This window comes from Bos javanicus, chromosome 4 (genome assembly GCF_032452875.1).
Source record: "Bos javanicus breed banteng chromosome 4, ARS-OSU_banteng_1.0, whole genome shotgun sequence".
In the NCBI taxonomy this organism is placed as follows: Eukaryota; Metazoa; Chordata; class Mammalia; order Artiodactyla; family Bovidae; genus Bos; species Bos javanicus.
Window position 1 is genome coordinate 101,117,890 of NC_083871.1, and position 278,549 is coordinate 101,396,438.

Below are 278,549 nucleotides of genomic sequence, written 5' to 3' on the forward strand. Positions count from 1 at the left end.
TAAAGCAATTCTATTTACAATAGTATATGAAGAATAAAATACCTAGAAACCTATTTATTCAAATTAGTGAAATATTTGAACACTGACAGCTACAAAACATGCCTATAAAAAATTAAAGAAGACAAACATAGGAAAGACATTCCACTTGTATGGACTGAAAGTCTTAATATTATTAAGGTGGCAATATTGCCCAATATTTCTTAGGAAGGAATGATGCTAAAGCTGAAACTCCAGTAGTTTGGCCACCTCATGCGAAGAGTTGACTCATTGGAAAAGACTCTGATGCTGGGAGGGATTGGGGGCAAGAGGAGAAGGGGATGACAGAGGATGAGATGGCTGGATGGCATCACTGACTCAATGGACATGAGTCTGGGTGAACTCCGGGAGTTGGTGATGGACAGGGAGGCCTGGCGTGCTGCGATTCATGGGGTCGCAGAGAGTCGGGCACGACTGAGCGACTGAACTGAACTGAACTGAATATTGCCCAAAGTGATCTACAGAGTCAATTTAATTCTGGTCAAATTCCCAGCAGCCTCTTCCACAGAAATAGAAAAACTGATCCTCAGATTCATATGGAGTTGCATGGTACTCTGAATGGCCAAAACAATCTTGAAAAAAGAACACAGTTGGAATAGTAATACTTTCCACTTTCAAAAGTTACTGCAGAACTACAATAATCAAAAGAATGTGGTAATGGCATAAAGATAGAAATAGAACTGTGGAGTAAAATTGAGAGTCCAGACATACACCCATACATTTATGGCTAATCAATTTCAGACAAGGGTGCCAAGTCCTTTTAATGAGGGAACAAATGGTACTAGGATAAATTTCCACATGCAAAGAATTGGTGTACCTCGGCCTCACAAAATATACAAAAAGTAACTCAAAATGGTTCAGAAATGTAAATATAAGAGCTAAAATCATAAACCTCTTAGAAGAAAGCATGAGGATATTCTCATGACCTTAAATTTGGCAATAGATTCTTAGATTTGACAGCGAAAGCACAAACAACAGCAACAACAATGTAGGTAAATTGGGCTTCACCAATACTACAAACTTTTATGCATCAAAGGATATTATTAACAAAGTGAAAAGACGGCCTACAGAATGAGACAGTATTTGCAAGCAACATATTTGATGAGGGTTTAATATTCAAGAACTCTCACAATTCAACAGCAAAAGACAAACACCTCAAGGTAGAAATGGGTCAAAGGAATTCCCTGGCAGTCCAGTGGTTAGGACCCTGTGCGTTTACTGCAGAGAGCCCAGGTCTGATCTGTAGTGCAAAAAGTTGTGCAGCGCAGCCAAAAAAAGTGGGGCAGGATCAAGAACTTAAATATGCATCCCTATGGAGAAGATATAATAATGGCGCACACCTATGTGAAAATCTGCTCGACATGATTAATCATTAAAGAAATTCAAATCAAATATGCTTTGCTTCATAACAGTGTATCATTTCACATCTACCAGGATGGTTATAATTTTTAAAAGATAACAATATTGGCAATTATATGGAAAAATGTAATCCATGTGCATTACTGGTGGGTATGTAAAGCGGTGCAAGTTACCAGGAGAATCTGAAAAGAATTAATAGTAATTTAAGATCCATAAAGTGCAATAAGAAACCAGTAATCTGCAGTTTATATTGACAGCAATGCTGCTCAAAGGAAAATCTCCTGACTGGTTTAAAGTACTGCAGGGGGATGCTGTTTCCCACAGTGTACTATCTAGATTAGAAGCCCCAGAATGGATACCAGCCAGAAATCCAGGCAGTGGTCCCTGTTCTGCCTTGTATCCTTGTATGTGTGTTAGATGCTCAGTCATATCTGACTCTCTGTGACTCCATGGACTTATTTACTTACTGAGTTAATTTTATCCCTCACCTTCTATCTTCCCATCATTCTCTCTTCCCGTACCCATTCCAATAGAGAATTTCCAGTATCAGAACACAAAGAAGTGTTGAAGTGGGCAAGTGTTGCAGAGCATTAAGATATTGAATTAGCAGCAAATGGGACACAAAAGGATTAGGACTGGAGAAACTGAGTAAGAAATGCCCCTTTGGAAGGGGGCATTGTCTAAAACAACAATTTCTAGAAAGAAGAAAAACAACAAAAAAAACTTTAGATCATTCACAAGAAAAATTCCTTCCTTTATATTAAAAACAAATACACTTTGTGATGGTTAATTGTATGTGTCAACTAAGAGATGCCCAGATAGCTGCTAAAACTTTATTTCTGGATGTGTCTGTTAGAATATTTTCCAGAAGAAACTGGCATTTGAATCAGTAGTCTGAGTAAAGGAGCCATGCCTTCACCAGTGTGAGTGGGCATCATTCACATAGGACAAATGGCAAAGGAAGGGTGAATTACTTCTGTCTTACAGTCTTTTCTAGAGCTGGGACATCCATCCTCTACTGCTCATAGATACTGAAACTCCTGGCTTCCAGGCCTCCGGACTCTAGAACTTACACCAGTGCCATCCCTCTCCTCATTCTCAGGCTTCAGGCCTTGGATTTCATGTTACACCATAGGCTCACCTGGTTCTCGGGTCTTTAGATTCATACCAAAATATACCATTAGCTTTCCTGTCTATCCAGGCTGCAGATGGCATATCAGCCAATAGTGGATCTTCATAGTCTCTATAATTGTGTGTGCCAATTCCCATAATAATTCTTCTCTTATGTATCTATATATATCCTATTGGTTCTATTCCTCTGGAGAATTCTGACTAATACATGTCAGGTCCAAGATTTCTCTGTTTCAGAACACTTTGTACTCCAGTAAAATTTGACTAGTCAGTATATTTATATACTAGTTCTCTAGTTTAATATCTGGCAAGAGGATTCTAACAACAATTAAGGTACAGTGATAACAGTTGAGAAGAAAAAGCTTTGTCTTCATCTTTATCTCACTCTTCATGAGTATTATGCTTTGCTAAAAGGTAGCTTTTATTTCAGGGATAAATGATAGAGGGATAACTAATAATATCTGCAGCATTAGCGGAAAATAGTACGTAGGTTTAACATACTTCTGAGGCAGTATTTCCAAATACAGATATCTAATTTAGACTGAACCAGTTCTTGTGTTCTCAATAAAATTTAAGAGAATATGACCTCTAAGATATGAGAAATGAACAAAGAATTGATAAGACTACAGTTTTAAATGAGAAAAAGTTATGAGGGGCAGATATAAATAAAAAGTTGATGAAAATGTCACAGTAGCTTGTCATAAAATTTTTTAAATAAAGGGCAGAAATAAAATATGTATGAGTACAAATAAAGTCAGAGAGGCACTACATAAAATTAGTGATGAGCAAGATGAACTTGAGATATTCCTTAAGGAAATGCAGAGGAAATGGAGGAGATGAAACATAGTATTAATAAGTTTTGGTATTATGACTGATAGACAGTAGATGCTCTGAGAACCTCTTCCTACTCCCCCTAAAAATGGAATTAGATTTTGAATAGGACGCATTTGAAACACTTATTTCTAGGTTCACAATTCTACTCAGCCCTCCAAAGAGTAATAGGATAGTTTTGGTAAGCAACAGAAAGTCCAAGGACATTGTCTGTAGCAGTATCACCGTGGGGATACCAAGCTTTGAGGCAGCTGAAAGGTGTAAGTTTGAACCGATGGCCTGTACTGAGCCCAGACTTCCCACGTAGTAGATACTGTCTCCTGACAGAAGCAGAAGCAAATTTTCCCGGGAGAAGAGGCATCCTGAATTTAGACCCACAAGGGTCCCACAGATAAGAATCAAACAAAAATATCTTATCAAAGACATAAACCACTCAAAGAGATAGAACATATTAAGTAAGAATCAGCAAAAACAATAAAAAACAGATGCTGTAATTGTCAGTTATAAATTATAGACTAGTGATATATAAAATATTTAAAGAAATAAAAGAAACAAACAGCACTCTTTAAAAAAAAAAAACTTCACAAAATGAAATATAATTGTGAAATCTAGAACCCCAGTGATATTTGGAACATCACACACACACACAGACCCCTAAGAGGATTAAAAGAAAACCTTCTATATATCATGATAAAACAAAGAAAAATAAAAGCAAAAAGAAGGTATTAAAAGCAGGCAAAGAGAAATGAAAGAATGCCAGTTACACAGATAGTGGACTCAAAAGCAACAGTGAAGCCAGATGACAGTGAATTAGACTCACAGTATTTTAATAAAGAGACTGTCAAGTACAAATGCATACCTAGAAAAACAACCTTTCAAAACAATGGGAAAATAAGAACATTTTAAGTGAAACAAAAATGAGTTTGCCAAGTCATCAAGTTCTCTTAAGAAACTTCTACATATCAATAAGAAATCACTCCAACAGAAAAATGGGTTAAAACATGAATAGACTTTTTACTGATGAGGATACATAAATGATATGGAAACGAGCAAAATTAGTATCAGAGATATGTAAATTAAGAGAACCATGAGTCTTAAACCAATTAAATTGACAAAAATGACAACTTCTAAAAATGTCAAAATAGTCATGGATCAGCTTGGATTTTTATAAACTGAGAGTGGGAGTATAAATGTGTTAAGCAGATTAAAAACAATTTGATATTGCTTTATCAACATGAATATTCACATTACCTATGCCACAGCTCTTGATGAAAGTGATGAAGGAGGCGCTTGATGAAAGTGGAAGAGGAGAGTGAAAAGCTGGCTTAAAACTCAACATTCAAAAAACTAAAATCATGGCATCTGGTCCCATCACTTCATGGCAAATAAATGGGGAAACAATGGAAACAGTGAGAGACTTTATTTTCCTGGGCTCCAAAATGATTGCAGATGGTAACTGCAGCCATGAAATTAAAAGACACTTGCTCTTTGGAAGAAAAGATATGACCAACCTAGACAGTGTATTAAAAAGCAGAGACATTACGTTGCCAACAAAAGTCTGTCTAGTCAAAGCTATGGCTTTTCCAGTAATCATGTATGGATGTGAGAGTTGAACCATAAAGAAAGCTGAGCACCAAAGACTGGATGCTTTTGAACTGTGGTGTTGAAGAAGACTCCTGAGAGTCCCTTGGACTACAAAGAGATCAAACCAGTCAATTCTGAAGGAAATGAGTGCTAAATATTCATTGGAAGGACTAATGCTGAAGCTGAAACTCCAATACTTTGGCCACCTGATGCGAAGAAGGGACTTATTGGAAAAGACCCTGATGCTGGGAAAGATTGAAGGCAGGAAGAGACAAGGAATACAGAGGATAAGGTGGTTGGAATGCATCACCGACTTGATGGACATGAGTTTGAGCAAGCTCTGGGAGTTGGTGATGGACATGGAAGCCTGGTGTGCTACAGTCCATGGAGTTGCAAAGAGTTGGACATGACTGAGTGACTGAACTGAGCTGAACTTCCTCTTTCACCTCCTTGGAGAAAAGTGTGGAATGGAATAAGGAGGAGGGTGCAGTGTCAGACACTGGTGTTGCCATGTTCATGATGCTTTGATTGTGGAGTCTGATAGGATTGTTAGCATTTCATATTATGCTTTATAACTTATATTTATGTTTTTGTTTAGTCACTAAATCATGCCCAACTCTTTTGTGACTCCATGGACTATAGCCCTCCAGGCTCCTCTGCCATGGGATTTCCAAGGCAAGAATACTGGAGTGGGTTGCCATTTTTTTCTCCAGGGCATCTTCACAACCCAGGGGTTGAACCCGCATCTCTTGCATTGGCAGGTGGTTTATTTGCCACTGAGCCACCAGGGAAGCCCTCCATGTATGTTATCTATAGTTTTTTTTTTTTTCTGCATGTCAGCCATTATATTAAAATATTTAAAATATATACATATAAAAGAACAGTTGACATATCTCTTTCATTTTGGATATAAATTACTGATAGTTTGACTTTCTAAAGATGAGAAAATAACAAATGGAAATGGAGCAGTAACCCCCCAAAAAAAATTCAGATCTGAAAAAAACTCAAGTCAATTAAAATCATTGAAAATAAAATATAGTAATGTTTTCTATTAAAGTATGCTCCAGTAAGCAATTACAGAAACTTAAAGACTAAAAAATAAAATAAAACAAAAATTAAAAATAGCAGGTTACTTACAAAGAAAGAAGAATTCAATTCTGGATGATACAACTTTTATTCATTTTTTAATAAACGAGGGAGAAAGGGTTATATGTCTATCCAGACACTCCAAGGTAGGAAAATGAATAAGAAATGTAGCAGATTACTAATAGAAAGAATGAGAAGGGTGACTTTAGGTTTATCCTCTACAAAAATAAATTCAGGAAGACAATGAAACAATTTTTAAACAGAATTAAAATTGTAATAGTGAAAAATGGAAGCAATTCAAGTGACCAATAATAAGAAAATGTTTAGATTTGGCTATAACCATCCCAGGAATGTCATCTGTGCCCTAAAAATAAGATATTCCTCAAAGCTGTCAGGGTAATCAAAAGTAAGGAACATCTGAAAAACTGTCATGGCCACAAAGAGCCTTAATCCTGAGTGATAATCAAAGATGTGAAAAAGATTATCAAACATAATTCTGCATTTCAACACTATTCATAATAATTGGGAATATGAAACAATCTAAATATTGAGTGATAAGAAGATAGTTTTTAAAAATCTGATATGTGCCTATTATGAGGCACTATTCAGCTATTTAGTCAAGCTTATGACATTATGAATTAAATGAGATAAGAATATACCAAAGAAGAAAGTAGGTTATGAAACAACATACAGCAAAATGTCTGTATCTGGACTGGTCTCAGAATGTCTGACATGTCTATTTAGAGGGTTTTGTTTTTTTTTTTTCCCACCTAAGTCCCCATGATGACCTGGATACAATAGTTAAGACCATGCTGCTGCTGCTGCTAAGGCGCTTCATTCGTGTCCGACTCTGTGCGACCCCCATAGACGGCAGCCCACCAGGCTCCGCCTTCCCTGGGATTCTCCAGGCAAGAACACTGGAATGGGAATGCCAAGAACACTGGATATGGAATGCCATATCCTTCTCCAATGCATTAAAAGTGAAGAGTGAAAGTGAAGTCGCTCAGTCGTGTCCGACTCTATGCGACCCCATAGACAGCAGCCTACCAGGCTCCTCTGTCCATGGGATTTTCCAGGCAAGAGTACTGGAGTGGGATGCCATTGCCTTCTCCAGTTAAAACCATATTGACCTTTTAACCTTGCCAAGTTCTGTGCTAGCCAGTGGCTCAGGAAGTACTTGAGTACACTTTACGGTCACTCAAGGATAATAGGGACCATTCAGAACAGTTGGATTTTTCTCTGTTAGGGAATTTAAACAGAATTTAAACAGAGAGTTGAGCAGTTTTTAGTAGGTATGTTACTCAAAAAGTAAACCAGACAAAACATCTGGAAGACAGACTTGATATGGAAATCACCCACATCACAGCAGTGATAGAGCACTAGATCATGAAGCCAAAACTTTGCTACTGCAACCTGATAGGCAGACCTCATCTGGCATCTAGATGACTTTCTTAATTTGTATGCCTGTCTCTATAAGGACAAATTATATTACTATTCCCAAGTATGTGCGCAATGTTACATTACCTGAAGTTACTCTGTTCTCTTTGAAACCAAAGAGCCTAACTGGTGCAGTACTGCACTATCCCAATCTTGTAATTGTCACTTTTGGCTGATGTATCTATGCAGACATTGAAGATTAACTAAAATGAAATATAGCAGAATATTAACACATGTTTTTTCAAATACATATTGAGTGCTTACAGAGGGCCTGACACACCCGCAAGCACAGGAAGACGTCAGTGAGAATCAAACACTTGCCTTCCTAGAGCTGGCATCATGGTGGGATTCTGACAGTAACTGTTCTCTGAATGTTGAGATTTCGGGAGATTTTTTTATTTGTTTTATACTCTTTTACATATTTCTAAGTTTCCTACAATCACATTTTTAATCAAAAATCTAAGTTAGTTTTAAATTGTTGTTGTTCAGTCTCTCAGTCATGTCCGACTCTTTGTGACCCCAGGATCTCTCTTTGTGACTGCAGCAAGCCAGGCTTCCATGTCCATCACCAACTCCTGGAGCTTGCTCAAACTCATGTCCATCGAGTTGGTGATTCCATCCAACCATCTCATCCTCTGTCATCCCCTTCTACTCCTGCCCTCAATCTTTCCCAGCATCAGGGTCTCTTACAATCACTTGGCTCTTCACATCGGGTGGCCAAAGTATTGGAGTTTCAGCTTCAGCATCAGTCCTTCCAAAGAATATTCAGGATTGATTTCCTTTAGGATTGACTGGTTTGATCTCTTTGTAGTCCAAGGGACTCTCAAGAGTCTTCTCCAACACCACAGCTCAAAAGCATCAATTATTTAGTGCTCATCCATCTTTATGGTCCAACTCTCACATCCATACATGACTACTGGAAAAACCATAGCTTTGACTACATGGACCTTTGTTGGCTAAGTAATATTTGTCTCTGCTTTTTTTTTTATATTTATATATTTTTTTAATTTTTAAAATTAAAAAAATTTCAGGTATACACGTGCTCCCCATCCTGAACCTTTAATACGCTGTCTAGGTTGGTCATAGCTTTTCTTCCAGAACAAGCATCTTTTAACGTTATGGCTGGAGTCCCCATCTGCAGAGATTTTGGAGCCCAAGAAAGTAAAGTCTGTCACTATTTCCATTGTTTCCCCATCTATTTGCCATGAAGTGATGGGACCAGATCCCATGATATTCGTTTTTTGAATGTTAAGCCAGTTTTTTCACTCTCCTCTTTTACCTTTATCAAGAGGCTTTTTAGTTCCTCTTCACTTTCTGCCAAAATGGTGGTGTCATCTGCATATCTGAGGTTATTGATATTTCTCTTGGCAATCTTAAATTCCAGCTTGTAATTTGTCAAGCCCGGCTTTTCTCATGATATACTCTGCATATAAGTTAAATAAGCAGGGTGACAATAAACAGCCTTGACATACTCCTTTCCCAACTTGGAAGCAGTTCATTGTTACACGTCCAGTTCTAACTGTTGCTTCTTGGCATGCATACAGACTTCGCAAGAAGCAAGTCAGGTGGTCTGATATTACCATCTCTTTAAGAATTTTCCACAGTTTGTTGTGATCCACACAAAGGCTTTGGTGTAGTCAATGAAGCAGAAGTAGATGTTTTTCTGGAATTCTCATGCTTTTTCTGTGATCTAGCGGATGTTCCCAATTTGATCTCTGGTTCCTCTGCTTTTTCTAAATCATCTTGAACATCTGGAAGTTCTCAGTTCACTTACTGTTGAAGCCTAGTTTGGAGAATTTTGAGCATTACTTTGCTAGCATGGGAAATGAGTGCAATTGTGTGGTAATTTGAACATTTTTGGCATTGCCTTTCTTTGGGATTGGAACAAAAACTGACCTTTTCCAGTCCTGTGGCCACTGGTGAGATTTCTATATTTGCTGGCATATTGAGTGCATCACTTTAACAGCACCATCTTATAGGATTTGAAATAGTTTAGCTGGAATTCCATCACCTCCACTAACTTTGTTTGTAATAATGTTTTCTAAGGCCCACTTGACTTCACACTCCTGGATGTCTGGCTCTAGGTGAGTGATCGCATGATCATGGTTATCCAAATCATGAAAACCTTTTTTGTATAGTTCCTCTGGAGAATCCCATGAACTGTAGCCTGTCAGGCTCCACTGAATATGGGGTCACAAGAGTTGGAGATGATTTAGCAACTAAACCACCACCATCTGTATATTCTCACCACCTTTATTTAATATCTTCTGCTTCTGTTAGGTCCATACCATTTCTGTCCTTTTTTGTGCTTTAATTTTAGTTTAAAATGTAGATGTGTATATTCTCCAAGATTTATTTCTGATTTCTACCTCTCAAGGGAACTATATCAAGTATATCAACTATATCAAAAGACAGAGAACTAATGTTTGAGTAGAACCAACAAAGAAAATATTATCCTGTGAAGAAAAGATTTTATTCCTGTGATATGAAAAGGCAATGGGAGTCGTCTAAAAAAGTACATGGCTTCTAAATTGTTTATTACATTGTGAGTCTTGCTATAGTCACAGAAACATTATACATTTATAGAAATTTGCTGGGTTTTGAAACATTTCCTTCCATCATTCTCCCCACAACTCCGGGAGGCAGGAAGATCAGCTATCATTATTTCCAGTTTCAGAGCCGGTGTGGGTTAAGAGAAGTTACATCACTTTCCCCTACATGCACACTTTAAAAATGGCACAGTGCAGACTAGAACCTTGGTTTTCTTCCTATAATTCTCTTTCCACTATAGCTTGAAGTGCAAGTGGCCTTTGTTAATGTTCATCTTGATTATATTACTTTGGGGGAAATTATAGTTACTATGTTAAGGATTATATTCTAATGAGCTTTTAGACTTCAGTCTCCTGGAATCACTGTGTTTTGGTGGAATAGAACAGTTAGTATATCGAAAGACTAAGCTTCCATAGGGTGTTGCAAAATATAACTTTACTATTTCCTGTCATTTGTTCTTTTAAATCCTATATTTGGACTCAGTTTTTTGTTTTCACTGTTCTTGGGCATATCTAATAACTTTCACTTTCTTGGATATTAAAAAAAGGCTTCTAGTCCCATTAATTACTAGGAAGGTCTCCATTGTCATAATTAAAATGCTCAGTTCAATACTGCTCTACACATTAAGTATTTGTCCCCACCCACCCCCACTGTCACATGTGATGTTACTTCAAGTTAGGCAGCATTCAGTGAAGAAATAGAGTTTTCCTATTGCTTGTCATTTGCTTTTATGCTACCCTCCTTGCTTCCCCGTTCAAAGAGTGTTCTTGCTGATCCCTGACTGGAGGTATATGTGGGGGAGTGTTGAATAAAATGTGGGCAGAAAAGATTTAACTTAGCATGTTGAACTACAGTCTGGTGTTGGTGTTCTCTGGGTTTAGAAGGGTTTAAAGCTGACTTTCATGCATGGGACTTTGTAACACCCCAGAGAATTTCCCTTGCAAATATCTGGTTGTGCCTCTCTCCAAACGGCCAATGGCTCTAGCCAGACAATGATGAGCCACTGAAGGTAGTGCTCTCTACTTCTATATCCAAGAGTACCTCTTCAGCTTCTTTTTAATGAGGCAGGCTCTCTCTGGAAGGAAGCTCTCTTGGTCCCTTTCAAATGGCCCACAGACTACTTCCTCCTTCGTGGCCCTCATTATCCAAACTAAAGTTGGGTGTTGCCTAGCTTCTAGTGGAAGCTGAGCTGATTTCCATGGAAACTTCTCTTTCTCTCTCCCATCAGCTCCAGCCACAACTTTTGCCTTTAAATTTCTGAGCTACGAGACAAACAACTATCCCTGGTGTTCCCTCAAACTGCAAGGGACATCTCAAGTTCTCTGAGTTCAGTTCAGTTCAGTTGCTCAGTCATGTCTGACTCTTTGCAACCCCATGAACTGCAGCACACCAGGCCTCCCTGTCCATCACCAGCTCCCGGAGTCCACCCAAACTCATGTCCATTGAGTCGGTGATACCATCCAACCATCTCATCCTCTGTTGTCCCCTTCTCCTCCTGCCCTCAATCTTTCCCAACATCAGGGTCTTTTCAAATGAGTCAGCTCTTTGCATCAGGTGGCCAAAATATTGGAGTTTCAGCTTCAACATCAGTCCTTCCAATGAACACCCAGGACTGATTTCCTTTAGGATGGACTGGTTGGATCGCCTTGCAGTCCAAGGGACTCTCAAGGGTCTTCTCTAATACCACAGCTCAAGAGCATCAATTCTTCGGTACTCAGCTTTCTTTATAGTCCAACTCTCACATCCATACATGACTACTGGAAAAACCGTAGCCTTGACTAGATGGACCTTTGTTGACAAAGTAATGTCTCAGCTTTTTAATATGCTGTCTAGGTTGGTCATAACTTTCCTTCCAAGGAGTAAGTCTTTTAATTTCATGGCTGCAGTCACCATCTACAGTGATTTTAGTTCTCTGAGTGACCCTATTTAAATACTACTTGACTGATTCGAAGTGAAAACAAAATACCCCTTCCCCTCTCTCCAGAAGATATGAAGGAAATACCTCAACCTGCTCAAAATTTGACCCCTAAAAAGCCCTCTCTAAGAACATGACTCCTCTCGTCTCCTAGACTGGAAGTAATGAGTATAACAAAACTATTGTGCATCATTTTTACAGTCCTGCATATGTGGTCTAATGAATTGGTTTTTGAGTTGTATAATTAACTGGCCTTTATTGTTTTCTTTATGACTTTGGGGCCATTATAGAATCTAGACAGAAAAAACCTGTATTTTTTCCTGCTATTTAGAAGTTCAACTGAAGACTTAACAATGTAGCACCTATGGAGTTCCAAGTCAGAGATTTTAGAAAGTATTCTAGGGAAAGCAGTAAACTCAAAGACACCTCTCAACAAAAGTGAAATATGTTAGCCTGGTTCTGTTTACATCAATTTGACAAATGACTCTATTCAATATTATAGGTGTTTCAGTATAGTAATGCAACTATCTTTTAAAAACATAAATATACATCTCTACCTCTTCACACATTACCCATTGCCTGTCCTTAGATCTGTTTCTGCTCATTATCATCTACCTAGAAATATAACTACAAGCAATGTAAAAACCAGTGGTTCTCAAAACTGCGGAGCCTTTAAAATATGCTAGTACCCAGGCATCCACCCTAGACCAATTAAAGGAGAATCTCTGGTGATTGAAATTAGTCTTAGGCCTTTATAAAAGCTTCCTAGCTGATTCTAATTTGCATTTAGAGTTGAGAACTGCTGCTGTAAGCTCTCAAAACTGGGATGCCACTCAGAGCTAATCTTCATTCAATCTTTCTATATCCTTAGAGGAAGGGTCAGCTACTTCTTTTTTAAATGCTTCTGGCTTTTCTCTTGACCTCCTCAACCAGGGTGATCCATGATCCATGGTCCATGGTTCATAAAATACATAAGTGTAAATGAACAGAGAGCAAAGGAGCCCAGCTACTTGGCTCCTGGTGCTTCTCCCTTTTCACCTGGAGGTTTGTTTCTGACCCCTGCAAGAGAAGAGGAAGGAGGGAAACTAGATTAATTTTTCTGACTATTTGCTAATGGGATATGAATGTATTTCTATCTGAGCTGTGTTAAGAACAACAACAAAAAACAAACAAACAAACAAACAAAACAGATGTATGCTGGAGCCAGGTCTTCACAACTCAAGAGACAATTGTTAGATTCTCGGGAACTTGAGGAGCCAGTTTTGTCCCATTGGTAGCTTGAATTTGGCCAGGATGGGAACATTTATACTGTAGACATCAGCAAACGCTACAAATCAGGGTTCCCTCTTTTCCTCCCTACAGAGAATTAACTGTCAAATATCTTTCCATCAAAGCATGGACATGAGTACTGAAAAAGTGCTTCTCAAACCCTGTCCTTAATTTGAAGTTCAGGGCAAAGGGGTAGGAGGCATAGCAGCTTTATGGTTCTTTGCCTCATCAAATTAGATAGAAATTACCATCTTGATAAGATTTTGTAGGAGTGCATGAACTGAAATTGATTCTAATAAACTATGTGTTTCCTTATGTAGATCTAACAAAGTGTATTTATCATTAAAGATAGAAATACACTGTAGGTGTTTCTCAACTTATTAAAGTTAATTGGTGCTCTTGCAACAGTTCAGCCTTACTAATTAATATCCAACTTATATGTTTTTTAAACCTATGCTCAAGGAAGCAGTGTTGTTCTTTTTTTTTTTTTTTTTCCTAAATACCATGTTAATTCGTCTAGATTTTGATGTGGAGATGTGTTAGGTAGTTTTGGCAAATTATATTTTTATAAATAGCATCTCTTCTCTGTAGAGTAAAAATTCTTTATAAGGGGAAAATAATTTATGCAAGATCCTATTGCTTTGCAAGAACATGTCACTGTCACACACAGAAGGTGAAGCACAATGAATGATTATGCTGGAAGCGTCCTGAGATAGCTGGGTTTTTAAAATCTACTCTTATTCAGTATTTTCTCTTCCATCAAATAAACTTAAAACATAAACTTGTGTTAACTTACACAAACACGCAACAAAACCAAAGAGCCATAAATAAATAAATAAATATCCTGACCTTGACTTTATTAAACTTGAATGCCTCATAACTCCTATGGTTTCCCACATCCAACAAACTTCAGGCAGCTGCTCTGCTCATGTCCTCCCACCTACATCTTCCTCTCTGTATTGCAAACCTACTCCTTCCATTTCTACATGTCTCCTATGTTAAGTTTTCAAGACTACTCAGTGATCCCCACTTTCCTGACCCGCTCTTGTTGACTAGTACTCTGTGATCCAGGACTCCATTATGAACTGTACCTCTATATCCTTTATTCCACTTTCCACCCCCACTAAAGTGCATCATTCCTGAGACTCCCTATTCCTTCAAGGACTTACTCTGTGCTCCTTACTTTTCTAACTGAGGACTTCATGGAACAGTCAGTGTCTCATCCAAAACACCCATCTGAACACTGGGAACTTCAAACAAAATTGTAGGAGAATGTTGGAGCAATTTGAAGGTGAATAGTCATTTGACAGTACTCATAAAATCATATCCAAAGTGGAAAAAGCCCTCTTCACCTATCTCTAAGGGAAATTATTGGTAAGCTCCCACTGAAATGACAGGATCTTTATTAAGATTAACTCTTGCCTGTAAATATTTTTGCCAGTTTATCTAACTGCATCAGTAACAATATATTCAAGTCTTGAGTTTGGCAGGTAATAGGAGAGAGAAACTGGAATTTTGTTAGGTGACCTCACTCAGTTCCCACTCAGCACAGGCATTGTTGTTGTTCAGTCGCTGAGTCATGTCTGAGTCTTTGCAACTCCATGAACAGCAGCACACCAGGCTTCCTTGTCCTTCACTATCTCCTGGAGTTTGCCCAAACTCATGTCCATTGAGACATCCAACCGTCTCATTCTCTGTTGCCCACTTCTCCTCCTGCTCTCAATCTTTCCCAGCATCAGGGTCTTTTCCAGTGAGTCAGCTCTTTGCATCAGGTGGCCAAAGTATTAGAGCTTCAGCATCAATCCTTCCAATGAATATTCAGGGTGGATTTCCTTTTGGATTCACTGGTTTGATCTCCTTGCTGCCCAAGGGACTCGCAAGAGTCTACTCCAGAACCACAGTTCAAAGCATCAATTCTTTGGTGCTCAGCCTTCTTTATGTTCCAATTCTCACATCCATACATGACTACTGGAAAAATGATAGCTTTGACTATATGGACCCTTGTCAGTGAAGTGGTATCTCTGCTTTTAACACTCTGTCTGGGTTCATCATAGCTTTTCTTCCAAGGAGCAGGTGTCTTTTAATTTCATGGCTGCAGTCACCATGCACAGTAATTTTGGAGCCCAGGAAGATAAAGTCTGTCACTGTTTCCATTGTTTCCCAATCTATTTGCCACGAAGTTATGGGACCAGATGCCATGATCTTAGTTTTTTTTTTTTTTTGGTGAGCTGTAATCAGCTTTTTCACTCTCCTCTTTCACCTTCATCAAGAGTCTCTTTAGTTCCTCTTCGCTTTCTGCCAAAAGGGTGGTGTCATCTGTATATCTGAGGTTATTGATATTTCTCCTGGCAGTCTTGGATTCCAGCTTGTGCTTCATCCAGCCTGGCATTACTCATGATGTACTCTGCATATAAGTTAAATAAGCAGGGTGACAATGTATAGCTTTGACATACCCCTTTCCCAATTTTGAACCAGTGTGTTGTCCCATGTCTTGCTCTAACATACTGCTTCTTGACTTGCATACAGGTTTCCCCACAGGCAGGTAAGGGGGCCTGTCATTCCCATCTCTTTAAGAATTTCCCACAGTTTGTTGTGATCCACACAGTCAAAGGTTTTAGTATAGCCAATGAAGCAGAAGTAAATGTTTTTCTGGAATCCTCTTACTTTTTCTATGATCTAGCAAATGTTGACAATTTGATCTCTGGTTCATCTGCCTTTTCTAAATCCAGCTTGTACATCTGGAAGTTGTTGGTTCACATTACTATTGAAGCCTAACTTAAAGGATTTTGAGCCTTACCTTGCTACCTTATGAAAGAGCACAATTGTGTAGTAGTTTGAACATTCTTTGACATTGCCCTTCTTTGGCAATTAGCCTGTGCTTAAAAACCTCTTAGAAGTCTTCTTTGAAAATTGTACATTCAGCTGATATAATACTGTACATCCAATCATATTTGATTTAGAAAGACTCATTCATGATATGAGAAAATACTTAGTATATAGTAAATGAATTAATAAAAACAGTGTTGAAATTGTTGTCTGTGATCATAACTTAAAAACATGCTGGAGGAACAGGAATCATCTCTGAATGGTGTGATTATAGGTGAGTGTTGTTTCTAAACACTGATACAGTATGCATGTATAAATGTCTTTATTGTTGAAAAATATCTTCATGCAATTATGAAAAGATTATAAAATCCCTGATCATAGGCTCTTCATAATCTATAAAAAGACTTATAAAATAAGTCAAAATTAGTCATACAAGAAATGGCCTGAGCCTTACAAATCAGAGAAACATTTGTCATCTGAAATTTTTCCTATCAACTCCTTAATGCCTGACATATTTTTAATAAAGAGCCAGTTATTAAGTTCTCTGTTTAGAGCAACTGATGTCCAGTAATAATCCCACAAAGAGTCAAATAGTAAATACTCTTAATATATGTATAATGAGGTATAAACAATGTGTTCTTAGAGCCAGAAGGAATTGTGTCCCACTTACTCCTTTCTCAACCCCTAGAAAAGAACTTTAGATACTACGAGAAATTAAATCCACATAGAGGAGTCCCATTCTCAATAAGCTGGCTCCGTGACAAGCAGACTTACAAATCCAGACCAAGAGAGATTTAACATTCCCTCTCTTCACATCCCTGCCTCTCCCAATTCCCTGGGTACAGCTTTTAGTTTTAAACAGCAATATTTCTAGTACTTTTTTTCTTGCTTGTGCAATGGATGCCTTGTTATCTTTCCAGAATGCATTTCATTGTCTCTCTTTTTAAAATTTTAACTATGATGTTCCATCTGCTGTTACTGAACTGGACTGTCTCAAAATGTAAATGTAGACTCAATCCCACTGGGAATTGCCTAGAAGAATCATTTGCCTGATAAACAGCAAATTGCAAAATGGATTTTAACTTGCTTCAATTAACAAGGGCAACAACATCAACAACCAAAACATCGAGGAAGAAGAAGCAAGAAAAGGAGGACACAATGGCTTGCTCAGATTGCATTGCAGGTATGTCTGAATCCCCTTATTCTCTATCCATTGAGTGGAAGCGAGCCGTTGAAGCAGCCACAATACTTAACACTGATAGTGGAGTTGCTTGAAATTTTGCTGGGCTGGGGGGTTGGGCAGAAAGAAACATAAGGGAGCTGACACATTTCTGCTTCCTATAATGAAGAATCTCAGAGTACCTGAAAGCTCCCCCATTTAAATTTTTTCTTTTTACAGTATTTATAACTAGATGTTTTGCCTGCCAACTTGCTTGATAGAAAGGAAGGTACTCCCTCCCTTTGTGTGGGAAAGTAGTAAAACAACTTTGAATACTTCAGGTATGGAAAGACTAAATCATTTATTCAACTATTTATTGAATGCCTACCATGTGCCAGAGCCTCTGCTAAGCACTGGATGAGTTATCTATGTCTATGAGTCTGCTTCTGTTTTGTAAATATATTGATGTGTTTCTTAATTTTTAAGATTCTACATATATTTCTCTTTTTCTGTCTGGCTTACTTCACCTAATACGATAATCTCTAGGTGCATCAAGGTTGCTGCAGAAGGCACTATTCATTCTTTTCTGTGACTGAGTAATATTCCAGTGTGTGTGTGTGTGTGTGTGTGTAGGGGTATGGGTGTGTGTGTGTGTGTGCCTATATACGTACGTGTATACCACATCTTCTTTATCCATTCATCTATCAGTGAACATCCAGGTTGCTTTCATGTCTTAGCTATTGTAAATAGTGCTGCTATGAACAGTTGGGTGCAAATATCTTTTGAAATTAGAGTTTTCTCCAGATTTTTTCACAGGAGTAGGATTCCAGGATCATATGGTAATTCTATTCTTAGCTTTTTAAGGAACCTCCATACTGTTCTCCATAGTGGCTATACTAATTTACATTCCTACCAACAGTGTATGAGGGTTTATTTTCTCTACACCATTTTCAGCATTTATTATTTGTAAACTTCTTTTTGATGATGGGCATTCTGACTGGTGTGGGGTGATACCTCATTGTAGTTTTGACTTACATTTCTCTAATAATTAGTGATATTAACAATCTTTTCAGGTGCCTGTTGGCCATCTGTATGTCTAAATAGAAATGTCTGTTTAGAGTCTGCATATAAGGTAAATAAGCAGGGTGACAATATACAGCCTTGACATACTCCTTTTCCTATTTGGAACCAGTCTGTTGTTCCATGTCCAGTTCTAACTGTTGCTTCCTGACCTGCATACAGGTTTCTCAAGAGGCAGGTCAGGTGGTCTGGTATTCCCATCTCTTTCAGAATTTTCCACAGTTTATTGTGATCCACACAGTCAAAGGCTTTGGCATAGTAAATAAAGCAGAAATAGATATTTTTCTGGAACTCTCTTGCTTTTTTCCATGATCCAGCGGATGTTGGCAATTTGATCTCTGGTTCCTCTGCCTTTTCTAAAACCAGCTTGAACATCTGGAAGTTCATGGTTCACGTATTGCTGAAGCCTGGCTTGGAGAATTTTGAGCATTACTTTACTAGCATATGAGATAAGTGCAATTGTGCAGTAGTTTGAGCATTCTTTGGCATTGCCTTTCTTTGGGATTGGAATGAAAACGGACCCTTTCCAGTCCTGTGACCACTGCTGAGTTTTCCAAATTTGCTGGCATATTGAGTGCAGCACTTTCACAGCATTATCTTTCAGGATTTGAAATAGCTCAACTGAAATTCCATCACCTCCACTAGCTTTGTTCGTAGTGATGCTTTCTAAGGCCCACTTGACTTCACATTCCAGGATGTCTGGCTCTAGGTGAGTGATCACACCATAGTGATTATCGTGATCGTGAAGATCTTTTTTGTACAGTTCTGTGTATTCTTGCCACCTCTTCTTAATATCTTCTGCTTCTGTAAGGTCCATACCATTTCTGTCCTTTATCGAGCCCATCTTTGCATGAAATGTTACTTGGTATCTCTAATTTTCTTGAAGAGATCTCTAGTCTTTCCCATTTTGCTGTTTTCCTCTATTTCTTTGCATTGATCGTTGAGGAAGGCTTTCTTATCTCTCCTTGCTATTCTTTGGAACTCTGCATTCAGATGTTTATATCTTTCCTTTTCTCCTTTACTTTTCACTTCTCTTCTTTTCACAACTCTTTGTAAAGCCTCCCCAGACAGCCATTTTTCTTTTTTGCATTTTTTTTTCCACGGGGAAGGTCTTGATACCTGTCCCCTGTACAATGTCACGAACTTCTGTCCATAGTTCATCAGGCACTCTATCTGTACATCATAAGAAATGCTGGGCTGGAAGAAGCACAAGCTGGAATCAAGATTGCCGGGAGAAATAGCAATAACCTCAAATATGCAGATGACACCACCCTTATGGCAGAAAGTGAAGAGGAACTAAAAAGCCTCTGGATGAAAGTGAAAGAGGAGAGTGAAAAAGTTGGCTTAAAGCTCAGCATTCAGAAAACGAAGATCATGGCATCTGGTCCCATCACTTCATGGCAAATAGATGGGAAAACAGTGGAAACAGTGTCAGACTGTTTTGGGGGGCTCCAAAATCAGTGCAGATGGTGATTGCAGCCATGAAATTAAAAGACACTTACTCCTTGGAAGGAAAGTTATGACCAACCTAGATAGCATATTGAAAAGCAGAGACATTACTTTGCCAACAAAGGTCCGTCTAGTCAAGGCTATGGTTCTTCCAGTGGGCGTGTATGGATGTGAGAGTTGGACTGTGAAGAAAGCTGAGTGCTGAAGAATTGATGCTCTTGAACTGTGGTGTTGGAGAAGACTCTTCAGAGTCCCTTGGACTGCAAGGAGATTGTACCAGTCCATTCTAAAGGAAATCAGTCCTGGGTGTTCATTGGAAGGACTGATGCTGAAGCTGAAACTCCAATACTTTGGCCACCTCATGCAAAGAGTTGACTCATTGGAAAAGACTCTGATGCTGGGAGGGATTGGAGGCAGGAGGAGAAGGGGATGACAGAGGATGAGATGACTGGATGGCATCACCGACTCGATGGACATGAGTTTGATTGAACTCTGTGAATTGGTGATGGACAGGGAGGCCTGGCATGCTGCGATTCATGGGGTCGCAAATAGTCAGACACGACTGAGCAACTGAACTGAACTGATTTAGATATTCTGCCTCTTTAATTTGCTTGATTGTTTGATATTAAGTGGTATGTGTCATTTTTATATTCCAGAAATTAATCTCTTGTCAGTCACATTATTTGCAAATATTTTCTCCAATTCTGTAAGTTGTCTTTTCATTTTGTTTATGGCTTTCTTTGTTGTGGCAAAAGCTTTTAAATTTAATTAGGTCTTATTTGTTTATTTTGTTTTTATTTCCATTACTCCCGGAGATGGATTCAAAAATATATTGCTGTGATTTATGTCAAATATGTCTGTACATATTTTTGCCATGTAAACAAATGATAAGGAATTTTGTTTTTGTAGCTTTTATCCTTCCCTTGTAGCTCAGCTGGTAAAGAATCCGGATGCAATGTGGGGCTGGGAAGATCCCCTGGAGAATGGAACGTCTACCCACTCCATTTTGAGTTTATCTTTGTGTATGATGTTAGGAAGTGTTTTAATTTCATTCTTTTATATGTAAGTGTCCAGTTGTTCCTAGCACTACTTATTGAAGAGACTATCTTTTTTCCCATCGTATATTCTTTCCTTCTTTGTCAAAGATAAGGTGCCCATTTGTGCATGGGTTTATCTCCAGGCTTTCTGTCCAGCCCTATTGGTCTATACTTTTGGTTTTTTTGCCAGTACCATAATGTCTTGATGACTGTAGCTTTGTAGTATAGTCTGAAATCAGGTAGGTTGATTCCTCCACCATGTTGCTTTTAATCATCATGTATTCTCAATATCCTCCAATCTGTGAGTTTCTTAGCTTTTCCTTTTCTTTCATGATCTTGACACTTTAAGAAAGTATTCTGTAAGTATCTTGTGGAGTGTTCCCTCTGTTAGTTTTGTCTGTTGTTTCCTTATAATTGGAATGAGATTATGGATTTGGGAGAAACCCTCTACAGAAGGATAATGTCCTGATCATTATCACATATCAAGAGGTACATGTTAGCATTAGACCTTAGTACTGATAGTTTGATACTAAGTATCAGAACTTAGTAATGGTAATCTCATAGATCTCATATAGATCTATGAGATTTCTTCTTTTTAAAGTTACTGGGTTTTTTTTTTCCCCTTTTTTATACTGTATGGTTTTTCCAGTAGTCATGTATGGATGTGAGAGATGGACTATACAGAAAACTGAGTGCCAAAGAATTGATGCTTTTGAACTGTGGTGTTGAAAAAGACTCTTGATAGTCCCTTGGACTGCAAGGAGATCCAACCAGTCCATCTGAAAGGAGATCAGTCCTGAGTGTTCATTTGAAGGACTGATGCTGAAACTGAAACTCCAATACTTTGGCCACCTGATGCAAAAAAACTGACTCATTGGAGAAGTCCCTGATGCTGGGAAAGACTGAAGGCAGGAAAAGGGGACGACAGAGGATGAGATGGTTGAATGGCATCACCAACTCTATGGACATGAGTTTGAGCAAGCTCTGGGAGTTGGTGATGGACAGGGAAGCCTGGCATGCTGCAGTCCATGGGGTCACAAAGAGTCAGACACAACTGAGTGACTGAACTGAACTGAACTGATACTCTATTTATTAAAAGTGAGTCCTTATGTCCAACCAAAGGGAGGTGTATGAATCTCTACCTCTTGGAGGCAGGGATATCAAATAATTTGGGGAAATCTGTTAGAACCATCATAGCAATAATGTGTTTTAGGGAGAAATACTCTGAATTTGTGCAAATATCCTGTTGCTTCTTGAAGTTTCATTTATACATTTTAACATGACTTGGTGGAACATGCCTGGAGCAATTATTACTGAAGAGAAGTTTTACTTCTCTCATTCCTTCTGTTTAACATTTGGAATTCTCCTATAATAAAGATTGACCATTCTCCATTCATTTACTTATCCGTTCATTTGCTTATATCAGTGTGGACTCATGGATATTTATATTGTTTGAGAGGATTATAAGCCAATACTATAATTGCTTATTTTGTTGTTTAAACTATTCTAGCTCGTAGATTTGGGGAGTTCTTTCAGTGTGGTTCCTACGACTTTTGACATGCACTGGTGTTGATTTTTGAGTAATTCCTTGCTGTTTAAAACCAGAAATGTTGAACCAACATTATATTGCTGAGACGAACTCCGCTTGTTTGTGGCATATTAGCTTTTTTATATATTTCTAGATTTTACTTTCTAATATTTTAAAGTGGAAAGAAGTGGGTGTAGCTGTAAATGGTAACGAGGTATCCTTGAGTTGATGACCAGTTCTGTGTCTTAACTGTATCAAAGCCAATGTCCTGGTTGGGATATTGTATCACAGTTTTGTAAGATACTTCCTTTTGGGGAAGCCAAGTAGTGTTACACAGGACCTATCTGTAATATTTCTTAAATGGCATATAAATCTACAGTTATCTCAAAATGAAAATTTTTATTAAAAAATATGACATTGATTGATTTGCGGATATTGAAGAATCCTTGCATCCCTGGGATAAAGCCCACTTGGTCATGGTGTATGATCTTTTTAATGTGTTGTTGGATTCTGATTGCTAGAATTTTGTTTAGGATTTTTGCATCTATGTTCATCAGTGATATTGGCCTATAGTTTTCTTTTTTTGTGGCATCTTTGTCAGGTTTTGGTATTAGGGTGATGGTGGCCTCATAGAATGAGTTTGGAAGTTTACCTTCCTCTGCAATTTTCTGGAAGAGTTTGAGCAGGATAGGTGTTAGCTCTTCTCTAAATTTTTGGTAGAATTCAGCCGTGAAGCCGTCTGGACCTGGGCTTTTGTTTGCTGGAAGATTTTTGATTACAGTTTCAATTTCCATGCTTGTGATGGGTCTGTTAAGGTTTTCTATTTCTTCCTGGTCGAGTTTTGGAAAGTTGTACTTTTCTAAGAATTTGTCCATTTCTTCCTCGTTGTCCATTTTATTGGCATATAATTGTTGATAATAGTCTCTTATGATCCTTTGTATTTCTATGTTGTCTGTTGTGATCTCTCCACTGTCATTACTAATTTTATTGATTTGATTTTTCTCCCTTTGTTTCTTGATGAGTCTGGCTAATGGTTTGTCAATTTTATTTATCCTTTCAAAGAACCAGCTTTTGGCTTTGTTGATTTTTGCTATGGTCTCTTTTGTTTCTTTTGCATTTATTTCTGCTCTAATTTTTAAGATTTCTTTCCTTCTACTAACCCTGGGGTTCTTCATTTCTTCCTTTTCTAGTTGCTTTAGGTGTAGAGTTAGGTTATTTATTTGACTTTTTTCTTGTTTCTTGAGGTGTGCCTGTATTGCTATGAACTTTCCCCTTAGGACTGCTTTTACTGTGTCCCACAGGTTTTGGGTTGTTGTGTTTTCATTTTCATTCGTTTCTATGCAAATTTTGATTTCTTTTTTGATTTCTTCTGTGATTTGTTGGTTATTCAGCAGCGTGTTGTTCAGCCTCCATATGTTGGAATTTTTAATAGTTTTTCTCCTGTAATTGAGATCTAATCTTACTGCATTGTGGTCAGAAAAGATGCTTGGAATGATTTCTATTTTTTTGAATTTACCAAGGCTAGCTTTATGGCCCAGGATGTGATCTATCCTGGAGAAGGTTCCATGTGCGCTTGAGAAAAAGGTGAAATTCATTGTTTTGGGATGAAATGTCCTATAGATATCAATTAGGTCTAACTGGTCTATTGTATCGTTTAAAGTTTGTGTTTCCTTGTTAATTTTCTGTTTAGTTGATCTATCCATAGGTGTGAGTGGGGTATTAAAGTCTCCCACTATTATTGTGTTATTGTTAATTTCTCCTTTCATACTTGTTAGCATTTGTCTTACATACTGCGGTGCTCCCGTGTTGGGTGCATATATATTTATAATTGTTATATCTTCTTCTTGGATTGATCCTTTGATCATTATGTAGTGACCTTTTTTGTCTCTTTTCACAGCCTTTGTTTTAAAGTCTATTTTATCTGATATGAGTATTGCTACTTCTGCTTTCTTTTGGTCCTTATTTGTAATACACCACATTAACAAATTGAGAAACAAAAACCATATGATTATCTCAATAGATGCAGAGAAAGCCTTTGACAAAATTCAACACCCATTTATGATAAAAACTCTCCAGAAAGCAGGAATAGAAGGAACATACCTCAACATAATAAAAGCTATATATGACAAACCCACAGCAAACATTATCCTCAATGGTGAAAAATTGAAAGCATTTCCTCTAAAGTCAGGAACAAGACAAGGGTGCCCACTTTCACCATTACTATTCAACATAGTTTTGGAAGTTTTGGCTACAGCAATCAGAGCAGAAAAAGAAATAAAAGGAATCCAAATTGGAAAAGAAGAAGTAAAACTCTCACTATTTGCAGATGACATGATCCTCTACATAGAAAACCCTAAAGACTCCACCAGAAAATTACTAGAACTAATCAATGATTATAGTAAAGTTGCAGGATATAAAATCAACACACAGAAATCCCTTGCGTTCCTATACACTAATAATGAGAAAACAGAAAGAGAAATTAAGGAAACAATTCCATTCACCATTGCAACGAAAAGAATAAAATACTTAGGAATATATCTACCTAAAGAAGCTAAAGACCTATATATAGAAAACTATAAAACACTGGTGAAAGAAATCAAAGAGGACACTAATAGATGGAGAAATATACCATGTTCATGGATTGGAAGAATCAATATAGTGAAAATGAGTATACTACCCAAAGCAATTTATAGATTCAATGCAATCCCTATCAAGCTACCAACAGTATTCTTCACAGAGCTAGAACAAATAATTTCACAATTTGTATGGAAATACAAAAAACCTCGAATAGCCAAAGCGATCTTGAGAAAGAAAAATGGAACTGGAGGAATCAACCTACCTGACTTCAGGCTCTACTACAAAGCCACAGTTATCAAGATAGTATGGTACTGGCACAAAGACAGAAATATAGATCAATGGAACAAAATAGAAAGCCCAGAGATAAATCCACGCACATATGGACACCTTATCTTTGACAAAGGAGGCAAGAATATACAGTGGATTAAAGACAATCTCTTTAACAAGTGGTGCTGGGAAATCTGGTCAACCACTTGTAAAAGAATGAAACTAGAACACTTTCTAACACCATACACAAAAATAAACTCAAAATGGATTAAAGATCTCAACATAAGACCAGAAACTATAAAACTCCTAGAGGAGAACATAGGCAAAACACTCTCTGACATACATCACAGCAGGATCCTCTATGACCCACCTCCCAGAATATTGGAAATAAAAGCAAAAATAAACAAATGGGACCTAATTAAACTTAAAAGCTTCTGCACATCAAAGGAAACTATTAGCAAGGTGAAAAGACAGCCTTCAGAATGGGAGAAAATAATAGCATATGAAGCAACCGACAAACAACTAATCTCAAAAATATACAAGCAACTCCTACAGCTCAACTCCAGAAAAATAAATGACCCAATCAAAAAATGGGCCAAAGATCTAAATAGACATTTCTCCAAAGAAGACATACAGATGGCTAACAAACACTTGAAAAGATGCTCAACATCACTCTTTATCAGAGAAATGCAAATCAAAACCACTATGAGGTACCATTTCACACCAGTCAGAATGGCTGCGATCCAAAAGTCTACAAATAATAAATGCTGGAGAGGGTGTGGAGAAAAGGGAACCCTCTTACACTGTTGGTGGGAATGCAAACTAGTACAGCCACTATGGAGAACAGTGTGGAGATTCCTTAAAAAACTGGAAATAGAACTGCCTTATGATCCAGCAATCCCACTGCTGGGCATACACACCGAGGAAACCAGAAGGGAAAGAGACACGTGTACCCCAATGTTCATCGCAGCACTGTTTATAATAGCCAGGACATGGAAGCAACCTAGATGCCCATCAGCAGATGAATGGATAAGAAAGCAGTGGTACATATACACAATGGAGTATTACTCAGCCATTAAAAAGAATACATTTGAATCAGTTCTAATGAGGTGGATGAAACTGGAGCCTATTATACAGAGTGAAGTAAGCCAGAAGGAAAAACATAAATACAGTATACTAACGCATATATATGGAATTTAGAAAGATGGTAACGATAACCCTGTATACGAGACAGCAAAAGAGACACTGATGTATAGAACAGTCTTATGGACTCTGTGGGAGAGGGTGGGAAGATTTGGGAGAATGGCATTGAAACATGTGAAATGTCATGTATGAAACGAGATGCCAGTCCAGGTTCAGTGCACGATGCTGGATGCTTGGGGCTGGTGCGCTGGGAAGGCCCAGGGGGATGGTATGGGGAGGTTGGGAGGGAGGAGGGTAAATTTGAAAATTTTTAAAATTAATAAAAAAAAAAAAAAGAAAGTAAAAAAAAAAAAAAGAAAGAAAGAAAGAAATATGACAATTGTACAATGATAGATGGAAGAACAATAGAAATATACCATATTGTAGAATCCTTGCACTATGTCTGAACTGATACACATTAGAAAAGTATACTGTATACCTTAAAAAAATCCACTGAGAAAATATAACAAGTGTACATATGTATGTTCAGTCACTTCAGTCGTGTCTTACTCTTTGCAAATCTATGGACTGTAGCCCACCAGGCTCCTCTGTCCATGGGATTCTCCAGGCAAGAATACTGGAGAATATATATATATATATATATATTTATATATTTATATATATATAAAAGAGAAGGAAATGGCAACCCACTCCAGTACTCTTGCCTAGAGAATTCCATGGACAGAGGAGTCTGGTGGGCTGCTGTCCATGGGGTTGCACAGAGTCAGACACGGCTGAAGAGTCTTAGCATGCATACATGCATATACACACACACACACACACGCATCTCCAATAAAGACATGAAATGAATTAATTAATAAAGTATAATCAATTAAAAAGAAAGTGAGGAAGAGGAAATGAGAAACAGCTAGAAAAATAAAAAGCAGTTGTCATGTTGCTAGAATTTAACCTTGAAAATAAATCATTAACATTGTATATACTCAGTAATCAAAAGGCAAAGAGTTTTAGACTGAATAAACAAGCTAGATTTCACCATAATCTACAAAAAGTCCATTTAGATATAAGTGTAAATAGTATTTTAAATTTGTAAGTATATGGTGGCTCAGACGATAAAGCATCTGTCTGTAATGCAGGAGGCTAGGGGTCAGTCCCTTGGTTGGGACTATCCTGGAGAAGGAAGTCCTGACCCACTCCAGTATTCTTGCCTGGAGAATCCCATGGACAGAGGGGCCTGGCAGACCCCAGTCCATGGGATCACAAAAAGTCAGACATGACTAAATGATTAACTTTTCACTTTTGTGAATAAAATAGAAGTTTAAAATACTTTAAAATATTATTAAAAATAAAATGATCCAGTTTTGTTAATTCCAAAGTCCAGTTCAGAACAGGGAACATTACCAGTGATAAAGGATATAATTTTGTAATAACAGAACCATCTATTTATGAGTAGGATATAACAATCAAATGTTTATGCACCTAATACAAACCTTTGAAACATATGAAGCAAAATGTATAGATCTGAAAGGAGAAATAGACATATCTATAATTATATTTGGAGATTTCAACAGTTCTAAAAAATTGATGAATAAAGGATAACAATAACCCTGTGTATGAGACAGCAAAAGAGACACTGATGTATAGAACAGTCTTATGGACTCTGTGAGAGAGGGAGAGAGTGGGAAGATTTGGGAGAATGTCATTGAAACATGTAAAATATCATGTATGAAACGAGACGCCAGTCCAGGTTCGATGCACGATACTGGATGCTTGGGGCTAGTGCACTGGGACGACCTAGAGGGATGGTATGGGGAGGGAGGAGGGAGGAGGGTTCAGGATGGGGAACACATGTATACCTGTGGCGGATTCATTTTGATATTTGGCAAAACTAATATAATTATGTAAAGTTTAAAAATAAAATAAAATTTAAAAAAAGGAAACAATTAGTAGAGATAAAGACAAGACAATTACAAATGTTCAAGAAAATCGACCTGATGGAGACTTGTACAACATTCAGTCAATTTAGTTGCTTAGTCGTGTCTGACTCTTTGCAACCCCATGGATTGCAGCATGCCAGGCTTCCCTGTCCATCACCAACTCCTGGGGCTTACTCAAATTCATGTCCATCCAGTCAGTTCTGCCATTCAACCATCTCATCCTCTGTTTCCTCCTTCTTCTGCATTCAATCTTTTCCAGCATCAAGGTCTTTTCCAGTGAGTCATTTCTTCACATCAGTTTGCCAAAGTACTGGAGTTTCAGCTTTAGCATCAGTCCTTCCAATGAACACCCAGGGCTGATTTCCTTTAGGATGGACTGGTTGGATCTCCTTGCAGTCCAAGGGACTCTCAAGAGTCTTCTCCAACACCAGAGTTCAAAAGTACCAATTCTTCAGCACTCAGTTTTCTTTATAGTCCAACTCTCATGTCCATACATGACTACTGGAAAAACCATAGCTTTGACTAAATGGACCTTTGTTGGCAAAGTAATGTCTCTGCTTTTTAATATGCTGTACAACATTACATCATGTTATTTACAAGTACACAGGGAAAACTTACTAAATTGATCTTGGCCACAGACAAAGCTAAATAAATATGAATTGACTGAAATCATACCAGGTGTGTTGTCTAACCACAATATGATTAAATTACAAGTTAATAACAGATAGCTATCTGGAATATCACAAATATTTAGAAGCTAAACAACAAAAGTGAAGAGGAACTAAAAAGCCTCTTGATGAAAGTGAAAGTGGAGAGTGAAAAAGTTGGCTTAAAGCTCAACATTCAGAAAATGAAGATCATGGCATCTGGTCCCATCACTTCATGGGAAATAGATGGGAAAACAGTGGAAACAGTGTCAGACTTTATTTTTGGGGGCTCCAAAATCACTGCAGATGGTGACTGCAGCCATGAAATTAAAAGACGCTTACTCCTTGGAAGGAAAGTTATGACCAACCTAGATAGCATATCAAAAGCAGAGACATTACTTTGCCAATAGAGGTCCATCTAGTCAAGGCTATGGTTTTTCCTGTGGTCATGTATGGATGTGAGAGTTGGACTGTGAAGAAGGCTGAGCACTGAAGAATTGATGCTTTTGAACTGTGGTGTTAGAGAAGACTCTTGAGAGTCCCTTGGACTGCAAGGAGATCCAACCAGTCCATTCTGAAGGAGATCAGCCCTGGGATTTCTTTGGAAGGAATGATGCTAAAGCTGAAACTCCAGTACTTTGGCCACCTCATGCGAAGAGTTGACTCATTGGAAAAGACTCTGATGCTGGGAGGGATTGGGGGCAGGAGGAGAAGGGGATGACAGAGGATGAGATGGCTGGATGGCATCACCGACTCGATGGATGTGAGTCTGGGTGAACTCTGGGAGTTGGTGATGGACAGGGAGGCCTGGCGTGCTGCGATTCATGGGGTCGCAAAGAGTCGGACACGACTGAGCGACTGAACTGAACTGAGTAAGTAAAAGAAAAAATTAAAAGTTTCATAAATTAAAAAGATTATCAATGCAATAAAAGCAACAACCTAACATCTTAGGATGAAAGTGAAAGTCACTCAGTAGTATCCGACTCTTTTTTACCCCATGGACTATACAGTCCATGGAATTCTCCAGGCCAGAATAGTAGATTGGGTAGCCTTTCCCTTCTCCACAGGATCTTCCCAACCCAGGGATCGAACCCAGGTCTCCCATATTGCAGGCAGATTCTTTACCAGCTGAGCCACAAGGGAAGTCCAAGAATACTGGTGTGGGTAGCCTAGCCCTTCTCCAGGGGATCTTCCCAACCCAGGAGTTGAACCAGGGTGTCCTGCATTGCAGGTGGATTCTTTACCAACTGAGCTATCAGGAAAGCCCACATCTCAGAATATGTTGGATGTAACTAGAGTAGTCTTCTATCCAATGAAACCTGAGAAAAATCCAATTTCACATCAATTTCCACATTAAGCACTAGATGATACCAAAGAAATTTGAAGCCAATGATTGTCTGCAAATATAACAACCACAAAACCCCCAAACAGTTCTGCATATTTTAAGACTAACTCAACTCTCCAGTCTGAAGGTCTAGCAGTAGACGAAGTATGTGCACTTCAGGCATAGACACTATTTATCTCAATTCTACTATCCTACAAACTGATTAATCAAAGGTTGTGAGACATCAAAAAATTGCAGATTGAAAACATATAATCAAGAGACAAAGCTGGAGAATGAAATGGCAACCCACTTCAGGGTTCTTGCCAGGAGAATCCCATGGATAGAGAAGCCTGGCAGGCTACAGTCCATTAGGTCACAAGAGTTGCACACAACTTAGCGACCAAACCATCTCCACCACTAAGAGACAAAGCAGTCAACACAATCAGACTCAGAAATGATCAAGATTTTGAAATTTCAGACAAGCATTTGAAAACAACTATGACTAATATTGGAGAAGGCATGGGCACCCAACTCCAGTGCTCTGTCCTGGAAGGTCCCATGGATGGAGGAGCCTGAGAGTCGGACAAAACTGAGCAACTTCACTTTCACTTTCACTTTCATGCATTGGAGAAGGAAATGGCACCCCACTCCAGTGTTCTTGCCTGGAGAATCCCAGGGACGAGGGAGCCTGGCTGGCTGACGTCTATGGGGTCACACAGAGCTGGACATGACTGAAGCCACTTAGCAGCATGACTAATACAGTCAAGTCTCAAGAGGACGAAATTGAAATGTGACATTTCAACAGGGAGATGAAAACCATAAGAAAATAAAAAGAAAATGTAGAAATGAAAAACCACAGTAACAGAGATGAAAAATCACTTTTACATACCCAGCAGTAGAGTCAAAACACTTGAGGGAAGCGTCAGTGAAGTTGAAGATTTTTTCAACATTAATTGCCCAAACTAAAACACAAAGAAAAACAAATGAGGGAAAAAATAAAAACAGAACATCCCAAATTCTGAAACAATGTCAAATGGCTTAACATAAATGTAATACATACCCTAATAAAAATGAAGCAATGCATATTTTAAGAGATAATGGTTGAGAATTTCTAAAAATAGCAAAATACATCAAACTACAGATACAAGAAATTTTGAGAATTCCAATGTGATGAACATCAAGGGAATTGAAAGACACATATGTCATATGTGTGTTATTTATCATCTACAGCTCAAAACCAAAGATAAAGAAAATACCTTGAGGACAGAGGACAGAAGTACATACGATGTATACAGGAAAAACTGGCAGATTTGCAGCAGACATATTATCAGAAATTTTGCAAAACCAAAGAAAAGTTATCACCATATTTAATGTGCTAAAAGTAAAATGCTATCAACTCCACACATGTATTAATAGTGAAATATCTTTAATAAATAAAATAGAAATGAACATTTTTAGTTAAAAATAGAGAATTCATTATTGCACACCTATACTACAAGATGATTTTTTAAAATGGTTTTCAGGAAGACCAAATATGATACAAGATTAATATCTTAGGTTTGCACAAGATATAAAAATTCCTAGAAATGGCTAGCATAAATATAAAAGTAAAAAATGCAATATTTTACAGTTTTAGTTGCTCTAAAAGGTAATTTATGGTCACCTGTGTAAGTAATAGCAATGTATTTGAATTGATAAGTATGAAGAAATAACACTGGTGAAAATTATCATGCAAAAACAGGAAGTAACAATCTACTGTCATTTCTAAGATTTGTATGTTACATGTAAAACCATATAATAATATTTGAAGGTAGGTTGTGATTAATTAAATATGCATATTGTAAACTTTAAAGCAACTGTGAAATTTATAGTGGTATAAATAATAACCCAATAATGAATTAAATTGATTCTTATGAATATATAAGTAGCTCAATAACTGCCAGAAAATAAGAAGAATAAAAGAACAAGAAACAAATGGAGCAAATAGCATTTTTCTATGAGAATTCAATGTTGATTCAGTATTTGAAAAAAATTTTTCCTTTCAAATCACCATATCTACACATGAAGAGAAAAATAAAGTGTATGATCCCTAAAGCTTATAGAACAGCATGTTATTTTGCTGATACAAAGACATCATGAGGATAATTAACCTTCTTCTAGCTTATTCCAATAAAGGAAAATTACCAGGAACCCAGTGCTACATTGTAGAATTATGAGAAGAAAACATAATGCCATCTTTTTGGTTTTCCTTCTTTTACAATGTAGATCTCTATGCTTAGAGTAGTAATGCTTAACCCTGGCTATTCATCAACATAAACTGTAGAATTTTAAAAAATAAAATTTGAGAGATTCACTCACAGAGTTTTTGAATCAATAGGACTGGCATTCTGCCTAAATAGTTACATTTTTAAAGTACTCCATTGGAGTATTACCATGTCCCATCAATGGTTGATGGTCATTGTCCTTGAAAGATCAAGGACCAAAAGTCAACTTGACCTGTGTTATTTGTCTGAAAATAGCCATTCCTACTGGAGCCTTCAAGACAGTATAGAAAATTTTTAACTCTAAGTAAAGAGATACAAGCTACTCAATTCTGGATGGAAATTAATCGCTAATATTTAAATATTTGGAAAAGGATAATGTATTTTAGCTTGACATGCATATTAATCTCATTTTATGTGATTATTTCACCATAATGTTTGTGCTGTTTATTGAAGAGATATTCAAAATCTTAACCAAATGGAATTTTTTCTTCTTTCTCTCTATATTTTATCTCCTTTATCCTATACTCCAGACTCCTGTCTCTCACTCAGTAAAACACACCAGGCATCATCAATAGGAGTATGGTCACATGCACCACCATGAGGCCATTATAAAAGTATTGGAGTTTACCAGTTATAAGTGAATTCTGATTTCAAACAGGTGAATAGGGAAGATAGTGTTCTCTTTTTTAAAAAGTAGTTTTAACACACATTACTGAAAATAAAAATATATACTCAAGTTAAAAAAAAAAGTGTATGCAGAACTAAACCAAATTTCTTTCTGAGAATTATTTATTTTAATTATTATACTTTCTTGAAATTAAGTATATTAAACAAAGAGAAAACACCCAACCATGTCACCAAAAAAGCATAATCACAGTCACTATTTTGGTATAGTTTTTCAGACATTTTCACATACAATTATGAAAACATATAAGGAATATTCTATAAAACTAAAATCAGATATATATATGGTATTCTTTTATTTATTTATTTTTAATAATTATTTTACTAATAGTTTATAGTTCATTTATTTTTGCTGTTTGCCTTGTTTTTTCCTCAATTGTTATCTTTCATTTAATTTTTTTGATTATTACTGAAAATATTTTTGTTGTATAGCAGTGATACATCCAAAATGATCCACTTAGATATCATAATGCCATAAATATATAATGTTTTCTCATTTATCTAGCTATTTTTGCTCAAAATTATATTTGGGAGATTCAATAATGCTGTAATGTATACCAGAGTTTATTTCTTCATAATGCTGAGGAGGATTCCATTGTTGGATATTCCATAATTCTTTATATTGCAATTAATATTTTGATAAATATTTTTGAAGAATGAAGAGAAGGTGGAGGAAAAGCCATTGCTACTTACTGAGCATTTATTTGCCAAAAACTGTACTTGCAACTTACATGAATTACACCAACTTAATCCTCCCATGGAATCGATCATGTCAGTTTGAATCAACAGCTCCATGCTTCTTACAACTTCTCAAAATTCCAGAGGCAGAATAATCCACAATTAGTTCAATTCTGATATCTAAATGAGGGTTATCAGAATTATAATAAAAATACAAGAATATTCAGTTAAATTAGAATTTCAGATAAACAGTGAAGACTTTTAAAATGTACTTATGAGAGGAAATATACTACAACATAATAAAGGCAGTATATGACAAATGCACAGCTAGCATCATACTTAGTGGTAAAACCTGAAAGCCTTTCCTCTGAGATCAGAAATAAGACAAGGATGCCCATTCTCACCACTTTTATTCAACATAGTTCTAGAAATCCCAGCCACAGAAATCAGAGAAAAAAAAGAAATACAAGGAATCCAAATTGGAAAAAGAAGCAAAATTGCCACTGTTTGTTTGCAGATGACAAGATGTTATACATAGAAAATCCTAAAGACTACTAGAGCTCATCAATGAATTTGATAAAGTTGCTAAATACAAAATTAACATATATAAATCTGTTGCATTACAGATCATAAACTGAGAATAATATGTCATAAAGAGAAATTAAGGAAACAATCCCATTTACCCTCACATCAAAAAAATAAATAAATAAAATAAGATAGCCTGGAATAAACCTACCTATGAAGGCAAAAGGCCTGTACTGTGAAAACTATAATATACTGGTGCAAAAAATTGAAAGACACAAACAGATGGAAAGATATACCAAGTTGTTGAATTAGAAGAATCAATATTGTTAAAATAACCATTGTACCCAAAGCAATCTACAGATTCAAAGCAATCCCTATGAAATTATCAATGTCACTTTTCACATAACTAAAAAAGCAATTTTTAAAATTTGTATGAAAACACAAAAGACTCTAAATAGCCAAAGCAATCGTGAGAAAGAGAAGCAGAGCTGGAGGAATCAGGCTCCCTGACTTCAGATTATACTACAGTGCTGCAGAAATCAAAACAGTATGGTACTGGTGCAAAACTGGACATATGGATCAAAAGGATAGGATAGAAATCGCAGAAATAAACCCACATACTTATGGTCAATTCAACTGCAACAAGGGCGGGAAGACTATACAATGGAGAAAACTGAGAACTACATGTGAAAGAATGAAATTAGAACATTCTCTAACACTATACACAAAAGTAAACTCAAATGTAAATATAAGACCAGATACTATAAAATGTAAGACCAGATATCATAAAATTGCTAGAGAATAACATAGGCAGAACACTCTCTTTGACATAAATTACAGGAACATCTTTTTAAATTTGTCTCCTGGAGTAATGGAAATAAAAACAAAAATAAACAAATGGGACCTAATTGAACTTAAAAGCTTTTGCACAGAAAAGAAAACCATAAACAAAATGAAAAGACAACTTACAGAATGGGAGAAAACATTTGCAAATGATGGAACCAACAATAGAGTAATTTCCAGAATACACAAGCAGCTCATACAGCTTAATATCAAAGAAACAACCCAAGCAAGAAAAAAGAAAAGAAAAAAAAGACAGAGTATCTAAATAGACATTTCTCCAAAGAAGACATACAGATGGCCAATAGGCACATGAAAAGATGCTCAACATCAATAATTATTCAGTTCAGTTCAGTCGCTCAGTCGTGTCTGACTCTTTGCGACCCCATGAATCGCAGCATACCAGGCCTCCCTGTCCATCACCAACTCCCGGAGTTCACCCAAACTCATGTGCATCGAGTCAGTGATGCCATCCAGCCATCTCATCCTCTGTCATCCTCCTGCCCCGATCCCTCCCAGCATCAAGGTCTTTTCCAATGAGTCAACTCTTAGCATGAGGTGGCCAAAGTATTGGAGTTTCAGCCTCAGCATCAGTCCTTCTAATGAATACCCAGGACTTGTCTCCTTTAAAATGAACTGGTTGGATCTTCTTGCAGTCCAAGGAACTCTCAAGAATCTTCTCCAGCACCACAGTTCAAAAGCATCAATTCTTTGGTGCTCAGCTTTCTTTATAGTCCAACTCTCACATCCATACATGACCACTGGAAAAACCATAGCCTTGACTAGACAGACCTTTGTTGGCAAAGTGATGTCTCTGCTTTTTAATATGCTGTCTAGGTTGGTCATAACTACAGTGAGTTACCGCTCACCAAACAGAATGCCCATCATCAAGAAGTCTACAAATAATAAATGCTGAGTGTGTGGAGAAAAAGGAACCCTCCCACAATGTTTGTGGAAAGGTAAATTGGTGCAGTCTGAAAGTTCCTTAGAAACTAAATATAGAGTTACATATGATTCTGCAATCCCACTCCTGGACATTTATCCAGAGAAAACTCTAATTCCAAAAGATACTTGCACTCTAGTATTCATAGCATACTATTTACAACAGTCAAGACATAGAAGCAGCCTAAATGTCTATCCATAGATGAATGGATAAAAAGATATGGTATGTACATATATACATAATAAAATATTACTCGGCCATAAAAAGAATGAAATAATGCCATTTATACCAACATGGATGGACCTAGAAATGATCATATTAAGTGAACTAAACTTGACAAAGACAAATATCGTATGATGTTAGTTATATGTGGAATCTAAAAAAAATGATACAAATGGGCTCTGTATCAACCTAGAGGGGTGGGATGGGGAGAGAGATGGGACGGAGCTTCAAAAGGAAGGGGACATACGTATACCTATGGCTAATTCATGTTGAGGTTTGGCAGAAAACAGCAAAATTCTGTAAAGCAATTATCCTTCAATAAAAAATAATTTAAAAAATGATACAAATGAACTTTTTACAAGACAGAGATTCACAGTCATAGAATTCAAACTTATGGTTACCAAATGAGAAAGGGTAAGGGAGGGACAAATTGTGTTTGGATCAGCAAATACAAACTACCATATATAAAACAGATATACAATCAGATCCTACTGTATAGCACAGGAAACTATATTTAACAACTTGTCACAATGTATAATGGAAAAGAATCCAAAAAAAGATATAGGAATCACTTTGCTGTACACTAGAAACTAACACAGTATTATAGACTAACTGTACTTCAGTTTTTTAAAATGGTTAAAAATGGACTTAGGACCCCATGAAACTTTGGGGACAATTGATACTAAAATTTTATTTATTGTTCATCTTAAATCCAAATTTAACTAGACGTTCTGTATTTCATCTGGCAAGTCTAAACTAAAGCAATATAATTTTTGAGATTTTTTTTTCCCCCTGATGAGAGAGAATCCTGTGTGTCAAGCAAATAAAAACATATGCCACTTTTACAAATGTTCCTTACTTGGTTTGTTTATATAAAAAGAATGTCTAGAGTCTACAGTTAAAAATGCTCCCATCCTGTCGAACATGACTTAGTGACTAAACAACAACTTCCCTCCCTCAGAAGTCTTCCTTACTAAGCCCACAAACACACAGAGGGAAAACAAAAAGCATGGCACCAATCACAGAATGATATCAGGTAGCTTAAAATAAGTAGGGTCCACTTTACATCCAAGGAAGGGTGCCCTAATGGAAGTAAGCATCCATGAGTATGGGCCAACATTCCTGAAATGGATGTTATTCATAGTTGAGGAGGCACCCTCTTCACCTACTTCCCTTCCCATTGTCTTGCAATCTTGAAACAAATCTGGAGACAGCAGCTTTGCAAATCCAATGAAAATGCTTGCACGCAACTCTCATGAACTGCCCAGAGTAGGGAGTGTCTTCTCCTTTTTCCAGGTATAAAACACTAATGATATTAAAGGAAGGTGATTTGAAACTCTGTTACCTTCTCTGGCTTAGAGTTGGGTAAGGACCCTGAGAGCCATCAGCTCCCTTCTGGCTCTGGCCTCAAGTTCTTGTCTGCCAGAATGATGATGAGGCTCTCCTGGATGGCACAGTTATTCAAAGTTAGCATGCCATTCTATGCAGTCTATTTAAAACTATTAGGAGCTTGGATTCTTCCTCCCCTATAATTTAGAAGGCAGAACAGAGAGGCAGTTTGCTCTTAAAACAATGCAACTGCGAGCTCCTGAGCTGCTGTCAGACCGACATCCCTTCTGTGGAAAATAGCTCCCTTGATGTGTGCCAGAGATCTGTGCACCCCCAGATTAATAAGAGAGGGTTCACATTGCTTGTGTTTGATTCTGGACCTTGAAAAAGGGTGAAGTGATTGTAATGAAAGAAATAGAGAAAGAATCCTGAGTGGTAAGCAGGAGACTTGGGTGTAGTTACCTTTTTCTCAATTCGCTACCCGTTAGTTGTGTGACCTTAGGTAAATTTCTTATCATCTTTGAGCTGCAGTATCCTTATATAAAATACTGAGGCTTGACTAAACTATTGTAAAGAGCCTTTGAAACTAGAGGATTATGGCATTTTACATTAGCTTTTGTTTCCCTTGAGATTTTTGTGTTTTGTTCAGTTCTTCCAGTTATGCCACTGCTTGAGCAATAGTCATAAATCACAGAGCTCACTGGCTCTCTAACAACTCTTTTAGAAACCTTTATGTAACAAACCAGCATAAGAAATATCAGGGGCTGTTGCCTAAAGGGACTTTGGGAAGAGAGGTAGGAATGTATAATTCTTAAAAAAAAAAAAAAAAAAACACTGAGAAAAGGAGAAAAGGGGAAGTATAGCAGAGGGAAATATTCAGATAATTGAACCAAAGGGTGCGCTGTAGTGAAACACAGAGGAAAGGAAAGTATAATAGTAGTGCAGGGTTAAAATGAGATGCTATTATTTCAAGTGGGTGGTAAAAACATCACAAAAGAAAAGAGTGAGAGATTGTAACACAAAGGAAGGAGCAAGTTTAAACTGCAGAAGTAGAACTGTGTTCCCTCTTCCAGTGAGCTGAAAGGCTGTGAGCTTTCCCCCAATATTCTTGAGAAATAAATAAAGCGTGTAGAATCACGCACACAACTACTGATTTCTATCCTTGGGTTGTTGGACTCTTTGACAGGAAAGGGACAGCAGGGCAAAGTAATGAGTGGAGTGTAGTAATTGGGTAGTGGCTCGTATTATAAAATGGGAGGAATTAGTCACGTGGGAGTAGGGACACAAAGGAAATGATGGGGAAGAAGAGCAGTGATGTGCATCTGTACTATCTGGGGACATTGAGAAACAGCAACCGACTCAGGAACTCTTCTTGACAGTGTTAGAGAAAGCTCTGGATGTTAAGAAATGATGGAAATGTCTCCAAGTTCTTCCTATACTTTTCATTGAAAGGAAAAGAGTTCAGTGACAGAACAGATAGAATATGCAGTTTGACAGACACTTGAGTTCGATTTCATGGATTTTTTTCCCTTGGGTAGCTAATGGTTAGCTACTTTCTTAAACTATATAAAGTAGGTTTGCCCTGTGCTGCAGAGGCAGCTGGCACCTGGAGACTAAGTCCCTTCTTGAGATAGATGCAAGCTTCACAGAAGAAGGATACAAGTTATGTTTTTCCTTCTTGTCCCACCCACAATGCATATTCATTTTATTATTATTTTTCATTCACCTGGATGATTAAGAGAGAGGAAATGGATTGGGCATATGCCTTTAGCTCTCCCAAATTGATGTGAAGTGTAGTTCATGTTTTCTACTAAAAACATATCAATTTCAAATGTGAGAAAACAAAATAGGAAGGAGCCTTGAAGTGTGCATGTAAAGAGGGATGTAGGCAACGGAATAAGTAATGAAGAAGGTTATTGTTTCCTAAGTGGCAGTGCCTCCATAGGTCAGTGAAAAAAAGGAATATCCATAATACCGTGAACTTTTTAAAGCTGACCTCCTTCTACAGCCCATTGTGTATACAAATTTAGTATCCAGTCAACTGGCTCTGCACCCTGGCTCTATGGACACCATGCTAAATTAAATAATTTGTCACGGTTGCAGCCAATCCTCTAAACCCCATAAATCAAATGTACCTGTCCTCAGTTATCTCATTTCTGTTCAATTTAGCTCTCAAAATTAACAGCTAGACAATATGCCATAAAAAGCCGGGCTATACGTACGTAATGAACACCTACTCTGTGCAAGTTCTTTGTTAAAAATTCCTGAACAAACAAAAGTGAAAAGAAAATTTCCACTGTAAGTTTTCACTTCAGCTTTAAATAAGGGAAGAAACAACTAACAAAGCTAATTCATAGGGAAATATGCAAAAGAATGCTCAAAGGATGGAAAAAATGTTGAAAATGATAAAAAGGTAGGAAAATGTACAGACAAAGAAGCATGAGTTAAAAACAGCTAAAAAGATAAACAAATGCAATATATGTACACAACATATATTATAATAACGTGTTAGAATTTTTTTTTGTCAAAAACTAGAGCCATCTAGTTGAGTATGAGGAAAAATAAATCCTTATATGAATTGTTGATGAGTTTTGGAGGGGAACTTGTAGAGTGTTATCTACATTTTAAGTGTCTGTACATTTGACACGACCACTTTCCGATAAATCTCTCCTACAGTGTTATATAAGTATTCTACAAAAGAGCAGAAATAGTCATCATCAAATTGCTTATTATAGCAAAACATTGGAAACAATCAAAAAATTATATATATTATGATCATATTAAAATATGTGTACATGAGCCTGTGTGTGTGAACACACATGCACGTGTGTGCACTGAGGGAGATAACAAAAGAGAGAGAGTGTGCACAGGAAAGCTTGAATATGAGCTCTGTGAAGCATAGACTCGTTCTTTTTCTGGGTACACTAATCACATACGTTAGTAGATAGATAGAAAAATAAGTCTAAACAAAAATAAATTCTAGCAGTTGTTACTTTGGTGGGGAGCTTATTGAGAAGCTAATGGTCTTTCCATTTTTTTTTAAATTTATACATCTCCTTGCAATTTCAACTTATTACAGCAAGTAGGTAGTGCTCTTGTAATTTAAAAATCAATAGGAAAATTTAGGAGACATCACAATCTACATAGTTATTATTCAAGTGAATTATAGAGACAATAAAAGTGATATAGGGATTCAGAAAAGCTGGAGTGAATTCCCAACTGGCTTAGTCATGAAGGATTTATGACAGGGGTCACATTTAAGTTAGGTCTCAGAGAATACTGCATGGAATACTGCAGTCCTTAGGATCTGGGTATTAGCCTCATTTTAGTTGCCAACTCACTGCAAGTTGTCCAGCACAGTGAAAATAACATAGACATCACATTTCTAAGCAGTGGGTCTAGAATGTGCGACTTTCACCCATTAAAGGAATTATGTCTGCTTAATCTTTGTGTCGGAGAAGGCAATGGCAACCCACGCCAGTACTCTTGCCTGGAAAATCCCATGGACGGAGGAGCCTGAAAGGCTGCAGTCCATGGGATCGCGAAGAGTCGAACATGACTGAGCGACTTCACTTTCACTTTTCACTTTCATGCATTAGAGAAAGAAATGGCAACCCACTCCAGTGATCTTGCCTGGAGAATCCCAGGGACGGGGGCGCCTGGTGGGTTTCCGTCTATGGGTCGCACAGAGTCGGACACGACTGAAGCGACTCAGCAGCAGCAGCAGCAATCTTTCTGTATCTCAGTTTAAAATAAAGGACTTCAGTCAGTATCTCCCAAGACCCTTTCAGTATAATAAGTAATATTTGAGGAGGAATGACATTTCTGGTGAAGGAATACGAAGGTGGAATGGTACAACCTTAGCTCGGAAACTGGTGAGTAAACCCTTTTTTCCCCCCACAGAAAAAGATTCATAGAGGTGTATAATGGCAAATATTGCTGAAATGGCAAGTATGACTCAGAAGGTAGATAGCTTTGAATGTCAGGCTAAAGAAGATGAGCTTTATCTGATGGGAAATCCTGATGATTTCTGAGTAGGAGACTTCCCCTGCCAAACAGATGCTTTAGGAACTGTAATTTGGCAGTGATATGAAGGAATAGGGGCTAGAAGTAGGGGAAAGATTATTTGGAGGTCTTGTCAGCCATCAAAGGTGGGGTAGATAACAGAGGCTAGGGGGTTGGAAGATATAATTTTGTTGCTGATATTTCGTTTGTGGAATAAAATATATTGAAATGGAAATGTTAATGTCACTATGGGATCCTGTTCTGGGAAAAAGGGGGAGCATTCACATTTAAGCTCTAGGTGATATCTATTAGAGCCTTGTCATTTATTTATAAACTAAAAGGGTATATCTAAAAAAAACTTTTTTCTGGCCTGAAAATGAAAATGGGATGATCTAATGCAAAGAATTAAGAATTCTTAATTGCATTAAGAATTCTTGCATTAAGACTAGAAAACTACAACATACATGAACAACTCGCAAGAAAGGTGATGAGGAGCTTCTCCCTTCCCCTATATTTAAACTCAATTTTTCTTTTAACAAGTGAAGTACTGGAAGGGTTGGTGGTGGTTTAGTCACCAACTCATGACCGACTTTTGTGACCCCTGTGGACTATAGCCCACCAGCCTCTTGTCCATGGCATTTCCCAGGCAAAAGTACTGGATTGTGTTGCCATTTCCTTCTCCAGGGGATCTTCCCGACCCAGGGATTGAACCCAGGTCTCCTGCACTTCAGGCAGATTCTTTACTGAAATTTTGTCAAATTTGTGACATAGATTTCTTTTGTAAAGAGAAAAATATTTTTTATTTTTGGACATTTTAAAAATTAATACAGCCCTTGTAAATACTTTAGCTCAGCTGAATATACACAACTCTTTGAAGGAAAGACGCTAGGAATGACAACATTGTTTTGCATGAAGGAACTTTAACTCAGAGGTCCTATGGTAATTTATCCAAAGGCTGCTGGCATTAGAGTAAATGCCCATATCTCTCTCAGTGTATTTACTCTGATAAAAATATGTTCCAAGCTTCAATTATTACTTAAAAGTACTCTCTCATACACTCTTACATAGAACATCTGAGTAAATGTAAATAGTTTTCAGAAGAAAAAATCATTTATAATCACATTATAAGGTTTATTATGTTACTATCTATATATCAGGGAATAAAGCTGCTGCATGTGTCCATCACTGAAGGTGAAGCTTGTCACTCAGAAGATATGTTTCTCCATCCAGCATGCCCAGCAGGGACAAGCTGCCTGCTGGCCATGGCATTCTTATGGACTATCATGATGAGCATGGTCTCAACATTTTCCCAAGTCTTTCTTCCTTTATTTAGAACTGAATATAATTTTTTTTCCTCCAAGGCTAAAAAGAAATTATTATACTGCTTTTTCCCAGGTGGACCTATATCATGCAACAATTTCTAGAAATATCAACCACAGTTATTTTTCCTATTATAACCATACCAAAAATTAACCATGAAAAATTGTCACATTAGGAAAAATCTTTTTGCACATCATGAGGATGGATGTGGTCTGTATGATGGTTGAAATATAATACTGGAGTGATTTCTGAATGTTTCTTGATACTTAATGAGGGATAGTCAAAATGCTGGTCATTTTGAAAGGTATGTTGAGTCTTGTGTTTGAGTATAGGAAATGGAGAGGTAGAAGTGGAGCATTCTGCTGATATACAGTTATAATTTGCATTACTGTGGATCTGCTGAGAAACAGATGCCTACATGGGTTTAGATTGCATCCAGGAGATTTATTTACTGGAGGAAGAAGCCGGCAAGGCACGGAGATCCTTTAGGCAGCAATATACATCTAATGGGCTTCCCTGGTGGCTCAGGTGGTAATGAATCAGCCCGCAATGCAGGAGACCCAGATTTGATCCCTGGTTCGGGAAGATCCGCTGGCGAAGGGAATGGCTACCCACTCCAGTATTCTTGCCTGGAAAGTTCGATGGACAGAGGAACCTGTCAGGCTATAGTCCATGGGATCACGAAGAGTTGGACATGACTGAGTGACTAACACGTTCCCTTTCACACCTCTAATATTTTGGGACGTTAAGAAGCAAGGAAGGAGGGTTAGGGTGAAAGAATCTTGGACAGTTGCACGATTCCAAGAATGGTTCATCCAGGTCAGTATGGAGTCCTTGAGTCAAAGCAGTAGTCCTACATGTCACTAGCTTTGGCTCGCCCTGGCACCTCTGCCAGACTCAGCCATTCACCAGAGCAGCGCATGGGAAGCATGACTTCTGCGGACCCAGGACAGCAGCTCGGGTCACCAGTCACCTGTGCTCACAAGCAGCGCAGAAGGTCTGAGCAGTGCATTTTCATGGCTGCCCACCATTGTATTATTCATTCCTCTGAAAGATGTTTCTCTAAAACAGCTTTGGTATTTTAATATCATTAGATGTTCTCAGTTTGATCTGTCATAAGATTCAAGTGACCCTTAATGAAGTCAAAAATACTGAATGTAATTTAAAGACTGTTTATCCAGAATTATTATATATGTCTTGGTTAAATTTATGTTTTGTTTTGTATATTTATACATGGCTGCATAAAGATAGATCTCTATATGAATATAAAATACATTTGTAGCATAATGAATATGTCGTGTGTATCTTCTGTTTAAATTTAGACTTACACAAAGAAAGTTATATTGACAAGCCATATTGACATTTCTATAGTAACAGGACTAATTGTTGGCTCTTAGAAGACTTCTGAAGATCAATGGCATAATGATTTCTATTTCCTGCAGTGTGTGTTAAGAACTTCACAAATGAATCTTAAAAGCAATAGCATATTTTTATTTAATTTTCTACTTGTTTCAACTCTACAGTGTAATTTGTGAGTCTTAATCAAAGAAGGATGCCTGGTCACTTAAAAAAGGACATTAAGTTTTAGGTAAAAGTTGGGCAAGTCAGAAATGTGTATGTGCTTGTAGTTACATGAAATTAACACAGTCATTAATAGGTGGGCTTATTGTTAGCAAAAGAATGAAAAAGAACATGTCAAAAATATTCAGAAGACCTGAGTTTGGGTGTTCTGGTATGTGCTAACAAGTGGTCTTAAGATGAGTGAATTTAACCTTTTTTATCTTCAGTTTTATCATTTAGAAAATAAAGATAATTGCTCATATGCCTTCTTCATGTAGTTTGTAGGAAGGTCAAAATGAGCTGAAATCACACTTGAGTAACTCTGGTTGTTTCTGTGAAAACACTAAAAACTGGAATTGTGGCATGCGAGATAGATTATCTGTAGGGGTTGTTCATAGTTTGGCAGCATTCTTGCTTCAAAGGCATTGAATAACCTTCCTGATAGTTCCTCTGTAATTCCTTACAGTGAAAAAATACAGAATTCATCCTTGTTCATAAATTCTTCTTTGGGAGAAGAGATGACTGTCTTCCCATTCATTTATTTGTTCAATAGATATTAATCAAGCTCCTTTCAGGCCATGCTCTAGACACTGAGGGATGCAGCAGGAAATAAGAGTGAGTGACAGACAAAGTTCCTGTTCTCATGGAACTTGCATTTCATGTAAATCCAAGGAGCACAGACTCTAAAATGGAGATTGGGTACAGGAAGTATATTAGGGATCAACACATGTGGAAGTTAGTTTAGCAAGTTTGGGTGGAGAGAAAGACTAAACTGAGACTTAGTTGCAACAAGGGACTCAGAAAAACCCAGAGGCATTTCTAGAGTCGGGATGGTGTTGGCACTGACCATGTACTTGCTGTTTGTTGTTAAGTCACCAAGTCATGTCCAACTCTGCGATCCCATGGATTGCAGCACACCAGGCCTCCCTGTCCCTCACCATCTTCTGGAGTTTTCCCAAGTTCATTTCCATTGAATTGGTAATGCCATCCACCCATCTCATTCTCTGTCACCCTCTTCTCCTTCTGCCTTCAATCTTTCCCAGTGTCAGAATCTTTTCTAATGAGTCGACTGATGCATACCTGAGGATATGCATGACCTATATCCTCAGATATGCAGATGATACCACTCTAATGGCAGAAAGTGAAAAGGAAGTAAAGAGCCTATTTTTGAGAATAAAAGAGTAAAATGAAAAGCTGGCTTAAAATTCAGCATTAAAAAACTAAGATCACATCCGGTCCCATCACCATGACAAATAGAAGAGGAGAATGTGGAAGAAGTGACAGATTGGATTTTCTTGGGCTCCAAAATCACTATGGATAGTGACTGCAGCCATGAAATTAAAAGATGCTTGCTCCTTGGAAGGAAACTTATGACAAACCTAGACAGGGTATTAAAAAGCAGAGACATCATTTTGCAGACAAATGTCCTTTCTTAGTCAAAGCTATAGTTTTTCCAGTAGTCATGTATAGATGAAGAGTTGGACCATAAAGAAGACTGAGTCCAAAGAATGGATGCTTTTGAATTGTGTTTCTGGAGTTCAAACCTCTCAATTCTAAAGGAAATCAACCCTGAATATTCATTGGAAGGACTAATGCTGAAACTGAAGCTGAAATACTTTGGCTACCTGTTGGGAAGAGTCAACTCATTGAAAAAGACCCTGATGCTGGGAAAGACTGAAAGCAAAAGGAGAAGGGGTGACAGAGGATGAGATGGTTAGATAGCCTCACTGACTCTATGGACATGAATTTGAGCAAACTCTGGGAAATAATGAAGGAAAGGGGAACCTGGCGTGCTAAAGTCCATGGGGTTGCAAAGAGTCAGACACAACATACTGACTGAACAACAGCAACCCTCTGAGGTTTGTTGGACCTCAGAACCCTAAGAACCTTGAAGCTCTGAGGTAGGACATGGTAGTTGATATATTTGAAGAAGAGCAAGGAAACTATTAGGGCTTTAAGTGGCATGAATAGTGGGGAGATTCGTAAGACATGAGGTCAGAGAGTTGGTTTAGGGGCATGGGGAATCATATAGAGTCATCAGTTCAGTTCAGTCGCTCAGTTGTGTCTGACTCTTTGCGACCCCGTGAACTGCAGCACACCAGGCTTTCCTGTTGGTCACCAACTCCTGGAGTGCACCCAAACCCATGTCCATTGAGTCGGTGATGCCATCCAACCATCTTATCTTCTGTTGTCCCCTTCTCCTCCTGCCCTCAATCTTTCCCAGCATCAGGGTCTTTTCAAATGAGTCAGCTCTTCGCATCAGGTGGCCAAAGTATTGGAGTTTCAGCTTCAACATCAGTCCTTCCAAAGAATATTTAGGACTGATTTCCTTTAGGATGGACTGGTTGGATCTCCTTGCAGTCCAAGGGACTCTCAAGAGTCTTCTCCAACACCACAGTTCAAAAGCATCAATTCTTCAGCACTCAGTTTTCTTTATAGTCCAACTCTCACATCCATACATGACTACTGGAAAAACCATAGCCTTGACTAGACGGACCTTTGTTGGCAAAGTAATGTCTCTGTTTTTTAATATACTGTCTAGGTTGGTCCATAACTTTCCTTCCAAGGAGCAAGCATCTTTTAATTTCATGGCTGCAGTCACCATCTGCAGTGATTTTGGAGCCCACAAAAATAAAGTGAGCCACTGTTTCCCCATCTATTTCCCATGAAGTGATGGGACCAGATGCCATGATATTAGTTTTCTGAATGTTGAGCTTTAAGCCAACTTTTTCACTCTCCTCTTTCACTTTCATCAAGAGGCTTTTTAGTTCCTCTTCACTTTCTGCCCTAAGGTGGTGTCATCTGCATATCTGAGGTTACTGATATTTTTCCCAGCAATCTTGATTCCAGCTTGTGCTTCTTCCAGCCCAGCGTTTCTCATGATGTACTCTGCATATAAGTTAAATAAGCAGGGTGACAGTATACAGCCTTGATGTACTCCTTTTCCTATTTGGAACCAGTCTGTTGTTCCATGTCCAGTACTAACTGTTGTTTCCTGACCTGCATTGACAGGTTTCTTAAGAAGCAGATCAGGTGGTCTGCTATTCCCATCTCTTTCAGAATTTTCCACAGTTTATTGTGATGCACACAGTCAAAGGCTTTGGCATAGTCAATAAAGCAGAAATAGAAGTTTTTCTGGAACTCTCTTGCTTTTTCCATGATCCAGCAGATGTTAGCAATTTGATCTCTGGTTCCTCTGCCTTTTCTAAAACCAGCTTAAACATCTGGAAGTTCACGGTTCACATATTGCTGAAGCCTGGCTTGGAGAATTTTAAGCATCACTTTACTAGCATGTGAGATGAGTGCAATTGTGCGGTAGTTTGAGCATTCTTTGGCATTGTCTTTCTTTGGGATTGGAATGAAAATGGACTTTTTCCAGTCCTGTGGCCACTGCTGAGTTTTCCAAATTTGGTGGCATATTGAGTGCAGCACTTTTACAGCGTCATCTTTCAGGATTTGAAATAGCTCAACTGGAATTCCATCACCTCCACTAGCTTTGTTCATAGCGATGCTTTCTAAGGCCCACTTGACTTCACATTCCAGGATGTCTGGCTCTAGGTGAGTGATCACCTGGATTACCATCATAATAACCATCGTGATTATCTGGGTCATGAAGATCTTTTTGTACAGTTCTATGTATTCTTAGTCACCAAATATTAATTGAGTTTCTACTATAGCCAGGGTTAATGAACAAGATATCAGTGAGTAAGAATGGCTAGGTATCTGCTATTGTGGAGTTTATATTCAAGTAGAGAGTTGGGGAGCATGGATCAGAAGGCGATAAACAAAAATGCAAAAGATTATATTCAACAGTGGTCAGCACGAAAAAGAAAATTTCTAAAGAATAAAGTGGTAGAAAATGAATGAGATGGAGAGGTATCTTTAAATTGTGTGATCAGGAAAGTCTTTGAAAAAGGTGGTGTTAGAGCTGAGACCTGTATCACCTTAAAATGACATCAGGATCGATATGTAAATTACTGAATAATGTAGAAACTATATACAATTCATATGCATTCACACTTTTTCCTCTCATTTCATTAGCTTTTGAGAAAATTATGTCAAGTATGATTAATTTTAAATGTGCCAAACTCATTTGCCAGGTACTAGATGCTACTGGATTGACTCTTGAGGACAGTTGGGCCACCAAATCTTTGGGTTCATTGTTTTAGACATGAGACCAGATCATCCTAGATCATTAAAATCACTCCTGAAGTGCAGAGCCAATGAATGTCCAAGAAACAAAATAGAATTGGTCTAAATAAACCACTATATGTTAATTTTTTATTACCTTGTTAAATTAGACCCTGGTAAGTGAGACTAAGGCAGTCTTTCGTGTGCATCAATTAGCCTCAAACAGTTCCATAGGCACTTAGAAAACTTATCTCAACTAACATTTCAATTCAGTTCACCTCAAAAAATGCTTTACTAATAACTTATCATGTACAATGATATCATGTATCAAGCACAATGCTAGATCCAGGAGGTATACATAGATAATACAGGGCCCACATCCCCAAGAAGATTACCAGAAAATCGTGCATGCATGCGTGCTAAGTTGCTTCAGTTGTCCCTGACTCTTTGTGACCCTATAGGATTAGAAAAAGAGATGTTTATGGAAGAATAGAGCACTAGGGTGACTGTGATAAGTATTATGGAAGCACAGTGGTTAATCATTAATTATTAAATACTTCTTTTGATCATGAAACTGGTAAAACAAGTGAATTTAAAGTAACCCATCAGCACTACTAAAATAAACATTGAAAAGCATGCCTTTGAACAACATTAATGGTGATAGAAAATATATTGTTTTAATTTATTTATTCAACTGGGGCTCTGTTGCTCAGGGGTTACAGCACTGGTCTCATAATTTATTCATTTTGCTTTGTTATCAGCGCAATAGATTATATTGTGTCCTTCCAAAATTCATATGTTGAAATCCTTACCCCAGTACCTCAGAATGTTACCTTTTTTGGAAATAGGGTTTTTACAAGTTAAAGGCTTTGGGGCCCTAAATTTGAAGACAGAATTACCAAATTTGGAGAATGCCATTGAACATGAAGACAATGTTTTACAAGCCAAAGAAAGAATCCTGGAACAGATCCTTTTCTTGAAATTCTCAGAACAAAATAACCCTGCCAACACCTTGACTTCAGATTTCTGTCCACCAGAATTTTGACACAATATTACTTCATTTCTTAAGCCACCATTTGTATTATTTTGTTATGGTGGTCCTAGCAAACTCACTAGCAGTCTAAAAGCAGAAAGTACTAATATGCTATTAGCTAATGCATTGATTAGAACATGCATATGTATTTATAGCTCACGTCAAAATAGATTTTCAAAATGACTTATTTATTTCTTATTTTGAAAAGATTTATTTTAAAAATGAGTAAAATTTACTCCATTATTTTCAAAATGACACATCAAAATAGATTTATTTTCAAAATGACTAAAGCTTACTCCAAGTGTCATTATTTGTTTTTCTTTATAGAAATTAATCTTCAATGTGTACGAATTTTTCTGTCCTTCTAAGGAATAGGTTTGACATAATTCAACCTCAAGATCACCAGGATGATGTAAAAGTATTTAGCCAATATATAATACAGCAAAGGTTGTACAGGCAATTGTGGTAAGAAAGGTTGTGTGTTCTTACTATAGCCCCCAAAGAGCTCTATTTCTTGAGATCTCGGAAAGGTCTCTTGATTTTCCTTTTTTTTTTTTTTTTTTCCACTTTTGCCTGGTTTCTAGTCATTCGTTCTTTTTAGTGTCTATATGCCCATTCTTTAATTTTTATAACTGGATGCAATTAACCTTCTATTAGTTAAGAAATCAGATAGCAGAGTCTACTAAAGCTCTGTAAGTGTCTGAGAAATTCCCCTACAAATATGTATTGTGGTCTTTTTTTAAATGTCTATCTTTAAAGCAAAGGAGATACCTGTTGTTAGTTAGCTTGGAACATGTAGATATGTACTAAGTACTGCATCTGATGGGAGTCTGTCTTCTGTCTAAGTGAGTTATTGCTTTATTTCAGTCCTAAAACATAAGGCTACATGGTCTTCTCTTCCCATAGGTATGTTAATCACCTGCATGTCCCTGAGTGCACTGTATGATAGTGGTCATGTTCTTAGAATGGGTTCAGTTCAGTTCAGTTCAGTCGCTCAGTCATGTCCGACTCTTTGTGACCCCATGAATCTCAGCACACCAGGCCTCCCTGTCCATCACCAACTCCCGGAGTTTACCCAAACCCATGCCCATCGAGTCGGTGATGCCATCCAACCATCTCATCCTCTGTCTTCCCCTTCTCCTCCTGCCCCCAATCCCCAGGGGAGGGATTGACTTTTCCAATGAGTCAACCCTTTGCATGAGGTGGCCAAAGTATTGGAGTTTCAGCTTCAGTATCAGTCCTTCCAATGAACACCCAGGACTCTTCTCCTTTAGGAGGGACTGGTTGGATCTCCTTGCAGTCCAAGGAACTCTCAAGAGTCTTCTCCAACACCACAGTTCAAAAGCATCAATTCTTCAGCACTCAGCTTTCTTTATAGTCCAACTCTCACATCCATACATGACCACTGGAAAAACCATAGCCTTGACTAGACGGACCTTTGTTGGCAAAGTAAGGTCTCTGTTTTTTAATATGCTGTCTAGGTTGGTCATAACTTTCCTTCCAAGGAGTAAGCCTCTTTTAATTTCATGGCTGCAATCACCATCTGCACTGATTTTGGAGCCCCCAAAAATAAAGTCTGACACTGTTTCCACTGTTTCCCCATCTATTTCCTATGAAGTGATGACACCAGATGCCATAATCTTTGTTTTCTGAATGTTGAGCTTTAAGCCAACTTTTTCACTCTCCTCTTTCACTTTCATCAAGAGGCTCTTTAGTTCTTCACTTTCTGCCATAAGGGTGGTGTCATCTGCATATCTGGGGTTATTGATATTTCTCCTGGCAATCTTGATTCCAGCTTGTGCTTCTTCCAGCCCAGCATTTCTCATGAGGTGCTCTGCATATAAGTTAGTCTGTGGTATATAAAAGCTCAACTTTGGGACAGCATGTGGGAAAAAAACAATAGCAAACTTTGGAAAGAGGAACTGTCCTTCATTCTTGAATTCAGATAATCTAAATCATGAATTTGTTAAGTAAATTCTCTTACTGAGAACTTATGTGCTGCAACACGAACCTTCTAAAAAGGTCTTCATCCTAGACCATGGTGGATAGAATCCAGATTTCCTGGTATTTGTCCTGATCCAGCTCTGGTTTCAATCTTTCCCTTTCTGCTTCTTCTCTACTTGCTCTGGTAATGTTCCATTAATGGCCCTTGCTTCCCACCCTTTCTCCTCCTCTTTCTAAGATCTTTCCCTAGGCATCTCAGCTTGCTTTGGCTTCAATTACCACCTAGGAGCAAATGACTCACAAAGTTATATATCTAGCTTAGACTTTTATTGGAGTTCTGAATCTGTATTTTCAACTGTCTCTTTATCATCCTCTTTGTCTGTAAAGTTTGTGAAATTCCATATGTCAACATGAAACCTCCTCAGAGCTTTGTTCTCTTCCTGTGCTTCCAGTTTTAGTCAATGACATCATCATTTAGATTGCAAAGTATCATCCTCAAAACTCCCTCTTCCTCCATCATATTCACTCTTTACCAAATCTCATAAAATTTACCTCATCAAGACACTTTGAAACTCATCACTTTTCTCTATTCCCATCACAGTGCCCCAAGCAACGTTATCACCATCTGTTCATTGGTCTTAAGCAACTGCCATATTTACCCATCCACATTTGCTCATTCTTTCTTCTCATCCATTTTTATCACTGTGACCTGAATTATTTTTTAAATAATGTCAAATTTTGATCAATTTTCTTCTTACTCACTTTAATCCTCCAGTGGTTTCCCACTACTTTTATTGTAAAAGCCGTGTTCCCTAACACTACATGCAAGGTTTTCTTCCTCCATGCTTGCCCTACCTGTCTGCTCTCAGGAAAGGCATTCCACAAATCTCTTTATTTTACCCATTCTGAATCTTTTTTGTTTGTTTGTTTTTGTTTTTTCTACCTGCAGAGCTCTCTCACCACAAAAGGTTTGGGCTGAAGTTCCCTTTTCTTAGCAAATATTTTCATCCACTCTTCAACTGACTAATTTTTCCTTATCTATGAGATGTAAGTAAGCCCAGTCTTCACTTTCTCAGGCAAATCTCTGACCTTCCTGGCAGATTCAGATCCCCTTATTATGTACTCTCAGAACAATAAGATCTTTATCCATTGCATTTATCATAGTTGTTATTTTTCATGTATTTGTGTGATTATGTGCTTAATATTTGTCTCTTCACTACACTGAATTTTCTATTTTTTATACTATTTTATCCCAAGTGGTTTGCCCAATATCTGGCATATTGTAGTTTTTTAATAAATATTTATATATAAATAAACATTAAAAATTAAAAATTATAGCATTGCAGTGACTCAGAGGTTACATGAGTTCCTAAGCATTGCCCCAAGGTTACGAAGAAAATAATGAGAAGAAATTAGGCTAGGATATAAAGACAGTGGCAAAAGTAGTCACTGTACCTGATTAACATAATTGTATAGATAAGAAAGATGTTAGGTTCTAAGATATATTTCTATGTTGGATTTCTAAGACTTAAAGATATTGGTTTAAACATCTACCACTTTTTGAAAATAAATACTAGCATATGAAGAAATAAAACTTATTATGCATGAGGGGAAAAAAAGCTGGCACTGTCCAAATTTATGACCCATGTCCAAACTTGGTTCAGAGTTGTGCAGCACTTTCTTTAGCCTGGCTTGTGCCTATCTCAAAGCCTTTTACACTGGCTATTTCCTCTGTCTGAATGTCAGATTATATTGTGAAGGGAAAGACAAATATTTGTGGCATAAAAAAACAAAGTTTTATTTTACAACCCACTATATATATATCCACAGTAGTTAGTGGAAATCATTCAAGGACCCAGACTATGAAGCTTCTGCCATCTTGAAAATTGCAGTTGCTATACTAGAGAGAAGGAGAGCCCTGGTGGTTCTCATGTTGATAATTAAATGCTCAGCTTTGAGTTGCATCAGTTCCACTCAGATCTTATAACTAGACAGCCAAGTTCCATCTAATCAAAGCTATGGTTTTTCCAATAGCCCTGTATGGATGTGAGAGTTGGACTATAAAGAAAACTGAGTGCTGAAGAATTGATGCTTTTGAACTACAGTGTTGGAGAAAACTCTTGAGAGTCCCTTGGACTGCAAGGAGATCCAACCAGTCAATCCTAAAGGAAATCAGTCCTGAATATTCATTGGAAGGACTGATGCTGAAGCTGAAACTCCAATACTTTGGCCACCTGATCAGAAGAACTGACTCAATGGAAAAGACCCTGATGCCGGGAAAGATTGAAGACGGTAGGAGAAGGGGATGACAGGATGAGATGGTTGGATGGCATCACTGACTCGATGGACGTGAGTTTGAGTAGGCTCCGGGAGTTGGTGATGGACAGGGAGGCCTGGTGTGCTGCAGTCCATAGGGTCACAAAGAGTTGGACATGAACTGAACTGAACTGAATCATAAGACCCCATTCCCCAACCACTGCAGTCTGGACTTGTTCCTATGTGGAGGAAGAACAATAAATATTTGACAAACAGCATACTATCTAACCTAGACTAGTCTCTCTACTTGCTTCTGCATTTTATAATGATATTATATCTAGTTATCTGTTTATTGCTTATTCTTACTACAAGTTACCCGTGAAAGCAAAATTTTGTCTTAGTCATCCTAATTTATCTCTAGCACATAAAACCATATGTGGCTTATGATAAACAATAAATAAATGCTGTTTATTAAATAAGTGAATGAGTGAATGAATGATACACACTGGATTTTTTTAACCCATATCATCTTCTATCCAAGCCATCTAGCAGTGAGCTCAGTTTACCTTTATTCTAAGGCAAGAGGATTTCTGGACTGTGAAGATGGATTATCAACAAGGACTATGATGTTCAAATCAGATATTGACATTAGCCCATGGGGAGACATAGGAAGGAAATTCAGACTGAGAAAGTTCACAGAAGCTTCATGTGGTATGCTGCGTTGGATCAGAGAAAATCTGATATTTTGGCTCCAGTTGGCTTTGCTAAAACTCAGGTATGGGCATTTGATGATGAGAGGCTGGCACCACAGAATAATCATTTGGGTCTATCTCAATAATCTATTATGAAAGAATGCATCCTGTTCTCTCTCCAAGGTACTGATTCAAAACTGGTAAATATGGCTGAACTGTCCTAAGTGCTGAACATTAAGCAGCAATAAAATGCTTCTTCAAAGCTTTTGCAGCCCCCACCTCACTCCTACTATGGGAGAGTTATTGTAGCCAGTATATTTGGCTGAGACTTTGGGGCACAATAGTTGGCACAGATAAATTACCACTAACATAAGAATTCACCTGAAATTTTGGACTCCTGAAATTGGTGTTAAGCATACAATACTTTTATCACTTTCCACACAAGTGGAAACTTGGTACATAGTTCCCTATGGATGTATCAAAATATCATAAAATTTGTGGCTTAAAACAAACAATGTAAGTTTACTATCTCATAATTCAGTGGTTCAGAAGTTCAATACAGCTCTCACTGGGCTAAAATCAACATGTCAGCAGGGCTTCATTCCTGTTGGAGACTCTAGGAGACAATCCTTTTTCTTTTATTTTTTTGCTGTACTTGTTGTTCGTTTGTTTTAATTTTCCAGCTTCTACAGACTGTCTGCATCCCTTGGCTCATGGTTCTTTCCATCTTCAAAGTTAGTAATGGCCAGTGAAACTCTTTTCATATCACATTATTCAGATACTGCATCTTCTGTCTTGGTTACCTACTTTTAAGAAGGCTTGTACAGCGCTGGACCAAACAGAACAATTCAGGATATTCTCCCCTTAAGGTCAACTTTATTAGCAGCTTTAATTCCTTTCACCATCTGAATTCTCTCTTTGTTTTGCCATTTATGGTAACATAGTCAGACGTTTCAGAGATTAGGATGTGGACATCTTTGGAAGGGGAGGCATTATTCTGCCTAATAAACTTAGTACATATTAAAACACTGAAGATTATAAAAATCATCTTAAAATTAGCCAAAGGAGTATTATAAATAACTGGTTTCTCAAAATATAATAAATCTTGAGGTGCTAAACTATTTAAAAAATAATCTGGAATTACTTAGGATGAACATGCTGCCATTTTGCAGATGAAGACAGTAAAAAATGAATGATATAAATTACTTATCCAAGGCCATATAATTTGAAAGAGTTGGGATTAGGATTCAGGGCACTTTTTACTAAGCCATCACTTTTGCATTACAGTTGGAAGCCGGGTTATATTGAAATACTTTCCAGAACAAATCTATCACGTAGTTAACATTTGTTTTTAAATTTATGAAGCCTAAAATTAAAAATTTACAATTCAGCAAAGTAGGATGTGTTAATCCTTTGATGTTGGCCACATGATCATTCCTTTATGTGCATGATGCATGAGGCTTTCCAGTGCTCAAAGGACCTAGTTATGAGAAGCTGATTGGTGCTCCCAGATGTGGCCCTGTGCATTTTCACCAAATTCATCCCATTGTAATAGGGCACTATTGTGTACAAGGAACATTCTTTATATGAGAATCTGAAGCTTGCCATTTGTTGATCTTATGACACAAAAGTGTGCACATAAATAAGTGCTTAACAAGTTATTTTTAAGTGAATCAAGATGGTCACTATTAAAGAAAAATGTAAGCATTTGCAATGATGGGAGCAGACTTAGGAGAGGGTGAATGGAGACTCTAGACTTATTCCAAAATAGCCACCCATACATCTACAAATTCATGTTCTTTGGAATTGTGTTATGAAGTATCATCTATACTATACAATCACTTTTATTCTTCAGGGCTAAATGAAAGCCAAATAAATGCTCTGTGTGTTTATACACACATGGAAATGCTTAAAATGCTGTCTCCCTAGTACTGCTGTGCTTTGTAAAACTGGCAGAGAAGATGCTATTTATATCTTTAATAAAACATTTAGATTAATTTTTCTGGTTCACAACGGATCTATTTTGAGAAACAGAATGGCAAGCTGGTTTGGGGTACTATACTGTGACCCTTTAGCAATTTGATTGCTATATATTCCAAGTTTCTCCTCCACCCTGTCACCACACCTCCAGGCTCTTTGGAGTAAGTTCTCTTTGTCTGTGCCACCAAGTTTTTAAAGCAGTTTACAGAGAAAACTGTCACCACAGAAGGGAGGAAGCAAGCAAAAAGAAATAGAAGCTTTTGTAAGACTATTTTTATTTCTGCTACTTGTTTACCATTAGAGTTCAATGGAATGGATTTTAAGATACATTGGAGGTCCATCTGGTCAAAGCTATGGTTTTTCCAGTAGTCATGTATGGATGTGAGAGTTGGACTATAAAGAAAGCTGAGCACTGAAGAATTGATGCTTTTGAACTGTGGTGTTGGAGAAGACGCTTGAGAGTCCCTTGGACTGCCAGGAAATCCCACCAGTTCATTTTAAAGGAAATCAGTCCTGAATATTCATTGGAAGGACTGATGCTGAAGCTGAAACTTGAATACTTTGGCCACCTGATGCAAAGAACTGACTCCCTGGAAAAGACCCTGATGCTGGGAAAGATTGAAGGCAGGAGAAGGGGACGACAGAGGATGAGATGGCTGGATGGCATCACTGACTCGATGGAAATGAGTCTGGGAGTTCTGGGAGCTGGTGATGGATAGGGAAGCCTGGCATGCTGCAGTCTATGGGGTGGCAAAGAGTTGGACACAACTGAGTGACTGAACTGAACTGGAGGAGCTGAGAACTTTCACCTTAGTATAAGAGCCATGCTGTAGTTTCTAGCAGTTTAACAAAGGAGCACAAAACAAACAATGGTGCATTGCCTTTTCGGTGCTTGTTTTAGTTTTCCATCTTCCCACAGATGCACTTGGTGTTAGACACCAGGAGTTCTTTCTAGTTGTCTTTTTTAGATCATGAATAATGACTCCAGTAGGACATCTAATTTTGTTACCAAACTGCATTCGGTTCTGCTCACTTGCCAACAGCAAAGCCAGTGTACTGACACTGGGTTGTGGTAAAGGAAATTACAGTGTTAATTTCAGGTTGCCAAGCAAGGAGAATGGGCTGCTCATGCTCAAAAGACCTTTCAGGGAAGGATTTTCAAAGACAACATTCAGGGTGAAGCTCCTCAGTGGCTTTCAGGGAAGGATTTTCAAAGACGACATTCAGGGTGAGGGTTGCAGCTCATGAACTTTCTTCTGATTGGCTGATGGTGAGGTGACAGGGTGATGTTTTAGGAATCTTAATCTTAATCTTTTAGAACTAATACCCCAAAAAGATGTCCTTTTCATTATAGGGGACTGGAATGCAAAAGTAGGAAGTCAAGAAACACCTGGAGTAACAGGCAAATTGGCCTTGGAATACAGAATGAAGCAGGGCAAAGGCTAATAGAATTTTGCAAGGAGAATGCACTGGTCATAGCAAACACCCTCTTCCAACAACACAAGAGAAGACTCTGCATATGGACATCACCAGATGGTCAACACCAAAATCAGATTGATTATATTCTTTGCAGCCAAAGATGGAGAAGCTCTATACAGTCAGCAAAAACAAGACCAGGAGCTGACTGTGGCTCAGATCATGAACTCTTTAGTGCCAAATTCAGACTGCAAGTGAAGAAAGTAGGGAAAACCACTAGACCATTCAGGTATGACCTAAATCAAATCCCTTATGATTATACAGTGGAAGTGAGAAATAGATTTAAGGGACTGGATCTGATAGAGTGCCTGATGAACTATGGACTGAGATTAGTGACATTGTACAGGAGACAGGGATCAAGACCATCCCCATGGAAAAGAAATGCAAAAAAGCAAAATGGCTGTCTGTGGAGGACTTACAAATAGCTGTGAAAAGAAGAGAAGCAAAAAGCAAAGGAGAAAAGGAGATATAAGCACCTAAATGCAGAGTTCCAAAGAATAGCAAGAAGAGATAAGAAAGCCTTCCTCAGCGATAAATGCAAAGAAATAGAGCAAAATAACATGATGGGAAAGACTAGAGATCTCTTCAAAAAAAATTAGAGATACCAAGGGAACATATCATGCAAAGATGGACTTGATAAAGGATAGAAATGGTATGGACCTAACAGAAGCAGAAGATATTAAGAAGAGGTGGCAAGAATACACAGAAGAACTGTACAAAAAAGATCTTCATGGCCAAGATACTCACAATGGTATGATCACTCACCTAGAGGCAGACATCCTGGAATGTGAAGTCAAGTGGGCCTTAGAAAGCATAATATGAACAAAGCTAGTGGAGGTGATGGAATTCCAGTTGAGCTATTCCAAATCCTGAAAGATGATGCTGTAAAAGTGCTGCACTCAATATGCCAGCAAATTTGGAAAACTCAGCAGTGGCCACAGGACTGGAAAAGGTCATTTTTCATTCCACTCCCAAAGGAAGTCAATGCCAAAGAATGCTCAAACTACCGCACAATTGCACTCATCTCACATGCTAGTAAAGTAATGCTCAAAATTCTCCAAGCCAGGCTCTAGCAATACATGAACTGTGAACTTCCAGATGTGCAAGCTGGTTTTAGAAAAGGCAGAGGAACAAGAGATCAAATTTCCAACATCCACTGAATCATGGAAAAAGCAAGAGAGTTCCAGAAAAACTTCTATTTCTGCTTTATTGACTATGCCAAAGCCTTTGACTGTGTGGATCACAATAAACTGTGGAAAATTCTTCAAGAGATGGGAATACCAGACCACCTGACCTGCCTCTTGAGAAACCTATATGCAGGTCAGGAAGCAACAGTTAGTACTGGACATGGAACAACAGACTGGTTCCAAATAGGAAAAGGAGTACGTCAAGGCTGTATATTGTCACTGTGCTTATTTAACTTATATGCAGAGTACATCATGAGAAATGCTGGGCTGGAAGAAGCACAAGCTGGAATCAAGATTGCTGGGAGAAATATCAATAACCTCAGATATGCAAATGACACCACCCTTATGGCAGAAAGTGAAGAGGAACTCAAAGCCTCCTGATGAAAGTGGAAGTGGAGAGAGAAAAAGTTGGCTTAAAGCTCAACATTCAGAAAATGAAGATCACGGCACCTGGTCCCACCACTTCATGGGAAATAGATGGGGAAACAGTAGAAACAGTGTCAGACTTTATTTTTCTGGGCTCCAAAATCACTGCAGATGGTGATTGCAGCCATTAAATTAAAAGACACTTACTCCTTGAAAGGAAAGTTATGACCAACCTAGATAGCATATTCAAAAGCAGAGACATTACTTTGCCAACAAAGGTCCATCTAGTCAAGGCTCTTAGAAGGCAATGGCACCCCACTCCAGTACTCTTGCCTGGAAAATCCCATGGACAGAGGAGCCTGGTGGGCTGACATCTATGGGGTCGCACAGAGTCGTACACTAATGAAGCGACTTAGCAGTAGCAGCAGCAGTCAAGGCTATGGTTTTTCCAGTGTTCATGTATGGATGTGAGAGTTGGACTGTGAAGAAAGCTGAGTGCCGAAGAATTGATGCATTTGAACTGTGGTGTTGGAGAAGACTCTTGAGAGTCCCTTGGACTACAGGAGATCCAACCAGTCCATTCTAAAGGAGATCAGCCCTGGGTGTTCCTTGGAAGGACTGATGCTGAAGCTGAAACTCCAGTACTTTGGCCACCTCATGCGAAGAGTTGACTCATTGGAAAAGACTCTGATACTGGGAGGGATTGGGGGCAGGAGGAGAAGGGGACGACAGAGGATGAGATGGCTGGATGGCATCACTGACTCGATGGATGTGAGTCTGAGTGAACTCCGGGAGTTGATGATGGACAGGGAGGCCTGGCGTGCTGCGATTCATAGGTTCTCGAAGAGTCGGAAAGGACTGAGCTAGTGAACTGAACTGAACTGAATCATCAACCTTCTGGTTCCACCCAGTGTGGGATCTACTGTGCGGGTCAGCATGTATACATTGCCACTTGGGTGAGAGTCTCATTTTCTGCAGAACAACTTAAGATACATGTGTTAGATGTATTTGAGATTGTGTGTGTCCCTGGAGGAGGGACGAGGACTGTTTTATTCTGGAACTGTTGTTTAGACTCTCATTACCTTTCTTGCTCTTCTCTTTTTCCTTTGTTTCTGTGTTCTCTCACTTCCCTAACTGGTAACTGCTTGAGTCTGCTCTTTGGGATTTAGTGAAGGCCTAGGAGACTAAAGCCTTTTTTTCTACAAACAAGAAATGAGGGACAGGAAAGCGTTTGTACTTGTGATGACCATGCAGGGTCCTGCTTAGTTTCAATTCCCCCTTTTGTCTGATATGCCTCAATCCCATGGGTAACAGGAGCAGGACAAGAAAGGCAGTAAAGTTTCAGTTAAAGACTTAACCGTTAATTTGGCAAGGAACTCAGATTTATAGGAGCTGGGTTTCAATTTCACTTGATAAGTGCCTTTCTCACAATGTTTTCCCACATTCCCTCTCCCACCCTAATCTCTTCCCATCTACTGCCATCATTTTTATAATTTATTCCTATTTTTCTGTCTTAATTACTTTGTTAATTCAATGATTTTTTCTTAGTTTACAACTTAACTTGACCAGGAATGTCTCCAGATTAGAAACAGTTAAAACAATTAGAAGTTCTGGAAAGGAGAGAAAATAAAATAAGAAACTCTGCCAATTCTAACATTGCAGAATAAGTCGTTGTGACTAAGCAGTCATAGTAAAAAAATGTCTAATGTATTGGGATTGTTTTTAATGATATAGAAATAATGTATTTATGTTATCAGCCTATTAATGTTCTGGCTAAAGGTAATAAGCCAGTGCCAAAGATAACTCATATTTTAATACAAGTTTTAAAATTTTTCCATGAGAATTATCATCATACTCATATAAAATCATATAATAGTATACTGAGAAATGTTCCTTTTAGGTGTTCAAGTTCTAAACAATTAACCACTTCAAAATAAATTTGAGATTGAATATACTTAAAGAAAACTGACTTGGTGATTGGGGGAAGATTTACCATGCCTACAGCCCAGCTGCAGGGAATACATCCTGACTTGTAATAGATGTTGTTAGGTTTAAAAAAGACAGCAGAAACATGGTTCACACTAGTTTTTTTTTTTTTTTTTTTTTTTAAGAACAAAGAGTTCAAATCTAAACTTATACAGAATCTCTGGGAAGTAGAAAGTAGGGGTTAAAATTATCTAGTGAATCCCAAGCCAATCAGTAGGATGCATAAAAACAGGGTAGCAACTGAGAAAATGTTCAAGGCAAAAAGATATAAGAGAGATAAGAGAACATTTGTGAATTTAGGTGGTCAGAAAAAAAGCCCTTGAATGAAACCTTAGATTTAAAAGGAGTTGTTGTTTAGTCGCTAGATTGTGGCTGACTGTTTTGCGACACTATGGACTGTAGCCCACCAGACTCCTCTACCCATGGGATTTCCCAGGCAAAATTACTGGAGAGAGTTTCCATTTCCTTCTCCAGGGGATCTTCCCAACCCAGAAATCAAACGCACGTCTCCTGCAATGTCTGGCAGATTCTCTACTGCTGAGCCACCAGGGAAGCCCCATAAAGAGTTAGTTTACACTCTTATGGCTGTCAGAAGGTACTTATGGTCCAAAGAATTGGAAACTAGTTCCTATAGCCAACAGATATGACTACTCATGGTTTTAGAAGCTAGAGCAAAGCAACTGTGGGAGGTTCTGTGTTTGACACAGGGTGGACAGGCAGCTTTGTTTTGGAGCAGAAATTTCATTTCTTCATTAGGATATATATAAGGACAGGGGTTCCTTGATTTGACATTCCATACCAGGAGTTGATAAGTGATATCAGTAATATCAATAAGTAAAGGAAAGGAGAAACCAGTGATGGTTTCACCTTTCTAGTAAGATTACACATGGATTCTTTCCTTATATAACATGAGTGAATAACACCCTGCCCCAAACCTTCCCTGTCCCCCAGCCACATAATAGGAAATATTCTCCTAAGTAGACATTATTTTTAATTAAGAAGGAAACACCTGCCTGGGATAACTTAGAATGGGCAAGGATAAAAGAAAGCAGTCATTCACATCACAGTTTAATTACATGTGTGTACTCAGTCCCTTCAGTCGTTTCCCGCTCCTTGTGACCCTATGGACTGTAGCCCGCCAGGCTCCTCTGTCCGTGGGAGTCTCATCCCAACCTAGGAATTGAACCCACACCTCTTACATCTCCTGCATTGACAGGCAGATTCTTTACCACAAGCACCACCATAGTCAATAATAGTTCACATTTTACAAAATACTTTCCACAAATACAATTTCATTTAATCAACATGACGACTCTGGGGAAGATTCTGCACGTTACTTACATGTGAGAGAACTGAGGTATGTCGAATAATAATCACTATTGAGATTACAAGGGACAAAGAGCTTTATTTGAGTCTTAAAAACTGCAATTCAGGAAACATAGATTTGGGTAAAACCAGAGAAGAAATGTGTCAGGGGCTTATTAAGACAAACACCATTAGGTTCATAAGTTGTCTAGTGGGAGCTGGGATTGACTATGATGCAGGATAGCAAATACTTGTCTTTGACGAATAGGCTGTCCTGAGTTCTATTAGGGGAAGGGTTTGATAAGTAGATAGACCATCATGAGTTATTTTAGGGGAAGGGTCTGATAAGTGGATAGACCATCATGAGTTATTTTAGGGGAAGGGTCTGATAAGTGGATAGACCATCATGAGTTATTTTAGGGGAAGGGTCTGATAAGTGGATAGACCATCATGAGTTATTTTAGGGGAAGGGTCTGATAAGTAGATAGACCATCATGAGTTATTTTAGGGGAAGGGTCTGATAAGTAGATAGACCATCATGAGTTATTTTAGGGGAAGGGTCTGATAAATATCTTGAGTTTCTGGCAGACGTTCTAGATGCCTGCTAAGACAGTAAGCAGTCAAAAGGTCAGGTTCTATCCGGGTTGAGACATGCACGAGTCACACTTCTGCAGTGGGCTTCTGGCTCCTTTTTAGAGAGTTCTCTTCATGTTATCAGCTCCACTTTGACTTTCTTTCATAAGTGTAAAGGATTTAAGCATTTTGTCCCAGGTCACATCTAATAAGTAGTGAAGTTTAAACCTGATCCCTGCTTTGTTCTGTGGAGAGTTTTGGATCCCATCTTTCCCATGTTTTGGCCTTAAAAGCAAGTCTACTGTTTATAATTTAGCAATTTTTCATCTTCTTCATTTTCCTAGTATTGTTCAGGTAACCCCTACTTCTGAGATGATGAAAAAAAATTTCTACACACCATTGCTCTTCTTAGATTGTTGTTTAGTCGCTAAGTTGTGTCCAAATCTTTTGTGACCACATGGACTGTACACCGCCAGGTTCCTCAGTCCATGGGATTTCCAGGCAAGAATACTGGAGCGGGTTGCCATTTTCTTCTCCAGGGGATCTTCCCAACCCAGAGATCAAACCTGTGTCTCCTGCATTGTCAGGTGGATGCTTTACCACTGAGCCACCAGGGAAGCCCCACTCTTCTTAGATACTGGGTGGCATACTCCCAACTTTCACCTTGAAAATTTATCTTTGTGCCTCATTTTAATTCTCTCCCTCATTACTCTGCACCAACGCTAGGGCAAGACATACAGAAACTGAAGAGAACATTCCCAGGGCTAAGCCTAGTATTATTCTGCAAACTGAAAGTATAAACTATGACTCAAAAAGATTTCCATTGCTTTAAGTTTATTCCATAAACAAGGACTGCATTCCAGCTCTTAGTAACATTACCCTCATCCCCAATGCCATTATATAATTAGAATAAGCTTAACAGCTGTGCCCAAGAGTTTTCTTCTCAAGAAATTATACAAATGTCCGTGTGCCAGAGACACTCACTGCTAAGTAACTTCACAGTCACCTTATGACTTCCAAAACACAGAACAAGACAGAATTAGGGCCGTGAAAGATTCAATGAACTTCCACCCTAGAGCATAGTGCCCTGGACAAAGAGTATGTAGGGGTGCCCCTGTCTTTCTCTGTGCAAATTAGATATTAGCAACCCACTCCAGTATTCTTGCCTGGAGAATCCCATGGACAGAGGAGCTTGGTGGGCTACAGTCCATGGGTTGCAAAGAGTCGGACACGACTGAGCGACTTCACTTTCACTTTCACTACCTTTGTCTACCCTGGATACTACAAAAGCACAAGCCCAAGTTTTGGTAGGTGGTATTGGAAGGAAAAATAATTTCCCCTCTGTCCTTCTAGGTTCACAGCTGAGATCCCCTTAAAATAAAAGATTAATATGAGAATAACAAAATTTTAATACCGTGTATGTGTTGTGTGTGTATTCAGTCACTCAGTCATGTCTGATTCTTTGTGACCCTGTGGACTGTGGCCCACCAAGCTCCTCTGTCCATGGGATTTTTCAGGCACGAATACTGGAGTGGGCTGCCATTTACTTCTCCAAGACATCTTCCTGATCCAGGGATTGAACCCAGGTCTCCTGTGTCTCCTTGCACTGCAGGCGAATTCTTTACCACTGAGCCACTGGTACATTCAGTACACAGAAGAGAGACCCAGGAAAACTGGGAAACTCTCTGAACTGGCCTAAGCCATCATCTTAAATAACATCTCCAGGTAAAGGCAAAAGCAGGTGTTGTGTGTGGTGAGAGAAGAGGCCAGTTGTGGGAGGTTACCAGAAAAAAAGCACAGTAAATGAAAGCTTCCAATTTAAGCTTTCATTTCACCTTTGATGGGCTTCCCTGGTGGATCAGTTGGTAAAGAATCTGCTTGCAGGGCAGGAGACTGCCTGCAGTACAGGAGACCTGGGTTTGATTCCTGGGTCAGGAAGATCCCCTTTAGAAGGAAACGGGAACCCACTCCAGTATTCTTGCCTAGGAAATCCCGTGGACTAAGGAGCCTAGTAGGCTACAGTTAATGGGTTGCAAAGAGCTAGACATGATGGAGTACAACGTTTTTCTTCTGTCTTTCACCTTAGATGAGACATTTCTAGAGCTTTAGTCATCCTTCTCTTGGAGAGGGAGATACCCTTCCAAATGGAGATTTCCCTTACAAATGTAAAAAGGTCTCTTACAAAAGAGTGACTTCTACTCCGTTTTCAGAACTTCTCCCATGTCTGCCTTTTCTCAAAAATAACCAGCTCAAAATAATCAAAGAGGCATATTTTGGGGTGGAATATAAATGGCACCCCACTCCAGTATTCTTGCCTGGAAAATCCCATGGACAGAGGAGCCTGGTGGGCTAGAGTCCACGGGGTCACAAAGAATCAGACACCACTGAGCGACCGAACAAAAATTCTGTTTATTAATAATGGTCATTAATATACATCTTCGGTTTTAACAATAGCTTTAAGTATATTAAGTATTGTTCTATCATCCATCGTCTCTCCCAAGATCTATCTTGTCATAGCTCCCCAATCACAGATAGAGTATACCTTATGTAAAGTCCACCTCTGGAATCAGCTCTCTGATAGGAAAGTGTCAGGCCCTTTCCCAAATCCCCCATGGATTATGGCATCAAAAGTTTTATCACAAGTGTCTAAGAGCAGTATTTCTGTTTCTGTTGTTCTTTCCAAATGCGTTAGCTTTCAGAAGGGCAGGAATCTTATTTATTTCTGTTGCCCTAATATTTAAGAGAATATTGCATGATATACTAATTCTGTTGAGCCAATTTCAATACTTCATGTTTAGTTTATGATAGGCTTCTGAGAAACACTCGACTCTCAGAAGTGTCTCCTGCGATTCACAATGCTGTAGAAGGAAGGAAAGCAATGGCAGCTTGTTTACAGGAGACTTGCTCAAGAAACATTTCCATGGGATTACAGTCATGCAAGGGAATCTCTCTGCTCCATATCCTGGCATCAATAACAGGAGAGCACACGGTGTCAGCTGTGGAGATTTATGGGTAGGTTTTGAGTGGTTGTTATTGCAAATGTTCAGTGATTACCAGTGCATGCTTATTGGGCATCCTTTTAAAATGAGCTTGCTTTCTAAGAAAATGTTTGTCAATAAAAGCTTTGTAGGAATGTAGCATATACATTGACTTCATCTGAAGGCTTGCCTCATTCCTTTTTGCAGGGATGTATAGAATACAGCTCATGAGATTTTCTAAATGAGGCCCTTAAACTGGAAACCAGTCACCTTGCTGAGTAAATGAAGAAGAAAGGAGGTGTTCAGGGTCTGTCTTATTAGGCACAGTAAATCAGGGAATGCTTTAGGGAACTCTTCTTTGGGAGCACTAGTAGGAGAAGGCTTGTTTTTAAAGTGAAAAGTCTGTATCGGGGGATATTATCAGATACATTCAGCTGAGTCTTGCTTGGTAGAAGGCAACTTTATGCATCACAACTATCTCAGTCACTCTCAAGAAATAGAGAGTAAGTCAGATTTAGTGAAGATGCTGTCCTCTGTGATGCTGCCTCCCAGGATATCTTTGAAAGGTTTTCAATTCCACCTGTCCCTCGAAGGACCATTTTATTTAGCTTAAGAACCAAGTGACTATGTAACCTGAGGAATTATGTGAATTTCCATGAGTATGTGATTTTTGTTGTTGTTCAGTCACAGAGTTGTGTCTGACTCCTTGCGACCCTATGGACCTCAGCACACCAGGCTTCCCATCCTTCACCATCTCCCAGAGTTTGCTCAGACTCATGTCCGTTGAGTCCATGATGCCATCCAACCATCTCATCCTCTGTCACCCCCTTCTCCTCTGTCACCTCCTTCTCTTCTTGCCCTGAATCTTTCCCAGCTCCAGGGTTTTTTCCAGTGAGTTGGCTCTTCAGATCAGGTGGCCAAAGTATTGGAGTTTCAGCATCAGTCCTTCCAATGAATATTCAGGGCTGATTTCCTTTAGGATTGAATGGTTTGATCTCCTTGTTCTTCAAGGTATTCTCAAGAGTCTTCTCCAGCCCCACAATTCGAAAGTATTAGTTCTTTGGCGCTCAGCCTTCTTTATAATCCAACTCCTACATTGGTACATTACTATTGGAAAAATCATAGCTTTGACAATACGGACCTTTGTCTCTGCCATTTAATATACTGTCTAGGTTTGCCATAGCTTTTCTTCCAAGTAGTAATTATCTTTTAATTTTGTGGCTGCAGTCACTGTCCACAGTGATGTGATTGGTTGATTCTAAATTTTAAGAAATTAAGTTTCCCTACAGACTAGAAAGATTTTGAGAATTCCTAGCCTACTCTTTGGACTTCCCTTGTGGCTCAGCTGGTCAAGAATCTGCCTCTAACGTGGGAGACCTGGGTTCAATCCCTGGATTGGGAAGATCCCCTGGAGAAGGGAAAGGCTACCCACTCCAGTATTCTGCCCTAGAGAATTCCATGGACTGTATGGACCATGGGGTTGCAAAGAGTTGGACATGACTGAGTGACTTTCACATACACACAACCTACTCTCTACCATGCAGTCATTGATTCAAATAACTCAGGACTCCCCACACAGAGAAGAATCTGATAAGACTTTCACTTTGAACTTGCTAGAATCTTATCTCCATCTGAGATTATGGCATCTCACTCAGGCTGTGAAAAGGGGAAATTTAAGCTATTTGTCACAGTCTCCCATGAGGTTGATGTAGTTGAAATGTTTCAGTTCTCTATCTTAGAGGTTTACCTCCAAAGAGGAAGTGGGCACCACATCTTGGAAGGAGGAATGCCCAGACACTAATGCTTCTCTAGGAAACACATGTCCCATGCGGCCTTTTCCTCCTGCATTCTTAATACTGATTTATTGCCATTGCAACCGCTTAACATCTTGCAAGGTGGTGTTTCATTTTGTCCCCCTTGTTCATATACCCTGTTTGAAGTGAGCTCTGTGTTTTAAATATTTTAGAATTAGCAGCAGTAAACGTTTTCAGGCTTTGGATAACACCAACACTGCTAGGAAAGGAAGAGTTTAAAACAGCTGTGACACCAAACTTCAAGAAAAAGAAGAAGGAAAAAAGAGCAAAGCATTGTTTGTTAAACTGTCACCAAGCATCGTCACTCAGAATCAGTCTCGTTTGTATCTGGAAACTCCTACTGCAGGGACTGAAAAAGAAAAGCTTAGGATTTTCTAGGAAAGAGATCATCTTTTTCTAGATAAAGAATAGAAGCATTTAAAATTATTCTCTAAGATCTGTAGGGGCAATAACTACAAATAACAAGTAACTCTAAGAAGAATAGTGTGTCTATTATCGGACTGTTATTAAGATTTCAAAACAGTGAGGGCAATTGTAGCACCCATTTTAGCGATGACTGTCACTAGTGGAGGTTCACTTTTAACCCAGAATTGTTATATTTCAAACTGAGGTCGAGGAAAAGATAGGTTTCTTTGGCAAACATCAGAAAAATCAACCTGCCTTTCCCAAACCTCCTGCTGATAAATGCTGTACTTTCCTAGTTCGAATCCTGAACAGTTTGTGTGAGTGGGAGATGAAGACATGGCAAGGTCTCCTTGCTCTCCGCTCATTTTCCCCATATAGTCAAAGATCTCACCTTCCTTTTCTTGGTTCTTTGAAAGCAGAGAATCAAGAAAATGTTGTGGCCACTATACCTGGTGGGAAACCACTTGAGCTGAACTCGTCACCCTCTTAATGTACTTATGATGACAGAGTGCTGATTTGTACATCTAATTACTGAAGCCTAATTATTGCCACACTGAGATCAGCACAGCACAAAAAAAATATGCACCACATTCCCAGGCATGAGATTCTTCATCCCCCTTTTCCTCATGTTGGTGGTAATCTTATTGACAGTCATATTCAAAAAGGAGCTTTGTCAAATATTCTAAGTCATCTCTTTTGAGCACATGCCTGAAAGTAAGTTTTTGAGGTCACAGGTAACAAGGTTGGCCTCACAAGTGGAAATTACTAATTTCTCAGTGTTCTTTGAGGTGGAAAATAGGCATGTAGATAAGGGAAACCCATAGATATGTGTTCCATAAAGTCTGTAGAAAGCACTTTTGAAAGTGTCCCACACTGTGGGTTACTAATAAATGTAAAAGCTGTATTCCTGGGAGGGGGCCGTACTCTTTTATCTCAGAAAGTGAACTGGCTTATGAAATAAAAATAAAATGCTCTGAGTATACTTAATATTTTCTTGTATAGAAAGAGAAACTAGAAAGGGGAAAATGGTATTTCTTCTGGTCCGTGTTTTGATGGATTATGTTTAACATGCTTGTTGCATGAAATTGAGGAGCAGTAGTTTCCAATCACAAGACTCACTCCTAGATATTTTGATTTAGTAGGTCAGAGGAATGACCCAAGAATCTGTTTTTAAATCCTTACTGACAGTCTTATAGCTAATTTGCTGTATGTGAGACCTTCTTCTGAAAATATTACCTGAATGCACTCATTATTCTATATAAAAACTCATTATTCCTTCTAAAAATGGGAATGTTACTATTACTATATCCCTTTTACAGATTGAGAAAATGAGGCACATAAGGGTTAAATAATTCTTCAGAAACACACAATAACTGGCATAGATACAAGTATATGTTTTTTAAAAAGTGTTTTCAGTTATGACCTAAAAGAAAAAAAATGGACATTTTTGTTGATTGTTTGATAAAAATGCTGTTTCCATTTGCAGCTGTTCTCCGAAAGGCCATAACTATCAGGACTTCTATTAAACATGACTGTTCAGTGATTCATGGACTCTATTTTATTCAAGTCTAAGAAAATAGTCATTAGATTTCATTGGCTTTTTGCTTTATTGCTCTGTTTGGAATGTGTAGCCCTAATTGTGGGCTTCCCTGGTGGCTCAGCAGTAAAGAATCTGCCTGCCATTGCAGAAGACGCGGGTTCAATCCTTTGTTGGGAAGATCCCCTGGAGAAGAAAATAGCAACCTATTCCAGTACTCTTTGCCTGTGAAATCCCATGGACAGAGGAGCCTGGTGGGCTGCAGTCCATAGGGCCACAAGAGTCACGACTTAGTGACTAAATAACAACAAAACCCCATTTGTTAGAAGGCATTAATGATTTGAAAGAACAGAATTAACAACAGGTCACTGGGTTTTCTTCTCTTTTGCTGGCTAGGGATTCTTTCCCCTTTACTTCTCTGCTTTGGGATGTGTATGTGGTTTTGTTTTGTTTTAAACATCCAAGCCAACTCCCTGAGCTTATGGAAGCTTAATAGTCAGAAATAATGAAGAGAGAAAGGAAAATCTGAATTCATTTTCAAAAGATACCCTGATGAAATGACAAAATCAGATGTTTGATGTAATGGGTCAAATGCTAGGGGAGGCTGAGGTCAAGACTGGACAGAACTGTCTTGATTTTCTAACAAGTATCTTATACTCTCCCAGTGATGATGGGAGGTGAGGGTACGGAGGCTGAAGGTAAAGCCACATGCAGTATGTAGTGCATTATTTCAGGATGATTTATATCAACCACAATAGTTTGTGCCATATCCTATCTGGTGATGGCTATGAGTTAACAGAAAGGGTAGACCTTTTTATACACACAATTTTTATTTATTGATGAATTTATATTGCTGCATATTTATTCATCTTGAGTGTCATCTGAATGTCTTTCCCTGCCAATAAGATGCTCGCATGTGTACTAAGTCGCTTTAGTCCTGTCCAACTCTTTGCGACACCATGGACTGTAACCTACCAGGCTCTTCTGTCCAAGGGATTCTCCAGGCAAGAATCCTGGAGGGGGTTGCCATTTCCTCCTCAGGGGATCTTCCCAACACAGGAATCGAACCCTCATCTCCTGTGGCTCCTGTATTGCAAGCAAATTCTTTACCACTGAGCCACCAGGGAAGCTAATAAAATGGGGAGCTTATAAAAGACAGGGGCAGTGACTATTGCTATTCTGTATTCCCTTTGACAACTAGCAAAGGCCTAGGCATCAAGATTTGAACTGAACTTAATTGGATACATCAATTAAGGTTTCAAGCTGTTTTCATTTGATTGCCAAAGGTAGATGAAAGAAAATGCAGCCTTATAGCATATCATACACTGATGCTATGCTTATATACACATACTTTCACAAAAGCAAGTCTTGTCCTCAACTATACTTTAGAATCATATTGTTTTGTATCATTTTATCTTATCAATTGGGACTACAGCCTAAAAATAATATTCTTCTTGGAATGGATTTCTCATTAAAATTAAAAAATAAAAAGCTAAGATTGTTTTAACAGAAAAAAAATTATATACTGATTTTTTTTCATGGAGATCCCAAATTTCATAAAGGATCATAAATACTTTGTAATCTAATGCCTATTAGTCAAAGAAAACATGGGCATTCACCCCAGTGTGAAAGAAGAAAGAAAACAGTTACCTCTTCCTCTTATACATTTGCCAGTGTCCCAAAGAAATAAACAATCTGTGAATAGTTCAGCACGATTATATGTTTACAAAGCATAGAGGATTTATTCTAATATTTTCCCACCTGGAAAAACTGGGCTTAAGCGTCTTCGGCAATCAGAAAGCAACACCGAGTCCTTCCCAATATGTCATGTCACTTTTATAGCAATCATACTTGCAGGAATGGGACTGGGCAATGGTGGTAACTGTGAACGTTCTGATGTAGAAATTGCAGATGGAGAGCTTGGCTCTGGGGATGGACGTGGAAAGGAGCAGAAAGGAGCCTGGAGAAAAGGCTGTCATATTTGCTCAGAAGAACCGCCAAATCAGAGAGCAGAGAAGATTTCATTGGAGGAGCGCCTTCAACAGCAACTAATCCCGTCATATTGAAAGAAAATTGTAAATGTTTTCTCCAGAAATTGTCTGCCCATCGCAGCTAATCGAACACACACTGACGAATACACACACACTCTCTTTTTATACCAAAGGTGCCCGGACTCAGAGACCCGCTCCAGCGAGTGCGCGTGACACACACGGACACGCATACACACACGAACGCACACACGCCAGCCTGCGGGTTGGCCAGAGCCTTGAAACTGCAGATTCCACTCGGAGATCGCCAGAGGCACCGAACTAATTAGTAATTAGTTGCCCCTACACTAATAACTACTTCCCCAATCACTTTGGTGAAGAAATGAATCCCGCCCAGCTCGTCAGTCCAGCCAGGTCTCCGTTCTGTCTTGCTCTCCAGACTCCTCTTCTTCGTGAAAGCCAGGTTTGAAAGTCCTTTTTGCTTCTTCGCCTTTGGTGTTTTGGTGTGGCGGGCGGGGGCAGTGTCACTTTAACTCCAGTCTACACCGCCAAGGGCCTCCAGACTCGTAAAGTGCCTGGGACGCGTGTGGGGTGCGCGACTCTGCTAGCGCGCGCCCGAGCCCCGCGGCTCTTGCCCGAGCCTTTGGGTCCGCTCTCTCCCCGCCTCCCCCCGCCCCACCCCTCCGAGTGTCGCGGCACCAACTAATCTTCTCCTTTTCGTTTGCAAGATCAAGGGAGAGAGCAAGCCGGCGCCCGGCCTTGGACTCTGAGCCGCGCGCGGCTAGCTCCGCGGCGGGTCAGCCCCGAACCTGTGAAGGGCTCCACGCTCCTGCCAGCCAGCCCACGCCAGGGATACTGCAGCCCGGGGAGGCAACTGGAGCTAATCCGGCGGCAGGTAAGGACAGCCAGCTGCTCAGCCCTCCGCTGGCCAGCGCCAGGGACCCTGGCACCTCCCGATTCTCCGGAACGGGCGCGGAGGGGACTGGGGTGAGGGAATTGGCAAATTCTTCCACAAGTCCAGATCCTCAAACGGAAACTTTGATTTCTGGGGCTTGGAGAACTGAGGGCAGCGATGGCGGGTCTGGAAAGCAGGAGCAGAAGAGGCAGAGCGCGGGAAGGGATGCCATTCCGCGGGTCACCGAGTCCGGAGGAATGTGGCGATGGCAGCCTGGGGGCCCGAGCCGGCCGGCGCGTCGCGCCCTCTTCCAGCCCGCCACCCCCTCCACTGTCACCAACTCCCCCTTCCTTGCGGTGTCCGCAAGACCGGGGAGCTTCGCCCTCTCCTGCCCCTCACGTTGCTTCCAGCCTGGGGTCTGGCCACGTCTCCCAGGCGTTTAGGGTGGAGGCCTGGCTCCCCGGCTCCGCACGATCCGCGGGTTCCGCTCTGTGAGCGCCAGCGCCAGGTGGCCGGAGGGAGGCTTCGCGCTGTGGTCCTAGGAGCGTGGCCAAGGGCGGGGGGGACACGAATGGGGAGAGGGTCCCAGGACGGAGCAGGCGGAAGCCTTCTGCAACCTCGTCCCATTTCGGCCCGAACATGAGGTCGGCCGTCCGCCTCGGCTAGAGGACAGGGTCTCAGCCCCAAGCCCGCGGGGTCCCGGACCGTGCCAGGGCTGCGCCGACAGCCACCTCACAATGAGCTCTGAGCCACCCCGGCGGGCTTCGGGGTTGTAGATTGGGAACGACTGCACCCACAATATCCCTTTGCCGTCCGCACCTGCGGACTCGGGCGATCACAGATAACTTGTAGCTCTCGGAACCTGCGAGGTACGGACGGTCCAAGCCCGCGCAGGGGAGATCGCGCAGCAATTCCACCTGTGCGCTCTGCCCCGCGCCCCTGGGGCGTCCCCGGCGGGGCCGGACGCTGCTTGCCTGGGAGAGCTCTGAAGAGGTCAAGACTCGAGATTCCCCGGAATCACTGGCTCAGAAAGCAGCGCACACCCACTGCCTCAACCTCCCGACAGCGTCCCCAACCTTCTCTAGCCCCCTGCTTGTCGCGTTCCTCCAGGCTGCTCTAAGCCACAAAATCGTGAAAAAGAGGGTCCACTGGGCTCGCCAGACCCACGCCTTGAGACCAGGGTTGCCTGTAAGGAAATATCTCTGGGGAGTCCCTCGGGATGGAGGGGAGGGAGGAGAGAGGAGAAACGGAGGTAAATGCCTAAGTCAAGCAGAGCTGTCGACCGACATCTCACCCGAGCCGCCCTCCTGTGTCCTTAGTCGGTTCACGGCCACGGCCCGCCTGTGACGGAGGCCACCTAGGGCTCCAAGTCGGCCCGCCCAATCGCGGGGAGCGCAGCAAGAGCACGGAGCCTTCAAGTCCTCAAGCTCCGGAATCCCCCGCACTGACTTTCTATTTCCCTTTCATCTTGCCTTTTTCTGGTTTGTGTTGCCTTTCTTGCTCTTCTTAGCGCTGGGTGGCAGTGGGTTCGTGTAGTTTGCCCATCCCCTAGTACACGCAGCAAGCGACACAACACGCATCTCCCTGCTGTACCGCACACCCGCCCGCGCTCCCGCACGCAGCCCCCGCCCCCCAATTCCACAACCCCAAGCGCCTGCGGCAAGGACCACCTCCTTGACCAGGATCACAGTCACGGCGGCGGTGGCCTTGGCTCCGAGGAGGGCTGAGCCGGCCCAGATTCCAGAGAGAAACAGTGGGGCAATGGGAAAGGCCTGGGGAAAACTTGAATTTGGGTTGAGGGTGGTGTAGGGGGAGACTCTGAGGGCAGAGGCCTCCAGCACTGTAGCTCGGCTGCAGCTGCTCTGAGGGGACCCTGAGGCTCTGGCCCCCTCAGCGCCTGCGTAGAGGAGAGCCCACCCTTAGGAAAGCAATCTCTCTCTGGGGAAGTTCAGAGAGCCAGGTCCTGGGGTGGACCAGCAGCTCACTTTGCTCCAGACCTTTCCGGTTTACCTGCCTTGAGAGGGCTCTGAAATGTGGCACCTCGTACACTGCAGCTATTCACCCAACCTTGGGCCACAGGATCCTCCTACTGTATTTTGTTGGCAATCAAATATAATATATGCATTATACTGAAAATATATAGAAGGATATATAGAGAGAGTACACTTTCATTGATAAGCAAATAATAAGGATGATGACACAGTTAAGAAACTGCAATTAGGTGTGTGTATGTGGGGTCTTTGGGGTGGTAACCACAAGGGGATAATCATAGAATTAAATCCGTAGATCACACTAAGAACTATATTAGGCTACAATTCAGAAAGTGGACTTTTTGAGACTCTTGGCAAATGGATGGAAGAATTTTGTGCCAACAATGTAGCAGCTTTGCAGGATTTGATGGCTAAGGATTCAAGAAGTAATGCTATTATCAGATGAATTTTTATTATGACTATTATTAGTAAATGTCTAGCTGTGGCAGTACTATAAGCAACTTCTATTGACTCTACATGCTTTATTAGGCTAAACAATTATGCCAATTAAAGCTGAAAAGTAAAACTTGACCCTAAAAAGGCATGGAAGTACCAACCAACTCAGCTGACTATTTTAAAACTCTGTGAATGAGATGGGGCAGGAGTGGGGTAAAGTCCTTGGATCCCAAAATTCATGGTGGGCTTCCTGAAAATGCTTGGTCTTCCTGTAAAAGAAAAGTGTGTTTGTTTATATAAGTGTGTTTGAGGTTGTCTGGGGGGATTGTAGGGAGAAAATAGGTCAATTTGAATATCCCTATCCTAGTTTAAGTTTAAAAGAACCCACAGAATGTGTTTGTAACTCAGCTGACTTCAGAGATAAGTGTAGGAGACTGTGCTGTGTGCTCAGTCACTCAGTCGTGTCCGACTCTTTGCGACCACACATACTGTTGCCTGCCAGGCTCCTCTGTTCATGGGATTTCCTGGCAAGAATACTGGATGGATTGCCATTTCCTACTCCAGGGAATTTTTCCAACCCAGGGATCGAACCCATGTCTCCTGAGTCTCCTGCATTGGCAGGTGGATTCTTTACCACTGAGCCACCTGGGAAGCCAAATGTAGGAAAGCCAGCAGTCAAATGTAGGTAAAAGTCTCTTTGGAATGAGCCCCCACAGTCTGTCAATATGGGGGGACATCTTCACATTTAAAAACCCACATTGCTCCAAACACGATCCTATCCCCTTCTTTGCCCAGATAACCCCTAACATCTGGGGTTATCTGAACTTCTATGTACTTCAGTGGCAGTTTTACAATTCTAATTTCAGAGTAGCCAACCCTCTGAGCACAGGAGGAGGGAAGCGAAGTCTCAGAGTTTTGGGGAAAACAGCAGACCACAGAGAAGGGAGGGAGGGCAGGGAACCCGCTTTCCTGGAGAAGGACCAACAGGAGACACGTCACTCTAACCCACAGCAGTGAACAAAGGTGAAGCCAGTGTAAGAGAGGAAGAAGAGGAGGCCACTTATTCTAATAAAGGAGTTGAAGAGAGAATGGGAAGGAAAAAATGAGGACAAGAATCTGTGAGCATGCCATTACGAGCCCCATAATAATCTCCATCACTGATGTCAGCCCTTGGGGCATGCCTGTGAGAGAATGCCCATGAGCAACTGCCTAAATATGACCACTCAAACCCACTCTTACTCTTATCTTAATCTTTCTTTAGTTTACTCAGTAGGATCAAGAGACTGACAGAAACACTTTGTCACACAGTCTCCTTGAGGGACCTGGTTTTCTTCTTTTAACTTTGTATTGGAGTTGAGTTGGCATTTTACAATGTGAGCCTGTGTTGTGTTCCTCAGTGGACTTCTCTATATCAAAACCATCTGTATTCCCCTGGTGACCCCCTGGTTTATTCCCTGTCTCCTGTTCCCATTTTGTCTACCTTCGGTTCACTCAGCAGATGTGGGGACTGCTTTCCTTAAAAGGTATCAGAGCAAGGGTACTGACCGCACACCCCAAAGCTCAGCAGGGCCACATGGCGATCATGGGGACGGTAGTGTGTGTTTTGTGTGGAACAAAGGAAGCAGGTCATTTTCCCTTGGAAATGCATTTTCATATAGTGTGTTCTAAGTCTCTGAAACTGTCCCAAGCACTTCACATGTATGATATCATCTTTCTGTCAGGGCTTTATCCCCAGCGTTTAAAAGAGTGTCTGTCTTCTAGGAGTTTATTAACTATTTGTTGAATGAGTGAATTGATGAGCCAGTTTCTTATTGTATCACAGCCACAATCCTATGAATTAGATGTTAGTGTCCCCATTTTACAAATGAGGAAACTGGCTTTCAGAGGGGTCAGGTAATGACCCAAGATCACACAGCTAGTAAGTCGCAGTCCCTGGATTCAAACAAGGGCTGTTGGACTCTAGTCTTTGGACTCGTGTTGGAATCCAGGCTTTGTCTTACTCTGTGGAGATACAGTGTACGTGTTCCCCTATGTTTGAGGAAATCACAACTCTGGTGTTTAGAGTCCAACAGTGTTCTCCCCACTCCTTCAGTTAAACTGTGTATTCTGGTTGTATTCCCTAAAGCCTAAGCAAGAAAGATTCATTGCCAACTAGATTCTTCTGTTGGCATAACCTGCTTGACCCAGTGATTGCCTCTGGCAGAGTAAAGTAAGGGCACAGAAATTACCTGGTATTTTGGCAGATGCTATTTTCACCTGTAGCAACACCAAGATTTCCTTTTGTCTGGTGCAGGAGGATGAAAGAGTTTTTGATAGTACCCAATTCAACTCACCTTAAGTGTTGAAGTGAGTAAAGAGGTTTTCCATTGTGATGCAGTTAACCAAGAACTGCCTCAGAGTATACGCATTCCCACTTTCCTCTAGTTGTCTCTCCACATGAGTTCCTCTTTCTTTATATTAAGATTGTTTGTGTTTTGAAGTTCTGAGTTTGAATGGCAGGTTTTGATTTTAGTTAAAACTGATCATCCACCTTTGCTTTGAAAAGCATAGTGTGACTTTGTGAACATACGATTAGCAAAGTGTGTGAGGCTTGTTCTGACTGGTTTGCCTCCTTCTACACTTGATATATTCTTGTCTTTATTTCATTTCCCTTTTTCTGCACACATGTTCAAGCTCCTTCTTTTATACTGTGACCTAAATATACAGTCATCTTAACTGGTGCTGTTACCATGGTAATGTCTCATGGTAGATAAGGGTACACACTAAAAAATCAGTCTCTTTCATTAGCAATGGAATTCCTTCTTTGTTTTTCGCCCCCCTCTCCCCAATCCAAGCTTTCACTGAATGGCGCCCTCTGGTGTCCGGTAACAGGAAGCACACTACTGTGGATTGGGCAAGAAACATTTTTTAAAATTGAGAGAATTTTTGTTTCAATAATTTGAGGTGGACAAAAGCAAGAAAGACTCATATTAATTAGTATGTTTCTAAGTAAAAATATTAGTAGAAAACATTCATTGCCTGAACATATTAAGTACTGTTTGCTGTGTAGAGTTCTAGAAAGTTATGGGAAATGGATATTTATGATCCTTATGTGTTTAACATTATTGTGAAAATTTTTCTGTGGGATTTACAAAGAGAGTTTTGTTATGGGAGATATTGAGATATCTCTGGATGAGATATCTAAGCTAATGGATTGTTTCGTATGTTTAAGTCTTTAAAATTTCAAAATGGAAGTGTTCTGTCTTTAGAATGGGAACATTGTTTTTGCTGGATAGGATATATAATAGTGTTGATGATGATGATGATGATAAAATAATATTTGCATGTGTAATTTGTTGTTTTGTTATTGGAGAAACTTGAAAGTTTTGCTCTTTATTATTGTGTGAATATATAATATGCATATTATTATTATTTACAAATCACATGACACATTAGAAGTAAGGTTGACATGCTAGAAGTATCTTCTTTCTTCCTCACTCCAGTTCCACTGTCACCATCTGAGTCATCAAATCAAACATCTCTTAGATTTGTCTGGACTTCATCCTCTCTTCTCCATCCACACATCTTTTTTAGATCCTCAGCGTCTCTTACTTGAACTGTCACCAGAGCCTTGTGTTTCTATGGTCTCCCACCTTCAGTCTTTCTCTAGTACAATCTATGCCTCGCATTGCTGGAATAACCTTTCTAAAATGCAAATCTGAACATGTTATTCTCTTGTTAAAAATTCTTCACTGTCTCAACTGTCTAGGATAAACTAAAAATCAAATCCACATGAGATCTTCCATAGATGACCAAAGCCTTTATTCAAAGCTCTGTTAGCCACTTCTCCATTCCCCTTCTACACAAGGAAATAATACATATATATAAATAGCTTAGTGTAATGACTGACATAGAGTAAATGCAAAGTAAATATTGGTCAAATTTGTTTTCTCTTCATTCTTCTCTTTTTCCTCCTTCTCTTCATTTAATTTACTATTAGTATAAAACTAATAAGCAGTAATAAATATAATACTTAAACTAGTCATTTCCCTAACTAATAATAATAGGTAAGAAAAGCTATGGTGTGGCAGATATTTTGCCGAATATTTAGCATCCTATAATTTCATTTAATTTCTCACAATCAGGTACATTGCTGTATGGGATTGGCAGAATTGTTTTCTTGGGTATTAAAATGAACTGTTTACAGAATGGTTAGCCTGCAAGAGTTGTAGGCAAGTTGAATGATTTTTACCTGGTACTGGTAATGGGGCACTAACCAGAATTTGTTAGGGATGCTGATAATGTCTGTATTGAGAACAGAGGCCATATTTGCATACATGACAGTGATATACATTTCAACTGTGTTAGAATCAGAGCTTTACAGAGCATTATTTTTCCCCAATATTTTGAGTAGATAATAGGTAACTCTATTAATATGCATAATCCCCCATTCCATTTTATTGTATCAAGGAAATTATAGGCATCTCCATAGGTCAAATAACTAGTTTAGAGTCAAATTTCCAACCCGTGGCTAATGTGCAGCAAAAACAAAACTGAAGATCTATGTTTTTAAGATCAGTGAAAATAAACAGCAAACTGTGTGGAAGCAGAGCATTATTTTGAAGTCATCTGGATTTACAGGGTTCAGTAGAGCAGGACTTCTTGTTTCTGAAGTTGAGGCTCCTAGATCCCTTCGAATGTTTATCTCATGGAAGAAATGGATCTTTTTCAGCAGTCCACATTCATCATCAACCAGATTCTGAATTATTTGAATCAAATCACCTCTGTCTTCTAAGAAGTCTTTCAAAGAGTTTCATTCACTGGTTGAGTCCTTGAAATACCCTATTCTTCTTGAAGAGATTCGGGGTCGGCAGATTTGGGGCCAGACCCAAGAATCTGTGTGTTTAGCACCTCATGTGATACTGAGGTGGGTAAACACAGGACTACATTTTAAAATAAGATCATATGGAAGAACTGGCATCTAAAGGGCAATGGAGAAGTACAAAGATTGGATAACCAACCCAAAGGCTGCTACCAATATCATCAAGAGTCTTCCTTGTATGAGCCACTGAGACTGAGATCTTGTTTGTGGTCAGAGACTATTCGATCTTTCAGTTACATGTGATGAGTAACAACTCAGGAGAATATCCAAAGATAAAGATGATTCTCTTCTATGTCATATGACTCTGACACTTATTTGTCTAGATGGAGTATAGTTCTTACGTATACCTTATGTCCACAGAGTTAAATCAGTCCTGGTTATTGAAGAAATAAGCACTTGATGTCTTTCCATTTTCTCTGTCCAAAATTATTCATTCTCTCTGATACTTCCTTGGGAAGATGTCTTCATGGTTCCAGAGCTGCTCTGTGCACTCTCCTGTCTGGGGTTCTGTCTAGATTTCTGTTACTAATCTAGCAGACCAAGCACCTGGCCCTCTTCCCCTTCCTCTCTTGGAGCTCTAATGGAGGAGTTCTAGTGGAGGAGAGTGGAGAAATTGTCACAAATGTTAATGGGGATACATTTCACTGTTACTGTTACAAAATGTTGGTGCACTGTAATGAACCCCAGTAGCAGACTGATATAAAACCTCCTCCAGGAAAGGAATGTTATGGTGGTTTTTCCTGATGTTATTGCTCACCATCGGTCCTGAAGTTGTCTTCCACTTTAATAAGCAAAGAATTGCCTTCCCCTACCTCATCAACTATGCCAAGTCAGTAAACAAGATGAAATAATATTGGAAGAAAAACCTATAATTTCTTGATTATTTAATTAACTACTAAGGAACTCTTTAGAAGGAATGCAATGAGAAGCTAAAGAATTACCTAAAGGCTAATTTTTCCTACTCTCTATAAAAGCTAAGCATGGAATAATTTGATTATCAAGAGAAGAACATAAATTTCATACAATTTCATATTGTTGAACATAATGAAGATTTTCTAATACTCTGCTCTGCTACCATATAGCCAGAATAAAAATAGGAAATGATAGGGAAACTCTATTTAATTGTATTCTTTGGAGAGCATCAGGACATTTGGTTTCATTTTAGGAAGAAAATAAAGAGCAGCCCCAAAGGCAAAGTGCTTCCCAAATCTGCCTGCTGTTTTCTTGCTTCATCCTCAAAATTACTTTGCTACCAGATTTTATCAGTGGTGTGGGCCGTTTTGTCTTCACATGTAAGCTTAAAATTATAGACTTTTCTCTCCTTTTCTATTGTGTCCTGGGAGTACTGAAGGCAGGGAGAACAGTGGACGATGTAGGTTTAGCTTCTGTTGTCTCTGGCTGATGGGTGCCAAGCAAGGGATCACACTTTTGCATTTACTTTAAAGTGAGCATGACTGGATATTTTTCATGACTGAATGTTTCCACGTTAGGGAAAATTTCAGAATTTTGAATGAGATACTCTTCTGTGACAACAATAAAGACAATCAGATCAGATCAGTCGCTCAGTCGTGTCCGACTCTTTGCGACCCCATGAATCGCAGCATGCCAGGCCTCCCTGTCCATCACCAACTCCCAGAGTTCACTCAGACTCATGTCCATCGAGTCAGTGATGCCATCCAGCCATCTCATCCTCTGTCATCCCCTTCTCCTCTTGCCCCCAATCCCTCCCAGCATCAGAGTCTTTTCCAACATGTCAACTCTTAGCATGAGGTGGCCAAAGTACTGATTTCATTCCTTCCAAAGAAATCCCAGGGCTGATCTCCTTCAGAATGGACTGGTTGGATCTCCTTGCAGTCCAAGGGACTCTCAAGAGTCTTCTCCAACACCACAGTTCAAAAGCATCAATTCTTCGGTGCTCAGCCTTCTTCACAGTCAACTCTCACATCCATACATGACCACAGGAAAAACCATAGCCTTGACTAGATGAACCTTTGGTGGCAAAGAAATGTCTCTGCTTTTGAATATGCTATCTAGGTTGGTCATAACTTTCCTTCCAAGGAGTAAGCGTCTTTTAATTTCATGGCTGCAGTCACCATCTGCAGTGATTTTGGAGCCCAGAAAAATAAAGTCTGACACTCTTTCCACTGTTTCCCCATCTATTTCCCATGAAGTGATGGGACCAGATGCCGTGATCTTCGTTTTCTGAATAAAGACAATAAAAATAGTGAAATCATAGCCACTCTTTCTTGAGTGTCTACCACAGTTTAGACCCTGTGCCATTTTCTTTATGTATACTATTCCTATAGCTTACACCAATCCGATGCGATAGAGGGTTGTTTTTTCTTTCTAAGTAAGTGCAGAAATTCTTGCCAGTGGACACAAAATAACTTGTTAAGACTTAAGAGTAAGTTCATTGCTTTGGGCATCAGTCTCACATCTAAAATCAAAGATGAGTATTAAATTTTTGTTTGTTTGTTAATTTTGTTTTACTACCATAAGGAGTTTCTTTAAAAGAATATCCAATTGTATTATTTGCCATCTAATTCTGATAAAGTCAAGGAAAAAGAGGGAAGAAAAAGGGGCACATCACACTGACTTAAGAATATGGAAACATGAAAACACAGTTTATACTTGAGGAATCAGTCTTAGATATATTTAGAATCTACCTTGGCCACTCACCTCCTGGTTTAGTCTGATAGTAGGCTTCATGTTTGAAGATGCTTTATCCTTCTTAGCCCCCTGGGAGCTCTCTCTAGGTACAGAGGGGACAAGAGTCTTAATATAGCTTCTAGGTGTGGAATTGCCAAGGCATAAAACATGACTCTGTGAGTATTTATAAAACATATACAAATATATATAGGAACACTTTTGTTGACTATGAAAACACTATGTGTTGTTAAAATATTATTTGATCTTCTGTTTCCTATTGTGCTACCTATTCCTTTTCTTTGCAAGACAATTGCTATGACTTAACATTAACCTCCACGTTGCATATGTAAAAGGCCAAAGCAGCTAATTATTCTGAGGGATAAAGCATCAGTGGATTAATTCTATTCCTGTTTACATGCCCACTGTCAACTCTTAACTATTTGTTTGTGTGTCCTAAGTCTCCAGGAATCATTAGTGTCTATTGGTAAATGATAATACCAGCTAATTTTTTTTTACAATTAATTGAAATTTCACACTCTTACGTTTCAATATCAGTCAATATTTTTACATACTGACACTTTTAATCAAGGAGTATCTTTCACAAGGGAGCAACAGCAAGGCCCTCATTAATTAAAGTGATAATTATTCTCCCTTGCAGTTAGTTACATAACACATTCTTCAAGAAATTCACATCCTTAGCATTCCTCTTTAAACCTCTCTCATTTAAAAGAAGATTCCTTGGCTTCTATCTCTGTAGGAATTTACTAAAAATTCACATTACTTTTATTTTCGAGAAGTGATATAGAAAGGAGGTCATATTTATTTTCCAGCGTTTCCATATTCAAACAAAATAAAATGACATCGTTTCTATCATTTAAGTGTTCAGATCGAATCTCAGGAGTCATTTTCAAGGGAGAAGGATGTTGTCAAATGTCTCCCCTTTGATGTTCACCGGCTTATTTTAGCTTCTGTATCGCAATGCGAATTCCCATGATCCACTTCTCTTGGATCATTCTTTGGTTTCTCAACCCTCAGCTGCTTAATTGCTCCTGCCTCTCGGCAGCTTTTTCAGTACACAAAAGTTTGTGACATTTCCCCCTCTGATTCAGTCCCGTGATTTTAGAAGATATTGAATCTAGAGTGTAGGCTCTAACTGGCAGCCCTGCTGTCTTCTCCTTTATTAGGTATTGCTCCAGTTCTTATATTTTGCCACCTTATGGTGTGAGATGCACTTTTAGAAATATTCGATGGTGACTGTTAGCTGATTTCCCTAATACTTAGGAACAGCAGATCATTGAAATCACTGTGCCATATACTGGCCAGAGTTTCTAAAGGTCATTTTCTGCATTTGCTTCTTTTAATTAAATTAGAGTTGGTTATTCATCCCAGTTGCTGGAAATATTTGACTACTTTAAAAAATTTTTTCTCCCAAACTCCATGTGCTCTTATTTTAATTTCCCAATAAATTGAATATGAAATGATATCAATAGATCAGTTATCTAAAATTCAAAATGATTTTTCATTACTCTGTATAATTACTGAAAGATAACTTCCTTGCTGCTCGTCTTTGTGTGTGTGTGTGTGTGTGTGTGTTTCAAAGAAGTTTTAGGTTCACAGCAGAACTGACTAGAAAGTACAATGAATTCTCGTATGCTTCCTGCCCGCATACAGGGATGGCTTCTTCCACAGTCGACATCAGCCACTAGAGAGGGGCCCTGGTTACAATGGATGAACTCACAGTTCCTAGTTTACAGTAGGGTTCACTCTTGGTGTTGTATTTTCCAAGAGTTTTGACAAATGTAAAGGTAATAACATGTATCCACCAATGTAGTATCATAAAGGGTAATTTCATTGCCCCACAAAATCCTCTGTGCTCCCCCTTATGTACACCTCTTTCCCTCCTAACCGGGCACAGCCACTGATCCTTTTACTGTCTCCAGAGTTTTGCATTTTCCAGAATGTTATACAGCTGGAATCATATAGTATGTAGACTCTTCAGATTGGCTTCTTAAACTTAGTAATATGCATTTATGTTTCCTTCATGTTTTTTCTTAGCTTGATGGCTCATTCAATACTTGCCATCTTGTGGTTTTTATTTAACTATTTTTATTTCTCATTATTATATTTTTCACTGTATATATTGGAATCTCACTATTTATATAGATAGTTATATATCTATATCTATCTATATATATGTATATAGTAAATCAGACAACAAAAATATTTTGCCTCTTTGCTGAAAGACTTAGATAGTGTGTTTATCCAGTGTGGGCAACTCTTCAGCTCCTTGGAGTCTGTAATTATGAGAAGATGAAGAATGGACATTGCAAATCTTTTTTTTTTTTTTCTGTTTCTCTTTTCCAAGATCTTCCAAGTCTCAGCAGATCACTTATAATGAAGCTAAGAATAAAACCTGAGAACTTACCTAAGATACTTTTACTGACCTTTAAATGGAGCATAAACTTAACTTGTTTTATCAGTAGCAGACAGAGTATTCTTAATTTATTTGAAAAGTAAGACAAATCCTAAGAGGCTTTTAAAATTTGACTTTTAGTATCTCTGCTTGGGCTCACTCTTTGGCTTAAACATGTACCTTCTATTCAAGTCCTTTACACAGTGAATGAAGTTGTCATTGATATTCTCTGGTTTCATAAGAAGAGACACGCTCCATAAAGGGAAGATTTGCATTTTGTGGTTTTTAAAGTTTTGCTCAGCATCTTATAAATATTTTTATATTTATAAATATTTTTAATGATGATTTTATGCCCTTAGTCTGCTTTCTGTTGTTCAGTCACTAAGTCGTGTCCAACTCTTTGCAACCCCATGGACTGTAGCACACTAGGCTTCCCTGTCCTTCACTATCTCCTGGAGTTTGCTCAAACATCATTGAGTCAATGATGCTATCCAACCATCTTTTCCTCTGTTGCCTCTGCTGAACATCCAAAATTTCTTACTACCCTAATCTTCTTCTATTGGTTTCATAACAAGAAGTCACCATTTTCTGAAATAGCTCAAAGAAATTCTCTTTCTAGGTAAAATTTTCCTTTCAAAATAACCCTTTTCTTCTGATAAGTTTTCCCACTTTTGAAACCAACACTTCGTCTAAGCTTGAGCAAAATTTTCTGTGGGGTACCTTTGTAGGTATATGGTATTATTATTACTTTGTTTAAGCTGAATGTAATTAATAACCATCACATGAACTTTTAAAGTAACTCATTTTGATTGTTATTATATGTAGGGTATGTTGAAACAAATTTTAGTTAGCACAGATCACATAGGATTTAAATATACCACTTTTTTTTTTTCATACTAGGATGGACTTTCAATACATCAAAAACAATGGACTCTATTTCATTCCATCTACAAGATAATATGGAGAATTATCTAAAAAGATGGAGAATGATTTACATCATGAAATGGAGTAACATTCTGCATACCTTGCCATACTATGTAGTCTTAGTCTTTTTTTTTTTCACAGTATTTATTTATGTTAGATTTTTCAGCACAAGAAATTGGAAAATAATTTAATTGATTCTCAGAGACAATGATTAATTCACAATAAAAGTCAATAGGTCAATACAACTTATAAAATTATTATTAGTAGTCTTAGTCTTATGCATAGAATTGGAATAAGAATTTATTTGTTCTTTTATTCATTAATTCAACAAATATTTACTTAGCACTTACTTTATGCAAATCACATTGCTTTGCTATCCCTAGCTATCCCTCCTACCTGACCCCTGTCTATCATCCTGCAGAAATATTCCTGGGGAAGTGGAGATACTATACTCACATGCCCAATTTCACCCCCTTCTTTACTCAGGCTTAGCATTCTGTCATAATAGCACTCTGCAGCCTTGTTAGTTATAGTGGAGCTGTGCTCTTCGGCAGCCAGAAACTTCCACTGGCCTTCACTATTGACTAGAGAGCTTAGAAAGAAAAGGTTTTAACCTTTTTCTCTAACTTGAGGTTCCAGTATCTCACAAAAGATATACTCCACTGTCAGGCAGTATAAAATAGTGGTTAAGAATTTGCATTTTGGATACCATTGTATTGTTGCCAGTTTGTCTTTAATTCCTTTGACTTCACAGAGTCAAGTCTTTAGTGAAGTGTTCAAAATTATATAGTCTTATGCACTTATTTTACACTTAAGGAAAGTGAGCAAGAAATGGAAGTGAGTTGCTCTGTCGGTGACGATGATTTAAGGTGACAGAGCCAGGACTGGGGCCTGAACGTCTTGATGCCCGTGCATTTTCAGTTGCATTACCCCATCATGTCTACCCCTATGAAATGCTCTATATGATTATTCTTAATTCTTGAGTTTCTTTCTAAAAAAAAAATCTTGAGCTATACAACCCCCTTGCTAGTCTTTTTTAGTTCTGTGGGACTTCTGAATCTTTTTTCCATCTCCCCTCTTCTGTTTCCCTGATGTTTTCAAAGTGGAGCTTCCCTGGTGGCTCAGATGTAAAGAGTCTGCCTGCAATGCAGGAGACATGGGTGTTTTGGGTAGGGAAGATCTCCTGGAGAAGGGAAGGGCTACCCACTCCAGTATTCTTGCCTAGAGAATTCCACGGACTGAGGATCCTGGCAGGCTACAGTCCATGGGGTCCCAAAGAGTTGGATATGACTCCGTGACTAACACTTTCTCATGATTTAGTGGTAACATTTTGTTGGAAATGCTGAGGTTTAAGTAAGAGTGAAAATCAAAACTTTGACAACAGGTTATGACATGGGGGTCAACCTTTCATAATACAGATTGATCATTTTGTCGTTCTTCTGGGTTCTTGCTGCGAATCAACCCTGATTCAGTGAGATACTACAATCTTGCAAGAATCAACTATTCTGCTTTCCAGAAGCTTTGGAAATTTCATCTATTCATTTTTGCTACTGGAACAGCATATAAATAGAGTTTTCATTAATCCTTTCAGTTATCTATTTGGACCAGTATTTTTTTTTTTAATAATGTTGATGCTCATCAAAAGATATCAACTCAACCTTTTAACTTGACATAATAAAAGATAATTGAAAACAAGTTCTGCAATGTTTTTTTCCATGGAGATATATGACAAATGCTAAAAGCAGAGAGAAATATGATGGATGAAGCCTTTTATAAACGTCACCAATGGTGGTGGTTTAGTCACCAAGTTGTGTCCAACTCTTGTGACCCCATGGGCTGAAGCCTGCCAGCCTCCTCTGTCTGTGGGATTCTCCAGGCAAGAATACTGGAGTGGGTTGCCATTTCGTTCTCCAAAATGACACCAAAATCTACCTCTTTATTCTGTTTCTCCACTTCATGAGGTCATTAGGAAACTTTGTTGTTATATCTACTTCCAAATTGGCAAAAATTGTCCATCTTTAGCGTAAAAAAAGAGACAAATTGGAAAGCTGTAGTTTGATGTCATCTCTCCTAATTCTGTCCATGTACTTTTCTTCCAAATAGCAGATTACTTCATCCTGAAGTCTTGATAACCATAAATGTAATCAACTTGGCCACAAATATTTTCAAAATGAAATGCCCATTTTTTTGGTTGTCTTTTTGCTTCGTTTTCTATCAGAGTAAAATGGAGAGGAGAAGCAGTGGGCGATAAGTTGAAAATTGGTGTTGTCTGGGACACTGGGTATTTCATGGTCCAGAGAAATTCACAACGAGGTGACAGAATGCTCTCTCAGACCACTGTCACTTACACCGGAACGTGATGTGCTCCTGGGGAATGTTGGGAGGGCACTTGCAGAGCTATTTTAAGAGGCGTTTGAAACTGTGAAAGCACAAGAAAGTTACAGGAGAACATGTCAGAGCCTTGTTTGTAAATACTGTGTTCTCTTTATGGGTTACTGAGTGGCAAAAATCAAAAGAGTGTTTTTGCCAAGAAATAAAGCTGCTTATCTTGCCTCACTAGCAGAGAATTCCACATAAATGATGACCTTAAATTAAATGGAACATCTTAACAAAAACCTCAGGAAGTCGTTTTGTGTTTTATCAATATGTTTCTCCAGTGTGAACTCCCAAGTAGTTGGTACTAGTAAGATTAATCACATCAGAAGACGGATGAGACTTTGTTCTCAGAGAAATTGTATTTGAGGAGACCGAAAGCTAATTTGCCTCCAATTTTAGAAAATGTTTCATTCGTCTTCATATAGATTCAAAGAAAAAGATTTAGATAGGGATGGCAATCCTTCTTTGGCAGATTGCACCTCTTTAATGATGGAGGAAAGCGAGAATCAGATTGGACTCCACTGCTTTCTACCTTTGTCTGTGGAACCCCTGTGGATTTCAGAGAGGGCTGGAATACAGCTTGCTGAAACAGATGAACATGACTAGGAATTCCCTTTGACTCCATCCTTCTCAGGAAAAAAAATCCCAAATCCAAGGAGATATATATGCTTAGTCACTCAGTTGTGTCCGACTCTTTGTGACCCCAGGAATTGTAGCCCACCAGGTTCCTCTGTCCATGGGGATTCTCCAGGCAAGAATACTGCAGTGGGTTGTCATGCCCTCCACCAGAGGATCTTCCCAAACCAGGGGTTGAACCCAGGTCTTCCACACTGCAGGTGGATTCTTTATGGTCTGAGCCACCAGGGAAGCCCGTGTGTGTGTGTGTGTGTGTGTGTGTGTGTGTATGTACATATGTATGTATTCATATAAAGGGAACATTATTCATATTTCAAACTGAGGAAAAAATCTGTTACTCATGTCAGTATCACTTTCATTCTGTATTTAGAGCTTACTTTTCTATCTTCCTCCCATATTATCAGTTATTATAGGGAAAGTGCGTGTAAGTGCTGTGTAAGGGACAGATACTGACACAGTGGTGAGCACTGTGTACTTAGTCATGTCCAATGTTTGGCAACCAGTGGACTGTAGCTCACCAGGCTCCTCTCAAGAATACTGGAGTGGGTTGCCATTTCCTCCTCCAGGGGATCTTCCCAACGCAGTGATCGAACGCATGTCTCTTGCATCCCCTGTATTGGCAGGCAGATTCTTTTACCACTGCGCCACCTGGGAAGCCCCTGATACAGTGGTAATACTTGCTTATTCATTTGTTCTTCAACATTACTGTAAAATTAGGTACAACCAGGTACTCTGTTGGCCATCTAGGATGCAAAGAGGAATAACCATAATCCTAGCCCTGACAAATTTTCCTTGGAGATGTGGTGAAGAACACATGATATATAGGTGTTATGACAGAGGTGTTAAGACTCCTGCAACAATAGAGGAGAAGGGTGGGACTAACTCAACTAAAGTCTGGGTTAACAGGGCGTTTAAAAATAAGAGGTTTTTTCTGGATTGATGGGGCATGTCTTTGTCAGCTCAGACTCCTGGAACAAATATATGTCATAGACTAGATGGCTTCAACAACAAACATTGTAATTGAGCACTTATTGTATATAAAGTATTTTGAATATATACATTTATATAAAATGATTCTAAATATGTGTATGTAAGGTATGAAGAGAATAACTATACTCTAGCTTATCAAGCAATGACTATCACAACAGAATAAAAAAAAGTATCAAAATAAGTGAAGTACGCATTGGGAGGTCAGAAAAAAAAATAGTGTGGATTTGAGCAAATGATCCCTTTTATTTGCGTGTTGCTTTAGAGTTCCCAAAGCTCGTCATTGCATTGTTTTAGAGCCTGGGTTTGGTGCCAAGTACAGCCTCTATCTGTTTCTGTATGGCCTCTAGCCAAGAATGATTTTTGAATTGTTAAAGAGTTGTTTAAAAAAGCAGAAACATGAGCAACAGAAACCAAATGTGACTTCCCATGTCTCTAATACTTAGTGTCTGGCACTTTACAAAAAAGTCCCTTCTTTTAGAAGAAGCTTCACAGACACTTCTATTGCTTCTCAAAGTGTAACTACCATACCTCCACTTAGTTGGAAAAGGCAAAATGGCTGAAGCCTAAGAACCTAACATCATGTAGTTTGCGTTAAGGGAACTCGATTTGTTGTGGTGGTTCTAACTGATAAATTCTGTATTCCATTATCCCATGTATATACACCCAGTGGATCAGATCTCTGAGCTTGTCTTTCAGAACTCATTCCATCTCTTCATCTTTGTGCTTGACTCCTACTCTCTTGAAGTCATATTTGTGGGTTATTTAATGATAATCTAAAATAATACTGTTTAAAAAACACTTTTCAATTTACAATGAATTAAATCCATCACCTCATTCATTTCCTTAAAACCCTAAAAGGGGGATAATTACAAACTGAGAAACTTCAAAATTAGCAATCTCAGATGATTTGTCTAGGGTGATACAGCTTGGATGAGAGTTCAGAAAGCCCAGCTGTCTTTGGGGTGTGTTTTCCATCCTTCCTCACAGAAAACCCACTACACCATTGCCAGAAATGCCCTTGAGTGTACAAAAGTCAATTGGGAACTTGGTTGTGGTAAATCCTCTAGATGGATTATGTGATAAATCCTATAGAAACATAAATTAAGAATGATGGGTCCGTCCTTTTCTCTTGAATTACCTCACCTTCAAAAAACAGAGAATTTGTTACAGAATTCAGAACCCCTCTAACCCTGCCTCACAGGAAGAATTCTGTCTCCTTCCTGAGGAAACCAAGTGTCCACTCAGGGAAGATGAGGAAGTCTCTGATGCTTGATCTCTGTGAAGCTCCTCTTTGTGAGATACTTTGTAATATAGCTTTTAAATTTTACCTGGAAACATCTCATTATGACTGTCTCTATGATACATTAGAAGAAATAGATGTACAGAAAAGTTCTGTGTCCTGAGAGGCACTTGGATGGCCTTTTTTGATTCATAGAGACAACCTTAGCTGGAGAGTCTATGGAAAGGGAATTTGAGGTAAAGATGCCTATAGGATTTTTGAATCCTCTGTGGGGAACATAAGGTTTCCCCTGGGAGTCCTAAGGAGCACTCTCTGGATATACTACAGTTACCTCAGGTACAGATTAAGAAGATGAACAGTTGTAACTCCCTTTCTTCCTTGGGTTTCCCAGGTGGTGCTAGTGGTAAGAAATCCCCCTGCCAGTGCAGGAGATGCAGTAGACTTGGGTTCAAATCCTGGGTCAGGAAGATCCCTGGAGTGGGGAATGACAACCCACTCCAGCATTCTTGCCTGGAAAATCCCGTGGACAAAGGAGCCTGGCAGGGCTACAGTCTGTGGGATCACAAAAGAATCAGAGAAGACTGAGCACTTACTCTTCTTCCTTACCCTGGCTCTGCTGGGTGTGTTGCTTTGCCTTGCTGTATTTAAACCCCCTTCCCATGATGTCTGATAAATGTATACATTCATATACTGGGGAAAGGAGAGATGTGAGAATCTCTGAGAACCTTCCTGGTTTAATCCTTGCTTCAGCCTAAAGCAAACAGTAGACCTCTGGTGTTGGAAGCTATGGGAATTTAGTGAGAAATATTTTAGCAGGTTTTCAGAAAGAAATTACATAGATGAGTAAGAATAACATTTTTCAAATCACACCAGTCATCAGCCCTCAATCCTCAGGGCAAAAGCCTTCTCTACTAGGGAATGAATTTTGAGAAATGAGGGATTAGCATTTCCTGGTCAGACTGTTTGTTGATGAGCCGCTTGCCTCACAGTTTTCCTTAGTTTAACTTGGGGCTAGGATCTGTTTTATTTCCTCCAATGGGAAAATCATAAGAATAGTTATTCCTGTTAGTAAAGTGACTTGGGAGCTTCAAAGAAATGTTAGTGTGATTATTCCAATTTAAAGTGATGACCTGTTCAAAAAAGAACTTTTTTGTCTCATGGCCCAATTTGTCTGTCCTCATTTCCTTCAGAAGTATTGATCTTGAATACTGTTACAATATTCAGTGCTAGTGGCTGGATGTATTCCGAGGAGACTAGCTGATGGTGTGAGATTGAACGCCCAGCCATCGTCGAGTGCTAGCCCTTTGCAGGTAACTTTGAGTGCACAGGGGGACCCTTTCTTTTCATGCAGAGATGATGACTTTGGAGCATGTCTAGCTCTTCTAGAGCTAAGGAAGAGAATAAGCATTACATGCCTGTTTAACATGTATTGACTTCACATTTTTATTTTTGCTTCTATTGTTACATTTATAATCCTGTGTGTACGCTATGTGCTCAGTCAATCAGTCACGTCCTATCTTTGTGACCCCATGTATTGTAGCCCTTTGGGCTCCTCTGTCCATGGGATTTTCCCAGCAAGAATACTGGAGTGGGTTGCCATTTCCTCCTCCAGGGGATCTTTCAAATCTGAATCTCCTGGATTGGTAGACAGATTACCACTGAGCCACCTGATTCTGTGAGGTAGTGTTATCATTGATTTCCAGGTGAGGAATATGAGTATTTAAGAGTTTTCTCAATCTCAACTTTAAGTAATGGCGGAATCAGGAAATAAAGCAGTTTTTCCAACTCAAGTACAATTACCTTTTTTTCCAAAATGTGACTCTCAGGACATCATCCAATTCTGCAGCTTCTTCATTTCTGTAATGGATATTACTAATACCTATACTTCTGACTTCATAATGTTATTCAAGAATCAAAATAAATACATTTGGAAGCCTTTTATGACCACTTAAAATGCTATACAACTGAAGTATACTAAAATTATTATTGTTATCTCCAACTGTATTTATTTAGTTTATCTGTATAGTACTGTTTCCAGGATGCTTTTTTTTTTATGTTGAACATATTTTTAAATTATGTGTCTTGTATTTTTAGACTGACTCACTCCTTTTGGACCCAGAGATATCTCACAAACATAAGGCAGACGTGAGACCTTGGATATCTTCTCAATTGACTAGGATTAGCCAGCGAAGAATATGGAAAGAATATAAAGAATTCTCTCTGCCCTAGCATACCTTATGCATACTCAGCTGTTCCACATTGTTTTCCACCAAAGTTCAGCATGGACCTCACAATTAATTGTTCTGTAGGTCTTTTTTTTTTTTTTTTTTTAAACTGCAAGTCATAGGTTAAAGTTGCCAAATTTTTAAAGAAATTCCCTCCAAACTAAAATAATATATTTCTAACCTTGAGGAGAGTTATGAAGTGTCTGGTTTGCACTTAAGTAAAATTTCTGGAAGTGCTGCCTTGTATCCTGCTAAGATAGATTGGGAAGGAAGTAAATGAATTGTAATCTAAGGAAAGGTGTGGTCACATGTAATCAGAACCATGATATCAGCTCAATGGCCTTTTATGTCACTGCCTCTAGTACAAGGCGGTGTACTGCTGTGACAGCATAGCTAAGACTAACCAATGATATTGATCATATATTCTGAGAAAAAATATAGGTTCTGAACTGAGTATTTTTTATGATCATTGGCTTCCTTTCAAATTCAATAATTTTTTTTTTTTTTTTTTTTTTGCAGAATCCCAAAAGGATGTCAGTACTCAGTAGAAAATTGCCATGTTCTGCAGTAGTGAGAACTTGTGACTCAGAGGCAGAAAGATCATGAATAGAAACAGTCTGTTTATCAGGGTTGTTCTAGGGAGAAGCCTCAGAGGACTTGCCTTCATTCTGATAGCCAGAAACCATGGGTTCTCCTCTAGTGAGTAATCTTTCCAGCCTGAAGAGAGTGCGGGGTTTGCCACTCTGGCTGTGTCCACTCGAAGTAGACTACAACAGATGTCTCTCTTCAAATATGCTGTCTGCGTTAAAGCTGTCTTTTGTTGAGTACATCTTAAGATCCAATTGCTGTGTGTGTGTATATCATTGCTGTAGTTGTTTAGCTGCTAAGTTGTTTCGGACTCTTTTGAGACCCCCGCTGGACTGTAGTCTCCCAGGTTCCTCTGTCCATGAAATTTCCCAGGCAAGAATACTGGAGAGGGTTGACACTGCCTCCTCCAGGACATCTTTCCTGGCCCAGGAATTTAACCCTGTATATATATGTATATACATATATATACACACACACACTCAGTCTCCACCAAACTTCAGGTAAATTTTATCTCCATTTTACAGATAAGGAAATAGAGGTTTAGAAAGGTTGAATAACATAAACAAGGCCATCGTGCCAGTAGGAGCTGAAGCTAGGATTCAAATGCAAACCAGTATCTTTGTCTCTAGGTAACACTATCATCCTTAGAAGGGGCAATAATGTTTAAAGGGGCAATTGTCCTAAAGGGGCAATAATGTTTAAAGAAAGGAGGTTCTTGAAAGGACAGATAGAAAAAGATGACCTTCTACCTAGAATAGATTTTCCTCTCAAAATTCATCCTTTTTTAAAGCACTTTTAGTGTGTAGTTAGGTGTTCTTTATTAAATTCGTAATGTAGAAAGGGATAATGAAATAAGTCCTTATATTCCTGCCACCCAGAGTAATTTTATTTTTTTAATTGTGACAAAGTATACATTATAAGACTTACCATTTTAATCATTTTAAAGTGTACAGTTCAGTGGCATAAAGTATATTCTCATTGTTATACAATCATTACCATTATCCATCTCTAGAGATTTTTTGCCATCCTGGACTGAAACTCTGTACCCATTTTTGTATACCTTCAACAAGCTCCTGGCAACCACTATTCTCCTTTCTCGTTTCCTTTTTAGGTATCATCTATATATCCATTCTCACCTGCCAGCATCTCTCTTTGGATGTTTCACTAACATCTCCAAAATAAAATGTTGCTACCTCCTAAATGTATTTTAGAAGGTATTTTAGCAACCTTCCTCCTGCATTTATCCACTTGTCTCCTTGTCTTTTTTACTTCAGGAAATGGCGCTACCATCAACAAACTAGATAAATCGAGAAACTCAGTACTCGTTTTTAAAATAAACTTCTAAAAATTTAGTATCGTTTCAGAGCTAATAGAAAAGTTACAAAAAATTGTACACAGAGTTCTCATATACCCCCTTCCACCCAGTTTTCCCTGTTGTTAAGATTTTACATTGTTGTTCAGTCACTAAGTTGTGTAAAAGTGGATTCTTTACCACTAGACCATCTGGGAAGCCCATCCTAGCTGTAAGGCCACCTCTAATCCCACCAGTTATGTCTGAGTCATCTATGTTGGTCACCTATGTTATAGAGCAGTATTTCTCAAACTTTGGTATAATTATAAATCACCTGAGGGAACTTGTTACAATGCAGGTTATGCTTCAGTAAGTAAGTTTCAGATTCCATCTGTCAAGCAAGCTCCCAGGTAATGCCAAGGCTGGTAGCCTACGCACTAAACTGAGTAACAAGATCACAAAAGACCAAGGGTATCTGCTATCAACATGACTTATTATTGATAATATTAAGACTTATCATCCGCATGAGGGAATGTCTGTGATGCCTCATTTTTTTTCTGCCCTCCCTCCCCTCTTTATACTCCCTATTACAATTTTCAGTGGATGATCTAGAACTTCGCCATGAGATATTGGCCACACTGGTTTGTCTTTCAGTTTCTTGAACATGATATGCCCATTTCAGCTTGAAAGTTGCTGTGTAGAGTATACACCATTTACTGTTTTCTTCATGTAGGACTCTCACTTAAGCATGGGAAGCATCTTCTCATGTTCAGTCTGATTGCTACTCCTTAGAAAGCCTTTACCTGTGAGTCAGTCTAAAGTAATGGCTTGATTTATAAGCAGTCTTAGTACTCGGTCTATTTTCTTCCTAGAATTTGATGCAGTTGTTTATGTAACTTTTATGTCTTTAATATCTTACTAGAAGGCAGAAGCAAGAACTCTCTAGTTTGCCACTGAATCATCAGGGCCTAAAACATTATCTGCTATATAGTAGATATTAATGTTTGTTAGGTAAATGCCAAGCTTGACTTTGAAAGATGAGGCGAAAGGCACATATATTGGATAATTCTTTTTTATTGCTTATTCCTTTGGGAGAATTTATTGTAATTTCTGTTGTTTTTTTTTATGATTGCTAGTTATGTCATCTTTTCATTCCTGTATCTTTGGACATCCCAGAATCGTATAGGTTCAGGGGGAAACTTGTTCATCCAGGTTTTTCTGAGGAAGGAATTCTTCATGGAGAAAAGCTTGCTGGGCTCAACAACACACAGTTGCTGAGAGTTGTTGGAAAGGTCCTTAGAACCTCAGCCCGAGGCTTAGGTGGGAGCCTACAGTTAGGTGAGTAACAGCAGTTCTTACTCTGATGTGTGTTTCTTTAAGACACATGATGTAAGTTAAAAAAGAGACAGACTTAGGGAAGGAACTTATGGTTGCCAGGGAGAAGGGATAGTAAGGAGTTTGGGATGAGCATGTACACACTGCTGTATTTAAAATGGATAACCAACAAGGACCTACTGAATGGAACACTGCTCAATGTTAACCTAGATGGGAGGTGAGTTTGGGGGAGAATGGATACATGTATGTGTATGGCTGAGTCTCTTCTGTATGCACCTGAATCTATCACGATATTGTTAATCAGTTATACCCCGATATCAAAAATAAAGGTTCAGATTCAGACTCACCAAACTCAGATTGGGCCGTGACACTTATAATTAATGGAAGATGCCAATTAATACAATGTAATAATATTCTAATGACAAAACACTGCCTTTAATGTGCCACATATTTTTTTAATTAATTTATTTTAATTGGACGATAATTACTTTACAATATTGTGATGTTTTTTGCCAGATATCAATTGCATTGGGTAATTCTGATGATAATTTATATTTAAAGAATTTTAAATTACTGTTTTCTTAAATTACTGATAGTTGGTACATTGTGCTTCATTAAATTTATCTAATGTCAGTTATATTTCTTGCTTTGATACATAAATTGAGAATATACTTTAAGAAGATTGGAAGAACAAGATTTACTTTCTGTGCCAAATAAAGGAAAATTATAGTCTAGCTCTTCAGTGATATGATATTGGTGTTGTAAGACTCTAGCTGCATTCTTATGCTTAGTGGTCCCTGAATATTAAGAATGTGCAAACCAGTAGGGAAAGATCAAGGGCAGGGGGAAGATTCATGGCATGGGCAGAATGGAGAATTAAGGCCTACACTTAAAAACAAATAAGAAAACAGACAAATCAGTGTCAATGAGTTCATTTGCATATAAATCTGCTAAGGCTTAAGGACCAAGATGGAGAAAAGTTGTATGTATTTGAAGATATCTAAGAGTGATGCCAAGGAAGGAAAAATAATAAGGAATTTTTACTGAAGTTTTTTTTTTTTTTAATATTGAAATTAGATTAAGGATTTCTATCTCTTCTATCTTCCATCCTATGAAACAAATAAAAGTCCATCGTTTGCTCTTCTCTCTTCTTAAAGATGCCATTCCATTAACCTCCTTGAAAATTATCATCAGACTTCTGGGAAAGGTCTGCTCACCACCATCTTATAGTCTGCCCTCTATCCTCCTCCACTTTACTGACAGTTGCACCCACATTTGCCTTAACCCTGTCATCTTTCTAGCGCGGATCCTTTTAGACTGAGGAGAGGTGTTGCAAAGAATTGCCCCAAAGACTTTTCTGAGAAGGGAGGAAGCAAAATTCCATTATGCCCCAGGGCTTCTGAAACAATCAGTTATCTTAATTAAAACAATACTGTTGATTGATTATAATGGCATTGAGTCAAAATAATGGTGCAGTTCTCTCTTTCTTTCTACCATTGGGGCACCATTTAGGGCCATTGACTTACCAGTTAGGACAAGGTTACCAGGGCTAACTTCCTCCTTCCTGGGTTGCTCCCTGATATGGTTTTAGCTTCTAGACATTGTTCCTCCTTGAAACCACTGAAGGTTGTAGTTTATACATCCAACCTTGAAGCCAGGTGGGTGCATCTCTCCTGTCCTGCAGTTTTTCATAGACTGAAGCATGGGCATTTCAAAGAAGGCTTTTACTTGCCAATAGGACCACCTCAGCTTAATTTCCAAACTCTGCTCATACAGATAGACTACATTTTTCCCTAAGGGAAATAGGGAATGGGCTGAGGAGTTGTGTTGATCTGGAAGCTCCCTCCTTCCTAAAATTAAGGAAGATGGTAGATAGGGAGGAAAGAACTCTTGGTAGTACAATGAAGTGATTGTAATTGATGACTGATCTGGAGCACTCTTCTCCATAGATAGTCCTATTTTATTCTTCACTTCTATTTCTAGTCAAATGCTATTCTTTTTTTCTGGCTGTATGCTCCCTGTTCTTGAGTCTTAATTAATTTATTCTATCTTTTTTCTTAGCCTAAAGCTATAGTTTTCCCCATGAAAAAGCCCTCTTGGCTCTATCATCATTGAACTATGCTCAGCTTGGGGGTGACATTCCATCTTGTGAATCTTTATACAAAACCATTCAGTTCAGTTCAGTTCAGTCACTCAGTCGTGTCCGACTCTTTGCAACCCCATGAATCGCAGCACACCAGGCCTCCTTGTCCATCACCAACTCCCGCAGTTTACTCAAACTCATATCCATCGAGTCAGTGATGCCATCCAGCCATCTCATCCTCTGTTGTCCCCTTTTCTTCCTGCCCCCAATCCCTCCCAGCATCAGGGTCTTTTCCAATGAGTCAACTCTTCGCATGAGGTGGCCAAAGTACTGGAGTTTCAGCTTTAGTATCACTCCTTCCAATGAACATCCAGGACTGATCTCCTTTAGGATGGACTGGTTGGATCTCCTTGCAGTCCAAGGGACTCTCAAGAGTCTTCTCCAGCACCACAGTTCAAAAGCATCAATTCTTCAGCGCTCAGCTGTCTTCACAATCCAACTTTCACATCCACACATGACCACTGGAAAAACCATAGCCTTGACTAGACGGACCTTTGTTGGCAAAGTAATGTCTCTGCTTTTCAACATGCTGTCTAGGTTGGTCATAACTTTCCTTCCAAGCAGTAAGCGTCTTTTTATTTCATGGCTGCAATCACCATCTGCAGTGATTTTGGAGCCCCAAAAATTAAAGTCTGACACTGTTTCCACTGTTGCCCCATCTATTTGCCATGAAGTGATGGGACCAGATGCCATGATCTTCGTTTTCTGAATGTTGAGCTTTAAGCCAACTTTTTCACTCTCCTCTTTCACTTTCATCAAGAGGCTTTTTAGTTCCTCTTCACTTTCTGCCATAAGGGTGGTGTCATCTGCATATTTGAGGTTATTGATATTTCTCCCCACAATCTTGATTCCAGCTTGTGCTTCTTCCAACCCAGTGTTTCTCATAATGTATTCTGCATAGAAGTTAAATAAGCAGGGTGATAATATACAGCCTTGACGTACTCCTTTTCCTATTTGGAACCAGTCTGTTGTTCCATGTCCAGTTCTAACTGTTGCTTCCTGACCTGCATACAAATTTCTCAAGAGGCAGGTCAGGTGGTCTGGTATTCCCATCTCTTTCAGAATTTTCCACAGTTGATTGTGATCCACACAGTCAAAGGCTTTGGCATAGTCAATAAAGCAGAAATAGATGTTTTTCTGGAAGTCTCTTGCTTTTTCAATGATCCAGTGGATGTTGGCAATTTGATCTCTTGTTCCTCTGCCTTTTCTAAAACCAGCTTGAACATCTGGAAGTTCACGGTTCACGTATTGCTGAAGCCTGGCTTGGAGAATTTTGAGCATTACTTTACTAGCGTGTGAGATGAGTGCAACTATGCGGTAGTTTGAGCATTCTTTGGCATTGCCTTTCTTTGGGATTGGAATGAAAACTGGAATACAAAAAAATTGGAATACAAAACCATAGGAGATTACAAATTATTTTTTAATGATAAAAACAAAAGTATCTGATCTCAGAATACCCTGTTTACTCTTTATATAGGATTTAATGATAGCATCATGATCATCTTAATAGATTTATAACAATCCCAAAGGGTATACAGAAAATATAATGTTGTTATCTCTCAGAAAAAAACATAGTGGACTTTCACTTTATGTATTTTTGGAATTCTATTTTAATTTGTACGGTGTGTATGCCTTTATTTTTCAACTGGAAAAATGTTCTTAGTGTCTTTAGATTATAAACAGTGTGTAAGCTATTATATATTCCATAGTCGTGCAACACTTAGCTGTGACCTTCAACCAACCCCCAAGAATTCTTCATAAAGGACAAGTATTTTTTCACTAGGGCTCGATGGTCATTGTTGCTGGGACAGAACGAAGCTAACAAACTGAAGGCTGTTGAATGGGCTTTACATTTACACTTTAGCTTATTTTAAATGCTTTTTCTCCTGAGTCAGTATTCCATAACTCACAGTGCTTTGGAATATCTAAGTATCTCTTCTCATCCTAGATTGGTATATTTTTTCTAGGCTAAGCCAAGAAAATTAGGGAAGAATATTTTACCATTATGGATTCAAATATTCCTGGGAACAATATTTTCACAACGTTATAAAATTATACCAAAAATTTTCACAATGTTGCTCTCATTTGATCTTCACAATGTGCCTGTGAGTAGAAATATAAAGCTGTGTGCTTAGGATAGATCTCATTTTTCCAGTTTGATATAGTTTGTATGTGTCCTGTAATACATACTTACGAATATGTATAACAAGAATCTAAGCCCTAACAACTTTGCAGAACCCTCTTAAAATAAAATACAATCTGACAGCTTTCATTTTTTAGCAATCCAGTCCCCCAGTTTTTCTTCCTGGTATACACTTGGAACTATAGCCTCTTGTCCCTCATTCCATTCCCATCTCTCCATTAGTCAAGAGTTATATGTAAAATGCAGCATTGATAGGTAAGTTCTATGAACATTTTCTGATGTTTCTGCTCTTCTAGCTATACTGTTTCTATGATTCAGTTTGCATTTCTTAGTATGTATTCTCTGAAATTAAAATTAATAACTCTCTTAGTAAACAATTGGAGTTTTTGTCTTAATTTGCTGATTCCCCTCTATCTCTCTCCGTTGCAATAGCAGGAGTCACCCAGTCTAAACTTCCCTACTACAATACCCTCCACAGTCTGCCCCGGCCCCCAAAATGGCATTCCTTCGGTAAACCATTTTTTCCTTTTTTATGACAAAGGACTCAAATGCCAAATTGTGTTTGATGGATTAATATTCCCTTTCATTAATGTATATGATTACTGCAGTGATCCTATCTGTCACATCTTTGCTGTGTTTAATGCAACACACTTGTAAACCTCATTCACACCTTTAAAAAGGAAAGAATCCAGTGAGATATTCAAGCACCTATAAACAATTTATTCAGTATATTTGATGTTCAAATAAAGAATTTAATGGGAAGAAAAACATAGTTTCTGTCATATAAAACATGGATTGGGTTCTAGTTGTCTTAGGAATATAAAACTCTGCTTCTGACCATGCAAATCATGAGGCCTTAGACCATCAGTGAGATCAGTTAATTTGATACACCTGTCCTGGAGGGACTTCTTGGGTAGACTGTCTTGAATACAAAATTTCTGTTACTTGTTCCATTTTTCATATAGTCTAGGGCTTCAACAGTATAATAAAGACTCATCTTTCTGTTTCTTCACAGAGAATGCAGGAGGGAAATGAAAATGTATGAGCAGTGGGAAAATTACCTCTAAATCCTTCTAAAAGAAAAAAAATCAACAGTAATAGTGTAACTGTTGAGAGAGAGGGTCACATTCATCTGGGCTTCAGTCTTTTCATTTGAAAGCAAGAGGGCTGAACTAGGTGACCTTGGAAGATCTGAGATAATATTCATCAGAAAATCAGTTTCAGTTTTCTGTTATAAAGAAAAGCCCTGTCCCACAATTCTCTGAGACACGGGACATGATTTCTCAGTGGTTATGAGAGGCTAAAGCAAGTGTTGCTTTTCTCAAGTCTCATGACTTCTCTGAATTCCCTAATCTTGTCTAGCACCATAATGAAATCTTCCAATGTATCTAAAGCAACATTAATTTTCTCGCTAGGAGGGATTATTTTTCCAGTCAATAGAGTGGGAGAATGACTCTCCAGGCTGGAATATTATTCACTCAGGTGTAAGCGCACGTAACCCAGAGAGATAAGGCTCCAGTGCTTTTAGAGTTTGTAATTCTGCCTTGTGTGTGTGTGTGTTCATGTGTACACTCGTATCTGTGTATCCATAGTGGTTCTAGCTAAAAAGGAAAAGTACACAAGAACATCTTTAGGGTTGTGGAACCTCAAATGAAGCTGAAGAATTACCAGAGGATAGAAGCTGATGTATTTAGTAAAGTAGTCCAGAACAACTAGACTAAAGAGGGATGGAGGGTGAGAGGTGAAAATGTGGCTACAAAGATTGGCAGTGACCCACCGCCAACAGCCTTTACTATTCCCTTACCAAGGCTGAGTTCAGGGAAGCGAGGCATTATTAGATGGTTAATCAAGGAAGAGAAATGCTTGATATTTAAGAAAAATGACTGTGGTTGAAGTATGCAAAGTGATTTAAACAGAAGAAAGATTGAAAATTTGGAGGACAGATAAGTAACCAAAGTTAAAAAGGGTGATGATACCCAAATTAAATCAATACAAAGAGGTGATGGATTGGAAAAATGCTAAAGAGAAAGGGTAGGTTGGCCTGGGTGATTGGGTAAGTGGTGGTGGTGGTAGTGGTAGATTGGACAAAAATAATAATAATAATAAAGCCTGAAGAGCAGTTATGTAAGGTAGGCAATGAGACTGATAGAAATGGGGCCAGTTTTAGTAAGAAGAATGATTTTTTAGTTTATGGAAAGCAATACATACAGGAGTGTTAGGATAAGCTATTGGATATACAAGCCGTAGTAGAGAGATCTGAAAACCAAAGGTACATGCTTAGGATTTACTGGCATATTCATAGCAAACTGCTATTATGTATATGTACTCATATATACAGTTTATTTTTAGCTTACGTTTGTTCCCAATCAAAAATTCTCACCCTATATCTCTTTAGGAAGTAAACTTGCCAAGTAGTGATGAACAGAAGCAGATTTATAATAAATGAGCTCCTGAACTGGAAAGCTATTTTTAGGTCATTTTTCTTAATTGAAAGAAGTTTATCTTTTATTTGTTTCTGTCTTTTTGTTTTCTTTGTTTGACTTTGATATCTAGGTGTAACTCAGAGTATAAAGGATCGAGGCCACACAACTGTTAGAGCAATTTATAGCGAACATTAACATTTGTCATAAAAAGTGAAACAGACATGGCTTTTGTGGCATTTCAAAGGAAAGAGCTCATATTTGTATATCTGCCTGTCTTCATTTTTACTTTTGTGTAAACGTAATCACTATCTCCCCACTTTTATCCTTCATTTTTATCTCCCCTCAATGTGTTTTTTTCTATTTTCTTTTCTAATAAGAATGCTGACCAAAAGAAAATAAAATTCTAAATGTCATCTCTAAAATCAACATCCTAATTTTTGTGCCCATTTCTGTAATGGTATCACAAAATGTGGCTTATGCTAGGATATACATTCCTCTCTTAAATACTTCTGGATGCTACTGATGTCAGCAATGGCCACATTGCAAAGGCTATTTGAAAATTCTATATGATCTTATTTCTGGTCATTAGATACTTCACCTGAAGACTTGAAAATGAATTTAATAGAAGAACAGAATGAATTAACATTGAATTAATATAGAAGATTATGAAATATTTTTTCAAAGATAATGTATTTCTCATAGTCCAAACTAATGCTTTTTGGAATACTTGTCTGGTAAGCTCATGTTAGCATCATATGCTTGTTGAAATAAAAACAAAAATTTATCAGTTAAATGTTTTCAGTTCAGTGTTAAATCTAGGAAATAATCTTAACTTGATGACAAGCTATCTCCAATGACAAACATTAAACACAACTAGTAGAAGAGATTGTTAGGTCATAAGTGAAGTGAAAGTCGCTCACTTGTATCCAACTCTTTGCGACCCCACGGACCATACAATCCATGGAATTCTCCAGGCCAGACTACTGGAGTGGGTAGCTGTTCCCTTCTCCAGCAGATCTTCCCAACCCAGGAATCAAACTGCAGGCGGATTCTTTACCAGCTGAGCTACCAGGGAAGCCCTGTTAGATCACATCAATAACCAAGTCTCTGGTACATTGATTTTATCATTCATGCAGCTAATTCTTTCACATTGTTAAATCTATAAGACTATTATTCAGTATTCAGTTGTGTGTTAATTATTAGAGATTAATAGATTATATAGAGGCTTTCCTGTGATCCAGTTAGAGAAAGGATGAGACTGTTCCAGTGACTAATTCACTCTCAAGGTTAGAGAAAGAAACATATTTTGACATAATATATATGATTTGATATAAATCAAAAGAAGGTTAAGGATTTATTCAATATTTATTGAGTGAAGTAGACCCAAAGGTAGAGAAATTGATGCTGTGACATGTCTATACAGAGTGGTAAATTAAAAGGCTAAAATGAGCATTGTTTTTATTTGTTAAAGAAAGCTAATACTATTAATTATAAGGGCTTCTCTGGTGGCTCAGCTGGTAAAGAACCTGCCTGCAATGCCAGAGACCTGGGTTTGATCCTTGGGTTGGGAAGGTCCCCTGGGGAAGGGAACAGCTACCCACTCCAGTACTCTGGCCTAGAGAATTCCACGGACTGTATAGTCCATGAGGTCGCAAAGAGTTGGACACGAATGAGTGTCCATAATTATAAAGATGGACAAAGTAGTGAAATATTTCAAAGAACTTCAAATCTATTTGCTAATATGAAAACAGAAATAAAATATTTACAGAAGAATAGAAAAATCTAAGAAATTAATAATGAAGTGATAATTTATATGTTGAGCATGCCTTATGTGCTAAAGTGGAGTTGGCTGATTTATGGTTCATGGTGAGTTTGTTGCGCTATTTCAAAATACCACAGTTTTTATTCTCAGGAAGCTTACCACCAGGGAATAGTATGCAATTCTGAATTTCAATATCTTGAATATATTTCTAGTAATTTCTCAAATTTTATAATCTGTGTAATTTTAACATTAGGCTAGTAAGCATAGACTATTGCTCTCAAAAATGAACAATTTTATTTTAGGGAGTTCTTATGCACATGTTGCTCTGATTCATTATTTAAAAAGAAAAGCTGCTTCTGTATTGAAATTTCATCATTTGGCAAACTGAAATGACCCCACAACTGGGCATCTGAGAGAACATTTTGTTACAGCATAGACCACAAATGACTACTCATTAACATTTTTATGCCAACAATTGGCTTAACCCCAAGAAGAACCTAAGCTACTGATTTTAAACACAGTGGGTTTTGGTAGTGAGTTAATTAGTTATTAACCTGCCTGACCTCCATCTAGTACCAAATAAGATAAACAATATCAGCACTTTTTCTAAGATATGTCACATCTTGAGTATCTGTTGGTTAAGAAATGTGACATTTAAGCATCTAATTCATGTCACTGAAAGCCAGAATACATGTCCCTCAATCAAATTAAGAAATTAAGGCAGCATTAATATAAGAAGCTTGTGAAATATTCCACTACTCCCTTTAGAAACAAAGCAGCGAATGTATGTCAGTTCAGTTCAGTTCAGTCGCTCATTCGTGTCCAACACTTTACAACCCCATGGACTGAAGCATGCCAGGCTTCCCTGTCCATCACCAACTCCCAGAGCTTACTCAGACTCATGTCCATTGAGTCGATGATGCCATCCAACAATCTCATCTTCTGTCATCCCCTTCTCCCACCTTCGATCTTTTCCTAGCATCCAGGGTCTTTTCCAATAAGTCAGTTCTTCGCATCAGGTGGCCAAAGTATTAGAATTTTAGTTTCAGCATCAGTCCTTCCAATGAATATTCAGGACTGATTTCCTTTAGGATTGACTGGTTGGATCTCCTTGCATTCCAAGGGACTCTCAAGAGTCTTCTCCAACACCACAGTATTTGCAGAATATTAAATTCTGCAAACTCCTCTCCAATGTGCTTATGTGCATTGTAAAATAGAAAATGTAGTAATCCACTCTTGTTTTACAATTCCTTGAACTCAAAGAGCTGTTTTTGAGAACTTCAAAATCTCCAGAGTTAAAATTTGGAAGGAAAGATGCAAAGAGAGTATTATGGATTAGGTGAGAAACAGTAGATATGGGTGCAATTCATAGCTTACTAAAGAATATTTTCATGCAAATATCTAGCAAACTCCTGAGGGAAGATAAGTACTTAAAAATATTTGATCAAGAAGAATAACCTTTAAACAGGAGTGGTTAGTTTTCATTGTTGTCATTATTTTTCCTTTTGTTTTCCAGGAGGTTTAAAAGCTGTTTAAATAAATAAAAACAAATACAGAAATCTAATGATCCATGATTTCATTTGAGTTCTCCCAGAAACAAAACCCTACTTTTGATTGTGAAGTAAGTGCAAGGAGCTATGGAGGGAAGAGGGAACGTGAAACAGGGAAGGAGATGAGATGAGATAAGATCAGATCAGTCACTCAGTCATGTCCAACTCTTTGTGACCCCATGAATCGCAGCACGCCAGGCCTCCCTGTCCATCACCAACTCCCGGAGTTCACCCAGACTCATGTCCATTGAGTCAGTGATGCCATCCAGCCATCTCATCCTCTATCGTCCCCTTCTCCTCCTGCCCCCAATCCCTCCCAGCATCAGAGTCTTTTCCAATGAGTCAGCTCTTTGCATGAGGTGGACAAAGTACTGGAGTTTCAGCTTCAGCATCATTCCTTCCAAAGAAATCCCAGGGCTGATCTCCTTCAGAATGGACTGGTTGGATCTCCTTGCAGTCCAAGGGACTCTCAAGAGTCTTCTCCAACACCACAGTTCAAAAGCATAAATTCTTTGGCGCTCAGCCTTCTTCACAGTCCAACTCTCACATCCATACATGACCACTGGAAAAACCATAGCCTTGACTAGACGGACCTTTGTTGGCAAAGTAATGTCTCTGCTTTTGAATATGCTATCCAGGTTGGTCATAACTTTCCTTCCAAGGAGTAAGCGTCTTTTAATTTCATGGCTGCAGTCACCATCTGCAGTGATTTTGGAGTCCAGAAAAATAAAGTCTGACACTGTTTCCACTGTTTCCCCATCTATTTCCCATGAAGTGGTGGGACCGGATGCCATGATCTTCATTTTCTGAATGTTGAGCTTAAAGCCAACTTTTTCACTCTCCACTTTCACTTTCATCAAGAGGCTTTTGAGTTCCTCTTCACTTTCTGCCATAAGGGTGGTGTCATCTGCATATCTGAGGTTATTGATACTTCTCCCGGCAATCTGGATTCCAGCTTGTGTTTCTTCCAGTCCAGCGTTTCTCATGATGTACTCTGCATATAAGTTAAATAAACAGGGTGACAACATACAGCCTTGATGAACTCCTTTTCCTATTTGGAACCAGTCTGTTGTTCCATGTCCAGTTCTAACTGTTGCTTCCTGACCTGCATACAGATTTCTCAAGAGGCAGGTCAGGTGGTCTGGTATTCCCATCTCTTTCAGAATTTTCCACAGTTCATTGTGATCCACACAGTCAAAGGCTTTGGCATAGTCAATAAAGCAGAAATAGATGCTTTTCTGAAACTCTCTTGCTTTTTCGATGATCCAGCAGATGTTGGCAATTTGTTCTCTGGTTCCTTTGCCTTTTCTTTAACTGGATGCTTGGGGCTAGTGCACTGGGACAACCCAGAGGGATGGTATGGGGAGGGAGGAGGGAGGAGGGTTCAGGATGGGGAACACATGTATACCTGTGGCGGATTCATTGTGATATTTGGCAAAACTAATACAATTTGTAAAGTTTAAAAATAAAATTTAAAAAATAAAAAATAAAACCAGCTTGAACATCAGGAAGTTCACGGTTCACATATTGCTGAAGCCTGGCTTGGAGAATGTTGAGCATTATTTACTAGCATGTGAGATGAGTACAATTGTGTGATAGTTTGAGCATTCTTTGGCATTGCCTTTCTTTGGGATTGGAATGAAAACTGACCTTTTCCAGTCCTGTGGCCACTGCTGAGTTTTCCAAATTTGCTGGCATATTGAATGCAGCACTTTCACAGTTTCATCTTTCAGGATTTGGAATAGCTCAACTGGAATTCCATCACCTCCACTAGCTTTGTTCGTAGTGATGCTTTCTAAGGCCCACTTGACTTCACATTCTAGGATGTCTGGCTCTAAGTCAGTGATCACACCATCATGATTATCTGGGTCGTGAAGATCTTTTTTGTCCAGTTCTTCTGTGTATTCTTGCCATCTCTTCTTAATATCTTCTGCTTCTGTTAGGTACATACCATTTCTGTCCTTTATCGAGCTCATCTTTGCATGAAATGTTCCTTTGGTATCTCTGATTTTCTTGAAGAGATCCCTAGTCTTTCCCATTCTGTTGTTTTCCTCTATTTCTTTGCATTGATCACTGAAGAAGGCTTTCTTATTTCTTCTTGCTATTCTTTGGAACTCTGCATTCAGATGTTTATATCTTTCCTTTTCTCCTTTGCTTTTTGCTTCTCTTCTTTTCACAGCTATTTGTAAGGCCTCCCCAGACAGCCATTTTGCTTTTTTGCATTTCTTTTCTATGGGGATGGTCTTGAGCCCTGTTTCCTGTACAATGTCATGAACCTCATTCCATAGTTCATCAGGCACTCTATCTATCAGATCTAGGCCCTTAAATCTATTTCTCACTTCCACTGTATAATCATAAGGGATTTGATTTAGGTCATACCTGAATGGTCTAGTGGTTTTCCCTACTTTCTTCAATTTCAGTCTGAATTTGGCAATAAGGAGTTCATGGTCTGAGCCACAGTCAGCTCCTGGTCTTGTTTTTGCTGACTGTATAGAGCTTCTCCATCTTTGGCTGCAAAGAATATAATCAATCTGATTTTGGTGTTGACCATCTGGTGATGTCCATGTATAGAGTCTTCTCTTGTGTTGTTGGAAGAGGGTATTCGCTATGACCAGTGCATTTTCTTGGCAAAACTCTATCAGTCTTTGCCCTGCTTCATTCCGTATTCCAAGACCTAATTTGCCTGTTACTCCAGGTGTTTCTTGACTTCCTACTTTTGCATTCCAGTCCCCTATAATGAAAAGGACATCTTTTTTGGGTGTTAGTTCTAAAAGGTCTTGTAGGTCTTCATAGAACCGTTCAACTTCAGCTTCTTCAGCGTTACTGGTTGGGGCATAGACTTGGATTACTGTAATATTGAATGGTTTGCCTTGGAAACGAACAGAGATCATTCTGTCGTTTTTGAGATTGCATCCAAGTACTGCATTTCGGACTCTTTTGTTGACCATGATGGCCACTCCATTTCTTCTGAGGGATTCCTGCCCACAGTAGTAGATATAATGGCCATCTGAGTTAAATTCACCCATTCCAGTCCATTTCAGTTCGCTGATTCCTAAAATGTCGACATTCACTCTTGCCATCTCTTGTTTGACCACTTCCAGTTTGCCTTGATTCATGGACCTGACATTCCAGGTTCTTATGCAATGTTGCTCTTTACAGCATCGGACCTTGCTTCTATCACCAGTCAGAAGGAGAGGCAACCAACAAAAAGTTTTCCATTGTATTGGGCACCCCAGAGGGTGACTGGAGCTTGAACACATGGAAAATTATATGAAATGGTGCCTACACTAGCCTTATACTTATCTTGCCTGAGGATTGAGGGAACTGATATATTTATAAACCAATGGCTGAAATAATCTGGTGGCTCAGAAGTTAAAGTGTCTGCCTCCAATGTGGGAGACCCGGGTTCAATCCCTGGGTCAGGAAGATCCACTGGAGAAGGAAATGGTAACCCACTCCAGTATTCTTGCCTGGAGAATCCCAAGGATGGAGAAGCCTGGTAGGCTACAGTCCACAGGGTCGCAAAGAGTTGGACACAACTGAGCAACTTTGCTTACTTACTTACTTGTACCTGCTGCTGCTGCTGCTAAGTTACTTCAGTCGTGTCCAACTCTGTGCAACCCCATAGACGGCAGCCCACCAGGCTCCCCTGTGCCTGGGATTCTCCAGGCAAGAACACTGGAATGGGTTGCCATTTCCTTCTCCAAAGCATGAAAGTGAAAAGTGAAAGTGAAGTTGCTCAGTCGTGTCCGACCCTCAGTGACCCCATGGACTGCAGCCTACCAGGCTCCTCCATCCATGGGATTTTCCAGGCAAGAGTACTGGATTGGGGTGCCACTGCCTTCTCCATTACTTGTACCTAGAAGGGATGAATTCCTGGGGCATTTTCAGCTTAGCACAAGGGTTGAGTAAAACAGACATCCTAGGCACCTGAAAGAGCTGTTGGACACAGAGAAGCAGATACAGGTATATGGAAGTCAGCAGGAGGAAACTGAAAGACGTGATGACTTTTTATTTATGAATTATAGATAGAGATGGGCTATCATTTGCTTATGTATGTCTGCATGTGTGTGTTAGTTGCTTCGTCATGTCCAACTCTTTGTGACTCCACGGACTGTAGCCGGCCAGGCTCCTCTGTCCATGGGGTTCTCCAGGCAAGAATACTGGAGTGGGTTGTCATTCCCTTCTCCAGGGTATCTTCCCAACCAAGGGATCAAACCTGGGTCTCCTGCATTGCAGGCAGATTCTTTACCACCTGAGCCACCAGGGAAGCCCCTGTGTATTATTGTATACATGCACAGGTTTTTAAAAGGCTGAGATAAAAATTATCTCACTGGCTTCTTCCTGCAAGCCAGTGGATTACCTTGTACAACTCTTGAAGTGTAGACACCCCTATATGGAGACCACTGCACTGGGAGAGAAAAACATCCTTTCAGGATCCAAACACCTGTGAGTCACACAAAATTAAGGACACAGAGTGGTAACCCCTGGTATTTGGAAAAGTAGAAAGGTACAGTGGGTTTGCATCTGTAGTTAAGATGGAAATAGATTTAGGCAATTCAGACACACGGGCACTTGAGAGGCAAGTTTTGTGTTACTGTGGTTTTGCCATCTAGATAAATTTGAAACAGACATACTAAATACGATCAAAAGGGAAAAAAACCACATGTATTTCTTCATCCAACAGATATTTATGTAGTATTTGTTAGGCACTACGCTAAATGGTGGAGAAGGCAATGGCACCCCACTCCAGTACTCTTGCCTGGAGAGTCCCATGGATGGAGGAGCCTGGAAGGCTGCGGTCCATGGGGTCACTGAGGGTTGGACACAGCTGAGCGACTTTACTTTCACTTTTCGATTTCATGCATTGGAGAAGGAAATGGCAACCCACTCCAGTGTTCTTGCCTGGAGAATCCCAGGGACGGGGGAGCCTGGTGGGCTGCCGTCTCTGGGGTCGCACAGAGTCGGACACGACTGAAGCGACTTAGCAGCAGCGGCAGGCTAAATGGTGGTAGAGTGACTCAAACAGACCAGCAACTGTTCCTAGGAGCCTGTAATATTTACCTTCCTGATCAGCTGCAGTTAGTAAATACCAATAGTAAATATTTCTTAAATGTGCAAGCTTGACAACTTACAAAGAACTTGCACACATATTATCTTATTCACATCTCACAAAAAGTCATGTTCAAATTTCCAAATTCCACGGAGAGCATGGAATCAAGATTAAGTGGCTTGCTAAGAGGTTGCTGGTTACAAATTGTTAGAGTCCTGAGATGAGACTGAAATTCAGGATTTTTTTTTTTTTCACAATATTATCCTGCAGCCTGTATTTATTTATTTATTTATTTTAATATAAATTTATTTATTTTAACTGGAGGCTTTATGACACAAGAGTGTGTATATATGTCTGATTTTATTAATCCATTACATACCTAGATAAGAAGAATTGTCAATAGGTTAGATCATTCTCTCATCCTATAATGAAATGATATTCTTAGTTAAACTTGATTAGATAAATGAAGAACTGTCTATAATACAGCAGCTTCCCCTTACCAGATGATGACTCTTTTCATGGCTTTCAACAAGCTCTATATCATCAAAGCCTACTCTTAGATCAAAACATGAAAATAATTTACTACTGACATTCATACTGTGATCTTTCTTTACAATTCAGTTCAGTTGCTCAGTCATGTCCAACTCTTTGTGACACCATGGACTACAGCATGCCAGGTACCCCTTTCCATCACCAACTCCCGAGGCTTACTCAAACTCATGTCGATCGAGTCAGTGATGCCATCCAACTATTTCATCCTCTGTCATCCCCTTCTCCTGCCTTCAATCTTTCCCAGCATCAGGGTCTTTTCTAATAAGTCAGTTCTTCAACTCAGGTGGCCAAAATATTGCAGCTTCAGCATCAGTCCTTCTAATGAATTTTCAGGATTGATTTCTTTTAGAAATGACTGGTTTGATGTCTTTGCAGTCCAAGGGACTCTCAAGAGTCTTCTCTAACACCACAGTTCAAAAGCATCAATTCTTCAGTGCTCAGCTTTCTTTATGGTCCAACTCTAACATCCCTATGTGACTACTGAAAAAAACATAGCTTTGACTATGCAGACCTTTGTCAGTAAAGTAATGCCTCTGCTTTTTAATATGCTGTCTAGGTTGGCCATAGCTTTTCTTCCAAGGAGCAAGCATCTTTTAATTTCATGGCTGCAGTGACCATCTGCAGTCATTTTGGAGCCCAAGAAAATGAAATCCGTCACTGTTTCCATTGTTTGCCCATCTATGTGCCATGAAGTGATGGGACTGGATGCCATGGTCTTCGTTTATTGAATGTTAAGTTTTAAGCCAGCTTTTTCCACTCTCCACTTTTTCACTTTCATGAAGAGGCTCTTTAGTTCCTCTTTGCTTTCTGCCATAATGGTGGTTCCATCTGCACATCCAAGGTTATTGATATTTTTCCCGGCAATCTTGATTCCAGCTTGTGCTTCATTCATCCCAGCATTTCGCATGATGTACTCTGCATATAAATTAAATAAGCAGGGTGACAATATACAGCCTTGATGTCCTCCTTTCCTAATTTGGAACCAGTCTGTTGTTCCATGTCCGGTTCTAACTCTTGCTTCTTGACCTGCATACAGATTTCTCAGGAGGCAGGTCAGGTGGTCTGGTTTTCCCATCTCCTGAAGAATTTTCCACAGTTTGTTGTGATCCACACAGTGTCTTTTAACCTCAGCTATCTATCTGTCCATCTATCTTTCAATTCATCTATTTTGCAGTCAATTGCCAGTAGTTAGAATCATTTTCAGAATTAATAATGCTGATAAATTTCAGAAGAGTTTGGATTTATGTACAACTTCATAAGTAGTTAGAGGTTAACCTATAGTATCTTCAAAGGATATGAGTGTTTTACTTTTTAACTCCCTAATTGAAATATCAAGGACATAACCTCAATTAAATACTTCTAATTATTGGAAGCAGATGGCATACATGTATTTAAACACAATCCTTCCCTGGTCTAATGAACTCATGTCACACATGCAGGCACTTTCTTTTCCTACACCTTACTCCAGCCTAGTGAAAAGTAAAAGTGAAAGTATTAGTTGCTCAGTCATGTCCGACTCTTAGTGACCCCATGGACTATAGCCCGCCAGGCTCCTCTGTCCATGGAATTTTCCAGGTAAGAATACTGGAGTGGGTAGCTATTCCCTTCTCCAGGGGATCTTTCCAACCTAGGGATTCCCAGTCCAGCCTAGGGAGAGTGGCTGTGTTTGCAGAAGATGCTTGTGGCTATGTTTGGAGAAGGGCTCTGGAGCATCTGGTATGCCCATCTTTGAGGAGCTGAGGCACACAGAAGCAAGGCAGAAAAGAAAACCATCAAGGCTCCAGTGAAATGCAGCTCCAGGTGCACCAGAAGCAAATTACAGGATAATGGAACATCTCAGATTGAGGGGAATGTAGGACAACACTGAGTGTGAAATTACACATCATAAACTAACAGGTTCTTAAAAGCCAGTTGCAGGTCCAACCCTATGTCAGACTTTAGACATGACTATTAACTGGACATCCCTTCTCCACCATATTATGTGCTGAATGTAGATGACAACTGCAGTCAGAAACACATGGCAAGATGCATGTATATATTTTGCCACCAAATACACTGTAATATATTTGTTGTATGGAAACTACTATTTTGTATTCTCCAGACCTTTTGATAAGGTAGATACATTTCCTTATTTATTTTTATTGATTAAAGGCAAATGTCCATGCCCAGGATTAATATGGAGTCTGGAAGATATACATCATGGCCAGGAGCTTTAAAATGGGGCCAGAAATGGGAAATGGATGGAGCAAATTCTGATATATATAAGGCAAAGGACAGAAACTAAACTGGGCTAGTGTAGGTGTAGTTCTGTGTTCTGCAACCAACGGAGGTGAAGAGGAGCTCCCCTCACTCTTTGGAGACTTGCTGGTTTGGAAAGTTCATTGTTCGACACCATGGATCTCCAGGTGGGTCACGTTTAGAGATACACCAACCTGGAGGACTCCATGCTGTTGAGCTGTTCACAAGCAGCGGACACTTCTAAACCCATCTTCTCAGGAATTAAATTTGTGTCTTCCATAATGTACATGCATATCTTCTTTGAAAAGAAATCTTACTCTTCCCCTTTCCACAAATGGGAACAAGTCTCCCATCTCTGCATAAAAAAAATGTTACTTTTGTGGATATTACAAAGCTATGGTGTCAGAATGTACTCTACTAAGATGGAAATAAGCATAAAAGATACAATTTTTATAAAAGCTAGTTAAAAATAACTGGGATATAATGCATTTTTTCTAAAATTTGCATTTATTGAGCTTAATTGGTATTTAAATATGTCATTCATAAACAATGAAAAGTGTTCCTTGCTTTGCAATAAGTATATATCTTCTTTTTATTTTGAATTGGGGAGATATTTTATATTAATGTTATAAAACTTCCAATATATCTATGCTATTGTTACAACACAAAATCCATATTGAAATATTCATGCTTGTCTTATTTTAATAAGAATTCGATTAGTCTTTTACCAGTGACATGATATTGGGGTTTGATTTAAACAATATATTAAAGATTAAGGAATTAGCTTTATCAAATGTTTTGTTTATATGATATGCATTGGTATTATTATTATACATATATAAATATACTCTTATTGGGACTACTATATGATGTATCAAATTTTAGTTTTCCAAATATTAATGCACTTCTAAATTCAGTGGCTTTGTCATGATATGTTGCTCTTTTAATGTACTGTTGAATTACACTTGCTACTCTTTTACTAAAGATTTATGCATTTACTTTAAAAAATGAGATTGATAAAGTTTTGAAAAGCCTTTTTTAGTTATATTTGGCTCATTTTATATTAAAGTCACACTGATTATTGAAATTAATTAGTGGAGCATGAAGATTATGAATTCTTCATATGTTCAACTGGCCCTCTTGTAAACTTTTAGTAAAAAATTCAGATTATTTTTTACAAAAATTTGAAGTTTAATTATAACATTTTCAAAGATATTTGCTTATTTAAATTTTATATATCTTATTTCATTAATTTTGATAAATTATGGATTCACTATTGAATATATATTTAATGAAAATACATATAATTTTTATCAAATAATTGTACATATGATTCTGTTAAACTTTGCAGCTCTAAAATCTGTTAGGAGTTTTCATTTTCTTTTCATAATTTTAGTTATATTTTTCTCAGCTTTTTTGTTACAGTTTTCTAGAGATTTGTGAACTTTAATTTTCTTAATTCTATTGATTTTTATTTTATGATTTATTTATTTAGTTCTAATTCCATGAGGATTTTTATTTCCTTTCTTTTTATAACTTTCTGACTTTGAACACTTAGGTTCTTTCTTTTAAAATATCCTTCTAATTTAGTATAGAGATCATTTATAATTTATGGATTTGTCTCTAATAATTGCTTTGTTCTCCTCTAAAAGTTTAAAATATAGTCTAGTTAATAGGAACATAATCCTGGAAGGAGACAGGCTTAGGTTTTATTTATGCACATATTGTGAAAGGAATAGTGAAAATACATTATAGGGCTTAGCAAGATTAAGTAAGATGATACATTTGTAAGTGTATAGTACAATGGCAGCAAAATCAAATGTTCAACACAGATAGTAGTATGTGTTGAAAACTGTACTTTATTTTTTGTTTTAACTCAATAATCACTTTAATTTTTAATATCTAAAGTGTTGAGTATTTTTGCTTTTGTTCTTAATTAAAACTTTCTTACACATTTCTAATTTTAATGAATTTTGGTCAGAAATGTGACCTTATAATATCTATTTTCTAAAATTTTTCTTGGTTTTTCAGTTTTTAATTATTTTAATAATTGAAAAGAAGTTTGTATTCTTTATAGACGAGGGCCAGTTACACACACACATACTCACATGTTTTCTATTCTCCACATTCATCATATTTTCATTTTCTTTTGTTTTTGCTTAGAAATTTTTACCTGATCTACATTTGTGTTTGCATTTCTAATACCTACTTTATTTAGATTATATTCCAATAGATTTTGTTTTATTTTTACATATTTTGAACTTTATTCATAATTATTATTTTCTCTTCTATTTAAAACATTTTTGCTTATAATTTTAATTTATATGAAACTAATATTGCCACCCTTTTTTTCTACTTTGTCTGAGACACACTTGTCATAATTTATCTTTGAATTCTGTGTACCATTTTGTCCAGGTCAGTTTTTTAAGTGGCATATAATTAGATTTTATTTATTTTTTGATCCTTTAATATTTACTTTTAAATTGGTAGTTTAATTCTTTCATATTTTCTCTTCTCTCATTTTTTTCTGCTTTCATTTTATACTACCTATGTGTTTCATTTCTTCTCTGTCTTTGGTTTTCTGAACTCTCTCTTTCTCTCACTCAACATAGTGATTTGGAGAATATGTATCTGTTTTCAAATTTTAATTTGTTCTTAGTTTTACTTTGAAAAACTATATCTTATTATTATATTTATGATAATTATAAAAGCTAAAAGTTAAATGTAATACATTTTGAATTAACAGATTTATTTCTCTCTTATTTTCATATCTTTCATGATATAATGTGAAGATTTAGAACAGAATTATTGCTATTAAAATTTGGTATTTTTATTATTTATGCATATACATCTATTCATGTTTTCTCTTATCTAGTATTTTCCATCATTTGCCTTGTACTGTTTAACCACTACTTTGCTACTCCTTGTTTCACTGGTTTCTTTGATTATTAGTCCTTGTATAGCAGGATCTCTCTATTTCTGAATTCTTTGTTCAACATCTTGAAAAATGTTAAATACTTAGTTTGTATTAATGAACTTACTATTTCTTGAGGCTGTGCATCTCTATGTGTATATTTTCTGTTGCTTTCACACATGGATATCTTAGATGAGTACAGAAATCTGAAATCCAAAGCTTTCTATTCTTCAAGATTGAAAGTGCTTCTTAACCAGTCCATAATGTGAAGCCAGGACCAAAAGCTGGTTCACTTCTCTGGGAAAGAACTAGAATGCTGTGTCTTCATAGATCTGGGGAACCTATCACTATCACTTGACTAGAGGGTGTTTGTGTGAAATCTTCTAAGGTCTTCATTTGTTTGATATTCAAATTATTAAGAAACACAAAATCAGTGATGTTCTAGCATATTCTAGTTATATTTATATTCCTACTTTTCACTGTAGATCTCTTATTTCTTTTGTATCCAGAAAAGAGTACCTTTTTTGGACTGTTTTCCATTATGATTTATTACAGAATGTTGAATATCATTCTGTGATATACAATAGGACCTTGTTGTTTATCTATTTTATATATAGTAGTATATTTCTGCTAATCCCAAGCTCCTAATTTATCCCTCCCCACCTACTTTTTCTTTTAGTAACTATAAGTTTGTTTTCTATGTCCTTGAGTCTGTTTCTACTTTGTAAATAAGTTCATTTGAATCATTTCTTTAAATTCCACATATAAATTATATCATAAATTTGTCTTTCACTGTTTGACTTAATATGATAATCTCTATTTTCACCCATGTTGCTGCAAATGGCATTATTTCATTCTTTTTTGTGGCTGAGTAGCATTTCATTTGGAGAAGGCAATAGCACCCCACTCCAGTACTCTTGCCTGGAAAATCCCATGGGTGGAGGAGCCTGGTAGGCTGCAGTCCATGGGGTCACTAAGAGTTGGACATGACTGAGTGACTTCACTTTCATTTTTCACTTTCATGCATTTGAGAAGGAAATGGCAGCCCACTCCAGTGTTCTTGCCTGGAGAACATCCCAGGGACAGGGGAGCCCGGTGGGCTACCGTCTATGGGGTCACACAGAGTCGGACACGACTGAAGGGACTTAGCAGCAGCAGCAGCAGCATTTCATTGTATATGTACTACATCTTCTTTATATTTTCAACTGTTGATGGACATTTAAGTTCCTTCCATGTCTTGGCTATTGTAAATAGTGCTGCTATGAACATTGGGGAGCATGTATCTTTTGGAATTAGAGTTTTCTCTGGATATAAGCCAAGCAGTGAATTGCTGGATTATATGACAAAGGAGTATATTTTTAAAATGAAATTCAAAGTGCCCTGTTTGACCTCTTTCTTGAGTCTCCAAGCCAATCTTGTCACATGCTTGTGTTCTATACTCTGTTTCATCCAAAAGTACCTATGAAATAGGCACTACCAGGAAAAGAATAAGAGAAGAGACAATCCAAAATTTCCAACAAAAATATCTCAATCCTACATTTTTTTAAAAAAGTTTTGTAAACCTCTAGCTTTCCATTTTAAAAGTTTCATCTCCTCAGACTATGAAGGTGCTATCAGGGATTCAGGAAAGACCAAAGAGAGTTCACTAGGCAAGACAGAGTCCCTCCCTTATCCAGTTTTTCTTGTTTCTTCTGCTGGTAACATTCTGCCTTTCCTTAGTGATGCTTCTGTATTTCTCCACAAGGAAAAATCTGCTTGACTTCCTTGGAGATGTCACAGAGAATTTACAAAGGAATAACTTGTGTTTACCTTTGAACATGAATATCAGTTTCTACTTGGGAAATAGGAAAAGAGCAGCTTAGACATAGAAAATAGGAAAAATAACAGCTACTAAATGCTTGAGGACTCAATATATGCCTGAAACTCTAAGTTCATTATCTCATTTAATTCTCAGAACAACTGTGTAAGATTACAGTTTTAATCACCATCCTTTTTTTAGGGGACAAGATAATTGAGCCTTTAGTAATCTGCTCATGATCAAACATCTAGGACATGAAATGTACAGTTACATGGTGCCTATTCTTAAATATGATACAATACTTCTTCAGTGCTTTAGCAGTTTTGGATTAAAGGCAAAGGAGCATAGAGCATAAGAAATTGTGTTTATTTATAAATAAATTTCAGATTGCATTATGATAGCCTTTATAAATTGCTGGTTTTTTTTTTTAAACAACTGGTGGTAAAGATTTTACAGACCTGTAAATTGGAAAACTGAAGCAGTTGGATAACAGAGGTGAAACCCTTTACCCTGATACATTAGGTAGAATTGACCATTCTGACTAATTAATAGTTATTGAAGAATTTTTATTTCATCACTTTGATCATAACAATATGCTTATGTGTAGTGATCAAATTTTGAATGATCATTATTTTTCCAAAAGAACAAAACTGATCCTGATTTTCAAAGTGGAATTTTTGACAGGATCAATGTTTATCTGCAAATCTAAGTTGCTTGGTTGATGTATATCCTGCAAAGCACAAGCAGGAAATCTATTTTTACTATCCAAAAATCTGCATATGTCAGTGAAAGGAAGAGGCGAAATAGATATGAGAGAAGACTTGGAGGATAAAAGATAAGCCTGTACTTCTAATATATAGGTGAGAATGCCTTAATATGCACAGATTTGAAATGCTAGAACAACTTATACTGGCATTGAACAGCAAGAAAGTTTAAAAGTATCGGAGAAGGCAATGGCACCCCACTCCAGTACTCTTGCCTGGAAAATCCCATGGATGGAGGAGCCTGGTAGACTGCAGTCCATGGAGTTGCCAAGAGTCAGACATGACTGAGCGACTTCACTTTCACTTTTCACTTTCATTCATTGGAGAAGAAAATGGCAACCCACTCCAGTGTTCTTGCCTGGAGAATCCCAGGGATGGTGGAGCCTGGTGGGCTGCTGTCTATGGGGTCGCATGGAGTCAGACACGACCGAAGTGTCTTAGCAGCAGCAGCAGGTTTGTTTTCTTAAAGAGTTGACAAGTCTTTGCCTAGATTTTCCACTTTATTTTTGTAAGTGCTGATTGTGCTAATACATTTACTATGCTTATCAGCTGGAATCTGGCTGTGGTGCTAGTAAAGAACCCACCTGCCAATGCAGGAGATGTAAGAAACATGGGTTTGATCCCTGGTTCAGGGAAATCCCCTGGAGAAGGGCATGGCAACCCACTCCAGTATTCTTCCTGGAGAATCCCATGGACGGAGGAGCCTGGCAAGCTACAGTCCATAGGATTGCATAGTGTGGGACATGACTGAAGCAACTTAGCAGACAGCACATGCTTATCAGCCAGGGGCATATGTGATCCTCACTGTACTTTCATTTCATTGACTCAGTGATTACTCTGGGCTCGATAATTGCTTCCAGCCATTCTTACTACTATTTATTCTAATGATGAGGAAGGTGTTGACATTTTATGAGGGTGAGGAAAAGGAGGAAATAATAAATACACACAAGGCATAGACAGTGTTGTTCTCTGAGACATACATGGGAAGCACATTTATATTAATCAGAGCATGTGTCCTTTTTGGAAGAAGACAGAATAAAAGACAATAATATTTACTGATTACTATGTGTCAGGGCTTAGACTTTTAAAAGATACTTTATTTAATCCTCATTACAACTCCAGGAAGTAGGTAAAATTTTATGCCCACTTTGTAGATGATAAAATAAGGCAAAGAGAATTCAAATAAATAACTCAGGGTTACACAGCATATAAGTATTGGTCCTGAGATTGGAATGCAAAAGATTTAGCTACAGAGTTCAGGTTGATAAGTATGCTAAATTGCATCTCAAGATCTTCTCCATGTGTATATATGCCTGCCCAGCACATATATAAACATATACACAGGCATGCAGAATAAACACATTCTTGAAATTCACATTCTTGAAGCATGTCTACCAAAAGTTTTATACACAAACCTACCTGAGTGTGTACCTTTAGATACGCTTTCTTCTTTAATTCACATGCACATTTATACCTATTTCTCATGTAAATGACACAAATCTATACAAATATGCATGGATAAACAACCATTTTTGTTAGGGAAAGGCTAAATTTAAGATACTGAAATCGTCATGTTCTAGATCATTTGCAGAGTATAACTAACAACAGGTGAAAGAAGTGTTATTGGATGAGTAAATTTTACCTTCAAAATAAAAATCACACATACTCCAAGAATAGCTGGGTGAGTAATGACATATGCCAAGTTGAGGAGTTGAGTTGGGACTTGGGCTAGGGGAGCAAGTAAGTAGGAAAAAACAAATGGAACCTTGCATTCCAAATATCAAGGCAATTCAAGCAAAGAGCTCCCCTTCTATTCATTTGTTCTTCATATTTAAAGTATTGCCCAGTTCTGCATATAGTGTCATAGCTCAATAAATGCTCAGTAAATATTAATCAGTTATGATTTTGACTAGCATAATAAACATATACATAACATATTCTTTCTTTCAGTAACATTCTAGGTCCACATGACCTATTGCTTCCTTATTTCTTGAGAGTTTGAATTGAAGCCAAGTGATTATATCAAAATAAGACAGGATTTTAATCATCTTTCAGAACTTTAAGGTCCTTATATGAAAGCATCAAATGCTTTATTGGCTTAGTTTACTACACCCGTCAACTCTGTAAGACGTGAAGATGGCAAATTCCTTTTCATCACAGATTCCCAGAATAAAGTCTTTTGTGTTTACTAAAGGAGGACATAGAAAGAAACATGATTGAAGGCGTGTGGGTACTTATTCACAGCTAAACCTGTCTGCCTTCAGTCTTTCCTCTCACCATTCAACAGCGTGTTGCCATCCTTGAAAACCTGTACCTGGCTCTTTATTATTGTTTCTGTTTTTCTGTGCTACTGGTGTTTTGTAGTAATGAGTTGTTTCTAACTTCTGACTGACTTAGGTTTTGGTGTGGTTAATTAAAGTTAAGTGGGGCGTGTGTGTGTGTGTGTGAATGAGACAGAAAATGACAAATGAAATCATTCAAATTATAGTCACTCAGTTGTCAATTAGATTGATGTGTTTTTAATTTAGATTTTCTTAATAATTTAGTTGTTGAAGTATACAAATTCTATTCCTGAATAGTGAAGCTGACATTTCAAGATTTCTGTCACTTTCAGAGAAAACATCAGCTATTTTGATCACTCCCATCTAAATAGCCTTAGTTTAAGACTAAGTAACAGAATCAACCACCTTACTGCACAATGATGCTAAATTATTCATTTGGGAAGTGAATTGTTTTTACTCAACAAATGAAATGTTGGATTTTCACAGTGGTATGAATTAAATATTAATGTCTTGTCACTTCACATAACTAACATCATACTTGAACATATAAAACCTAATAATATATCTTATATAATATCTTAGATTGATAGTTTATTAAGTATAACAGCAGGAAAATCAACAACAAAAATGCATAGGTAATATTTACTACATAAAAATATGCAGTCTTATGATTCAGGTGAATTTAACTTGTTTTTTCTTTTTCTCCTCTATACAGATTATGGTATCCTAGTCAACATAGATTAGAAAAAGTCTTAAGGCAGCTTTTTAGATATTCTGTGGACAAAGGCATCTGCTTTTTCGGTAGCTCCCCCTGAATTTTCAAATGGTTACCCATAAAATTCTCCCATTTCATTCTAATAGTATATATCTATCTCTATAGACAGTGCTTTCAAAAAATAAAATAATAATAATGGGCTAGTGGTGATTTCCCTTTTTATTTAGAATAATTTCTTTGTCTTTGCAATAAAAATGTGATTAAAGCATAGACTTTAATTTTTATTCCTTTGTGTGAAAGGCTTTTTATAGGAAAACACTTTTTTAATATCAGAAAAGACAATTAAATATTTCTGACCCCATTCTCCCTTACTAACATAGTGGTGTTTTTTTATGTTTTAAATATTTTCTTCTTTAATATTGGATGCTATCAAAGAATAAACTAGCTATTATTTGACTTATTCCCTCCTTCTAAATATATTCAGCTCGACAAATACTCATGGAGCACATACCACAAGTAGCTTAGACTCCCTGTTGTGCTTCTGTCAATTTTTCAGGGGCCCCGGCCCTCAGGATGGGGACCAGGACTGCCCATCAGATCAGCGGCAGCGTTAGACCAGAAATCAAGTGCACAATGAATGTGATGTGTGTGAATCATCCTGAAACCATCCCCCCCACCCCAGCCCATGGAAAATTGTCTTCCATGGAATAGGCCCCTGGTGCCAAAAAGGTTGGGGACCACTGAATTTTTGACATGTTTTACACATATTTTATGGGCAATAATTAAAGGATGAAAATCTGTGAATGGTTTCCTTCTTTAATAAATTGAGAGTAGATCTGGTTTTAATCTTAGTCACTTGCAATGTAGAGTACTCAGTTGAGCGCAAAAGATAAGTGAAATTATATTTATAGTTTTCATTTGTTATTTTCTAAATGTGCTCAAGGAAATGACCCTTCACTGACCCATGTATACCACAGTAAGGAAAAAATGTTGCTTTGAGAGATATAAAGAAAATAAATCCTGCTCCCTATCCTGAAAGAACTCAGACCCACACCCTCTTCCTGTCCTTTCAGGGCCGTCTCTTCATCACACTTAGCAGTACTGTCACTCTACATTGGTGGGAACAACTGCTAAGTACATTCAGGTCTCCTCTTTCTCACCAACAGGGAGCAAAGCTTTTATTTAGCTCATTACTATTAGGTAGAAATAAAAGAGAAAAAACATGGAATGAAAGTGGAAAATTGATTTTATATATTAATTTATAATAAATAAATGTGTAATTTATGTATTTTAACACATTTAACTACTTATAAAATATCTAACTTAATGAGTATTCAATATCTATCCCAGTACTTTCATAATATTAAAAAAACTATTCTATTAATTTACATGATAAATGTTTTTGAGAACCTTCTGTGTGGCTGGCATATTTCTGATTGAAAGATTCAGAATAAAAATAAATTATGGATTAGCCCATTTATTATTCAAGGTGGCAGAATATCAGTTTTCTATTTATGCAAAAAGGACTTGTTTAAAGGAATCCTTTTCCGAAGCAAAAAAATAAGTAAATAAATCTGGAAATCTTGCTAAAGTCATCTCTCAGTTTCTGGAGGAGGTCTCTGGAACACATTTATCTATTTTTGAAGAGATATTCCTTCTCAGCCTATGCCCACAGCAAATACAGCTGAGCTGTCTCTACCCTCCAAGACTGGAGACCTAATACTGTAACTTTGCTGAAGACTTGATAACCAACTACTATTTCCATGTGTGTATTTAAGTGCTTTCACTTTAGTGACATTTAATTTTCAAAACAGTGCTGTGAAGTAGGTGTTACTTTTTAAAGATAATGAAGCTGAAGAGAAATGACAAAACATGTGGCTAGCAGATCTGGGAATCAGACTGCAAATGCCTTTCTTTTTCCAATATAGTACACTACCCACTTTTGGCTTATTTCCCAAAACTCATGTCAAAATACAGAAACTACTTCTATCTGGATTGGTAGCGCAATGAACCGAGAACAAGGCCCTACTGATCATTCATTACCTGGTCTTTCCTTCAGTGCCATTTTGATGTATTGAATGAAAAGTGGTGACATTGTGGCAGAAGATCACACAAACAAGTGAAACATGACTTGAACTTCTTTCCTCTTATGCCTAACTCAATCTCTTACCTTGCATCGGGATTCCGAAAATACTCTTTCAATTGCTTACCTCTGCTTCCTTTTATTTCATTTCATTATTGTACCAATTGTTAGTCTCATTCCTGGTTCATGCAGTTTTTCTCAACTGATTACGCAATCGCTGAAGTGGCAACCTCAGACTCATCTATTTTCCAGCTGATTGCAAAGGATTCATAAAACAGCACTGAAGAAAAGGTTATATTCGGGAGAAAAACAATTACAGCTTTCATTTGTTACTGCATATTATAGTGGTTAGTAAAAGAATAAACACTGTCAGTCTGCTTGTTTCAGAAAGGCAGAGCAGGGTTCTTTGAAGGGTGCTAGAAGGCTTTTACATTGTGTCCCCACCTGGAAATGACTTCACTTCTTCCACGTCTGAAAGTAGAATCATGTAGGAGCATCATGACCTGCACCTGGAGCAGCTCATGAAAGGAATCAGAATAAACCCCAGTAACATACAGAAAGAAGAGGCAGAATTATACAGGAGCAGGAACACGGGGTTTGCTGATTCAAGCATTCCCTCGATAATGTGTTAGACGGCTTTAATAAGCAGTGGGCTTTTGAGCCTCAGTTTCCTTATTTGTAAAATAGGAATACTAAAACTTACCTTATCTCCTATACAGAAAGGTAACAGAAGAGATAATGCAAATAACAGGTTTTGAGTAAGCTGTAAGTTACAGTTAAATGTTTGTTATTGTAATGAAGTAGACTCGGCTGAGTGAATGGAAAATTAAGTCCACGGGTACTTTTAGGTCTTTTTAGAGAACCATCGATTTCTTTTCAGAACAGAAAGAATTAGGCTCCTATGTGATATCTTAGTGGACTAGAGGGAGGGATTGGTTGATACATCCACCAAAACATCCATGCAAAATCCCTGGCATGACTTACAGATCTTTTGTGTTAGCAAGATCATTAATTAACTTACAGACTTCTACTACTATGCTCACATCATTCCTCTAAAATACACTTGGAGAGAAAAGAGTCATATTTGGGAAAAGAGATGTTTGCTATTGCAAGGCTCCTTTTTATAGTTTAGGGAAAGGAGAATACAAGGAGAAATGGCTTCGTAAAGTTACATTACTTGCTTAAAGTCACAAAGTACATCCATGCATTATGAATCTTAGGTTCAATGGGATTAATTAATTAAGGCTATGCATGCACACCATAAGATTAATTTACTGAATAATTCACTGAGAAAAGTCTGTTCAATTTTCAAGTACTGAGACTATAATGAATCTTTGACATGACTAATTTACCTTCCCTGAATTGAATGATAGGTTTTAAATTGAAGTGATCAGTAATTTGGGCATATTGATTGCATTCGGTGTCACATATGTATATTTTTAAGAAACTCAAAGACTTTTGAAAGACTGGAATATATTTGTTTGTTTGTTTTTAATAGGGAGATTGGGGATCTCATAACTTTTAACTGGAATTTCTTCTTTAGATCCACATATGTCAACAAGTTCCAAATGCTGGTCACAATTGATAAACTGAGAGAGAAAATTATGCAAAATTCTCAGGAGCTCAGGGAAGTAGGCCGACAGAGAAATGCCTACTATTATTCTTTGTGACAGAATTCTTGTCCACACTGCCAATGACTAGCCTCAGTGAATTCAGTACAGCATGACACCAAACAATAGGAAATGCAGCAAGCACAATTATGATTTCCAAATCAGGAGATATTTTGGAAAGAAGAAATACCCTTTCTTTTTCAGTCCCATGAGATAATCTGAAGCATGTATTGGGAAATCACATTTGTTTACTTAGAAGCGAGGAAGAATTAGCTATAGTCTAATGACTATGTCATATTCATCTTTGTATGAGTTCTGTCCATCCTCCAAACCTGGCCTGTTGTAGGTTCTTTTGCATAGTTGTTGAATTAATTGAGTAGTGATTTACCCTTAAAAAAAAATAGGGTAGTGGATGATGTAATCAATGAGGTATAGGCCTTATTTAAGGAAACATTGCTGTATTATTTTCACTATTTCATCTGCAATAGGTGCCTCTAATTAGGAGGAATGTTGTTCTGATTTTCCTCTTAGACCATCTCTATAATTGCTGTCTTAGTTTTCATATCAGAATTATTATTATTGGGAGTAAACACATAAATTAAATCTGATTTGCCTTCTTTAGCACTGCAGTTGGAGAAACAGCTGCATTACTTTGAAATGAAATTTTAGCTTAGAATAATAAACAAAAATAAGAACACATTTTGTTAGACTTTTGCTTATGTTTCTTCATCTGTTTTCTAATCCTCATTTTAGACATTCTACAGTTCTTTATAGAGAAGCATTCATTCACTCTATAATGGATCTCTCCTGGAATTCATTGAAGAAAAAGCTTCCTTTCAAATATTTAAAGAGTATTATCTAAAGATTTGATTTATCGTTATTTCCTTTCTGTCCTTTTCTGTAAGTAAGTATTGTAACATTTTGAGTTCTCATAATATTTTCTTTTATTTTTCTATTTATCCTCTCTCCATACATCCCACTTTAATGTTTATCTTTTCCTCACTTTTCCCCTCTTATTATTTATCTGCTTTTTCCTTAGATGTTCACTTTTTTAAAGATTTTCCTCACTTTTAACATTACAGCATATAATGTATCTGTGTTTTTGTAAACAACCACTGACAATACCATTTACTGTATTATATTTATTACATTATGTAAGGATCTTTATATAAAGACATATAATCTGGATTCCTATTGCAGCTGAGGATTAAGGAAAATTGGCATTTCATTGTATTGTCCCCCTCCACGGCAGTAACTGTGTGCATACATGTGCGTAGTTTCTCTAGCTCTCATAAAGCTCAATTTGAGAGATTTCCATTTTAGAAATTTTCTCTATCACAGATTTCCTGGGTATCACTTCTACCTCTGTTTTTATGACTCCTATTCTTTTGACCCTTGTATTGATGGTTCTATAATATGCCTTTAATTTATTATAAACCTCACCAAGGCCTTTTCAGAAAGAAGTATATTATGAATTTTAAAAGAATACTTGATAACTTCTACATACAACTCTATCACACTCACTATTTTTAACTTTTTCTCAGTTTTCTTTGCTTTCTTGTGTACATTTTATGTGTTTGTCTACTTACCATCTGCTTATCTCCCTCTTTTCTTGCATCCCTTTTCTCCTCTTTTCCTGCCTTGAGTGTTCAAATCTTTTCTCTATTCAGCATCAGTCACCATGTTACTAATTTCCTTCTCTTATCCTGTGACCTGGTAAGGAAAAATAATATGTGAATAATCAACTTTATGCAATTCTTTGCTTCTTATAGCTTCATAATTATGTGAGACCATATTAAGTTGGTGCAAACATAAGTGAAGTTTCAGACCGTGAATTTTGAATCATTATAACTAGGCTCACACACATCTTTACTAATCAAAATAGGAACCATTACAATCAACACATTTGTGCCAATGAGAAATAAGTTTGTTTATTCCTGTAGTATAAAATTCCGTGCTTCAGGATTTGACAAACTCTTGGAAAGCATTTTCTGCCTCCTGATGGTTGTGGAAGCATTTTCCCTGCAATAAGTTGTCGAGATGCTTGAAGAAGTGGTAGTCAGTTGGCAAGAGGTCAGGTGAATACAGCAGATGAGGCAAATCTTCATAGCCCAGTTCATTCAACTTTTGAAGTTTTGGTTGTGTGATCAGGTGTTGTTGTGGAGAAGAATTGGGCCCTTTCTGTTGACCAATGCTAGCTGTAGGCATTGCAGTTTTTGATGCATCTCAACAATTTGCTGAGCATACTTCTCAGATATAATGTTTTCACCAGGATTCAGAAAGCTGTGGTGGAACAACCAGCAGCAGACCACCTTTTTTTGGTGCAAGTTTAGCTTTGGGAAATACTTCGGAGCTTCTTCTCAGTCCAACCACTGAGCTGTTTGTTGCTAGTTGTTGTATAAAATCCACTTTTTGTCGCATGTCACAATCTGATCGAGAAATGGTTCATTGTTGTTGCATAGAATAAGAGATGGCACTTCAAAATAATGATTTTTTTTAATTTAGTCAGCTCATGAGGCACCCATTTACTGGGCTTTTTCACTTTTCCAATTAGCTTTAAATGCCACATGACCATAGAATGGTCAACCTTGAGTTCTTGGGCAACTTCTCATGTAGTTGTAAGAGGATCAGCTTTGATGATCCTCTCGACTGGTCACTGTCAACTTTCAATGGCCAGCCACTGCACTCCTCTTATTCAAGGTTCTCATTTCCTTTGCAAAACTTCTTGAACCATCACTGCACTATACCTTCATTAGCAGTTCCTGGGCCAGTTGTCTCCACTGCTTTATGACCCCTTTGTAACTTGAATAAGAAAATTGCTCATATTTGCTTTTTGTCTAACATCATTTCCCTAGTTTAAAATAAATATAAAATAAACAACAAATAATAAGTCATTAGCAAAAAAAAAAAAAAACATAAAATGAGAAATGTGCCTTAAAATGATGTTTAACATAACCACATTTAAGAATGTATTTTAATAGCAAACAGCAAAATTCAACAGTGCAAAACTGCAATTACTTTTGCACCAACCTAATGGCACCCCACTCCAGTACTCTTGCCTGGAAAATCCCATGGACGGAGGAGCCTGGTAGGCTGCAGTCCATGGGGTCACTAGGAGTTGGACACGACTGAGCGATTTCACTTTCACTTTTTACTTTCATGCATTGGAGAAGGAAATCGCAACTCATTCCAGTGTTCTTGCCTTGAGAATCCCAGGGATGGGGGAGCCTGGTGGGCTGCTGTCTATGGGGTTGCACAGAGTCAGACATGACTGAAGTGACTTAGCAGCAGCAGCAGCCCCATTGAAAGGAGAGACTGGCTTCTGGCTGTTCACAGGCTCAGAGCCATAAAGGATCTTTGGAGATTAGTTGGTTATGCCCTCTCTGGTTCTACTCTGCATTATCAAATCCTCAGAGCTTTTTTTCGCACAATTTACTACCTTTCACAAGGAGCGTACGTGCATGCTAAGTTGCTTCAGTCACGTCTGACTCTGTGTGACCCTGTGGACTATACCTGCCAAGCTCCTCTGTCTATGGAATTCTCCAGGCAAGCACATTGGAGTGGATTGCCATGCCCTCCTCCAGGGGATCTTCCCAACCCAGAGATCGAACCCATGTCTCTTACATCTTCTGCATTGGCAGGCAGGTTCTTTACCACCAGTGCTACTTGGGAAGCTCTTCACAAGGACAGTGAGGTAAAGAAGCTTGGGCAGTAAATTGCTGATAGCTTTCACCAGAGCCAATGTAAAATCTTAATCATAAGTAGTAATTGTGAGTCAGCGTTACTATCTTCCTAGAAAATACAGGGAGAGCCTAGGAAAAGCTGCAATATGGGGTTAAAACATTTTTTTTTCCATCTCATTTTCCCATTTAGAACCTGTCTTCTCTCATAATGGGGCTTCCCTGATAGCTCAGTTGATAAAGAATCTGCCTGCAATGCAGGAAACCCCAGTTCAATTCCTGGGTTGGAAAGATCCACTGGAGAAGGGATAGGTTACCTACTCCAGTATTCTTGGGCTTCCCTTGTGGCTCAGCTGATAAAGAATCAGCCTTCAATGTGGGAGACCTGGGTTTGATCCCTGGGTTGAGAAGATCCCCTGGAGAAGGGAAAGGCTACCTACTCCAGTGTTCTGGCCTGGAGAATTCCATGGACTGTATAGTCCATGGGGTCACAAAGAGTGAGACACAACTGAGTGACTTTCACTCACTCACTCCCCTCATAATAACTAAATCAGCCAATAAGATCAGGGTTATTAGTCTTAGGGAGTAGGTAAGATCCAACCGAAAAGAGGCAAGTGGAGTCATGTTGGATATGCACATTTTGGTTTCTTCTCCTGGAGTCCTAAATATGTACCTAGTGGATAACACAGAACAGAGCAGAGGCAGTCAACTTGAAAATTCACTAGAAGTGGACATACAGCATATGAAGTCTTTGTTTAAGAATACCTGTGATTTATAATGAGAAAGTATCAGAAAAAGCTTTGAGGAATGGGGAAAGTGATTGAAGGAAACAGGAAACAGAAAGACCCAACATGTGCTTGGGGAATAAAACGCCTTGTCTTTCCAGTCTAATTATAAACCACTGAAGCTGGGCACTGTTCACCTTAAAGCTTTATGTCCTTCAGTGTCTTGGAAGGCTTTATGAGCAAATGAATTAAATGATAATTACTAACACCTCAGGAGAGACAGAAAGTTGAAATTTACTACTTCAGCTCATGCATTATGCTCTCTGTGTAACATATAGATATTTGATACAATTTTGACCTAAAAACTGCTAACGACTATGTTTTGTTTCATTCTTTTTAATAATAAAAAGCAATAAAGTGTTGTTATTAAATTTTAAGATTTGACTGAAATTCCAAAATGTATATACTACCTTTTAGAATTTATACCCCCACAGTCATCAATCTCACTGTTGTTGTCTTTAAATTTTCATGCTTATAAAGTTGGGTTTATAATCATGTGATGAATATCTTCCCCTGAAGTGAGTTTTGATTAAAGATGCTTAAATTTATTTTTTGACTGTGCCACACAGCATCCAAGGAAACTAAGATCCGCAACCAGAGATTGAACCCGCGACCCCTGCAATGGAAGGCAGGAATTCTTAACCACTGGACCTCCAGGGAAGTCCCTGAGCTAAGCTTTGGCATTGTCAATGAGAGGGTTGATTCTCAAGGCTGGTGCAATAAATTTCCAGCAGTCCAGTGATTTACCTTTCTGTGGGAACTTCATGACCCCGTGCTTCATTCCTGTCAGGGGGAAACTCACTACTTAGAGCTGATGCCATGGGAAAGGTATCTTAGCAATACTCACAGCCCCCTTCATTGCCGCTGCTGCTTCTGTGATGGATAGTGTTTCATTGATGGTGGTTCCTCTTAGGGAGAGCCACACACTGAGGTCACCTGATGTCATTGCATAATTATACATGAATATGAGAAAATCATGCTGAATGGCTTCTTACGAACTGGAAATCTGGGTGCATCTGGAGAAATAGCTATTACTAATGGTCCAAATACTTTCCCCACGTAATGAACATTCATAATTTTTGTGCCACCAGCTATTTCTAAAGTGCGATGTGGCATAAAACAGTTGGCCATTTCCTCTCTATTATGCTAAATGGACAACCTTTGAAGACCCCTAGGAAATGTCATAACACTTAAGTTTGCCTGTCCTCAGTTCAAAGCACCATATGAAAACAGTCATTTGTCCAGCATTACTGGGCTAGACAGATGTTTCTGTAACTGAATTTCCAAACAATGGGAGTATATGCCTTTAGATTAAAAATTTTGAGACAGGATTATTATAGATTCAAGACGCTCTGTCTCTTCTTGCCACTTGGGTTTGTTCTCTCTCTCCTCACCATTAATTTCTGTAACCCTGTGCAACAATACACAGTTCCCTCAGTGAACCATAGAGTTGCCATTGACACTTTTCCAGAAAGCCCTCTCTATTTCTAGCTGGTGATTACTCAACTTTCATGATCCTGTATTGTTTCATCTCATGTACTAAACTTTGTCTTCTTCCACTCATTACTTTAGCCCTTTCAGCCATATGGTGTCCTATATATACTTCAGTCATGGAAGTCATCAATCTTTGAGTTACTTATTTGTCTGGATATTAGACTCCTGGTGACTTACTTGTCTTTTTTGTATTCCTCACTTCCTCAATAGCTGGGTTTCCTAATACTTATATATGCTTATAGGATCAGTAAAATCAGTGCAGTGAAGCATCCAGGGGATTCAGAGATGTGGGGCACTTTGCCCCTAAGTAAATAACCCCAACTATTCTGAGAGTTGTGTATTTTGTGACTGATTTTTTTGATTTTTTACATTTTTCCCCATTTTATCAAGCCTTTGTCAGTTCTAGGAAGAGGGTGTTTGCTATGACCAGTGTTTTCTCTTGGCAAAACTATTAGTCTTTGCCCTGCTTCATTCTGTACTCTAAGGCCAAATTTATCTGTTACTCCAGGTGTTTCTTGACTTCCTACTTTTGCATTCCAGTCCCCTATAATGAAAAGGACATCTTTTTGGGGTGTTAGTTCTAAAAGGTCTTGTAGGTCTTCATAGAACCATTCAACTTAAGTTTCTTCAGCATTACTGGTCAGGGCATAGACTTGGATTACTGTGATATTGAATGGTTTGCCTTGGGAATGAACAGAGATGGTTCTGTCATTTTTGACATTGTATCCAAGTACTGCATTTCAGATTCTTTTGTTGACTATGATGGCTACTCCATTTCTTATAAGGGATTCTTGCCCACAGTAGTAGATACAATGGTCATCTGAGTTAAATTCACCCATTCCAGTCCATTTTAGTTCGCTGATTCCTAAAAGGTCGACATTCACTCTTGCCATCTCCTGTTTGACCACTTAAAATTTGCCTTGATTCATGGACCTAACATTCCAGGTTCCTATGCAATATTGCTCTTTACAGTATTGGACTTTACTTTCATTACCAGTCACATCCACAACTGGGTGTTGTTTTTGCTTTGGCTCCGTCTCTTCATTCTTTCTGGAGTTATTTCTCCACTGATCATCTCCAGTAGCATATTGGGCACCTAGAGACCTGGGGAGTTCATCTTTCAGTATCCTATCTTTTTGCCTTTTCATACTGTTGATGGGGTTCTCAAGGCAAGAATACTGAAATGGTTTGCCATTCCCTTCTCCAGTGGACCACATTTTGTCAGAACTCCCACCATGACCTGTCTGTCTTGGGTGGCCCTACACAGCATGGCTCACAGTTTCATTGAGTTAGGCAAGGCTGTGGTCCATGTGATCAGATTGGTTAGTTTTCTGTGATTGTGGTTTTCAGTCTGTCTTCCCTCTGATGGAGAAGGCTAAGAGGCTTATGGAAGCTTCCTGATGGAGAGACTGACTGAGGGGGCAACTGGGTCTTGTTCTGATGGGCATGGCCATGCTCAGTAAATCATTAATCCAGTTTTATGTTGATGGGTGGAGCTGTGCCCCCTCCCTGTTATTTACCTGAGGCCAAGCTATGGTGGAGGTAATGAAGATAACAGTGACCTCCTTCAGAAGGTCCCATGAACGCACTGCTGCACTCAGTGCCCCCAACCCTGCAGCAGGCCACCACCAACACACGCCTCCACTGGAGACTCCTGGACACCCCCCAGCAAGTCTGGGTCAGTCTCTTGTGGGGTCCCTGCTCCTTTCTCCTGGGTTCTGGTGCACACAAGGTTCTGTTTATGCCCTCCAAGAGTCTACTTCCCAGTCCTGTGTAAGTTCTGGCAGCTCTATAGTGGGGTTAATGATGACCTCGTCCAAGAGGGCTTATGCCATACCCAAGTCTGCTGCACCCAGAGCCCCTGGCCCTGTGGCAGTCCACTGCTGACCCGTACCTCCAGAGGAGATGCTAAAACAGAGTTCTGTCTCAGTATCTGTGGGGTCTCTGGGTCCTGGTGTGCACAAGGTTTGTTTGAGCCCTCTGAGCATCTCTGGCAGGAATGGGGTTTGATTCTAAACATGAATTTGCCCCTCCTACTGTCTTGCTGGGGCTTCTCCTTTGCCCCTGGAAATGGGGTATCTCCTCACAGTCGCTCCAGGGATGTGCAGTGGCCGCTCCAGTTTGGTGATAGCAAACACCCTCTTCCAACAACACAAGAGAAGACTCTACTTATGGACATCACCAGATGGTCAATGATGAAATCAGATTGATTATATTCTTTGCAGCCAAAGATGGAGAAGCTCTATACAGTCAGCAAAAACAAGATCGGGAGCTGACTGTGGCTCAGATCATGAACTCATTATTGCCAAATTCAGACATAAATTGAAGAAACTAGGGAAAACCACTAGACCATTCAGGTATGACCTAAATCAAATCCCTTATGATTATACAGTGGAAGTGACAAATAGATTCAAGTGATTAGTCTGATAGTCAGAGTACCTGAAGAACTATGGACGAGGTTCGTGACATTGTACAGGAGACAGGGATCAAGACCATCCCCAAGAGAAAGAAATGCAAAAAAGCAAAATGGCTGTCTGAGGAGGCCTTACAAATAGCTGAGAAAAGAAGATAAGTGAAAGGCAAAGAAGAAAAGGAAAGATATACCCATTTCAATGCAGAGTTCCAAAGAATAGCAGGAGAGATAAGAAAGCCTTCCTCAGTGATCAGTGCAAAGAAACAGAGGAAAACAATAGAATGGGAAAGACTAGAGATCTTGTCAAGAAAATTAGAGATACCAAGGGAACATTTCATGCAAAGATGGGCTCGATAAAGGTCAGAAATGGTATGAATCTAACAGAAGCAGAAGATATTAAGAAGAGGTGGCAAGAATACACAGAAGAACTATACAAAAAAGATCTTCATGACTGAAATAATAACGATGGTATCACTCACCGAGAGCCAGACATCCTGGAATGTGAAGTCAAGTGGGCCTTAGAAAGCATCACTACGAACAAAGCTAGTGGAGGTGATGGAATTCCAGTTGAGCTATTTCAAATCCTAAAGGATGAGGCAGTGAGAGTGCTGCACTCAGTATGCCAGCAAATTTGGAAAACTCAGCAGTGGCCACAGGACTGGAAAAAGTCAGTTTTCATTCCACTCCCAAAGGAAGGCAATGCCAAAGAATGCTCAAACTACCACACAATTGCACTCATCTCACACACTAGTAAAGTAATGCTCAAAATTCTCCAAGCCAGGCTTCAGCAATACGTGAACCGTGAACTTCCAGATCTTCAAGCTGAATTTAGAAAAGGCAGAGGAACCAGAGATCAAATTGCTAACATCTGCTGGATCATTCAAAAAGCAAGAGAGTTCCAGAAGAACATCTATTTCTGCTTTATTGACTATGCCAAAGCCTTAGACTGTGTAGATCACAACAAACTGCGGAAAATTCTTTAAGAAATGGGAATACCAGAAGACCTGACCTTCCTCTTGAGAAATATGTATTCAGGTCAGGAAGCAACAGTTAGAACTGGACATGGAACAACAGAGTGGTTCCAAATCGGGAAAGGAGTACATAAGGCTGTATATTGTCACCTTGCTTATTTAACTTATATGCAGAGTACATCATGAGTACATTCATGATGCTTTTGAACTGTGGTGTTGGAGAAGACTCTTGAGAGTCCCTTGAACAGCAAAGAGATCCAACCAGTCCATCCTAAGGGAAATCAGTCCTGAATATTCATTGCAAGGACTGATGCTGAAGCTGAAACTCCAATACTTTGGCCACCTGATGCGAAGAACTGACTCATTTGAAAAGACCCTGATGGTGGGAAGGATTGAGGACAGGAGGAGAAGGGGATGAAAGGGGATGAGTTGGTTGGATGGCATCACTGACTCAATGGACATGAGTCTGAGTAGACTCTGGGAATTGGTGAGGGACAGGGAAGCCAGGTGTGCTGCAGTCCATGGGGTCACAAAGAGTCAAACATCACTGAACTTAACTGAATTGTCAGTTCTTGCTGCCATCAATACATACTTTAAGCTAAGTAATTGTGTACCCTTATGTAAGATATTGAAACCTGTGCCTCAGTGTCTTCCTTTTATGTGAGTGCATGCTAAGCCACTTCAGCTGTGGAGTCCGACTCTGTGCGACTCTGTGGATTATAGCCCACCAGGCTCCTCTGTCCATGGGATTCTCCAGGCAAGAATACTGGAGTCGGTTGCCATGCCTTCCTTCAGGGTGTGTTCCCAACCCAGGGATTGAAGCTACATCTCTTAACATGTCCTGCATTGACAGGCAGTTTCTTTACCACTGGCACCACCTGCAAAGCCCCTTCTTCCTTTTGTAGTTATTAGTAAATTTGGGGGAGAAAACAAGGTGATTAAATGGTTGACCACCAGTGCTTGCAGGTGGCAAAGACTTTGGACTTAAATGAGATTTCACATCCATTTGTAGAACTTGAGGATATAGCGCATTCATAATCACTATGGTAAGTGGAGTTCATCCTCTCCATATTGTAAATCCATACTAACCACATCTGTGAAGCTCTCCATAGCATTTCAGAACTTCAGCTTAGAACATTTCTGGGGTACACACTGCTCTCCAGAACCTGCTGCCCTCAAATGGACTAGATCACACTCCCATCATACCCTAAACCCTGAGCATGCACAAATTGTATTTGCATATTAATCATTTGGGGAAAAAAATTACAGTCCCCTTAAATCCACCACACTGTAGATCACTGTCATTGCTTCTCAAAGCCCAAGCTGGAAAGCTGGAATACCCCCTTCCTGACCCAGCTTTGCTTGTGCCTTCAAACTCATGGCACTTGCTGCTTCCTCTTCCCACACACAAACATCTTGTCTGCCCACTTCTGCCAAAACTTTCCACCATCTCCTCCACACTGCTCTTTTTTGCCATGAACAAATTTCCTTCCACACAGCTCCTTCCCTGAAAACCTCCTGATCTTAACTAACATCTTAACTCCAACCCTGGGGCATCCTGTCTCCTTTAAGGATGCTTTCACACCTGGCTCACAGTCTTTACCTCCATCTCATCTTCCTGACATACTGTGTGACTTTCATGTCCATCCAGAACAGTCTATCCGTCCCTGCTCCTCATCGTCTCTAATGAACTTTGCCTTCACCCGTACAGTTACCCAGAAGACTGTCATCATCTGAAACTGGCCCATGACTTCTTTAAATTCTGAATTCAAGCATTCAACTCACTTTCTACAACTTCTCATCCCTAGAGCTCTTATTCCAGTTACCAGCACTCCTCAATATTGTAAAGACCTTCAACAATGTTGCCCATCATTGTCAGCTCCCTTCTCTCTTCAGGTGGTTTAAATTCCACAACCCATCCCTTCAATACTTTATTATTACTTCAAATAACTTTCCCCACTGCCTCCTCGTCACCCATTCAGAAAATTCCTTTTTCTAGTAAAAGCAAGTCTGCCTTCTCCAATGCTATATTCCGCCCTCCACGTTCTGTTTTGGAAATATCCCCTCCATGAAGTTTGGGGCCACTAGAAGCCATGGTCTCCAGCCTCCACCAGGCCCTTGGAGATCCTCAAGGGTCTTGTTTCCAGACCAGTGCTACTTGTTCTATACTCTTCTAAACCTCTTCTGCTTGGGCAACAACTTTGATGTCTGCTTTCTTTCCTGCAGCATGTCTCATCAGAAAGATATCCTGGTTTCTACCTCACAAACAATTGTCTCAAGTATGTCTGCATGTGGCAAGGCCACTACCTTAGTTCAGTGCCACATCATATTTCCTCTAGATTATTATAGACATATTAAAAAACACACAAAAACTAAGCTACCTCTCTGGTCTTGCTCTTCTTCACATACTAACTAGTGTGACTACTTGACAATGCAAATCTGTCCACTGATTTAAAGATATTCTTCTTATACCTCTTAGCAAAATGTCAAAACTCCTTTGTGTAACACTCAGCATCCTGTGGGATCTTCTCCATGATGATTTATTCCAGTTTAGGTCTTTCCACCCTCTCTCCATCTGCTGACACTCTCCATCTACAGTTCCTTCACATTCCTGCCCTTGATGAACTCTACAGCCATCATGATCTGGCCTTTCTCTGCATCCTGCCTACTTCCTGTTATTCCCTCTGACAGGTTTGGATAAGAGCAATTCATCTTTCAATTGTTGGTTTTGGCGTCATTCCTCTGGGATGCAAAGTTGACTCCCTCCCTCTTCGGCAATTAGAGTTTTACTGTCGCCCCATTCTCATTACCAAAGACAGACCCTTTATGTTGAATTGCTGTTGCTTCTTTGCTTGTGTTTTATGTTGTGGTATATAGCTTGACAGAAGGCCATTTGGGGATTGTTTGTTTGCTTGACATTTTAGAAAAAATACACTTTACAAAAGGATGAGAAACAGTAACTCTCAAACACTTGCCAAATCCTCTGAGCCTCAACTTATATATTTGTTGAATGGAGATTATAATATGATATGCATAGAATGAGTAATGTATGATTAAGTGATTAAATGAAATGTCATATATTAAATGTCTGGAAAATATTAACCTTTAAATAAATTATAATCACAATAGCATTTTGTAAATTTACTAGAGCAGAGAGTTTTAAGGTCATTGTTGCAAAGATGATGCCGGATTTTATGTAAGATGTTTCCTTTCAGAGATCTACCCACATATATGGCCACTGCAGGGAAAGTAACTAATGCTTCTAACAAAAACAGAGGTCATAAATGATTAAAAGAACACTTAAGAAGGTTACCATTTTCATTCTACTACGATCAGTAAAGGTGTGAAATTTCAAAGACATAGTTTGAGTTTTGTGATCACTATGGTTGTGACATAGACTGTAAGCCCTTCAACCTGTCTCAAGTATGTGTTCCTTGCTGCATCTGCACAAACTGATTGCATGAGTCAGGGGTGAAAATACCTTGTCGGTCAAGCAACTGATGAGTGGTTTCAATCTAATCTGTTGTTTACCCTCTTTCAGCCAAACTTAGGCTCTGAGAGATGAGTGACTTCTTAGAAAGCCACTCTTGAATACAGATTCAACACAAAGAGACTTGCATTGCATTAAGGAACCCCAAAGCTACATGGTATGACCTATGTGCCAGTATCTCAATGAGCATGTACATATACCATGTATCCTAGTGATATTTTCACTAGTGTTGCAAGCAACTCTTTAATTTTTTTTAATTAAAAAAGGCTTTCATCATTCAAGAAACAAAATAAAAGGAATTGCATTTTTTTTTGTATTCTTATCTCCTACAAATATGTAGGTTACAAATAATTTCCCATCTGTTAACCTGAATACAATGATCCTAAGGGAAAACTGTGTTGGTGTATGGTGTGTACACATATATTTCTAAGATCTTTTGGAATTGTGCCCCGGTGGTACTCTAGCAAGAGGCTCTAGGTTGGCAATTACTTTTACATGTTGGGATCAGTTATCATAACATCATAGACTGACTGATGGAATTCACCCATCAGTTGTATCAGCAGACTCCCTGAATGATGTGGAAATCCCTTCAGCCAGCTCCAGCTTGGTCATTCACACTGTGCGTGACACTTCCAATGCAGTTTCATTTCTGCCCATGTCACGCTCCAAACAACTCTGTTATGAAGCTCCATTTTGCAGAAAGCCGATTTTGTTTTCCGTAGATTCCATCTATCTTTTATGATTCTGCTTTCTGGAGTAACAGAGTATATGAGGAAAAGTATTAAAAGTTCAATTATTCTTCTCTAAAACAAGCTTCTGTAATTGTACCTACGCTATCATGGTTTCATGATCACTTGCTCGCTCATTCTTTCGGCTATCATTGATCAAGCTTTTGTTAAATATAAAGTATTGTGTGTGAAAGTATAAAGGATAGAAAGATACTTAAGACATGATCCCTTCTTTCAGGTAACCAATACACAGGTATTTGTTAATGTTCATCTTAAAATGTGACAGGCTGTATGCAACATAACTCTCCAGAAGTGTCCTAAGGAATAAAGACTGCAGTAAGACTACTATTCCTCATGATCTGAACTCCATACTTTTATTCATAAAGTCTGTGTTTATGTAGGCCTTTTCATAGCTGCATCATATTGGGTTTCTGCTCAAATAAAAATTCAGGTCTTTATCTTAGCTGAACTATGTGCTATTTATAAATTATGTCTAACTCCTCATTTGTTATTAGCTCCATGTTACTTAGAGGAATTTAAGATTTGGTATAGTTTTGTAATAATGCTCAAGGTCACAGAACAACTAAGTGATAAGTAAAAGAAGATTTAACTTCCTAGTGAGTACATTAATTGATGATTCTTATTTTTCCCCCAAAGTGGAATAATCTGAAAGCATAAACAGCTTCAAAAAAAGGTTTATTGTTAGTAGATCCATGATAGGAAATAGGGGTGTTTTGAGATGTAGCCTTTTATGATTCTCAGTATGATAGGATTCCTCCATTGACTGGATGTTAGGAAGCAAGTCATTGGCCTTTCCTGTAGCTGCAAAAATATACAAGGCTTTTTAGAAAAAAAGATAAGGCAGCTCTTGCTTCACTCGCAGGTGTCCTTGTCTTTGACTCATTGCATCTTTTTCCTCTCTTGATTACGTGCCCAACATTGAATATTTCCTTATCGTGACTGAAAACCTTTTCTGACTTCCTCCATACTGCTGCTTGCTGCCAGATATGGTTATACTTTCTATTTGCCTTTTGGGAGGAAATTGTCTGTCGTTTTAAAATTCTGATTCTGGGCTTTGATCTGGTTGTTCTACCCCCTATTTACAATTCAAGTGTAATTTATTCATGTGTATTTTTGAGCACTACTAAGTGTTAGGCTTTTGAACTGTGGTGTTGGAGAAGACTCTTGAGAGTCCCTTGGACTGCAAGGAGATCCAACCATTCCATCCTAAAGGAGATCAGTCCTGGATGTTCATTGAAAGGACTGATGCTGAAGCTGAAACTCCAATACTTTGGCCACCTCATGTGAAGAGTTGACTCATTGGAAAAGAACCCTGATGCTGGGAGGGATTGAGGGCAAGAGGAGAAGGGGACGACAGAGGATGAGATGGCTGGATGATATCACTGACTCGATGGACATGAGTTTGGGTAAACTCCGGGAGTTGGTGATGGACAAGAAGGCCTGGTGCACTGTGATTCATGGGGTCACAAAGAGTCGGACACGACTGAGCGACTGAACTGAACTGAACTGAAGTGTCAGGCAGGAGTGGACCTCTGTTCATGGACAGGTAAAGTCATATATACTTTGGTGCCAGTATCTGACACGGGTTGCTGTGCAGTATCTGTCCCAATGTGAGAATTCATGCTTTCTATCCCATCACACAAGTATCAGTCACTCAGTCGTGTCAGACTCTTTGTGACCCATGGACTGTAACCCACCAGGCTCCTCTGTTCATGAGATTCTCCAGGCCAGAATACTGGAGTGGGTAGCTGTTCCTCTCTCTAGGGGATGTTCCCTACCCAAGGATTGAACCTGGGTCTCCTGCATTGCAAGCAGATTCTTTACTATCTGAGCCATCAGGGAAGCCCCTATTCAATCACATAAACCTGGCTTTATAGCTGTCAAACATTGGACTTTGCACATTTGAGTTTTTCTTACTAGCTGTTAAGGCAAATAAGTTAAAGAAAGAGCCCCATTATCCCATGTCTCTTAACTGAGACCGTGGGGTTCAAATTGCTTATGAAAGTTTTAGCATGAAACCTTCCAAAGGAGGTGATGGGAATGGATGGTATGAAAAAGCTTAGCTATTTGTGGAGAAGAATTAAGTCCCAGGAATCTGTTGTATCTGCCTCCATTCCTCTGCAGACTTTGGTCTGTACTCTGCTGAGAGCATCCAGGAACAAGGCGGTTATAGCTTTTGCCATCCCTCCTGATGGTGTTCCTGCTGCAGCTGTCAGATGTATGGAGACATAATTGATGAAATTCTATTTATACCCAAGGATAAACTTAGAAAACCACGCCATGCCTCCTAAGCTAGCAAATTCAGTGGATCCCATTGCCGCTGCAGTCTCTACCATCCAAATGACAACAATACACATTTTCTGTTTGCCTTAAAGTCACTAATTGGTTCATACCTTTGAATATGCTAGTAGTGTAACAGGAGAGCAGTTTCTGATGTTAGAAAGTGTGAGTTCAAATTTTGGCTCTTTTCAGGAATATAATTTCAATCAATCTTGAGGAAGTTTATCAACTACTTCATGAGCAAAATGAGAATAATAATTGGGACAAATACTGCACAACCCATTTTATGGTGTTGGTAGTGAGGATTAAATAACTGCATCGTGTAAAGCTCTTAAATAATGACTACATACACTGTAAGCACATAATTAGTTGCTATTTTTATTCTTATTGTTTCTATTTTACCTGTAACTCAGACAGAGGAATAAGTGGTGTACCAGAAAGTGCTTCGGACCAGGAGCCAAAACAGCCGGGTTACGATCTCAGATGTGCTATGTGACTGTAGGACCTTGGACAAGTCGCTGAACTTCTCCAAACCTCAGTTTCTTCATGTGTGTTGGTGCGTGTTGTGGGCGGGTGGCGGGGAGGGTGGGGATGTTACAGTGTTTTAAACGCTAAGGTTTTTTAGCACCAAAAGTGATCATCATCACTATTTGTTGATAATACAGCTTAAAAAATGAAGATAAATATTATTGAGGAAACTATACTCTTAAAGAGTCCTCAAAGGAGCATTACGGCCTATAGGAAATAGTTATATCAGAATATACAAATTATAGAATAAGTAACCCTGTACTGCCTCGGCTATAGACAGCATTTCCAAAATAATGTTTTCACTGAAATGACAAGCTGTTTGAAGTCAGCATGGAAACAGGAGCAGTAGAGCTGTGTTTCTCAGAGGGCTCAGGACACCCTCGTTGTCATTCTCATCACTGGTAGGACATTTAAATACAAGAATTAGAGTGGAAATTCTTAAATTCTGTACAAAGAATTTCACAATGTCACAGGAACTTACTTTAAGGTGGTTAATCCTAGAAGTCAGGCTCATGATATAGACTCCAAAAGCAGAATTATAAATGTTGTGATATTTTTCTGATATGCTACAGTGTCTGTGGTACAAAGAATTTCTATTCATCTAAGTAGAAATCAGAGTTTATGTTTTGTGTTGCAGATCTTTTCCCAAAAACAAAACTTCCCTGTTCTATCATGTCGGTAGGCAGAACCTTATACCACAGAACAGATCAGGAAAGGGAGAAACAAATGTGTAAGAACAAGAAAACCTTAGCCAAGGAAGAAAAAGGAGGAGGAGAAAGAAAAGTTCCTCTCAGTTGCTCTGTGTGTGTGTGTGTGTGTATGTGTGTGTGTTAGTTGCTCAGTCCTGTCCAACTCTTGCAACCCTGTGGACTATGTAGCCTGCCAGGCCCCTCTGTGCATGGAATTCTCTAGGAAAGCCTTCTGGAGTGGGTAGCCACTGTCTTCTCCAGGGCATCTTCTCAACCCTGGGATTGAACCAGGGTCTCCTGCATTGCAGGCAGCTTCGTTTTTACCATCTGAGCCACCAGGGAAGCCCCTCAGTTGCTATAATTGTTAATAAACCTGGGGTCAAATCCCAGTTTGCTGGCTGTGTGATCTTGGGCAGTCTATTTACTCTAAGCTTTATGGTTCCAAAGAGTAGGTTGAGGAGAGTAATATCTTTGCTGGATTTTAAAGTAAAGAAAATATGTAAAGTATCTAGCTTAGAGACAGGAAAGCAGTAGATATTCAATAGTTGGTAGGGATTATTTTCTGAATGTTGAGGGCGACTTGCACATCCCATACTATGTTGATCCTGGAGCGTGGTCACATGCTTCATAATTCTTCAAAACATCAGAGAAAACAATGTTCCTAATATTCACCCGCTTTACTTGTATTCATTGCAAATAATGAAACTGATTGACTGAGTTAGCAGTGCAGCTATTCCAGCTGCTATTTCTTTCTAAATGAGATTATTTAGTAAATATTCTTCAGAGAAAAATTCACTCATGATTTCAAGACTGTATAGCAAAGGAGCTACAGCTATAATATTGTTGACAGTGTTATACATTGGAAAGAGCCCATGACTTTGAATCAGATATTTAGTTTGAATGCCAGCTAAACCACTTCATTTCAGTTCAGTCGCTCAGTCGTGTCCGACTCTGCAACCCCATGAACCGCAGCACGCCAGGCCTCCCTGTCCATCACCAACTCCCAGAGTTCACACAAACCCATGTCCATCGAGTCAATGATGCCATCCACCATCTCATCCTCTGTCGTCCCCTTCTCCTTCTACCCTCAATCTTTCCCAGCATCAGGGTCTTTTCCAATGAGTCAGCTCTTCACATCAGGTGGCCGAAGTATTGGAGTTTCAGCTTTAGCATCAGTCCTTCCAATGAACACCCAGGACTGATCTCCTTTAGGATGGACTGGTTGGATCTCCTTGCAGTCCAAGGGACTCTCAATAATCTTCTCCAACACCACAGTTCAAAAGCACCAATTCTTCAACGCTCAGCTTTCTTTATAGTCCAACTCTCACATCCATACATGACCACTGGAAAAACCATAGCCTTGACTAGACGGACCTTTGTTGGTAACGTAATGTCTCTGCTTTTTAATATGCTGTCTAGGTTGGTCATAACTTTCCTTCCAAGGAGTAAGCGTCTTTTAATTTCATGGCTGCAGTCACCATCTGCAGTGATTTTGGAGCCCAGAAAAATAAAGTCAGCCACTGTTTCCCCATCTATCTGCCATGAAGTGATGGGACTGGATGCCATGATCTTAGTTTTCTTAATGTTGAGCTTTAAGCCAACTTTTTCACTCTTCTTTTTGACTTCTTTTTCAGGGGTAAAGCATTAACCTCTGAGAATAAGATTATGTAACTTGAGATGAGGATGGAAATAAAAATAGCACCTATCTCAAAGGGCTGCTATGAGGATGAAATACAGATGTATGCAGATGTATTTCTCAAGGGAGTAAAGCACTGTAAACATTTATGTTGGTTCTTAGCTATGTCTGGTCCGGGACCACAAGGAAAGGAACTCCTTTGCCTCTTAGATTCTGTTGTTTACCTGCTATACAGGGTGAGGTGAAGCATATCTTTTTCTTTTTCATGAACTGATTTTACTCCTAACACTTGTAACACTAAATGTTAAATTGCCACACCAACCAATTCTCCAGCTCTCCAGATACCAAATGAGTGCCCTACAAGTCAAGTCAAATCTGATACTAACTACCCAGAGTTAGTGTAGACTCCACAGGTAAAAGGCTTAGTGTCACAAGACTTCCTTTCCTTAAGAAGCCAGTCTCAAGTCCCTGATCTTCTGTACTTCTGAGCTGGCTGTAAATCAGAGTTCCCATGACCCTTTCCACAGGTTCAATAATTTGCTATAGCTACACAGAACTGAGAGAGAGGTTTACCTACCATTACTGGCTTATTATAAAGTATATAATAAAGAATGCAAATGAACAGCCAGATGAAGAGGCACACAGGAGGAGGTACAGAAGAATCCCAAGCACAGAAGCTTCTGTTCCTATAGAGTTGAAGTATGCTACCTTCCTAGCATGTACTCATCAACCCAGAAGCTTCTTTTACTCTGCCTTTTAGAGTTGTTAATGGTGGTTTCATCACATAGGCATGATCAAATACTAACTCAATTTCTGGTCCCTCTCTTTCCTCTGGAATTTAGGGGGTGGGGCTTCTACTCACTGATCTTTCTGGTACCAACCCCCAGCCTGAAGATATCTAGGGACCCACCAAGGCTTGCCTCTTAAGGACAAAAGATGCTTCTATCACCTATATCACTTAGGAAATTCCAAGGTTTTTAGGATTCTTGTTCTGAGGGCCAGAAAAAGACCAAAACTATGTTTATTATATCGCAATGTAGCGTTTTCCAGGATCAACTAGAGGTATACTGCTGTTGCTCAGTCGCTTCCAAGTCTTTGCGACCCCGTGGACCATTACCCACCAGGCTCCTCTGTCCATGGAATTCTCCAGGCAAGAATACTGGAGTGGGCTGCCATTTCCTTCTCCAATAGAGATATAAAGTCTTTAGTAATTTTACCATTTTTCCACTACCAACTTGTTTTGTGGAAACAGCTTCAAATTTGCTAATTGAATTAAGCCCAACTTGCCAATTTTTTGAGCTTTATTGAGATGAAAATAAATCACACTGAGATATCACCTCATACCTTTTAAAATGGTTACTATCAGCAAGACAAGAGCGTATAACAAGTATTGGTGAGGGTGTGGAGGAAAGAAAACACCTGTGCATCTATTGGTGGGGATGTAAATTGGTGCAGGCACTGTGGACAAGAATACTAAGGCTCGAAACTTCTTATTTAACCAAATTAAAACCATAGGAACTCTCTCTGTGCTTCCAGAGACGCAATAGTTTTTCTGAATAGCGCCTGAGGAAATGTATATTTTGCCTCTTAATTTTTGACACAGCTGTTTACCTGAGAAGGAATTTATTTGTCCTACCTTATCCCACCCATGTTTTCACTGCTAGCACAAAGAGCTGGAAGAAATAAAGACATATGAACAGCCACCTCCTCACCTCTGCCAGGCTCGAAGGGTCTCACCTCTATCAGGTTCCAGGTTCCTTCAGGAAATTCAGGCCCTGGGAAGAGGAGGGAGTCCCACTTTTGACCACTCTTTTATTTCCTCTCTCCTTTTTGCCATTTTGAGACTTAATATCTCTCACACCAGAGCTTCCAAGTGGACGGGAGATAATTGAACAAGGAATCCCTGACTCATAAATGAAAGAAAGGTATCCATGGAGAAGGTAAATAATTGTGGAACTGAGGAACAGAGTAAGTTGAAGAGGAGTGGACTATTTAGTATTTTGCTTTCAAATAATAGAAATATATGTGTCTGTTTATTGAGATAAAAAGATTACTGGGGCTCCCCTGGTGGTCCGGTGGTTAAGAATCCATCTTGCAATGCAGAGGACACCAGTTCAATCTCTGGTCTGGGAAGATCCCACATGATGCAAAGCAACTAAGCCAGTGTGCCAGAACCACTGAGCCCATGCTCTAGAGCCCTTGAGCCACTACTGCTGAAGCTCGCATGCCTAGAGCCTGTGTATCCACAGTAAGAGAAGCCACCACAATGAGAAGACTGTGCCCTGCAATTAGAGAGTAGCTCCTCCAATGGAAACTAGAGAAAGCCCATGTGCAGCGACAAAGACCCACCACAGCAAAAAATAAATAGGTGAATACATCTTAAAAAAAGATTACTGATGAGATAGAGGTAATGAACCTCCAAGTTAACAAAGACAAATATAGAATAATGAAATACTCATTAAGTAAGTAGTGAAAAGAAAGAGGATAAAGAAGAAACCACAAAGAGGATTAAATAATAATCATATTACATGGGAAAATTAATAGCAAATCTCTTAGTCATTGCATTAAATGTAAATGGACTGAATGTTCCATTAAATGACAGAGATTGTCAAATTGTATTTTAGGAGAAAGCTCAGTATATGCTACATATGAGAAACAGAACAGAGAAACAAAGGTTTGTGATAGCAAGTGGGCACCTGTGGGAGTGATAATCTAGCCAAATCTTAATTTCTTAAAAGCTATTTCTGCTTGTATACCATAGATTTAAAGGAATATAACTGTAGACATTCTGGTTTATAGGTTTTCTGAACTATATGTTTCATATTTTGCGTTAGTTTATTTGGTAGGAGTCACTATTTAATTGTCATTTTATTCAGCAAATAAATAGTGACTCCCAACATTCAGTGACAGAGCTGAGTGTTGCGGCTAATCAAAGAACTTTATTTGATCAATCTGGAAGATTCTTGGGATTAGTCTGGTTCTCAAGTCACTGCACCTTTCCTCCTTGTCTACTACTCTGGCTGATAGGTGGAGCTGCAATCTGTTTGAGCTGATTTGAATTTTTATGTAGTATTCCTATTTCCTATTCATTTTTGCACTAGCCATACTTGAAAATTATATATTAAATGTATGTTAAGAGTCTGAAATGCATTTTAAGTGAGAAGAGGCATTATTAATTCAGTAATTAAAATTCTAGATTACTTGCTAGTTGGGTTCTTTATATCACCTTTAACTTTAGGACTGTAATTTCCAGTAAAATTTCCAAAAGGATCTTACTGTGTTTCACCTTTGGCTAGGATCTAGTTAGAAATTCAGAGGCTTAGGCTCCAGAACTTCTGAATCATAATCTGCATTTTAATAGGATCTCGGCTGGTTTGTTCACATACTAAATTTGAGAAACACTTTTCTAGGAGGTTTTTTTCTTTTTTGGCTAATATATGAGTTCTTCAACTAAAATTATTATTGGTTACACAATTAAAAAAATAGTGTCCAGAAAGGCCTTTATTCAATATTTTGACTTTATTTTATCTGTAGAAGGCTTGAGATTTAACAGAATATTCAGTCTTAGAATTGTCTTATCCTAAGAACTGTCTTATCCTAAATTTTCTGGTACAATTATGTCTTTATTTTCATTACATAAGTTATTTTAATTTTTTCTTGGTTTCAATGGCTTAGATATGTGCACAGTTAATGTTTATAAACATCTTCAGAACCCTTTTGGAAGTTGGTATAAATAACAAATAGGAAATTCAAAAATGTGTCTTTTCTGATAAGACAATTTAAGTATGTTGGGAAGTGACAATACTTTAGCTTTCAATTCAGTTGAACTACTTTGGGCACAAAGACAGAAAGGAATTTTTGTTCCAGCAAATGCACAGCAGGAACAGCTGAAACCCAGGGAGAGATAATGCACTAAGTATAGCAGTTAAGTGATAAAGATTTTGATTCCTAAAGTGGCAAGCTCTGAGCATCAAAGCTGCGGGAGCAGCTTAAGGCAGCAAATAGAAATGGCATGAATCTCCTGGAGTTATGATGGTGCCTTTGGGTACCATCAGAGAGGAGGCTGAGTGAGGTATATCCTAAAGGGACAGATAATTACGATTGGTGACCGTTGATTGTAGATCATTCAAAGCACCATGTTCTACTAAGATACTAAATCCAAAGATCTTTTTGAAATTACTTCCTACTTCCCTATAATGTTGTACACTCCTGGATACTCCTGTTTTTTTCCCTTTTACTTTGCAGACCTGTCTTACTTCCTTAACCTGATCCTTTGAAGACTGATTTTTTTTTTTTTTTTTGGCTTAACTACTTAAATGTCTTGCTTCAATTTTCACTTCCAGAGAAGTGACTGAAAAATATGTTTCAAGTCCAGACATTCAGATCCCTAAACAAGAGCATCCTGGATACACCTAAAATTCAGTAAATTGATCAGAAGCGAACAAAAAACATAATGCTTAGCCTACATGCAAAACTTTCAAATTGTTTTCTGTGGTATCATCAGGTTCTTTCAGAGTTGCCTCAGAAGCTCCCACAGAGGACAAGGGGATCAAGCTGCTGAAATTTTAGGGGAGCTCCCTCCTTATCAATTGTATATGTTGATGTTCTATGTAGGTTTCATTCAGTAAAATAATAGTAATAATAATAACCATAAAAATGATAGGCTGCTTTAAAGTTTACATTTTGATATTAGAGAAGTAAAAAAGACTATAAAAGAATACACTGAACAATTGTATGTTAACAAGTTATAATAGTTAACATAGGTAAAAAGGACAAAATCCTAGAAATACAAACTAATGAAAATGACTCTAAAAGAAATAGAAGTAAAGAGATTGAATTAGTAGATTTAAAATTCCCCACAGAGAAAACCAGGCCCAGATGGTCTCACTGGTGAATTCTACCAATGTTTAAAAGGAAGGACAATTAACACCAATTCTGTGCCAACTTTGAGAAAAACAGAAGTAGAAAGAATACTGTCCAACCTTTTCTATGAGATCAGTATTATCCTGATACCAAAACCAGACAGGGACATCACAAGAAAACTATGGACTAATATCTATTATGAATATAGATGTAAGAATTATCCATAGTATACTAGGAACTGAATCTAACAACATATAAAAATGATCACACATCATGACTGAATGAGATTTGTTTCAAATTAGCAAGACCTGTTTAACATCTAAAAAATCAGCTTGATAATGTGTATTGATAGTACACCTTGTAAAACCAATGAAATACACAAAACACACATGATCATCCCAGAAAACACAGAAAAAGCATTTGACTAAGTCCAACATCCCTTCACAATAAACGCTTAACAAAGAAAGAATACAAGGGAATGCCCTCAACCTGATAAAAACACCTCATGTTTTTATCTATGGAAAACCATGTGTAGACTTAATGGTGAAAAACTGAATGTTTTCTCCCTAAGATCAGCAACGGCACAAGGTTTCCCCTTCTATTCAATATCATATGAGAAGTTCTGACAAGGAAAACAAAAAAGATATCCAGATGTAAAAGAAGAAGTAGAACTATCTGTTTAGAGATGACATGATCTATACACAGGAAATCCTAAGAAAAACTATTATATCTAATAAATGAGTTAAGCAAGGTTGCAGGACACACAGTCAATACATATCAAATATTGTATTTCTGTACACAAGAAACGAAAAATCTGAGATAAAATTAAAATAATCCATTCACAATAAGATCAAAACTATCAAATCTCTCAGAAATTTATCCAAAGGGCAAAATTTGTACTGTGAAAACTATAAAACATAGTTGAAATAAATGAAGACCTTAGTAATTGGGAAGATAGCCCATGGTCATGGATCAGAAGACTTGATATCGTTAAGATAGCAAAACTCTCCGAATTGACCTACTGCTTCAAAATAATCTCTTTCAAAATTCCAAATATCTTTTTATTAAAACTTCTTTTGGCAGAAGTTGATAAGGTAATTTTAAAATTCCTGTGGAATTTCAAGAGGGTTTCAAATAGCCATAACAATATTAGAAAATGAAGCACATTTGAAAAATTTGTTCTTTTCATTTTCAAAATGTACTAGAAAACTAAAGTAGCCAAGACAATAAAAAAAACGAAAAGAGAGTACATTTTTGTGACCTTGGGGTAGGCAAGAGTGTCTTAGATAAGACACAGAAATCCACTCCTACTATTTCCTCAAGATGCAAGTATTTATTTCTTATCTCTATCATCCTGCTGGCATGATGATAAATTGTATAGTCTAGAGTTGGGAGATGTCTTAGGTTTATATGCCAGACTCCTTAATTCATTGGTTCTCATCCTTGCTTGAATGTTGGAATCACAGAGAAGCTAAAAATAATTACTCCTTGGTCTCACACTTTTGAGCTTCTGATTTCATTGGTATGGGATACACACTGGGAATCAACATATCCCATAAGTTCTCCAAGTGATTTTCATATGCAATCAAGTCTGAGAAACTGATCCTAAGTGAATAGTAAATTCCTTATGCCTAAGACTTGCTTTATAATTCATCACATCCCCAGCACTTAGTACAATACCTAAAATGAAAAAGATGCTTAGTTAATGCTAAGCAAGCATTCTTTATATTACAATTCTTTATCCTATATTATTCCTACATTTATTTCTCAAGGAAATAAAAATGATTAAACTTTAGAAAAAAATTATGTTGATAAAAAATAAGGTCAGATCTTTTGGCCTTCTATTACTTCCTCAAATCTATCAATAGGAAGAACTGAACAGCCACAGTTCTGTCCACACTGGAGGCACCACTGGACATTGGTGACATGATCCAGGCTGGAGACATCTTCATTGCCACTGGACATTACTGGCCTAGAGGTCATGCCTGATCCTATAAACTTACCCCTGCCCCATGCTATGCAGTGTAATAGGAACACACAGAAGTAGCACTTCTCTTTGAAGAACCTGCAGTCTAGTAAAACAGATAGGAGTCAATGGTGCCATCCTATTTCAGAAATGATATTCTTAATAATAGAAGTATTTTTAAATATCAGAAATGAAAACATATATCCATTAATATCACAGTAGTTTTGACAATGTATGGAGGTTGTAAGCAGCACATTGAACAAGAAAACAGAAATTAGAAGAATAAAGTTTGGAAAGGAGTAATTAAAATTGTCATTATTACACAAAATTAGACTTTCTTATGTAGAAAACCAAGACAATATCCATGTTCAGTTCAGTTCAGTCGCTTAGTCGTTTCTGACTCTTTGCGACCCCATGAACTGCAGCACGCCAGGCCTCCCTGTCCATCACCAACTCCTGGAGTCCACCCAAACCCATCCAACCATCTCATCCTCTGTCATCCCCTTTTCCTCCTGCCCTCAATCTTTCCCAGCATCAGGGTCTTTTTAAATGAGTCAGCTCTTCGCATCAATATCCATGTAAATTATTAGAAATATAGACTAGTTTATAGTAAGGTGGATGAGCAAAAGATTAATATGCAAAAAGGAAATTGCTTTTCCATGCCTTAGTCACAAATAATCAGAAAATATAATTGCACAAAGGACATTATTTTCTATAGTATCAGAAATTATAAGTAATCTTGAAACAAATATAAAAATAATTACAAGGCTTAAACAGGAAAATCACTAAAACTGTAAGAAGTATTAATGATCTAAACAAATAGAGATAGATTTATATTCACTATTAGAGACAGAATTTTATTAAAGATATCACTTCTCCCTTAATTGTGTTTTAGATTCAGTGAAATTCTAATTAAAATCTCCAATAGGAATTTTTATGGAACTTTATAAGCAAATTCTAAAATTTCCATAAAGAAATAGAGAATCAGGGGAACTGAAGACTTTTGTTCTATCAAATATTAAGACATGATTCTATATTGATTAAGGCCTTATACCTCTATGCAAGGATAAGCAAATTGGCCCAAAGGATAAAATAGAGACCTGAGAATCAGACCTATATGTATGTATATATACATGGAAAACTGTTCTCTTACATATAATGTATAGCATCAATTGCAGAATGAGGGGTTAAATGAGGTACTCAACTGAATGACTGCATAGTAGCCCTGATATAAAACAGTAGATTGGATAACTTGAAATCAAATGGGATTTGATTAAGATAGTAGGTAGTATCATGCAACTGAAACCTTAATGTTGAGGTTTAAACAAACATAAAGAAGAAACTCAACTACAGGGGCTGAGCTTTACACATTGACTTCATATTAGACTCTGAATTGTCCTTTCAGAGAGCAGCTGCTCCCATTGAGTCTGAAGTGCTTTGGGTGCTGTTCCAGAGTGCACTGTTTACTTAGGTGATGACACTCTGCAATTATGTTTTACTTTTTATCAGGTTAAATCAAATCGAAGGCAGGGAACCATCTTCAAGCTCATATCTATTGTTATTTTTATCAAAAAGAAGCACTGTTGTTCTAAGATTGGCTCAGCTATCCATGAAAGTGTTCATATCCTCAGAGAATATGATGGATTTAGCTGGATTAGGTCAGGGAACAGCTCATTTCCTCTTTACCTAAGCATCAGTCTGAAAGCTTTGTCTTTCTGGAGAAAGAAGAGTGGATCTAACTCAGAGCCTCACTCATTAACCCTCAGTGATATTTCACTTAAAAGTATTTACCCTACAACTGTCTCTGCTTTAGCATCCCTCTTCTACTAGGAGGATGGGGGTAATGCATGTTGCATCTTCATACTGGCTTATTTGTTGTTGTTGTTCAGTTGCCAAGTTGTGTCTGACTCTGCGATCCCATGGACTGCAGCATGTCAGGCCTCCCCTGTCCATCACCATCTCCCAGAGTTTGCCCAAGTTCATGTCCACTGAATCAGTGATGCCGTCCAACCATCTCATCCTCTGTCACCCTCTTCTCTTTCTGCCTTCAATCCTTCCCAGCATCAGGGTCTTTTCTAAGGAGTCAGTTCTTCATATAAGGTGGCCCAAGTATTGCAGTTTCAGCTTTAGCATCAGTCCTTCCAATGAATATTCAGGGTTTATCTCCTCTACAACTGACTTGTTTGATCTCCTTGCAGTCCAAGGTACTCTCAAGAGTCTTCTCCAGCACCACAATTGAAAAGCCTCAATTCTTCGGCACTCTGCCTTCTTTTATGGTTCAACACACATCTATACATGAATACTGGAAAGACCATAGCCTTGGCTATACAAATCTTTGTTGGCAAAGTGATGTGTTTTCTTTTCAATACACTGTTTAGGTTTATCATAGCTTTCCTATCAAGAATCGATCATCTTCTAATTTCATGGATGCAGTCACCATCTGCAGTGATTTTAGAGCCCAAGAAGAGGAAATCTGTCACTATATCCACCTTTTCCCTTTCTATTTGTCATGAAGTGATGGGGCCAGATGCCATGATCTTAGTTTTTGTTCTTTTTTTTTAATATTGAATTTTAAGCCAGCATTTCCACTCTCCTCTTATTTGTAACTCAACAAAAAAAGAAAAACAACTTGTTTTCAAGATTTAAATCCATGTTTGGATAGGGTTGGATAGGGTGAAGATTTTCCATCATCTGTCTAGCCCATGAAACAAGTGACTGCTTAATACATCAGCATATGTAAAGCATCCGTTTCCAAGGCCATGTACTCCCCTAATATCAAGTAAGTAGTTTATTATTGCTGATGATATGAATGGTGTCTTTGCCTATGACATATTTTAGATTAAGATATGTGCGTACTCAAATGGAGATAACTAGAGAAAAGGGAATATTTTAAATGTCACTTAGCTTCTAAATTTCCCATAATTAGGAACAAAGGTGGAAACTACAAATGTCACAATGCATTGTAATTTTATTGATTATAATAAGTGATTAATATGTACTTACTAATCATTTTGTTGAATGTTAATATACAAATTGCCTTTAAATGAATAACATAATTTAAAATTCATAAATCAGTCAACACAGAGACAAATCAATCATAGCTAAATGCTTTAAGAACCTCATGTATGTGTATATATGTGTGTCTGAATTTTGTGTACACATAAAAATGAAGAATGAAGTAATACAGGCCTTAAGTACAATTATCATTTTGATTTGCTTCTCTGCATTTTCTAATTTTTTGATAATTATTTTGTATTACCTTGCAGTCAGAGACCAAATCAGTTATAATTTTCAAATATCTGTAACATTTTTATAGTGGTTCTAATAGTACATTTGGCATTTTCTTCCATATTATCGCTTTATGTCTCTACTTGCTTTCTAAGCTGAAAAGGCTCTAAATCGAGGTATCTAGACATAGCTGGAGACTTTGTGTTATGCTCTCCTATAATCTGCTCTATTTCAAACAGATCAAGGTCATACATGCCTTCAAGTTCCAAGATCAAACCATTTCTATCAAGCCAGTCAACATGAATAGAGTTTCTTACAAGCCAGTGATTTAAACTAGTACATTGCACTTCATTACATTCTGAATACTAATATACTTATGCTTTTCTTATTGTCTATTGGCCCAAAGACAGAGGTTTTGACTAGAATGAAAATAGGTAGACTTTTGTAATTTCTTTCTGATTTATTCAGTAATTTATACAGAGAATACTTACAGTTTTAAATGGCTACATAAATGAAGTTTCCATCCTCATTGACTCAAATATATAAGCTCAAGACAGGATAATAACTTTAGTGTTAGGGAGAATTTTGGCTTTTTAAAAAATTTCTTTCCTCACTTTAATTCTATTTATGAGCAAGAAGCCAAATTGAATGTAAGAATTAATTTCAGAAGGTACTGCAGCTATTTCCTTTTTCAGTTTTTTTTTTTTTTTTTGGATGTTAGTGATTTTGTTATGGTCTATTCAATAAAGTAGATTCACTTTATTACAGTACATTCACCACTTGGTCACTCTTCTTTTATTTAACAAGATAAAAATAAGAGATGAGGCAATGATTGTGATTGCATTGAATTCCAGCTCCCTGGGTAGAGTCTAAGCAGTTTGAATTGACATTTGTGTCACTGTCAAAAACCAACTGCTTGCCACATCCATTGGTGTTAAACACAACATCTGGTTCAGTATAATTAGGTTTTCAAGTAAGCTGATGAGAAAATGAGCCATATGCACTTATCCAAATAGAGAAGCTTGAAAATTTTTCTTTTGATTGACATAAATACATGACATGAGGTTGAAAAGACAGCATTTCAGGTCCTGAAGTCACACTTGACGTCAAACATGACTGTTGTGTATTGCTTTGGAAGGGGGATAGATCCCATTTTCTTTCATTACCATACACATTGTCCATGATGACATTTCTTGTATCTAGTTCAGGGGGAGGAAATCTCCTATGGTTGTTCTCTAGTTGAGAGTTTGTCCCAAAAATAAAGAAGAATCGAGCCCAATGGCTTCGTGATGGTGAGTATAGAAGCATCAACATTGTCATGGGCCAGGCTATAGGTGTAAGTGGATCACTGGATTTCACTCTGTGAGAGTGGAAGGCATTTCTGGAATCGGGAGATTTTGGCCAGCTGGGTGGGATGGAGTTAGGTGTCCTGGCCCTTGCTTCTGGTTCTTGTCAGGATCTGAGTACTTTTAACATCTCTACACACAATCCTGGAAAATTCTGTTGCTGGGTAGGTTGTTTGTCCCTCAGGATAACTGTGTTATTGGGCCTTTGGCTAATGGCTTCAGAAGTTTTTAAAGAAGAACACTTGTGAAGAAGCTTAATGTTTAAATTATTCCAGTTTTAAGAGCAGGATCACTAGTTGTGGTTTGTTCTGTACCAAAATGCATTTATTCGTAGCTCAGATAAAGTCCAGAAAAAATGTGGAGAATAAAAGCTGAACAGAATAGTTTTAAGATTTAGAATCAGAAATCTAAGCATCAGTAGTAGGTTTAATGAGCCCCATTCCAGTACTCTTGCCTGGAGAATCCCATGGGTGGAGGAGCCTGGTGGGCTGCAGTCCATGGGGTCGCTAAGAGTCCGACACGACTGAGCGACTTCACTTTCACTTTTCACTTTCACGCAACGGAGAAGGAAATGGCAACCCACTCCAGTGTTCTTGCCTGGAGAATCCCAGGGACGGGGGAGCCTGGTAGGCTGCCGTCTATGGGGTCACACAGAGTCGGACATGACTGAAGTGACTTAGCAGTAGCAGTAGGTTTAATGAACCAAAACTGATTAGATGATATTTAAGAGAATAAGTGCACTATTACACATTTGAAAAATAAACCAAATAGAAGATAGAACAGTTGTTTTTTTTTTTATGAAAGAGTCACTTTATTTAATGGCAAAATCAATATATCGATGGCATGATTCAGATGCTGTAAAGCTTTGAATACAATCTGAGGTTATGCCTGAATAGGAACAGTTAACAGTACCACTCCCTTTGGCAGACTCCTCCTGGAGAAGGAGCCTTCCATAGTGGTTAGGGACATAGACTCTGGAACCAGACAGCCTGGCTAAACCCTGGCATTGTGACTGTTTTCTAGTTGTGTGACTTTGGGAAAGTTACTTGTCTTGTGTCTTAGTTTCACCAATTATAAGATGGAGTTAATGGCTTAGAGGAATGCATGGCTTAGAGGGCTTTTATGAGATTTAATAGCCCACGTGCTCAAAGTACAGCTTGGCACAAAGTCAGTTAATCATTATGATTATCCCTGTTAATTTTGAATCAGGAGCTAAGAGAGACACTCACAATCTGGAATATTTCCAGAGGGGAAAGTAGGAGATAGTATTTACTGAACATTTATTAAACTTTCAGTCTGAGCTAAAACATTCTTATTTAATTTTTTCAAAAACACTCGGAATTAAATACTATTATTTTTGTAGTGCATATTCAAAAACTGAGTTAGAAAGATTATATAACACAACTGACATGTGATTAATTTTTGCTTGACTGAAATATCTTTACCCATGAAGGAATGTTCATTTGAGGATCAGCTAACACGACTGAGGAAGTTTAACCTGGACCAGCAGGGACTAAGTAGAAGCATGTCGTCCCCTAACATTTGAAGGGCTGTCAAGTAGAACAGGGGTTTGACCCTGCCCAGTTAATAATATAGTCCTACATAAGGATTCCAGGGCTGGGCTCTAGTATGCCTCCTTATCTGCTCAGGCCTGGGTTTACTGCATTAACCTCTTATCTGAACTTCATACCACCAAGCTTTTCTTAGTACAATTCATCCTGCATCGTGTTATGAGATTAATCTTCCAAAAATACTACCACTGTTATATCAGCCTCCAAACGAAAACCCTTCTGTGCTTCCTGCATGGTAGGCAGGATAAAGTCCAGATACCTTAAATTAGCATTCAAAAGATTTTATGACCTGGTTGCAACCAATATCTAGAATCATTAGCTTGTAGGACCAAAAGAGGCCTCAGGCATAATGTCATTTTGTCCCTTCATCATCAGTGAGGAAAGTTAAGCTCTAAACAGATACATACGAATATCCAGGTCTCTGTACTATGATTTCAAAAAGGACATTCAAAGCAAACCACCTTGTCCTGGACAGTATGGGAGGTTTTCCACATACATTTCTTCCACACATCTGAGAGGTTTTTCTTCATCCTCCATCCCCTCCCCACAGCCAATTGTAAAACTTTATTTTTTATAGCAGTTTTGGGTTCACAGTATGTTCCCTACCTGCTCACATGTGTAGTTTCTTGTATTGTCCACATCGCTTTCAGGAGTGTTACATTAATTACAGTTGATGTACCCACAGTGATTCATCATAATCACTGAAAGTCCATAGTTTGTATTAGAATACTAGGGTTCACACTTGTATATTTTATAGGCCTGAGCAAGAAAATAATGACATGAGTGTATCATTATAGTATCTTACATTTTCACTGCTCACAATATCCTCTGGACCCTTCCTGACTATCCATCCCTCTACTCCCACCCCTGGAAACCACTGATCTTTTATTGGCTCCATAGTTTTGCCTTTTCTGGAATGTCATATGGTTGGAATCATATAGCATATAGTCTTTTCAGATTAGCTTCTTTCACTGAATAATGGGCATTTAAGTTTCCTACTTGTTTTTTTTAGGCTTCCCTGGTGGCTCAGTCAGTAAAGAATCTGTGTTTTTTCATGGCTTGAAAATGTTTGTCTTTTTACAACCTGGCATTAGTGTCTTCCTCTAGTTTTGTTTGACTGGTTTGCTGAAAACCTATAATGTAACTCTAGGCAAAGTCAAGTGAAATGGCATGTTAAAGTCTGTGAGAGGATAACATGGCACAGTGTACAAGCCTGATGTGAGGATGAACCCAGTGTAAGGATGAGCAGGGGTCCTAGGAGCAGTCAGTGCTTCTGCGTAGTTACCAAAATACATTCCTGCAGGTTCTAGAGTCAAATAATCCAGGCTTAACAACTTGGCTTAGTCCATTTCTAGCTGTGTGACTTTGGGCTAATAAGTACACCTCTCTGAGCCTCCACTTCCTAGGAGACCAGTTTATCTTACTTTTTGATACTTGTAGTTTTATCGAGAAAATGAATTGAAAAATACTGTTCGGCCTTCAGAGGCTGAGCAAAGCCTCTGGAGGATGTGGTGGTATAAGGAGGCCGATTATGCTGAGTAGCAGTCTTTCAAACACCCAGTGTGGTTCTTCACACATCAACCTAGTGGGACAAAGACACTGGGCTTCCCTGGCGGCTCAGCTGGTAAAGAATCCGCCTGCAGTGCAGGAGACCCTGGTTTGATTCCTGGGTTGGGAAGATCCCCTAGAGAAGGGAGAGGCTACCCACTCCAGTATTCTTTGGCTTCCCCTGTGGCTCAGCTGGTAAAGAATCTGCCTGCAATGCAGGAGACCTGGGTTCAATCCCTGAGTTGGGAAGATCCCCTGGAGAAGGGAAAGACTTCCCACTACAGTATTCTGGCCTGGAGAATTCCATGGACTGTATAGTCCATGGGGTCGCAAAGAGTCAGACATGACTGAGCAACTATTAAAAAAAAAAAAAAGACATTAAAAATACAATATATAAGGTCTGCTGTATTTCACTCATTTGGATCGAGTGTCATTTCACTAATGGTTCCCAACTTCTGATGGAGCTGGAAATTTTCCCCATCCGAGCAAACCACAGCCAGTAGTTTCTACACTTCTTTGTGCAATGGGAAAAGCAGGCTTTCGTGTCCTGGCAGCTTCCAGAAACTCATGCTTCTCCATCCCTTAGGAAGTTCTCCTGGCCACTGCCCTGGAGGATCAGCATCAGTCCTATTACTAACACCCAAAAGACAGACAGGGCCCCCCTGCAGGACTCAGTTTTCAAGGTTCCTATTTTGAAAGATAAAACACATTTTTTTTTTTCTGGGAAGCCCAAAGTGCTGCTCTCTCATTCTCTCAGAACTCACCTCCTTTCTCTGTGATGTCTGACATTTTTAGTTCTTGTCCCTTTACCCTTTCATTTAACACATCACTCCTTGACAGAGGCTCACCTTCACTGTCGGGGAAGAATAACCCCAGGGCAAGCCTTTGCTTGTCATCCTCTATGGTGAAGAGGAATGCAGAGAAATAATTTAGATTTTCCCAAATCTTTTTATTCTCTTTGATTTTTCTCATGCTTTGCTGGTTCGCAGGCATTCACTAGGGCGGCCACAGACAATGCACCAGATAATTTTTTTTATTTGACTCTTTTCTTCTCCTTTTTTACTCTTTGTCCTTCACATCATTGTCTAACCTCTTACTGTCAGAGTCTTCATTCCATACTAGGAGATGCAGAGTATTCACATTTCCATTTTAATCACGGCCTCTGAGGTTTGGAAGGGAACTTAGAGGTCACCAGTCTCAGCTCACATAGGAGCTCTGTCCTCAGTTCCTGTAACAGACAGCGTTTAGCCTTTCTGTGGACACTTGAAGTGGAGGGAGTGGCCCTGTTTTGCAATGCAGCCCATTCCATTACACAAGCACACCTGACATCAGGGATCTTCCGTATTTTGAACTGTCTTCTGTCTCCCGGCGACATCCAGCCCTTACTGAGGTTGTCTGTAATGCTGTGCAGAATAAATCTACCACTTGTTAGACATGTTATCTCTTCTTTTGTGCTTCTTTTATTCTATCTATGCCTTTAACTATTCCTGAAACTGTTTTCTTCCTCATTTGTTTCTTTAGTTTTTGGTGGAAACAATTTAGTTTACAATTGCTATTTGCTCCTCAAAACTGGAAGCAAAAAGCATGTTAGGAATATAACTTTCTGTCACTGGAATAGTCCCTTTCATATATATATATATATATATATATATATATATATAGTGCCTTTGCATAATTCTCTAATTATGCTAATTTATGCATCTCTGATGAGTACTGTTCTATTAGGGTGGTAACAGATGCCAAGCTAATATTGCATTGACCAAAAACCTGTCCCTGAATTGGTGATTCCTTAACTTGGTATAATCTGGGAACAATTTGCTGCTGCTGCTGCTAAGTCACTTCAGTCGTGTCCGACTCTGTGCGACCCCATAGACGGCAGCCCACCAGGCTCCGCCGTCCCTGGGATTCTCCAGGCAAGAACACTGGAGTGGGTTGCCATTTCCTTCTCCAATGCATGAAAGCAAAAAGTGAAAGTGAAGTCTCTCAGTCGTATCACGACCCCATGGACTGCAGCCTACCAGGCTCCTCCGTCCATGGGATTTTCCAGGCAAGAGTACTTTGCTGCTGCTGCTGCTAGATCGCTTCAGTCATGTCCGACTCTGTGTGAATCCAGAGAGGGCAGCCCGCCAGGCTCCCCCTTCCCTGGGATTCTCCAGGCAAGAACACTTGGAGTGGGTTGCCATTTCCTTCTCCAATGCATGAAAGTAAAAAGTGAAAGTGAAGACGAAGATAAAAAGAGGTTCTTGCAAACACACACACACACACACAAAACAGAAACAAAAGCCAAAAAGCTTTTGAAGGTAGAATCATGTTTTATATGATGTAGTGTCAGGTGTTATTATAGACGCTCAGCAGGAGAATAGAACAGAGATTAAGATGGTCTATCAGCCCACTTGTGAAAAATACAAAGTAATTCAAACTAAGCATCATAAAAGGAGAATAATGTGCATACCTATAAGTACAAAGAAACACACGGGCTAATAGACACCACTTTCCTATATATACAAAAGGGGATGTCTGCACACATACTCAAACATAAGGACAGAACCAAACTGAAAATCCTGCACAGCTCTGAGGCAGGTAGAAGTACTCTCATATATGGGAATATACACTTGCCAGCCACAGCCACAGCCACAGCCACAGTAATAGATTGACATGACTTCAAATTGGTTTTGTGTCTGGAAACAAGTGCCTCTGACAGCACAGAATGAAAAAAAAACCAGGAGAGAAGCAGCCTCATCTGCCAGGCTCCTGGGAGTTACCTATAGGCCTGGATACACAGGTGCAGAAAAGCAAAGAGAAAACCTCTAAGATAAAGATGCATAGGGTGGAAAGTGCCAGAAATGGTGTATGAGTGATTATGGAGGGCTTGGTGAGAAAGAGGCCAACTAGAAACAAGAGAAACGATAGTAGGAAAGAAAAATCAAACCTTGATTTGACATCAGTGTCATGTATAGCTTGGAAAATCTTCCTGAAGACTTTTCTCATCTCGATCTTATATTTACTATTACATCTCGGGAATCATTCATTGGGCACTTACTATGTGATGGCTAATTGCCAAGCATTTCATATAGTATCTCAGCTAATTCTTCACAACTTGATAAGGTAGGTATTATTATTCACTTGTTAGTGAAGAAAAAAAGGCAAAGATCAAAAGGGTTAAATAATTGTTCAAGATTACATTTCTAGTAATGCAAGACTCTAATTCAGATAGATATAATATCAAAGAATTCAAGCACCATGGCATGATGGTATGTGGTTATTTTTCCATAACATGTTGATCCAAATGACCTCCAAGAGTCATCTCAATGATTCCCATCTTGCATAGATTGTATTATATGGAACAAAAAAAGCAGCATTTTAGAATGGAAAGAGAACCAGCATGGGAACTTCGAGGGAGAGATTCTTGTCCCAGCTTGGCTCTTAGCTAAATCTACATCATGCAAGTCATTCAACTCTCAGAATCAGTTACCTCGGTCAGCAGCTGGAAATAATAACCTATTTCAAGGGTTATTCTGTGAATCAATTACATACTGCCTGTGAAAACATTCTGAAAATTAGAAGTATTATATGAATGTAGACTATTTGGATAATATAATCAGGTGATCTTCAGGGACTTTGATATTGGAAACAATATCAGAATCCATAATATGAATTAATCACATTATATTAAGTCATTTATGTATAAATTTGCACAGCATTTGTGGAGTGCCTACAGAACATTGTGCAGAGTATTAGGAGATATAGGGATGTGTAAAATGGCTCTTCCTGCAAAAGGTTTATAACTAAAATGTTTTTAATGGTTTTAGTTGCTATATTTCAGAAAAAAATAATAATTTTATTTTCAGCATATGTTTATTTATGTGACAATAAACTGTATTACTGTTCTTGGATTTTCTTTTGTGACTAAAAGCACAGTGGGAAAAAATGAGATTTTTATTTTGTTTTGTTTTGTATTTATAAATTCCCAGTATGAATTGTGCATTTTAGCTTGGTACCTCTATTTTCCATGCTATAATATGTTCAAACTTACCTCAAGTAGAATGATGCTGCTGCTGCTGCTGCTAAGTCACTTCAGTCATGTCCGCCTCTGTGCGACCCCATAGACTGCAGCCCACCAGGCTCCCCCATCCCTGGGATTCTCCAGGCAAGAACACTGGAGTGGGTTGCCATTTCCTTCTCCAGTGCATGAAAGTGAAAAGTGAAAGTGAAGTCGCTCAGTTGTGTCGGACTCTTAGCGACACCATGGACTGCAGCGTAGCGGGCACCTCCCTCCACTCATTTGTAAATATAGTTATAAAGCACTTGAATCAGGAGAGATATCACAATTTTTGGGTGCTCACATAATTATCTCTATCCAAACTGAAGTCAGAGAAGTATGGGAATATTTCTGGAGGAAGCATTTTCCTCTAAGAAACAAGACCTTAAAGACCACTTCTTGACTCCGTAAGACACCTCTGGTTCAGCCTGTTAGCTTCCAGATTCTCAGGTACAGACACAGAGAATGGCGATCAGTAAATTACTACAGTTACTTTCCTAGGTGGACCATATGCCCAGAATAGCAAGAAGTTTACCCACTGGATTCATTCTATTGAAATTTCTGCCCCAATGAAATTCTCCATTTTATGTCAACCAAATTAAACAATTTCTCATCCTCATAGTTTCTCATCCTCGGTGATAGACTGGATCAAACCATCATGGTCTCAGAGATCGAGGAAGGGTTTGACCAATCTTATGTATAAGGGCCACCAAGCACTTGAAGCACCATGAAATTATCAACTATAACAACAGTTTAGATTGATTTTTTTTTCAGATATAGAGGTGGCTAAGGAAGAAATAAATTGAAAGACAGATATTAAATCTAGGGGGAAATTTACCTCTTTCCTTAATTTTTGCATTTTCTTAATATCTAGGGATGAAGAGAGTATTAGAAGGATAGAAATAATATTACAAAGAGATCGTGAAGTTGAGGAATAAACAATAGAGGAATTGAGGTATTTGGCTTTTTTATCTACTTTGATAATCACAAAGGTCAGTGTAGACATGCAGTAAAGTGATTATTATGAACTTTTATCAACTAAAGTAACAACACAGTCTTCTCCATGGAAATGTATTACAGCTGTTTCATCCTTGCTGGTTTGGCCATCTGCCCAGGAGGCTTCTGCACTCTTGTCATGTACCTCTGAGCCTGATAGGATTCTTCCTGTCTGGGATTGCTGCTAAGAAACTCTTCTTCTTTCATGAAAATGATTTCCCCCAATAATATTATCATCATTTATAATTTAAAGATCAAGAGACAGAGAGATTAAGGATCTTAAGGAGGCTGGAGTTGATGGGATCTGGCAGTGGGGTTAAATGCAGCTAAGGGAGATTGCCCTCCAGAGAGACAAGAGAAAAGATTGGAAACAACTAGAGAGAAGTCAGCATGTGGCAAGGTAGACGATTAGTGCTTTCTCTCTTGATAGCTGCAGCTCCGGATACTGTAGGAGACAAGAGACAATAGTGAGCTGGGAAAACTCGTGAAGAGGAGTGGAGATTTGAAACAGTTGTTGAGGGAGTTTGGGTGGAGAGATGACTAGAGAGGACACTGGTGAGATTGAGATCTTGTCCTAAGCATGGTTCCAGTCCTCAGGGCTGGTTGAGTTTTTGCAGCAGAAGGCAATAGTTAACTCTGCCACTGGAGCAGCTGGAATAACACAGTTCACAAGAAGGATTCTATAGAAAAACAAGGAGCAGTCGATGCAGGTACAGCAATGGGTGAAACAATGGACAATGGAATGTTGTCTAGGTTGGAAATAAGATGAAGTTAGGATTAAAATTATTAACTGGAAGAAAAGTATAGGGCCTAATAGGAGGTCTTTCTACAGTTAAGAAGATAGTATTATTATATTGGAAGTACAAAAGGTAGTGGGCAAGAATACTAAGTTGTAGCCAGAGAGTAATAATACTTGAGATTTCAGAGATGGGATAATTCTATAACAAAGTCAAACTTTTGCCAATGGAAATGGATCACTAAAATGGAATGGAAGTGAGGACAGAGTTGAAGATGTCAAGGAAATGTTAGTCTAAGACATTCCGTGGGTTAATGGTATAGACATTTAAGTCACCCAAGCTGTTAGTGGAATCAGAGATGCAGAATAACATCATGAAAGAGCCAAAGTCTCCTGAAAAAGTGATTGGATGAGCATGGATTTGACTAAGTGGCAGAGAAGGCAGAGAAAGTGTGTGTGTGTGTAAAGTTTTATATATTTATTTCAGACTGTTTCTACAGTCAAGAATGTCTTGTTTTTATTTGGTGTAGAGACAAAGTAGGTTTGAACAATAAAATGAAGTTAGAAGGTTCTCCTTCCACAAGCCCTGTAGTACCCAGAGAGTGGGAAAATGAGTAGTTTCCAATGGATAATCTAGGGAGGAGGCATCCTTGGGGACGGGAAGTAAATTCACATCAGTCCACAGTCAATCCACAGAGGTTCAGAGCAGGAAGGGAAGGCAGGGCAGCCATGGAGGCAACCAAGATGGAATGAAAGGAGGCAGTAACTTGAGGGGCTAGGATCTGGGACAGTGATGAAGGACATCAAGAACAAGTGACAGGATAGCAGTAGTCACTGAAACAATGATTTAAAGATGTGTCTGTGCTCAGTCACACAGAGGCGCTGGGTGCAGCAAGATGGCACTTGCTGTCTGTGACTCGTTGCAAAGTAGCCTGTGTTACAGAAGGTAGAGAGATCAGAAAGGAATATTTATTACACTATAGATAAATTATCTCATTTACTCTTCATAAAAACTTCAGAATGTAGGCATAGTTAGCACCTTTTTTTAAGAGATGAAGACATAGAAACTCAAAGAGGTGAAATATTTCTTCTACAATTACTATTATCAGCAAGGACTTAATCCAAAACCCAAACCCAGGCTTGTCTGAACTTTCATTCTCTTGTACTAATTTAGAGCTGATGTCTATCTCTGAATACACACGTTCTCTAATGAGTCAATTAATTTCTGAGTCTGATTCTTTATCTCAAAATACAGCAATAATGTCAACTTCACTATCACTGACTTTTTAAATAAACAATTTAGATGTTTGTAGAAACAGTCTGAAATAAAACTTGATACACACACACACACACACACACATATCACTCCCTTCATTCATGAGTCTCTTTTTTGTATCTTTAAATCCAGGTAAATATACAAGTAAAAATACAGGTCAATCAATTACTCATTCAGACTTCAAATGTAATCTTGTTTCTATAACACTATCCTAAGAGAAATGGCTAGATGCAGAAAGTAGAAATATTTAAGATAAGACTGAATTGTTTTCTAGAAGAGAAACTTTCTCCAACAATGTAGAAGGGATTGTGTTCATTCATGTTCTTTTCACCACTTAGTGTGAAAGTCACTCAGTCATATCCGACTCTTTGTGACCCCATGGACTGTAGCCTACCAGGGTCCTCCGTCCATGGGGATTCTTCAGACAAGAATACTGGAGTGGTTTGCCGTGCCCTCTTTCCAGGGTATCTTCCCAACCCAGGGATTGAACCCAGGTCCCCCACATTGCAGGCAGATTCTTTACCATCTGAGGCAGCAGGGAAGCCCTGGTACTTGGTAATGTAATACTTCTTTGTTATTGCCTATGCCTACTGGGAGTAAGATGGTGTCTCATGGTGATTTTCACTTGCATTTCTTTGATTACTGATGAGGCTGAGCATCGCTTTGTCTATTGATCATGAATGTTTCCTATTCTGTGAAATGTCTGTCAATACTTCTTATTCATTTTTCTATTGTGGTTATTGCCCTTTTCTATTTAGACACTCCCACTCTAGAAATGCCGAGTTTGCATCAAGAAGAAGGATGTAAGGTATACAAAACCACGCAACAAATTGGTAGAAGAGCCTAAGCTAGGCCTGAACTAATCCAGTACTTTTGTATTATGTCATGGCCTCTTTTCCACTGAGATTCCTCCTCGTCAGACAGGGGCCACCTGGGTGAGGCTGTTTGCACAGGATTGTGTGGGATATCCAGCTAGGATGGCTTTTGTTACTTCAGCTTTATTTTTCCAACAGAAATGTAACAAAATGTGCCAGACACATACATCAATTACAAGAGAACCCTGTCAATGTTGATGATACATGGAGTTTGTTGTAAAGCAACCACTAGCACAGAACTCCCAGTCTGGGGAAAGATGGGGGTCATTGTAGATAAGATTTGAAACCTTGTATAAGATATATGATAGGCATTAGAGGAATGACAATTGGAGCAGAAAATAATAAAATGTGACTTGCTAGAGAGTCTGGCTGGCTGATCAGAGTTAGGTTTTATCACTGCAGCTTCCTTCTTCTTTGTTTCATGGTATTTATAATGCACTTGATAATTTGTCGTTCATCCCTCTTTGATTGCATATGAGAAAAGAGGGAGTAGGAGATTGGCATGTGAGAAGACCGGGGGAAGTGATTTTCTGTCATTTCCTAATAATATCCTAAAATAATAATGTGAGATCTGGAAAGGAAGAATACTGCACAAGGGCAATATTACAGTGAATTCACTCATTCATTGATCCATTCATTCCCTCCTCCTTCCCACCACCGTTATTCATCATTTTAAGCACTGAATCATTTTCCTTGAACTAGAGTTCAACTAGAGGAAAGTCGTATGTTTCTACTGAGAGGTATCCTGTGGTCTTATGCATTCTTTCTCTTTACCTACTGTCAGTTTTCTAGATTCGGTCACCCTGTCTTGCTTTCTTCCTCTTTTCTCTCTCCTTATTCTTCAGTGGCTGTCAGATTGAGGAGAAAATAATGTTTATGAAGCAACTCAGATGGGTCCCCCATCAGATGCACAGGATCTAGCTTTCTATCCCCTTCAATACTGCATTGAAACCACAGATCTTCAGGGTTGGTAGGAGCAGAATGTGGTCCATTAGTCAGTCCCACTGTGTTCTGTGAGGTGAATGCCGTGGCGAGTGGGCTGCTTGTCATAAGTGCATAAGTCGATGGATGGGTTTATGGGGATGTGAGAAGAGAAAAGTCCTTTGAAGACATCCAGTGTCTCTTTCCAATATTTGGTACAGGACAAATAGTTCTTTTTCTAATAGGATGGTATAAAATATAATATTGGTAATTACACTATGTTCTATCATTACAGAATGCAAAACATTCCTTTCAAAGCAATATTTTAAATTAATTTCTCTCTTACCTCATTTGTTTTCTACCTTCTTTCTACTGTTATTACCATATTCACTCTATTGATTTATAGAATTAATTAAGCTATTATTGAAGATCTTATAATCCAACCGTGCTGTTTTACAGAAGAGGAATTGAAGAGCAGGGGCATTATTCAGCCTGCTTAAGTTCTTAAATCCTTAAACTCTCATCTTCTGACTTCTCAACTAGTATCCTCTACTCATTATGAGTAGAATTTATACTCTAGGAGACTCCCTCTCAGACATCTTCCGACAGCCTTGTGGACTTTCTTCTTTTCTTCTTTTAAATAAATATTCAGTGACTGAATATCTAGGTGTTCCACATTCCCCTAGGTTAGTTGTCAATATCAACACCACTGACTTCCTGGTACTGACAAATAGACGTTTCAGATGCCTTTTGGGGTCACCATCCTCTATTTCAAGTTACCAAATTCAATCAAGTATGGAAATAGCTTTTCTGGTGCACTTGTTTTCTCTGATTCTCCAAGATCACAAAGATCTTGGTTATAAGAGTGGTTTAATTTATTTTGCCTATCCTTAGGAACCCATAAAAAATCACATAAAATGGGACATTTAGTTATGCCATGTGCATGTTAATTAATTTGACAAGTGTTTATTGAGTACCCGGTATGTGCACTCACCTGACAGGTAGTGAAAATATAGAGGATAGATGTGATTCCTGCCTTCAGAGAGCTCATAGGTAGTGGCGGAAACAGACATGGGAACCATCATTTTTAATTCTATGCTAGAGCAGGTGTGTGCCCTGAAAAAAGTAGTCATTATTTTTTCATGCAGACAGCGCAGCCAGAGAAAAGCATGGCAGTATCAGTAAGGTGGTGCCTGCGGGCTCAGGGTTGTACCCTCCCATCCCCCTCAGTGTGGGTCCATCAACACCGCAGCCTGCAGTGGACTTATCCAAGAAGCTGGTTATTGCCTCAAAGAGGCACCTGCATTCTGCTGTTTTCCTATCCACTTTACCTCCATCCTCTGACTATGATGATGAGAGGGGACCTTGGGCCAAAGTTGAACTAGTTAAATATGTAATGAAGAATGAATCTTGGTGGAGAAATTGATTTTTAAACATGATAGAGCCTTCAGAGCTCAGCTATTTACACCAGTCAAAACTTTGGGTTCTTCCTTTGTATTAACAGACTGAGTGACATAAGCTATCAAAGTCGAAGCAGACATGATCCAAGGTCAACCAATTTGTCTCTCCTGTTCTTTACTTTATTGCACACGCGTATGTATATTTCCCCCCAAAATGTCATTATTCAAAGTTAGTGACTGCTTGAGCAAGTAAACCAGGTGCACATGTTCAGCTTTGTGTGGAATCTCAAATTTTCACCATTCTTTCTTTTACTTGTTGCTCATCTCTTAGAATCAAAAGAGGGTGAATCCCCTCTTTTGATTCTAAAAGATGGGCAACCTGTGGCAGATCCATTTTGATATTTGGCAAAACTAATACAATATTGTAAAGTTTAAAAATAAAATAAAATTTTAAAAAAAGAAAGAAAAAAAATAGAGAGAAAAAAAAAAAAAGAGGTAAATCATTCCACAATTCTGCCAGCTTCTTCCTCCATATTACTTGTCATTCCACAACGTCCCATGGACTTACATCTTATTGTCTATGTTTACATATGTTTACTTTGTTTATTTGATTTCTTTTGGCTAACCCTCTTGTGTTTTCCTCTTCACATTCAGTGGATTCTCTGAGTCCCCTTTCTGATTATTTCTCCCCTGGGGACAATGAGTTCATGGAACTACAAGCAACACAGGAAGAGTAGAATATAGGAAAAACATGAAAAACTTTTTGAAAGGTAGCTATGCTGGGCGTATTTCATTCTCCACTCTTTCATCATGCTTCATGTCCCAGGAAGCTGACCCATATAAGACTTCATTGCACGAGTCCTCTTGCTCTTTAGCTGCCAATTGAGTTCAACAAATGGAAGGCACCAGAAGGTCATACAGCAAGAGGATAGTTAGATTAATGATATTTATTACCTTATCTCTCCTTATGCTAGGTCAGTGTAGATTGCTATTAATATATCCCTCTACTGAAGACTGAAGTAGCTGTCAGGCAGCCCTCACTATGGAGTTTCAGCCTAATTTCAGGAATCTCCACTTTCTTCCCTCTTCAGGCCTAAAGATATTAATGAGCCCTCCTTTTATTGGACTTTGCTTTCTTGGTTTCTTTAGGCTCTTTGGTGTAGGTGGTAGAATATATGAGCCTGAGGCTTAGAATAGAAGTTCTAGGATAAAAGTATAGATTGCTAGCTGAAGTTGGGCATGGTTTGCAGAACAAGAAAGGAAAATGGCCAAGAAAAGCTTGGCAAGTGCTCATAGATACCCTAGAGGGGTTTTCCCTTGGTGTTCTTATCATATTATCCTCTTCCTTTCTCTTTATCCATTGAGTATTGCCTCCATTCAAAAATATATAGCCATGAAAATAGAGTGATACTTTAATGGGCAAAAACATAAGCGAAAATTTTTAATTCTGATATATAAACAAGTCATGACATATTTGGATCTGAATAATAAGCTTTATTATAAATTCCTTGACATGTTTTATGTGTTACAGAAAGAAATGCTTTAGTTAGATTCCCTTTTCACTAATAGCATTTCTCACTGGCTGCTTCAATTGCTTTCTCCTCTTTACGGCACATTAATTTAAAAGGAGCAGGTCTTGATCTGTATGATAATTTTCATTTAGCTGGATGTTAATTATTTTCACAGGTAAAGGAACTGCAGGATAAACCATTTTCCACAATTTCCCTTATTGCTCCAGTAGTCCCGATTTTCATTTAGCAATAAAAGAGTTTTAAACATTTGTGTTTTCCTTTAATACCAGGTAACTCATTTTTTGAGCAAAGCTTTCACCTTTCCTGTCTATTTCTCATGACCAAATTCTAAAATGTATCCTGACTGTCCTTTACTAGCTAAGATATTTTGTACTCCATTCATATCAATGCATTAATTCAGTTCTTATAAATTATGTTGCTGATCCAAATATTAATAATAATGTGAGTGGAAATGGCAGTTGTAGTAACTATTCCTTTGATGTTTCAAGTTGGTACATGTTTACTTCTTTGGAATATTCCCCCCTCAGTCTCCCCTGCTTAACTGTCTATTATTTCCACAATGGCAAAGTCTCAATTGCAATATCAAAATAGAATGAGATGCATTCTACTCTATGCATTATCAGCATATTATTCATCAGATGCCAACCATGAGCTGTATATCCACAACCATGATGGAGCATAACTTAGTTCACCGTTTGATTCCCACGAGGGATGCTTTGGCCTTTTTCTTTTCATGTTCTTTTCTTAAAGAGACACATTTAGTCCTGTCAATCTGTTGGAGTCCTAGAAAGTAGTGGTTTGAGCAGTTGGTTTTGCATAATTTTGGATTAACTACTCTCACACACTAAAGTGTGAGGAGTTCTTTATGCCCTTTGGTGCCTGTTCTTATTTACTTACTTTTAGCCGCACTGCATAGTTTGGGGGATCTCAGTTCCGCAATCAGGAATTGAACCCACACCCTCAGCAGTGAAAGTGCAAAGCCCTAACCATTGGACTTCAGGGAATTCCCCAGGGTAGTTCTTTTTTAAAAATACTGTCATAAAACTAAGTTTATAACAATGAGGACTTAATGAGGACTTGTTCTCTTGATGCTTGAATTTCAAGGTGGCATATTCAACATACATTATCTTTGCCACATGTTGTAAATCACCATATGAACACTATACTTGTTGTCTGCATATATAATGACTTATTTTTAATTTCTTTGTCATATAATTTATTTTACTTGAGTAAGTGGGGATAATGCATCAACTGATACTTACTGAATGTCTTTTCTCATCCTGTACCATTCTTGGTGTTAGAAATAAAAGGAAAAATATCTAGATTCTCAGTCACCCTGCTGTAGATTTTTGGTGGGAAAAGAAGAGATACTATAATTGTCATCATAGAGGGTAGAATTTTAAGGGTTTTGAACAAGGAGGGTGATCTTGTGAAAGGATAAAGTCTATTTCAAGATTCTGGAATGGCATAGAATGTAGCATATGGCCTCTATGAGAGAAAAAAAGAGAAAGGATTGTTAGTCAGTGGCTTTTTGTTTTAATTCTTCCTTGGTTTTTATGTATTCTTTCGTATGTACTATTTCTTTTCAGTTTGAACTGTCTTCAGATGATCCTTAATATAAATGTACTGTTTAAGGGGAAATGCCAACTCTTAGTCATCTAGAAAAGCTGCTTGACTCTGACCTAAGATTAATGGGTATAGATAGTAACAGGAAGCCCAGATTGGAAATATATCTGGCTTCAAAATTCTCCATTACAGAATACCAATATATATAAAAAAGATATAAGTGGAGCTTATTAGTTGCAAAATGGCAGGAAGCCTCTACCCACATTCCCACTCCCCCTCTGCCCACAGGGTTTGAAAATTACTAGTATACTTCTTTTCTGTCGTTAGATCATATTATCCTTTGTTATTAAATTAATGAGGACTGCTGACACAGGAGCCTCAACTCTAGTCCCTTTGCCTGTGGCTATATATTCAGTTGCTAAGAGGGCTGTTTAATGTAAACTAAAGTAGCAAATCAATATAGACAGGGAACAGAGACAAGGAATGGGACCATAGCAAGTTGTTTGTTTTTTGCTTTTATTTTTATTGTTATTATACCCCTTGTACCACAGGATACGTGCAAGCAGTAGGATGATGACCCCTCTTCCCACTGACCCCCTCAGCAAACACTGGCCACGTGCTGGTTGAAGGTGATGTAATGGTAATGTGAGGTTAGCCCAGGACCCACTGCTCAAGAAAACTGGGGAGACTCTTCCACCTCCAGTTCTCCTCCGGAGTGCCTGATGGAAAAAGTAGGTATTTTGGCCTGGGTTGTCAACCATCTTGGCTAGCCCTGTAGACCAAGTGCCAAAACTCCACTTCAATTTGTTCTGGGTAGGCAGCAAAATAATGGAGGAACTCACCTGGGGCAGGAAGCCAGTTCTCTGAATGGCCGTTTCTTCTGTGCCTTGTTGAGCACATCTTTTGGAGGCAGCCCGATTCTATCAATACAAAAGCTGTCTTCGTGTTGTTTTCTCTAAAATATCTCTGTTAAATAAGGAACCAGGTAGTTTCATTACTGACAAAGTATTCAATGGGTTCAGATTTCAAGGTTGTTGACTTACTACTGGTCCAGTTGAGTTCATTTGCTCCTACAAATGAGCCAAAATTATTAAACAAAATGATAAACACTCAAGTCAGAGAAACATTATATTATAGTATCCTTAATATCATAAAAATATCAGATTGTCTTTTGGACTAATGTTCAGTGACACCAGAAGAGAGTTATGACCTATGACAAGTGACAAATATATATGGGAAGGTATGTACATCTGAGAAACCAGACATATACCAGGGCTGTGTGTCTCTATATTGCATTAAACTTCTAACATCCAGCCACTTCTCAGTCAGTTGAAAAGTTTTCTTTACTGAATATGAGATGTTTTGTAGAATTCTGAAACCAATTTTAAAATATTATGACCTCTCAGTAACTTTGGTTACTGCATAAGAAATTTTCATATCTTTACTGCTTCACAATAAAATACAAGGATTTTATTGAAGCCACATCTTGTAACATTGTATCAATTCAGGAAAAAATTATAAATTCACTAAGAAAATCAAATTAATTTTTGATACTTTATGAACTGAACTAGTTTAACAACTAAATCTTCGCAATTTGATCACTTGATTTGGAAAAGTAGCAGTCACTCACTGTGGTTGCTTGATGTTATGCAGTCTGTACAATTTGGAGACAATTTTGGACCTGTTTACACTGGTATCATTTTAAATAATTCTACTAATTTTCGAACACAAATTTGGTTATCATTAATTAAGGATACATTTGTATGAGGATGGAAGGGCTTCCCTGGTGGCTTAGTGGTAAAGAATCTGTCTGCAGTGCAGAAAATGTGAGTTTGATCCTTGGGTTGGAAAGATCCCCTGGAGTAGGAAATGGCAACCCACTCCAGTATTCTCACTGGGAAAATCCCATGGACAGAGGAGCCAGGCAGGCTACAGTCCATGGGGGCACAGAGTCAGACACGGCTGAGCACTAGCACTTGACTTGAGAATAGCCCAGTGAGAGGGAAGCACAGAGACAGTGGAGAGACATCTTGGAGTAGATGAGAAGATGAAGCCTATTGAACCAGGCAGATGTCCCTAGCTGGAGTGCAGAAACTTCACGCCTGGTGGCAGCAGACTGGGCAGGGCACGTGGCCTTGGTGCTAGTAACTGTGTCAATGGCATAATGAGAACATGTGGATGTTTTCTTTAATTCACTTCTGATATTTTACTGAAAGAAGGAGTAACAAGGTCATCTGCTGAGATTAGAAGGGTAAGGAAGTGCAAGGGTTTGGAAGAGACATAAGTATTTACATGAAGCAGCCCTACAATGGAAATTGGAAAGAAATGGGACACCAGCTCTGTCCTTAACACCTCTTAATTTTACAGTAAATTGTTATTCCAGAGTTTTAAGAGTTTGACTGTATGCCTCTAACTATGGTCTGTCTGAGGCTCACCATTCATTCCCGTGCCTTTGAAAATGTCTGGAAAAAGAGGCTGAGAGACTTTTTTCGTTTGTGCCCTGGAGACCCTGAATCGCCTCTGACGTCAGGTGAACAACAGTGATCTGAGTCACCCTCCTCACCTATTTTCCTTTCATCTCTCTCCTCTGCTTTCCTTTTTCCCCATGTATGCTGACTGGTTCTTCCTCTCCTCCCTGCTTCTTTCCTTTTCCTTCTCTTCATATTCTCTTCCTTCTACCTTCCTCTCACCATCCTTTCCCACACTCCTTTCCTTGCTTCTTAACTCTAATGCCATTCTCTATAAGCATCTTTAGGGAATCCCTGGTGGCTCAGCGTTAAAGAATCCTCCTGCCAGTTCAGGAGACCTGAGTTTGATCCCTGGGTTGGGAAGATCCCCTGGAGAAGGAAATGGCACCCCACTCCAGTACTCTTGCCTGGAAAATCCCATGGACAGAGGAGCCTGGTGGACTATAGTCCATGAGGTTGCAAGAGTTGGTTATGACTTAGTGACTAAATCACTTTAAGCATCTTTTCACTTCAATAAGAAGCTGAGAATTTATCCATCAGTAAATTCGCATAACATAAATAAATAGTGTATCTAAAACTGAACTAATTTTTACATTAAAATGTATCACAGTGTATACCTTTTAAAGGGAGCTGTGCTCTTTGCCCAAGATAAGTGACTCAGGTGAGAGAGTAACAAGGAATTTGTCTATTAAGATAAGGATGCCTGAGACATATGGATACTGATGTCCAGTTCTGAGATTGCCAACCCAACAGGCCCATACTGAGCTCCATCAGAGTGGAGAGTGGATGCTGGTGAGAGAGCTGTTAGAGAAGCTTCACAGTGTCCCCAGAATGTGGAAGATGTGCTTGGACAGAAAGCAGCTCTCCCACATCTTTCTGTTCTAGAGATTTTTGAAGTGTGTGATAAAGGGCTAGCATACACTGAAGATAAAATAAGGGTGGCTGACTATCCCACCCCAATTTCTGGGAGCCTCATATGGTACAGATGCTACCCCCATTGGTTCCTGAGGCTCCAGGTGAAGGAGAACAGATAGCAGAAGGCAGGAACTCAGTGGCTGTCCCAGAACCAGGTGACCAAGAAACTGTGCTCCAACCTGAGAGGGGATTGAAGGAGTGAGCTATTGCCAGTGGCTGAAGATGGACAAAACTGCTTCTCTGTGACTGGGTGTTAGGAGATAGAAAGGGCTGGAATAAGGCTGCTCACTGACCTAGAAAACTGCTTCCGTCATCCTTGTGGAGACTGCCATGTTGACAGAAGTTTTCAGAAGCCCAGAATGAGCTAGGACCTAGGGCTGCCTCTACCTAGTGTCGGTGTAAAAAACTGCCAGAGGAGCTCCTCCTTCTCTCTTCCCTCTTCATGATTCAAACACCACCGGAGGAACGAGGTCCTGGACACAGAGGAAACAATGTCCTAGGGCCAAAACACCGTACTCACTCATTCCGAAGTGCTCAAGTAGGGGGAGGAGTCAAATAGATCAGGAGCCAACCCAACTCACTCAGGAACCAGAGAATTAGTCCCTGCTGACAGAGGATATCTTAAAGTAGAATGGACTAAATTGTAGTTACCAAAAACAGCTGGGATATCCTTCAAATAACCTTAAAGAGTGATTTTCACCAAGCATGGTTGAGCTGATGCTTAATAAAATATTTACAATTTCATGTTTATAGCTCACTGTGTTAGACTCAATAAACCAGACTCATAAGTATAGAAGTAAAACACTTTAAACCTTTAAATTACTGTATTCTAAAATTTACCCCAAGATAATTTTACGATGATACATCTTCAACCAAATTGCTCACACTGAAAATATTTCTAATTCTACCTTTTTAATGAAAGTTCCCATTCAAATAACAAATTAAAAAGTAAGATTTTAAAATATCACTTCTTTTAGTTTTTCCTCATTCTTTAAAATTTATACTTTGGAGTATATTTTAATGTAAATATTAAGACAGGATTAAATTTACCTTTACTCATTTATTTAAAAATTATGTGAATCTATTGATGAGTAAATTCTCAAATTTTTCTTTTTAACTGAAAGAGGTATCTAGATAAATTTTGTTAGAGGAAAGGAGTAGGGAAAGGGGTCCAGAAATGGAAAGCTGAGAGGAAGGAAGAAGCAGAGGAATATGAAGAGAAAGAAGGGGAAAGGAGCTCACAGGAGAAGAGCTAGGGATTTGTATGTGGAGAAAAGAGGAAGGGGGTGAGCGGAAGACAGGCACGAAGACTCGGTCACCACTGAGCACCAGGCATCAGTGCCGGTCCCAGAAAGGGTTCAGGTTCCAGCTACTAAGCCACTTTTCCCACTATCTGTAAAAGGTAATGAAACAGCTGGAGGTCCTCGGATGGACTACACTGAGGAGCATATTGACAAATGTTTAAAACTCTAGAGTAATAATGTTATTGTTAACTGAATGTGTGGTAGCAGGGAGAGTGGTGGTAGAGAGGGGAGGGGAGGGAAAAATTAGGTAAACTCTAAATAAGAACAGAAAGCCTTTCCCCGGTCGCTGTTAACAGACCATCTGTTAGACTTCTCATATTTAAATGTGAAAACATCCTTTCAATTCAAACTTAATGGACAAATAAAATTTTTGAAAAGAGTAAGAATTTCATTTACTTGGAATCAGTTTGGGGGAAAAAAAAAGTACACACTTAGAAGATACGCTTCGCATACTAGAGAATGGCATTGTGTTAGGACTAAACAACAGCATCTCTGTTTCAAGAGTCAGTAGAGGCCTAATGAAAATATACATTTATGCAGAGTACCTTGTGAAGTGAAATTGGCTCAGTCACTTCCAATTTTTTGTGAGTCCATGGACTATACAGTCCATGGAATTCTCCAGGCCAGAAGACTGGAGTGGGTAGCCGTTCCCTTCTCCAGGGGATCTTCCTTAGCTCTTCCACATTGCAGGCAGATTCTTTACCACCTGAGCTGCCAGGGAAGCCCATGCAGAGTTCCTTATATAGTTATGATTAAATTATAATTAACTTAGATGTTTAACTTATATGTGTATGTGCTTAGTCACTCAGTCATGTCCAACTCTTTGCTCCTCTGTCCATGGGGATTCTCTAGACAAGAATACTGGAATGGGTTGCTGTGCCCTCCTTCAGGGGATCTTCTCAACCCAGGGATCGAACCCAGGTCTCCCACATTGCAGGCGGATTCTTTACCATCTGAACCACCAGAGTTAACTTATAACTTATGTTCAGTTCAGTTCAGTTGCTCAGTCACGTCTGACTCTGCAACCCTGTGGACTGCAGCACGCCAGGCTTCCCTGTCCATCACCAACTCCCGGAGCTTACTCAAACTCGTGTCCATCTAGTCGATGATGCCATCCAATCATCTCATCCTCTGTTGTCCCCTTCTCCTCCCACCTTCACTCTTTCCCAGCATCAGGGTCTTTTCAAATAAGTCAGTTCTTCACATCAGGTGACCAAAATATTGGAGTTTCAGCTTCAGCATCAGTCCTTCCAATGAATATTCAGCACTGATCTACTTTAGGATGGACTGATTTGATCTCCTTCAGAGAAGGCAATGGCACCCCACTCCAGTACTCTTGCCTGGAAAATCCCATGGACAGAGGAGCCTGGTAGGCTGCAGTCCATGAGGTCGCTAAGAGACGGACACGACTGAGTGACTTCATTTTCACTTTCACTTTGATCTCCTTGCAGTCCAAGGGACTCTCAAGGGTCTCCTTCAACACCACAGTTCAAAAGCATCAATTCTTCGGCGCTCAGCTTTCTTTATTGTCCAACACTCACATCCATACATGACTACTGGAAAAACCATAGCTTTGACTAGACGGACCTTTGTTAGTATTTGTTACTAACTTAGTATTTACAGAGAATGAATGCTAGCCAAACTTAGTAGAACTGAATTTGTGATATTACCTGGGAGAGTGGGAGTAGGGAGCAAAAGTGTATATCAGAGGGAAGAGAATTACTTTTGAGTAAAAATATTGTCCAAGAGTTCAAGAACAGCAAAACAAAAAGAAACAGAAGGGAAGAGTTCAGAAGGTTTAGACCAGAAGAAAAGAAATCAAAGATGAAATGAGGGTAGCCAAAATAACAGCGACGCCAGTGCCAGAATGCTTGCCCTTCTCTTTATATTTTCCATTAACTAATACATTTATTAAACAATCATTCATTTCATAAGCACCATGCATGGTGATGAGCAATGAAGAAATAGAATTAAAGAACACATAGGCCCTATCCTGGAAAAATTTGTGATTCTGGGAAAACATTAGTTACCTTGCAGTGGGGGTGATAGATGCTTCTCCAGAAAAAGGTGTTCATGGAAGCTCAAGAGGAAGTTAATTTACTGCATGTCCCAGAATCTAAGAAATCTTGTTTTTAAGGATGAATATAGAGGGAAAAATATGCTGAAATTAATGTATGATGTTGATTTTTCTTTGTCTAAGACATACTTCCCCAATAATCTCGTTCAGATATGTCAGCTGTGGTTCATCTCATCTGTTCCCACCTAGAGGCATGGTTTTGCTTACCAGGGATCTTAGCCTTGATTTCACACTAGGATTACCTAGTACTAATGCCTGGGATCCCATGCTCGAACGATTAAATCAAAACCACTTGGGTGGAAACTGGCCAAGAGCATTAATTTTAAAACTTCTCTAAATCATTCTAATGTGCTTCTGGAATTGAGAACAGCCTATCTACCTATCTGTCTAGACTTGGATAGACTCTTGCTATAGCAGAAGTTTATCAAAGATTTCTGATTGTTTCCAAATGTTGTAAACATAAAGAGCCTCTTCTTGCGGTGGTACTTATGTCCTTTCATTGCACTTCCCATTTGAATCCTGGACTGTTTGGTTGAGTCCGTATGACATTTGGTCATTGAAATAGATTTCATTTGTGAGATATTCTTATTTTGAAACTTTGGCTGTCTGCTGCTGGGCCACACATTTTAACACAGCAAACCAAGTAATTCTTCCCCAGGTATATCTAGTGAACAAAAGTAAACTCTGACAGTATCATATTTTCATGAGACTATAATTTTCAAATAATTTATAAATATCAGTTAATTGCAATGTCTAAGAAATGGATAAATATATCTATATATAATTTATATTTTAAAGAAAATTAGAAACAAATTATTGCTGTTCTTTCAGTCGCTAAGTCATGTTTGAATCCTCTGTCCATGGGATTCCCCAGACAAGAGTACTGAAGGTCGCCATTTCCTTCTCCAGGGGATCTTCCCAATTCAGGAGATCAAACCCACATCTCCTTCATTGGCAGGCAGATTCATCACCACTGAGTTACCAGGGAAGCCCACATTAAAGGATAGAAATATATAAATTAATACAGAGAAACATTGTAATGAATAGAGAAACAGAAGCAATGGTGTTAAGGATGATTTATACGGACTGCCTTGTCAAAACGCATTCTTAGGTATCCAAATACAGAAGCAACATATATTAAGGGTGAGGGAATTCAAATCTATATATTAGTTAGGAGTCAATTTTTTGTAAATAGAAACAATCTAAAAGGGAATGTCATGTTTCACTGTCAATTCCATACCTCAAAATTGAAGTAATAAATGGAATTGATACTATGGATTTACTTCTCATTGACAAAAGCAAATTGATGGATGAAATAAAACAAAAAGAAATTGTCAGAAAGAATGGCCATGCTATTTTATTATAATTAGTTAGTTAGTCACTCCCATCATGTCTGACTATTTGCAACCCCATGGACTGTAGCCCACCAGGTTCCTCTGTCTGTGGATATCTCAGGCAAGAATACTGGAGTGGATAGCCATTCTCTTCTCCGGGTGACTCAGCCATTTTATTATACATAATAGGAATTATATTTTGCAAAGGAGACTTCAAAAGAGAGGGGGAGGCATTAGTAAAATTTTTATGTCCAGATACCATATAGTCTGACAGAGAAGGCAATGGCACGCCACTCCAGGACTCTTGCCTGGAGAATCCCATGGACGGAGGAGCCTGGTGGGCTGCGGTCCATGGGGTCTCAAAGAGTCGGACATGACTGAGCGACTTCACTTTCACTTTTCACTTTCATGCATTGGAGAAGGAAATGGCAACCCACTCCAGTATTCTTGCCTAGAGAATTCCAGGGATGGTGGAGCCTGGAGGGCTGCCGTCTACAGGGTCACACAGAGTCAGACATGACTGAAGTGACTTAGCAGAAGAAACCATATAGTCTGAAAGAAAAAAAAAATAGCTCAAAAATAAATAGAAGGGCCCAGAAAATAAAATGAGAAGAATACATATAATTAAAACATCACGATAAAGAAAAAAAAGAAGCTCCTCTAAACACAAAATTAATTTAAACTGAGATTTTGTGTGAGTCTATATCACAGTTCCATAAACCAGGCTCACAGTGGTCAGCTACAGAAGCCATTATTATGATCAGTTCATGTATTAAAGGAGTACATATATAAATTGGGATGTGAAGCATATAGACAAAAATAAATACAAAGAAATGACATGTCGGAATGTGGGAATAGTATTTAGAGGTAAAATACATAAAAATCTAAGACATGTTATTAAAAATAAAAGAGAGAGAGAAAGACTAAAGTACATGGCAAAAATAACCACAAAATTTTATTTAGAGAAAGAGCTATAGGAAAAACCTGGGTCCCCTGCTTTGTGGAATACAGTATAATTTTAACAGACTGCTAAAGGGAAATGGAACACAAAGTATTGCTCTGCTTCTACATTTTTCTCTGAAGGAGAATATACTGTAAACTTGAAAGGGAAGAATAATAATCGATGCCAAAAAAGGAAAAGTTAGCATAAAAGAGTCTTGGTGGTTTGAATCACTGACTCCTAAGTGTTTGTCTTCTGCAAAGTAAAACATAATAATATTAATAATAAAAACAATTTAGATGAATTTTTAATAAAGCTCTAATTTAAAAGACACTCTTTATTCTGATATTTTCCTTAGTTTTTTTTTTTTTTGCAGATTTCACATATTTTTGTTTTTATTTTGATGAAATGATGGTTGTGGTAGATGTGAGTTGTAATGTCTTTATATAATGAAATAAAAAGCAATGTATATGTAATGATTGTGTCTGATAATGTGCTTCCCTGGTAGTTCAGGTGGTAAAGAATCTGCCTGCAATGCAGGAGACCTAGGTTCTATCCCTGAAGAAAGGAATAGCAACCCAGTCTAGTATTCTTGCCAGGAGAATTCCATGAACAGATGAGCCTGGTGGGCTACAGTCCATTGGGTTGCAGAGTTGGACACGACTGAGCACGCAAGTATGCATACACATTCACGTGTCGTATAAAGTTAGTTGTAATGTTTCTATACAGTGAAGTTAAACATTAGCAATGTTATGATAGTTCCTATTTTTAAGTCGTATTGGTTCTTAAAATCCAACTCGGGAGTTGCTAGATGTTTTTTCAATTTTTAAAGTTTTGTTGACTGAAAAATAGATGCACATGATAGAAATCGACATGATACATATAGTCACATACAATTTTTCCTGCTCTTGGCCTCCAGATTCTAGTCCTATAAGTTTCCTCCCAGAAAGCCAATGAATGGAATGAATTCTGTGCATAATTCTTCGCAGGTTCTTGAATTTGTGTAAAAATTACCCTTTTTACACAAATAACAGTATACACAACTGATCTGTGCCTTGCTTTTTTTGCATAGACCATAAACATTCCAGGACACGGTAACCACTTTTAATTGTATTTTGAGTAGAAACTAAATTTAGATATTAAAAACAATATATTGATGTACTTGTGAAATCAGTGTCAAAAGTTCTTAAAATTGCTGTAGGATGAAAGAAGTGTCACAACACAGGAAGGATGAAATGTTGACTTGATATTTCACAATGCAGAAAAAGAATAATTGAAGAACCTACATACTGGTGAACTTGACCTCAGTTATGAGCAAACTGTATGTTTAGGTTGATGGCTTAGGCACAGATTGAAAATTAGGATCTGGTGATGACAGGGAACAATCTTGAATTCATAACACTGTGTAAATAAAAACTTAAGTTTTTGAAAGGATAAAACTGAAGAATGTCATATATCTTGTACATTTTCATTATAAATAGCCAGTTGACAATATTTTTCAGCATCTGTGTTTGGGCTAGAATATAGCAAGAGGATAAACTACAGCTCAAAAGTGATTCAAATGTTTTATCCAGAGAAGACTAATTATTTCTTGAAAAGACCATAAAGCCTAACTTACCCAGTGAGACTGTTGCCAGGTTTTCCCTATTAGAATTTTGTCAATGCACTGATGACAGTTCAGTTCAGTCGCACAGTTGTGTCCAGCTCTTTGCAACCCCATGGACTACCACACACCAGGCTTCCCTGTCCATCACCAACTCCCGGAGCTTGCTCAAACTCGTGTCCATCAATGGTGATACCATCCAACCATCTCATCCTCTGTATTCCTTGTCTCCTGCTGCCTTCGATCTTTCCCAGCATCAGGGTCTTTTCAAATGAGTCAGTTCTTCGCATCAGGTGGCCAAAGTATTGGAGTTTCAGCTTCAGCATCAGTCCTTCCAATGAATATTCAGCACTGATTTCCTCTAGGATGGTCTGGTTGGATCTCCTTGCAGTCCAATGGACTCTCAAGAGTCTCCTCCAACAACACAGTTCAAAAGCATCAATTCTTCAGCACTCAGCTTTCTTTATAGTCCAACACTCACATCCATAAATAACAACTGGAAAAACGGTAGCTTTGACTAGATAGACTTTTGTTGGCAAAGTAATGTCTCTGCTTTTAATATGCTCTCTAGGTGGGTCAAAGTTCTTTTATTCCAAAGAACAAGCATGCTTTAATTTCATGGCTGCAGTCACCATCTGCAGTGATTTTAGAGCACCAAATAATAAAGTCTCTCACTGTGTCCGTTGTTTCCCCATCTATTTGCCATGAAGTGACGGGACTGGATGCCATGATCTTCGTTTTCTGAAAATTAAGCTTTAAGCAAACGTTTTCACTCTCCTCTTTCACTTTCATCAAGAGACTCTACTTCTTCTTCACTTTCTGCCATAAGGGTGCTGTCATCTGTATATATGAGGTTATTGGTATTTCTCCCGGCAGTCTTGATTCCAGCTTGTGCTTCATCCAGCCAGGCATTTTGCATGACGTACTCTGCATATAAGTTAAATAAGCAGGGTGACAACATACAGCTTTAATGTACTTCTTTCCTGATTTGGAACCAGTCTGTTGTTCCATGTCCAGTTCTAACTGTTGCTTCCTGACCTGCATACAGGTTTCTCAAAAGGCAGGTCAGGTGGTCTGGTATTCCCATCTCTTTCAGAATTTTCCACAGTTTATTGTGATCCACACAGTCAAAGACTTTAACATAGTCAATAAAGCAGAAGTAGATGTTTTGCTGGAACTCTCTTGCTTTTTTGATGATCCAACGGAAGTTGGCAATTTGATCTCTGGTTCCTTTGCCTTTTGTAAATCCAGCTTGAACATCTGGAAGTTCATGGTTCATGTACTGTGATGCCTGGCTTGGAGAAGTTTGATCATTACTTACTTTGCAGGCGTGTGAGATGAGTGCAATTGTGTGATAGCTTGAACATTCTTTGGCATTGCCTTTCTTTGGAATTGGAATGAAAACTGACCTTTTCCAGTCCTGCAGCCACTGCTGAGTTTTCCAAATTTGCTGGCATATTGAGTGCAGCACTTTCACAGCATCATCTTTTAGGGTTTGAAATAGCTCAACTGGAATTCCAACAAAGCTTCATTCCAACAAGCTTTGTTTGTAGTGATGCTTCCTAAGGCCCACTTGACTTCGCATTCCAGATGTCTGGCTTTAGGTGAGTGATTATACCATTGTGATTATCTGTGTCATGAAGATCTTTTTGTACAGTTCTTCTGTGTATTCTTGCCACCTCTTCTTAATCTCTTCTGCTTCTGTTAGGTCCATACCATTTCTGTCCTTTATTGTGCCCATCTTTGCATGAAATGTTCCCTTGGTATCTCTGATTACCTTGAAGAGATCTCTAGTCTTTTTCATTCTATTATTTTTCCTCTATTTCTTTGCACTGATCACTGAGGAAGGTTTTCTTATCTCTCCTTGCTATTCTTTGGAACTCTGCATTCAAATGAGTGTATCTTTCCTTTTCTCCTTTGCTTTTTGCTTCTCTTCTTTTCACAGCTATTTGTAAGGCCTCCTCAGACAGCCATTGACTGGGTAGCTTAAATAATGTAAGTTTTTTCTCAGAATTCTGGAGGCTGGGAAGTCCACAATCAAGGTGTTGGCCCATTCAGGTTGAAGATTTCTCACTGTGTCCTCACATGGTAGAGAGGTGGAGGAATGTCTGCCATCTCTTCTCTAAGAGTACTAATCCCATCATGCAGGTCTCTCCCTAAAGACCTCATCTAACCCTTATTACTCCCAAAGGTCCCATCCCAAATACCACCTCTCTGGGGCCAGGACTTCAATGTATAAATCATGGGAGACACACAAACCTTTAGTCCATAACAGTGTGTTTATGGTTTGGTTCCAAACTGTATTTCTATCTTTATTTCCTTATAATTCTTTACATACTTCATCTTCTTCAACTAAATCTGTTTATTCATGCTTTCTTCATGACGCTTTCTGCTTTCATGACTCCCTTACAAATTATATCCCTCCACTCTTCTTCAAACCTACCCATCTTTAGCTTAGTATATTTCTTCTATTATTCTTATAAACTGTTTCAATTCTGTATTTTACTTAACTTGCACATGACTACACAGGGCAGGGAACACACAATTCTTCCAAACTACATTGTAGTTCTACCTTAGTGCAGAGACCATGTCATAGACTTCCTTGCACTGAATACCTAGGTTCCAGAAAGTAATTTTCAGCTTGATTTGCCTTCAAGTTCCTCATTCATCCAGCAGCATTTAATGACAAACCTACATTTTGCTAGCAGGTTAAATATAATTCTCCACCATGGGATCTGATTCTCAAAATATTTTACCCCTCCAAAAATGCCCTTGCCAATATATTGGAGGAAAAACAAAAGTATTTCTCTCTTCACTTTTTTCTTTATGGGTTGACACAGACTGTTTCACTCACTGCCTCACTGGTGACTTTCAGAGATTTTGCTGGTGACATAAGCCTAAGATTACCATTTTTTTTCCTCATTGTGAACAGAGAAGGTGAATAAATGTTCTTTTTTATTTCCTCAAATTTCAAAACATCTGAGGAAAATAGTGGAAAATTTAGGCAAAATAAATTAATTCTTCTTCTCCATTTTCCTGATTAATATTACATTTAGTTCAGTGTCTGGCAATTATGAGCACTGAAAAAATAGATTGAATGTTGACTAAAAGAATTCTCAAGACAATTGCTGAAATTTCCCAGCCTAAAAACCAGAAATTAGAATTAAGACCAAATCTCAGAGATCATTTACATCAAATTGTTCATTTTCTTGATGATGGACCAGAAGTCCACAGAAGCTAAAATGTTTGACCGTAAGCTTCCGTGGTGGCTCAATGGTAAAGAATCTGCTTGCAACGCAGGAGACCCGGGTTCAATCCCTTGTTCTGGAATATCCCCTGGAGGAGGGTATGAAAACCCACTGCAGAGAATTCCATGGACAGAGGAGCCTGGCGCACTACAGTTCATGAGGTCACCAAGAGTCAGACACAACTGAGCAACTAACACTTTCACACAGAGAGAAGCCAGCATAGCTTGGGACTCAGATTCACTCTGCCCTTCCCACACTCTGTTAACTACATCCCATTGTTTAGACCACACTACTTCCATAAGTGTAGATTGACAGGTCACAGATACACTGAAGAAGTTTGGGGAAAACATGACAGAAAACTATAGTTATAAAAAGAACCGGGAAGAAAACCTATGACAAGAAAGAGGATAGATGTACTTTGAAAAGAAGAAAAAGAAATTGGTGATTGCTTTCTTTATGAGTTTGCTGAAGTTCTACATTAAAAACAAACTAAATGAATCTTGTGTTCCTTACAAGCTACAAGATCCTTTTTATTTTTTTTGTTTTTGAATCCTCTACTATCTGTATTTTTGGTGTTTATCTCTAAAGGGAGGAAAGCATAATTAAAAACTCTGAACTGCATGTTTAACTATTTGAAAACTGCGGCTTTGTTTACATGATTCTAAAAAGGGCAAAACGCTTCGACTGTCTTGTACCTGATTGATCTGATATTTGGACACTACTCATAGTAAGCCTTAGAGGGATAGAACTGCAGTTGTTTGGGGGATGTCTGCATGACTCTTTTTTACCCTGGCTCTTCTCCTAAAGTTCAATAAAGGCCATCTTTCAAACGCACATAAATCCACTTACAGTTAAAAGAAAACCAAAAGATTTATTTTTTTATGTGAGAGTAAAATCCTTATTTATTTCTTAAATGCCTCTTCTACCTTCTGCCTTGGGGGATGTTTCTGGTATCTGTGTTCATTTTAAGCCTGTCTCATCTGTCCTCCTTCTTTGAATCTCTGCCTTGTTTTGTCCAACCTGGAGGATAACAGCATCTAATACTTTATATATCTGGTTTCCAGAAACAATAGCCTGTGGCGCTTCCATTATTTATTCTCTCTCCTTCTGTCAGTGACATGATGGCCTGCCGCTTGCCAAGAACTCTGCTTTTCCAGGCCAGTGATTCCATTCCCCCTAGCATTTTCTCAGATTTAATTTCTTGAGAAAGAAAAAAGAAAAAAAAAAAAGTTATGGCTGATAGTTTTGCGAAATGGAACTCAGCTTTGAATGAATTAGATTGGAATTTAATATATATTGTGACAATATATATATGTTATATGTCATATATATGTTATTGCTGATGAAGGTATAGCAGTGGTTGTAATGGTAATGGGTAACGATGGTGGTGGTTATGATGGTGAAAGTGGTGGTGGTAACAGTGATGGTGATAGTGGTGTTAATGATGGTGGTAACAGTGATGATTTAAGTAAGATGGTGGTGTTGGCAGTATTAATAATGGTTGTGATGATGGTGCTCATGATGCTCTATTTGTTGGTCTGTCTTGCTTTCTAAAGTGAAAGTCACTCAGTTGTGTCCCACTCTTTGCGACCCCACGGACTATACAGTCCATGAAATTCTCCAGGCCAGAATACAGCCTATCCCTTCTCCAGGGGATCTTCCCAACCCAGGGATTGAACCCAGGTCTCCCACATTGCAGGTGGATTCTTTACCAGCTGAGCTACCAGGGAAGCTCAGGAACACTGGAGTGGGTAGCCTATCCCTTCTCCAGTGGATCTTCCCAACCCAGGAATTGAACCAGGATCTCCTGCATTGCAGGCGGATTCTTTACCAATTGAGCTATCATGGAAGCCCTTTGTTTCTAAAGAGCCAATTAATTCTTGGGATGATTTGATCACATTATAGAATAATAGAGGAAAAAATATATAACAATAGTCTAATAGTCTAACGTGTCAGCAAATAATTTATAATCAATATGCTATTTGATTCTCAAAAAAGTAAAATAGTTGAATTACCTTCCTTGAAAACATTTTTTATGTCATCTGCTTCAGTCTCCTGTTTTTGTTAATTTTTATGGGTGTTTCATGATAAATGTAAGAAATAAAATTGGAGAGTGGCTTGTGTTTATGTCATTTGAGTAAATCAATCTAAGCTTCTCCTAAACACACAATGCTGACTTTGTCACTGAGAAGATTATCTTGATCCTTATTTTAGGTCAATATATTTTAAGTCTAGAGATATGGTATTCATTTATTCTATAAACATACATTGAATGGGCTTCCCTGGTGGCTCAGTGGGAAAGAGTCCGCCTGCAGTGCAGGAGCTGCAGGAAATATGGGTCCAATCCCTGGGTTGGGAAGATCCCTTGGAGGAAGGCATGCAACCCACTCCAGTATTTTTGCCTGGAGAAGCCAATGTACAGAGGAGCCTGGTGGATGACAGTCCATAGGGTTGCAAAGAGTCGGACACAACTGAAGTAACTTAGCAGCACGCATGCATATATTGAATACCTTCTAGGCCCTAGACACTGTGCTAAGAAGAGGAGATTCTGTGCTTAACCCCAAGCCCTGAGTACATAGAATTGCAAACATCATTGCACAGCAAGAAATTTGTTAGAATGAAAATACATACATTGTACTGGAAATCATAAAGGAGAAAAATCTAAGTTTTATTGGAGTGGTGAAAAAAGGCTTTATTTGAGGGGAGAATGCTTTAGCTAAGACTTGGAAGGAAAATTTAACCAGTGAGGCATTCAACTAGAAGAAACAGAATGCATGAAAACACACTGGCTTGAGTACATCTGCCTTATAGCAATCACTGTAGTTAACTTAATGTCGCCATTGTATATTATTCAGGTAAGAGTGTGGTGTGGGAGAATACAGTGCTGGCTTGAGACAAGGCTTGGCAGTCAGGCAGAAGCCATTGCACGGTTGCCTGAATAGCCTTGTAGGCCATTCTACGTTGGGATTTCATTCTCTGTCGAGTACTTTTCAACAGCAGATTGGCACAGTTAGGTTTGTAAGTTAGGAAGATCTTTGAGAGGTCCGAGTCGAGGATATATTTGAATGAGTAAGCCTGAAAGCAAGAGATCAGTTGGGTGGCCTTTGAGGGTGAGATCTGGTGAGACTATGAATACAATGACGGTAACCATACAAAAGTGGTGACGAATGCACAGAATATAAAGCAGATAGAATGTTAAGGAGTTGAAAAACTTAAATGTGGGAAAATTTAAGGATGATTTCCAGATTTCTGGCTTGTTCACAGACTGAACAATGTAAGACAGTGTATAATTAGTTGCTAAACTATGCGGTTTCAAAAATAAGTACTTTAAAGCTTATAGGAGTGAGTAATAATTGAAGAAGACTCCTCGCAGAATGTGTCAGGATGTAAGATGATATGAGAAGTGGTACACATAACACTCTGTTGGAAAAGTAATTTGACTAAGTGACTTAGGACACACTTTCTTTTTTCCTGCTTATGTTTCGGAGAGTCACTTGACTCCCACAGAAGAAATTCTCCTCACTCTCCTTACCCTGAAAACGTAGGGTAAATGGGTGTAGACATCGTGCACTGCCCTTTCCCAAACAAAATTATATTTCTAATTAGAGAAATATATACCTTCTCTTTTTCGATGATACAGTGGATGTTAGCAACTTGATCTCTGGTTCCTCTGCCTTTTCTAAAACTGTTGCAGGAAGGAGGACCCCTTCCAGGGCCTGAAACTGGGCTCTTGTCTAACACTTGGAAATGAATTGTCTGAGGAGACACATGTGCTGACAAAGCAAGAGACTTTATTGGGAAAGGGCACCCAGGTGGAGACCAGTAGGGTAAGGGACGCCAGGAGAACTGCTCTGCTGCGTGGCTTGCAATGTTGGGTTTTATGGTGATAGGATTAATTTCCGGGTGGTCTTTGACCAATCCTTCTAATTCAGAGTCTTTCCTGGTGGCGCACGCATCACTCAGCCAAGGTGGATGCTAGCAAGAGGGATTCTGGGAAGTGGACAGACATGTAGTGTCTCCTTTAGATCTTTCCCGAGCTCTTCCTGTTGGTGGTGGCTTATTAGTTCCGTATTCCTTATCAGGATCTCCTGTCATAAAATAACTCATGCAAATGGTTACCTGGCCAGGGTGGGTGGTTTCCCCTAACAAAACCAACTTGAACATCTGGAAGTTCACAGTTCACATATTGCTGAAGCCTGGCTTGGAGAATTTTGAGCATTACTTTACTAGCGTGTGAGATGAGTGCAATTGTGCGGTAGTTTGAGCATTCTTTGGCATTGCCTTTCTTTGGGATTGGAATGAAAATTGACCTTTCCAGTCCTGTGACCACTGCTGAGTTTTCCAAATTTGCTGGCATTTTGAGTGCAGCACTTTCACAGCATCATCTTCCAGGATTTGAAATAGCTCAACTGGAATTCCATCACCTCCACTAGCTTTGTTCATAGTGATGCTTTCTAGGGCCTGGTTGACTTCACATTCCAGGATGTCTGGCTGTGAGTGATCACACCATCATAATTGTCTTGGTCATGAAAATCTTTTTTGTACAGTTTGGAAGGAATGATGCTAAAGCTGAAACTCCAGTACTTTGGTCACCTCATGCAAAGAGTTGACTCATTGGAAAAGACTCTGATGCCGGGAGGGATTGGGGGCAGGAGGAGAAGGGGACGACAGAGGATGAGATGGCTGGATGGCATCACCAACTCGATGGATGTGAGTTTGAGTGAACTCTGGGAGTTGGTGATGGACAGGGAGGCCTGGAGTGCTGCAGCTCATGGGGTCGCAAAGAGTCAGATACGACTGAGTGACTGAACTGAACTGATACCTTCTCTATCACAGATCCCAGTAGAATAGGACAGGAGGAAAGGAAAGAGAAAGGAGCTGTGTTTAGTCATTCAGCAGTGTGCGACTCTTTGTTGTCCTTTAGACTGTAACCTGCCAGCCTCCTCTGTCCATGGGATTTTTCAGGCAAGCATACTGGAGTAGGTTGTCATTTCCGCCTTCAAGAGATCTTCCTGACCCAGGGATCATATTCATGTCTCCTGCATTGCAGGAAGATTCCTATGCCATCTGGGAAGCCCCAGTTTGGGGATTAGCTTGAAAAAAACTAACCTATAATGTCCCCAATAAAAGAAGATAAAATTCAACAATAAAGTAATCACATTGGCATTCTCAAATATTGAAATGTTCTCTTTTACTACCTTCAAAATCTATAATATCAAGGAACAAATATTTGCTGCTTTATTATAAATGCTATAATGTTTTTCTTTATTTAATCTCTTCCTATTGGCCTCATTTTTGCAAGTTGTTGCAGTGTTTGGAAAAAATATGATTAATGCTCTTAATACAAGAGCCAACTGACAGAAACAAAACAAAAATATAGAGTAGGGCAATTTAATACCTTCTCCACTCACACTGTAGGTAGATCAGGAAATTTCAATACTCTCTATGGTAACGGTGCTCTTGTTTATACTGATATTTTCAAGGTGAGTGTATTGAGATATGTCTATGTGAAAGATACATTAGTACCTGTATGTGACACAATGTTGTTTTATTTGGTTTGGAAGATAAAGTATCATGTTTATAGAGATGAGAGAATAATCTTTCCAGTGAAGTTCCATTGGAACTAGATCCTGAAGAATGGATAGATATTAACCAGTCAGAGAGAAAAAAGGATTATATTATTTAAAAAAGAGGCATATGTACAAAACCTGAAGGTTAGGCTAAGCCTAAGCATGTCTGAAGTATATTTAGGAAACTTCCAGGCCGAGCTTTAGACTGAATGGCAAGGAATAATGGGATTTATAAAGTACTATATAAGATAGATGGAGAAGGCAATAGCACCCCACTCCAGTACTCTTGCCTGGAAAATCCCATGGATGGAGGAGCCTGGTGGGCTACAGTCCATGGGGTCGCTAAGAGTTGGACACGACTGAGCGACTTCACTTTCACTTTTCACTTTCATGCATTGGAGAAGGAAACGGCAACCCACTCCATTGTTCTTGCCTGGAGAATCCCAGGGACGGGGGAGCCTGATGGGCTGCCATCTATGGGGCCGCACAGAGTCAGACACGACTGAAGCGACTTAGCAGCAGCAGCAGCATATAAGATAGAATATTTTCAAAGTTAGGAGTTTAGATTTGGAAATATCTTAGAAGATTTTGAATAAGAAAGAGGGTGAGTGACATTAACACTTTACAAATGATAAACATTAGCATTATAAGTACAAGTGAAATTTATAATAGATAACACTTAGTGGGGGCTTACTATTATAAATGCCAGACACCTAATAACTAATTTAATCTTGCTCAAGCCTAATAATGTAGGTGATAGTGTTATCATCCCTACTTTCCAGATTTGTAGACTGAGAAAGTGACCAGAGGATTTGCACAAGTAACACAGACAATGTATGGGAGAGCAGGTGTGTGAATTGGGCACAAGCTGGCCTCTTAACCTCTGCATAAAGTTTATTATTTGTAAAATATAATAAAAGGAAAAGAAAAGCTGACAAGTCTATTGTCTGAAATTTTGAGGTACTTAACATTAGTGACTATAGAGGAGGTCCCTCCACGAGCCATTTGCTTTACTTTTTTTCAGAGCGCAATATTCAAATTTAAGCTTATTGAAAGAAGGAGACTTGTTTCCTGTTGCAGAGATTGCTCTCACACCCAGGCCCGAATTAACTTGGTCCCTAGAATATGCCTCTAATTCTCTGTGTCCACCAGCAATAGTTTATTTCCCTCAAGAACAGTCATTTTCTGAATTCCATTCACAGAGTTTTGTTTCTGGAACTGATTCAGTCTATTGACTATGTAAATAGTGTAGTTGCTTTTCCATGAAAATGCATAAAATTCCTATTGTACTATGTGTGCTACTATTGGCTCTTAAGGAAAGAAACATAAGTAGCTCAGCATCATTGTAGGAGACAGAACATCTGTTTGCTTTGGAATCCAAAAGAAGCTCTCCACATGGCTTCCTTCTAAAGCAGATTGGTAAGCAACTTCGGAATAAATCTTCCCAAGGGCTTTCTTGTCCACACGACTAAGAGTTTAACATCTCCTAGAACTGATTCCATCATTTTACTGGTTGTGTGGTACCCATTCCTCTGGGACAGGTTTCTAATGTTAAAGGGAAGCTGTGGTTTCCTCTGATTCCCTGAACCTCTCTCCTTAAAATCTTATTACATCTCTTCCTGATTAGCAAAACCTGTCTGAAGAAATGCCTCCCTGATTTTCCCCCCACTCATCTATTTATCAAATGTTTGTTCATCATTTCCCACATACAGGGTCTTATGAGAGGCACCAAGTTTATGATAAAGAACAAGCTATAGCCAATTCCTTCAAATAAAAGAAGTAAAAACAGTTGTAAATACTAATCCAGAGCTAGTTCACAGTATTAGGAAAGATATGAGAAGGGGCACCCCATGTAGCCTTGAGGTATTAGGAAAAGCTTTCCACAAGAAATTATTTTTAAGCTGGAACTTGAAAGGTCTCATGCAACATATGGACAGGGCAGGGGAGTGAGTGGATTACTGTTGATAGACAGTCATTGTAAGGAGAAGGAACAGTATAAAGAAATGCAAAGAGATAAAATATTTATTGGAATATCAAGGAAATTTCAACTATTTCAATTCAGATGTCCCATCAGTTTATTGATTCATTTGGCATAGTTCTCCTAAACTGTGTTCTATGGAATATGGGTTCAATTCCTGGGTTGGGAAGATCCCTTGGAGAAGGAAATGGCAACCCACTCCAGCATTCTTGCCTGGACAATCCTATGGACAGAGGAGCCTGGTGGGCTACAGTCCATGGGATCACAAGAGTCGGACACGACTTAGTGACTAAACCACCACCACCATGGAATATGTATGTGTATATACAGTATGTGTGTAGGTATAGTGTATATACATATATGTGCTTGCTTGCCCCATTGCTTCAGTCATGTCCAGCTCTTTGCAATGCTATGGACTGTAGCCCACCAGGCTTCTCTGTCCAAGGGGTTCTCCAGGCAAGAATACTAGGGGTTGCCATGCCCTCCTCCAGGGGATCTTCCCAACCCAGGGATTGAATTATCTGTCTCTTTATGTCTCTTTCATTGGCAGGCACGTTCTTTACCACTAGTGTTAACTGGGAAAGCCCATAAACATATATTCATGTGTCTGTGTGTATATGTATATATATTTATATAAATTATATATATCTTATAAGAATGTTTGTTCTCTGGTTAAATAATTTTGAGAAATATTGAAATAAGCTAAGTTAATGTTTTCTTGACTGCAACATTTTTAATAAAGCAGTGTAAACAGTGACTCACCAAAAGAATTGAGGCTGCAACTTTTCTTAAACTTATTTTATGATGAAATAAACGGTCATTCTAAAGAATATCTGTTAACAGCTCCTGAAACTAGTGCTCCATACTTTGTAAATGCTGGTCTAGCATCATGGAAGGTATTGGAGACCCCGATTCCAAATTTTCAACTCACAATATTGAGATGAAATCTGAAGGTAAACATGTGCATTTCAACCACATTATTTTTGACCAGATACTAGGATTTTAGAGATTGCTAGAACTCAGGTTGAAAGCCACCTCTAATATCTTCAATATCCTGAGTCATGATCTTTAAGAAACCAGTGAAGTTACATTTCTGTCTCCCGAGAATGTCTCTGCTGCTGCTGCTGCTAAGTCGCTTCAGTCGTGTCCAACTCTGTGCGACCCCAGAGATGGCAGCCCATCAGGCTTTCCCCGTCCCTGGGATTCTCAGGCAAGAACACTGGAGTGGGTTGCCATTTCCTTCTCCAATACATGAAAGTGAAAAGTGAAAGTGAAGTCGCTCAGTCATGTCCGACCTTTAGCGACCTCATGGACTGCAGCCTACCAGGCTCCTCCATCCATGGGGTTTTCCAGGCAAGAGTACTGGAGTGGGATGCCATTGCCTTCTCCAAGAATGTCTCTAAGAGAAACTAAATCAACAACTTAGAGATTGTTCCAGTGTAGCCTAACTTGTTTATCTTATGTTTAGGACATATTTTAATGTGAGCATTTCTATAAGTTCCTTATGTAGTATTTCACTAGAGGTCCCTATATCCAAGTAAATGTGCTGATTTATATGGGACTCAATTACTCTACAGAGAAGGCAATGGCACCCCACTCCAGTACTCTTGCCTGGAAAATCCCATAGAAGGAGGAGCCTGGTAGGCTGTAGTCCATGAGGTCACTAAGGGTCGGACACGACTGAGCGACTTCACTTTCACTTTTCACTTTCATGCATTGGAGAAGGAAATGGCAACCCACTCCAGTGTTCTTGCCTGGAGAATCCCAGGGACAGGGGAGCCTGGTGGGCTGCCGTCTATGGGGTCGCACAGAGTCGGACTCGACTGAAGCAGCTTAGCAGCAGCAGCAGCAATTACTCTACTAACCATTTTGGATGAAGAACATATAAGATTACATCAATATTTTCCTTATTCATTTGGCAAAGACCAGCTTCCCAATGAGGTAATTTTTTTTTAACCAATGAGTGAGGCAAACAAAATCTAATACCTTTTCCATAGCACAGAGGATTAGAGGGTAAGGGATCTTGAGTATGGATTGTGCCTCGTATTTCATCTCTTTGATATAAAGAATCTTCAATAACCACATCAAGTGGCCCATCCTTCCACCATTCTAAAAACAGATACAATCAGATGATTTATGACTAATTTAGGCTGTGGTGGAAATGGAGTAATTATCCTTCTCAGCAGCCTCTGAACCCACTCCATAAGTATTTCTTAAGTGGAACCAACAATGTCTGTGGCAGTACCAAACCAAAACACATCCTTATCTAGGCAGTTTTTTTTTTTAAGGCGTAAGTATAAAGTATTCTACTCTATTTCTCCAAGTAATCCATTTTTTATTTATGTTAATACTTTCCTACTGTGTCATTCATTCTCCAAAAACATCTAAGCAATGTGCATATGGACTCTATCCTAGTATCTATCAATAGAACCTAAGCTACAAGCTCTTATGCAACAAGAGCAGAGTATATATACTGGTTCTGCAAGGTCCTGAAAATAGGTTAGTTCGATTCATTGTAAACTGTGCAACTGTCTGCCAGACATGGACTTCCTTCCTTCTCATGTCTCTGGTTCATCTGTTAAGATGTATTGGGCCAGTTTAAATCAGCTGTATTTTCTCTTCCATGATTTGCCTCATCGTAATTTTTTGACAGTGTTTATCTTGTTAAAAATTTATGTGACTGTCCAAAGACTTACATCTAATAAAATGCCAAATAATGCTTTCCTCAATCTCTGGGGCAGCTCCAGAGATTCTTGATCAGGTTCAGTCAGCACCACCTGCATAATATACACCTTATCTGAGCCTCCTTTATCTAAAGGGACCTTTTCCAATTGTAGCAAAGTGGCAGTTTTATGTTGTTCAAAATCACTCTGATTGTTATGAGATGCAAACATCCTATATTGGATTTAATTTTTTATTAGTATTTATTCTTTCATTTATTAACTTAAATTCTATCTGTAAACCTATGCAAAATATCCCATACCCTGTATTGAGTTAAACCAAAGCAAAGGAGGTAAAACCAGAACAAACCAAACAAAAATGGTTTGCTGTTCTATTTGAGTAAGTATATCTCCAATGTCCTTGACACAGTTTCTTGCTGCCTTCAGGTATTCTTTCTTTTTAATTGTCTCCTTTCTCCTTTCCTCCTCTCCCTGAAGTCCAGGCTCACATCCCCCCTTTCTCAGTGGCCCCCCTCCAGAGTAGCACAGGGGGATTGTTAGAACAGCAGCATCCCACCTTCAGAAGGTCTTTCTTTTGCTGCAGACAACCACTCAGAGGGTTCCCTCTTTTGCTTCAGACTCACCCTCAGCCCCATCCTCTCTAGGATTCTGCTTCTTTCTTCCCCAGATGGAGGCTGTCTCATAGCTTACTCATTGTGTCCTGCATTTGGGCTTTCTGAAACCAGAGACTTGCCATGCAGAATTAGAGGTCAGAAGATGGGTCTGGAGAAAAATTCTCTCAGAGCTACACCCAGGTTTTCTTTTAGTTATTAGATTAACTGAACACCATTTATTGCATACCCAGAATATACTTAGCATGGTCCTAGCAGTACGACCTCAAGGCCTCTCAAGTATGTACATTTGCCCCTGCTCTGCACAGAGACCACAACTGTGCCAATGGGCTGAGGTAGGGCAAGTGTATAAACTGTACCCAGGTAAGGGTGAATCAGTTACGGGTGCCAATGACTATTTCCAGGAGACCAACCTCAAAATTTGCATCCCTCCAGTCATAACCAATCAATCCTGATTATTCATTGGAAGGACTGATGCTAAAGCTGAATCTCCAATACTTTGGCCACCTGATGCCAAGAACTAACTCATTAGAAAGACCCCGATGGGGGGAAAAATTGAAGGCAGGAGGAGAAATGGATGACAGAGGATGAGATGAGATAACTGTATGGCATCATCTACTCGATGGACATGAGTTTGAACAAGCTCTGGGAGTTGGTGATGGACAGGGTAGCCTGGTGTGTTGCAGTCCATGGGGATACAAAGAGTTGGACACAACTGGGCAGCTCAACTGAACTGAAGTCATAACCAAATTGTCCTCTAGGGGGACACTTAAATATTCTCTTAAACACATTCAGTCTTCAGTTATGTCCTTCTTTCTTTCAGGGACTGTGTGTAACTTGCTTTACTGATCCCATGAGTTCCAACATTTTTATTTTATTACATTTTTTACAAGCAGTTAGGTAGGGAACTGGAGAAGGCAATGGCACCCCACTCCAGTACTCTTGCCTGGAAAATCCCATGGATGGAGGAGCCTGGTAGGCTGCAGTCCATGGGGTCGAGAAGAGTCGGACACGACTGAGCAACTTCACTTTCACTTTTCACTTTCATGCATTGGAGAAGGAAATGGCAACCCACTCCAGTGTTCTTGCCTGGAGAATCCCAGGGACGGGGGAGCCTGGTGGGCTGCCGTCTCTGGGGTCGCACAGAGTCGGACACGAATGAAGCGACTTAGCAGTAGGTAGGGAACAAAGGCATATAGATTGGTTTTGTATTAGTATTTTTCCCTTCTAGTGTAAGATGAAATATGTGTATGGATATCATACTTAAATTCACAGACATCTCATCCCCCTAAAAATTAAAATATATATTAAAAATCAATGCATTTTCGTCTAGGAAAGTTTGTTTTATAGACAGATATATCCAGAGAAATTCAGATGTAGTAATCACAGTGGTTTCTCATTGGAAAGGAAAGGAAGTTAAAGGGAAGAAGAGAGAAGAGGAGGAAGTGAGGTCATGAAAGGAACCCCTGGGGCATGGGAAGAAATAAGTTGCATGACAGAAACAATTAATGTAGTCATCTGTTGAAATGGAATTGCAGTGAATAATTAATAATTTGTGTAGTAATAGCTAACATCTTTGCTCACTCTATTGGCTTCTATGCTATACATTCTACATAATTAGCTCAGTTAATACTTATGGCAATATTATAATTTATTCATTTTGTAGAGGAGGTAACAGAGGCTTAGAGAGGTTAGGTAACTTGATCAAGTTATATATGTCTGAGTTAGAATCCAGGGATACAGTCTGCCTCAGCCTGCATTCTTTACTGCTTTTTACTGCTTTTCTAACTGTGGTAACAGAGTAAGCAACCATAATTTAGAGGTCAGTTAATTCAACTCTGTCCTGAAGCCATTGCTTGCCTGAGAAGATGAGCAAGAAAAGAAATAAAGTAATTAAATATATAAATATATACAAAAATATGATTTAATATTATCATATATATGTGATTAAACTACAAGCCATTGCCATTTTTGTCTTTCAAAATGATTTAATATTAGCAATTTCCTATGGGACAGCCAAATAAATGTCTACATATGTAAATGTATATTTTATATATATATACACATACATGTATATTATATAAAGACAGAAATCTCCACATTCATAATAATACATAACACTTATTTTGTGCATTTTAACAAATATTCACAATGCTTTATATTTATCATTTCCCATAGTCTTTCTGTCACACCAATTAGCTGGATAGCATTTTCCCCATTTTATAAAAGAGGACTTTTAATACATGGAGATGCTCTGCAGCTTTGAAAGTCACATGATTAAGAAATGATAGAGCCAGGACCTAGTCGTCATTAGTCTGCTTTTAGGAATCATTTCTCTTGATCACAGTGCTGCACTGACTCCGTATTTTGCATATTTATTCTATGCATGTTACTGGAAGATCTGTGAAGGACTCAGTATTTACTTATATGTTTTTTTCTTTTTGCATCTTGCCTTCATATATCTCCTCACATTTAATGGATCTTCTTTATTTAATATTTAAAGACATGAAGATTAAAGTAGTTACTTCACTTATTCAAGGTCACACAATGATTAATGACTGAAGTAGAAATCCAACTTAGGTCATTAGGATCTAAGGACTTTTTCTATCTCAGTGTGATATGTGGTAAATGTAAACCTATGCAAAGCCAGATGCTTAATTGAGAAGCATTTTATATAATGAGAATAAAATCTACCTTGTCCTGCAAGCTCACTGCTAAAGATTCACATCAGTGATCTCCACGGTAGTCTCATTAGCCTTTTGTAAGGAGATTAAGTCCCTCTGCTAATTCAAGTTCGCACTAATGATAGAAATGCGTGTATTATCTTTGACTCCTTCTCCTTTGTCCTCTGCATTGTCACACACTTTAAAACCTAACATCTCTTTTCCTTTCCCATCATTTCTGCCCTATCTCTATTCTTTATCATGGATTGTTGCTGTGACCTAGGTACTGTCCTCCCTACTAGGGATCTTGTGTCTTCGAATCCACCCCCTCAGGATGGTCTCATAGATCTACTTAAAATGTAAATTTATTCATTGCTTAGAATCTGTTGCCAGATCTCCATCGTCTACAATATAAAGTCTGAGTTTCCTTAGCAGGACACCAGAGTGTCCCATAATTTAATTTCTTTCTGACTCTTGGCTACCTCCTTTCACCCTTCCCAGACTCAATTTTGCACTTCCTCACTGCTGAACCTATGTACTGTAATTTCTTGTCACTCTAAATATTCTCAGGCTGCTCCCTAACACATTATCATGGTCATATTTAGTTCTTATAGCAAATTGTTGAGTTGGGTTCCATAATTATTCCATTTCAGAACATTGCCAGGCTTGGGTTAGCTTTCTATAGCTACCATCTAGAGGTCTGGAGGGAATATTTATGCAAATTAATAGCCTTCTCCTGGTTTTCTTTTTGTCTGATGAAAACTCTTCTACATGTATGCCTGATAGAAGTATATGCATAATCAATTTTGAATGATGCTATGTGAGGGGAACTTGGTGAATACACTTCATCATGAAAGCAAACCTCAGTTGCTAAAATGAACACATTTTATAGACACAACTTTAAGCTGCATTAAGTCACAATAATCCTTGGAAAGATAGATATGTCAGGTCAAATTGAACATCAGATACTATTATGATTTTTAAAATAACAATTAATCTAGGTTGCCATGTTAGGATATTTTATTAACTGCAGCCTAAAGTGACTAAGCACACGCCAGAGACAACCTATTCATTAAGATGTGTCTGCTATTCCAAATCAAGCTGATTCTACTTATCAGAAAGAGAGTCCATACACTGTTTTAAGCACATTGCTTAATATATCACAATTTTCTGAATTTGGATATTTGTCTTGATATCAACAAACAAACCTCCATTCTGATTAGTGCATAGGCTCTTGACCTTTATCTGTTAACTACTAAAGAGATAAACTTCATTTCAGTACCAAAGAAAAGAGAATTGTGAGGTAAGAGGAAGCCAGAGAAACATGCAGCAGAGACTTTCATGTTCATAAAGAGGAGGAAATAAAGAGGGTGAGACTGACGCTGAGGAAATATCATTTTCAAAATTCTATTGTTGGTTACAAAAGATGTAGATCACAAACATATAACAATATGCATATGTTTAGGTTGTAATTTATATATAATAATATTGCAAACACACATATAAAGCACCCAAAAAAACCGCAAAAACCCTTCCAGTCAGTAAATGCTTATTTCACATGTGATGATACTATCTAACAACAGAACTAAGAGGAATGAAAGAAGCGATGCAGCTCAGTTTATCAGTACATATAGTGTCCATAGGCACAAGCTAGTGTAAGTGGATTCAGTATACTCGATGATTAACGGCAGCCTAACAACTGAGGTTTTGAATTTGCACCTAACAAATAATTTGAGATGTTTTCCCCATACAATGGTTGAAATATAATAAGTGAAGTCGCTCAGTCATGTCTGACTCTTTGCGACCCCATGGACTGTAGCCCACCAGGCTCCTCCCTCCATGGGATTCTCCAGGCAAGAATACTGGAGTGGATTGCCATTTCCTTCTCCAGGGGATCTTCTCGACTCAGGGATCAAACCCGGGTCTCCCACATCTTTCTTTTTTGTTTCCTTGATTCAGATGTACATTTGCAAATTATCAGATAAGTTCTAATAAGTTCTGCTGTTAAATGGGGCATAATATTAATATTTTTCACAAGGCTTTAGTTTCATTTTCTATGTTGTTATTCATAATTATTAAATATTTCACTTTATTTGTGGTTGTTTTGGTATCATCATTGTGTCAGTCAAGGTTTTCCAAAGAAGCAGAACCAAGAGAATACACACACACACGTGCACATATAGTTGATATTCATTATGAATGGATTCCAGGACTGTGATGGGGAACGTGTCTGCCAAAGCAGGAGATGCAAGAGATACTGGTTCGATCCCAGAATGGGGAAGATCCCTTGGAGGAGGAAATGGCAACACTCCAGTATTCTTGCCTGGAAAACTCCATGGACAGAGGAGCCTAGTGGACTTCAGCCCCTGGGGTCACAAAGAGTCAGACAGGACTGTAGCAGCTCAGCGCTACGGCTCTGGGTTACCCGTTCCAGACCACAGCTGAGGCGTGTAGGGCCACCGGGCAGGGTTCTGGGAAACCCTCCAAGAAAGTGTTCACCTGTTCACCTGAAATAGACCTCAATTCAACCTCATGGCAGCCTTGGATAGTGAAAGCCACACGGCTCTTTCAGTGGTTCTCCACGCCTAGCTGTGACCTCTAAAACTCAGATTGAGGTGGCTATGCTTGTCACCCCAGTCCAGTACTCTTACCTGGAGAACCCCATGGATGGAGGAGCCTGGTAGGCTGCAGTCCTTGGGATCCCTGATGGTCGGACACGACTGAGCGACTTCACTTTCACTTTTTGCTTTCATGCATTGGAGAAGGAAATGGCGATCCACTCCAGTGTTCTTGCCTGGAGAATCCCAGGGACAGGGGAGCCTGGTGGGCTGCCATCTATGGGGTCGCACAGAGTCGGACACAACTGAAGTGACTTAGCAGTAGCAGTATGAATGGATTCTGTATTTGTGAATGCACCTACTTGCTAAAATTTCTTTGTAACCTCAATTCAACACTTGGTGATTTCATGGTGATTTCCAGACACACACAGAGCAGTGAAAATCTGAGTCACTTGACACATATGTTCTCAGCTGAAGTCAAAGAAATTGATACTGTGCCTTCTTGTATCCTTTTCTTGGTTCATTTAGTGTCTCATTTTTGTGTTTTTTGGTTATCTTCCTGCTTAAAATGATCCTCAAGCATAGTGCTGCAGTGCTGTCTAATATTCCTAGACACCAGAAAGCTGTGATGTACCTTATGCGGAAAATACATATGTTAGATAAGCATCGTTCAGACATAAATTCTAGTGCTGTCGGCTGTGAGTTTATAGTTAATGAATCAGCAATATTTGTTGACTAAGATGTCTTTAGATATTTCCCAGGTGGCACTAGTGGTAAAGAACCTGCCTGCCAATGCAGGAGATGCAACAGACCCCGGTTCGATCCCTGGATTGGGAAGATCCCCTGGAGGAGGGCATGGCAACCCACTCCAGTATTCTTGCCTGGAGAATCCCAAGGAAGGAGGAACCTGGTGGGCTACAGTCCATAGGGTGACAAAGAGTCAGACACAACTGAAGCGACTTAGCATGCATGCGGCATACAATGCAAGCTGTCTTTAAACAGTAACACATACACACACAAAGCAAGATTATGTATTAAGTGACAAAATGTTGTGACCAGAGGTTTGCAGAAACCTAACCCTATATTTCCCCTAGGAGCAAGGGTTAGTAGTCAAGTGGATTTTATAGACTTTAGATACCAAGAATAACAAAGATGTACTATGTCTATCTATCTACCTATATAGATCGGTTTTAAAGAACTGGAGGTACAGTTAATAGGGACCAGAAGGTCTGAAATCTGTAGAGCAGGCCAGAGGGTTAAAAACTCAGACAGGAGTTGATGCTGCAGTTCTGAGGCAGAATTTCTTCTTTTCCAACCCTGTTATTGCTCTTAAGACTTCAACTGATTGGATGAAGCCTGTCACATCATAGAGGACAGTCTCCTTTACTTCAGCTCAACTGAGTGTAGATGTTAATCACATCTACAAAATAGTTTTAGAGCAGCAGCTCCAAAAATTTGTATTTGGTGAAATAACATACTATGGCCTAGTCAAATTGACACATAAAATTAATCATTATAGATTTGATACTGATGAACTTATAATGATTCCAGTTCACTGAGTGGTGTTTAAAGATGAGTTATAACCGTCTTCTCACAAAGACACACACACACAAAGAGAGAGAAAAAGAGAAATAAAGCATGTTTCTGCTTTGACAAGTGGGAAGTTTACTTGATCAGAAGCAAAAAGTTTTTCGTACTAGAGCCCCTTAGTTTCAAGTCAGCTCTACTACTAGCAGGCATTGGAAAATTTACTTACCTTTGCCATTTCCTTCTCCAGTATGTTCTTTAGTTTTCTTAAATCTAAAAAGATAATAATAGTATTACCCTTGACATCGGGCTTGTTTTAGATATTCCAAAAACATGTCAGCTTTTCTCAGTACTAGCTCCCTGGGGAATGTGGAGAGACAGAAGGCTGTGCACATGTACACACTTCCTCGAAGGTTAAGCCACAGCCCCTTTACAGGTGTGTGAAGGGTTAAGGATGGCAACTGATGGGAAAGCAACCAGTTCTAGCCCAGTGACTTCCCACTTATCACCCAAATAAGCCCAGGCTAAGAAGAGCATGGTGGTGGTGGTGGTTGGTGGTTTAATCACTAAGTCGTGTCCGACTCTTGCGACCCCATGGACTGTAGCCCACCAGGCTCCTCTGTCCATGGGATTCTCCAGGCAAGAATACTGGAGTGGATTTCCTTCTCCAGGGGATCTTCCTGACCCAGGAATTTAACCCAGGTCTCCGGCATTGCAGGAAGATTCTTTACCAACTGAGCTATGAGGGAAGCCCAAGAAGAGCATGCAGATGGGATCAGTTCAGTTCAGTCCCTCAGTGGTATCTGACTCTTTGCGACCCCATGAACCACAGCACGCCAAGCCTCCCTGTCCATCTCCAACTCCCGAAGTCCACCCAAACCCATGTCCATTGAATCAGTGATGCCACCCACCCATCTCATCCTCCGTCGTCCCTTCTCCTCCTGCCCTCAATCTTTCCCAGCATCAGGGTCTTTTCAAATGAGTCAGCTCTTCACATCAGGTGGCCAAAGTATTCAAGTTTCAGCTTCAGCATCAGTCCTTCCAATGAACACCCAGGACTGATCTCCTTTAGGACGGACTGGTTGGATCTCCTTGCAGTCCAAGGGACTCTCAAGAGTCTTCTCCAACACCACAGTTCAAAAGCACCAATTCTCCGGTGCTCAGCTTTCTTCACAGTCCAACTCTCACATCCATACATGACCACTGGAAAAACCATAGCCTTGACTAGATGGATCTTTGTTGACAAAGTAATGTCTCTGCTTTTTAATATGCTATCTAGGTTGGTCATAACTTTCCTTCCAAGGAGTAAGCATCTTTTAATTTCATGGCTGCAATCACCATCTACAGTGATTTTGGAGATGGGGTAAGTGTGAGATTTAGACCATATTTCACTAATAAAGAAAAACTTTCACATAAATTAGCCATCAAATTCTTACTCCAAAGTTCTGTGATCAAGAAAATAGAAACCAAAAGCAGAGGACATAAGTAAGATGAGGAGAAATACAGACCCCCAAATACTTTCTATAGTTGTGTTTTTTTCCCAGAAGAAGAAAGAGCTCACAAAATCAGTCCACATAAAAGTCACAGTCACCCACTGAAAAGCAAAAAATTCAATCAGTTAGCTCATAAACATAATGCTAAAAAACTGTTGTGATCATGTTTCCACTCTTTTGTTTAAAGGCTGTTTATTTCTGTGATTGTGGTGCTGTCATGTAAATGCAGAGGACTCAGTAATGAAAGGTGAAATCAGGACCTTGCTGTTCCAGATGCTCTTTCTGCCTCTCTGAGTGTACCTGCCGCTGGGCGCAAGCCCCTTCCCTGACCTCCCCATCACGATCTGACAGACCTCGGGGAAAATGAGGGGACATTCTAAAGCAAAAATAATCCTGTCACTTTTATAGTCAAAAGTGTCAGAGCTCAGACATCAGTGGTAATTCAGAAGAGTCAGTAATGTATTTTGTGTCTGCGTTTATTGACATTTGGTGGTTATTCCATATGAAAGTTATTTAAAGGTACTATTGCATTGCAATTTAATCACTATTATATCTTTAGCTTAAAATATACTATTACAAACTTGCTGGTGGGCCATACTAAATAAGTCATATCAATACCTTATTTAATATAGATGTATTTATGTCTACAAAGAGTCGGACACGACTGAGCAACTGAACTGAACTGATGTCATTAGACAACAGTCACTTTCTGCTCCTAACACAGAAGCAATTTAACGTTAATCTCAGCTAATTAGAGGGTGAAATAGTTGGTTTCATTGGAAAGAGGATCTGTGCAGATTTATGTACTGTATTCATTATTTTGGAAAACCTTCAGTTCTATGCAGAATAAACTTGGAGGCAAGAGATTAGCCAACAAGATATTTCAATAATCCTCATTCAAAGGTGAGAAGGCTGTGGAATAATATGAGCTTTAATAAATATATAAGCATGATTTTTAATATCAATTATCTGTATGTGGAAAGTGGCCAGATGCAAAACAATAGCTTTGCCATATGCATATATCCTATCTATATTATATAGAAATGGCCAAGTACAAAATAATTGCATTAACATATCCCTCATAGTCTATATGAATTATATCACAGTTAGAAATACGGTGAGAAGATTATATTCATTGTGCAACTAAGAATAAGTTCATTCTTAATAAGATATATAAAAATATGACTTGTGTCAAATACATATGAAGAAAACTGCAAGACATTGTAGAAGGACAAAAGCAAAACTTAAATGAATAGGAAAACATTACTGGATGGAAAGACTTACTACTAGACAGTCATTAATTTTTTTCCGAATTAATTTATAATAGCACACTAAAAATTCCATAAGGAAAATTTCACAAAATACTCTGAGGTTTATATTTAAAAGCATGAAAATATAGTAAATAATTTAAAACAGTTCACTAATAAATGAATTTACTTATAATTAGAGTGTCTAAATATAAAATTAAAATAGGAAAATTAACATTATTGATACAAAGATAAACTGGATAAAATAATGGGATAGAATGGAAAGCCCAGAAATCTGAATTTTGGAAATATTTAGTAGATTGCAGAACTAACTTTTCAAATTTGCAGAGAAAGTGTAAGTTATTTAATAAATGTTCCTAGAGTGATTTGTTTAACTCTTTGGGGAAAATATCAAGATTACATATCTTCATACCTTATTCTCAAGTATAGGCCATGTATATATTCCATATAGTCCATATAGCTAAAACTTCAAACTGATAGGATATTTTATTACCTGGTTTGCAAAGTTATTTTAATGATAATTCTTATTTTTATAAACAGCTGTAGGAAAGTAACATAATCATCAATTGCTGGTGGGATCTTACTATCAAAAACAGCAAGTGTAGATCATTTTGACCAATGATCCAAGTTTTAAGAGTTTATCCTAAGAAAGCAATTAGCAATCTATAAAAGAAAAAAAATGTACATGAAACCTCATTTCACCATTGTATACTAGAGTGTAAAATTGAAAAGGATGTAAATGTCACAAATAAAAGATTATTCAATTAAATCATGATATCATCACAAAACTAAATATTATGTACCCACTAGAATGATGCATTAAAAGTTGCCTAAAGTCCATTATTATCTTTATTTGAAAATTTTATCAGCGAGTCAATGTCAAAGGTTATAAAGTAGGGGCCTAGAGGCCAAATCTGTCCACACAACAGACTTGTTTTGCTTGCTTCTCAGTATTTTATAACACTGAGCCAAGATTTGTAAATTAGGAGAACACACATAGGAATCCAGATTTCCAGTGTATCTTTACAGTTCTGAACACCTAACAATATTGTGACCACACTTCAACCTCAACTGGGACTGGACAGTGGAAGTTCTCCTCTCTTTCCCCCAAGGCCCACCAGCCAGGAACATACTTTTCTCACTCTTCCAGTTCCCTACTTTGCCCCACTGAGATACTGAACTGATCTCTACCATGTGATCTGGAACTTTTAAAATTAAATGTGTGCATAGGTGAATATATTCATTGCATGCTCATGTGTGTGCATATAGGAAGATACACAACACAATTTCAATAGAAATAAAACTTCACAGGCACCATTGTGTAAGGTCTTTGGTAACAAGAAACAAGTCAACATTATTCACTATTTTATCTCTCGAATTTAGGTAAAAGAAAATTATTGTTGAATGGTCAAGTAAGGAAGATAATAGCTCTTATTTGTCATGTATGAATAATTCAGAATCTTTTTTTCTTTTGCATTACATTTCTACTGTGGTAATTTTAAAATAAGAAAGAAAATGCACAATAACTTTTACTTTTTTAATATCCAAGGGCAGAAGGAAGTCTGTAAGCAAAGGAAAATATATATTAAATAAATCTCATGTATTTATAAAGTAAAAAAGAAAACGGCACCATTAGTTGAGATGATGCAGAAATCCTTGGCACTGAATTCTGCTGTATATAATACAAAACACAATACAAGAGCCAATTGATTCTTGTCTGATTTTGTACTTTTGTTTTGATTTCTCCAATATACCCTTCCTTACTCTCTGCAAAGTGCTACGTATCTCAAACACACCCTTTCCAAGAGCCTTCCTCTCACTTCCCTCCTTTGTTGCTGGGATATTTAGACAATAATTATAATGATACTATCAAACCAGCATGTAAGTCACTGAATGATCATTTCTAGTCTGTCCACTAAGTAAGTCCAGGATGAAATCACCAGCACAGAGGTGTCAGTTAATTGAGGAATCAGACAGCTAGAGAGACCAGACTGTGAGAAAATACCCTTATCCCAAGGACAAACCTTTGCTCTGACATTGGAGAGAATACACAAATAAACTTGCCAAGTAAATTACTTTCCTTCCCTAATTCATGATCTCTTGCTCTAGTGCTAAAGCCACTATTTTTTTTTAATGAGTTGGTAGGTAAATATGGAGCTAGATTGAGAGAATTAGTTCATGCTTGTACTTTTTCAATATTGTGAGTGAAATGAAGATACAGATAGCAATTTGAATCTAATTTGCAGGCTTGCATGGATGAAAAGTCACAGAGGGAAGCTGAGATGCACCAGGATGTTGGGGGTGGAAGGCATGGCGACAGTGACAAAACCAGCTGACACAGAGCAGAGGCCTCTTCAGTAAGCACAGCAAAACCAAAATATGATAAACTCAAGACAGAGCAGTTTTCTCCCTGTAGTTACATGCAGTACAATAGTAAGGAAAATATAGATCTAAGGCCAAAGCCACTGATGATCCTTTCTGACCTCCCAGTCATCACCATATGGATCCTAAGAAAATTAACATAAAGTTAGAGTCCTACAATGCATTTAAGCTGAAAGAGACATTGGAGTTGAACATTCTCACTGCACAGAGGACAAAAATCAAATCCAGGGAGGCAAGTACTATCTCCTGAAGGAGCCTGCAGATAATTTAACATCCCAGACCCCTGCTCTTGTCATGAGTGTAGACCAACACTGCTGTTTAAAAACAAAGAGATCAATATGTGAAATGGCATGAGTGGAGTGGTTATGTGTCTACAGTTGATTGGCTTGAATTCCTGAAATAGATGTCATCATCCATAACTGAAAATTTTTCTTTTGAGATGAAGCAGATTCAAAATAGAAACCCCTCCCAGATAGTATCCCCCAAGTTCCTAAATTAAAATAAGAAAACACACACACCGTGACTCAGGAGAATACAATAGGACCAGCAGAGAGCCAGCTAAAAGGAAGTAAAACGGGGGTTTTGGGGTGAAAGTAAGGGCTGCAAGGCAGTTTCCTGAGTCATTCAGCTGCCAATATCAGACAGTATCAAATCTTAAAATTAGAGGAACCCTTATTCAGATAAATTGATAATTTTGAGCCAAGGCTTATGTCACATGTTAGGTTTGTTTAATTCGGTCATTAAACTGTACAATTCACACTATTTTGTACTTATATCCTTCTTTTCTTTGTCATGTATATATTTTTCATCATATAGCATAAAATGGAAAACATTTGAGTCATTATTAATAAAGTCATTTACTGTTTATTATTCTTCAAAAATACATTAATAGTAAATTGTGGGCTTACAGGTGGCTCCGAGGTAAAGACTCCACCTGCAATGCAGGAGACACAGGATACATGGGAACCCACTCCAGTATTCTTGCCCAGAGAATCCCATGGACAGAGGAGCCTGGTGGGCTACAGTCCATAGGGTTGCAAAAAATCAGACACGACTGAAGCAAGTGAGCACATACACAGTCATACATAACACATGGCACATTTTTGCTCTGATATTCATATCTGATGCCATTTGCTCTACATAACAGGATATGTAAAGAGAATACATAGCACAGACTGCCTTTCTAATAGGTACACTGATACTATCTGGCAACTTAAGATCATTTTCTGGTTCATGTTAGTGAACAAGAAACAATTATTTACTTATAACAAATTTGTAGAATTCAGTAATAAATGGTGATTATTTGAGAGAGGTTGTGATTTCATGAAAATTGTCCTCATATGGATAAGTAGAGGAAAGAAAGTGAAAATGAAAGTCACCCAGTCATGTCTGACTCTTTGCGACCCCTATAGTCCATGGAATTCTCCAGGCCAGAATACTGGAGTGGGTAGCCTTTCCCTTCTCCAGGGGATCCGCCCAATCCAGGGATCAAACCTAGGTCTCCCACATTGCAGGCGGATTCTTTACCAGCTGAGCCACAAGGGAAGCTATGCAATTCATGTGAGCTTAGAAAGTTCACGAATATACTTTCTAAATAACAGAAAGAAGTTAAGCAACAGTTCCAACAGACCTATTGTACTGTTGGCAATTTTGCAAACTATGAAAGTAATTCTCATTTCACCTTTGCTCCCAACCTAATCAAAGCTAACTTTAAGCTTTTAATTATTATTTTCATTGTTTAGTAGCTAAACCATGTCTGACTCTTTTGTGACCCCATGGACTGTAGCCCACCAGGCTTCTCTGTCCATGGGATTTCCCAGGCAAGAATACTTGAATGGGTTGCCATTTCCTTCTCCAGGGAATCTTCCTGACCCAGGGAACAAATACATATCTTCTGCATTGCAAATGGATTCTTTACCACTGAGCCACCAGGGAGGATTTTATTTATGCCTGTAGATGAATGTTGTTGGCACCCCACTCCAGTACTCTTGCCTAGAAAATCCCATGGACGGAGGAGCCTGGTAGGCTGCAGTCCATGGGGTCACTAGAATCGGACATGACTGAGCGACTTCACTTTCACTTTTCACTTTCATGCATTGGAAAAGGAAATGGCAACCCACTCCAGTGTTCTTGCCTGGAGAATCCCAGGGACGGGAAGCCTGGTGGGCTGCCATCTATGGGGTCGCACAGAGTCGAACACGACTGAAGCGACATAGCAGCAGCAGCAGCAGCAGATGAATGTTGAGGATCCTTGGCTAGTATGCTTGGTTTAAATTCCTTTGTGTTATTTAATTCTTGAATTGGATCTGCTGAGAGGGTATTTTCACTACATAAGCATTGAGAAAACTTACTCTTGTAGAATTTAGAAGCTTAGTAAAACTTTAGAATGGGCTTATGTGCCCAGATTGGAATTTTGGATTGTCAAAGGGAAGGTATTCAAATTATGATGGGAAGGATAGGCTCAGCCAAGGCTGAAGCCAGAGACAGAGGCAATGAGAAAAATCAACTTGAAATTGAAATCCAGTTATACATCCTGGTCAATGACATTTCATGATACCAGCTTGATCAACATTATCAATAGTTTATTATAATATCTAACATAAGTGGTCTTCACTGTTATGGAGTCTCCACTTATCAGTCTCCATACTCCTCGGGTCCTCTGCCATACCCCACCTTTCCCATACTCCATAGATAGCTTTTTGAAAGTTTCCCAAACACCCAGTTCCCCGACATCCACAAAACTAATGGAATCTACTCTGATCCTTAACTCTTCTCTCCTTTTCACAATACTAAGTCTGGGGCTGTTCTCTCATATCGCCCATATACCATTCTTTTCTGCTTTCTTAAGCTCTTGCTGGAGAACTCTTACCTGGAAAATCCCATGGACGGAGGAGCCTGGTGGGCTATGGTCCATGGGGTCTCAAAGAGTCGGACACGACTAAGCGACTTCCCTTTCACTTTTCATTTTCATGCATTGGAGAAGGAAATGGCAACCCACTCCAGTGTTCTTGCCTGGAGAATCCCAGGGACAGGGGAGCCTGGTGGGCTGCGGTCTATGGGGTCGCACAGAGTCGGACACAACTGAAGCAACTTAGCAGCAGCAGTAGCAGCAAGCTCTTGCTTCACCAATGGAATTCATTGTTCTTAATTGTTTAGACCCACAATCACTAGGATTTTCTTCTTTTCAACTTGTCATCCTTTTTTTAAGCATCTAAACAAAATATTTTTGAAGACTTCCCTAATCTTTCTTTGAAGTCATCTTTCCTTTTTTCCCTTTGCTTTACCGTTGAGATACGAAATAGGAGTCTGTCTATTTTGTTGCTCTTATCTATCCAAACCCTGACCATGTACAATACTACATTTAATGATTTCTCATTTTCTGGCTTTTATATTCAACTTCCATTTTATTACCATTTTCTTGAACACGATTCTTATTTTTTGTATTTAACCTCAACATGTGAGAATTTTATTTGGGTTCTGTAAATCCACTGAGTCTTTTCAAGTAGCCATTTAAAGGTTTGTTTTCAGTTGAGTAAGAGTCTGTAGTTTATAGTAAGAAAAATGAAGCTAACTATAGTCAGCTCTTGAAAACTTGGTTATCAAACTTGGAATTATATTTAAACAGAAATTAAACTTTATTCAAGTGGCTCTCAATCTTTATTTTAAAACAGTTTGGAAATCTGAGGGTGTACTAGGCATTGGGCCAAAAATATTGACAATTCACCCCATTCCATCTCACAGTCCCTGTCCCCCAACATTCCTCTTTTGAGTGTTTCTGTAGTTTAGACACTTTATCTTCCCTCCCTTTTCCCTTAGACAGGCCCATGCCAGTGTGACGTTCTGCTTTGTGCACCGTCATTTGTTATTTTAATAACAATACGAAAAAGAAAAAGAAAACACAACACATAGCAAATTGAGTCAAGCGATCACCTTTCAGCTTTATAGTGGGCTTTGAAAGAACCAAACAAGGGAAGAGCCAGAGGCAGGCTGCTCACAAGTTACATTCCTAAATGCAGACACAGAACTGAGGATGTTTTATTATGCAGAGCAGACTCTGAGAGGCTGCCTACAAATGAGTCTTTCCTTGGAACACTTGGACAAAATGTTTCCATTCCGATAGCCAAGCATGAACCAGAGTGGAGACGGACTGAGAGACGCATAGACGTCATACCCAGAGTAAGGATGGGAAGTACACCATGGCACACTGGAGAGGTCCTCCTCGGCAGGTTGGGTTGAGCCGTCTCATTCCCCAAAGACTGTCCGTGCAATGGGTCCTAACCCCTCATCCTGCTATTGGAGGTCGGCTCTAACCTATTCATGACCTCTGGATTTTAAGATGATGAGGCTGTGTCTGCTGTCTGTGGAATAGTATTTCTAAATAAATGCTTTGTATAAAGTAACCATAACATAAATAAAGATTCTTATTTCTGGCCAGTCCCTGGTGGCTCAGGTGGTAAAGCGTCTGCCTGCAATGCAGGAGACCCGGGTTCAATTCCTGGCTTGGGAAGATCCCCTGGAGAAGGAAATGGCAACCCACTCCAGTACTCTTGCCTGGAAAATTCTATGGACAGAGGAGACTGGTAGGCTACAGTCCAAGGGGTCGCAAAGAGTTGGACACGACTGAGCAACTTCACTTTATTTCTGGCCAGTCATGGGAGACGAATAGCATGACACTGGAGATTAAGGAATTGGCCCCTCGTGATCATCCCTCAGACAACCTGTGCTATCTCTTACTTGGGATACTCACTGAAGAAAAGATGGATGAGGGACAGAGTGAATAAACACATAAGAACTCACAAGAAATAGCATGGATAAACAATAAAAGGCCTAGAAAAACTCAAGAAAACTAGCATTTGGCAGAATGAATACTCTGTTTTGTTGTTAGAAAGTATTCTCATTCAATTAGCAGAACTGCTGAGTTAAATTTTAAAAATAGTTTGTTTTTTTTTCAAACAGCATTTAGAGAATGTGGTAAATGTAAGTCACAGATTCATTTTATACATATTCACAAAGCATATGACCATGTTGCTCTACACATTTAAGTTCAGACAGCTAGAAACTAGCAGACATAGTTCAGCCTCAAGTTTATCTCCTGCATCCAGAAGCCCATCATGGTTATCTGAGTATAAAAGCTACAAAGAGAAAAGCTAGACCCACCCTGACGGAGCAAGGAGGCCAGCCCTCCGCCAGCACATCTCCTCGAGGGATATCTAGGCCCGGAGGGTCTTTGCTGCTCTCTCCCTCAAGAGGAAGTGACACTTTATGAGAAAATTTCCTCAGACGATTAGCATTTTCAGAGCAGAGACATTCTTTCACTTGTTCTTCAAGGGATCAATATCCATTCTTCTTCAGTGAAGGCACTGACAACTGGCACATACTTGGTTAAATGAAGGAATCGAGGGCAGCTTCTCATAGCTTCCTGTTTCCACTGATTTTACAATATTTCAGAAATGAGTTAATTACCTACCGAACCCTCTTCTAACATGTTCTCTTAAAGGTCCAACTATGTGTAATCCTACCTTAGCAGATGGCACAAACTAAAACTGCTTTGCTGATGGTACAATTGTGCTTGAAGGACAGAGCATCCTGCCTAGCAGATTTATGCATGAGTCTCAATCCATTTGCAGTTTATTTGACAATCTTCCCTTCTCATGCATTATTTAGGTCCAGGCATTGTATGTAAATACCACTATAACATATACCGCTCAAAGTTAACTACTTTTTCCACTAACATAGTAGGGATAAAGGCATATAAATTGTGTTGAGGGTAATGATTAGCCAAGATGGTATAGTTTGAGAAAACAGGTGTTATTTTTTGTCACAGACTTCATACTGGGTTTGGTCAATATGGAAATTGCTTCTTGGGGAAAAGAAATGGTTAGGCCCTGTAATTCTAGCTCCCTCTGAATGAGACTTTTGATTTTTCAGTGTTTGGAGAGTCTGAAGGTGAGGAGTTCAGTTCAGTCACTCAGTCTGACTCTTTGCGACCTCATGGACTGCAGCACGCCACGCTTCCCTGTCCATCACCAACTCCCGGAGCTTGATCAAATTCATGTCCATCAAGTCAGTGATGCCATCCAACCATCTCATCCTCCATCATCCCCTTCTCCTGCCTTCTGTCTTTCCCAGCATCAGGGTCTTTTTCAATGAGTGAGTTCTTTGCAACATTTTTGGCCAAAGTTTTGGAGCTTCAGCTTTAGCATCAGTCCTTCCAATGAATATTCAGGATTGATTTCCTTTAGGATTGACTAGTTTGATCTCTTTTCTATCCAAGGGACTCTCAAGAGTCTTCTCCAACACCACAGTTTAAAAGCATCAATTCTTTGGCATTCAGCTTTATATATGGTCCAACTCTCACAGCCATGCATGACTACTGCAAAAACCATAGCTTTGACTATATGGACATTTGTCGGCAAAGTAATGTCTGTGCTTTTTAATATGCTGTCTAGGTTTGTCATAGCTTTTCTTCCAAGGAGCAAGTATCTTAATTTCAAGGCTGAGGTCACCATCTACAGTGGTTTTGAGCCCAAGAAAATAAAGTCTCTCACTTTTTCCATTGTTAACCCATCTATTTGCCATGAAGGGTTGGAACCAGATGCTGTGATCTTCATTTTTTGAATGTTGAGTTTTAAGCCAACTTTTCACTCTCTTCATTCACTTTCATCAACAGGCTCTTTGCTTTCTGCCCTAAGGGTGGTGTCATCTGCATATCTGAGGTTATTGATATTTTCCCTGGGAATCTTTATTCTAGCTTATGCTTCATCCAGCCTGGAATTTTACATGATGTACTCTGCATAGAAGCTAAATAAGCAGGGTGACAATATACAGTCTTGGCATACTCCTTTCCCAGTTTGGAACCAGTTGGTTGTTCCATGTCCGGTTCTAACTGTTACCTCTTGACCTGCATTCAGGTTTCTCAGAAGGCAGTTAAGGTGGTCTGGTATTCCCATCTCTTTAAGAATTTTCCACGGTTTGTTGTGATCCACAAAGTCAAAGGCTTTAGCGTAATCAATGAAGTGGAGGTAGATGTTTTTCTGAAATTATCTTGCTTTTTCTATGATCCAACAGATGTTGGCAATTTGATTTCTGGTTCCTCTGCCTTTTCTAAATCCAGCTTGAACATTTAAAAGTTCTCAGTTCACATAGTGTTGAAGCCTATCTTGAAGAATTGGGAGTTAGGGAATTTAAATATATAGTTGGGCTTGAACTTATGGTGTTGGGAGAAGAAAGGGGGTGGGATTGGGGGAATAGAGAGTTAAGACTGCATGTGATGACCTATGTGACACATGTATCGCATATAGTAAATTATGTCATGATTTAGCCTGTAGTTATCACGAACAAAGTGGTTTCATTTTAATCAGGTAGGAGAATTGACTGTCCTGATTTACCACATAAAGTTCTTCATTCTCTCTGGCCAATTTGCTTTATTTTAACTCTAAATTAGTGCTTTGGATACAAAAAATCCTTGCTGAGTTGATGTAGCTTTTTATGTTTCCTCATCTCAATTGGCATTAGATCATTTAGTAAAGACTTTAATCTGCTTCATGCTCTCATTTTTCACATTTTAGTGGGATAATACTGTGGTCATTTTGATCCGTTCTAGAAATAGGCTGCAATCAGACTCTGAGGAAACAATCATTTTATATTTCGATTGGAAACAATAAAAATAGTTGCTGCCCATTACTCTGTATACTTCATTACTACTTTATTTTTACAGCTTTATTGAATCTGGTGTGAATCATCAGTATATGAGGCCTGTGTCATTTCTGTCATTGAAAAGTTAGAAAACTCAAGAGTCAACTTTTTGGAGTCCTTTGTTCTCTTGGACTCTATCTGTTCTAGGTTTTAGTACCAGAGGAATGATGGTGTCAGTTAAGCTTACACTGTGGGTGCATTTGTCTTCGGAGGTTATAGCCAAGAAAATTTTGTCTGTAAAATATAATCCACTTACCTTTACTTTTCATATGTGCATTTTTATGAAAAGAGCAATGCATGCATTAGCTTTTTTTTTTCTTTCCATAAGCAGTGCAACCTTAAGCAGAGATATGCTTAAAATAAATACTAGATTCCTAAATACAACCAAGTGTCCTTTTCTCCACTTACCTTTTATATGTGTCTTATCTAAATTTGCATTTTATTTATAGTCAGAAGAAATTTCACTTCTTCCTGTACCTCCTAATCCTTTCTAATCCCATTTATCTTAACAATTCCAGTTTGTTCTTCAGAGGAAACTATTAACTTACTTTTTAACTTCTCTGAGCCTAAACTGATTGTCATTCCTCTCTTCAAAGCTGTCCTTGAGTTCTGTCCAAAGTTCCACATTGCCCTGTGCTGTGCTCAGTCTCAGCTTTCAACAGAAGGCACGTGCACCATTGAAAAGAGTCTCTGAAGGGATGTATTGTTTGAAATTGCTCAGCTTCTCTAGGACAACAGCTTTCAATCTAGAATCTTCTATCAGAGTCATAACAAGCCTCAATCCCTCTGAAAATCTGATTCGCATGTTTAATTCAAGCAATGAATTAACTAATTTAGAGTTATTAAACCAGCAGCCTGCCGACTAGGAAAAGACAAAACAAAATACAGAAAGCCGACTACACAAATTTCCAGCTTCTCAAGATGGTAAGAAAGACACAGACATCAATTCAAATACAGCTGCCTAATCATATACAACTTTCAGTAGCTCTTCAAGAGTTGCTTCCATTTTTCCTTTTACTTCTTGTCCTTGTGAAGACATAACAACCTTTAGAGAGAGGGCTTTCTCCACTTTCGCTAAAGTTTGGTTTAGAACACACTATTTTGTCTGCCGTATTTACCGAATGATGTTGATCATCAACGTTGAAGTTCAGTCAAATTCCTGGTACAGAAAAGGATGGGGGCTGGAGTACTTATTCAGATGGAATTTCATTTTAAAAAGTCAACAGGATGATATATTCCAAATTGTGCTTTGTTTATAATTATCTAGACTGCTTTTTCCTTTTGGCAGGAGGTGTGTTGTGTTAAAAAAAAAAAAAAAAAGATAACTAAAAGGAGGCATAGACGTAGAAACAAGGACAAGAGTACTAGTTAAATCATTGTTAGCTCTCTTTCCCTCTTAGTCATGACATTTTTCTAAAGTAAGTGCTGTTTAGAATGTGTTTTGAAGAAGACAGGAGATAGCTTGGCAAACAGGGAATGGAAGTTTGTTCCAGCATCACTAAGAATAGTATTATTTTTGACAGGCAGCCAAAACTGCAAACATGTTTACATTGTAATAAGGACTTAGAAATTCTTTAAGATTTTCACACTGAAAAAACTCATGAATTCTTTTGTATTTGTACTAATGTGGGGATCAAATTGCTGTTTCAGCTACTTTCATGCTTATTTACCATTTGCTTTTACATTTTTTTTCCTTTTTTCAAATGAAAGTTCAACTTGCATTCAGTGAAGTGCATAAACCTTAAGGCTTGATAAATGCAATGTTTTAAGTGAGACTTTCTTTTTAAAAATGTTTTACGTAACGCATATCCGGTAAAGTCTGCAATACTGTGCTGCAATTTTCTAAATGAGAAAAACTCTACACATTGCTTTCAGAATACTTTCAACACATCTTTTCAGATATAATTAAAAGCTCAGTGTAGGTGAGCCAGTGGCTAAGTTTTATTTTCTCTTTCTGAACCTGCAGGTGGTCAGGCCTAATGCACTGGGGTAGATTCCACCAAAGTACATTGTACTTTCCTGAGAAATATTATGTACAATCTTGAGAACACAGTAAAAAAAACAAAAAGTCACACAAAGCAAATGGTGAAGGAAAAGAAAAAGAAGTAAAAGGAAAATCAAAATATTAGGAAAGGGTTCCAGGAAGCCTTCTGTAATTTACTACATGGATTCTTAGCCCTGACACTTGTCATTGTTTTAATCCAGGGTTGTTTTACATAACTGGATATTTCATCAGCATTTTGTGTGTCCTCTAGATTATGAACTCTTTGTGGATAAGAATGTGTTCTATTTTTTTGTTTCATCACTCATTACTCCTTCACTGCGATCCTCCACAGCCCTTGAAGGCAAATGAAGATCTGTTCATAACAGAAATTCAGTAAGATGTTTTAGAATCAAGAAAGAAACAGAGAAAGCTCTGATTTCCTAGCAGGGTTGCCATCACTCTCTAAGGCCACGACTCCCAGTATAGCTGCTCATGTAGTGAGATTCAGGAGCTCCTAAAAAGCTCTCAATATGTGTATTGACTGCTGATGTGTCACTTGAAAGAAAACCCGATTAAAGGGAAAGAAGTGGAAATTTACTGTACTTCTCCCTGATGCCAAAAAAGTACCAGAGTATGGAATGTCAGTATTATCAGCTAGTAGAGCTGCACTGTCTCTGGAAAAAACTCTTCTTTTCCTGTAAGTAAAATTGAAAGACTTTCAAGATTCATAAGCATCATCACAGTATCCGCAAATTTTATCATCTATTGCATCAGTATCAAAACCCTGTATGTTGAAACCTTTCTTTAGAGAAAAGGGACTTTGTTTCCCAAGACTTCCTTAAAAAGTCTCTCCCCAATTCTCTTTTCATTATTTTTCTCTCTAACACCATCTTTAGCCAGTGTGATTGTTAACTGATGTATAAATAATTTCAGGCCTATTAAATTGCTATCCCAAAGGTTTTAAACATTAGTGGGACTAATGGAAAGTGTGGAAGATCTAAAACAGAGTATATACTATATACTTCAGGCATTTCACAAGATATACTCTGAATAGAAGTTGAATAAACCGGGTGACAATATACAGCCTTAAGGTACTCCGTTCCTGATTTGGAACCAATCTGTTGTTCAGTGTCCAGTTCTAACTGTTGCTTCTTGACCTGCATATGTGTTTCTCAGGAGGCAGGTAAGGTGGTCTGGTATTCCCATCTCTTGAAGAATTTTCCAGTTTGTTGTGATCCACAGAGTCAAAGGCTTTAGCGTAGTCAATAAAGCAGAAGTAGATGTTTTTCTGGAACTCTCTTGCTTTTTCAGTGATCCAACAGATGTTGGCAATTTGATCTCTGGTTCCTCTGCCTTTTCTAAATCCTTTTCTAAATCTAACTGGTGATAACATGGTATTATATTAGCATTTCGTTCTTAAGGCAGTGAAGAGATAATCAGTTTAAATAGTTTAAATAGTCTCCTTGAATCCCGGGTGGCTCAGAGTAAAGAATCCACTTGCCAATGCAGGAGACACAGGTTTGATCCCTGGGTCAAGAAGATACCCTGGAGAAGGAAATTGCAACTTATTCCTGTATTCTAGCCTGGAAAGTCCCATGGGCAGGGGAGCCTGGCAGGCTACAGTCCATGGGGTCATAAGAGTCAGAAATGACTTACTAAACAAAAACAACTCCTAGACTATCTACTAGTTCCTTGTTCCTGGTATAGTCTTGTTTCTGATGACAGTCTGATATTTTATCATCCTTATATTTGTTCATATCTTTTAATAATAGTGGTTATTTTGTATTGACAGCTAGATATCTAGGCATAATATTGTCAAATGAAATGAAAGTCACTCAAATAGTGTCCAACTTTTTGTGATCCCATGAACTATACAGTCCATGGAATTCTCCAGGCCAGAATACTGGAGTGGGTAGCCATTCCCTTCTCCAGGGGATCTTCTCAACTCAGAGACTGAACCCCAATCTTGGGTAAGCCCAAGATTGTCAAAGTCAACTTTTAATTCTCTCTGGACGGATTGTGGTGTTCAGCCCTCATGTATACAATTTAAAGGGCTTCCCTGGTGGCTCAGCAGTAAAGAATCTACCTGCACTGTAGCAGCTGCAGGAGATGGGGGTTTGATTTCTGGGTCGGGAAGGTCCCCTGGAGGAGGGCATGGCCACCCACTCCAGTATTCTTGCCTGAAGAATCCCATGGACAGAGGAGCCTGGTAGGCTACAGTCCATGGGATCGCAAAGAGTCAGACACGACTGAAGCAACTTAGCAAGCACACATGCACACTTGCAATTTAAAAAGCTAAAGTGGGCCTTATTACGCACTCACTTGAGGGAATTTCAGGCCACACTAACCACTGAAGCTGATGTATTTATCCCGTGTTTGCTCAGTAATTAGGCCGCTTCTTAGAGATCAATGTCTGAAAGAAAGGGACAATGAAAACCCAGAAAGCTTTGCCATTTTTGGTAATGTGTTTAAATAGCAGAAGAAATTAGAAATCTATGAAAAGTATATATGTTAAGATTACATTTTAAAAGTTAAATAAGTATATGAGTGAAGTCGCTCAGTCACATCTGACTCTTTGCTACCCCATTGCCTGTAGCCCACCAGGCTCCTCCGTCCATGGGATTCTCCAGGAAAGAATAGTGGAGTGGGTTGCCATTTCCTTCTCCAGGGGATCTTCCTGACCCAGGGATCGAACCCAGGTCTCTCGCATTGAGGGCAGATGCTTTAACCTCTGAGCCACCAGGGAAGCCCTAAATAAGTATAAACAATTGTAAATTCAAGTTTATGTGAATTCTTGTTCTGAAATTTTTTATGCATTTTTATGCATTGCGTATTTTCTTTACCTGGATTCCACTTGTTGTCAATCACAGGCTCCATTTTTTCCAACTTTTAAAATTCTTCTAGGAGGCTTTTTAAATAAATCAGCCTCACTTTCCTGGTATGACATAGTGAAAGAATGTGACCATAGGAGATACCAAAATTTGAACCTTGGCCCTAGTACTTACCAGCTCTGATCATTGTCAGATGTAAAGCTGGAAAAGATGACTATTGTTTTCAGAGTATTGTGAGAATTAAATAAAATAATGTGCAGAAAATTTTAGTGCTTAGGTTGCTCATATATTAATAAGTTTCTTGTTAGCTTATCACATTGTGGATACATCTATGGAAGTAATCATTACATATCAGGCATCTTGCCTGACAAGCACAGTGTGGGAAAAACCCCATTTATTTAATAAAATTTCCACTGCATATCCAAATATACATTAGAAATTTTTAAAAAATCATTTAAATTAGCGTTTTCTCTGTAAGAGTTCCAAAAGATTGTCAGTGTTAGAACTTCTACGTAATTGGCATGAAAACTTTTGTGAGTAGTTATATATCAGTTTACCTGGTGATATGTTTTTATGATGATGCACTTAAAAAAATGCTCTAGACCTTAAATATCATGTAGTTTCATGTGCAGAATCTCGCTTAATAACTGTTTATCTTATTGTGAACATCTATCCAAAGTCACAGTATTGGCCTGGACATGATAATCCTCTGTTGTCTAAGCCAACGACCCAACTTAAACTTGGATCAGTTATGGCAGGTCAAAGTGATAAATCTGGGGGCTCACACTGGTGCCTCATAGCTCAGTTGGTAAAGAATCTGCCTGCAATGCAGGAGACCCCAGTTCAATTCCTGGGTCAGCAAGATCCGCTGGAGAAGGGATAGGCTACCCACTCCAGTATTCTCGGGCTTCCTTTTTGGCTCAGCTGGTAAAGAATCCACCTGCAGTGCGGGAGACCTGGATTTGATCCCTGGGTTGGGAAGATCCCCTGGAGAAGGGAAAGGCTACTACCCACTCCAGTATTCTGGCCTGGAGAACTCCATGGATTGTGGGACACAACTGAGCTACTTTCACTTTCGCCTTCACACTGGCCAAAGGTAAATCCCAGACAAACAAGGAATATTTGTAGCTGAGGCTACAGCCAGGTTCTCTGGGTTTGAACGTCGGTTTAATTCTTAATTATTTGATCTTTAGTTCAATATTTATGAAAAGATGTATAATAAAAATAATAATTATCTTAGGAGTTTCTGTGAAGAGTAATCATGCTGAATTTAATATGACTAATAACAATATCATTGATAATGATAATTAAGTATTACCAGTACCACTATAACCTACTTCTCCTCTCTCTCAATCTATTCCACACACACACACACAATTTTCTGTTAACTATTAAGAAATGTGTTTAATTTAAACTCATTTAACAATTGTAAATATTAATAGTGTTTATTTAATGTTTAACATTTATAGATCAGAATTCAGAGACATTGTCTCACTTGACCTTTACCACAAGTCTAGAAGAAAAATAGGGTTGCTATTATTCTTGTTTGAGGGAAAAAAAGCAAAAAAGCACATAGCTAATAAGAGCAGAGATTAGCACCCACAGCTTTGCCAAGATAATCTTAAACCGTGCTACATTCCTCACTGCTACGTATGAGGACTCAAGTAGTGAAGCAGCTAAGGACAGAAATTTTCTTCTCCTAAGTTTTGTAGTACTTTCAGAACTTAGTCATAAACTAACATAGTAAAATGCAAATGGATTACTATATGTTTGCCATAGTAAGATATGGAGCCCTTTAAAAGTCTTCTTCATTGTTTAGTCTGTTGTGATAATGTTATTTCATCAATGATATAAAAACTGTTGCTTTAATAAAATCTTATGATGCCCCATCAGAGGTAAAAACTTTTACAGAAATGTAAATAACAGAAATGCCTAGAGCTTTACAAAAAAAGAAAGCTGTTTTCTTTCATGGAAAAGAAGCAGTACTTGCTAGCTTGTGTATTATGTGGGGAGAAAGGAATGCCGTTCTTCAAATACTTGTGCTTGCTTCTGAGTGAAATGTTTTCCATTTTTACATATAGCATTAGTGCATGCTCAGTTACTCAGTCCGCAGAAGGCAATGGCACCCCACTCCAGTACTCTTGCCTGGAAAATCCCATGGACGGAGGAGCCCGGTGGGCTGCAGTCCATAGAGTTGCTAAGAGTTGGATACTTTTCACTTTCATGCATTGGAGAAGGAAATGGCAACCCACTCCAGTGTTCTTGCCTGGAGAATCCCAGGGACGGGGGAGCCTGGTGAGCTGCTGTCTCTGAGGTCACACAGAGTTGGACAGGACTGAAGGGACGCAGCAGCAGCAGTCACTCAGTCATGTCCAACTTCTTGCACCCTCATGGACTACAGCCCATCAGGCTCCTCTGTCCATGGAATTTTCCAGGCAAGAATACTGGAGTGGGTCATAAACAAGCAAATAACTCTGGAAGTTTAGAGGATATGATAGCAACTAAGTATGCTAACACTGTGTAAATTTACTATGTTCTACCTGGGTAAGCATTCCAGGACACATAAGTGGAATTTGTCTTAGTATCCTTTATTGGATAAAGGATAGTTCTCAAGATGGGACAGAAACAGTATCCAACCAAAGGGTAAGGACATTGAATTGAGTTGCAGACATTTACTCACTGGCCTTGAAAATGAGACAATTTGCTAATCTCTTCTTATAGCCTGAGTTTACTTCTAAGGATAAAGGGGAGGATAAGACCTGTCCTGTAATTTTATATGTTTATATGTTAATACTAAGTGAGATAACATATGTTTAGAACCCTAGCATTATTTTTTTTATCAATGTTATATTTTTTTAGTTGAAAATGTAAAGCATGCTCATGGTAAACAATAGAGGAGAGAACAAATTACCAAATAAACAATATGAAAAAGGTAGAGTGAGAATCTTGCAGCTTTACATTATTATAAAGTTTTAGAATGATAATAGATATTGTTATTAGCACAAGTTATGGCAAGAAAGAAATCCCTTATTCATTCTTATAGTTTCTTATTTCCATAAAATAAGAGATCAAGCTAGTTTATTTTTAAGTATTTGTATATATATATATAAAATTCTCCAGAGGAAGTCACCAGAGGAAGCCACCCAAAATATTTTAAGTAAAACAAATATTGCTCTATGTTTTATTAGAATGAATGTGAAGAATAAAGTGTCAAAAAAGTTACTGGGACAATAAATATTTGTTACTTTTCAATCAGAGTATTAAAAAAATGAACATTTTGAAATGTACATATAACTCATTTCCAAAAATGTCCATGAATTTATCTAATGAATAGACAAAAGCAAGTTTATAAACAAGTCAGAATTCTGATCTTACTGTTATATTATCTAATAAGGACTCATTAGAATAATGATTGGATTAGTTAAATTATTTTGTTCAAGTAAATTACATGAATAAACAACTGTATGAATAATGACCAAAAGCAGTGCTATTGAAACAATTCCACTGATTAGGTAAACAGGGGTTGAATTAACAATAACAGTTGTTGATCCTATATTAATTCAACAAACACTTTGAGCACCAGTTATGTTTGAGGCAGTGAGTTGGATAGTAGAGCTACAAAGACTCAGAAGTCAGAATTCACTGTTTTCTTAGCGACAAAGAAAAATAATTAGATGGTGTATCAGTCGGTGCCGTAAGGGTCGAAGGTATATACAGGGATCTGTAAAAATTGAAACCCGAAAGGCTACTAACTGTATGAAACAAAGTACTCAGCCTTTCTAGTAATCAGAGAAATAGAAATTAAGAGAAAAACAAACAAACTACATGTTGGCTTTCTGGGATTGGCAAATATTAGGACGCTGCATAATAACAATTGCTTAAAGCTTATTAAGAAATGGAACTTACCTGGTCAGAGTAGGATCCCCTGCAGCTATCCAAGAGAATAATATGACTGTAGTCAGAAGAAAGCTTATACCCATTCCTTTGTCCAGTGCCTTGGTCCCTAACTTAGGCTTATATGATAGTGAAATTTGCAACTCAAGTCCATGACACAATAGGAAAATTTTAATTTCAGCACTATTTCAAGCAGTTTGAGGTTGCAACCTGCATGCCCATCATTAGAGAAATGTAAAAGAAAAGACGCTATTATTTACTTACTATGGAATTAGGAGCAATCCATTTGAAATATCTGGAGCAACATTAAAACATGATATTGAGTGAAAAATAAAAAGAAACAAAACAACATCTAGAACACAGTATCATTTAGTAAACTAAGATAATAAGGGGAGAAATGTATATTTTCTAGAGTTGCATATCTAGCCAAAGAAATAGTACAAGCAACGTGAACAATTTTGAACAAGTTCTAAAGGAGAAATGGGATGTGAGAAATAGAAATGAAAAGAAGGAAAACATTGATAAAATTAAAATGAGGACCTTGCAGAGACTGATGAGGATGTTGGGTAAAGTCTAAGGAATATAATCAACTGAGCTTTCCACTTGACATTCAAATAGCTCTAGACAAATAGGCGAATAAGAGTAACAACAGAATAAAATGATATGAAGCATGATATGGAAGCAGAGATGGGGAAAAACACAACTGTTAATAGTCCAAGAGCCATCAAAAGGGTTTCACAGAGTTGATGATGCCTGAAGGCTGAATAGGAGGCAGACAAGTGAGAAATGTGAGGCCGTAAAGATAAGGGGATGCGGGGGAGATGCTTTTAAGATAGGAGACCAGGATGGAAAATGACATGAAGATGTTACATACAATGTTGTGTTTAGATAATTTCTCATGCAATTGCCTTTACTGTGGGATATTTAGGGCTTCAAAGGTAGTGCTAGTGGTAAAAATAACCTGCCTGCCAACACAGGAGACATAAGAGATGTGGGTTTGATCCCTGGATTGGGAAGATCACCTGGAGGAGGGCATGGCAACCCACTCCAGTATTCTTGCCTGGAGAATCCCATGGACAGAGGAGCCTAGCGGGCTACAGTCCATAACGTCGCAAAGAGTCAGACACGACTGAAGGGACTTAGCACACACATACACATGTGGGATATTTAGGGGGGTTCTGAGATACTTCTGGAAAGATGCAAGGGGGAAAGACTATAAATTTTATCAAAGACCTAATTATTTTAAGAATTCAAGTAAGTAGGACCTAATATAAGGAAATGGGACTGAAAATGCAAACAAGGTACAATTGCAAAAGATACTTAAGAGGTAGAGTTGACAGGTCATGCCTGCAAGAGGTGCGGGGGAGGCAGGAGGCCAGGAGATGGCTCAGATTTTTAACTTGATGGTAATAGGATTCACTAGAAACGAGTAAAGCAAAATATGGAGAATTTTGGAATAAAATGCGGTAAGTTCCATCCCATCAAAACTATTTTCCTTGTTAAACTTTTCAAAGTTTCTCCATGACTTAGAGATTAAATTCAAATTCCTTATGTCTTCCTTAAGAAATTTATGATGAGACCTCTGTCAATGAATTCTTTTAGTGTTTCTAATTGTATTTTTTTTTTTGCTATAATATTTCTGAATAGACATCCTTGAGTAGACCTCTTGCACATTTTTATAACTATAGCTGAAATATAAATTCCTATATGTAGTATTCATGAGACAAGTGTTTCTCCATTTAAAATTTTAATACATGTATTTACATTTTCAGAGATATTATATGTTTCCCTCCAAGGAAATTACCCCAATAGTCCAACCAGTAACATCCAATAATTTTAAGAAAGGCAGATGAAGAAATGTTTTCCAATGTTTGTGTTTGCATTTTTTCTTAGTCTATATTAATTTGTCTTTGGGTGACTGATTTGGGTGTCTTTGATTTTGAAGGAGACTTAGAATGATGACTTAGCATTAGAACGGTTGGTCAAGGGATGACTAAACCGACTCCTAATGACAACATGCTTGCATTTTTAAATTGTGAGGTTGAATATCTTTTCATATGATTAAATATTAACATTTAATTTATTATTGATCTAACTGTATGTCAATGTTTTAGACTGTTAGTCTTCTCATCTTTCCTTATTTCATTTCACAGCTTTTTATATTAAGGAGATTAGGTAACTTTGTAATCATGTGCTTTTACAAATACTGTTTCCCAATTTTTATTTTTACTCTTCCATGCAAAAATTTCAAGTAATTTATATGATGTTTACATATATTTTCCTTATGGCCTCTGAGTTCTGGGTCTTATTTATTGAGGCCAAACTCCTCCTAAGTCACTGTTTAAAAAAAAAATACTTGAAGATAACTTGCTTTCTAAGAATAATCCAATTGTTTAGATGCTATTTGTACTATGAAGGTGCTTAGCTTAGCTTGATTTTCTACATGAGTTTCAGGGAACACCACTGTGCCATCCATATTTATTTTTAAGTAGTGGGACCTGAGTGGAGATTTCTGAATCTCAAAATGACAACAAATAATTTCTCAATAATGCTTACTTTCTGATCCACACAACTGGTTGATTTTGTCAACATGAGCTACTTTTTCCTTCAGATGTTGTGTCTCCAGAAACGTGTCACAGCTCATTTGATAAACAGCTTTCTTTCCTGTGTCCCTTACGAAAGATTGCTCAATTGTCCCCAGACTTCAGTAGTATTATCTGAAAATGGTGAACGTGTGTTTATTAAACACAATAGGGTTGGGCAACAGAAAGTGCACTCCAGTTTAATAATTGCTTCTTTACCAACCCATCATGCCACCAAAGCATATGCCTCTCAGAGGCAAGGACCTTGTCTTAATCATCAAGGAATACCCAGAGTATAGTACAGTGCTTAATCCAGAGTTGCTTAATAGGAATGTGAGGACAGAGTGAATGAGTGAATGGTTGAACAAACTAAGGTTCATAGTCTTATCTCTATCTAATATGTGACCTTGTATAAATTACTCAGTCTTTCCAGGCTTCAGTTTCCTGTTCTGCCAAACAAATCTAAATTCTAGCCTGACTGTATCAAGGATTTGCCTGAAAGAACAATAAGGTGATAGACTTGGCACTGATTTGAAAAAAATTCAAAAAATTGGTATAATCGTATCAGTATACATTTAATAAATAACTTCTTTTTTTAGGATATGGAATATTGCTAACTACAAAGAATATGCTAACTATGGGACACTAACTGCAAATGTAAAATGAAGATCAGAAAAAATAATGCTCACTGGGGTAATGCATTGGCTAATAAAGTATCATGATTATCTTTCCTTTATTATTATCATTATCAGTATTATTATGAAAAAGAGCACTCAGGTGGAAAAAGCCACACACTCAATATTGACTATAAAAATCATACACTCAATGCCTGTTTTATGCTTCCTCCACAATCTTGTCCTCCTATTGGTTTATTATTCTTTATGTCTATACCAGAAAGCCCTTGGAGCTTTGGAAAGTTTTATGTACAATTTTGGCCTATTTAGTTCAATTCATCAATCTTATGCTCAGTTAAATTCACTTATGACAGATATTCAGTTTTAGATATGAACACATTCAAAATCAGAGAAGGCAATGGCACCCCACTCCAGTACTCTTGCCTGGAAAATCCCATGGACGGAGGCGCCTGGTGGGCTGCAGTCCATGGGGTCGCTAAGAGTCGGACACGACTGAGCTACTTCCCTTTCACTTTTCACTTTCATGCATTGGAGAAGGAAACGGCAACCCACTCCAGTGTTCTTGCCTGGAGAATCCCAGGGACGGGGGAGCTTAGTGGGCTGCCGTCTATGGGGTCGCACAGAGTCGGACACGACTGAAGTGACTTACAGTACAGTACAGTACATTCAAAATGTTATCATACTTCAAATACTTTGCCAGCCTGAAAGGATCTTTTGAATCCTTCATTGAAAGTTTTGCTTTTTATGCAAGGGACTGAGGTAGGTAGTCACAATAAACACGTAGGAGAAATAAGGAAGATTTTGGAGTAAAAAATATGGTTCAAAATGGAGAAAACTGATGTATTTTAAAGCAGTGTTTATATTATGTATTTGTTAATTTTATTCTATTTCCCTACAGGTTTAAATGTTTTTTGACTACTTGGCTACTGATTAGAGAACACAAAATGAATAACTCAACAAACTCCTCTAACAATGTGGCTCTGACCAGTCCTTATAAGACATTTGAAGTGGTTTTTATTGTCCTTGTGGCTGGGTCCCTCAGTTTGGTGACTATTATTGGAAACATCCTGGTCATGGTCTCCATTAAAGTCAATCGCCACCTCCAGACCGTCAACAATTACTTTTTGTTCAGCTTGGCCTGTGCTGACCTCATCATTGGTGTTTTCTCCATGAACTTGTATACCCTTTACACTGTGATTGGCTACTGGCCTTTGGGACCTGTGGTGTGTGACCTTTGGCTTGCCCTGGACTACGTGGTCAGCAATGCCTCAGTAATGAATCTGCTCATCATCAGCTTCGACAGATACTTCTGTGTCACGAAACCACTCACTTATCCCGTCAAGCGGACCACAAAAATGGCAGGTATGATGATCGCAGCTGCCTGGGTCCTCTCCTTTATCCTCTGGGCTCCAGCCATTCTCTTCTGGCAGTTCATCGTAGGGGTGAGAACTGTGGAGGATGGGGAATGCTACATCCAGTTTTTTTCCAATGCGGCTGTCACCTTTGGCACGGCCATTGCAGCCTTCTATTTGCCTGTGATCATCATGACTGTGTTATACTGGCACATATCCCGGGCCAGTAAGAGCAGGATCAAGAAGGACAAGAAGGAGCCTGTGGCCAACCAAGATCCAGTTTCTCCAAGTCTGGTTCAAGGAAGGATAGTGAAGCCAAACAACAACAACATGCCTGGGAGTGATGATGGCTTGGAGCACAACAAAATCCAGAATGGCAAAACTCCTAGAGATGCTGTAACTGAAAACTGTGTCCAGGGGGAGGAGAAAGAGAGCTCCAATGATTCCACCTCAGTCAGTGCTGTTGCCTCTAATATGAGAGATGATGAAATAACCCAGGACGAAAACACAGTTTCCACTTCTGTGGGCCATTCCAAAGATGAGAACTCAAAGCAAACATGCATCAAAATTGTCACCAAGACCCCAAAAGGTGACCAATGTACCCCAACTAATACCACTGTGGAGCTAGTTGGTTCTTCAGGTCAGAATGGAGATGAAAAACAGAACATCGTTGCTCGCAAGATTGTGAAAATGACTAAGCAGCCTGCCAAAAAGAAGCCTCCTCCTTCCCGGGAAAAGAAGGTGACCCGGACGATCTTGGCTATTCTGTTGGCTTTCATCATCACTTGGGCCCCATACAATGTCATGGTGCTCATTAACACCTTTTGTGCACCCTGCATCCCCAACACAGTGTGGACAATTGGTTATTGGCTCTGTTACATCAATAGCACTATCAACCCTGCCTGCTATGCACTTTGTAATGCCACCTTCAAGAAGACCTTTAAACACCTTCTCATGTGTCATTATAAGAACATAGGCGCTACGAGGTAAAGCGTCTTTGTAGAGAAGAAAGGTAGTCAAGGGGAGCCTCGTGACAGAATAAAAGAGCTCCTAGTTTCAAATCTCTGCCATTGCACTTTATAGTCTTATCGTGGAATGTGCAATTGAGGAGCCCAGCAGTGACACTCTGGTGCCTATGCTCCAGTTTGAGAAACTTGTACCTTAGAAACCCTGTCAGATGAGGAACAATGAGACCATAAAGGAGACATGTTGAAATTGTGGATTTAAGAAGTGACCTATGCTTTCTTGTACTCTCTTGAAGAAGGGCTTCTGAATCTATAATTTTATCTCTGCACAAAAAGAATAATAACCTCGCTGTGTTTTTTCATTTTTGTGTTCCCAAGTGAAAGGCCACAGTTACAAACTAACCTGGAGACTTAAGCCATTATACGATGGGGAAGTGAAGAAACAAGATCAAAACCGGATATAGAAATGGCCTCCAGAGTGTTAAACATATATTATTCTTTTGTTACGATTTTATGTGGAGAATTGCAACATAATAAATGCTTATCTTTTTTATCTTTCCCCTTTCCCATCATAAAAAGAGAGCAAACAAACAAAAACTTAGCTAGATTACATCATTATTTTTGTCACATGGCATTGGATTTTTTACTCCCATGTTTTACACTGTGTAAGTGCAAAATCTGCAGGACTTTCACTAAATGCAGAGACAGTCAGGAGAAAGCGTATTTCACCCCTGCCCACTGTGTCTTTTGCATTCTTTGGGGGTATAAGACTGTGAAGATTTAATTCACTTATGATTCTTTATGTGAAATATTTTCATCAATCTGGTTTTATACTAAATAAGCCCCTTATTTTAATAGAATAGCCTACCTAATATATAAACATGCTTGAGAAACCAAAGTCAATTTTTTAAAATGAGGTTTCATCAAATTCAACAATGTTCATTTTTTTTTTTTAAGAGAAAGTTTACTGAGGCCAGGTGAATTTTGAGATAAGAAAATAGAAGGTTGAAAGGGCATCCTGTTTCAACCTGATCTGCCTGACCTATGTATGACATACTAACTTGTAAAACATGAACTCTTGGCCTTTGCAAGCAGAAATAAAATGCTGCTTTATTCATCTGGAATCTTAAATAGGATTAAGTTATTCACATGACACCACTGACTTTGGGGTCAATCCCAAGAAAATAAGACTTTCTCTTCAATGCTTGATAAAGGATGATATTAAATTTATAGTCAAGTGAGATTTGTAACTGTCTTATGACCTGTAGAAGGAAAAAAAAATAGAGAACATTTACTGAAACCACACGTTTTGTATTCCTCAAATTGTCAATTCCCCTTAAAGTTTTTTAACTTCAAAATTCTGTTGATAGAAGTAGTAATCTTTATGGAAGAAAAGTCATGGATAACTAAACAGGCCAAGCAAGCACAACAGAACCTGAGAGTAGGTGGCTGCACCTGTGCTGCTTCTCACCATTTTTTAATTCTAGACCACAAAAAAATTGTATCAGGAACAATTAACCTGTGTATGAGTTTCTTATTGTACCTATACCACTTCTCACCATTTTAAAATTCTAGACCATAGAAAAGTTATATCAGGAACAATTACCCTTGTCCATCTAAGACAGACATTTTTATTGGGATCCCAAATAAATATACAGCTATACTGATTCAAGCTTAGTTATTTTTACTCCTCAACATTTTTTCTTACGGTATTTCCTATAGTCTTCCAATCAGATTTTCTAAGATGGTCCAATCAATAGAAATTAAATTTATAAAACCCATTTCAAATTTCATATTTTTCATTTTAGGTTTATGAGCTCTACGATATCTTGATCAGTAGTATCCATATGAGTTGCATGATGAATTTGTCAGTATTAGACTTTAGCACCTTAATTAGAACTTTTTTGTGTGACTTGCCTCACTGATGGCATCTCAACAATTTTGAGAGCTGAAAAAAAAAAGCACAAAGCAAATAACAACAAAAAAGAACAATTAGTAAGAAGCAAAGTGCCAATAATTTTTGTACATAAGTTATCCTTTATAAAAATAACTTTCTGTTTCAATAACTTCAGTCATCCCTCCCAACCAAATCTTCTATTTATAAACATACAGCGTCAGTTCATACTGGTATCTTTTTTCTACCTTAATATAAACTTTTACATTTTAAATCCATATTTATTTTTGTTTTTTCAAGTAAATGCATCAATTGAGGGGAAAGTACATCAAGCAAATGTGCTATTTGGTTTCTTGTATACAAAACAATTGACTGGCTGAATATTTCACATATTAACTTGTGCTGTTATGATGGAGATTCAGCTTTAGTTGGGTTGAACTCTTTGGATTCAAGGATTGAGGATTCTGGATTTGGGTTTTTTTTTGTCTGCTCTAACAATCCAACTCATCATGAATCAAACTGCCTCTAACTGTCCATTGCCATTGCATCTTTTCTTTCTTCTGTTCTTGATCTTCACCATATCTACCACAACCTTATTGAAAAAGAAATCACCAAAAATTAAAGAAAGGAATTGAATATAGACTGATACATCATGGATGATTTGTCAACTGGAATCAGAAAAAGTGACAAGAATACTGAAAATAGTAGATGATTAGAAAGATGTGGAGACTGTATCCAGAGGCTTGCATTAACTATTTACTGGATTTGTTTATTTCAGTGGCTCCCAGCCAGGGACCATTTTGCCTCCCAGGGGACATTTAACAATGTGTGGAAACGTTTTTGGTTGTCACAACTCAAGGGAGGGCTCTTGGCATCTAGTGACTAGGCTCTGGGGATGTTACTGAACAGCTTACAATGCACAGGATAGACCCCACAACTAAGGATTTTTTTGGTACAAAATGTCAGTAGAGTCAAAGTTGGGAAATCCTGTATTAAGGGATTCTAGAGCTTGCTTTATATAAGTGGGAAAAATCATCCTGTATCTCTATTAGGACATCAGTGCAAATTGTTCATCTGTTTGAAAAAAGTAATTTCACCAGCCACATACCAGACACACTGTCATCCGTTGAGTCTGGTGTATTTGTAATTTACAGACTGGGAACACAGGACAAATCACCATACCATGCACACAACACATTGTTTCCAACATTTTAATGTCCAATTAGGAGTGCACAGAGTCCAGTTAATTGAAGTAACTGGCTATTAAAATGGTTGCAATTAATATGGTCACTTTCTATCGGAGCTGCTGTTTTTCCTCTCAAAAACATTAAGAGCCTCTTTCAAAAACAACATGATTCATCTCCTTTGTCTTCACTGGAAAGGTAAATATCTGTCAAGAATTTCTTCTTTCCTCATAGCAATAATGTAAATATCCCAGAGTGGTCTTAAAAGAAGAGTTTAAGAATGTGAAAAAGCCAGTTCATTTCTTGAAAAAAGAAATGATTGCCTTTTTACCAGTTCATCATTAACTTAATGCCACCTCCCCAAGTGGTAGGAAAAAGTCATCAATATAATAAGTCATGTAGGATATGCTTTTTGGTGAATGTTAAAGCTGGAGTTTCCACATACTCCTGGCTCTTTGTCCATTCATGGCTTTTTGACCCTAAAGATATGACATTGGGGGAGATGGGAGTTCAAAATGATGGCAACATATACTTAGAAATGCAATCTACTTTTATTTTCTCCTACTAGTTCACTGGTAGTTGCCTTTCCCCCAGTTTGATAGTATCCCTTTCAACACCCACAGCACTGGTGTTGCAAATAGATTAGGGAAGCACCCAAAGCTGGATGAATTGTGCGAAGTGTATTTTCAGCATGTATATACAATACCTTGCCTCTCAAATATGCTTCTCTTAAAAGGGTGCACGCTATAGCATGAACTGTGTGCATATTTAATGTATCTTCCTGGAATATGCTGTACGCTTAATATACATATTCTATAAATAAAGTAATAAAATGTATAATAGAAATACATATTTCTGTATGCAAATAAATATATTATACACAAAATCTGAGTATGTAATATGGTGTTTGTGGCTTCAGAGTGACGAAGGTAGAGTTTATACACCTAATTTTAAAAGAAAGTAGTATTTGCTTTTGAAGGGAGACATTAAACAACAACCCAAACTCTACCCATATTACTACTATACTGTTTTATAATTTTTGAAAACATAGCACTTATTTTAAATATCTCTTGGAGGACTATATTAATAAATCTTTGCTGGTGTCACCCCATATGACAACAATGCTTTTTGCCTCTGTGTTCCTGATAGTCCTCTAACTATAATCTTCCTGGCTGTTTTGGTTCCAACAGCTGTGTTGATCTCACGTCTGATTGCCTGATGAGATTGCAACCAGTTCATTGACATACAGCTTTGCTCTCCTCCAAATTAACTGATTTTTGTGAAATAAAAAATAATCATCCTGGGAGGAAAGGATGACCTTCAAAATGTTTTACACTTTGAAAAACAAGAAAGAATTGCACAAGCATTGTTTGTTACAAACCACTCATTTCAGTCTGGGGGCAATACAGCATTCCATACATTAATGCCAAAAAGTTGTGATGTAGTATGATGTTGAAAGTGTCTCTAAGAAATTACAAAACATATGGTTTGTCTCTAAGTGACCTACATCTTCTCCATAGCAATTCTCATCCTTCCCTTGGCGCCCACTCAACTACCTACCCACATTCCACAGAACGTTTTCTTTGGTCCATTAGCACGAGTCCATACTTAGCAAATTTTATGACATTAAGTGATAGTTAGTGGACATGAAGTCTCAAGAGGCACTTGTATTTTAATATAAAAAGCATAAACACTGAATATTTGAAAGATTCGTATTAGCCTTTATATACCAAGGCATAAAATGAGAAATACATTTTTCACTGAACTCTAGTTTTCTTTGAATTTCATGGCATTATTGGATGGCTCCCCACTCTGAAATTTTACCTTCTGTCTCACAGTGTCCACCCTTGTGAATTACTGTTTCTTATGTAAACCAAAATAATTTCTAGAAAAAAAGAAAAATGATGTTTTCTATCAATTCTCATTAACTTATTATTGTTCCAGTGAAACATTCTCATTTAACTTTTTAGAATTAGAATTGAATACTGTATTGATGAATTGTCAAATGCTCTTCCTGACTAGGTGGTTGAAAATACTGAGAGGAGAAAAACATCTTGCCATCATAATGAAGAAACTTCCACTTTATAGCATATATGTCTTTTTCAGCCAAAAATGGAAGAAGCATAATGTGGTAAGTTGTAGAATATAGATAGATATTTATTAAGTAGTGACATTCTAGAATGTCTATTCTTTGACTTCTTAAACACACACACGCACAGTAAGTCATGGGAAACCATGAAGACAAAAGGATACTTGCACCATTTCCCCAGAAGCTCATCTGAATACTTAAACTATACATTTACTGATAATGCGGATAGGTTTGAAAGTCATCTTGAAGGATTTTTTTTTAATGAGTATTGTTTTCAAGTTAGTACTATAATATAAGAGATGGTGTTACTGAATAGCTCATCCACTTTTTTTGGCCATGCTATTTAGTATACAGGATCTTAGTTCCCTGACCAAGGATCAAACCTATGCCCTCTACATTGGGAGCATGGAATCTTAATCCCTGAACTGCCAGGGAAGTCTGGTGTTAGTGAATAGATTGTGTTTGTGTCCAGAAAGAATTATTATGGATTGCTGAGGTGGATGATTTAAATCTGGATAATAGTTGGATGATTTATATATTAAAAAGTTATGATTCACTTTATCCTTAATTATCTTCAGCACAGTAAGTCTTGCTTTTCTTACTGCTCTTGTATGTAGAGTGGGTACTTAACATTTGTGATGGTATGAGTATCTTTACTAGGGCTGTATTATATTATGCCTCATGTCAGCAGTTCTCAAACTTTAGCCTGCAATAGAATCACCTGCAGATCGTTGAGCCCTCTGAGGTGTGATATGCAAATCTGGGTTTCTAATAAATTCCCAGCTGATCCTGATGAGGACTGCACTTTTAGAACAACTGACTTTTGAGTCTAATTAAAAGTTTTACCAAAGCATTATGATAACTAGCAAAGCATCTATTATTTATGGCAAAAATTTACATTTAAAACATTATCCACATGGAAGGAAAGTTTTTATTGGACATAAAGTCTATTGCCTACTTATAAATAGATTCTTCATGTTTTCTATCTCTTGAGAAACTTTGCCATGATCTTAACATCAGAGTTTTAAAATAATAATATTGATATATTCACATAAAGATAAACTAACATATCAAATCTTTAAAGATAAAAACAGCGAATGCTTGAATTCTGTGATATTGCCAATAAAAGATACTTTAGACATACACTTTATATGATGTCCTACATCATGTATTTTTGCATAGATATGTATGCAGACACATTCTCCTAAGCGTATTCAGAATAAATCATTCCATTATTACATCATTTAGAATTAATGGTAATTAATTGGCAATTTAGAAGGAATTCTTCAACCTCTGAGTTTCCCTGGTGTCTCAGCTGGTCAAGAATCTGCCTGCAATGCAGGAGACCTGGGTTCGATCCCTGGGTTGGGAAGATCCACTGGAGAAGGGAAAGGCTAACCATTCCAGTATTCTGGCCTGGAGAACTCCATGGACTGTATAGTCCATGGGGTCGCAAAGAGTCAGACACAACTGAGCAGCTTTCACTTTTTTTTCTTCAACCTCTTCTTAATACACATACACAATCACACATACTCAGGCATGCACACACACACACTCAATGCTACACAGATATATATTCAAAAATACAGATGCGTACAAACATACATTTTACCTTGTACTATATATCTTGACGGTGCCCAGAGGCATAAACTTTCTGCTACTTCCAAAAGCATTTGAAACTCTGCTAGAGAAGATACTGAACCCTCAGGTCAGCCAAATGATATTGAAGAAAAAAATCTATCTCCTCTGTGCTATGGCCAGTAAACTGAAGAATTTTCTCATAGCCTTTAGGATCTTATGAGCCTTAGCTTTGTGTCTGCCACCAATATATTCCAGTAACCGGAAAGCCATCTCTTCAGTGCATGCCAGTGATTACACGAGGTCGTGGTGAAAAAAGGTGCCCAAAATACACTATAGCACCTAGAAGGCACATCTACAAATACATATCTTTGTGATGGTTGCCTCCGAACAGTCTACAGCTGTACAACATGAGGCTTTTAATACCGATGTGACTATCTAGAAAGCTGAGTACAAGGGAAAAAAAGTGACAATTTCTCAGCACATTCCTTCCAAAATCCCTCTCAGACATTCTTTTTTAGGTTTATAGCTCTTTATACCTCTGAATGGTATAAAAACTTAGGAGTGATATTTACTTTGAATATGCAACAGATGGTCAAATATTCAAAATGTCTGTTATCCTGAAAAACAAACAAGACTGGAATGCAAGTCTCATCTTCCAGGAAAAGGAAAACTATCAACCAGATTATTTTTGCTTTTCTCAGTATTATCATTATTCTGCTTATGAATAAAGAAGGACAAGAGGTCATTTAAAGGCCAGATAGTAAATGGCTAAATAAAACCATTTTACTTTTTCTAACCCTACATAGAAGTAATAATCTAAAACAATGTTTTTACTTAAGCAGAAAAAATAACCAAAAGGAATAAAATTAAGACTGAACCAAGAGCAATAAAATAAGAAATTCCAGTGAGATTTTAAAAAATCTTAACATCTAAGCTCTCTCAAAGAAGAGCAATACCTATTTAATAGAAATTCTTTTCTTTTTCCAAGTTCTCTGTAATTTCTTAAAAATTTTTACTTTCTTCATCTCTTTTTGATATTTTTGGTAAAGTCTTCACTAACATTGCTTTAAAAGCAATTTTTATAAATATTTTCAGAAGCAAACACAAAATTATTGTTTCCCTGGCTCTTGTTTTGATTTTTGCTGGGGTTGACATTGCTACACCAGAAAGCAAAAATAATTTTTGAAAGCTGCTGTTAATGATACATATGCTTTAAATATCAAAACAAAACAACAGAGCAAAAATTTGGACAATGGGCAAAAGCATAACTGCAAATTTTTAAAAAATGCTTTGTAGAGGATGGTTTCCATTTGTAATTATTACTGAAAAGCATGTGGTCTTGTGGGCCCTCTCATAGCCGTTCACAAGGGGGTGGACCTGTGAAGAGGTCTGGACAGTGTACCTGGTTTTAAACCAGGCCCTGTGGGGATATGAGCGGACACTGCCATCAGCTGGGAACTTGTCATGATTAAGTATTGGACATAAATCTGGAAGCCTGCCAAGACTTTTGTTGAAGACAGTGTGTGAGAAGCTCTGTATGATCACAAGCTTGGGAGGACTGAGGAAGAACAAAAGTCTGATTCTAAGACATGATGCAAAAAAGCTGATGTTCAATGTGCACATATCTATGAGGAAGCCAATTTTAACAAATAGTTTTCCTTGACCAGGTAGAGGTTAGTTTATGTAACACACAAACTATGATGATATGGTTACATCAGCTTTAATGATTCCTGGAAACCTGTCATGACAAGGGAACCTGGTATCTTTCTTGCATCCACTGCTTTGCTTTTTTATTTAAGAGTAAGAAATATAAAATTCATTAGAGAGAAATATAAACATGGTGTAGAGTCTTAGTCTTTTAAAAAAAATCTTATATTAAAAAACATTTACATGTTCTTCCCATTTTTTTGAGTGGATGATTTGTTTTGATGCTCTTAAGTATCATAAGCTGTTTGTAAATTTTGGAGACTAATCCCTTATTGGTCACATCATTTGTAAATATTTTCTCCCAGTGTGAGGGTCGTCTTTTCATTTTGTTTATTGTTTCCTTTGCTGTGTGAAAGCTTTTGAGTATAAGTGAAAATGACGTGAAAGTGAAAGTCACTCAGTCAGGTCTGACTGTTTGCAATCCCATGGACTATACAGTTCATGGAATTCTCCAGGCCAAAATATTGGAGTGGGTAGCCTTTCCCTTCTCCAGGAGATCTTCCCAACCCAGGGATTGAACCCAGGTCTCCCACATTGCAAGCAGATTCTTTACCAGCTGAGCCACAAGGTCCCATTTTATTTATTTTTGTTTTTATTTCCTTGATTCTGAGAGATGGGTCGAAAAAGATGTTGCTACAATTTACATCAGAGAGCATTCTGGCTATGTCTTCCTCCAGGAGTTTTATAATGTCTGCTCTCACACTTAGGTCTTTAATCCATTTTGAGCTTATTTTTGTGTATGTAGTTAAGGAAAGATCTAATTTAATTTTTTACATGTGGCTGTCCCATTTTCCCAGAACCATTTGTTGAAGGGACTGTCTTTCCAACACTGTATAGGCTTGCCTCTTTTGTCATAGATTAATTGACTACAGGTGCATGGGCTTATTTCTGGGTTTTGCATTCTGTTCCATTGATCTATATGTCTACTTTGTGCCAGTATCATATTGTTTTGATGACTGTAGCTTTATACTATAGCCTGAAGTTAGGGAGCCTTATTCTTCCAGCTCCTTTTTTGTTGTTGTTGTTGTTCTGTATTGCTTTGGCTACTTAGGGTCTTTTGTGTCCCCAAACAAATTTTGAGATTTTTTTTGTTCTAGTTCTGTGAAAAATGCCATTGGTCATTTGATAGAGATTGCACTGAATCTGTAGATTGTCTTGGGTTGTATAGTCATTTTGACAATATAGTCATTTCTTTCAATCCATGAACATGATATATCTTTCCACCTGTTTATGTCTTCTTTGATTTCCTTCATCAGCATCTTATAGTTTTTGGAGAACAAATCTTTTGTCTCCTTAGATAGATTTATTCCTAAGTATTTTATCCTTTTTGATGTGATGGTAAATGGAATTGTTTCTTGAATTTCTCTTTCTGATCTTTTGTTGTTAGTATATAGAAATGCAACAGATTTCTGTGTATTAATTTGTAACATGCAATTTTGCCAAATTCATTGAAGATCTAAAAAGACATTTCTCCAAGAAATCAGATCAGATCAGATCAGTCGCTCAGTCGTGTCCGACTCTTTGCGACCCTGTGAATCGCAGCACGCCAGGCCTCCCTGTCCATCACCAACTCCCGGAGTTCACTCAGACTCACATCCATCGAGTCAGTGATGCCATCCAGCCATCTCATCTTCTGTCGTCCCTTTCTCCTCCTGCCCCCAATCCCTCCCAGTCTGAGAGTCTTTTCCAATGAGTCAACTCTTCGCGTGAGGTGGCCAAAGTACTGGAGTTTCAGCTTTAGCATCATTCCTTCTGAAGAAATCCCAGGGCTGATCTCCTTCAGAATGGACTGGTTGGGTCTCCTTGCAGTCCAAGGGACTTTCAAGAGTCTTCTCCAACACCACAGTTCAAATACATCAATTCTTTGGAGCTCACCCTTTTTCACAGTCCAACTCTCACATCCATACATGACCACAGGAAAAACCATAGCCTTAACTAGACAAACCTTTGTTGGCAAAGAAATGTCTCTGCTTTTGAATATGCTACCTAGGTTGGTCATAACTTTCCTTCCAAGGAGTAAGCGTCTTTTAATTTCATGGCTGCAGTCACCATCTGCAGTGATTTTGGAGCCCACAAAAATAAAGTCTGTTTCCCCATCTATTTCCCATGAAGTGGTGGGACCGGATGCCATGATCTTCGTTTTCTGAATGTTGAGCTTTAAGCCAACTTTTTCACTCTCCACTTTCACTTTCATCAAGAGGCTTTTGAGTTCTTCTTCACTTTCTGCCATAATGGTGGTGTCATCTGCATATCTGAGGTTATTCATATTTCTCCCATCAATCTGGATTCCAGCTTATGTTTCTTCCAGTCCAGCGTTTCTCATGATGTACTCTGCATATAAGTTAAATAAGCAGGGTGACAATATATAGCCTTGATGTACTCCTTTTCCTACTTGGAACCAGTCTGTTGTTCATTTCCAGTTCTAACTGTTGCTTCCTGACCTGCATACAGATTTCTCAAGAGGCAGATCAGGTGGTCTGGTATTCCCATCTCTTTCAGAATTTTCCACAGTTCATTGTGATCCACACAGTCAAAGGCTTTGGCATAGTCAACAAAGCAGAAATAGATGCTTTTCTGAAACTCTCTTGCTTTTTCCATGATCCAGCGGATGTTGGCAATTTGATCTCTGGTTCCTCTGCCTTTTGTAAAACCAGCTTGAACATCAGGAAGTTCACGGTTCACATATTGCTGAAGCCTGGCTTGGAGAATTTTGAGCATTACTTAACTAGCGTGTGAGATGAGTGCAATTGTGCAGTAGTTTGAGCATTCTTTGGCATTGCCTTTCTTTGGGATTGGAATGAAAACTGACCTTTTCCAGTCCTGTGGCCACTGCTGAGTTTTCCAAATTTGCTGGCATATTGAGAGCAGCACTTTCACAGCATCATCTTTCAGGATTTGAAATAGCTCAACTGGAATTCCATCACCTCCACTAGCTTTGTTCATAGTGATGCTTTCTAAGGCCCACTTGATTTCACATTCCAGGATGTCTGGCTCTAGGTCAGTACAGATGGCCAATGGCACATGAAAAGATGTTCAACATCACTAATTATTAGAGAAATACAAATCAAAACTACAAAGAGATACCACATCAGATGGTATCTCATTGATGAGATACAATGAGATGATAGCTAGAATGGCTATCGTCAAAACATCCACAAACAATAAGTGCTGGAGAGAGTTTGGAGAGGTGGGAACCCTCCCACACTGCTGATAGGAATGTAAATTAGTACAGCCACTATAGAGAATAGTATTGCGCTTCCTTAAAAAGCTAAAAATAGAGCTACCATACGACCTGCAGTCCCACTCCTAAACATATATCTGGAGAAAAACATGATCCAAAAGGATACATGCACCCCAGTATTCATTTGAGCACTATTTACAATAGCCAAGACATGGAAGCCACCTAAACAGTCCATTGACAGAAGAATAGATGAAGATGTGGTCCATATGTACAATGGAATATTACTCACCATTAACAAGGATGGATAATGCCATTTGCAGCAACATGGATGAACCTAGAAAATGTCATGCTGAGTGAAGTAAGTCAGACAGAAAAAGAGAAATATCATATGACATCCCTTATACGTAAGATATAAAAAGAAATGATACAAATGAACTTACAAAATAGAGAGAGACTCACAGACTTATAGAATGAACTTATGGTTGCCAGGGTAAAGGACTAGTTAGGGACTCTGGGATAGTCATGTAGACACTGCTATATTTAAAATGGATAACTAACAAGGACTTATTGTATAGCACATGGAACTCTGCTCAATGTTATGTGGCAGCCTGAATGGGAGGAGGTCTGGGGGAGGAGGGATACATGCATATGTATAGCTGAGTTCCTTTGCTGTTCACCTGAAACTATCACAATATTGTTAATTGGCTATCCCCCAATACAAAATAAAAAATTCAAAAGAAGAAAAAAAGATTTAGATTTATAAAAATTCCAAATCCCTAATGAGAATGTTTAATAATGACGATGCACACACTAAAATAGCTGGATTGTTTATTCTTAAAGAAAACATAAGAGCATATTTTATTCTATAAATTGAGTAATTGCAGTTTTGATAGGATTTTAACATAATACTATATAATATTGCTATAAATTATATATATTTATTTAGGTCTATATTGCACATTTTATTTATAAGAGGAAAAGAGCACGTTTAGAGAGATGGTAGTAGGAATTTAATGGAAGATTATTAAAAGGAATGAAACATGAACCAATGGAAAATATTCAACATATTAAAGGAGTGTTGACTTAGATGTCCACGAGGCATGTGTGCAAAGACATTCCAACTTCCAAATTCAGCACTGAGCAAACAGTGGTGCCAAATCCCAGAAATACTTGGAAGATGATAACAATTACATGCCATGTCCTTGGATGTGTTTTGACCAAGTTTTATTCCTAAATGGAGCATTATACCAGTCAGAAAATGCAACAATATACTATTTTGCCATATGATTCATCGTGTTTAGAATATGAACATTTTGTAAGTCAGATTCTAGGTACTCCTTGGCATTCTTTAAGAATACCAACTCAGGCAAATCCCCCACTTGATAAAGTGTTAATTTTGATACAAATTAGTGTGAGCTCTAGGTTTCCCTCATAGCTATTGGTTAAGAATCCGCCTGCAATGTGGGAGACCTGGGTTTGATTCCTGGGTTGGGAAGATCCCCTGGAGAAGGGAAAGGCTACCCACTCCAGTATTCTGGCCTGGAGAATTCCATGGACTGTATAGTCCATGGGGTCGCAAAGAATCGGACACGACTGAGCGACCTTCACTTTCACTTTCACTTAGCTCTACCTTCAAGAATTTTCATTTCACTTTCTCAGTCACATGAAAACTGCCCCAGAGCACTTTTGTTATCCCCTGCTTTTCCATTTCTCAAGTAGCTAAAATCCTGCGTAGAGTGACTCCACGTGTGCTCAGGTTTCTAGAAATACTTGGTGGGCCAAGTGTGTAGGAAACCTTTCCTCTTTCTGTGCACTTTCCTCAAATGATTGACTTTGAGACCCTGACCTGGAATTCCTTTCCTCTTTCCAAATACGGAGAAGCAAGTCAAATTCCACACAAACTCATGCAGATTATTGTCCGATATATACAAAAAGTACCATAGTGAATGGGCTCAGAGATGACTGTGTCCTTGCCAAAGAGTTCTGTTCAATCCAGCCCTAGGAAAGGATCCATTTAGACATTTGCCTACTCAAGTTTAGGGTTAACTTAGATGCTTTAATTTTCGAGGTTGGCCAAAATGTCTTTTGCCACCTATGCTCACCTCCATCTAAGAGCAGAAATTCTCAATAGCCTCTGTGATGGTCATTAAGAATTAGCTTCAGCTTTCCCAGCAAAGGGCAGTTCAGATTCCTCAAGGCTTCATACACACTTGGCCCTCTCTTATCTCAGTATTCTCTCCAAACATAATCTCATCCATAACTCCAGCTTTAATTATCACCTCAGATGTGACAAGACGTAAATATTATCTCCATCTGATTCATCTCCACGGAGCACCAAACCTGCATATCCTATTTTCTGTCTACTTCAGAACCCCTCTTGAATACGTCAAACATACCTCAAAACTTGCCACATCCAAACTGGTATTCATAAGTTCACCCACAAAATTAGCCCTGTTTCTTAACCGATTGTCTACTTAGTGCACAAAATGGAAACTAAGCCATCTTCCTTGACTTTCATACAATCATGCTTCAAATTCTCCCACTTTTATCTCATAAATATCAAATATATCAAATTATCTGTTTCTCCCATTTCCATCAATGCTATTATACAATGAAAGCAGCCTAACTGATTCTGCCATATCAACTCTGATTCCATCTCATCTGTCTTGTGCCTGCAGCCAGAGTGATCTGTTCAGAAGGCAGATCTGAACTCCTCTGCTTGAAATTTGTTGTTATTGTTGTTCAGCCACTCAGTCATATCTGACTATGTGATCACATGGACTGCAGTATGCGAGGCTTCTCTGTCCTTCACTATCTCCCAGAGTTTGTTCAGACTCATGTCCATTAAGTCAGGAATGCAACCCAACCATCTCATCCTCTGTTGCCCCCTTCTTCTCTTGTCCTCAGTCTTTCCCAGCATCAGAGTCTTTTAAAGTGAGCTGGCTCTTCGCATCAGGTGGCCAAAGTAAGGAGCTTCAGCTTCAACATTAGTCCTTCCAATGAATTTTCAGGACTGATTTCCTTTAGGCTTGACTGGTTTGACCTCCTTGCTGTCCAAGGGACTCTCAAGAGCCTTTTCCACAACCACAATTCAAAAGCAGCAATTCTTTAGTACTCAGCTCTCTTTATGGTCTAACTCTCATCCATACGTGACTACTGGATCATCATTGAAAAATCAAAGTGTGACTATATGGACATTTGTTGGCAAAGTGATGTCTCTGTTTTTTAATATGCTGTCCAGGTTTGTCACAGCTTTTCTTCCAAGGAGCAAGAGTCTTTTAATTTCATGGCTTCAGTCACTCTCCACAGTGATTTTGGAGCCCAAGAAAATAAATCTGTTCACTATCTCCATTTTTCCCCATCTATTTGCAATGAAGTGATGGGACCAGATGCCATGATCTTTGTTTTGAATGTTGTTTTAAGCTAGCTTTTTCACTCTCCTCTTTCACCTCATCAAGAGGTTCTTCAGTTCCTCTTCACTTTATGCCATTAGGGTGGGTGTCATCTGAATAAAAGAGGTTATTGATATTTCTCCTGGCAATCTTGATTCCAACTTGCACTTCATCCAGCCTGGCATTTCACATGATATACTCTGCATAGAAGTTAAATAAGCAGGGTGACAATATATAGCCTTGACATACTCCTCTCCCAATTTGGAACCAGTTCATTGTTCCATGTCCAGTTCTAACTGTTGCTTCTTGACCTGCATACAGGTTTCTCAGGAGGCAGGTCAGGAGGTCTGGTATTCCCATCTCTTTAAGAATTTTCCAGTTTGTTGTGATCCACACATTCAAAGGCTTTAGCCTAGTCAATGAAGCAAAATTAGATGTTTTTTCTGGAATTTCCTTGCCTTTTCTATGATCGAATGCATGTTGACAATTTTTTTCTGTGGTTCCTCTGCCTTTTCTAAATCCAACTTGTACATCTGAAAGTTCTTGGTTCATGTACTGTTGAAGTTTAACTTGAAGGATTTTGAGTGTTACCTTGCTAGCATGTGAAATGAGTGCAACTGTGTGGTAGTTTAAACATCCTTTGTCATTGCCCTTCTTTGGAATTGGCATGAAAACTGACCTTTTCCAGTCCTGTGGCCACTGCTGAGTTTTCCAAATTTGCTGGCATGTTGAATGTAGCATTTTAATAGCATCATCTTTAAGGATTTGAAAGAGCTCAACTGAAATCCCATTACCTCCACTAGCTTTGTTTGTAGTAATGCTTTCTAAGGCCCACTTGGCTTCAAACTCCTGGATGTCTGGTTCTAGGTGAGTGATTGCCCCATCATGGTTATCCAAATCATGAAGACCTTTTTTGTATAGTTCTTCTGCGTATTCTCACCACCTCTATTTAATATCTTTTGCTTCTGTTAGGTCCATACAGTTTCTGTCCTTTATTGTGCCACCTGGGAAGCTCTAAAACCCTAGAGTGAGTTCTTCTTTTGACAATGTCCAGATTCCTTTATCGAAGCCCTTCATAGGCTAAGCTGCTCCCTCCTCTCCATCCTCACCTTTTACCACATTCCCACGTGATTTCCTTGCTCTTGCCATACGTCACAATTACCCTCATCGTGTCCTCTCCTGCCAAAGCACCTTTGTGGAGGCACTTTGTAGGATTTTCTGGAAAGCTCTCCTCACCCTTCATTGCCTAGTTAACTCACAGTAATCCTTTAAATCTCAGGTCAAGTATGACATTTTCAGGAATGTCTTTCCTGATTTTCTAACTCCATTAAATCCCTCCTTATAATTCCCATAACATTTTTCACAGTTGCAATATTATTTATGCTTGCAGAATATGTGAATGAATTCTTGTTTCTGGCTGTAGACTTTACAATACAAAGAGAATGCTTGCATTTGTCTACTTGATACATAGTCACTGCTCTCTCTCTCCCCTCCTCTAGTAACTAGTTATTTGACCTTGAGAGAGACATTTAATTCCTTCATATAGAAAGATTATCCATATTCATATATATGCAGTAATACTATAAATTACATATTTTGTATAAGCAATATTTTGAGGATTAGAAGTGACTATGTAGAGTTTGAAAATTCCTAGCAGAGTGCCCAAGAAGGATGGACACTCAATAAAAGCTGTATAACACTTATTAAACTGGAAATCTGTAATAGGGACTAAAGATTTGAGGACTTTTCAGACTGTACTTTGCAGACCAGTCAATATCTCATCAATCCAGCAGACCTTTTTCTAAAACAAGTGAGACCACTGGACCCTCAGGATCACTTTTTCAGAACAGAGAATTAACTTTGAAACACTCAGAATGCAATTATTCTTTCCTTCTGGTTATGGTCAAATTCTTTCATATAGGATTTTGCTTGAATAACCATACATATCACAGTAATAAAATTATGGGTATCTTATACAGATATAACTCATTTTATATGCCAGGCATTTTAGTACTTAAATCTGGCCATAATCAAATGAAAAGTTGTTATTATACCCTTTTTATAGATGGGGAATTGGATGCTGTGTGAGACCATGTAATTGCCCAAAGTCACAGCTGGTGTGTGGTACAACCTACAACAACATTGTAGGTACAATCCTACAAATGGTTTGTCATAGCTGGAAGCGCATAGAAACCACTTGGCCTGGTTTCCTGTGTCCAGATCTGGTTTCCATCAGCTGGCATGGTGTAATTAATTATTTCTTTTGTACCTTCACCCCCAAAAGTGGTGGTTTGGATATTATGTTATATGCTGTTGCTGCTGCTAAGTCGCTTCAGTCGTGTCTGACTCTGTGCGACCCCAGAGATGGCAGCCCACCAGTCTCCCCCGTTCCTGGGACTCCCCAGGCAAGAACACTGGAGTGGGTTATATGGGCCTTCTTTATTTTGGTGGAGTGAAGGGAGCACTGGGGCAACTGTAGGAGAATGACTTCAGGTCCCGATGGTACCATCCTGCTTGACTACCTCAGGAGATCTCATTTGTTTGGTTCAGTCAAAATATTTCATTATTCTCAGCACTTTAAAGATTAAACAAATTACCATCAGAAATATTTTGCAGATTAGAATTGACGCTATGGGTTGAAAGTTGATATCCACAGTTTATGATGCTTTAAGCAGCTGCCCAGAGCTCATGTGATTTGAGGATTTGAGACTGATCTGTATGTGCCTGAGATTAAAGTGGGCACACCTCTCAGTAGGTGTTACAGAGAATTCATGCTGGGCAGAGTTTTATTTTGTGTATTAAGTCGAAAGATACATTTAGGAGATTAAATGGAATGCCTCTCAGAGTAAATTCATTCATCTATCTTTTCTGCCTAAAAATGCAATACAAGCGAAAAACTAAATAATCTCAAAAAATATCAAGAAAAGTATGAGCGTTTCAACTAAATGAACTAAAGAGGATGAGGAATGAATATAAACTCTTTTTACACTAAGGAAAAAAAAGCAGTGCTATTTTAACCAGGAAGTGACTTCCATATCCTGGTTGTACTTAGCGGTGGGAGATAAGCACTTTATGACCAAACTGCATATTTTTCAGAGAAATCTGTTTTCAAGAGTCTTGTGTTTCAATACTAAAATTAAAAATATAGAGAAATTCTACAGGAAAGAAAAAAGAAAAAAAAAATCATAATATTTCTACACTGGACTCCCCTATTCCTTTCCAGGGAATATACATATTCCCTGGAATATATATAAATATATATATTATATGCACACACACACTCATATGTATATTATATGCACACATATATTCATTTCTGTATTGACACGCCACTAGCGTTGTGGTATTAGGTGACAGCAGTGCAGCTCTTAGGAGTTTGAAGCTTTTGATAAGGCAGAACAACATTTTTTCCCCTTAAACTCTTCCAAGATTTTTATAGTAAATGAAATTTTTAGACTTTTGTTAAGATTGTCAGATACTCTGACATTAGTTTTCAAACAGAACAGTTCCTGCCAACCTCAAACAAAACAGTGAAACCATAATTAGTGGAACAAACGCCCTTTCATAAAAAGCCTAGTGACATTTTCAGTGAACTGTATTTTGCCCAAGCTACTTGTTACACCTAACTCTTAGCAGGAGGCATAATAATCCCCCTTTTCAAATGAAGAACATGTGATTTATGAAGTTAAATGATTTCGGTTCAGTTCAGTTACTCAGTCATGTCTGTCTCTTCACAACCTCATGGACTGCAGTACACCAGACTTCCTGTCCATCACCAACTACTGGAGCATGCTCAAACTCATATCCACCGAGTCGGTGATGCTATCCAACCATCTCAGACTCTGTCAGCCCCCTCTCCTCCTGCCTTCAATCTTTCCCAGCATCAGGGTCTTTTCAAATGAGTCAGTTCCTCGCATCAGGTGGCCAAAGTATTGGAGTTTCACCTTCAGCATCAATCCTTCTAATGAATATTCAGGACTGATTTCCTTTAGGACTAACTGGTTGGATCTCCTTACAGTCCAAGGGACTCTCAAGAGTCTTATCCAACACCACAGTTCAAAAGCATCAATTCTTCAGCACTCAGCCTTCTTTATGGTCCAACTCTCACAACCGTATATGACTACTGGAAAAGCCATAGCTGTGTCTACATGGACCTTTGTGGCAAAGTAATGTCTCTGCTTTTTAATATGTTGTCTATGTTGGTCATAACTTTCCTTCCAAGGAGGAAGCATCTTTTATTTCATGGCTGCAGTCACCATCTGCAGTGATTTGGAGCCCAAGAAAATAAAGTCTGTCACTGTTTCCATTGGTTCCCCATCTATTTGCCATGAAGTGATGGGACAGATGCCATAATCTTAGTTTTCTGAATGTTGAGTTTTAAGCCAACTTTTTCACTCTCATCAAGAGGCTCTTCAATTCCTCTTTGCTTTCTGTCAAAAGGGTAATTCAGTTCAGTTCAGCCACTCAGTCGTGTCCGACTCTTTGCGACCCCAACAACCGCAGCATGCCAGGCCTCCCTGTCTATCACCACTGCCGGAGTCTACCCAAACCCATGTCTGCTGAGTCGATGATGCCATCCAACCATCTCATCCTCTGTCATGCCCTTCTCCTCCTGCCCTCAATCTTTCTCAGCATCAGAGTCTTTTCAAATGAGTCAGCTCTTCGCATCAGTTGGCCAAAGTATTGGAGTTTCAGCTTCAACATCAGTCCTTCCAGTGAACACCCAGGTCTGATCTCCTTTAGGATGGACTGGTTGGATCTCCTTGCAGTCCAAGGGACTCTCAAGAGTCTTCTCCAACACCACAATTCAAAAGCATCAGTTCTTCTGTGCTCAGCTTTCTTTATAGTCCAACTCTCACATCCATACATGACTACTGGAAAAACCATAGCCTTGACTAGATGGACCTTTGTTGACAAAGTAATGTCTGTGCTTTTTAATATGCTATCTAGGTTGGTCATAAGGGTAGTGTCATCTGCATATCTGAGGTTATTAATATTTCTTCTGGCAATCTTGATTCTAACTTGTGCTTCATCTAGCCCGGCATTTCACATGAAGTCTCTGCATATAAGTTAAATAAGCAGAGTGACGATATACAGCCTTGACATACTCCTTTCCCAATTTGGAACTAGTATGTTGTTCCTTCTCTGGTTCTAACTATTGCTTCTTGACCTGCATACAGATTTCTGAGGAGGCAGGTAAGGTGGTCTGATATTCTGATCTCTTAAACAATTTTCCACAGTTTGTTGTGATCCACACAGTCAAAGGCTTTAGTGTAGTCAATGAAGCAGAAGTAGATGTTTTTCTAAAATTCTCTGGCTTTTTCTAATCCCTTGAATCTATTTGTCACTTCCACTGTATAGCCATAAAGGATTTGATTTAGGTCATATCCGAATGGTCTAGTGGTTTTCCCTACTTACTTAAATTTAAGTCTGAATTTTGCAATAATGAGTTCATTATCTGATCTACACCAATGTGATTACCTTTAAAAAAGGAAACAGATTGCTCTTTAATGTTTAAAAAAGCACTCTCAGGCAGTAGAAAATTAATAGGTAATAGATTTCATATGTGTTCACAGTAGAAGTTATTGTGTTCCCTAATAAATTCATATTTATAAGAGAATTCTTCTAGGGGCTACTCTTAGGTATGAGAGCTTCCAGGGTAACTCAGGGGTAAAGAATCTGCCTGCAATGCAGGAACTGCGGGTTTGATCCCTGGGTCAGGAGGATTCCCTGGAGGAAGAAATAGCAACCCACTCCAGCATTCTTCCCTGGAGAATCCCATGGACAGAGGAGCCTGGCAGGCTATAGTCCATAGGGTCTCAAAGAGCTGGACATGACTGAAGTGACTTAGCATGCAGGCACACTCAGGTATGAATCAGGAATTTCAGAATATTTTCACAAGATAAGCAGCTGCTATTTGAGGTTTCTGTCATTGCAGACCAGTCCCCAAGTGGTGTTGGTGGGACCAGCTATAGATTCTACTGAGTAAATCTTTAAAAAAATTCAAAATAAGGTACCCACCCATTGAAATGATTACTATATTTGCTTTTCGAGGTAGTTCAAGAATCACCAAGACTGGGACCTTCTGGTGGTCTAGTGGTTGAGACTGCCTTCCAGTGCAGGGCGTGCAGGTTCAATCCTGGTCAGCAAATTAAGATCCCACATGCCTTGCAGCTAAAAAAATCAAAACCTAAAACAGAAGCAATACTGTAACAAATTCAATAATGACTTTGAAAATGGTCCATAGCAAAAAAAAAAAAAAAAAAAACCTAAAACAAAAAAGAATAACCAATATCTGTTATGTGGTTTCCTAACTAGACACCAACTTGCTAAAATTAAAGTCTTCCCTTTTTATTTTTCTCTTTTGGGGGTGAGAAGAGGATAGAAAAATCAAAGCCATATTTAGAAATATTCTGGATGAAATCTTAAGAAGCTCTTTGAGGTTTTCAAGTTAAATTATTGAGTATGAAAACTGAGACATTTGTTTTCTATTTCCCTTATTCATTCCCAAGAGTTCTAATCATGTTTCTTACATCAGTTGCCTCAAGAGTCAGAAACAATTTTTCAACTCAAAGTAGTCATAGCTGCAAGGAAAAGTCAGACAGAAGAGGTGGACTGTATCAAGCTATCCAGAAAGAGCCAATTAAATGAATGGCATGCAGCTAGAGCAGACAGGTGAGGGAGCAATAGGTAGCCATCCATCAGAGAAGAGATTGACCAGTAGAGGAAGCACAATAAGAAGGGACCTTAACATTGGTCATTAAAGAGCATCCTAACATCTGGAAATTTGACCTAACAACATGTAGCAGGGCATGCCCAATATTTTTCTTTCGCCCCCTCCAGATCTGCTACCTTCTCCATCCCACTCTTTGGATTCTGGGAAGCTGATCTATATGCACTGCATTAGCATGCTCTTTGCCCTCTAGTTTCTAGTTGAAGTTATCCAAGGAACCTTGCAGGCATCCCTCATAGGTCAGTCAGTAAAGAATCTGCATGAAATACAGGAGTCTCAATTTCAATTCCTGAGTCAGAAAGATCCCTTGGAGAAGGAAATGGCAGCACTTTCCAGTAATCTTGCCTGGACAATCCCATGACAGGGGATCCTGGCAGGCTATAGCCCATGGGGTCGCAAGAGTCTGACAGGACTTAGCGACTAAACCACCACCACCACAAGGGACCTTACGTGGTGTCAGAGGGTAAGAGGAGAATGAGACTATAGTATTTGTTTCCTCCCTTCCTTTTGGCTCACCGTAATTTGACTGCGTCCTTCTACAAGAGACCTGTTTGGGTAGTCTCTCTGGCTTCAATAATTTATGCCTTCCTTGGAATTCAGGGCTAGAGGTGGGGTAGTGATACTTCACCATTACTAGCCCCAGGGTATTACACTTCTCTTCCTTGGGTTTCTTAAACACTGCCATCATATTTGTACAGAATTATTATATATATATATATTCCATAGTATTCTTATTAAACTTTCCTCAAAGTACCTATTTTCAGTGGACCATCTGTTACCTACTGTATACCCCAGTGATAAGCAAGGATAGTCATTAAAACAGAAGTAGAATGATTTTCATTGAATCCTTAAAAAGTAATTTAAGACTCCATTTCAAAAAGATGGATTAAAAGGCAGAATATCAGGACAAGGACTAGAAATAAGAGAATCATTTGGCATTTGATTTTTTTTTAGAACTATGGCCTAATTTGATGGACTGGCCAAACAAATCAGGAGTCAATTATTATTTATTTTTCCATCTGTTCATAAAATCAGTTATTCAGCAAATATTTATTGAATGGAAATTCTATGCCTGATTCTGCAGCACTACACAGGGAAGAGACAAATAGGTTTCTCCATGGAATCGGTGTGGATGAAGATGAGTAGATGAAATTCTGGGAAATGGTCTATGGAGCCACTAGTCTATGGAGACGTTGGTCAGATCGTATTGAAGATTTTATATACAATCTCTATGAGAGAAAAGGGTAGGTACACTTCCCAACTCATTCTTTGAAGTTAGTATTACAAAAACTAGACAAAGATAGCACAGAAAAGAAGACTGCAAACCAACACCCATCAGGAATATAGGTGCATCATGATCAATTGTGCTTTATTCCAGGAATGCAAGATACTTATTCAACATCTGAAAATCACTTAATGTAATCCACCATACTGACAAGCTGAAGAGTAAAAATCACATGACTATGTGACGCAGAAAAGCATTTGACAAAATTCAACACCCATTCATATTTAAGTCCTTTCAGAAAAATAAAATTAGAGGGGAATTTCTCAACTTGATAAGTGAGAACTTTGAAAACTTATCTGTTAGCATTATACTTAATAACAAAAGACTGAATGCTGGCCATGTAAGCTCAAGAACAATACAAGAATATCCCATCTTACCATTCATATTACATGATTCTGGAAGTACCATCCAGTGCAGTAAGGCAAGAAAATGAAAGAAAAAGTATACAGATCCTAAAAGAAGGAGAAAAACATCCCTATTTGCAGATAACTTGATTATCTATGTAGAAAATCCCAGGGACTACACCAAAAAACTCTTAATAATAACAAATGACTTCAGTAAGGTCACAGGATACAAAATAAACATACAAAATTAATAATATTTCTGCATAACAACAATGAACATGAAGACCACAAATTTGTTAAAATATACAGTGCCTTGTACAACCACTCAAAAAGTTGTATACTTAGGTATAAATCTAAGAAAATATGTACAAGATATAAGATGAAAGCTAAACAAGGCTAATGAAAGAATATTTTTATAAAGATCTGATTTAATACAGATGCACACTGTATTCATGGATTAGAAAACTAATCATAGTAAAGATATCAATCCTCCCCAAGCTACTACAGATTTAACATAATTCCTATCAAAATCTAAGCAAGATTTTATTTTAGATATACATGAGATTATTCTAACAGTATTAGGGTTGGTAAAGAAACTAGAATAGCTAAAATAGTTTTTAAAAATAAAAATAAATTGAAAGGAATCAATCTGCTTGATTTCAGGGCTTACATAGCCACAGTTAACAAGTGTGTGGCATCAGCAGAAGGATAGACATATACATCAATGGAACTAAATTGAGAACCCAGAAATATGCCCACACAAATAAACCTGATTCTGATAAAAGTGCAAAAACAATTCAAAGAAGAAAAATAGCCTTTTTATAAAATAGTGCTAGAACAACTGGACATCTACAAGCAAAGTAAACAAAGCCTCTAGCTAAATCTTATATCTTATATAAAATTTAATTAAATTGCATTATGAACTTAAATGTCAAACAAAAAATTTCAAAACTTAAAGAAATATACACACTCAGAAGAAATACCCTTGGTTCCAGAGCTCGGCAAAATGTTCTGAAATTTGACACCAAAAGCCTGAGACACAAAAAGGGAAATTTGATAAATTAGACTTCATCAAGATTAAAAAGTTTTGCTCCTTGGAGAACTCTGCGAAACTGAAAAGACAAGCTACAGAGTAGGAGGAAATATCTGCAAGTCACATATCGGAGAAAGTAATAATACATAGACAATATGAAGAGTTTTCAAGTTTAGTTCAGTTCAGTTACTCAGTCGTGTCCGACTCTGCAACCCCATGAACCGCAGCACAGCAGGCCTCCCTGTCCATCACCAACCCCCAGAGTTCACTCAAACTCACGTTCATCGAGTCGGTGATGCCATCCAGCCATCTTATCCTCTGTCGTCCCCTTCTCCTCCTGCCCCCTATCCCTCCCAGCATCAGAGTCTTTTCCAATGAGTCAACTCTTCACATGAGGTGGCCAAAGTACTGGAGTTTCAGCTTTAGCATCATTCCCTCCAAAGAACACCCAGGGCTGATCTCCTTCAGAATGGACTGGTTGGATCTCCTTGCAGTCCAAGGGACTCTCAAGAGTCTTCTCCAACACCACAGTTCAAAAGCATCAATTCTTCGGTGCTCAGCTTTCTTCACAGTCCAACTCTCACATCCATACATGATAAAGCCTCCTTATTCTGGGAGAGAGGGGAGTGCCTAGGTTCTGTGCTAAGGGAAAAATTCTGCTGTGCATTGTTTTACAAGGCTACTGATTCCATCATCAAAGATGGGTATCCTTGTCTATTATTTGCTTGGCCTCATGTAAAATACAAATCAACATGTCTCCTGTCAATATAAGGAGTTTATATTTTTGTGTGTGTGCTTGTTTGTATATTTAACTCTTACTTAACAAAGAATTTTTGGTGAAAATTGTTAAAATCTAAGTAATAAGAAGGAAGGTAAAATTAACTAAGTGTGAAATGCTTTGCAAGTTTAAAGAAATGAACTAGATAAATATATGTGAAAAAAGCATTGTAAAGCAGTTTTCCTCCAATTTAAAAAGAAAAAAGAAAATGGTAAAATAATAGGCACAGAAAATAAGTCTTCTATTTGCAAGTATAAGTTAACACAGACACAGAGATAAAATATTTTTACAATTTTCAAGAGTACATGTATATGTATGTAAATATATGGGAAACATTTTGGAAGATTACACAACAAACTAAAAATCACCTTATTTCAATAACTAAAAAATAAGAATCGACAGTGTTTGTCACAGAAGACTATCATTCCTGGTAGTGTTTTAATTTTTAAACAGAGAAAAATATTACTTGAGGGATTTGAAATTTTGAAAACAGTAACAATTGGAGTGAAATACACCAACATGTTAGCAGTAATGGACACAAGTGATTGAACTGTGATTGCATTTTCTTTGCTCCATTTAGTATTTCTCTTGTGTTTCTTAGGGACATATCTTTCTATTTAAAATTTTAAATCATCCAAAGCATTTTAATTAAAATCAATTATGATGTATGCATAAATGCAGATACTATCGCATTAAAACCTAGATGGGTTTTCTTGTCATGAAAAGTTGTTCACACTGTTTGGTTAACTAAGGACAGTTTGCAGAGTAGAATATCATGTTTAAAGTTATAGATTGTTGTCAGAAATAATCAATCTATAATAAGAAGAGAGTTTTATTCTAGCTAACCTGAGGACAATAGCCCAGGAGACAGTCTCTCAAATAGCTCTGAGGAAGTCTTCCAAAGAGGCATAGTTTTCAGCACAATTTTATATCTTGTCCTACCAAAGAAAGGGTACATGCTTTTAAAATTTCAGCAGAAAGACAGATGAGCACATGCACAGTGAGTCAGTGTGGCCTTGATTCCTGAGTAGGTGCTTTATCACCAAAGGAGAGCGAGCAAGAACATCCCAGGAAAGGGAAGCAGTTCCTCTGCCTTCAAAATGGACATTCTGTACCCCAGACAGTGTACTATTTGCTTCAGTGGTTAAAGCAGATGGATCATGTGTGTGTGATAAGCTGTAAACCAATCTGTTCTAGTTAGCGTAAAGTTTAAGTTACACTATGTATAAGCCAGTATGACTTTCTTAAACTTCAATATATGAAAATTTCCTCCATCAGGATTACCATTTATTTTGAAGAAAAAGAAACCCTCACAAGCTAGCTTATGGAGAAATTTTTTTATAAAATATACAAGCAACTCCTACAGCTCAACTCCAGAAAAATAAATGACCCAATCAAAAAAATGGGCCAAAGAACTAAATAGACATTTCTCCAAAGAAGACATACAGATGGCTAACAAACACATGAAAAGATGCTCAACATCACTCATTATCAGAGAAATGCAAATCAAAACCACTATGAGGTACCATTTCACACCAGTCAGAATGGCTGAGATCCAAAAGTCTACAAATAATAAATGCTGGAAAGGGTGTGGAGAAAAAGGAACCCTCTTACACTGTTGGTGGGAATGCAAACTAGTACAGCCACTATGGAGAACAGTGTGGAGATTCCTTAAAAAACTGGAAATAGAACTGCCTTATGATCCAGCAATCCCACTGCTGGGCATACACACTGAGGAAACCAGAAGGGAAAGAGACATGTGTACCCCAATGTTCATCGCAGCACTGTTTATAATAGCCAGGACATGGAAGCAACCTAGATGCCCATCAGCAGATGAATGGATAAGAAAGCTGTGGTACATATACACAATGGAGTATTACTCAGCCATTAAAAAGAATACATTTGAATCAGTTCTAATGAGGTGGATGAAACTGGAGCCTATTATACAGAGTGAAGTAAGCCAGAAAGAAAAACACCAATACAGTATACTAACGCATATATATGGAATTTAGAAAGATGGTAACAATAACCCTGTGAACAAGACAGCAAAACAGACAGTGATGTATAGAACAGTCTTATGGACTCTGTGGGAGAGGGAGAGGGTGGGAAGATTTGGGAGAATGGCATTGAAACATGTAAAATATCATGTATGAAACGAGATGCCAGTCCAGGTTCGATGCACGATACTGGATGCTTGGGGCTAGTGCACTGGGACGACCCAGAGGGATGGTATGGGGAGGGAGGAGGGAGGAGGGTTCAGGATGGGGAACACATGTATACCTGTGGCGGATTCATTTTGATATTTGGCAAAACTAATACAATTATGTAAAGTTTAAAAATTAAATAAAATTAAAAAAAAAAAGAATCATGTATCACAGAAACATGCAAGAAGAGGCAAGCTTATGCAGACAGAGGTGAGAAACGTAGTGTTTACAAAGAAGCTCTAAGTGCAAGAGCAACGCTGCCATTCCCTGGGATGTAGAGTTTTCCTCCAAAGCGTTTACCACATGAACTGCTCCACAGAAATGGCAGCTAGAACTTAGCTTCTGAGTCGAGGTATTGTCCTAGTTCCCGTCTTCCTTCTTTCTTTCTTGACTGGCCAGAAGTGTGGGTGCTCAGTGTGCCATACCGAGGACACTTAGGGGACGTCATCTGGATGCGTCTCATTACCCAGAAATACTCAACTACCTTTTGAGTATTTTTGAGTATTAGAAGATAGTACTGTCATCTGTTTTACTACTTCATGACTCTCAAGGCTGTTGTCCCATCAATTAATTTGATCACTTCAGCTAGTTAGAACCCACCATTTTTGGTGATGTTGCTGAGTTTGACAACTGGAAAAATACACAATTCATGTCAGAATCTTCTCTACCACTTTGGTGAAGAATGTAGCATATAGCAGTGCATGCATGCTCCGTCGTGTCTGACTCAGTGCGACCCCGTGGACTCTAGCCCTCCAGGCTCCTCTGTCCATGGGATTTCCCAAGCAAGAATACTGGAGTGGGTTGCCATTTCCTGCTCCAGGGGATCTTCCCAGCCAAGTCTCTTGTGCCTCCTGCGTTGTGGGAAGCCCATACAACATGTAATTTTACCCAAATAACCTCAAACCCTCAGTCTTCAGTAGTAATTCAGAAGCAAAATCTCCTGAAAAGATAATTCCGTAATTAAACGTAAAAACTTCAATTATATTTGAATTTAATTATAAATAAGCCTCCACACTTTTGAGCAGATTTGCTCCTCAAAGCCCCTATGTCTTTAATATAAAGAAGTTTACTTCAAACAGAAAAGTAGCAAGTACTGTCGAATGCTTCCTTCAAATTTTTACTATGAAATGTGGAAATAATACAAAATATCTAATTCATTCATAGTCTAAATATATCATCTAAAAGTGGATCTGAGTCTGCATAATCTGTAAAGGAAAGCTTTTTCTACAGATTTCAGTGTTCTCTGAATGAAAATTCAACTCGTGTTGCAAATAGATGCCCTCCACTATAATGGAATAACCCTGAATTTTAAGCATTTTATTTAGAATCTGATAGCAAACTCTTCAACTATAATTAAAAATTAATTTTAAGTGGCTGCACTTTTTAAGGAACAAAACCAAGACAACGATGCTGTAATTTGAAATTAGGCTAAATGCCTGCTTCCCTTTACTTCTCATGAAAGGCCAAAGACACTGTTCCTTATCTTTAAATTCTGGAAAAAGCCAGTCATTTCAATGATAACTTCTTTTAGCACAAGCTTTTCATATTTCCTTTCTGAATATATGTGTAAGAAATATTAGTTTCAACCCTGATTAAAGATGATTTTTCAATGAAATGTCAGGAAAAAATAACAATGCCAACAGTAAATAAAACATACCATAATATTCATAATATAAAGCTATAAATAATTTCTTTTAAATTCCTACTGAAACAACCTTAATTGTTTCTATCATTTACAGAATTTGGGAGAATTGTTGGAGGGGTATTTGGAGTTACTGCTGCGGAAAAAATTATATAACTGGAGGGAAATACAAGTGCCCATGGGGGAGGTATGACAACAACAACAAAAAACCCAAACAAATAAGGATTAAAAGTAAATGAAAACCAATTAACAAGGCAAGAAACTCTAACAGCTGAAACAGATCAGAAGCCTATCTTAATATTTGTTAACCCAGTATATAGCAAACATTCAATCTCTTTATTCAGCATCTCATAATATGTAGGGCATTGTGACAAGTACTGGATAGGAAGAAAACTGGCATACTTCAGGCTCTCTTAAAACGTTCATTCCTCTGGTAGAAGCTACAGAAATAGTTGATGAACACAAGTTATCCAGGAAGGAAGGAATGAATAAATGAGTAAGTTGATGAATAGTCCTCTATGATAAAAACTTAATACAGAAAGAGATCATTTAAACAAGTCATCTTTCAATAAAAAATTTAGACAGTACCTATAACATTATTGATCACCATTGTATGAATTGGTTTCAGTTTGACTTGATTATAAGCATAAACATCTACTGGTTATCAGAACCTGCTGTTAACAATTTGTCTGTTCAACATATTGCTGAACCCACAGACTTAGAATAGGGTCTCACATCTAGCTAGAGATCAAGAGACATTTTCTGGATTGCTATAACATGCACTTAACACAATAAATCAAAATACATTTTTAAAACACCTCAGGATCATCAAGCTCTAGGATCAAGTCATCGAGTCAATAGTAGAATCAAATGTACGTTTTGAGCCATAAGAATTCTCAATCCCTGTTAACCAAATAAATAAATTCTGAATGTTAATATACAAGGAAAGCAAAGTTGCGTTCTTATTTAAAAATTCAATAAAGCTGACTTACATGAGTTCTGGAATAGAGAATGTTGCATATGAGATTTCTGTTCCACTCAACATTGCCCCCCTCCCACGGAAAATCAAAATATTTTCTCTCGCTCTCTCAACTTCTACCTCCCTCCCTTGTCCTTGATATTCAGAGGCATCATGAAGTCAGCTGGAAATGGTAAAAACTCAAGTGCAAATTACTCCTCACATCACCACTTCTCCATCATTCTAAATTAGTATGCACAGTAGCTAATATGCCATGAAAGTCACTTACTGATAACAATGCGATCTCTGAATACTAATCTGAATGGGCAGCCACCAAAAAGAGTAGACCGTTACTGTGGTTGGATGAAGCTAGTAAGGGAGCCTTGGGCGAAAGAAGTGACAGCTCCTCATTTTCACGCATCTCCTCCACCCTGTATTGACTCACCTCTCCCCTTTATCTTTATATTCCACTCAAAGTAGAAATACCAGCATCAACTTACAAAAACAGTTTGGCATCCATTCTTGGTATTACTGCTAGTTCCCATATCTACCGTGCAATTGTGACATATGAATACTTAAGTCTATTCGTAGAACAATCACATTTGGCTTTTTTTTTTTTTCCTTGAAATTAACCAGTGGATTTTTTTTAGGGGTTTAAGATAACATTCATTTCATCTTTCTGGAAAAACCAATTCCTACATGCCTCAATAGATTACATACAGTGGGTCTCAAAACTGACTGCATACTAAAGTCCCCTAAAGATCTTAAAATAACACCAACACATTGGAGTCACCTCGGGACAATGGAATCTGAACCACTGAGAATAGGACCCCAACCTCATTCTTTAAAGCACGCTAGGTCCTTGACGAACAGGAAGAGTTGAGCACGATTAGCTGTGTTTTTTGGTTCACCTCTGCAGAACCAACGTTACATTTGTGAGCCCTTTTAAGATCATAAAGGTCAAGGTTGTTCTTGGAATATCTGTCTTCCGGAAACTGAGGAGACCAGGAATAAAAGATACTGGTTGGAGCAAGTACTTCCCCACTTTATAAGGAAAGTGTGCATTCTAATTATAGGCATCAAAAATGTAACCTGTATAAGGATTCTATCTTAAGTACTGAGTTTGCTTGTTTTTTTTTTGTTGTTGTTGTTGTTTGTTTTGTTTTTACCTTTTGTTTTGGAATAATTTTAGATAAACAGAAAATTCCAAAGGTAGTACAGAGAATACCCATTTAGCCTTCCCCCAGCTTTCCCTAATGTTAGCATCTTACTTAACCATAACATAGCTGTCAAAACTCAGATCTTCACATTGCTCAAATGCTATCACTTAAATTATAGACTTAATTTGGACTTTTCCACTTATTTCCCTCTTCCATTCCAGAACAGAGTCCTGGATACCCATTTGCATTTAGTCAGCATATCTGCTTAGCCTCTCTGTGAGTTTCTGTCTTTACTTGTTTTGTATGACTTTGATAATTTCAAAGAGTATTTGTAAAATGTTCACTGGAATATCCCCAATTTTGACGTGTTTAGTGCTCCCTCATAATTAGACTAGGGTTATGGATTTAGGGGGGGAAAAAAACTACAGAGTTGAGATGTCATTTTATTGCATCAAATTAGAAAGTGTATGATATTGTGACTGGTTACTATGTTAACTTGATTATTCTGTTAAGGTGGTGTCTGCCAAGGTTCTCCACTAGAAAAATACTTTTTTTTTTCCTTTAAATTCTCTATTTTTAGAAGTGAGTCACTAAGCCTAGTCTTTGCTGAAGAGGAGGGAATTAACTATTATTATTTGAAATTCTTTTGTAAGGATCATTTGTTCCTTCTCCACAATTTACTTATTTATTCAATTGTTTATTTTTATCAGTATGGACTCATGAGTATTTAGTTTTATTCTTTGGAGTATAATGCAATACTATTACTATTAATTTATTTCATTGCTCAAAGTGTTTCAGTTTGGAACATTGGAACATTTTGCAAACATTTTGCAGTTGGCTCCTGTGTCAGTTTGATAAGCCCTATTTTTGTTTGTTTGGCTTGACTTTCTGTTTGTTTGTTTTTGGTTTCTGGCATTAACAACAATCTCTAAACTCATCTTATGTTTTCCATGCCCTAGTCATAGCATCATCCATTTCTGCAAGGAGCTCTGCTTTCTTCTATTGGAATTTGGTCTTTAGAAGCTTAGATCTGAATACTAGATATGCTCTTTATTACTGGAGTGTCACTGTGGTGAGTTTCTAAAAGCTGTTTCTTTTTGACTCAGCATTCATGTTCAAATCTCGGCTTTTGAATAACGATAAAATTCTTAGAATCTACACATGGAGGTGAAAATATGATCCACTATAATTTTGAGACATAAATTCTCTCTCTTAAACTGGTGCTAGGGTAGCTAGACATTTTTATTATCTTGCCTTTCTTTTTCTAGACAGTTTTATTATTGATTTAGTATATATTATATTCTGTGTTTTTTGCCAGACTCATAATAGTTCTGCCAACTATCTTTACTTGAAAATGATACTCAATCATATCCCCCAGAAAAACATCGTGTATATGCGTGACCTTCTTGGGCCCCTGCGGTGTTCTCAGTGTTGATGTGTGCACGCACACAGTTGCTCAGTCATGTCCAACTCTTTGCAACCCCGTGAACTGTAGCCCACCAGGCTCCTCTGTCCATGGGATTTTCCAGGCAAGAATACTGAAGTGGGTTGCCATTTCCTTCTCCAGAGGACCTTCCTGACCCAGGGATTGAACCCAGGTCTCTTGCATCTCCTGCATTGACAGGCAGGTGCTTTACCACTCTGCCACCTGGGAAACCCTCTCAAAGTTGATGGACATTATCAAATTTCTGGAGCACCTAACAGCTGGCAGCTGAGTTACTTACCTGCCTTCTTACATCAACTGTCAAGAACACCACATGTTAGTGATTAGGGTTTTTTTAAATCTCTTTTTTATCCTTTTTCTGTTTGTTTGTAACCTAAAGTGCTCTACAAACAGCTGCTTCTAGGTGAGGCTTTCACTGAGTCATGGCAGATTGGGGTATGGGTTAGGTTTAGTCACAGCAACATTTGTAACTTATACTCCAACGATTAGTAGAATTCAATATCAGAAATTGATATTAAATCCTGATTATAGCATTGTAATTATAGAATCACTTCAGAGAAAAAGGAAATAAAACAAGAGTGAGCCTTATGAAGGATTCATGTCCAGTACAACTGTGCAATCAGGAAAACTCAGTAAATATCCATAGCAGTTCAAAGGTGAGAATCACACAAAGTAGGAGTGATTTTTCCTTGCTCTAGAGTTACTGTACCTACATCCCCTCTTTCCAATAACATCAGTGGAAAATAGATTGAATAGGAGTGTGATATACAAGCTCTTAGGGAAGACAAGATGTCCAGAGATAAAGTGCCATTTTCTTGGTGTGTGACAGATGGCAACTATGATCAACAGTTTGTTATTCAGTGATCTTTGTTCATTTGCTTCAGTTGTTCAGAGAAAGCCACGCGGCTACAATATGATGAGAAATGTTCTGTTGAAAGCATTTACACGGATCTGTGTAACTGGGAGACGGAGGTGCATAAGGCCACCCAGAAAAGTCAAAGAAGGCTGCAAGCAACAAAACTGAGTCTTCAAGAGTGAATGGATGTGCAAAGCATGTAAACAAAATAAATAGGATAGAAGAAAGCTTAATCATTGCCCACAGGAAGACAATTCTAACTCGGACATATAAGACTCCAAAAGGAAGGAAGAATTTTTTTTTTTTCCAAATATCAGATGGTTTCATTCAACTTAGTCTACAGTGATTTCTAGGTGTTCTAGAAATCCTTGTTCCCTGAAGGGCAAACACAAACACTTTCTAATTGTTTAGTGGAATTGCTTCCAGGACTTTATCTATAGTTTTAAAGTATTTACTGTGGTGTAACAACCAGGAAAACACACACACACTTATGAAAGTGATTCATCTTCTCATGCTGAGAAGTCAATATCATGAAAATCCTTTAGTCCAAAATCAAAATGCCCTCACTAAAACCAGAACAACAACAAAAAAATCTCTAATCTCGTTATGCTGTTGCCAGAAAGAACAATCCATTCCTAGTCCCTCTTTAGTTTTTCTTTCTGTTTATTTCCTTTCTGTTGCACTGAAAAGATAACCTTTGCTTTAACAAAATTTGGAGAAATGAGAGTACAAAATAAAATAAAGCAGAGGGTTTGATTAGTAGGGTTTTCATAAGAATTTTCTAGGAACTGTCCTTACCCAGTTGAATTTCTTAGTGCCCTTGAAATAGAATTTGATGTTCCAAATTAATTGACAGAAATATTTTCATTTAAAAAATCATTTTCTTGAATCTTAAACCTTTCTAGTCCTATGATTCCCACTGTCTGTTTTTCTTTTTTTTTAACTTTACAATATTGTATTGGTTTTGCCATATATCAAAATGAATCTGCCACAGGTATACATGTGCTCCCCATCCTGAACCCTCCTCCCTCCTCCCTCCCCATACCATCCCTCTGGGTCGTCCCAGTGCACCAGCCCCGAGCATCCAGTATCGTGCATCGAACCTGGACTGGTGACTCATTTCATATATGATATTATACATGTTTCAATGCCATTCTCCCAAATCATCCAACCCTCTCCCTCTCCCACAGAGTCCAAAAGACTGTTCTATATATCAGTGTCTCTTTTGCTGTCTCGTAACCACTTATAATACTAGTAATTGTAATACTTTAACAGCTAATCAATATTGCTCTTATGTTTCTACTTTGTGCCCTGAAAGAATTAAAGAAGTGGAAGGTCTAATTCTGTATTCAAGAATGACCCAGATAATTGGGGATACTAAGCGCAAAGAGTCAGACATGACTGAGCGACTGAACTGAACTGAACTGAAGCACTTTATAGGGCTTCCCAGGTGGCTGGTTCAGTGGTAAAGAATCCCCATGCCGATGCAGGAGACACAGGAGACGTGGGTTCATTCCCTGGGTTGGAAAGATCCCCTAGAGGAGGAAATGGCCACCCACTCTAGTATTCCTGCCTGGAGAATTCCATGGACAGAGGAGCCTGGCAGGCTACAGTCCATAAGGTTGCAAAGAGTCTGACATGACTGAAGCTACTGAGCACACTCCCAGAAGACATTAAAGGAGAATGGCAAGGAAACCCACAATTATTCAAGTTAGGAGAAAATACTAAAAGACATATCTCAGAATCATATTATTTTAGAAAGTGTGTTTCCAAATACTGGATATGTTAGAACAGAAGGGGGCTTCCGAAATTAGATCAAGTTACACTAAACATTATCAGTGTTTTCCTTCAAACGCCTAAAGGTCACTCCCAAAGAGGTACAGAAGTCTACATTTTATAGACTTCTCAAGATGATTCTATTGACCCATTACCTAGGGTGGGCTTCCCTGGTGGCTCAGACAATAAAGAATCTGCTTGCAATGCGGGAGAACTGCGTTGATCCCTGGGATGGGAAGATCCCCTGGAGAAAGGAACAGCTACTCACTCCAGTATTCTTGCCCTGGAGAATCCCATGGACAGAGGAGCCTGTTGGGCTACTGTCCATGGGGTTGCAAAGAATTGGACATGACTGAGCAACTTTCGCATTCACATTCATTACCTAGGGTGAAGCAGGAGATCTTAGGACCATGGGAGCTTGGAAGGCACTTTAATCATTCCAGCACAACTCTGATTACTTTTAAATATTAGAATTTTAAGTAAGATTACTTCTGAAAATAATTGTTTTGCCACTTAAAAATAAGTGTAAACATCAATGAAAATTCTGATTTTAGTTCTATTTTCAACTCTACAGACTCTCTTCTCATACTAAGACTAGAATTGCCAGAATCTGCACTAACAAGAATTTCTTCCAATGCCGTATATAGCACTAGAGCACCAGCATTTTCTCATTTTTATAATTTTTTAGGCATGTTTATCAAAACACATTTTAACAAAAGATATTTGTGATTTATGAAACAGCAATATTTTAGATATTTTGATAGCAAAATATTTATCTCCTAAAGAAATAAAGGTCATTTTGCTTATATATTTTGGCAAGACATTGTTTTGTTTTGAGGATTTTCAGATACTACTTAAATAGTTTCATTTTTTTCAATGATGGGAGTAAGAGCCTGAGTTGTTAAGGGTCTGAGTACAAAAACTTAGGCTCAAAGTTTTGATAATCCTTTCCAATGTGAATTGACTTGAACAGCATAAATTCTGAAAACTTGTTTGATGAAAATGTACTATAATTAATACCTGTACTTTCGTTCACATTTTCACACATTTCTAGTTTACCACCATAGAACCTGAACTTAAGGTGCGAATTTCCCCAAATATTTTCTATTCAGTGTTAGGGTTCTAAAACATATGCATGGGTTTTAATGTGAAAGTGATTATTATGGCAAAGCATTTGGAAAGGAGTTTAAAGGTGATCCAAGTTTGTTTACTGCTGACTTCTTAGAACGTGTTTGTATGTACTGCAAGTCCCAGGAGGAAAACAAAGTAAATTGCTTAGGGAACTCTTTCTTTCGAGGATTGTCTCCTGGGATCACTACTCTGCAAAACACGTTTAGAAAATCACTCACTTAGATATTTTCTCCTTTTTAAAAGTTTCACTGTATTAAACTCTCATGCATACACTGCAGGAAGTGCTGATGGGCTACATTCAGAAAGCTCATTGGTCGATTTCCTGGAAAGGTGGTTCTTTTCAAGCCTGGTAAATTATTCATTACCTAAAAACCTTCTATTGTTTTAGTTTGGCCATTTAAAAATAAAATCTTTTGCAAGCAAAATCCATTTATTCCTATGATTCTTAAATTGAGTATCTTTCAAAAAGAGAAGAGACTTTTATCTTCTTAAAATGGTGTAAGTATGGATCTGCCCAAACGTTGTAGGATGGAAAAACAATTTATTTCTGATAATTCATTTTTAGGTTTGAGAGTCCACAGTCTTCAAAACTGCAAATTTTCTGTTATCTGAGAATCTAGAGAAAAATTCCCCAGCTCTTTCTATCATTCAAGTATTATCTGATTGTCTTGGTCCATTCAGGCTGCTCTAGCAAAATACCACAGATGCCAACCTGGTATAGTTCTGGTGAAAGCTCTCTTCTAAGTTGTGGGCTGCAGACTTATTGTGTCCACATGGTGGAAGAGGCAAGGGAGCTTTCTTGGGCCTCTTCTTTAAGGGTATTAATCCTGTTTATGAGAACTCTGCCTTCACGATCTAATCACCCCCCAAAGGCCCCACTTACTAGTGTCATCACCTTGGGCAAGATTCCACTATGTGAATTTGAGAGGAGGACCATGAACATTCAGACCATAGCCCTATTTTCATTTTGAGTCTGAAATCAAGAAAGACTCTTATGGGCCAATAAATATAGGTTAGAAGATGGTGGGGTAGAATGGAAAGAGCAGTATCTCCATTGGAGAGCCCATGATCAGTGTTTCATGGCCTCATTCTTGAACATGAATGGATGATCAAGGAATGCCATATGTTAAAGTAGAGCCAGGAACATGGAATAGAAAGACTAAGCTAAGTAAATAAGGTAAAAGTACTTGGAGGAATCAAAAATAGTTTAGGGAACAAAGGAAAACCAGAAAACACTTGTTTAATTTCTTTCTTCCAAGAAATTCAAGGTATTACTTCCCTATGTTATGAGGAATGCTATGTCTTCAAATCTAATGTATGGGTTACAAATCTGTTTCTTTGCATGTCCTAGTAATTTTTGTTTGAAAGTGAGTTAATAGTTTCCAATATGCTGTTTTGTTTTTCTGAGGGTTATTTTTTTGTCCTATACTAATAAGAAATTAACTTAATTCAATCTGTGAAATTTGACTCATGTGCAGTGTGAAGGTATCTATCTCTCTCTCTTTTATAACTTTCAATTTGATTCCTGTGATCTTGTAGATCAAATATTTGAAGCTATTAAAATATCCATTTCTGTTGCCTGGATAAGGATAGATTTCAAGATATAGAAAATTTGTACAGTTCCCTAGACTTCCAGAGCTTTGTTCAGGCTCCATGGGGGTCTCCTACATGAGCATGTGGTTTATCAGTCAGAAGGAAATATGGAGTATCTGTTATCTTGGTTACAGCATTTCTTTTACATTAACAGCTCCATTGCTGTCTGTCTGAACTAAGTCTGCTACTTTCAGCTCAAGCTCAGGGTGAAGAGAATACACCCAAGTCAAAGAAGTAATTAGTCACTTTTTTTTTTTTACCTAGTACAAAGTAGTCTGTTGACTTTTTTAAGTGAGAAAACTTCTCTCACATTTTTGCCTGTCATTGACCGTTTTCCAGCATCCTTCAGTTAATTTCAGTAATATTATTTGGTGTATGCTTTTCTCTGCAGAAAAGTATTTCACAACTTTATCAAGGTGTCAGAAGTAAGGCCATTTCTTATCTTTTTATTTCCCTTACTATTACAGATTTGATCATCTCATTTTTATATTGACCTTGTATCTTTGACCTGTGTGTGTGTTAGTTGCTCAGTCATGTCTGACTCCAGGAACCCATGGACTATAACCCGCAAGACTCCTCTGTGGAGCCTCTAGAATTCTCCAGACAAGAATACTGGAGTGGGTTGCCGTTCCCTTCTCCAGGGAATCTTCCCTACCCAGGGATCGAACCCAGGTCTTCTGCACTGCAGGCTGATTCTTTACCATCTGAGCTACCAGGGAAGCCTATAAACACATTTAAAATTTTCCACAAAAGCAAATCAAATAAGTAAAAATGGCACACCTAAAAAATATAGATATAATACTACTTCTAATAATATTAAATGTAAAAGACCTAAATATTCTATCAAAAGATTGTTCAACTAAATAAAAATTCAAGAACCAACTATGTACAGTCTATAAGTGATGTACATAAAATCGAGGACAGAACAGGTTGCAAGTAAAAGGGTGAAAAATATAATAAGAACAGTAAACATATGAGACCCAGTTGGATATAGTAATATAAAAAATAGACTTTTTTATTGCTAGTTATTGGATTCTTTACCAGCTGAGCCACAAGGGAAGCCCAAGAATCCTGGAGTGGGTAGCCTATCCCTTCAGTGGATCTTCCCAACCCAGGAATTGAACCAGGGTCTCCTGCATTGCAGGTAGATTCTTTACCAACTGAGCTATTAGGGAAGCCCCATAGTAACTAAAAGTATTGGTCACATGCTGTGCTAGAAAAGACATCTTAATAAATTAAGAGGGATTAAAATCATATGGAATATATTCTTGAAATCAACAGAATTAAATTAGAAATCAATAACAAAAGGAATCTGGAAAATCTACAAATATGTAGAATTTTTAAAATATTAAGCACATTTTCTAAATAACCCAAAAGGTTAAATAAGAATTCACAGAGGAAGTTAAAAAATGTCTTGAACTAAATAAAAATGATAACTCAGCATATCAGATTTGTGAAATGTGGCTAAGAAAGTGTTTATGTGGACATTTAAAAAAAATAAATGATTATATCAGAAGGCAAAAAGAAAAAGCAAAGACCTAAGTGTCTATATTAAGCTATGAAAAATTAAAGCTGAAGTAGTTTAGTGGAAGAAGGTAGAAGAAATCTTAAATATCATAAATCAATGCAATGGGAAATGGACAAACAGTAGGACAAATGAATAAAATTGAAAGCCAGACACAAAAGACTAGAAACTATAAGATTCCATTTTTATGAAATTCTAGAAAAGGAAAAACTACAAGGACAAAAAGTAGAAGTGTGGTTGCCTGGTGTTAAGGATTAGTTGAAAGGGAATAAGGGAATGTTTTAGAAGTGATGGAGCAGGGCCAGTTCATGGTGCGACATGTGCAGTCTCATGGGACCGCACGCTCAGAAGGACTCCACCTCCAATTTAATGCTCAGTTGTCACTATTTAATTTTTTTAATAACATTTGAACAAACATAACCACATTTTTGTTCTACACTGGAACCTACAAGTTACAGAGTCAGTTCCAGATGGAACTTTTTTTGTGGTGTGTATACATTTACCAAACTCATCAAACTGTACTTTAAAAAAAAAAAGAAACACTTTTATTTTCTACTGGGATGTGGTTTAACACTGTAGTGCTAGTTTCAGGGGAACAGCAAAAGGACTCAGCCATACTTATGCACGTGATATTCCCCCCTCAAACTCCCTTCCCATCCAGGCTGCCACGTAATATTGAGCAGAGTCCTCAAGTGAGTGGTTTTATTGTTTTAAATTATAAAACATGACAGAATAAAACTTTAAAATACGAGAAGAAGTAGAAGGAACAATAAGATTTTACTTTGCACATCATACTAGCAAAACAGCTGAATACACATCTATAAGATGTATTTCCAGGAAGTATGTGTATATGTGATTTGATTAGTTAATAAAAGAAATAAGAAGTCTGCTGCTTATTGGAAGGCTACCTGGAAACATCTATTAACATCAGTAACACCTAAATATTTTAATCTAACAATTCTACTCTTGTGAATCTACTTTATAAAAAAATAATTTCCAAATGTCTATAGTTGATGACAATTATAACAGCATTGTTCATAGTAGTCAAGAACTGACAAAAAATAAATGCCCATCAATAGAGGACTGGTTTGACATATGTTGGCACATTTATGTATGAAATATTTTGTAGCAATTGAAAGTGACAGACATATTACATAATTGGGAATGACTTTTATATGCTTTGTTGAGAAAGGCAAGATACATAAAATAACCTATAAAATCTTTGCATTTTGGTGAAACAAGCAATCACACAACAGAAATCTATATATCTATCTTTATATTCGTACAGTGTTAAATTAGTACAGAGAAAACTACAGAAGGACTCTAAGGAATTGGAAAGAACATGGTATAGACATAGGTAAGAAAAGGCGAGTGTGGATTTTTGAAAAGGCCTTCTGAACAATTATTTTTATTTATCATTGCATCTCTGTATTGTATATTTTTGTAAATCAGCAATTTTAGTAATCATCAAAATGTCTCACTTTGAAGACAAACAGGCTTAAATTTACATCTAATCTCTACCATGCTGTAGTTCATTTCAGTTCAGTTCAGTCGCTCAGTTGTGTCTTACTCTTTGCGACCCCATGGACTGCAGCACGCCAGGCTTTGCTGTCCATCACCAACTCCCAAAGTTTGCTCAAACTCATGTCCATTGAGTTGGTGATGCCATCCAATCATCTCATCCTCTGTTGTCCCCTTGTTCTCCCAGCTTCAATCTTTCCCAGCATCAGGGACTTTTCAAATGAGTCAGCTCTTCGCATCAGGTGGCCAAAGGATTGGAGTTTCAGCTTCAACATCAGTCCTGCCAATGAATTTTAAGGACTGATTTCATTTAGGATGGACTGGTTGGATCTCTTTGCAGTCCAAGGGACTCTCAAAGAGTCTTCTCCAACACCACAATTCAAACGCATCAATTCTTTGGCACTCAGCTTTCTTTATAATCCAACTCTCACATCCATACATGACCACTGGAAGAACAATAGCTTTGACTAGACAGACCTTTGTTGGCAAAGTAATGTCTCTGCTTTTTAATATGCTATCTAGGTTGGTCACAGCTTTTCTTCCAAGGAGCAAGCATCTTTTAATTTCATGGCTGCAGTTACCATCTGCAGTGATTTTGGAACCCGAAAAATTAGTCTCTCACTGTTTCCATTGTTTCCCTATCTGTTTGCCATGAAGTTATGGGACTGGATGCCATGATCTTCATTTCTGAATGTTGAGCTTTAAGCCAACTTATTCACTCTCCTGTTTCACTTTCATCAAAAGTCTCTTCAGTTCTTCTTCGCTTTCTGCCATAAGGGTGGTGTCATCTGCATATCTGAGGTTATTGATATTTCTCCCAGGAATCTTGTTTTAGATGTTATAGATGTATTTATTTTTAAGTTGCTTAACCTCTTTTTAAATTCACCACTTATTTAGCATGTTTGTTGAGAATTAGAATAATGTCTGTAAGGTTCTTGACACCTGGAGAGATAATAAGTGCAATGAGCATTTAGTTTATCATGATAAGTACTTGGTAATACTGCCCTACTAATGCTTCCATGTCAGTCTTATAAAACATTTCAGTACCCAGTAACATGCTTTGAACATATAAGGACTGTAAATAAATGTTGAAAGAAGCATTAAACCTTGAATAATACATCAACTATTAATTGTAATGGTTAATTAACCAAAATCCTCCAGACTAGATAATAAAGGCAGATCCCAGCTTCTGATTTATTCTGATAATGAACTGTCTCTATTCTTGAAGCAGAGCAAGACTAGTGGTTCATCAGTGTTACAGTTCAGTAGTCAAAGATAAAGCCTGTGACTGTTTCAGTTTCAGTCAAAGACAAAGTTTTTGGATGTTCACGTGGAGGAATAAAAATAAAGTTCTGTAACAAGAGTGATCATATCATTCATCATCCAAACCATTTATCACATTTGAAGACTGAAGGTAAATGGGCAAGATAGGAGAAGGGAGTATGGTTAACTCACAAGATGTTGAGAAGATAGGTGTTTGGTCTAGGTGAACTAGGAACATGTACTCCTGTTCTGACATAGCCTTGCATAAGGACGAGTTGTGAGGAAACTTAATTAAGTTGAGGACTCAAAAACCTACAGAATGCTTCTGCAATAGCTTCAGCTTGTGGCCTGAATCCTACTCCAAATTTAAGAGATATTAGATATAGACTATAAAGAATATCTTCTAGGAACTGGATGATTTAAAAACCTATGATCAAAAGAAGTCCAAGTGAAAGAATTGCTCCGTATTTTTTCCACTTAGGAAAGAGATGCTTACTTTGTCTTTCCTGAGTTTATTTATTAAGATTTATATGAAATGCATGACAAGAACTAAGTCTCTAGACATGAGTTGTTGGCAAAGAATGTTGTCACTTTTAACAGTGATTCAGTAATCAACACAGCTCTAGGATTACATTCAGAGAAGACAGCTAAAAGAGAGTAACAGGTAGATAGATGGAATAAACGTGAGACTTTCAGAGTATAAAAAAATGGTAGCCTGGAATGGGAATCACAGTAGTAGAATGGAAACTAAAAGATTAGGAAACTCACAGAAAATTTGGGGCAAGAAATAGTCAGGTTCCAGTTAAGAGGCTTCAGTAGAAAGTACAGGGAATTGGTATAAAAAATGGAAATTGATGCTAAGCTAAAAAGTCTATGAGTTGGAACTGTCTCCTTCATTTGATATTAGATCATCTGAAAGTGGACATCTAGAAGGACATCTGACCTTAACTCTGAAGGCCCATATGGTAAAAACCAAAGTAGGTCTTGACCCAGTTCTATGCATTCTAGGTTCCTGGCTATTGAAAGCTGTTTCTTGGCACCTTTTCCTTTTGGAAATGTACAGTTCATTGAGTGTCATATCATTACCAGATTTTGATGTAGACTTCAAATAATGAAATCCAGTAGTAAGTTCTCTAAACTGCAGTTCCTATCTGCCTGTTTCTTCTCGGGAGAGAAGGCAAATGAAAATGACCTTGCAGTCTCCTGGGACTGGCCTTCTGTTGGCAGACAATCAGACAGCAGAGCTAGGTGCCATGTGCCATCAAGTCCTCTGAAAACTTTTAAATGAAGGGCTCAAGATTTCCTCTCTCCTTCCAAGTGTGTTCCTGAATTTATTGTGAATGAAGATATATTCAAAGTCAGATTTATCTATGCCTGATGGACTTGAGCTGACACGGCTTTCATCTCATCTACCTGGCAGCCATGGTTGGGAAGCTCTAGTTTGAATAAGATAAAAAGCTCATTGCCCACGAAAGAAGGGACAGTGAGCTTGCCATCCGAGTAAGACTAGACCTCCCGACTGTTGTTACAGTGGGGATGGCAATTCATTCTTAGAATAGAGTTGTGGAGAATTTTTAGTTCTCTTTTGCATCCATTTCATACCTTCCTCTGCAAGGAAGGTACTTATCATTCAATAATAGTGTACTAATAATTAAAGTTTGGAACATTATTTGAAATTATATGAATTTTATTTTAAGTTTTTTTTTTTTTTTAACTCTGGCATTCTGGTTATCTAATAGGAAATCAATTAAAAGTGTAGGTTATTTGCTATTTTTTATGATGTAACTTTTACACATGGTTTTCATTTTAAAAAATAATCACTATAAAAATAGTAATAGAAACAAGAGAAAATAAAAACCTGAAATCCTACTTCAGCAATTTTTATCAGTATAATTTTGATATATGTCATTTCAATACTCTTTTTACTTATAAATAAGTTAATTTTATCAAGTTGGGATTATTGAATATAGCTTTTAAAAATAAAAATGTATGTTGTTTTTCAAAATAACATATATTCAATGTTTTTATTTATCAGTATATTCTTAGAAAAGTTTATTACAAGTAATGGGTTATACACACATATATTCCTTTGCTTATTCCTATTTTATTTCACTAAGATGGAAATAAGGGCTTTTTTTTTGAAAAGCCATCAGGAATCTACAAGAACAAAAATAGCTCAAAAAGAGGCAAATGCAGCCAACTTTTGGAAGTTGAAACAGATGGGTGGGTGGTAACTGATTTAGCAAATACAAGAAAGCAGAATCCTACATTGGCAGCAGGGAATCCCAGACAGGCATAAGAACTGACAATGCCAACTACCTCTAAATAGAAGTGAAGGTGAAATTAAAGTGAGAAGCTGTGTCAAAGTCGGCTATACCCCCTCAGCTGTTTCTTGCCATACTTAAGCAGATTTTGGACTCTTCCTTACTTGAGATTTATGCTCCTGAAGAGGATAATTGAGGGTCTTGGCACTTGAGAAATACAGAGACAGGTATAGTTGGGGTACATCCCAAAGTGGAAATGGAGAAATAACTGTAGGTTTAAATAATGAATGATGAGATTCCTAGCTTTTGTATGTGTTCCTACTATCACGCAGGTGCCCAGGCTAAGCACTCTGGAAGGGAAATTGAGAAATTCTTTTCTAGAGAATCTGAGAAGCCATGAGGAAATATATAACAATATTTATAGTAGAGTTATCCACACACACACACAAAAAAAACCAGTTCCAACAGATAACACAACAGTGAAACCACAGTAAACAAACCCCAAGTACATTCATAGTTTAAGATCAGTGTTTTAATCTCCTAATCTTAAATGTGAGCAGTCAACCAAGGATTACCTGCCATCTAATGAAATCCTCCAAACATGAAAGATGGAAAACAAACAGAAAGAAAAAAAAAAAGACAATGTGGAATAAACAGACTCTGCAGGAAAAGAACACTTTGCTTCAACTTTTATCTTGAAAAGTGTCAAACCTAAAGAAAAGCAGAATAAATAGTGTAGTGAATATTTTACCACATCTGTGCTTGACCTCTCTCTCCTCACCCTTTTCAAGTGCTGAATTTCACTCCTAAATAATTCTGCATATATTTCCTAAAAGTAAGAGCTTTCTCTATATAATGTCCTTTCACATCTAAAAATTGATAATAATTCTATATTATTAATCTTCCATATTACCCCACAAGTGATTTTTATTGGTGCTTCATTTTTATTCCATTTCATGAATTGCATTTTGTGTGTGTGTCTCTTAAACTCTTTACTATAGAACGGTTCCTATGTCTTTTGTTTTTCACAACATTTAATATTTTAATGAGTTCAAATCAGTTGCCTTGCAGACAGAACATCCTACGTTCTAGATTTGATTTTTTTCATCATGATCTCATTTTACTTCTTGTATTTCCTGAAAATAGGTCTACTTTATAAATGATGTTATTTTATATTCTTATTATATCATGTTAAAAGAGCACATAAATTTAGATTGGTCCACCAATAAGAATAATTAATGAGGCTAAATGTGACCACTTAGTGAAGGTGGTTAACCAGATCTAAGAAGAGAAATCTGAAGGAAAGAAGCTATAATTGACATCCTAAAAAAGACAAAGTAAGATTTCACAATCATGAACTAAGAAGATAAGGCTTTTACAAGTATCAAAGAATACCGAAAAACTCTTTAGAAATAAATGCGCAATGGTAAATATGCAAAAGTCAGTAGAACGTGTGGAAAATAAAGTTGAGGGAATCACCTAGAAAGGGGCTTCCCCAGTGGTTCAGCAATAAGGAATCCACTTGCAATCAGGAGACGCAGGACACATGAGTTCGCTCCCTGGGTTGAGAAGATCCCCTGGAGAAGGAAATGGCCTCCCACTCCAGTATTCTTGTCTGGGAAATCTCATGGACTTGGCGGAGCCTGGCGGGCTGCAATCCTTGGGGTTTCAAAGAGTCGGACACAACTGAGCACACAGTCACCTAGAAAGTGGGGCAAAGCTGGAGAGAGACTTAGAAGAAAATAAGAGAGATAATGTAAGAAAGTTAGAAGAGTCTAGGAGACCCAGGAGCTCCAAATATGGCTA

The 278,549-nt window shown here is 38.4% G+C and overlaps 1 protein-coding gene and 1 non-coding gene across 2 annotated transcripts; both read left to right on the top strand.

The window, feature by feature from the left end:
* The first annotated feature begins 72,012 nt into the window (after positions 1–72,012).
* On the top strand, positions 72,013–236,169 carry CHRM2 (cholinergic receptor muscarinic 2). Its single transcript, XM_061414825.1, has 3 exons — positions 72,013–72,653; positions 72,919–73,085; positions 230,787–236,169. Exon 3 carries the CDS (start codon positions 230,833–230,835, stop codon positions 232,228–232,230), a length of 1,398 nt encoding a protein of 465 aa, XP_061270809.1. The 5' UTR covers positions 72,013–72,653; positions 72,919–73,085; positions 230,787–230,832; the 3' UTR covers positions 232,231–236,169.
* On the top strand, positions 214,703–214,774 carry TRNAC-GCA (transfer RNA cysteine (anticodon GCA)). Its single transcript has one exon. It is a non-coding gene; the product is annotated as a tRNA-Cys (tRNA).
* Positions 236,170–278,549: the final 42,380 nt, after the last annotated feature.

What these genes read in the sequence shown, in the direction of transcription:
- CHRM2 (XM_061414825.1), top strand. Translation starts at nt 230,833, where the DNA reads ATGAATAACTCAACAAACTCCTCTAACAATGTGGCTCTGACCAGTCCT.